The sequence below is a fragment of the Ictidomys tridecemlineatus genome, chromosome 15 (assembly GCF_052094955.1).
Source record: "Ictidomys tridecemlineatus isolate mIctTri1 chromosome 15, mIctTri1.hap1, whole genome shotgun sequence".
Lineage (NCBI taxonomy): Eukaryota > Metazoa > Chordata > Mammalia > Rodentia > Sciuridae > Ictidomys > Ictidomys tridecemlineatus.
Window position 1 is genome coordinate 6636170 of NC_135491.1, and position 273955 is coordinate 6910124.

Consider the following 273955-nt stretch of genomic DNA (forward strand, 5'->3'; position numbering starts at 1 on the left):
CCTTGGGTCCTTTGTCAATACACCACCCCTGTCCCAGCTTCTGACAGGTTTAAAGCACATGCGATGTGCAGGAAGAGCCTTCCTGAGTGAAGTGTGTTGACGTTCAAAGGAGCCAAGGCCCTGTAAGAGGGCCCACGTCCTTCAGTCTAGAAAATGTGGCCTGACCACACCCTCCCTCACACTTGACTGCTGAAGGATTGGAAGGAAGAGGAAACCGCAAGTGCAAAGGCCCAGAGGCAGTGAAGAACTGTGCAGGTTGAAGCCGGGGGAGGAAAAGGGAGAGGGTGGAGGTGAGCAGAGTCATGGACCTGGCCTGGTGGAGTTCAGGTTGGCCCAGGAGGGCTGTGACCCTTAACGCTTTGTTTTTGGGAACATTAACAAAAGTGATCCCTGGGTAGTATGGAAAACTGGATCATGCAGTCAAGTGAAATTTTTATAAAGTTAAAGAACATTCCTGCCTCAGAGCAGTACCTGGGTCTTGTGCTTCCAGTCTCCCAGGTTGTCAACCAGGCAAGAGGGCAAAGCACAGTCTGTTTGGTGAACAGCCTACTTTCCACTTCAGCAAATGGTCTTTATCACTCCAGTGTCCTTACATGATTCACAGGACCAGGATGCCATCTGAAACCAAGGGAGTGTCCTTGACTGCTGTTTGGTCAAGGCTTGGCCCATGAAGGACAGGGGCAGTGCATCTGCAGGAAAAGGTTTTAGCAGGAGGGCAGTGGTGTTATCCTTGCACCCTGGGCCGCTACCCAGGCCTGCTGTTTGCACCCATCGACACTTCAGAACCTCTAGGTCCCTGAGGGCCCTCACTCCCGACTCCTGGGGCCCCTGCCCCTGGAAACTGGCTCAGTTCCTGCCATGGAACTGGGCCTCTCAGTCGAGTCCCATTGAAACCCTGATTTACGTAGTCCAGGGAGAGGAGTGCATCTGCTCATCTCAGAACAGGCCACAGAAGCTGAGAAGGCATGTGCCCAGAGGCACACTGCTCAAGGGAATGACAAGCCAAGTGCCCCAGAGCCCGGCTGCTTCCAGAGACCACCCCAGACCTAGCTCAATTTGCAACTTTCCCCCATCCTTTGTGCCCCCAGCCCCTCAGAAATCCCCCTCAGTTCCTGCTCCAGGACCCCAGCAAGCTCCAGCCCCATCCCTTTAAACCCAGAGTGTGTCCCATCATCCCCTTTCCCTGATCATCACCAACCCTTGTCTGCCCCTCAACTACCCGAGCCCTGTCAGTTTTCTCAGAGCCCCTCCAGAACCCCAATGCTAGCCAGGCCCAGCCGTGCGCACTGTGATCCCAGCAGCTCCGGAGGGTGAGGCAGGAGGATCCTGAGTTCAAAGCCAGCCTCAGCAACGTAGCAAGGCCCTGAGCAACTCAGCCAGACCCTGTGTCTAAATAAAATATAAAAAGGGCTGGGGAATATGGCTCAGTGGTTAAGCTCCCCAGGGTTTAATTCCCTGTTAAAAATAAAGGATCCCGATCCTGTTAAAGTGTGGTGCAGGCAAGCACTACCACCCTGCCCTACAGAAGGACTTCCAGTTTTCATCAAGTGTCCTTTTACCCCACAGCCTCTGACCTTAGGGAAGGTCGGGTGGGTCAAGGTCCTTGCTTCAAAAAAGGGGCTTCTAATCTCCGGTGCATTGTTTCAAAGGTAACCAGGAAAGGAAGCAGGAGTAGGACCACAGATTCAGCAGGCTCAGAGGATTTGAAATGAGACAAATCCTTTTCTGGGCAGATTTCGGTCTCAAGTTCAGAGCAAGAACCAAACGCACTGGTGGTGTGCAGGGTGCCACTGATGGCTCCTGCTGCATCAAGACACTTAGAATTACTTGTAAAGAGATTTTGGTTTTATTTCATTTTTAGTTGTAGATGGACACAATACCTTTATTTTACTTTTTTAGTTTTATGTGGTGCTGAGGATGGAACCCAGTGCCTCATATGTGCTAGGCGAGCGCTTCACCACTGAGCCACAATCACAGTTCTGGAAAGATTTTAAATGAGCGTGGTGCAGCAGCACACAGCTGAAATCCCAGCAACACCCTGTCTCAAGAAATCTGAGGGCTGGGGATGTGGCTCAAGCTGGCATGCGTGCAGCCCGGGTTCGATTCTCAGCACCACATACAAACAAAGATGTTGTGTCCGCCAATAACTAAAAAATAAATATTAAAATTCTCTCTCTTTCTCTCTCTCTCATTCTCTTTAAAAAAAAAAAAGAAATTTGAAAAGAAAAGGGCTGGGGTGTAGCTTGGTGGTAAGGCATCTCTGGGTTCTGGGTTCAATCCCCAGTACCAAAAAAAAAAAAAAAAAAAAGATTTTAAAAAATGGGAGAAATTATTCTGAAAATTGTCCTGAGTTAGTGATGATGGCCACACAACCTTGTCAACTTAATAAAAACAACTGAATTACACACTTCAAATAGTTTGTTTTACAGTGTGTGAATATTATCTCATCTTTAAAAACTAAATCAGATCTCCAGTTGGCTCCTCCCCTCCCAGCATCACTGCACTGGCTGGGGACTGGAGACTGGAGCTGCTGATCTGGAGATATAGAGGTCACCAACAGTAGAACTAAAAGCAAAAGAGACTGTTCAAACTTTCCTCCCGATAAGTGTTGGTGAGAATGTGGAGGAACTGGAAGCTTCTACCACGCTGGTGGGTGTGCAAACCAGGGAAACAATTGGCAATATCTATTGAAGCTAAAGATACGCCCACTCTCTGGTCCAGCAACCTGCCTCCTACACACATACCTAAAATCTACACAGACAGGAACCTGAATGTTCATAGCAGCTTCATTTGTAATATCCCCAAGTTAGAAATAACCCCAAGGTTTATCAATAGTAGAATGGGTTTCACAGCTGTATATAACAATGAAAAGAAGAAACCACAGGCAAAATTATGTTGTAAAAAAAAAAAATTAGGATAAGCCAGGCACTGTGGTGCACACCTGTAATCCCAGCAACTCAGGAGGCTGAGATAGGAGGATCAAAAATTTGAGGCTAGTCTCTACACCTTTGGGAGACCCTGTCTCAAAATTAAAAAGGCTGGGGATATATTATCTCCATATTACAGCACTTGCCTGGCATGCTCCAGTCCCTAGATTCAATCCTCAGAACTGCAAAACCATTGTCTGCCTGTAAGGAGCACTACTAAATAAATAAACATGCAAAAGTTTTTTGTTTGTTTGGGTTTTTGTACTGAGAACCCAGGGGCCCTCTACCACAAAGCTACATCCCCAATCTTCTTTAGTTTTTATTTTTAGACAGGGTCTTGGTAAATTGCTGAGGCTGGCCTTGAATTTACCATCCTCCTGCCTCATCCTCCCAAATCTCAACGGTTTTTACCATGACACCCAGCAAGTTTTTTTTTTTTTTTTAAGCAAAAGCACTTCTACAGGGAGACATTAAGGCGACAAGATACTGAGCAGAATTCCATCACAAGTGGTTCTGTACGAGTAATATTGTTGTTGTGTGAAAGTATTACTGTGATTTAAAAAAAAAAAAAAAGTTTTCAAACTTGTAGTGCCATGTCCCTGAAGCCCCAGAGATCTACAAATATACCCTTAATGCACATAAACCAGTTCTCTACCTCCAGCCACTAGGGGGCAGAATGTCATCGTAATTAAAAGCCAGGAGTCAGACAATATTTGGATTCAAATTCCAAAACTCGCCCAAATCACTATGAAAAACTGGATAAAACATAAAACATTTCCTAAAAGTAATAGAAAATGCATAAAAGCAGTCAGGAGCTTAAGGGGACTTGACACTCGGGAAAAGGAAAGGCTCAGAGGGAGTTTCTCATTTGTACAGCCGTTAATTCATTTATTTTTAGTACTGACTGGGGATTGACCTCTGGGCACTTAGCACTGAGCCACATCCCCAGCCCTTTTTATTTTTTATTTAGAGACAGGGCTTTGCTAAGCTGCTGAGGGCCTCTCTAAATTGCTGAGGCTGGCCTTGAACTTGCGCTCTTTCTGCCTCAGCCTCCTGAGTCAATGGTATTACAGGCTGCAGCCACTGCGCCCCACTTTGTGCAGTGTATATTTATCCTGGGGCGGGTTCTAGCCTGTGTCTTGAGTGGTGGCTGAAACTCCAGGGGGAAATCCACAGTCCTAGTTGGAAGAAGTAAGCGACAAGAAGGTAAGCATGTAAATCTGGAAGGGTACTAGAAAGGGGGGTACCTCGAATATTCTGTTTTCTTCAGTGTCTGCCTTTCACATACTAGGCCAGCCTCTACTACTGAGTTTCATTCCTGGGCCCTTTTTTACTTCCATTTATTTTTTGGTTTGTTTTTGTTTTGGGGATTGAGGATTGAACCCAGGGGTGCTTTAACCAGAGCCACATCCTCAGACATTTTTATTTTTTATTTTGAGACAGGGTCTTCCTGAGTTGCTAAAGCTGGCCTCATACTTGGCATCCTCCTGCCTCAGCCTTCTGAGTCGCTGGGATTACAAGCATTCACCCCGGCAACCGGCTTCATGTTCCTAAGATGTCAGTTTTCTCTGTTTTGGTCTGTATTATTGTATAACTCTGGTTATTTCCATCTTTTTCCCAAGGGACAAATTTAGGGGATAGGTCTAGGGGTCTTGAATCCCTTAAAAGGGATGTTTTCTTAATTCTTTAGCATTTTTTTTTAAATTAATAAGCCAACATTTTTAGACCTGTTTCAGGTTAATAAAAAACAAATCAGTGGTGGGACTCGGGTGTAGCTCAGTGGTGGAGCCCTTGCCTGATATGCATGAGACCCTGGGTTTGGTTCCCAGCACTGGGAAAAAAAATAAATACTGGAAAGTCCAGAGTTCACATTTATCCCTTCACCCTACCATGTTTCCATCACCACCATCATCATTTATTATTATTATTTTTTGTAGTGCTGGGGATCAAATTGAGGGTGTCATGCATGGTAAGGCAAGCGCTCTACACTGAGCTTCATTCCAGGCTCTGTAGTGTTGCGTCTTGCATTACTGTGATACATTGTTAAAATTGATAAGCTAATATTATTTATTATTTTAAAAACCCATTTAGAGGCTGGGGATGTGGCTCAAGCGGTAGCGTGCTCGCCTGGCATGCGTGCGGCCGAGGTTCGATCCTCAGCACCACATACCAACAAAGATGTTGTGTCCGCCAAAGACTAAAAAATAAATATTAAAAAAATCTCTCTCTCTCTCTCTCTCTTAAAAAAAAATCCATTTAGGCTTAACAACACTGGGAAGCAGCACATGCATTAAGGATTGGCTACTTCCCAGCCCTCCAGAAATAACCTTCAGGCTCATTTTGACCCCTCCACACCCAGGGGGGGCCCCAACCTGACCTCTAACCCCTAAACTCTTTTTTTCCTGTTCTCAAATGTCCTAAAATTGGAACCCCACAGCACGTTCTCTTCGGCATCCTGCTTCTACATCCCAGTGATAGGGCAGGGCCCATGTCCAGCAGAAGTTCCTGTTTTAACCCATGTCAGTTTATTACCCTCCTCAGTCCAGGTCCCTCCAGTGGCTCTCATGTCAGAGTAAATTCTGACCCTGCCCCCTCTGGGTCTCTCTTTCACATTCTACCAAGTAGCCAGCCCCTTTCTGCCAGGGCCTCCTGCCCTTCCCCTCCTGCCCTTTCATTTCCAGCTGCGCCTCCCCCCACTTGCTGATGCTCAGACACACCGGGCCCACTCCTGCCTCAGGGCCTTGGGACTTGTCTTTCCCTGTGCCCTCACCCTGCTCACCACTGAGGCTTTTCCCAGTCACAGTAGCTCGCTGCTTACCCTGCTTTATAGCGTCTCTCACTCTGTACAATACTTGATGCTGGTGTATCTCCTTCCTCCTCCAGGACAGGGCTTCCTGGCTGGCTTGTGCGAGGCTGCAGGGTCCAGGCTGCTTGTTTCATTATTCATCTCGCAAACACCCTCAAGCCCCACCAACACCAGCACCCTTCCTTCAAGTGTTTGTCCCCTCCTGCCTGAACCCCCAGATCCGGCATGCTCCCCTACCAATCACAGCTGCTCAGAGAGACGGACACACAGACAAGGTCCCAGGGCTGGATTTTATTGCCTCCCTGCAGAGGGGAGGCGTCCTCCGGGCAGTGCGGGGCCCAGGGAGGCCCTGGTGAGTCTCTGTATTGTGGTCGAGGCTCAGATTTGGGGCTGGGGCAGTTAGAGGAGGTTCTTGGAAACCAAACCGGAGGGGAGGGCCCCTGGATCTGGGCTGGAAGATTCTGCCGGTGAGAAATAGAGAGCCCCTGGGTGGGGCGGGCGGGCCCCAGGTATCTTGGGGAGAGGAGCTGACACAGGTGGATCCCTGAGAGCCCAGGGGCCAGGGGCCATGGGGATAAGTCCGCATCCTGCAGGGCTGCATCGGGAGGGGGCCGGCCGCTGCACCCCTCCTCAGGTCACCCGGTGGGACCATGGGCTGGAGTGGGCATGCTGGGCCTCAGAGCTCATCGTGATGCCGGGTCAGGTCCTCCCCGTAGTTGGTGGCCTGGCTGCCCACGAACATGTTCCAGTTGCCCAGGATCTCGGCTTTGCTCAGACGCCCGTCCTGGAAGGAGGGTCAGAGGTCAGCAGGGACAACTGCTCTGCTTGTGGGACCCCTGCCTGCGTCTAAGTGTGTCCCTCAGGTCTGTGTCCCTTCCCCCATCTCTATCCCCTCTCCCGCTGGGTCTCCATCCGTCTTTTTTTTTTTTTTTTTTCTGGAACTGGGATTGCGCCCAGGGCGCTCTCACTGAGTGACATCCCCGCCGCTTTTCCTTCCTTTCCTCCTTTCTTTTTCCCCTTCTTTTCCTACTTTCCTTTTGACTTTTGCAGCGCTGAGGACTGGACCCGGCTGCTCTGTCGCTGACTCCTATCACCAGGTTTTTTTTTTTTTTTTTTTGAGACAGGGTCTCACTAAATTGCCAAGGCTGGCCGGCCTTGAACCTGCAGTCCTCCTGCCTCAGCCTCCTGAGAGGCTGCGATCACAGGCGTGGGCCACTGCACCCAGCTTCTGTCCCTCTGTCTTTATCCCTCCACTGCCCAGGTCGGGCCCATGGCTACACAGCAGCCCAGCATCCTCCCGAGCGCCTGCCTTGCCCCACGGCACACCTTGTCTGTATCGCTCTCGTGCAGCAGGTGGTTGGCCTCCACCAGTGGCTGGTCCTGGGAGGGTGGCAGCACCCAGTGACCGACCTCGTTGCCATCCAGCCGCCCGTCCTTGTTGAGATCCCGGAAGTCCCGGAACTGCTGCCGCTCTGTCTGCACCCAGGCCGGCTCCTCCTCGCCAGGCTCCTCCGAGTACAGATCGGCTGGGACCAGGACAGAGAGAACGGGTGAGGTCAGGGGCAGCTCTGGGGCCCAGCAGGCCTGGGATCCCGCCATGGCTCTGACACTTCCCGGCCCACGACCTGGGGCAACTCACGTCACTCTTAGTTTTCCTTCTGCTCAACTGGAATTAGTAACAAACCCGACTTCCAGGCCATCACTATGTAGCATATGAAATTGATTTGCTTAATTGACTGAATGACAGATCTGGTTAATGCACACATGATACTGTGAGTTGGGTGGCCCAGAGCCTGGCACAGAGCAGACCTTTGAGGAGGGAGAAAGAAGGCCAGAAAAGAGGAAATACTAGAACCTTCCCTCAGAACAGTCTGGCTGCCTCTAATTTGTCCTCGTAGGAGTCTCTCATTGGCTTCAATTCTTTCTTCTTCTTCTTCTTCTTCTTCTTTTTTTTTTTTTTTGCACTTATTGGGGCTGGAACCCAGAGGCATTCAACTACTGAGCTACACCCCAAGCCCTTTTCATTTGTTGTTTTGAGACAGAGTCTTGCTACATTGCTGAGGCTGGCCTCAAGCTTGCAATACTCCTGCCTCAGCCTCCCAAACTGCTGGATTATAAGTGTGTGCCACCGTGCTCAACTTTGATTCTTTTATTTTTTTTGGGGGGGTACAGGGATTGAACTCAGGGGCACTCAACCACTGAGCCACATCCTCAGACCTATTTTATATTTTATTTAGAGACAGGGTCTCACTGAGTTGCTTAGTGCCTTGTTATTACTGAGACTGGCTTTGAACTTGCAATGCTCCTGCTTCAGCCTCCCAAGTCGCTGGGATTATATGCCTGCACCACTGCTCCAGGCCAGCTTTGATTCTTCCCTATAGGAAATGATCACAGTGGTGGGAGTTGTGTGCAGCTCTTAATTGTGGTTAAAAAAAATAGGGGCTGGGGCTGTAGCTCAGTTGGTAGAGTACTCGCCTTGCATGTACAAGGCCTTGGGTTCAATCCCCAGCACCAAAAAAAGAAAAAAGAAAACATATAACAAAATTTCCCATTACTGACATTTAGTACATTCACAATGCCGTGAAACCAGACTTCTATCTAATGCTTTTGTCACCCCAAGAGGAAACCCAGGCTGACCACCCTGACAGAAGCCAGCGTTTCCCATCCCATGTGTCCATGGCCAAGACCTGCTCATGAGTTAACTCACATGTGTGGGTACTCATGGCGGGGGCTGCATCACCCCTGTTTATAGATGAGGAGACCAAGGCACAGAGCCATTATGGGGCTCAGTGACAGTCGCGGGGCTGGAAGGTGGCAGGTGGGGAACGGCAGGAGGCTCACAGCTGACACCCCGCTACCCCCATCTTCCCTGACTCCATCCCCAGGGGGTCAGGGGTGAGCTCAGTCCTCTTCCCTCATTCGCTTCCTTGCACCTTTGAGCAGTTACATTTCTTTGGGGGATCTTGGGGTCCTGCCCACCCATGGGTCCCTGGAGCCCCCAGGGAAGGGAAGCGGCCCAGCCTGGGCGTCAGGATGGGAACTTGGGGCCGCCTGCCCCCACTCAAGTCCTGCCCACCTCTGATAAGGAGGTGATCTCGGTCAGGGGAGATGGCTCTACTTTACAATGGAGCCAAAGCAATACACCAGCCAGAGACTCAGGAGGCTGAGGCAGGAGGATTGACCCTGTCTCAAAACATAAAAGAGCTGGGGATGTGGCTAAATGATAGAGCACCCCGAATTTAATCCCCAGTACCAGGATTAAATAAATAATTGAACAGAAGGTGCGGGGTAAACGCCAGGTGAAGCAGGGACTGAAGCAATGTCCTTGTCTCCACTTCAGAGGGTGGCTGCTCTCCTACAGACAGTATGTACCTGGTGCTGCCACGCACAGGAAGGACAGGCGCACCACAGAAATGGGTTCCACTCACCAATGTACTCCTCCACTTGCACATAGCCATCTTTGTTCTTGTCCAGGTCTTCCAAGGTTTCCTAGAAAGAAAGAGGAATCGGGCGGGAGCTCAGTGCACCCGTCTCCCAAGGGTGGCTGGAACCTGGGGTCCGGATGTGAAGTTCTCTTGGGGAAATTGGCTCTGGGATGGCTGTGGGGCAGGCAATGGAGCAGCTGCAATGGGCGGGGGGCATGTAGGAAATTTAGGAACTTTCTGGGGTTCATGATGCTGTAGCCACGACCTGCACTTAGTGGGCAAGAGCCAGGGGACCCCAATGTCCAGCACTACGTAGGTTCCTGTCTGCCTCCCTAACCACTCTCTCACGGCCCACCAACACATGCGTAAGGCAGAGACCCCTTCACCTTTAGCAGAACCCAGACCCTCAGTCTGCTTTATCTACAGGCACAGCGCACTTATGGGCTGTTCTGATGCACCCACAACATCTCTACTCTGCTTTTTCTGGACTTCTTGAACTAAACAGCTTCTGTTCCCCACTTTTACATTCAAATTAGTTTATTATAAGATAGTGCAGGGCTGGGGATGTGGCTCAAGCAGTAGCGCGCTCGCCTGGCATGCATGCGGCTCGGGTTCGATCCTCAGCACCACATACTAACAAAGATGTTGTGTCCGCCGAGAACGAGAAAATAAATAAATAAATATTAAAAAAAAAAAAAAAGATAGTGCAGACATCTGACACCCCATGTCTCTGAGCAGTTAAGTTTCAACTAAAAATTTAGAATGGACAGATAAAATACAGCACACCAATTACAGTTGAATTCCAGAAGAACAACAAATAATTCTTTAGTATAATTTCCACCCAATATTTGGGGTATACTTATATTACAGGATGAGTTCTATCTGTATTTCAAATAAGCAAATTGTTGCTCAGTATAAATATGTCCCAAATGTTGTAGGGGATATATACTTTTACTAAGATAAAATATTGTATGGAAAATACTTTTTTGCTGGGGAGGGTACTGGGGATTGAATTCAGGGGCACTCGACCACTGAGCCACATCCCCAGCCCTATTTTGTGTTTTATTTAGAGACAGGGTCTCACTGAGTTGCTTAGGGCCTTGGTAAATTGCTGAGGCTGGCTTTGAACTTGCTATCCCTCTGCCTGAGCTGCTGGGATTACAATGTGCGCCACCACACCCAGCTGTCCTGTATGGTTTCTAAATCTGATAAATCTACAACACTAACATAGTGAAATCCCTATTATTTATTGTGAATGGTATTCTTTTAGTTTTTATTCTACAGTAAATTTGCAGCTGATATTCATGTTTTGAAATCCAGTGTGTAGTAGGTAACATTGTCCATAAACATAAAAGCAGACAGAAATCAGTTTAGACCACAATTTAGGCACTTTTTATGGAAACGGTCAGACAGCAGTTCTGTTTTTTTCATATTGCACAGTTTCTGTTGTGATGATTCGACTCTGCACTTGCACTCTGAAATCAGTCACACACACTAGGGAAGTAAATGCCTATCGCTGTGTTACAATAAAACCTTATTTGCAAAAACAGGCTATGGGCCAGATTTCAACTGAGAGCTATCGTTTGCTGACCCCTGCTTTAGACAATGGATTCTGCATTTGAATCCAAGTCGTATCATTTCTCATCTGGGTGCTATCAGCCAAGTCACCTTGACCTTTCTGTGCCTCGGCTATCCTTAGCTATAAAACAAAAACGACAGCCCAGCTGCATGGATTGCCATGATGGTTAAATCAAGGTGGCGGGGGTCAGAAGGGTGTCTGCTGTAGGACATGCTCAGGTAGCATTTCTCAAATGATGTAAACTTGGGAGGATAAAGGGACGTTGCAATATTATCTGCTGTAAGAGAAGGAGGTTGGGCTTTATGGGATGGGGAGTCTGTGGATCAGACTAGGCTGGCCAATGTCCCTGGGCAGCAAGATGCCACCTCTCCTCTCTGGGCCTCAGCATATATCTCTGAACCAGAAGCCCCACCTCCAAGGGCTGTTATGAAGCTGAACAAATAACGTTCAATAAATATGGCTACATATTCACATCTTCATTGACCCAGCAGTTTCATGCCAGCAGTACAGGTATTTCTACTGATGTGTGTAACGGTGACCCGTTTGTTCAAGGTTATTCTGCTTTCTGTGTAACAGCAGCAACCAGAACCAAGCCCAGTGGCCTTACAACAGATCCCATTAAGCAAATTACAGCACAGCTGCAGGAATACTATGTAGCTACAAAAAGGATTAGACCAGGAGCTGGGTTGTGGCTCAGTGGTAGAGCACTTGCCTCGCATGCTTGAGGCCTTGGGTTCAATCCTCAACACTACGTTTAAAAAATAAATAAATGAATAAAATGTAAAGATCTTGCGTCCATATACAACTAAAAAAAAAGAGGATTGGACCGTGTCTCATAAGTGTATACAGAACACCCTCTGTCGGGAGCTGCCACATAGGAACCCAGTGCCCCTTGGCCTTGAGTGATGAGAATGTGGAGAAGTGGCAAAAGCCAGCCACCGGCTGTGTGTGCGAGTGATGGGCGCTGAGCGCTCAAAGTGGCCTGGACCCACGTGGCCTCTCTGTTTGGGGGCTTGCTCTGGTCTTTTTGCTTGCTCTGACCGGATCCCCACACAGTCATGAGATGGGCGTGGCCTCCCTAGATGTCAGTCAATCTGCTGACAGCAGACATCACCAAGCTTGACTCAACCCCCTGAAACCTCACCCCTTGCCTCATTGGAATGGCTTCTCCCCAATAAAAGGGGTCAGCGCTCTCTCGCGCTCTCTCTCTCTCTCTCTTTCTTTCCATGGACCCCTAAGGTCGGAGGAGCCGACACAAGACCCAAAGAAAAAGGTATTTCTCTGTCCCTGTGTGATTATTTCATGCAGCCCAGTTTACCTGGAGTGACCCTGAGTGTTTTAGTCATGAGAGGTGACAACACTCAAAGATGTATTTTTGTTTTAAGAAAATACATTGTTAAGTGAAAAAACAGAATATGGGGGAAACATAATAGAGTGTGCTAATGATTATATAAAAAGGGAGATAAAGAAGGGCCAGAGGGTGGAGATATAGCTCAGTAGAGTGCTTGCCTTGCATCGATCCCCAGCATCACCAAAAAAAAAAAAAAAAAAAGAAGAGAAGGGCCGGATGCAGTGGCACAGGCCTGTAATCCCCCCCGGCTAAGATAGGAGGATCACAAGTTCAAAGCCAGCCTCAGCAAAAATGAGGCACTAAGCTATTCAGTGAGACCCTGTCTCTAAATAAAATACAAAATAGGGCTGGGGATGTGGCTCAGTGGTTGAGTGACCCTGAATTCAATCCCTAGTATCATCCCCCCCAAAAAAGGCTGGGGTTGTGGCTCAGTGGCAGAGTGCTTGCCTAGCATGTGTGAAGCACTGGGTTCAATTCTCAGCACCATGTATCAATAAATAAAATAAAGGTCCATTAACACCTAAAAACATATTTTTTAAAAAGAGAAGATATGCATGTTTCTGATATAAAAATAATAATCATATTATTATTGTGGTATAGGTATGGCTCAGTGGTAGAGCACTTACTCTAGTCCTAGCACCACACATACAAAAAGTGATTCTGTTGGTAAAAGTATAAGGTGTATTTACCACAGGCCAATTTTACAGTTTTCCCTCTACTGACTCATCTAGTCCCAATGGCAACCTTTGATTTTGGGTCCATTATTAGCACCACCATTTTACACATGAGGACACTAAGTTCCAGGGAAGTCAAGTAACTTGCCTAAGGTCACACAGTTGTGCAGCTTGCAGGGCCAGGATCTGAACCCAGGCCATCTGGCCCCAGAGTCCCTGTTCTAATCACCTGTCCATAGTTCCTTGCAGAAGCATTGAGAATGGGGACACAAGAAAGGGGTTACTTATGCGGCTGGGACTGGGAGGTCGTGATGGGGAAACAGGCCAGGGGAAGAGATTACTCATCTTTTTTGTATCTTTTGGGCATTTAACCACATACATATGTTACTTAATTGAGAAATATTTGAGAAGATTTTTAAAATACCGGAAAATGGTGAAAAGTATGGTGAACATGAGTAAAAATTTCTTCCACTAAGAGTGAGTCCTAATCAAACTATGGATTCTGGGAGACAGTGATATGTATATATATCGATGTAGTATCCTCAACTGCAAGGCATGTACCATCTGGTAGGGGATGTTGATAGTCAGGGAGGCTCCATGGGGTGGGTCAGGGACACATTAGAAACCCCATAGCACTCTGTTCCACTCAGTTCCACCATGAACCTAAAACTGTTCTGAAATAGGTTATGAAATATTAAGTCTTTTATTTTTTTCCAGTACTGAGATAGAGCCGAGGGATGCCTGCTAGGCAAGCACTCTCCCACTGGCAGGGGGTAATGAGTACCAGAAGTTGAACCTAGTGGTTGTTAACCAGTGAGCCACATCCCCAGCCTTTTTTATTTTCTATTTTGAGACAGGATCTTGCTAAGTTGCTGAGGCTGGTTTTGACCTTGTAGTCCTCCTGCCTTAGCCTCTGGGATTCCCAGCCCTACTTTTTAATAATAATAATAATTTTAAAAAATCTTGCTGGGTACAGGGGTACATTCCTGTAATCCCAGAGACTCGGGAGTCTCAGACAGTAGTAATACAAGTTTGAGGTCAGCCTGGGCAACTTAACAAGACCCTGTCTCTAAATAAGAAATAAAAAGGGCTGGGGATGTAGCTTAGTGTTAATGTGCCCCTGGGTTCGATCCCCAGTAGAAGAGGAGTCCTTTTGCTATACGATAGACCAGGTTTTGGCAAAAACTTGTAAGAAATTGTAAATTACAGAGACTAGCAAGAGTTGTCTCAGAGTCTGAGGGCAGGCTAGGGACCTGGATCCCAAATGTGAGCATACAAAGGTCTGGCAAGGAGAGATTAGACACTGGGCATCGGGAAGTTGAAATGGGAAGTGTTACCTTCCTCTGATATGTTCGTGGCCTGGGTTCCCTGGGGAAGATGCAGGGAACCAAGGTGGCTATCTATCTGCCCCAGGTAAGTCCGGGAGGCGGGACCTGGGATCACACCATGGGTCTGAGGCAGGGAGTGGATCCCTCCCACCCTCACTCACAGCGATCACGATGTCCCGCATGTGAGGAAACTCCTCTGGGTGTAGGAAGGCTGTCAGCTCCTCGCGAGTGGCCATGGAGTCCCCATCCTGGTCAGCCACCCGGAAACGTCGCTCATCCCGAGCCAGCATCTTCTTATAGGTCTCCGCATCCTCTACATCATGAAATTCTTCCCCTGGACAAGGACAGAGCTCTATGAGAGACAGCTTAGGAAGAGACAAAGGAGACCCAACTCAGGGGACGAGAAGACTTCCATGGGAGTCAAAAGAATTAATATATATCAATAATGTATATATATTTACATATATTGTATATAAAATTATTATATACATTTATAATATACTCTATATATTAGCTAAGTGAAAGCTTATTTATTTTATGTTAAACTCTTTACCTACAGTATTACATTTAATCCTCCAAAAAGCAAATAAAGTGGGTTTTTCCATTTATTCTCATTTCCTGAATGAGAAAATTGAGTCCCAAAGAAAGGAATAACTTGCCCCAAAGGCCTGCAAGCAGGAACAGTGGACTTTGAGTTGACACTCAGCCATTTGGCCCCAAAGTCCTGCTCTGATGTGATAAGTTGTACTAACTTAGGTTCCTTGACAGAGGAGGAAAATGGGCATTTCAGAGGGAACGGTATGTGCAGAGTGTAGAGGTCTGAGTGTTGGTGAGGTGGAGGAAACCACACATGATCCATTGGGGCAGAAAAATGCAAAAAAAAAAAATAGGGCTGGGGATATAGCTAACATGCATAATAATCCCCAGCACCACACACACACAAAAAAGTTTTTAAAAATAAAAAACACAGCTGGGGCCAGCGGGGTGGCGCAGGCTTATAACCTCAGCAGCTCAAGAGGCTGAGGCAGAAGGATCCAGAGTTCAAAGCCAGCCTCAGCAAAAGTGAGGCGCTAAGCAACTTCGTGAGACAATAGGGCTGGGGGTGTGGCTCTGTGGTCAGTGCCCCTGAGTTCAATCCCTGGTACCCGCCCCCCAAAAAAAGCTGGGGACTGGGGTTGTGGCTCAGTGGCAGAGTGCTTTTCTAGCATGTGTGAGGCGCTGGGTTTGATTCTCAGCACCACCTATCAATAAATAAAATAAAGGTCCGTTGGTAACTAAAAAATATTTTTTAAAAAAGCTGAAGAGGGGCTGGGGTTGTGGCTCAGCGCTTGCCTCACACAAGCAAGGCGCTGGATTTGAGTCTCAGCGCCATAAAAATAAATAAAACAAAGGTATTGTAACCATCTACAACTAATATATATATATATATATAAAAAGCTGTAGAGTTAGAAAGGCCAGGCAGGACCTGTGACAGTCTCCTGGGGACCCACAGGATCCTTGAGGAGGAAAGGGCCAGAGTCAGCTCTCGGTGTGGAAAGCCCCCCTGGAGCAGCGGGCAGCAGTGAAATGGGTGAGGCCCAGAGGCAGGAGGGAGAAAGTAAGAGCCCTGAGGGGCCTGGGGCTGGGGTGTTGGAACAGAGAGGGTCAGGGCAAATAGCTTTGAGAGTTTTAGGATGAAGTCACAGGTCAGGGATCAGGAAAACCAAGCAGGTGTCCCTGGCCAGAGATGTAAAGTCGCCAGTCACGGGGTCATAGAGGTGTGGAAATCAGAACGAAAAGCAACAGGTCGAAATAGGGAGTTTCAGGAGTGACGGGTCCTAAAAGTGGACGAGGCAAAGGTAGGAATTCTTTGTAATGGGCTAAGGGTCCTCAAGACGAAGGGTCAAGATGGTCAGGGTCACAGTGTGCTGTGGGGAGTCTCGCCGCGTACCGGGCGCGTAGTGGCCATAGGTGGCGTTGCGCAGCTCCTCCCAACCCACACGCCCGTCGCGGTCCGTGTCGTACGTGTCCCAGGCCGCGCTCACCGAGTCGCGTATATGTCGCTGCTGCGTGTGCGCTATCCACGAGCGAAGCTCGGCCAGCGACACCCAGCCGTCCCCGTCCCCAGCGCGGTCCATGCGATCCACGATCCGCCTGCAGGTCAGGGAGGAGCACATGTCAGTCTTGGGCGCGCCCATCTCAGGCCCCGCCCCATGCACAAAGCCACGCCCCCAGCGAGATAGAACCCCGCCCCCATGCAGAGCTGAAAATGCAGCCCACCATCTGCGGGCGAATCCAGGAGGGACACTTGTTACTTGGGACCGCGCTTGCCACAGGTCCCGCCTCTCGGCCAAGATGCCGCCCCCAGAGGCCAGTCTTCCCCTTTCCAATTGGGGTCGCGTAAAAGGACCCAGCACGATTCAGCGCCACGCCCTGCACTGGGGCCTCACCCCACACCCTGCACCAGCTCCAACCTCTAGGAACCGAGGTGGGGCGGGGTGCAGGAGCCTGGATCCCATTCTCCCCTAGCCCCGCGGGGCACCGGTCCCAGGACTGGCTCTGAAGCCCCAGCCCTCGCCGTCTCAGGTCCTGCCCCTTCCCCTTGGCTGCACGGGTCAATTTCAGGTCCCTCTCCCTTCAGCTCCACTCTGAGTCTTTCACAGCAACCCCGCAACTCTTGCTTTTCCATGTTCTGCTGGCCTGCAGTGCGCCTCCCGGTCGCATGTCAGGCCACTTTAGGTGGCATTTTAGGCTTCTTCTGACGACTCTGTAGCCCCTCCCCTCTCTCCTGGCGACCCTGCCGCAGTCCTGGTCAACCACCCAGCCCTCCTGGAGTTGCAGTTCCCCGCAGGCGCCAGGCTGTCTCTGCCAGGGTCCATCAGGGCCGGCCCTGTCCTCGGAACTCACATCCTGCTCTAAGAGTCCAGATGCCTCTGGGTCCACAGTCAGGCATTCTAGGCCCGAATCCTACCTCCTCTTCTTGCCAGCTCGGTGGCCTTGGGCAACTGACTTCCCCTCTGTGCTTCACTTAACCCGCTGTAAAAAGGAGCTAAATAACAATACCAACTCGACAGAGTGACTTAAGGATTAACTAAATTAAACTATGTACAGCACCTTGAAAGTGCTTGGCATTGTAGTTAGTGCTGTGCTAAGTGTGGTGTCCTACCACTGTTGTTGTTGTTATTATTGTTGTTATTATTACTATAATTTGATACTAGGGATTGAACCCAGGGGTGCTTAACCACTGAGCCACATCCTTAGCCCCTTTTTATATTTTATTTAGAAACAGGTTCTCACTGAGTTGCTTAGGGCCTCCCTAAGTGACTGAGGCTGACTTTGCACTTACAGTCCTCCTGCCTCAGCCTCCCCACTCGCTGGGATTACAGGTGTGCACTGCAGTGCCCAGCCTCACTACTCTTCACCCATTCCCATCCACTCACAATTTTCCAGCCTTGCACACCTGCCCGGGTCACTTAGGTCTCCACCCTCATCTAGCCACCATCATCACCTCTCCTGCTTGGACTGTTGCAATTGCTTCCTTGCTGGGCTTCCGGCTTCTTGCTTCCCTAGAGTCTCTTCCCGTTAACAGCTGGAGGAATTCTGTTAAGTCAGCTCACCTCTTCCCTCTGCTCAGAGCCTTCTATGGTTCTCATTTCATTCATAGAACAGCTTAGCTTGTCACTTGATCCAAAAGGCCCAGCAGGATATGACCCCTCTGTTCCCTCTTTGCCCTCTTCCTGTCCCCATTGCTCACTGTTTCCAGCCACATGGGCCTCACTGTTCCTCAAACATACCAGGCCCACTGCAGTCTCAGGGCCCATGCACTTACTATTCCCTCTGTCGAGAATGCTACTCCTCCAGATACTCACATGGGTCAGAGATATTGCTTTCTCATTGAGGCCCCCCTCCCACTCCTCCCACTCCTCCCACTCCCCTGTTTAAAATTGCAACCCTCTCCCTCCACCAACTTTCCCCTCCACACTCCTCCCTCCCTTGCTTTATTTTTCTCTGATGCATTTCTCTCTATTTGATGCATTTTATACTTATTGGATTATTATTGTCTCCCTCACTACAATGTAAACTTCACATGGGCAATGGGTTTTGTCTGATTTGTTCACTGCTGTGACTTTATCATGCAGAACATGATAGGTGCTCAATAAACATCTATGGGCTGAATGAGCATCATCAGAATGCACACTCAGAGTGGGGAATGGTTGCATAGTCTTCGTGTCCCCAGATCCACTCTGACGTTATCTCCCCAACACAAAGATTAGACAAGACCCCATTCAACCTAACTCACCCTGAAACTCAGGGCTCAGCCATCCTCCTCCCCCAGCTGGGCTCCATCTGCACCAAATCTTATTTTCCCTGTGGATCCCTGACACAGTGAACTGGTGACCCATTTACAAAACAGGGAACCGAGGCTCAAGAAAGGGAGGTTATCTGCGACAAAGAGACAGAGTCATGTGGGGGTAGAGTTGGACTCCAGATTTTGCTGCCCTCAAAGGTCATATCTTGAGGCTTCTTATTTTTTATTTTATTTATTTTATTTTTTTGTACTAGGGATTGAACCCAGGGGCACTCAGCCATTGAGCCACATCCCCACCCCTTTTTTATATTTCATTAGCGACAGGGTCTCACTAAGTTAGTTAGGGCCTCGCTTTTGCTAAAGCTGGGTTTGAACCCTTCATCCTCCTGCCTCACCCTGCCGAGTCACTGGGATTACAGGCATGCACCACTGCGCCTGGCTTGAGGCCTCAATATTTACATGTGATTTTCCCCAGGAGGAGAAGTAGAACTTTATTCTTGGATTCTCATAAAGAACCAAAGTCCTAAACAGTCCATGCCATCTCTTTCCCAGTCCCCTGCCTCTATCCCCTCATAAATGATATCATCTCTTCCCCCAAACCCCCACCTCTGAATACTCCCACCCCCAAATCTCTCTCCTACCCCAGACGAGCTTGGCTCTCCTCTGGGCTGAGCTGGTCGAATTCCTTGGCCACTTCCCGTCCGAGGAAAGCCTCATGATCATACTGGAAGTTTCCGTGGGCATCATCATGAGGGGCCTCGCTCAGGGGGGCCGCCTGGTGCACCCTCCCCTGGCCATGAGGGCCAGCGTCAGGGGACGGCTTCCCCAGTGCCCCGCGCCTCAGCAGCAATAGAAGCAGCAGAAATGATAGTTGCCACATCATCTGTCCCTGGGGAGTGACAGAGGCCAGGAGTCAGGGAACATAGGAACAAAAACAGAAAGGGGACAGACTGAGGAGGGAGGGGATTGCTTAGGTCAGGACAGAGAGATGGGAGTTGACTACAAAATGTTTTGGCTCAAGAAGGGCTGGTGATGGGGGAAAGGGCAGGATCCTCAGAGGTAACTCCATCTGTGGAGCCCAGATCTTCTGAAAGAGTCCCAGAAGGACCCCAGAGCCGAGGGGTGGGTTCAGGAGGAGACGTGGCGCACGTCCCACGCAAAGAGCAGGATACAGTGTTGGCCAGGGAGGATCAGGGAGGCTCCCCAAGGGTTCCGACTGGGACCCTTGCGCTTGACCCGAGCCCCCCAAACCCATCCTTTACCCGGTTGCCAGCTTCCCCTCGCTCGCCACACTCCACGGTGCCTTCTTCCAAAGATGCCCAATTTGGCGACTCTCCAGCTAGGCCCCGCCCCGGGAGCGCAGAGGCCCCGCCCTCCACCCAATGAGCGCGCGCGAGGGTCCCGGGGGCGGGGTCAGTGAGCGCGGGGAGCGCCGCCGCAGCCCCTCGCCACGTCCACAAAAGACAACGGGGCGACGGGGGTGGGCCACGCCGGAGCGACGCGGCCGGGGAGAACTACAACTCCCGGCAGGCGTCGGGGCGCCGGGCGACCACCTCGAGCGGGCCTCAAAACAGAGAGGTTTAGGCGGCGCGGTACTCGCAGCAGCCGGGGAGGCTGAGGCAGGGGGATCGCGAGCTCAAAGCCAGCTTCAGCTACGGCGGGGCGCTGAGCAACTCAGCGAGACCCCGTCTCTAAATAAAACTCACAATAGGGCTGGGATGTGGCCCCGTGCCCCTGAGTTCAATCCCCACCAAAAACAAAAGAGATGTGTTTTTCTCCCTTTCCCTTCGTCCAAGTGGTAAGAGAAGAACCGGGGTCTGGAGGAGGCATTCCCTTCTGTGGAACAGGGCGCAATTCTTTTCTGCTCCACCAAGAAAAGTTGAGGTCAGATTCCAGCCAAGGATTTTTAAAATGCCTGGCACGGTGTAGGCGTTCCACTAATATTTGTGAAATTTATTCATGAGAATTACACGATTCCGTAGGTGAAACTGCGAGATTCCACTAAGCAACATGTCAGCCGCAGGAGCAGGAGAGATCCAGCACTGGGCTCACCCCATCCACTCCCCCACCCACTCCTTGACCTCCCCTGCTTGAAACCTGAAAATGATTGAGAGCACGGCTGATTAGGGCTCAAACTCATGTTGTATGTGGAGGTGGAAAAGAGCCATATACATTAGAAGGGGAAACTGAGGCAGACCACAGGAGAAGGGGTCCAGAGGGAGAACAGAGGGCCCAGGACTCCTTCTGGAGGCTCAGAGATGCCAGGATTCCAGGAGGTCTCAGCACAAAAGAGACATGCCAATATTGGCTATCAGCAACCAGAGTTGGGGTGGTCAAGCAGTTGCTGGGAATGAATTTATATCTTGACAGTCCGCATCCTCGGGCAGGCCTGGAGTGGGCAGGAGGGCTCCCACGTCGTCCCCACGGAAAGAGATCCAAGGGGCTAAGCAGAGAGGAAATGGGGAGTTGTCAGAGAATCTCTCAGACCCTGTAGGTCTCTGACCACCCCTCTCTCATGAGCATATCTCTCTGTCTCTGTCTTATCTCTGGGTCACTCTCTCCTCCCTCTCCAGCCCCTTTCCCCCTCCTTGGGCTTCTGTCATCCCCTCCCAGCCATTCTGTGTCCACACCCCTCTCTGGCTTCTGTCCCTCTCTAAGTCTCTGTCCTCCCAGGTCAGTGTCCTCCTCTCTTCTGAGGTCTCTGTCCTCTTTCCGAGGCTCTTCCTCTTTGTGGCCCACACCTGGCAGCCCATTCCTCATCCTCCTCCACAGCAGAGCTCCTCCTGCAGCCACTGCCGTGAGCAGCAAGAAGCCAATGATGATTCCGACCACAGGCACCGAGGACTTGGCTGGCGACTCTGCAGCCAGAGAATGCTGTGAGATGTCGAAAAGACCCTCCAGCCCCTGGTAGTCAGGGCATGGAACTGGGGGGTCCTTGTTCCTCCCAACCCCCGAGATTCCCCCCAGCACCAAGTGTCTGGGGATCAGGGTGGGCTGAGGAAAGATCAGAGAGGTGATGTCCTGGGTTTGAGTAGAATGTCCTCAGGTTGGATTAAGAACATAGCAAGGGGCTGGGGACCTGGCTTAGTTGGTAGAGTGCTTGCCTTGATGGACAAGGCCCTGGGTTCAATCCCCAGCACCAAAAAAAAAAAAAAAACATATTGAGAAAGGGCTGTCACACTGATGAGGGCCCAGCTGCAGCAGGGTGGGCAGCAAGGCAGTACATGATCAGTCTTGGTAAGGATTGGCATAGCTAGAATACAAATGATTAGACTATGAAGACCAGCAGAGCAGGATGGAAGATGGCCAGATTCAGGATGACCGGCTGCAGTGGTTAACAGGTGATCAAAGTCCATAAGGCCAGGGGCAGCAGAATAGAAGGCAGTCAGACTTGGGGACAACAGGCATTAGCAGGCACAATGCAGTCAGACTAAGAAGGAAGGCCAGACTCTGGAAGGTCACAGGGCAACAGAAATAGGGAGGACTGTCACTCAGTGGGACCTCACCCAGTTCCACGGTGAGGGGCTGTGCCAGCCCCGCATGCTGCACAATGCAGCAGTAGTGATGCTCATCGCCACTTTTGACGATGAGTGATGACCAGGCATGGAAGGAGCCATCCCCATTGGGACCAAAGCCGCCCTCTCCAGAGCCAGCTGCCAGCCCATTCCTCAGGAACCTAAGCTGCAGCTCCGGAGGGTAGAAGGAGAAGGCACTGCAGGTGAGCACGGAAAAGCCAGGGCTGCTGGGCCGGGCCTTCAAGCGCATGGATGGTGGCTCTGCAGAAACACAGGGGCATGCCTGAGGCCCAGCCTGGGGCCCCAGGGCCAGGTGCAGTGCAGGGCTGGGCAGAAGGGGAGAGCCCTCCATTCCTTTGCCCTGTACTGTGACCAGCATGGAGAAGAGTGGCCAAAGGGGAGGGCCCTTCCAGGGCTACAGAGACCCACCCCTCCCACCCCAAGAGCTCCAGCCTCAAAACTCCACCTCTCATCCTTTCTTCCCTGCAGTGGAAGTGAATCAGGTGCCCAACACCATTCAAAGCACTGGGGACAAAGCAGTGAACCAGACAAAAGACATCATCCTCATGGAGCTCAATCAAGGCAAACAGACAAAATGTGTGTAAATGGAAGAGAGGGCTGGGAACGTGGCTCAGTGGTACAGCCTTTGCCTGGCATACATGAGGTCCTGGGTTCAACCCCCAGCACCATTAAAAAATCTAGGAAAGGGACATAGGCTATGAAAGTGTCAGATGAAGGAACATGAGACATACTCTTAAGCCACTAAAAAGAAAGTAAGAGGATATTATGAAAAACTTCCCACAAACACATCTGAAAATTCAAATTAACTACACATATTCCTGAAAAACACAACCTTCCAAAACTGACACAAGAAGAAATTAAAAACTTAAGTAGTCCTGTCAAAAAAAGGTTTTAGTCTAGGGCTGGGGTTGTGGCTCAGTGGTACAGTGCTTGACTAGCATGTGTGAGGCCCTGGGTTCGATTCTCAGCACTGCATATGAATTTCAAAAAGTCCATAAACAAATAAAAATATACATTAGATTTTTTTAAGTTTTAGTCTATTTTTTTTAACATTTATTCTTTTAGTTGTAGTTTTGACACCATGTCTTTATTTTATTTATTTATTTTTATGCTAAGGATTGAACCCAGGGCCTCGCACGTGCTAGGCGAGTACTTTACCACTGAGCTACAACCCCAGCCCCCATCTATATTTTTATATTTTTCAGTGAATAAAATTCAAGGTCCAGGGTTGGAGTATAGCTCAGTGGTAGAGCACTAGAGGTGCTCCATCCCCAGCACCATAAAAATTAAAAGTAAAAAAGAAAGAAAAGACAGGCCTAGTGGCAAATGCCTGTAATCCCAGCACCTTGGGAAGCTGAGGAAGGAGGATCAGAAATTCAAAGTTAGCCTAAGCAACTTAGTGAGGACCTCAGCAACTTAGACCCTGTCTCAAAAGAAGAAAAAAAAAAGGGGTGCTAAGGATGTGGCTCAGTGGTTAAATGCATCTGGGTTCAATCCCCGGCACCCCACTCCCCACCAAAAAAAAAAAAAAAAGGAAAGGAAATCTAGGTTAAGATGACACACAAATTAGTGATTTATTCTTCAAAGCAATGAAGGAAGAATTCACAAAACTTCCCCCCATACTGAGATTGAACCCAGAGGAATCCTACCACTGAGAAACATCCCCAGCCCTTTTTATTTTTTGAGACAGGGTCTCACTAAGTTTCCCAAGGCTGGCCACAAATTTGTGTTCCTCCTGCCTCACATCCTGGGTCACTGCAATTACAGGTGTGTGCCACCAACACCCAGCTCAAACACTGCTACTCTTGCACAAACTCTTCCAGAGAATAGCAAAAGAAGAAACATTTTCGAGTAGATCTTATGAAGCCAGAGCACAGTCTTTAATCTTTTTTTTGTTGTTGTTGTTTTAAGTACTGGGGAATCTCCCTCCAGGCTCAGTGGTAGAGCATTAGAGGTCAAACATGTTAGACATCCCCAGCCCAAGGCCAGCACAGTCTTGGTAACACCTTCACAAGGACACTGTAAGAAAGGGAATTTATGGCTAGTGTCTAAAAATCCTTAAATATAATATTAGCAGATATAATCCAGTGATTTATTAAGGAACAATACATCATGATTAAGTGAAATTTATTCCAGGAACATAAGGTCCATTTGACATTGAAAAACATCAGTCAATATGATTGACAGCCTTAACAAAATAAAGGGGAAAAAAAGTAAATGGTTATTTGATAAAATTTAATACCATTAACACCTTTCAGGGTGCTGGAGGCTCAATGGTTAAATGCTTGCCTAGCATATGCAGGCCCTGGACTCCATCTACAGCATTGAAAAAAAAAAAAAATCTTCTAGAAGAAAACGTAGGAGAAAGCCTTCGTAACACAGACAATGAGTTCCTAGATATGCTGGCTATGACCCTGAAAACCCGAGCAGCAAGGCAAAACTAGACAAGGGGACTACCAAACTGAAAAGGGAACCATCCAGTGAAAAGGTCATCTATGGGACAGCAGAAAATATTTGTGAACCATCTATTTGATAAGAGGTTAATTTCCAAAATATACAAGGAATTCCTACAATAGCAACAACAACAAATCCAGTTAAAAATGGGCAAAATGGGACTGGAGGTGTAGCCTGGAAGTAGAGCATGCCTGAGGCCCTGTGTTCCATCTTCAGTAATACCCGCCCCCCCCCCCAAAAAAAAAAAAACGTTAAAAATTGAAAAATGGGTAAAAGGGATTTGAGCCGCCTGCCAGGGCTGGGTGTTGCTTTGGGGGTTCCCTCCAGCAAGGGTGGATCTCAGCAGTCTCAGATCTTGGTTGGGATCTTGGTTATAGGTGCTCAGCAGAAAACAAACTCAGCACTCTTGCAAAGTGGGAAGCCACTCAGTGTTTCTCTCCCAGACTTGCTTTTCCAGCGAGTTGGCAGAATTTGCTGCCCAGTAAGGTCAGCTGGAAGGGACCAGTCTGTGGTCATCAGCAGTTCTGTGTCCGATCTTGTGTTTACCGTTGTTTTCCAGCAAATATGTATTGTCCTGGGTGTTATACCCCCTGCCACACCCCTTTTGCCTCTAAGGTAACATATTTACAACTTGGGCTAAGTTCAAGCACGGAAAATATGTCTGGCCTTTGGTTTTGCTTAGCAAAAACAAAACAAAGCAAACAAACAAAAACCCTGAGTAGTGGTTTCAGTGAACAGTTTTGTGGGTGATATAATTTCTATAACCTGCCCCTTACCTTTCATCATATTCTAATTTAGATTAAGATTTAAGATTGCTGGGCATGAGACAGGAAGATCCCAAGTTCAAAGCCAACCTCAGCAAAAGCGGGTACTAAGCAACTCAGTGAGACCCTGTCTCTAAATAAAATACAAAACAGGGCTGGGGATGTGGCTCAGTAGCAGAGTGCTTGCCTAGCACAAGTGAAGTACTGGGTTCAATCTTCAACACCACATTAAAAAAATAAATAAATAAGGGCATTGTGTCCATCTACAACTATATATATATATATATATATATATATATATATGGTATTGTGCCAACTACAACCAAAAAATAAATAAATATTTAAATAAAGATTTAAGGGCTGGGGCTATGGCTCAGCAGTAGCGCACTTGCCTGGCAAGTGTGAGACACTAGGTTTGTTTTTCAGCGCCGCATATAAATAAATTTATAGGGCTGGGGATGTGGCTCAAGCGCTAGCGCGCTCGTCTGGCATGCCTGCAGCCAGGGTTCGATCCTCAGCACCACATAAAAATAAAGACATTGTGTTGTGTCCATCTACACCTAATAAAATAAATATTTAAAAAAAATTCTCTCTCTCTTTAAAAAATAAATAAATAAAAATAAAATAAAGGTCCATGCACATCTAAAAAAATATTTTTAAAAAAGCAACAACAGCCAGGTGTGGTGGTACATGCCTGTAATCCCAGTGGCTCAGGAGGCTGAGGCAGGAGGATCTCAAGTTCAAAACCAGCCTCAGCAACTTATCGAGGTCCTAAGCAACTCCACAAGACCCTGTCTCTAAACAAAATATTTAAAAGGGACTGGGGATGTGGCTCAGTGGTTAAGCACTCCTGGGTTCAATCTGCAGTACCCACCCTCCTCGCCCCCCCAAAAAACCGGCAACAACAAAAAAATAAAATAAAACTAGGCAAAGGACTTGAACAGACATTTCCCCCAAAGATGAAATACAAATAGCCAACAGGTATATAAAAAAAAATCCAACAGAATAGAAATGAAAATCACAGTGACATTTTACCTCACACTTAATAATGGATGGCCATCAATCAAAAACAAATAAATAAATGAACAAATAAACAAACAAAATAATAATAACAAATGTTGGCAGGGATGTGGGGAAATTGGAACCTTTGGGTTAGTGGGAATGTAAAGTGGTGCAGACACCATGGAGTTTCCTAAAATTGTTGAAAGCAGCCTAGCCCATGATCCAGCATTCCCACTTCTGGTGTTTGTCCAGCAGAGTTGAAAGCAGGATCCCTAAGAGGTATCTGAACTCCTATGTTCACTGCAGAATTATTTACAACCACCAAGAGGTGGAAACAACCTAAATATCCAATAATAGATGAATGGGTAAAGTGTGGCCAGTACATTCTGTGCATACAATGAATTCATATTTGACCTGAAAAAAGAAGGAATTCCTAGTTGGGTGCAGTGGTGCACACCTGTAATCCCAGGAACTCAGGAGGCTGAGGCAGGAGGATCCTAAGTTCAAGGTCAGCCTGGGCAATTTAGTGAGACCCTGTATCAAAATAAAAAACAAAAAGAGCTAGGGCTAGGGATATAGCTCCTCAGTGGTGGAGCACCCTTAGGTTCAATCCCCAGTCCTGCCACATCCCCAGTCTTTTTCATTTTTTGTTTAGAGACAGGGTCTCCCTAAGTTGATTAGGGCCTTGCTAAATTGCTGAGGATGGCTTTAAACTTGTGATCCTCCTGCCTCAGCCTGCGGAGCCACTGGGATTACAGGTATGCACCACTGTGCCTGGCTGAACTTTGGAGTTTTTTCTTTTCTTCTTCTTCTTCTTCTTTTTAAGTTGCCAATTGACCTTTATTTTACTTATTTATATGTGGTGCTGAGAATCTAATCCAGCGCCTCACACATGCCAGGTCAGTGCTCTATCACTGAGCTACCATCCCAGCCCCTGACTGAAGTTTTATTTATTTTAACTGTTCATGGTGTACGTACCAATAATCCAAGTGGCTCAGGAGGCTGAGGCAGGAGGATTGAAAGTTCAAAGCCAGCCTCAGCAACTTAGCAAGGCCCTAGCAACTTAGTGAAACCCTGTCTCTAAATAAAAATTTTAAAAAATACAAAATAGGGGTAGAGCTGGGGATGTGGCTCAGTGTGTTCAATCCCTGGTACAAAAAGAAAAAAAGAGATTAGGGGCTGGGGATACAGCTCAGTTGGTAGAGTGCTTGCCTTGCATGCACAAGGCCCTGAGTTCAATCCCCAGCACCACACACACAAAAAAAAAAAAAAAATAGGAGATTAGGGATTAGGACATAAACATATAGAGGCAAAATCATAATGTGAGGACACAGGGAGGAAATGGACATTTGAAAGCTATGGAAGAAACCTTCATCTTTTTTCTAGACTCTAGAACTTGAGAAAATGAATTTCTGTTATTTCAGCAATCCTGTCTCTGGTATTTCTCAAGTTATCCATATCAAAAATACACTACCCCTTTGTACCGCCTTATGAAATAAGGGATCAGCATCACGGTCAGCCATGATGGCTGCTGAAATCACTGGGAGAAAACCAACAGAGAACTTCACAACAGCACCTGAGCCAACGGTCTGCAGAATCAAACCAGAACCTGACGGAGCCTGCACATGGGCTACCACTTCACAGAACAGAAGGAGAACCATGCTCAGCAACATCACAGAGATGCAAACAGCAAAATCCAGCCTGGGTGGAACCAACAGGACAAATAACTGACTTCCTTTAAAGCAATATTGCTAGGAAAGAAAAAAAGAGAGATAGGGAAACCAGCAAATTCAAAGACACCCAGGATCACAAAATTAACTGAAGTTGGACCATAAAGTATGTCCCAAATATAAACCGTAAATGTTAAATGCAAAACTATAAAAGTCCCAGGGGTAATATAGAAGATCTAGGTGATCTTGGGCTTGGCAATGACTTCCAAGGTACATCACAAAAAATACAATCCATGAAAGGAAAAGCTCATAAGCTGGACTTCATTAAGATGAAGATCTTCTGGGCTGGGGATATAGCTCAGTTGGTAGAGTGCTCACCTCTCATGCACAGACCCGGGGTTCAATCCCCAGCACCACAAAAAAATAAAAAATAAAAATAAGATCTTCTGCTGAGCATGGTGGAGAACATCTGTAATCACAGTGACTCCAGAAGCTGAGGAAGGAGGATTGCAAGTTTGAGGCCAGCCTCAGTAATTTAGCAAGGCCCTAAGCAACTTAGCAAGACCCTGCCTCAAAATATAATAATAATAATCATAATAATAATCATAATCATAATAATAGGCTATGGATGTGGCCCAGTGATAGAATGCCCTGGGTTCAATTCCCAGTATAAAAAAAAAAAAAAAAGGAAAAGGAGAAGTAAAATATATCATTACAAGAAAGAAAAAAGAGGGCTGTGGCCCTCATTACCTAGAATGCCAGAGGCATTGGGTTCAATCCCAGGCACCACATAAAAATAAATGAATAAAATAAAGGCATTGTTTCCATTTACAACTAAGAATATATTTTAAGCCAGGCCACAGTGGCACACGCCTGTAATCCCAGCAGCTTGGGAGGCTGAGGCAGGAGGATCTCAAGTTCAAAGCCAGCCTGGCTAAGCAACTCAGTGTTTACAAAATAGGGCTGAGTGCCCCTGAGTTCAATCCTCAATACCGGCCCCCAAAAAAGAAGAATATATTTTTAAAAAATGAAAAAAAGACAAGCCACAAACTGAAGGAAATACTTACAATCTATCAGATAAGGAATTGTATCCAAAATATACAAAGAATTCTCAAAACTCAGCAGTAAGAAAAAGACACTGAAAAGCCATGTGGTGGCACAGGCCAGTAATCCCAGAAGCTCGGGAGGCTGAGGCAGAAGGATCACATCAGCCACAGGGAGGCACTAAGCAACTCAGTGAGACCCTGTCTCTAAATAAAATACAAGAGAGGGCTGGGAAGGTGGCTCAGTGGTCGAATGCCACTGAATTTAATCCCTGGTACAAAAAAAAAAAAAAAAAAAAAAAGGAGATGAAGCAACTCAATACAATGCACGGACCTCTGGTGGTTCCTGATTCAAATTTTAAAAAGCATTTACAGCCAGGCACAGTGGCACACACCTGTGATCCCATCTACTAGAGAGGCTTAGGCAGCAGGATGACAAGTTCAAGGCCAGCCTATGCAATTTGGCAAAACCCTGTCTCAAAATAAGAAATAAAAAAAGGGCCAGTGCAAGGCCTGGTGGTGTATGCCTGTGATCTCAGTGACTTGGAGGCTGAGGCAGGAGGTCTACAAGTTCAAGGCCAGCCTCAGAAATTTAGCAAGGCCCTAAGCAACTTAGTGAGACCCCATTTTAAAACAAAAAGGGTTGGGGGGCTGGGGCTGGAGTTCAGTGATAGGGCACTTGCCTGGCATGTGTGAGGCACTGGGTTTGATTCTCAGCACCACATATAAATAAATAAAGGTCTATCAACAACTAAAAAAAATCTTTAAAAAAATGTATATATGAAAATGTATATAAAAATGTGTGTGTGTATATATATATATATATTATATTTAAAAAAGGGTTGGGGATGTGGCTCAGTGGTAAATGGTAAAGTTCTAAGCTCCTGGGTTCAATCCTCAGTACCAAAAAAAAAAAAAAATTCAAAGACAAACTACTTATCGGTCCTTACTTTCTTACTTTTCCTTTCTGGCACCTAGAATGAACTTTCTACAACTTTCTACCAGACACGGGTCTGGTTCAGCAGCCCAGGGCCTCGGAAGCAAACACATGACCCCACTTTTCTCTTTGCCCCGAACAGCGCTCCGCTCCGAAAACGCATTTAGCCAACATTTTTTGAACAGATGGGGGTCTGGGGGTCTGGGTCCCTTTGGAGAGGAAACAGAGTTGAGGGAGGACTTTTCAGAGGAGGCGGCATCCTGTGGGAGCCTCGAAGAACCCGGAGGGCGGGAAATGTGGACCCGGGCGGGAAGGGGCTCGGGGCCAGGTGCTGCTTGACCACTGGAGCGCAGCAGCGCAGGGGCGTGGCCAGGTGCTGTGAGGGGCGTGGCCTGGCGCGCAGGTAGGAACCGGCGGCGGGAGCGATCTGCTGAGGACAAGAAGGCAAAGCAACTGGGACTTTGTCCTGGGCTGCTGGGGAGACACGGGAGGGCCATAAAGAGACAGGCAGGGCAGCTCTAGATGGAGAGAGACCCTCCGGGCCTGTGTGGGGACACCGTAGGGAGAAGGTCCAGGGACACGTACTGGGAGGCGGCTCACCCTTCCACTCGAGGTTTACACGGCCCCTCTCTAGGTGTCCCAGCAGCCGCTGGGGGCAGGAGTTGAGCAGGAACGTCCTCTCCTTCCCGACCGCCTCAGCTTGCTGCATCCACTTCTCACTGATGGTCTGGGCCTCTGGCCAGTCCCCAGTCCAGTTCCCGTTCTTGGGGTCGAACCTCATGAATTCCTCACCATTCAGGGCAAACGTGGCGGTAGGCACCGAAACGTTGTCAGGGCCTAGTTCACAACCCAACAGGCCCTGCAGGGTGTAGGATCCTGGGGTGTCCACCCAGAGGTAAGCAGGACTCAGAAGCAAGGGGCAGCCCTCCTCCCTCAGACCCAGGAGTCCAGACCCCAGCCCTGCTCCCTCAGATCCGGGGGCCAGACCCCACCTTTTCTCCCCAGGGCTGTGAGAGCGTCCAGAAAGAGCTTCTCCTTGTTCCTCAGGTCTGTGGTCTCCTTCTCCCAATACCAGGACACCTGGTTTTCCCAGACCCAAGCCCCACAGGGCTCAGCCTCAGCCCTCAGGCTGCTGTAGCTCAGGTACTGCTGGGGGCCCAGCCAACCTGACACCCAGAAGGCAGGAGTCCCCGGGGCCGGGGAGGACACAGCCGTGAGGTGGTACAGCAGGGACAGATGATTCTCTGTGGAGAGAGGCAAAGGTGAAGAGAATCCATGGGACAAAGGACTAAACTGGAGCCTGGAGAGCGGGGACAGAGAGACCAGAGACAGAGGCCCAGGGAGAGTGGCAGAGACCCCAAGGTGGGAGGAGGCAGAGACCCAGAGACGCAGAAAGAAACAGAGTCAGGGGAGGGGGCAGAGACCCAGGGAGAGGGGGACCGGTGGCTTCCAGGCACCGAGCACCAGGAAGGGGAAAGTGGTAAACAACGTGGAATACGGAGGGCGGCCCAGGGAGAACTCGGATTTCCCTGCCTTGGCCTCTCCTCCCGCCAGGGACCTCCTTCCTCCCTGCCTCCCCCAGTGCGGCCCAGCCCCAGCGGCCCCTCACCTGCACCCCGGGTCTGAGGAAGGAGGAAGAGCAGGAGACCGAGTGCCCAGGGCTGAGGCCAGGGCACCCCCATGCTGAGAGGGCGACCTGGGGCGGGAGGGGGCGTGTGACTCCTTGGGCCCCCCACCCCGCCCCTTCCTCCCCGGGTACCCGCGGGCAAGGCCGAGACCCGGAGCCCTGGAGGGTTTGGGGGCCTGTCCAGGATAACAACAATGCCCTCCTCCTCAATGAACTTTCACCCCCTAATTTGATCTGGTTTGGTTAATTAATTACAGAACCGGATAGCCTGAGATTCATTTTTTTGGAGATCTGCCGGTCCCCTGTTCCCTCAGACCCGGGAGCCCAGCCCTCCTCCCTCAGACCCGGGAGCCCAGGCCCCAGCCCTCCTGGGCCCTCCTCGGCCCTCCTGCTGGGCCCCATTTGCTCACTGCCGCCTGGTTCTCTTCCTGCCTGCAGTTCTGGCTGCCTCCCGTGACTGGAGACCCCAGTTCCTCTCTCACATCCTGTCCGGAGCTGGCTCCCTGACTCCCAGAAGATCCAACCCCACCCCCCAGCTGCAAGACACACCCCAGGCCCTAGGCCCAGCCTCTCTGGAAACTTTTTTTTTTTTTTCCCTCTTTCTCCGTTGCTGCCTGTGCTTGATTTTGAGGGTGTCAGCCACTTAGCAAGCTCAGACAGCTGGGAATGAAACCCAACACTTGTAGCCTGGGCATTTACGTCCAGGGTCTTGCCAAGACTCCTGGAAAGTTCTCAGAGCCATCCATGGCACTCAGAGGGCCTTGCTTGCATGGCCAGTTGCCCCACTTACATATTCTGAGGTCCTGCAACAAGCTCCTAGTGTGACAGACACTCCATAGACCACTTTTTTTTTTTTAAGTGACTTTTTAAAAAGACATTTATTCTTAAGTTTTAGGCAGACACTATATCCTACATTTATGTGGTGCTGAGGATTGAACCTGGTGCCTCCTGCATGCTAGGTGAGCACTCTACCACTGAGCCACAGCCCCAGCCCACCACTTTTTGTTTTGTTTTTGCTACTAGGGAATGAACCCAGAGGCACCTTACCACTAAGCCACATCCCTAGCCCTTTTTATTTTTTATTTTGAGACAGGGTCTTGCTAAGCTGCTTAGGGCCTCACTAAGTTGCTGAGGCTGCCCTCAAACTTTTGATCTTCCTGCCTCATCCTCCCTAGTTGCTGGGATTACAGGTATGGCCGTTGTGCCCAGCTTTGTATCCCACTTTAGCACACCCCAGAACTCATCTAGATGTTTCATGAGCCCTAAGAGAACATTCCTGTGGCCCCCTAAGATGCTTCATGGCCCATGAGATGGTTTCAGGATAGGCCATCATGGCCAGTACCCTGCTGTGCTGACCACTTATAACTCCATGGGTCTGGTCTTCTAATAATCTCATTCCTCTGCTTTATTTAGCACAATGAGACCTGGAGTAAGGGCCTTTAGGAGCCTTCTACCAATGTCCTGTGGAGTGGACACATCACCACCGGTTTTTTTTTTTGTTGTTTTGGTACTGGGGATTAAACTCAGGGGTACTTAACCACTGAGCCACATCCCCAGCCCTCTTTATTTTTTATTTAGAGATGGGGTCTCCCTAAATTGCTTAGGACCTCATTAAGTTGCTGAGGCTGGTTTCAAACTTGAGATCCTCCTGCTTCAGCCTCCTGAGTTGCTGGGATTACAGACGTGCACCACCATGCCCGGCTCACCCCAGATGTTGGTAAATTATTTCTGGGCCCCAGTAAAATTGCAGCTGCTCTTTGCTCTAGGACCACTCTGGGTACCGTCTTCTTGCTATAGAGTTTATTCTCATCCCTTTCATGTCTGCCGAAAAGTGAGTGGGGCTCCCCAAATTCACTCTTTACTCGTCGATTTGCTCTAATACCAGATTTTTCCAGAACTTCCCAAGAAAAGACAGTTAGAAATAGAGACAAAGCCAGGTACAGTGTTACATACCCATAATCCCAGCAACTTGGGAGGCTGAGGCAGGAGGATCGTGAGTTTGAGGCCAACCTCAGCAACTTAGACCCTAAACAACTTAGCAAGACAGTCTCAAAATTAAAAGTGGGGGCAGGAGATATAACTCAGTGTTAAAGAACCCCTAGGTTCAATTCCCAATACCAGAAAATAAACAGAGAGACAGGCCATAGGTAGGTGGATGTGTATATAGATAGAAAAATAGGTAGGTAGATGGATGTGCAGGTGGATAGACAGATGGATGATTGATTGGTAGGAAGGTAGGTAGATAGAACAGACAGACAAATAGACACAGTTGAAACCACTGTACCATGACCTACCCAGCAAGCGGCCTCTTAAAAATTCCTGGCCATCCGCTCTCCTGCCTCTCCATCTAGCTACATTGCTATTCCCTCAGTCCCTATAAGGGATGTGAGATCCTGCTAAAAAGGGCCTGGTGTCCTACCGTATGCCTCTGGTGTCCCTTTAGGTAACTGAATCTTCCTTTTATACTTCCAGAGCCCTGTCAGAACACCCGAAGCAGCTTGGCAAAATGGTGCACACCAATAATCCCAGCCACTCTGCAGGCAGAGGCAGGAAGATTCCAAATTCAAGGCCAGCCTGAGCAATTAGTGGGATCCTGTCTCAAAAAATAAAATAAAATGAAATAAAATATCAAAAGGGCTGGGGATATAGCCCAATGGTAGAGCGCCACTGGGTTCAATCCCCCTCCCCCGCCATGACAACCAGCCCTGGGCTCCCCCCAGGTTCCTCCTGTGATCCGGAGACACTGTCCGGGGCTTCCCAGTGGTTGCAGATCATCTTACTCCTCTGTCCTTGACGTCCTGGTTTACCCATGTTTGTATACAGCTCCAGGTGTTCTGGGTCCTGATAATGTCCCATCAGCTGTCTCTTCAATACCCCTGGGAATCTACTCTAATGGCCATTGTGTCCTGTCAGTGCTCTGGAGCTGGGTGTGAGGGGACACCTGTATTCTCACTAGTTGGAAGACTGACGCAGGAGGATCACTTGAGGCCAGTGATATCTAGGCAACATAGTGAGACCCCATCTCAGAGAGAGGGAGAGAGGGAGAGGGAGAGGGAGGGAGGACCTTAGCATGGCCACACATGCAAAGTCCCTTTCACCATGTACAATCATGTAACCATGGGTTTTGGGGGATTAGGGCAGGGATGACTTTGGAGCCATTATCCAGCCCACCCCAGTCATCTAGGATGCCCTCCTTGCCCCTGCTGTAATGTCCCCATTCTGATCTGCTGTCCTTTCTGCTGGCCTGCTGGCAAAACCGGATGTTCTTCTGCTCCTTATAATGGCCTGTAGCTAAACTCTCCCAGGGTCTCCCCTAATATTCCACGTAAGGTCCTTCCCTCCTGCCTGCCACAACAGAGAAAGGCCTGCAACCTCCTTGATGCACACTGGGTCCCCTTCCTAGGGGCATGTCCCGGGCTGTAGTAGAACACCCTTAGACAGTCACAGGGACTCTCCAGGATCCTGCTGGGATCCTGTCCCCAGGGACCCACTCTAATATAGTGGAAAGTCCTTATGGTAGCATCATCTACACAATTTGCAGAGCATAGAGCAAAATGAAAATGTGGGGCCCTTCGTTTTGAATTCAAGGAGGTTCTACCTGGGCATTGCACCAAGCATGGATCTCTTTGGGTGGACCCCAGCAACTGCGTGGTGAGCCGTCCCTGGAGCCAGCCCACCCACAGGGTGTATGTTCTATGAACAGTTCCAGGCAGCTCTGAGCTGTTACCAAGAGCCATGGGAACATCTCTCTTCCTCTGCACCTGCACAGTAGTGCCCCCCACTGGCCCCACGAGGCCATTACACCGGAGCTCTAAACCAAATCTGACCCTTCCGGGTTTCCTCTCTGAGCCTTGTTTTTTCCTCTGAAAAATGGGGAAAATAATTATGCCTGTCTTATTTGAGAGGCTTTAGGGAGTCAAAGTCTGAACCTGGGGAACATAGTAGGGCATCAGTGGTAACTGATGGCCAGGCTGCTATCAAGATCCCCAGGGGTACTGCTAGATTGGGGACCAAGCCCTGGATTCGTCTTGCTCCCTCTTGAATCCATCCCTTGGAGCCTGAATAATAAATATTCGTAGAATGAATCAAGGCAGTAATGAATGATTCTGGCTTGGTTTGATATGCCCCTAAAATTTCTCTAGAATGCCTTTGCTTTCCTGCTAGATCGTGATAGCAGAATCTATATAACCCACAAATGATCTGTGGATCTCATTTATGTCATAGAGCCAGGACCTACTCCAGGACTTTGCCGCACGTGGCTCAGAGCAAGGCCAAAACAGTCACAAGGCTGCTCAAACACACACGGACGCACCTGTGATCCCAGGGGCTGGGGAGGCTGAGGCAGGAGGATCACAAGTTCAAGACCAGCATTAGTAACTCAGTGAAGGCTGGGAATGTAGCTCACACTCACAGAACCCACCCTAGTTTGATCTCCCTGTCCTCTACTCAGAGATCTCAGTAAAATGATCTCAGGTCCCGACTACACAAATTATTTACTACTTTTACCTGTAGATTCAACTATCCTTGAATCAAAAGTATATTTTTTTTGGGGAAAAAAAAAACTACATCTGTATTGAACCTGTACAGATTCTAACAGATTCTTTTCTTCCCTCCTTCCCACCCTCTCCTCCTTCCTTCCTCCCTCTCTTCCTTCCTCCTCAGTCCCCTGCACATGCTGGACAAGCACTCTACCTCTGAGCTACATCCTCAGCCATATAGACTTTCTTCTCATTATTCTCTAAATGACACAGTGTAACAACTGCTTGTATAACATTTGCATTGTATTGGGTATTATAAGACATCTAGAGATGGTTTCAAGTACATAGGAGAATGTGCAAAAAGTTCTATGTAAAGAATATGCCCTTTTCTTTATTTATTTTATTTTGAGACAGTCTTGTTAAGTTACCCAGGCTGGCCTTGAACTTACCATCCTCCTGCCACAGCCTCCAGAATAGCTGGGATGACAGGCATGTGCCACTGTACCTGTCTATGCTGTTTCATATAAGGGACTTGATGGGCCAATTATAACATAACCTGGGTATTGCCACCATGTAATATCCACAGGGCCTGCTGTAAGCTTCTGAGGTCCTGCTGTAGTAACATACTATCCCAGTGGCCTCTGGGCTGAATCCAGAGCTTCACACAGTATGAAACAGCAAGAACTGCCCTGTTTCCAGTAGTGCTCCTGAAGCCTGCTGCCATTGCAAACCCAGGACCCTGCTTCAAAACCCTGCCTGGAATCTGGGCATGATGGCAAAAGTCTGGAATTCCAGCGACTTGGGAGGTTAAAGTAGGAAGATCATAAATTCAAGGCCAGCATTGGCAATTTAGCTAGACCCTGTCTCAAAATAAAAAAGGGCTGGGACCTAGCTCAGTGGTAAAGTGCACCTGGGTTCAATCCCCAATATAAACCAAAACCTGTCTGGAGGTAATCTCTCTGCAAAATGGCAGTGCAACTGGGATCTCCTGTAACCAGCGTATGAGAGAATATTGCATCATCCTGTGACATACCACCAGGTCTTGCTCTAATAGTCCCAGGATTCTACAACTAGGGCTACCTGCCAGACTCTTGTCATTCTGCTTGCTCAAAAGGACCTGGTCTTTCTGGGTGCAGTGGTGCACACCCGTAATCCCAGCGGCTTGGGAGGCTGAGGCAGAAAGATCTCAAGTTCAAAGACAGCCTCAGCAACTTAGCGAGGCCCTAAGCAACTTATGGAGACCCTGTCTCAAAAATAAAACAAAAAGAATTGGGGTTGTGGCTTAGTGGTTAAATACCCCTGGGTTCAATCCCTGGTACCAAAAAAAGGACATGGGTTTGCTGTTGCATGGAGCCTTTCTCTGACAATAGGCTCAGGACTCTGGCATAATTATTGCCCTGAGTGTCACTAGAACTGGTTCTAGTCTGTGATCACATGAAAGCATGTAGCATCTCTCCATGGGGTGGGGAGGCAAGAACCCACTTTACAGATTGGGAAACTAAGGCTCCATGACTGGGGCAGGTCACTTGTTCAAGGTCACACCACTAGTGAGCTCAAGACCCAGCAGGCCTGAATTTTGGGGGCTCCTTCTCATGTTCAGCACTTTTGGTTTCCATCATCCTGAAGCCTAGGGGTCAAGTGCACCCAGTGAGCATGAGAACTGGACTGAACTCCATCCATCCATTCTGTGACAACACTTTTGGAGCACCTCTGATGGGGATGCAGACTCCTGCCCACCTGGAGCTCACATCCAGCAGGCAACAAGACAGCTCACTACAGGGAAATATGCAATATCAGGATTTGTATGATAAAATTAGTGAGAATGAGGCTTCACTTGTCTACACAGGACAATAAGGCAGGGCAGGGTGACCCCAGGGCTAGAGGTTCGTCCAAATAGAATTCGATTGGTGGAAATTAAAGTTGAAGCCAGAGGCAGAGAGGGAGCCTCTGCGAAGGTGGCTGGGAACAGCAGAGGAAGGGTTGATGCAGGGGCTCAGGTCACAGTGGGAGAGCAGAGGGAGGGGATGTGCTCAGGCTGTGACAAGGACCTGGGCCTGTGTCACATGATTCTGAGTAAGGCCAGTCCTTGGGTGAAAGAACTGTGGAGGGGTCCCCAGGGTCTTTATCCTTGATCTTCGCAACCCACCAGTCCCAGCAGACACAGCAGGTCTGGCTCCAGCCTGCAGTCCAGGTAACCTGATGTGATGGGGTGCCAAGGAGACGCCCCAACGACTGCTGGGAGGAAACAGAGGAGCAGGCTGTTGTTGTAAACACAGCCGCCCCACCCGGAACGGAAGCACCTGTGGCCGGAGGGGGCCGCACCTCTGAGAGGCCTCAGATTCCTCTGGGTCTCTGTCCCCACCCCTGCCCCCCTCTGGCTGCCTCGGGCCAGGCCGTCTTCTCCTTCTGGGTCTGAGGACCCCTGTGTAGGTCTGTGCCCCTGTCTCTCCTGCTGGGTCTCTCCCCACCTAGCACAGCAGGGCAGGCTCTGCAGCTCGGGCGGTGCCCCCCTGACCTGTCCCTACCCCTTCCTGCCCTCTGATGGGAGCCCACTTCCTCTGGCAGGAACCCCCGCCCTCCCCGGCTTGGGTAAAAGGCAGAAGCTGGGCCCATTGGGTGCGGCGTCCTTGGAGGCAGCAGCAACTCCTTTCCTCAAGGCCCTGTCTCCCAACCCTTGTACCAGTGCTGTGCCTTAGACCCTGGTACAGGTCTGGGGGTCAGGGACCTGTGGACCCCGGCACCAGCAGGCACAGTGGATGAAGGCAGGGGGCAACTCAACATCTCCCTCCGGCTGTGGCAGGTCTCTTCCTGGCCCCATCTTTGCTTTCTGCGCTGTCCTTTAGTATTTCTAAGCAGCTTTTACAGACCTGCTGCCTGTGCACCTGTGGGATGCTCAAAGTCCGTCTCTCCAGCTGCTTCTGTAGTCCCCTTCTGCCCTTGCAGCCTGTCCCACTGAGCCTCTGCAGCAGAGATCAAGGACGCCCTTCTCAAAGGTGGCTGTGTGGCCTTGTCTTTCCCCATTACCATTCTCCGCAATCTCTACGCCTCTCCTGACTCTGAAGCTCTTCCCAGTTGGTCTCTTTACTAGGCTTCCAGAGCCCCATTCCTGCACCTGAACCCTAGCATTGTAAAGCTGGGCTCCAGGTCAGCCCTACTTGGCCACCATCAGACCATGTAACCTGAAGCCTACTCACTGGGACTCCAAGCACAGGACTCACCCTCTCCCAGGTTTGTTTCCTCATCTCTAAGTGGGCCTGGTGTTCACCTGGGCTTGTGTGGTTGGGGGGAGGGCTCACAGGGCCCCTTGTTGGCTGTCAGGAAGACTGGAGGCCCAAGTGGAAGGCCAGACCCTCACAGTTCAGTGGGCCCACTAAGCCTCCACAACAGAGGGCGGCTGCTTCCCCTTTGCCTCCTCACCAAGGCCAATGAGTCCAGGCCAGATTCCCCACCCTCCCTTACTTCCTCTCCAGAGACTGGGGGATGGGAAATCGGGTACCTAACACCAAGAGGTGACAGGGACCCAAACAGGAAGGGCAGCATCTCAATTTAGGTGGCACTGTCCACATCCAGAGATAAGGGCAGCAGACAAGAGGTGTGCCCATCCTCAGCCCCAAAGGCAATCCTTCCCTCTGCTGAGGGCACAGAAATCCCAAGCCTGGACTGTGAATTACAAAATAAGTTTATTTTGCTTTGGAGGGTGGGCAGGCATCCAGTCTTAGAACTTCTGGAACTGCTTCTTGGTGCCAGCTGCCTTGGTGACCTTGAGTACATTGAAGCGCACCGTCTTGCTCAGAGGCCTGCACTCGCCAACTGTGACAATGTCACCAATCTGGACGTCCCTGTGGGAACAGGCAGGAGCATGTCCTCAGAAGAGATTACCTCAGCAGACCTCTAAAAGCAACCCTCTGTCCCCATCACCAGGTTGAAGGTGTTCCATGCTGGTTAATGTAACCCCATTCCAGCTCCGGCTGCCATTCACCCCCCCCCACACCCAGGACAGCCTGGCCTCGCTTGGTCTTGTGGGGCAGCATGCCTGTGGTCTCCATCAACTGAAATCTCCACTTCACAAAGAACAAAGGGAGGCTCCCAGGATCGGCCAGTGGCATCCCCCAGTGAATGGAGGATCCTATGGGCACCTGAGCCAAGTCCAACACTGTCAGAATCAGTGGCGACCAGCCCTCCTGCCGAGTAACCCCTGCTTTGTTTCCAAGTCATTCTTCCAGAAGACCCTCCCTTATGAGCTACTATCCCACTGCCCATCATCTCTCTCTCCACTGGTCTGGTGTCCTTCCTGCTCTAAGGTGCTCTCTGGGGGAGGACCTTACCCTTGTTGATCTCTGAACACTAAGTCTCTAACACGGGTAACACATATATAAAATATGTTCTGTGAAAAAGTACTTCAAGCCAGGTAAGGTGGCGTACACCTGTAATCCCAGGGGCTCTGGAGGCTGAGGCAGAAGAATTTTGAATTCAAAGGCAGCCTTGGCAAAAGCGAGGCGCTAAGCAACTCAGTGAGACCCTGTCTCTAAATAAAATACAAAATAGGGCTGGGGATATGCTCAGTGGTGAGATGCCCCTGAGTTCAATCCCTGGTACCAACCCACGAAAAAAGGAAAGAAAAAGCACTTCATTCTAACATAACTGTAACCCTGGCTAGCTGCTCCCTAAGGGACCACCATGCTCACCTGAAGCAGGGGGACAGGTGCACAGACATATTCTTGTGGCGCTTCTCAAAGCGATTGTATTTGCGAATGTAGTGGAGATAGTCCCGGCGGATCACAATGGTCCTTTGCATCTTCATCTTGGTCACCACACCTGGGCAGAGGAAACAGATAAATCATAGATCAGTCAGGCCTCATAGGAAAGGGAATCAAGGGTTGCCCAGGGCATGCTGGGAATCAGAAATTGCTGAATAGGGTGGGTCCCCGCTTCTGGCATCAGCTTTGCCAAGTGGCTTTTCAGCAGTACCCGTGGTGGGTATCTGAAGACCATCGTGAAAACAGACATCATCTGCCAGTGCCCTGAAACCAGGAATCTAGGCCCCAAGCCCCTTCATTCCAATAGTTCAGACCCCCAGAATTCTCCACTCACCAGACAGGATCCGCCCTCGGATGGAAACGTTACCAGTGAAAGGGCACTTCTTGTCAATGTAGGTGCCCTCAATGGCCTGAAGAGATAAGGAAAAGAAAGGAGTGAGCTTTGGACAAAAGAGGACTGAGCATGTGACCTCAGGGACCCAAACTACAATTCCCAGCAGCCCAGAGGATAGCCACTGAGATGTAGGCAGGAACGTGGGCAGGGGCAAGGGAGTCTCTTTTTCTTCTGGGAGTTCCCCCCACCTCTTTTGGTGTCTTGAAGCCCAGACCAATATTTTTGTAGTATCGAGGGAGTTTCTCCTTCCCCGTTTCTCCCAGCAGGACCCTCTTCTTGTTTTGAAAGATGGTCGGCTGCTTTTGGTAGGCACGCTCTGTCTACAGGGATAAAAAGGAAGCTGGTGACTTTGCAAGCTTGGAGCAGATGGATTTCTGGCCTGAAGACCTTCCCCCAAACATCCAGATCCATCCTCTACAGTATTTACTCCCCACAGGCCAGCCCCAGAGGACCAGTGTCCCTGAGATATCCTCTAGAACACAGCCAACCACCATGTACCTACAATTCAAAGACGTCTCGAAGCCCAAGGTAAGTTCAGCTTGCCTGCTCTAGAACACCTCCCACTGCTAGCTGAATTTAATCTCCAGGAACATACCTCTAACACCCTGGGCACCTTTCAGCAATAATTATTTTTAAAGACACAAATCCATTCACGCTGCATTCACTCCTTATTTAATCGAAGAGGGTTCAAATTTAGCTACCAAACGACGGCTCCCCGAACTCGCCCTTAGGACTCAGGCCGCAAACATCATTTCTTAACCCTTGGGCTTTTGGATAATGGCTCCTAAAACGCTTGAATCTGTATTAATGTCAAGAGCCAGCAAGATTTAGGAAGCTGATATCTAAGCTTAAAGCAAACGTATATGGCCCACCTTAATTCATCCCTAGGAAATCGGGGACGCCCTGAATAACCCCAAACGGGGGCGCAAGGTCCTGGCCTCCCAGACCCGCCCCTTTGGCTGAGAGCGAGCCCCGCAGACTCGGCGCCAGCACAGAGAACACACCTGAATGTCCGCCATCTTCCCGGCTGCCTGAAAAAAAAGAGAGCGACGGAAGCGTCCGGGTTTCCTTATTGATTGCGCAGGGGCTGTAGAGGAAGTGACGAAAGGGGCAGGGTCACATGGCTTTGGGCGGTGCCTCGAGAGCGACTCTGATTGACAGGCGGTTTTAACCAAGCATGTGCATCGGAAACTGCAAGTGCGCGGCCATGATGGTGAAAGACTCAGGGGCGGGAAGTGTGCATACTATCTCGCGAGAGTTTCAGGCTCTCATTGCTCCGGGAGCGTTAGTTCAGATTGGCTTGTTTGTGTTATCGCGAGAGTCGTGGGGAAGCCGTCATTTCCCTGAGGTGTAGGTTCACGTGGGATTTGGGGACCGCGTGGCTGGGTTCGGTTAGGCTTCAAACCAGAGTTGATGTGACCATCTTTATGGGACAGGCGCCCTGCCGTTCCTAGAAGCATTGCGGCGGTACCATCTTTGCGAGGGGCGGAAGCTGCCGGATCTTTTAGAAGTTGAATGAAAAAGTTACCCGGCAGTGGCGGGTTTCACTTCCAGATGGTGATTTGGAGCCATTCTTTTGCTTTTTCCGTGTAAGATGGCGCTAATAGAACTTACCGCGATTGTGGAACTATTGCATACCTGCGCTTCTAACTCGGTGGGCACTAGCATTTGAAATGTGACTTTTGCGACCGAGAACCCGAATATTTGAGTTGTATTTCATTAGGCTGTCCGGTGGCAAAGCGCTCACCCGGCATGGTAGGGTCCTGGGTTCAATTCCCCACATCACACACAGTTGTGGGTGCTGGTGACTGTTGAGATGGGTAAAGGGCTACCCAGGCAGGCCCTTTGCCCTCAGGGGTTCACACTGGCAGAGCCAGCACATGTATTTTAGGTGAGGCCTAACGTACTTATTTAATAACCAATTCACTTGCTGTGGTGCTTTGACCCCTGGAGTCAGGCAGTAGGGGGCATTGTGGCAATCACATACTTTGCAGTTGAACTGGAAAGGGACAGCTTCAGGTTATTAGGACACTGCAGGCTGTCCCAGGAGGAAACTTGGTCTTTGTGTAAAGTGTGGCCTGCGTGAAGCCTGTTTTTGCTGAGGGCCCACCTCCATAGTGGACATATGCAAAGACGCCATGTTTCTTCAAAAATAATTTATTTGCTTTCGATCACAAAACAGAGTTAAGGAAAGGGGTAGTGCATTTTCCAGTCTTTGCACCTCTAAAACTTGGCCCACTTCAGCAGGTACTCTCCCATTCTGTCAGCTACAGAGTATAGGATGGCCACATGGTTAAGACAGATGGGTGCCCCTATAGCCAAGGAGACCCCCGCTTAGTGTTCCAGCTCATTTTTTTTAAAATACTGCAAGTAACTGGTAGTTCTATCATTTTTTAAAAATTCATGAATTAGCAGGTCATAAATTCTGACCATACAACTCTTAAGAAACCTTCTGAAACAGAAGCAGAGACCAAGGCTAAGGCCCTTCTCTGTGTCAGCTTTCCAGGTCCCAAGCTGCCTGTGAACCCAGAGAGCTGTACTGGGTCCCCCATATCCCAGGGTGGCGATGGAGGAAGGGCAGGCCAGGCCACACATGAGGCATAAACAGTCTTTATTGGGCTCAGACTAGGAGTCCATTGATCCTGAGGACCTCTGTGAACTTGTTAATTTTCTTCTCCACATTCTTTTCTGCCTGTTTTCGTAGCCTCTGTGGGGTTAAAAACACACAATGGCTTTAGGAGCTGGTTCTCCACCTCAGGCTGGGATGAAGGCAGATCTTCTAGGGTAAGACTTTGCCAGCCTGGCCCACCCACAAGCACAGTCCCCTCCAGGGTAACTCCCTGCCCTCACCATAAGCTGTTTTTTCTTCCGGTAATGGATCTTGGCTTTCTCCTTTCTCTTCTCCTCCAAGGTGGCTGTCACTGCCTGGTACTTCCAGCCGACCTCATGAGCCAGGCGCCCCAGGTAGGCAAACTAGAGGGGCAGAGAAAGTTTTTAAGGACATGGAGACATGGGAGTCCTCTTAACCTAAAGAGCCTGGACTGAGGCCATGGTGGTCACAAGGGGAGTAACTGTCCTAGAGGATCATGGGAAGGGAATAATAATTCAGTCCCCAGCAAGCCCACATGTGAAGGCGACACACACATCCTGTGTAAAGGCTCCCTGCTCCTGGCATCAGCTAAGCCTTTAGCGTTCTCGGCACTGCACACACACACAGTGGCATCCGCAGACCATCGTGAGAAAAAACATCATTTGCCAGTCTTGAACCTCAGGTTCACCCCAGCAGACCATAAAACCAAGTTAGAGCTGTTCAACCTGGAACTCACCTTTCTTGTTGGCTTCAGTCGCACAACCTTCAGGGCAGCAGGAACCACCATCCGCTTTTTCTGTTGGAGGAGAGGGGCTTAAAGACCTAGTGCAGAGACACTAGGCAAAGGAGGCTGGCTGCATTAGGCGTCTCAGCCAGTTATGTTTTCATGAGGCTCAAACAATGTAGGTAATTGCGTAACATCATGGACGCTGGATGCACGACACTGTGCTGGGGGCTTGGTGTGGCTCACCTTGTCGTAGGGTGGTGGAATCCCATCAAACACCTTGAGGCGGTCCAGGGCAGCCTGGCCTCGTTTGGTCTTGTGGGGCAGCATGCCTATGGCAGAAGGATGCCAGACCTCAGTGGAGCTTAGAGGATGTTCACCCTTCCCCACCAGGGCAGGCATGGGGCGGCCTCAGATGGTAGTGCATGTGGAGTCATCTCATGGTTGGGGAACTCGAACACGAGTGGGAGACGTCCTCATCACTGGCTGCCTGCTGTCACCACCCACAGCCCCGCGCCCAGCTCACCTCGTACAGTCCTCCAGAAGATGCGACTGGGGGCCCGGAAGTGGTACGGGCCTCGGGATGGGTTGGTATTCATCCTCTTGCGGAGGAAGGCCAGGTACTTCACTGAGGGAAGGGGAGAATATGAGGCTTGCCTTGTCTATGACAAGACCTAACAGTTCCCAACCAAACCCTAATGTTCTAGCAAAAAACCTTAACCCCTCTATGATCACAGGTTTAACTTACACTTGTTTCTGTAGAAATTTCCAGAAATGTTGATGCCCTCACAGCGCACAACCACCACCTTGCGGCCTAAAGAGAAGGTGAGGCATTCAAGAAAGGGAAGGATTATGAAGGGCAGAATACAGGGAGAGGGATCCTCCCTTGCACACAATTGGCAGAGCTGGGTTCATACTAAAATCTGAGCCGGGGAGGGAAGAGTTTGGCTGGCAAGTCTCAGAGCGGTGCATGGGGTTGATCTCACAGTCGTGAGACTCAAACGAAAGATGGTGATTGTTGCTCATCACTGACCTGCAAGTGGAACTAAAGGCAGGGAGGACTCTGAGCAGACTTACCCAGCAGTACCTGTTTGGCCACAATGGCCGCCAGGCGGCCCAGGAGATGGCCTCGACCATCCAGCACTAGGACCTGTGGAGACAAGGAAGGGATGAGGAAACTGACAGCTTTACTCTCCCACCTCAAGAAACCACTCTTTTTCAGTTCACCTTGCCCCAGGGGGCCTCTTCCAGCTCAGACCCAAGACTTGGGTTAATAGACCAAAGGGAAGCAAAATGTTGATCCAGCATCACCAGGCAGGACAAGACACCAAGGAACTCCCAACTCCCTTCTCCCTTCCTAAGACTGCATTTTGGATTGACCCAAACCTGGCAACTCCTGTCCTTGGCTCATACAGATACAAAATTTGTTGTCACCTTTGTCAAACTGCAGGCTTCTAATAACCCTACTCTCCTTAAGATGTAAAATGCAATTTTTACCATGGACTTTTTTTAAGTCTGAGACAATTTCTCATTATGTTGCCCAGGCTGACTTCAAAACCCTGGGTTCAAGCAGTCCTCCTGAGTAGCTGGGTACTACAGGCACGCTACCCTTGATCTTAGCAAGTATTGTCAAAAGCCCTTGCTGGATCTGCATCCCTGGGTCCTCAGCTTCCTCATCCAGAATAGAAGCCATCAACATTAATAAAGCACACCATAATGCACTAATGTGACAGTATAAAATAATGGTTGTTATACATACTTGTGTAGTTATTGGAAAGCAGTGCAGGTGGCATCAAATCTAAACCTAAGCTAGACTTCCCTACAATGTGATCTTGGCCCAAAATCTACAACTCACCTGAAAAATGAGGATAGCATCTGCCTCAAGACTATTGCCAATAAACGGGAAAAACCAGTGCACACTGCTCTTCACAGATACACATAGGCTTGATGACTCTTACCACTTGCCTAGTTCTACCTACCTGGGAATGAGCCCAAACACCACAGACTTCCAGGGCCATCCTCTTGGCCCTGCACATGCCAGGCTAGTGCTCCACCGCTGAGCCACAACCTCAGCGCCCCCATCCTCTAATTATGCCTCACACATGCTAGGCAAGCGCTCTGCCATTAGACTACAGCCTCAGCCCCAAGGACCACCCTCTTGGGTACACGTTCAACACAAGACACAGAGCTAAGTTTCTACGGTGTTCCCTGAGGGCCTGGGGGTGATTTGGGGGACGATAGTTTGTCCTATAGCTGTGGAACTGTTAACAGCCCTCTACTTCCAGCAACCCCAAAACAAGGGGGAAAATAAAGCAATTCCTGAACACTGGGAAGGCGAGTTTTCTTAACCTACTGCATAAGGGAATTTCGCATTGAAATGCCACAAGCTGTAGGAAACCTTGATCCCGAATCAGGCTGAAGCAGTTAGGCCTTGGGCACAACGGCAGTGGCCTCCATTTTGGCCCAGCCTCAGGTTCCCATCGCCCGACATCAGTCAGACCGCCGCGTGTTCCCCATGGCCGGGGTCTGAACAAAGACCTGACGCCAAGGGCTCCCACCCGCTACCCAAGATTAAGACAAGGAAGGCGTAACCGTAAAACAAACTCTCACCATCACCCTTCGCCTTGAGAAGGAATAAACTGCCGCCTTTTAGCCACTCCTCGACCTTAAAACAGCCGCGGTTTCTCCTACATCCCTACGGATTACCCACTAAAACCAGCTCCTTTTTGTTAACTGCTGATCTGAAGCTTCACAACGTATGTAGAAGGCAATACTGGACCCAACTCTGTTCCCGACTGGATCCCACGCGACCCCACACCACCCCAGCCGCGCAGACACCGAACCTGCCCCTCCGCCATCTTCGGCAGCCGCCTGGGAAAGAAGGAAGTGTTGGCGCAGGGTTTCTTATCCCTTGCCGCAAGGGCGGAGGCAGCAACGCTACACTGGCGGAGCGGAGAAGTTTCTGTCTTCTCATTGGCTAAAGTGCTGTACGCGTGCGCAAAGATGCACTAGGGGGAAGGCGGGCGGTCTTCTGACTGACCAATCCGGTCGGACCTCGGGCGGCCATGCCTGTGAGGGGCTAGAGATCACGTGGGTCGTGAGGCGGTTCTGTCGGGTGGGGCTGTCGAGGCTCGGCAGCCATCTTTTTGAGGGGCTGCTGATCTACTCCAGTCGACTTGTCGCCGTTACTCCATCAGGCGACTGAGGGTTGCAGGGTACGTGATGGCCTGCAGGGGGCAAGCAGATCCGCCTGGGCAGCCCTTAGGCGCTCAGTCTAGGTTAGGGGATGTGGATTTGATGCCTGGTAGGCCTCGTGGTGAGCAGGACGAACTGCTGCACTTATCTGGCCCGGCATCCGCCTTGGTGAAACAGGTGGAGGTGGATGATGAAGAAATGACTTCCAGATGCCGGGGCTGCACCAATCTGCTGCGGATCCCAAAGCAGCTTTCCAGACTCTTGGCCTTTGCTTCTGCCATCTCTCTTGCTTGGGATGCCCTCCCTGCTCTTCCGCCCACGCTCACTGCAGAATCTGTCTTGTCATGATCCTAGTGCCTTTGGGCTCATGAGTCCTTTCCTCCAGAGAGCCTCCCCATCTATCCCAGCCTGGGCCAGATGCCTCCTGGGGGATCCCACACTGTCTGTGCTCCCTTTATTCAAGTGTGTGTCATCTTGCCCCGGCTCTGGGGTGCCCTGGGACTCCTCCAAAGACCCGGCGCGCCAGAGCCCTGGGCTGGTTTTGCCTCACATCTGGGTCTTAGAATTGCCTAGCACAGGCTCTGGGCCCCAAGAGGCTTGAACAGAAACATTGCATTAACTAAACAAGACTCAAGCCCTATGCCGTCCCATTCATAACCCGTCCCAACCACAGACAAGTCCAACCAGAACTGGTAGAAAATAATGATTTATATACAAGTTCATGGGGACAAGGGCTTTATACAGAGGGCTGAGTTCTGGCGTACCCTCCATCCTGAGGGGCAATGGTGCCTAGGAAGGGACCAGTCTGTAGCCGCCTTCCTCTGTGTACTGGGCGTGTGTCCTCTGATAGGTGACTCCTCTTGCTGGGCCTCAGTGTCCTGTGTAAAATGGGATGATAAATATGTCGTCGTCTTGGGTTATTTGAGGATCCATTGACAGAGGAGAGGGAAAGAAAATACTTAGCTCCAGGCAGCACACAGACTGCCCCAAACAACTCTGTTCCCAGTGAGCAGCAGGCATCTGTCTAAGGACATCACTGTCAAAGAAAAACTCTTGTGCAATGGTGGAAATGGTCTCCATCCCTGCTCTCCAGCTGGTTAGCCACCAGCCACGTGTGACTACTGAGCACTTCAAATGTGACTATGGGGCAACTCAGGCATTTTTTTTTTAAATTTCATCCAATTTTTATTAAATTTAAGAAATTAATAATAGTTATTGAGAGAGTAAGAAAACAAGTGCAAAGTGCAAAGCTCTGCAAGTGCAAAGCTCCTGAATGTTAAATGCAGATCAAGCGGTTCTGATAAAAATGTGTCACTTTGTAGCTCAGTGGTGGACCCTTGACTTGGGTGTGCAGGCCCTGGGTTCCAGCCCTGCATACATTCTTTTGTGCATACATAAAAGAAAAATGTCATCTGACTTTAGACATGATATATACACACTGATTCTGAAATATGCAAAAAGAGAGTAAAGTATTTAATTGACTATAGTTTGGATACAACAGGTAAAGTAAAACATAGGGGCTGGGGATGTGGCTCAAGCGATAGTGCACTCGCCTGGCATGCGGGCGGCCTGGGTTCGATCCTCAGCACCACATACAAAACAAAGATATTGTGTCCGCTGATAACTAAAAAATAAATATTAAAAAAAATTCTCTCTCCCCCTCTCTCACTCTCTCTTTAAAAAAAAGAAAGTAAAACATAATATTTAAAGTATTTCAAGGGCTGGGGTTGTGGCTTAGTGGTAGAGTGCTCACCTAGTGCAGGTGAGGCACTGGGTTCGAGCCTCAGCACCACAAAAATAAGTAAAAATAAAAGCATTGTGTCCACCTACAACTAAAAAAATATATTTAAAAAAAAGTATTTCAAGTTACCTTTTTTTTTTTTGTATGTGTGTGTGTGTTTGTGATACTGAGGATTCAACCCAGGGGTGTGCTACCTCTGAGTTAGATCCCCAGCCCTTTTATTTTATTTTAAAAATATTTTTAGTTGTAGATGGATATAATACCTTTATTTTATTTATTTTTTTATGCAGTGCTGATGATCAAACCCAGTGCCTCATACATGCTAGGCAAGTGCTGTATCACTGAGCCACAACCCCATCCCCTTTTATTTTATTTTTGAGACAGGATCTTGCTAATTGGTTGAGGTTGGTCTCAAATGTTCAATCCTCCTTCAGCCTCCTGAATTGTTGGGATTACAGGTGTGTGCCTCTGTGCTGTCTAAAGTTACCTGCTGCTTTTCCCTTTTTCCCTTTTATTTATTTTTTTTTGACGTGAGGACTAGGGAATTGAAAATCACATGTGGCTTCATTGTATTTCCACTTGGCAGTGTTTCTCTGAGGGCCTTTCCTTGTGTCACTTCACTTAGCCTTGTGACAGTCCTATGATGGAAAGCACTATTTTTAGAGACTCTTGTAAGGAAAGGGAACCTAGGTAGACAAGTGAAGGGTTTGTGTTAGGTTAGGGCAGGCTGAGGGCTGGGGTGAAGCTCCAAGGTGCAGTATTTGTCCAGCATGCTCAAGGTGCTGGGGGTGGGGGGTGGGGGCAGGCAGCCTGGGATCAAATCCTGGTTGTCACTCACAAGCTGTGTGACTTCTGGAAAATTAACTTGCCTTTCTATGCCTTGGTTTCAGCCTGTATGAAGTGGGGCTCATAATAGCACTTCTCAATGAAGTGAGTTCATCTGTAGAGAGGTCCAGCCCCAGGCCTGTGCCTGAGTGATTACTGAGTACTATTTCCCCTAGGTCCCTCTAGGCCTCCCTCCTGCTACCCCTGCCTCCTCTCCCCACACCTGTTTCCAGATTCCCTCCTCCCTCCTGGGTTTCCCTTGGTTCCCTGCTGCCCTGGGGCTAGTTGAACTTCCTGAAACACCTGAAGGACTGAGCAAAGGCAGTCCCCCGACCTACAGGGCCACGCCATTCCTGCCCCAGAAGGACACTCGGTCCTGGCATGCGAACTCCAGCACCCAGTATCTCCCAGGGTCCTCATTCCCTCAGGTCCCCCCTGAATCACTGTCTCCTCCTGATCTTGCTTCCCCCTCGGTTCCCCACTGGCTACCCTGTCACTGGGCCAGACCTGAGGGCATCTGTGTCAGCTCCTCCGCCAAGCTGCTCAGTCCAGTCTTGTGCTTCTCGACCCCCTCCCCTGATTCTCTGCCCCCCACTCTCCCTCCATCGTTCTGCCCTGAACCCAGGCCTTGGCCTCTCTCTGTGGACCCTTGCTGGCCTCCTCCTTGGCCTCCTGTCTCTTCTTCTACAGGTCCTCCTGGGCCCCTAGGAGTCTTTCAGCACCTAGCACCGGCCCTGCCACTCTTCCGCCCACAACCCTCCTGTGGCTCCCAGGACACCCCCACCCCTTCAGCCTAAGTCCAGAGTCCCTGGCCTGGCCTCCCGGCCCCACAGCATGAAGAAGAACTCACCAAGACGAGGCCCCAGCCGGGTCAGCACTCCACAAGCAGCACACCCTGGGGACTGGAGGCAGGGGGCACCTGTGGGCCCCACAGGGTCAGCCTCGGGTGGGCAGGCAGAGCCTCCAGCCCCCCTTCCCTTCCCATCTCTCTGCGCCCCCCTCATCTGTTCCTCACCTGAGGGGCAGGGCGGCCATTCACCCTTCTCCAGCGTAGGCACAGGAGAGCGGCCAGTGGTGGGAGGGCCGCGGGCAGCAGCAGCAGCAGGAACAGCAGGTGGGACTGAGGGGCTGGCAGTGCTGTTGCCCCCAGGGCCCGGGGACTCCTTGGGGGCGGCAGGGTGGAGGAGTCTGAGGAGAGGGGGGACCCGTTGAAGGAGGAGAAGGGTTGTCAGGGAAAGCAGGAGTCCTGCTGGGGCCAGCTGTGGGACCTCAGTGGGCCCCAGCCTCATCCCCAGAGAAATGAGGATGGATAATCCTTGCACTTACCTCACAAGGCCGACACAAAGTCATGAGGGTGTATACACAGCGTGCTTAGGTGAGAACCTGGCTCTTAGGTTATATTTTATTTCATACTTAAACTCAGTTTCCAGTGGTTATGTGCCTGTCATGTCCCAGTCCTGAGACCCCACCCCCATCCCCTGCCCCCAGGGAGCAGGACCCTTATTTGGGTGATTTACCACCGGAACCTATGATTTAAGTATGTGAATGAATGGACATTTAGAGAATAAAACAGTAACAGAGCTGGGCACAGTGGCATAGGCCTGTAATCCTAGAGATTTAGGAGGCTGGGGCATGAGGACACAAGTTGGAGGCCAGCTTCAGCAACTCAGGGGGACCTTGTCTCAAAAAATAAAAAGGCTGGAGTGTAACTCAGTGGTAGAGCGCTTGCCCAGTATGCACAAAGTGCTGGGTTCAACCCCCCATACTGCAGGTAAATAAATAAAGACACCCAGTGACATACAATATATGAACCTATGGTGTCCCTGGGGCTCTGCAAATCTGGCCCTTTTTTCCTCTCTGTACCTTCAGCTTCCCTCCTACCCACTCAGCTTCAGTCTCACAGGCCTCCCTGATGTCCCCTAAACACAGGCACATTTCTGCCCCAGGGTCTTTGGCACTGGCTATTCCTTTGTTCCCAACTTCCAGTAATTTCCAACCACCACCCAGCTCAGGATTCTATCATCTTGTTTTAATTTGATGACAGTGAGCTACTTTCTTGTTTATTTGTGTGTTGGGTGTTTATCAACTGTTTCCCGGATTAGTGTGTCAACCCTGAGCTGCAGTTACTTGAGTTACTTGGGTTGTTTTTGGCAATAGTGTAGATGAAGCCCAGGGCCATGCACATGCCAGCAAGCGCTGTGCCACCGCCCTACAGCCTGGCCTGATTTATTTATTTATTTATGTATTCAGATAGAGTTGTACTGATTTACCCAGGCTGGCCTTGACCTGCGATCCTCCTGCCTTAGCTTCTGGAGAAGCTGGGATTGCAGCACCTGAATCACTAAATAATTTTTTTTAAACACTGAATAGAGTTTGGGGGGATATTGCATTAAATAAAAATATTAAATTATTGATATCTTAATAGAATCCTACATTGGGGATGTGGCTCAGTGGTAGAGCACTTCCCTAGCATGTGTGAGGCACTGGGTTTGCTCCTCAGCACCATATAAAAATAAATAAGTAAAATTAAGGTATGTGTCCATCTACAATGAAAAATATTTAAAATATATATACATGTATATGTGTCAGAGAGCATAACGACCATGAAGAAGCCAGCCATCTACCAGCCAAAAGAGTCCTGGAGCAGATTGACTCTCACAGGCCCTGGTGACAGCGGATCTTGGACTTTGGCTTCCAGCACTGGGACATCTGTGGTTTAAGTCACTCTGTGGGGCTTTGTCACGGCAGCGCTCACAAACTCATATACACACTCAAGTGTGTATAAATAAGTGGTAAAATCCGAATAAACTCTGTGGATTGGACCAATGTCAATTTCCTGGTTTTAATTTTGTTCTATTAGTTAATTAACAAGCAAATGTAAACTGGAGAGGCTGGGCATGGAGGGCAGGGGATCGCCTTAATGTCTTTGCAGTTTTTCTATGATTATTCCCAAAGGCAAAAAAGCTTAAAAATAAAACAACTCGGGGGCTGTGTTTGTAGCTCAGCGGTAGAGCGCTTGCCTAGCATATGTGAGGCGCTGGGTTCCATCCTCAGCACTACATAAAAATAATAAATACATAAATAAAATAAATAAAGATTTTTAAAAATAAATAAAACAACTATTAACTTGCTAAGAAATAAGAAACATTGAGTTGGACATGATGGTGCGTGCCTGTAATCCTAGCAGTTTGGGAGGTTGTGGCAGGAGGATCACGAGTTCCAAGCCAGCCTCAGCAATGTTGAGGCACTAAGCAACTCAGTGAGACCCTGTCTCTAAATAAAACACAAAATAGGGCTGGGGGTGTGGCTCAGTGGTCGAGTGCCCCTGAGTTCAATCCCCAGTACCAAAAAAAAAAAAAAAAAAATTAAAATCCTGAGGAAAAAATGAATCCATCTTTTTTTCCCCCCACATGGCAGCCAGGAATTTAAAACTTAAATAAGTGACTGCCTGTGTCTGTGGTCAGGGTTTCTTAGACACACAGGCAGGGACTACAGCTTCCTTCTCAAAGATGGGTCAACTGAAGCAGAAAGGGGAATGAACTTGCTCCAGGTCATAGCAGTGGGGAGCAAGGGCCCTCTGGGACACCCTGAGCAGGAGGGACAGGAGGGTACCAGTGGGCTTCAGGGACTGGGAGCCGTTACCGGGCTGGCACTGCAGCTCCAGGCACCGAGAGAAATTCCGGCGGGTGATCCAGGGCTTCAGAGCCACCAGCTGCTCGAGGGTGTCCTGCAGGAGGTGGGAGATGTTGGTCTGGACGAAGCGAAGGCAGCTGGGGAGGGGCTGGGAGCAGGGGAGGGAGATGTCACGGCCACATGGCCCCAGCATCTCCAGCCAGCCAGCCCAGGGCTTTCCCTGCCGGCAACATCCAGCCATGAACCCAACGAGGCCTGAATCTCAGAGTTGAGACCCCCAGACTCCCTGGTGGCAAGGGGACATGACCCCTTAGCTGCCCCTCTCATCGGGGCCTAAGAAACCTGGGCCCAATTGTGGAGCCCTTCACCATCTTCTGGTACCCAGCAGCAGTGTCCCTGGGGACCTCAGGGACATTCTCCCTTGGGGCTCTGCTGCCAAAAGAACTCCCACTGAGGCTCCGGAGCTTCACTTGCCGTGCCTGGGAGGCACCCTCCCCTCATTCATCCCCGAGCTCAGGGCTGACCTGGAAGGCACATAAGGTGACAAAATGTATTTCAGTGTTGACGTCCTCCAGGAGGATTTTCATCTGAGACCCGGCCACAGTTTTGAGTTGCTCCATCCAGCGCTGAGCCAGTACCAACTGCCACAGCGCCTTGCAGAGTTCTTCCTGGGGAGGGACAGGCCATACCCTCAATCTGAGGGAGGAGGCTGGGCCTGGACCACTGGGTCTGAAGGAGGAGGGTTGGTCCTGGTTCCCTGGGTCTGAGGGGGGAGGCTGGGGCTGGACCCCTGAGTCTGAGGGAGGGGGCTGGGCCTGGACCACTGGGTCTGAAGGAGGAGGGTTGGTCCTGGTTCCCTGGGTCTGAGGTAGGAGGCTGGGGCTGGACCCCTGAGTCTGAGGGAGGAGGCTGGGCCTGGACCTCTGGGTCTGAAGGAGGAGGCTAGGCCTGGACCCCTGAGTCTGAGGGAGGAGGCTGGGCCTGGACCCCTGGGTCTGAGGGAGGAGGCTGGGCCTGGACCCCTGAGTCTGAGGGAGGAGGCTGGGCCTGGACCCCTGAGACTGAGGGAGGAGGCTGGGCCTGGACTCCTGAGTCTGAGGGAGGAGGCTGGAACTAGACCCTGGGTCTGAGGGAGGAGGCTGGGCCTGGACCCCTGGGTCTGAGGGAGAGGGAGGCTCTTGGCTCACTAGTCTGGCCCCTGAAGGGTGGAGAATCTTGCATCTGGTCCCCACCTCTGTCCCAGGCCCATCCCACCTATGACTCACGTCCTGCAGGTTGGAGGCCACAGTGACTGGGTAATCGTGAAGCAGGTAGTCAGACTGCAGGAGAAAAGAGGGTTAGGCCTGGCTGAGAGCCGGAGAAACAGAACTATGGAGACTCAGAGATGGAAGGCAGAGACCTGGGGCAAGGGGCAGAGACCAAGGGAGAGAGATGACAGATACCCAGTCTCAGAACTTTGAGCTCAAGCAGGGACCCAGGGGAGGGGACCAGCCAGGAAGGCTCACCAGCTTGCGGATGGTGGCTGCAAAAGTGGATGTGATGGGGCTGTGCTTGAAGGAGCAGTCGGGGGTCCCCCGGAGGCCAGGGCTCAGCAGCAGCAGCAGCAGCAGTGAGGACTATGGGGGGCCAAGGGCCAGTCAGCGCCGCTCCACCTCCCCCACCCTCTCTTGTCTGTCCCCTTCTCAGGTCTCATCCAGATCTTCCCGTCCCCTCTCTCCCCTGCATCTTGTCTGAAGTGTCCCCATCTCTCCCCAACATGGCCTACTCCTGTCTCTTGTCCAAAACCGAAACCGGCCACTTTCATCCATCCTGTCTCATCTCTCTCCATCTCCACCTCCCTCCACATCTCTCCCCTCCCTACCTCTTTCCCCGCCTCTGTCCATCTCCCCACCTCTGCCCATGGCCTCACACCTCTGCCCATCTCCCCACCTCTGCCACCTACTACACCTGTCCACCTCCCCCAACTCCTCCCCACCTCCCCTTCAGCTCGCCCATCTTGACCTGGTGCCCCCTCCTCCCAGGTATACGCACAATTGGGCTCCAGGCTGGCGCCAGCACTATCATCTCTGCCGAGAGCCCCTCATGCCTGTGGCCGGGTCTTGGAAGGGACAGAAGAGCTGGTCTCGGACACGCACCCCGCAGCCCCTTTCTCGCCCGCCCCTTCGCCTCCCCGCCCCTCCCTCCTGTCCTTGATGTGGCTAAGTTTCCGCCTCCTACTCCCCCAGGCTTCCTGCGTGAGCCCCAGTTACACTGAAAACTCATCTCCCCTTCCAAGAACCCCGACGTCCGGTCCCCGAAACCCTCCTCAGGTCAGGGACCCGGGAACGGGGTTCCCCATGCCATGCTCCCTCAGCCGCAGGAACGGGGACCCCAGCCCCGCCCCTCGGGGACCTGGAGTCCCATTCTCCTCACGCACTAGGCTTGCCCCAGCTGGGTGTGGAAGGGCTAAGCTGGTTGACAGCCAGAGACCGAAAGTGAAAGGAAATTTTGGGGGGAGACCGCGAGCAGGGGTGGAATCGGGTCGAGGCAGATGGCGCCCCCTGGTGGTGACAGGTGGCGCCTTCGCCTAGACGGCGTGCACAGCGCCGAGCCCAAGGCACACCAAGCCAGGCGCAGGCCACCCTGAAACCTCCTTCCTCACCCAAAAATCTTCTTCAACGCCCCAAGGTAGACGGCAGTTCCATCCCTCCAGGTTCTCAGGCCCAAAGCCTTGGAGTCCACTTTTTTGGACGCCTCTGCGCCTTTCACTGCATAATGGCAGGCCCATCAACAAATGGATTGGCTACACCTTCAAAATGTCGCCGGAATTCTACCAATTCTCACCACTGCGACTGCCATTATCTGGGTCCTGCTACCACCTCCGGCCTGGGACACCACTCACTAGGCTCCCTGTTTCCGCCCCAGAGACTCTAGTGGCTCTCCAAGCAGTCAAAAGAAGTCCATGCAGACCTGTCAGCTCCCTGTAGCTCCCCTCATTCAGAACAATGGTCCACCTGGAACCGCAGGATCTGGTCCCCTCTCCCCTCTGACCTCACCTCCTGTCCCTCTCCGACACCAGCCCTCCTTGCTGTGTGCCAGGTGGGCAGACTCCTGCCTTAGGCCTTTGCACTGGCTGTTTTGGCCTCGCCCCAGACACCTATGTGGCGCACCCCCATCTCAGTCAGGTGTTTGCTTAACTCACAGGCAGGGGCTTGCCGACACCCTTTAAACATCGCACTTCTCCACACACCCCTTTTTTAAACCGCCCCGCCCCCCAGCATTCCTACTCACCCCTACTTCATACTTGTCACCTTCTACCGCACCATGTGGCTTTCTGATCTTCATGGTTGCTTTTTTTCCAGGGGACATGGGCTCCAGGAGGTCCTCAGTAGGATATCTGTTTTACCCCTTCTGAGTTTCTAGAACTGTTTGGCCCTAGCAGCTGCTCCACAGATATTGGCTGAATGATGGCACCAACGGATCCTGACCTCTTCCCTTCTTCACCATTGCTGAATTATAGAGACTGTGTCTGGCTCTTGCGCCTGGTTCCTGGGAGATAAAACCTTGGAATTTCCCAGGTATTAGGAGTGTCATTGTTACTCATGGTTGCCACCTTGACTCGCCTGAGTTTATACTGAGGGAGCCTGGTCATACTAGAAAGACCAATTATGTGATTAGAGAGCTGAGGATTTGAGCTAGACTTGCGAAACTCTGGGAAGTGTTGGGGACCTGTCTACCAGAGGAAGCCTGGGTAACAATTTTGGATTTTGGGGGGCTGGGGTTGTGGCTCAGTGGTAGAGTGCTTGCCCACCATGCATGAGGCACTAGGTTCGATCCCCAGCACCACATAAATGTAAAATAAAGATATTGTGCCCATCTAAAACTAAAAAATAAATATTAAAAAAAAATTTTGAGGCTCTTGTTATTGGTGAGCACAGTACACCAGGAAGGTGATTGATATTTGCTCTGATTCCCTGGGGGATGAGGGTTTGGTACAGCCAGCCCTCAGCACTCATGATTTTTTTTTTTTTTGGTACTCAGAGGCATTCAACCACTGAGCCACATCCCCAGCCCTATTTTGTATTTCATTTAAAGACAGGGTCTCATTGAGTTGCTTAGCGCCTCACTGTTGCTGAGGCTGGCTTTGAACTCTTGATCCTCCTGCCCCAGCCTCCAAGCCTCTGGGATTACAGGGGTGCACCACTGCGCCCAGTCTGGTCTGTATTCTTTCTAATGACACTGTGATTGTGAGTATAGCACTTTCCAGAGTTCTCGAACCTGAAGAGGTCATGAGAGCCCTGGATTTGTAGTCAGTGGGTCAGAAGTACAGGTGGCTGGTGGATGTCTGGGGGAGAGGCTTGTTTAGGACTGAGCCTTACCCTGTGGAGCGGGGCCCACTCTGAGGACGGAGCACACACCTGGTGCTGTGGTACTACAATGCTGAGTACCCACAGTGCTGCCAGCTCAGTGCTGGGGATGTGGCTCTGCATGAGAGGTACATTTCTTGCCCTGATGAAGTTGGCAGACTCTGAGTAAGCTGACCCGGAAATGATGATTTCATTGCAGATATATTATGTGCCTTTAAAACGAAGGCACTAGCTGGATGTGGTGGCAAACATTTATAATCCCAGTGAGGAGGCTGAGGCAGGAGGATGGCAAGTTTGAGGCCAGCCTCAGCAACTTAGCAAGACACTGTCTCAAAATACAAAGGGCTGGGGACGTAGCTCAGTGGTAGAGCAACCCTGGGTCCAATCCCTAGAATGAATGAATCAGAAGGCCCTGATATGAGCAGCCTTCCCCCATTTCTTCTCTCCAAGGTGCTCAGCTCCTCCCTGGGTGCTCTGGTACTGATGGCCTACCCGCCCCGTGGAACTCAGGCTGGGTCCTGTGGCTTGCTTGGCTGACTACTGAGAGTGAGAGTGCCAGGCCCCTCTGGGTGGACGCTGCCCAGGCTGGGAGTGGACAGTGATGGTGACAGGTGCACTGTAGGGGCCTCTGCGAAAGACTTGATTGCGTTCCCCAAATTTCAGATTGGAAATTTAATCCCCAAACTCATGTTAATGGCATTTAGAGGCGTGACCTTTGCGGGGGATGACTGGTTTATGAGGACATTAATCCATTCATTAATTAATGCAGGACAGGTGACGGAGGAAGTGGCTTTGCTCTGAAAGCCAGCTCTCTAGCAGGCCAGCACCGCCTCGCCACGCCATGTCCCCTGCCTCCTGCTGATGCGGCAAAGATGTCCTCCACAGGTGCAGTTCCTCTCGGCCTCCAGAACCATGAGCCTTTATTCTTTGCAAACTACCAGTCTGGCACATGCCTGTAATCCCAGTGACTCTGGAGGCTGAGGCAGGAGGATCACAAGTTGAAAGCCAGCTTCAGCAACTTAGGCCCTAAGTAGCTTAGCCAGATCCTGTCTCAAAATAAAAAAATAAAAAGGGCTGGGGATGTGGCTTGGTGGTTAAGTACCCCTGGGTTCATTCAGGGATAGCAACAGAGTGGAGTAAACCAGCCTCTCTCAGCCAAGTTCCCTGGCTGACTCCCAGGGCAGAGGGACCCTGCCAATCCTCTTTTTTTTTTTTTTTTAAATATTTTTTTTAGTTGTAGTTGGACACAAAATCTTTATTTATTTATTTATTCATATGTGGTGCTGAGGATCGAACCCAGGGTCTGGCACGTGCTAGGCGAACGCTCTACCGCTGAGCCCCAGCCACCCCCCCAATCCTTGATGGACAGGCAACGTGAGCAAAAGGAGCTCTGGCCCTAGAACACACAGTGACCCACCGCAGCAAAGCCTGGCCCACGCTGCCCAGCAACATCTCTCATCCCTCTTCTCTTCCTCTCCCTTCTCACGGAGCCCAGGAGCCACCTTTTCATGATAATTGACCTCTTCCGTCTTGTCCTGTGGCAGGCAGAGCCACGGCCCCCAAGGATGTCCACGTCCTAATCTGTACTGCCTCTGGCTCCCATGTGGCAAAAGGGACTCGGCAGAGGTGATTAAGGATCCTGAGATGGGGAGATGACCTGGACAATCCAGGTGGACCCAATGTCATTACAAGAGTCGTTAGAAACGACAGAGGAAGAACCACTCAGAAGCGTGTCAAAAGAAAAGGTGTCAGTGTGAACCGGGAGCCATGTCAGCCACTGCCGGCTCTGCAGGCAGAGGAAGGGGGCATGGGCCAAGGGCTGTTGGTGGCCTGGACAAGCTGGAAAGCTACAAGACATGTCCCCCAGAGCCTGCAGAAAGCACCGCCGCAGCCTGGGGCTTGATTTGAGCTCACCAAAGCTCATTCTACTCTAAACTCCAGAACTGTGAGGCGACTTTTTTTTTTTTTTTTTGTATCCAGGGATTGAACTCAGGGGCACTCGACCACTGAGCCCCAGCCCTATTTTGTATTTAGAGACAGGGTCTCACTGAGTTGCTTAGCGCCTCGATTTTGCTGAGGCTGGCTTTACACTTGCGATCCTCCTGCCTCAGCCTCCAGAGCCACTGGGATTACAGGTGTGCACCACCACGTGCTGCCTGTGAGATAACGTTTTGTCATTCTTTTTAAACCCCAAAGTTTGTGGGAATTTGTGGTAGCAGTGATAGGAAGCTCACACACCTCTGTCACCAGCACATGGGCTCTGGGCGGCTGGTGCTGCCTCGTTGTTGGCACTTGCCTCCCCCGGTGCCCTGAACATGCCTGACCTGAGGTGGCAACCGGCACGTTGATCTGCTGTCTGGAGAGCCTGGACGGAGGCAGACCCCTGGCTCAGGCTGGCCAATTAGATTTCCCTGTCGTGAGACGCTGTGGCTCAGACCTGCCTGCACACTTGGCTCTGGCCAGGGTAAGCAATGGGAGACCTAACGGGAAGGACCCTGACACCACCCATGGGAACAGAGTCTTCCAGGGACTTCCCTCTGACTCCTCCTTTTGCCCCCTCAGACTGCCCTGTCTCACAAGTGCTGTGTTGTCCTGGAGCCACCCACTGTGATGCTCAACTGGAGGGGTTCATACAAATCAGAGTTGCTGTCCCCTCCTCCCTCAGAAACACAGCAGGTCAGGTCAGACAGTTTATTGAGGGACCCAGGAACCACGAGAGGACCGTTCCAGGCATCTGGCCTCTGCTGGAATCCATCTCTTCTGCATTTGAGGTGGGGTGCATGGCACTCACACATCAGTCCCCCATGGGCAGCCACAGGGCCTTCGTCCGTGCTGCCCGCAGCGCCAGCTCTGGGCCTGCCCCCTCGGCCTCCTGATCCCAGGCCCGCGGGCAGCCTCTGTTCACCCACACAGGCTTGAGGTTTCCTGCTGAGGCCCACTCCACAAACTGGGAGCCCTGGGATGGGGACAGGACAGGATTAGCACAGCCAGAGGCTTGGTTGCTAAGCAGCTGCTTCCTTAGCAATGAGGATTCTTTGGAGAGACCTCAAGGTTTGACCTAGCTGGATGCTCGGCTCCTAGCAAACAAGCCCTCCAGATGCAGAGGGAAAGAGGCTGACCCTGTGGCTAGGGAATTTCCTCTTCAACGCCCACGCTCAAAGGAATGAGCTCCAGGCCCCGTGGACTGGGAGTTCCCACTGGTTGCCAAAGGGATGTTTAAGAGGGTAGACTTTGGACCTGACTCGATTGCCAGGGTGTGATCCTTAGCAACAGGTCAACCGATGTCTTCGTTGCTAAGGAGATCCTCTTTCTTACCAACCAGGGTTCTAAAGGGACAAACCACTGACCCTGGTTGCCTTTAACAACAGGAGTGCTCAGGGCGTGGGGCGGTGCTTCCAGAAGGGTACCTGAGCAGATCCGAAGTACCACAGGGCCTGAATGTCCTGGTGCAAGGCCAGGCAGCGGGTCAGGTGGTCCCGATTTCCTGTCACCACGTTCACGAGGCCAGCAGGGAACAGGGTGGCCATATCCTAGGGGGTGAGAAAGTGGGCCACCCAGGGCTGGGGGGAGTGGGGTCGGGTCAGGAGTGTGCACGGGGAGTGGCTGCTGGGCTCGGGGAGGATTGCACCGGCTGAGGCTGGGATGCTGGGACTGGGGTTACTATGGTTACCAAAGAGGGTGGGAAGACAGCAGAGCTCCTGCAGACCTGGGGGGAGCATCAGGAAAATGCATAGGCAGGTGAGACTGTACCTGGCAGACCTCCAGGGCAAGCAGGGGACAGGTCCCACTAGGCACCAAGACTACAGTGTTGCCATGGGCCAGGGCAGGGGCCAGCAGCGACACAAAGGCAAGCAGGGGCAGCTCGTCAGGGCACACGATGGCCAGCACACCTAGTGGCTCGCGAAGCCGGAGCACAGGGCCTCTCAGCCCTGCTACCTGAGGGACAGGGGTCAGGTCAAGGGTGTGGCAGGGGAGCCCGACTGACCTCCCACAGGCTTCTCTGTCACCTGCCCCTTTCTTCTTCACATCCCCATCTTTGCTTTTCCATAAAAACCCCAATATTATATGGCCAGGTGATGGTGTAGGGTACAGAACTCCAGAGCCAGACAGCCACTCACCAGCTATGCAACCTTGGACAAGTCACTTAACCTCTCTGAGCCTGTGGCCTACCTTCAAAATCATCACGGTGCCAACCTTACAGATTTGTTATTAGGATAAAATGAGTTAATGTGTGCAGAGAGCTGAGAACCCAGCCTGTGGGCTGATTTGTGTTTGTGTGTGTGTTTTGCAAAAGCTTTACTGAATATAATTGACATTTGCCAAACTACACACTGTAAAGGGTACAATTTGACAAGTTTTGGCAGTATGCATATGAACTCTTCCATGAACTCTCCCCGATTCCTGTGCCTCTTAATCCCCACCTGCCACCTGCTACCCTATATGAGCCCTCCATGTCCCCAGCCAATCACTGATCTGCCTTCTACCCTTAGAGATTAGTTTTTATTTCCTAGACTAGTATAGCCATGGAGTCCTACAGTTTGCACTGTAGTATTATTTGCTTTTTTTAAATTGTTTTTTCTGTGTGGGCAATGGAACTCAGGGCCTGCAGCATGCTAGGCCAGGGCTCTGCCACCGAGCCACCCTCCAGGCTTCAGTGTCTACCCTAACCTGGCCTCCCTGGCTCAGAGTAATCACTCTAAGTTTGTTCTTGTGGCTTCTTTTTGGGGTGTGGGGGGTGGGTAATGGAGCACTTGACCACTGAGCCACATCCCCAGCCCTATTTTGTATTTTATTTAGAGACAGGGTCTTATTGAGTTGCTCAGCGCCTTGCCTTTGCTGAGGCTGGCTTTGAACTTGAGATCCTCCTGCCTCAGTCTCCCAAGGGGCTGGGATTACAGGCATGTGTCCAGCCATGTTGTGGCACATTTGTGGTCTCCAGAGATGGATTCCAATGCCAGGGTGTATCACATTTGTTTATCTATCAACCCAATGAGGGATGTTTTGGTTGCTTCATTTCTAGGTTTTTATAGATAGTGGAGAACATTATGATGATGAATATCTGTGCATAAATCTTTGTATGGCCATATGCTCTCATTTCCTGGGTTAAAACCCAGGAATTACTTTTTCTTTGTTTTAAGGTGGGGGTCTTACTGTGTAGCCCAGGCTGGCCTTGAACTCCGGGGCTGAAGCAATCCTTCTGCCTTAGTTTCCCAAGCAGTTGGGATCACAGACAAGTGCCACCATACCTGACTTCCCCCCCCCCCTTCCAGTGCGGAGCTGGAACCCAGGTGCCATCAGTGCTGGGCAGGGCTCCACCTCAGGGTCTTTTCCCGTGCTCACTGGCCGGCCGTGAGGAGACATCTTTGGAGTCCTTGGATGTCTGTCAGGCACTGATCGCTTAACTCAGTTAGTTTTCACAAATGCATGAGACTGATCACAACTGTAAAACTGTCCAACTGCATGCTACTTACGGAGGAGGACATGGGGACAGGTCAAGGGGCTCGGCATCCTTCTATCAGCCTTATTCCTGAGCACTCCAGTGGTGCCCCGGGACACTGGTCCATGATTCATTCACATCAAACCTGTGTATGAGTGTAAGTGTGTGAGTGTAACTGTGTGTGTGTAACTGTGTGTGTGTGTGTGTGTGTGTGTCCAGGATTGAATCTAGGGGCACTTTAACACTAAGCTACATCCCCACTGCTCTTTATTTTTATTTTGAGGTAGGATCTTGTTAAATTGCTGAGGCTGACCTTGAACTTGTATCCTCCTGCCCTGGTCTCCAGAGTCACTGGGATTATAAGTGCATGCCACCATGCCTGCCTAAGCCCGTACATATATTTAACCAAATAATATGTATATAAATAAAACAAAAATCCCAGGAGACAATATTCTGTGCAGTGCATTATGTCCTATCTTCTATTCTCTTTTGTCAAAAAAAAAAAAAAAAGTCATTATAGACTGGGGATGTGGCTCAGCGGTAGAGCCGCTTGCCTAGCAGGCATGAGCCCGGGTTTGATCCCGAGTGCCACTAATTAAAAAAGAAAGGAAAAATAGAAAAGCCATCATGGTTACATCTGCTAAATGGAGATTTTGGTCAGTAATGCATCAATGACCATAATCTGGACAACTACTCTGGGAGGTGGGCCGGATGCCCATTACACAGATGAGGAAACAGGTGCAGAGACATGACGCCACTTGTTGATGACCACACAGCTGGGAGGGGGTGGAGTTTGGCCTGAACCCAAACCCGGCTCATTCCAGAGCCTTTGCCCTGACCCTCCGCCTGGCTGCCAGCTCTGTCCACAGACCCCTCTCACCTGCAGGGTGTGGCCCTGGGCCTGGGCCTGGGCTCCCCATGTCCGAAGTCGCTGAATGCTCAGCTCCACCTCCGCCTTGGCTGCCTTGAGCTCCACTCCCTGCCTCTCCAGCCTCGACGCCAGGGTGGGGACCCGGCGCTCCAGTGCAGCTGCCAGAGCCCACAGTAGGGCCGCCCGGGCTGCTGGCGACTGGCCTGCCCAGCTGTGGGCGGACAATGCACACTGGGAGTAGTGTCCTGGTCCGAGTGCTTTCCAGACACCCACCTCTGTCTGCAGCCCCCACCCTGGGGATCCAGGCCCCAGGGTCCACCACCTATTGGGGGTCCCACATGACCACCTCCGCCACCCCATGGCCCAAAGCTTCTCATGTGAGTCCTCTTACCCAGGAGCAGCATGGTGAGCGGCCTCCACAGCATCCCGGACATCCTTGGCCCCACCCTCAGCCACATAGCCATGGAGGTTGCCAGAAGAATCCTGGATAGGCCTGGAGCTCCGGGACCCAGGGGCTTGGAAACGGCCTCCCACGAAGAGTCCATAGGGAGGTGCTGGGCTGTGTGCCAGTGAAGTGTGAGGGGGTCCTGGGTCTGCTCAGACCCCAGGCTCTACCCCGCTGCACAGACCACCCCAGCTCCCATGAGCCTCTGGGGGACTTTCAACTTCTGCTCTTATGAACCAGCACAGACCGTTGTCAGGCAGGACGGAGACTCACCAGGCCCAGGGTGTGAGGCACTAAGACCCAGAAGGCAGCTCAGGACCTGGGGACCCAGGAGTGCCACGAACAGGCCTCCTTCCAGTCCTCCCACCCTTGGCTGGCGGAGTCTGATGGAACTTTCCCCTCCTTCCCCACACCACTGAGCCCTGGAATGGCTCACCTGGGCCCCATTTCTGGACCAGCTGGCAGGGCTGGGGGCACAGCAAGGCCAAAGGTGTCATAGTTCAGATTCTCACAAAGGAAGGGCACGCGGGCAGGGGTCCCTGAGGGCCGCAGATACTCATACAGACCCTAGGAGAGGGGTGGTATCAGCAGGTCCAAGATGGACACAGGCGAGAGTAGGCATTAAAGTGACGTAGGGGTGGTGACCAGAGGACAGACACTCACATCCAGGCCCCCGTGCCAGGAAGACCCACTCTCCTTGCAGCCGCCTGTGGGCACTGCAGGGTCTCGAAGGCCATGGGCATTGATCCACACTGTGCCCATCTGGAGCCTGCAGTGGAGATGGAGATATCAAAAAACAGGGGGGAGGAAGAGGCCCAGAGGGAAGGGAGACAGCAGATGGAAGAGAAGAGGTGCTCGGACCATGCTCACAGGCTGCCCTTTGCGCCCCGGTGGACAGTGTCAGTACTGACCCATAGCCCAGCTCCAGCGCCAGCCCTAGCCTCTCACTCCACACACTGGCACTGCCTCCGCGGGGCGTCCCATTGACTATGGCCAAGGCCTCCTTGGCTGTGCGGAAAGCGGAGGCCATGACCAGAGGCCATGGCACCTGAAAGGGGTGTCAGGAAGCTCAGTGGCTGGGCAAATGCCCCCTTTGATCACCCCACCCATTAGGGGACAAGCCTACAGCAGGCAGCAGCCCCCAGACCCAGGTCCCAGGTCCCCCCAGGGTTGTGCAGGTGGAGTGCTGCTGTCCAGGACTGACTGAGGACAGGGGATGGAACAGGACTCCAGGCACCCTAGGGACTCACCTCTGCTTGGGCACATGGGGAGGCAGGGGGCAGACCAGTGATCAAGGTTGGGGGACAGAATGGGCTAACTGAGGGCATCTCACTAGCCTGGAACACCTGAGAAGGAGAGACATAGACCTGAAGTCACCACAGGCCCTCCTCCCTCAGACCCAGGGGTCCAGTCTCCAGGCTCCTCCACCTCAGTGCCACAACGGATGTCCCAGAGCTAACCTGTGCGCCCTGCTTCCGGGCCTCCTCCACATAGTTCCGGGCCAGGATATAGGCAGTAGGCTCCTTGACGCCCATGTCCACGGCCCCATCCACCTCTTGGCCACCTCGAAGCCGGCCCATGCGTACCTGGAGCCTCTTCATGGTTTCATCCCACACAGACTCCTGCACAAGGAGCCTGAGGCCCCCCTGACAGGAGATGGGCGTGGTCAGGGCCCACATAGGGAAGGCGGAGGGCACAGGGGGCTGGGCCTGAGGGAGGAGGAGGGTCATGGAGAAGTGGGGAGGACCGAACCCAGGGCAAGAGTACAGAAAAGTGATGATCTTAAGAGTGAAGTCAGAGGATGGAAAAGTAGGAACATGGACACTCAGAAAAATGAAGAGAGTTCTTAAAAAAAAAAAAACAGCATTTTTAGACCCAAGGAACCAACAAAGGGAACAGAGACTTAAACCCCCAGGTCTGCAGAGACACAGCGGTCCCCCAGGATGTTGGAGACACGAGTGCACAGATCTCACCGGGCTGCGGTCAGACCAGGCTGCATCCACCACACCCTCCACAGCAGAGTCCACGTCCGCCGAGTCTGTCAGCAGCAGCAGTGACTCTGTGCCCAGCGCCAGGCCCAGCTCAGCCCCCTCACCTGCCAGCGTCCGTCGCAGGGCACGTCCTTCCTGAGGGACCCCTGCAGGCTTCAGCTGGGGCAGGACACTCCAGGCCCCAGCCTGTCCCACCCCACTTCCAGCCCTGAAGATACCTCAATGGCTCCACAGAAGGCCACCTTCTGGACTCCAGGCCAGGAGGCCAGAGCAGGCCCCAGGGAGGCAGGGCCACTGATCACGTTGATTATCCCCGGGAAGGATCCTAGCTCACCTGCCAGCTGGGCCAGGAGGAGGGGTGTCGGAGAAGCCAGGGGCACAAGGGCCACCACAGTGCAGCCTGAGGAAGGGGGACAACTCAAGGACACTGAAATCTAGCCCTCAGTCCTCCTCCCTCAAACCCAGGAGTCCAGGCCCCAGCCCGCCTTCCTCAGACCCAGGAGTCCAGACCCCCAATCTCCTCGCTCTCAGATCTAAGAGCTGGGACCCCAGCTCATCATTTACCCATGGCCAGGGCAGGGCAAATCCTCCACATCATCTCAAGGAAGGAGAACTTGGGTGGCAAGATGAGGCCAACAACGCCTGCAAGGAAAAGAGAATTCATGAGAGGACTGATCCAGCACACTGTGTCACGCAGGAGGCGGGGACTGGTGCAGGGATCCGGGTTCTCACCCACAGGCTCCCAGCCTGCCAGCGCCTCCTCCTGGGTGTACGCCTGGACTGCGTGGAACTGCAGCAGCTGCTGGGCCAGTGGGACATCCCCATCCCGAACCTCGCGAATGGCCCGCCCAGTCGCCAGGGACTCCAGGGTCCACAGCAGCCGCTGGTGCTTCTGAATCATCTTGGCCAGCCTAGGGAGGAAGTATGGGGAAGGTCCAACCCCGGACAACATCGATGCCCATGAGCCTCTGGGGAACCCTCACAATTTACCAGAGGCAGAGGGCACCCAAGATTTATGGGAAATGCAGTTGGGGAAATTCTCAAACCCTGAGAGTGCTGTGGAAGGGTCTTGGTCACCAGTGACCCCCCAAAAATATATTGGGAACTTAATTCTTGTTCTCTAATCTCAACTGTATTTTAGGAAATGGCATCTTTGTTCCTAACTGCCCCCAATGCGTGCTGGAGAGCAACCCCCATGAACTGCTGAGAAATGGGGGCATGATGAACCCCAAGTACATTCTGTGAAACAGAGGCTTTGTGCCTACCAGTGAATGGTGGGAAATGGATGTTGTGCCCACTAAAGACCCAAATGCACGCTGGGAATATGAGACTCAGCTGCCAATCAATTCAGTGGGAGACTGGGAAATGGAGTAGCCATTTCCAGTCTCCAGTGGATGCCGGGGGATGCAGTTCCTCCCCACCTCCGGGGCCACACCTCAACTACATCACCTGGTCAGGTGCTGGGCACGCGCAGCTCCAGGGAGCTTGCTCCAGCTCAGGAAGGAGTTCCTAGCTGCTTCCACTGCTGCAGCCACATCCTCCTTCTGTGCCTGGAGGCAAGTGGCCAACTTCTCTCCTGGGGAGAAAAGTTGGGGTACAGAGATGGGAGCAGAGATGTGGGGCGTTTGTGTGAGAACTGACAGAAGTTAAGATGCCTGGAGCCTGAAAAGGTCTCAGGCAGTGAAGCTGGTCCCCAGCTTCCCTTTGGGCTTGTTTTGTCACTGGTCTTTGCTCTGATCACCTCCCACAGGCAAGGAAGGGACTTTAGTAGAAAGCAACTTCAAAGAGCCTTTGTAGGGACTTGGAACCACAGTTAGCAGGATTACCACCAGGAGGAACCAGACAGCAGCCCCTCCCGGATTACTCCCTGCCCTCTGGCCTAAGCAAAGAGCTGGGAAGGCACAAAGGTCTCTCCTTCCCCTAATGACCAGAGGACATCTCCTACCTGAGATGGGGTCCCACCATGGCACTATGTCCCCGTGCACAGGTTTTAACCACTTCCCATTGACATAGTGGCCCAAGCACCGATCCTGAGTATCCAGCCAGGCCTAGGGGTAGAGAGTTTGGAAAAGGGACTGTGACCATGCTGGAGCAGCTCAGTCTCTACCCTGAGTCCTCTGGAAGAGACACTTGTATCCTCAGTCTATCAGTTTCTTTTCTTTTTTTTTTTTTTTTTTTTATTTTTTTATTTTTTTTTTATTTTTTATTTTTTTTATTGATTGTTCAAAACATTACAGAGCTCAAGACATATCATCTTTCATACATTCGACTCAATTGAGATTTGAACTCCCCAAATACATAATACTGACTCACTTCTGTTACATACTCACGTTTTTACATAATGGCATATTAGTGACTGTTGTATTCTGCTACCTTTCCTAACCCCTACTATCCCCCCTCCCCTCCCCTCCCCTCCCATCTTCCCTCTCTACCTCCTCTGCTGTTGTTCAGTTCTCTCCCCTTTTTTATCAGTTTCTTCTTGTTTCTTTTTTTGGCACTGGGGACCAAACCCAGGGCCCATGATCTTCTATTGAGCTACGCTACCAGCCCCACCCCACCCCTGTTATCTTTTTTTTTTTTTTTTGGTGTGTGTGTGTGTGTGTGTGTGTGGTAAAATATACATAAAATTTACTATTTTAGTAATTTTAAAAAGTAGCCTGTGCAATCATCACCTCTCTCTAGTTGTAAAACATTTTCTTCCTTTTTTGTGGTACTAGAGATGGAACTCAGGGCCTTGCACATGTTAGACAAGCTCTTTACCGCTGAGTTACATTCCCAGCCCCAGCCCCTCCTAAGTTGCCAAGGCTGGCCTCCAACTTGTGACCTTAGGCCTCCTGAGTAGCTGGGATTACATGTGTGTGCCACTGTGTCTAGCTTCTAGAACACTCTCATCACCCAAAAGGAAACCTATCCTCAGAACACGCACTTTCCATTTCCCCTTTCCGCTTACAACAACTAATCTTCCTTTTGTCTCTGTGGATTTGCCTATTCTGAGCACTTCCTATAAATACGATCATATGATGTGATCCTTTTGCATCTGGTTTCTTTCACTTAGCGTGTTTTCAGTTTATCCACATTGCAGAACGCATCAGGACTTCATTTCTTCTTAAGGTGAAATACTAGTCCACTGTATGGACAAACAGTTGTTTTTTTTTTTTTTAATCCATTCTTCAGCAGATGGGCATTCACAGTGCTTTAGTCTTTTGGTTCATGAGTAATGCTGCTGTGAGCACGCATGTGCCAAACTGTTTGAATATATGTCTTTGATCTTCTGGGGTACACGTAGCTATAGAGGGGAATTGCTGGGTCACATGGCAATTCCATGCTTAACAGTGCTGTTTTCTACAGCATCTGTGCCATTTTACATTCCCAGTGACACAGGGAGGATGTCCTTTGGACTTTTAATGACATGAAGACTTTGAACAAAAAATTAATAAAAATCTTTTCTCATCCATGAAGAAATGACCTCAGGTTAATTTTGTTTCCCTGGAAACCTGACAAAATTCATCTGTCACTAGGAGATAGTGACCCCAGACTGGCCCACTGCATCTGGTCTAGGAAGACTGGAAATGTACCATATAAATATCCAGCAGGAAACCAGAGCTCTGGTGCTTCCTGGAGTGATCTTGCAAGTGGGTATGTTCCTGACTAGCATTCTAGCAATGCTCACGAGACGATATCAATATCTGTTTCTTTTTGGGATGTGGGGCTCCTGCACGTTTTCATGTGATCTTATTCCTTCCCATCTCAGCTGTTATCACCTGGAGGAGCAGTGAGGACCCCTAGTGAAGACAAGCCTGATGTTGATCTGCCTTGTGCAGCCTATTTGGCTGTGAAGTGTCCACCTGAGCACTCGGTGTGACACACACAGGTTGCCCAGGGGAATTTGGATGTCAGCATGAGTTTCAGTGCTGGCTCTGATACTTCCTGATGTGCAACCTTAACCAGGGGGTTATATACTACTCTTTGCCTCTGTTAAGGCCCTGGAACAGGGGCAGATCGAAGTGCCTTTCTCACAAGGGTGTGGTGAAGAACAAAGGAACTACACACAATTCATGCCCAGCAATGCTACTCTAACCCTGGCCTTCACTGGATCTCACCCTTCATGTGTTCTGGGTCGCTAAATCCAATGCATACTTTCCTACAAACTCTTAGCACCCTCTTAACACATTACCCTGCACCCAAGGTTACGAACACAAATGCCCACAGGGAAAGAGGCATTTTTGAAAGTCAGGGATATGTGAGCATGAACTAGGCATTAGATATTAAAGAATGTTAATGCTGTGAAATGTGATAATGGCATGATTATATAACAAAATAAGTCCTTATCTGTTAGAAATAGATTTAAAAAAATGTATGGTAGCCATGCACAATTGCACATGCCTGTAATCCCAGCAGCTGGGGAGGCTGAGGCAGGAGGATTGTGAGTTCAAAGCCAACCTCAGCAACTTAGTGTGGTCATAAACAACTCAGAGACACTGTCTCTAAATAAAATACAAAAAGGGACTTGGGATGTGCTCAATGTTTAAGTGCCCTGGTTTCAATCAATCTCTGGTACCAAAAAAGAAAGAAAGAAAATAAAAAAGTACAGGAAACATGACATAACATGACATCTGGGATTTGTTTACTCTAAAAAGAAAAAAATGAATAAAGAGATAAAAGGAATCAACATCGGATGAAGTGTTGATCACTGCTCAAGTGGAGAGATGGGTCAGTGGAGTTCATGAGTGCCTATTACTCTATGGAAAATTTCTCCCCAAAAGAAAAAACCCAGAAGAATGTCCATAATGTCTGGCAGATCAAGTACATAGAAGAGGGCCTGCTGGAGACTAAGAGCTTACAACCTATTTAATTTATGACAGTGGCAATTGGTCCCAGATGATTTCTGTCAGGGTACTGGAGCCAAAGGTTGCCGAATTTTGGAATTTTTTTTCAAGCCAAGCTGGAATACCAGATGTTTACATGGAAATAATTGGCCAGTAATGGACACTTTCAAAAAAGGAAGCTCAGGCCAAAGAGAAAACATTTGTTGAGCCTGGCCCACAGCAAAGGTTGGAAACTTTGCTGGTGGGGGAAGAAACCATGGGTTCAGAACGCATGGGTTCAAGTTCAGATCTTCACTTCTTTTAAGCGGGTGGACTATGGGCAAGATTAGTTCTCTCTTCAACTCTGGGCTCTGTTACTAAAAATATGACAATAATCTCGCAATTGTTCTAGGGGTTAAATGAGATCACGTTTTGCATAGAGGCTGGCACTTCAGAAAGTACCCAATAAACATCAGCTATTATACCATTATTGCTGTTTCAGGACATCCTATTTCTAACCAGCCTCCAAGTGTGGGGGTTCTCTGTACTTTGTCCCAGATCCTCTTATCTGAATCTATACAGTGACACTTCCAGTGGCTCCTACAGTTCAATTATCTCTTTCTGTCCTGAAGTACAGGCCCAAGTAGCACTGGACTCTGGCACACCGCTTTGGCGGACTCCAGGGCTCTCACATGGCACAATCAACTCATAGTCTTTCCTCCAGTTTTGCTCCTCCTGGATTCGCCATGCAGGGACAGTCAGTCAGTCACCAAGCCATTTGGCCAGATGCCAGGACAAGTCCTTGCCCTCTCAATCTTCCAAACCTGTACCCACAGCAGGAAGCCAGAGCTCTGGGGCTTCCTGGAATGATCTTGAAAGTGGGCATGCTCCTGCCCAGCACTCTGGAAGCAATGCTCACGAGACGATATCAATATGTTTCTTTTTGGGATGTGTGGGGCTCCTGCACGTTTTCATGTGATCTTATTCCTTCCCATCTCAGCTGTTATCACCCGGAGGAGCAGTGAGGACCCCTCCTCTCCAGACCCCCCAGACTCCTGGTCTCCTCCTTAAAGTCTGGGCTCCTCAAACCTTGGAGGACTCTGCAAGATCAAGGGAGCCCCATGAGGGAATTCTGCGTGACTTTTGGGATTACAGAAAATTCCGGGCGCTCTAATTATCCACGGGAAGTCCAGGAGGATCCCTGAGGGATCACGAGAGTCCTAGGAAGTTCTGAGGAAACCCGGGGGTACAGGGGCCTCAAGAGGAACTTAAGGGGCCCTGAGGCATCACGGGACCTCCTGGAGTATTTTGAGAGCCAGAGAGATCACGGGAGCCCTCGGAGGAAGTCTGGGGCTGCAGTCAATTACGGGAAGTTCTGAAGTATCTAAAGAGCCGAGCTTCCTCGAGCCCCACAAACATTAAGGAGCCTCTAAGGAGGCACGGAGACGCCGCGCAGGTCCTGCAGGTCTCCAGGTGATCAAGCGAGCTACACAGGGATGCTAAGGAGGGGACCTGAGGATTCACCACGGGGCGTTAAGGACGGTGGCGCACAAGAACCACTAGGGATCCGCAGCAGCAGCCGGGTCCTAGGCAGTGGCGGGAATCCCGGGAGCCGAAAGGGGCGGAGCTGCGTTGCGGCCGCGGTGGATCACGGGAGTTTGCGCGGAAGACGCGGCCGCGAGGTCAGGGGAAGGCAGTGGGCAGTGCCGGCCATAAGTCCTCACCGTTGCGCATGCGTAGCTCTCGGGCACCGGTCCGTATTCCAGCGTAGTGAAGATCTCGTGCGCGCGGAGCTCTGCGCGCGTCTCAGCCATCGCCTACCCGCACCGTCTTCCGCGAAGAACTGCTGGCCGCTCTGGCCAAAAGAAGGAACCTGAAGGTCCGAAGGGCGGCACCGCCCCCTCCGATAGGGCGGGACCAACGAGAAGGGGCGGGGCGACGGGATGGGGCGTGTCCCGTCCATTACCTCCCGCCTTGGGGGCAGGTGACCCCGCCTACAGGCTGGCGCTGGGAAATGTAGTTTGGAACATGTGAGCGCAAGCCCGGAGGCCGTGGAGACCGGAAATGAGGGTGTCCTGCCTACACTCGGGCTCCGGGTTTAGAAGGGTGGCCCGTAGTGATGTGTCTTCCCGCCCCTCTTTTGCATTGGAGATAAGAAGTGCAGCTTTTCGTTCCAAATACATGTGCTAGAGATTCGGATCTAGTGTGTGGCTAAGCCTGAAGGCGCTGTCATCTGGTCAACAGTGGTTGTTAGGCAAAGGTGGGAGGGTGGCATTTGGACATCGTGCTGAGGACATATTTTTGATTGGTTGTGGGGAGAGGCGTGGCTGCAGACTTGGCCCGTGATTTAAAGGTTGCCTGCTTGGTGAATGAGCATTGGGGTAGTCGGAAGTGTGGCTAACTCTGGTTGCTCAGCTACAAAGGATGGGAAGTATGGCTTCTGTTCACACTCTTGGCAAGTAGGATCCAGAGTGCGTCCTGGAATACTGGTTCCCAAAGGATTTCAGGACCGTGTCTGATTTAGAATGAAATTGTTGCCTCAGGCCAGTTTCTTAGGTTTTCGAATAGAAAAGTAGGTAGAATAGTGAGTAGGTAGTCGACTGAGGGGCAGGAAGCAGGCTCCAGAGTTCGGATCCCAGGAAAAGCTCGCCACGTCGAAGGTACTGAGGATACCTAGGTTTCCTTCCTAGGGCCATGGCGGACTCGAAGCTGCTGGTGCCAGAGCTAAGCGAGACAGAGACGATGGATGATGAGACGGCGCGGTTCCAGGAGCTGCTGCTGCAGGTGCGGACTGACTGGACTTCTGGGTCCCTGTGAACTGGGACATGTTTTGGTGCTCAGAGATGGGAGTACAGCTCCCGGGATGCACTACGGAGCTAACAGGCTTATGGGAATTGTAGTTGCTTGGCTTAAAGTTTGCTAGGTTCCAAGAAATGATAGGAATGGGTTTGGGGTTGTTCTTTGTATACTCGAAGGAAGAGGAGGAGGAGGAGGACGTAGAATGTCTAATTTGGGTGCGGGGGGTGCCGGGATTGAACTCAGGGCACAGGACACTGAGCCACATCCCCAGCCCTATTGTGTACTTATTTAGGGACAGTGTCTCATTAAGTTGTTTAGCACTTCTCTTTTGCTGAGGCTGGCTTTGAATTCGTGATCCTCCTGCTTTTCTCTCCCCAGCTACTGGGATCACAGGTGTCTACCATCAGGCCCGGCTTTTGTGCCAACTATAACTCTCATATATAAGAATTGCTATAGGGCTGGGAATGTAAGCTCAGTGATAAAGTTCTTGCCTAGCTTGCGAAAGGCCTGAGTTCCATCCCCAGCACTAAAAAAATAAAATTAAAAAAAAACCTCTATAAATATTTAAGGAATAAATGAGGGATCTGATTATACAGACTCCAAGCCTGAAGACTGTTTTCTCCACAGGCTTCCAAAGAACTCCATCAAGCCCAGACAACCAGATCAGAATCTACACAGATCCAACCTCAGGCTGGTGAGAAAAACAGAAACCCAGAGAGGAAGAGTCTCAGAGAGAAACTGAGACCCAGAGAGAACAAGTATAGATTCTGAGGCCAGGGGACAGAAGAAGGAGGAAAGAAGGGGTGGGGATGTAGCTGAGTGGTAGAGAGCTTGGCTAGCATCCCCATCTGAACCACAGGGAGCTGGGTAAAGAACAAAAAGAAGCAAAGCACTAGAGTATAAAGGCTTGGTGTTTGTGTCTGATGCCCAGGGAAGTCAGTAGGGCTGGTGACCCAGAGAGAGCTGATGGAGGATGGAGAGCACAGTGGAAGGAGGACAGAGACTCAGCAAGAGGGTCAGGGGTCTTAGGAAGGAGAAGGGGAACAGATCCAGAAAAAGAATAAAGAGCCCCCGCAGAAGGGGAAACAGACCCAGCAAAAGGGTGGATGGAGACTGAGGCTGTGCAGAGACAGATGGTCAGGACAAACCCACTCCCACAGGTTTCTGCATAAAGACCAACTCTTCAGAAGGGAAGGTTTTCATCAACATCTGTCACTCTCCCTCCATCCCACCTCCGGCTGACGTGACCGAGGACGAGCTGCTTCAAATGCTGGAGGAGGACCAGGCTGGGTTTCGCATCCCCATGAGTCTGGGAGAGCCACATGCTGAACTAGATGCAAGTCAGTGCCCTCAGAGGACCCAGGAGTCTGTCCTCTTAAGTCCCTTCTTCCCTAAAACCCAAGATCCAGGACCCAGGATCCTTTTCCCTAGAAATCTGCTCCCCAGTCCTTTTGTGGGTGGCACATCCCTAGTCTCCTGAGGAGATCTGGTTCTGCCCACCTGGTCAGGCTGGTGCTCCTGCCCCGCCCAGAGAGGGGAGGGGTGGGCAGAGGGCTCTACACTCATCAGCTCATTCTCTGGCCTTAGTCCCAGGCCAGCTTTCACTCTTTTGTCTGTGGTTTTTCCTCTGCCCTTCTCCCTTATCTCCACCTCTGTCTTGTCTCTGTTTCTGCCTCTGTATCTTTTTCTGCAATTCACATGTGTCTCCAGAAGCCCGGGACTAAGCTTTGGGCAGTGCCAGAGGAATGGGATTATCACACCCAGATCTCACCCTTGAGAAACTCCCAGTCATGGCTACAGGCAGAGGGCATGGGTGTCATTTATTTATTTATTTGGGTACCTGGAATTGAACTCAGGAGCACTCGACCACTGAGCCATATCCCCGGCCCTATTTTGTATTTTTTATTTAAAGACAGGGTCTCACTGAGTTGCTCAGCACCTCCCTATTACTGAGGCTGGCTTTGAACTCGAGATCTCCTGTCTCAGCCTCCCAAACCTCTGGGATTACAGGCAGGCGCCACTGTGCCCAGGGATGGATGTTATTTCAATGTGGCGTGATTTGGGCTGCTTTGGAGGAGATGCAGCCCTAAGGGACTCTTCAGTGGCCTGGAGGGAGGCTTCTTGATATAAGATTTGAAGGGACAGGATTTTAGAGGTGCTGGAGATGGAATGATTAAATTGCACTGGCTAGTAATCAAGAATGAAAGAAGTTGAAAAGGCTGAGGTTACTGAGGAGGAATAAGCTTCTCCCTAGAGGTTGGAGGGATACATGGCACAGGGCCTGCCACGCAAAACCAGGCAGGAGGCCTCAGACCTTGACTTGAGGGCTGTAAGCTGGGGAAGGGCAGGGTCTGCCCTGGGGACATGATCTTTGGAACCAGTGGTGAGAGGCTAGAAGACTGGACGCCAGTTTGAGAGTCCACTGGACTGTGTGTTGAACTGTCACTCCCTGATGTGTCTGTCTTTGGTCCCTGTGGCTGCTATCCCTGGTTGGTGTTTCTTTGCCTGTGCCTGGGCTGTGGGGTTACTCTGGGGGGCTGGAGGAATCTCATCCACTTTCTCTCCCCGCAGAAGGCCAGGGCTGTACCGCTTACGATGTGGCTGTCAACAGTGACTTCTACCGGAGGATGCAGGTTGGTGGAATTGTGGGTAAGGCCTGGGTAGGGGCCTCTCCCTCCAGCCCTCAGCCCTACTGCAACTCTTCTCTTTCTCAATGTAGAACAGCGATTTCTTGCGGGAGCTCGTGGTTACCATCGCCAGGGAGGGCCTGGAGGACAAATATGGCTTGCAGCTGAATCCAGGTGAGGGTCGAGGCCCGGGCCTTGGGAAAGGAATGGAGCCCAGAGTGCCACCCTTGGGAGAGATTAGCTTGCTTCTGGAGGCCAGGAGGGGGTGGAGCTAACCCAGGCATTCAGATGGGTGCAGGGCCTGGAACATCTGGGGTGGGCTTTATTGGTGCATGCTGGGAAGGGTGGGTCTTTCTGGAGCAAAGTTTCAGGTGTGGGCTGAACCCAGGCCTCCAGGGAGGGTGCGGAGCTTCTCTGGCCCTGCGGTCAGCTGGGCTGGACCTCCTGAGAGAGCAAAGGGACCCAGTGATTTTTCACTCTACAATCCACCCTCAGAATGGCGCATGTTGAAGAATCGGACTTTCATGGGCTCCATCTCGCAGCAGAACATCCGCTCCCAGCAGCGTCCTCGGATCCAGGAGCTGGGGAACCTATATACACCCAGCTCCCGGCCAGCTGAGGAAGGGTGGGCCTTCGCAGATCCCCTCAAGACTCCCCTCCACCACCGAACCCCTCTTTTGGTCCTCCTTCCCCACACTGGGCTCTGCCTTGGTGCTCTTGCCTGGGGATCCTGTGGCAGCAGGGCCTGGTGGAGGCAGACGGGGAACAGCAGCCAGGCCAGGCACCTGTGCTGACAGAGGCCTGGCAGCTGTCCTCAGTTCTGGACCTGGCTCTTCCACAGCCCTCAGAAACCTCACCTGAACCTTTGGCTGGAAGCGCCTGACCTCCTCTTGGCTGAAATTGACCTCCCCAAACTGGTGAGTGCAGAGCTGCTCTGGAATGGTGGGGTGATGCGCACTGCCAGCCCTGTGTAAGCTGTGCCAGGAGGCCAATAGGCCTGCCTTCTGCTGCTCCCTTGAGGATGCCTGAGGGAATTCCTTAATTACTGTCTTTTGCCTTTTTTCTGGGAGATAGGTGTGTGTGTGTGTGTGTGTGTGTGTGTGTGAGAGAGAGAGAGAGAGAGAGAGACAGAGTTGTGTGTACTCAGAATTAAAACCAGGGCCTCAGACATGCTATGGCCCCTTAAATGTAGTTTCCCAATATGTGAGGCTGCTGTTTTGGGGCCATGTTATTATGGTCCCATTGCTGGAGAGGGTGAGCTGATTACACACATCTGCAGGATGGAGCCCTGGGGCTGTCGTTGGAGATCGGGGAGAACCGCCTGGTGATGGGGGGCCCCCAGCAGCTGTATCACCTGGATGCTTATATCCCCTTGCGGATCAACTCTGAGGAGAGCAAGGCAGCCTTTCACAGGAAGAGAAAGGTACCTGGGGGAGGGGATTGAGGAAGCTGGGACACGGGGTGCCTGGACCCTTGGGTCTGAGGGAGAAGGGGCTAGGGCTGACTTCCAGGTCCTGAGTCCTCATTCTTTTTACTCTCTCAGCAACTTATGGTGGCCATGCCCCTTCTGTCGGTGCCTTCCTGACCAGAATTTCTCCCCGTGCATCCAAATGTAGAGAAAAGGCTGGTGGCTTCTCTAGCTTGAAATAAAAGGTATTTGCCTTTGTTCTGTCTCTGGCTAGGTATATGTGGGGTGAAGAATGGGAGGGCCGCTCGGGAGGCTGAGGCAGGAGGATCTTGAGGCAGTCTCAGCAACTTATCAAGGCACTTAGCAACTCAGCAAGACCCTGTCTTTAATAAAATATGAAAAAAAAAGGGCTGGGGATGTGGCTCAGTGGTTAAGCACCCCTGGGTTCAATCCCTAGTACCAAAAAAGAAAAAAAGGGGGCTGGCTCATAGCTCAGTTGGTAGAGTGCTTGCCTCGAATGTACAAGGCCCTGGAGTCAATCCCAGCACCACACACACACAAAAAAAGCCGGGAGAGAAGAGGGACGTTGGATTGTAGTCCCAGAGTCCCCACCCCAGCTCAGGCCTCATCCTCTTCCCATGGACCCCTTCCCAGCCTCCTGTTCTCTCTTTCTCTTCATTCATCTTGAGCTGACCCTGTTCTTTTCTGGTTCACAGCCCTCTGGCTCCCCAGAGCCCCCAGGAGAAGGTCAAGGCTCTGTGTGGCCTGGCCCGCTTCCTGCCTCCATATGATCTCTTCTTGTTGGGACCTGGGCACACTGATAATGGCCACACCCTTTATGCCCACCTTCTCTTGGCGTCTGTGTTACTTCCACTTAGCATCCTCCAGTTCGTCTGCCAGTTTTCAGTTCTCTTCAGCTCCCATGCAGTGGTTATGCATTCAAGGGGGCACTTCCTGACCAGAATTTCTCCCCGTGCACCCAAATGTAAAGAAAAGGCTGTTGGCTGTTGGCAATCTCACTGTCTCTAGTGCCTCCTGCCCCTCACCTGAGGGCTTCCCATTCCTGGAACCCTGCTCCATATCACAATTACACCAAACTCTGAGACTTCAAGCCATCAGGTTGTCCTCTGCCTCCTGACTTTGCAAGTGCTGTTTCCTGTGTTGGAGATGTGCTCTCCACTCCACCCTCCCACACATGCATTGTCCCAGAGGCCCTTTTTTGGTGCTGGGGATTGAACCCAGGGCCACTGGAATGCTAAGCTCATCCAGCACCACTGAGCTACATCCTAGCCACCCACATCCTTCTGGAACATTGCCTGAAATTTTTTTTCAGATTTTATACTTTGATCTTCCCTGGCTGAGTTGAATTCTCAGTGCGACAATGCCTGATTCTTAGTAGGAACTCAGTGTTTGTTAATGAATTACTACCAACACTCTGCTTCCATAGTAAACACTAGGAGGATAAATAAGAGGAGGAACCTCATTGGTAAATTTTGGAAGAATAGGGAGGAGGCCAGTGTGGCGGGAACCAAGTGAGCTGGGGCTGGAGGGAGTAGCCCTCAGATAGGTCTGTGGCCCCAGAGTGAATAAGCGAATGTGGCTGCTGTGTCCACCAGAGGGCGCAACGCACCCTCATCAGTTTGGCTCCAAGGACTACATCTCCCAACTGCCCTTCCCCAGCAGAAATGGGGTCAGATGGAACTCTCCTGAGGTCCAGCGGCCTCTGGGACTTGTAGTTCGGATGGGGACCCTCCCTCAGCAGCCGAGGAACTCATTCCTACGTCTGGAAAAAGTGTGGAGCTGCGTCCTTTCCTCTTTCCTTGGTCTCCATGGTGATGGTTCCGGCGAGGGCCAGGATTTGGCAGCGACGGGGCCCCCTTCCCACTCCCTCCCCTGCACCATCTGCTCCTCCCTCACACCTGGCCGCGAGCCCCGGCCGCCGCCTCCGCTCCCAGCCCCGGACTCGCTACCACAGGGTGGCGCGTCTGAATGGCTTCGCCGCTTCTCCCCGGACCCAGGAGTTCCGACTCAGTCTTCTCCCGGGGATCCGGGGGTTTGTCAAGCACAGACAAAACTGTGAGAACCAGAGGCCCAGCCAGTCCCTCCTGGAGGCCAGAGGACACGGTGGTCGGTGGTTTCCCGGCTTGTCGGCGCCCGCCCGCCGCGCCGTCTGCTCCTCTCACCTCTTCGCTGGCCGCATCATGAAAATTTAATCTCAAATGCATTTGCGACCCGATGCGGGGAGGCGGTGGGGAAAGGAGCACCCAGCTGGAGCCTGGATCCGGACGAACACTCAGCCCAGAGGGGCTGGCTGGAGAACTGTCAGGGGCGGGGCTGGAATCCAGGGTGGAGGCTGAACTCGGAGGGCGGGGACAGTCCCGGGCCAAGGCAGAACTCCGGGCGAGACAGACCCCAGGGAGGACAGGCTCCGGGGAAGGGCACCGATCCCCGAAGGCAGCGAGAGAACTCTGAGGGCGGGGGTACCTAGGGGGCGGGGACGCAGGCGGAGCCCGAGTTCAACCCGTGAAGACACCACCTAAAGAGCCGAGTAGATCCCGGGGAGCTAGGACCGAGCCCAAAGCGCAGCCATTCCAGGGGCGTGGGGAGAGAACACCGAGGAGGGAGAGAACCTCGGAGGTCTCTACGGGCGATGGGGGCGGACATAACAGTAAGGAATGAAATTCAGAGGGTGGAATGAAACTCGGGGAGAGAAGGAACTGGGAGAGGGTCGAGGCGGGCGGAGAAGTAGAACTGAGAGGCTGCGGGATTCGGGGGGCGGGGGGAAGGAATGGAACCCAAGGATGAAGAAATTGGGTGGAGTGAAACTGGAGGGGACAATGTGTGGATAGATGAAGGGGCGGGAACCGAGAGAAAGAATTCCCTAAAGGAGAGGAAAACGACGTCTGTGTGAGAACGCTGGACCCGGAGATGGGGCGGGATGGGAGTGAATGGAGTGGGGGCCCGAATTCGGGGCGAGGTGGAAGTGGGCTACAGAAGCAGTGAGGGACGGGAGTGGAAGGATGGAATCCAGGGGATGAAAGTGCAGGAGGGAACTCGGGGGGCGCTGGAGTGGGGAGCCAAATCTAGGATGAGGAAGAGAATTCAGAAGCGGAGAGAAAATCTGGGTGGAAGGACCCAGGGAGGGTGAAACGCGGGAGGCGTCTTGGGGCGCGATGTAATTCCGAGTGAGTTCAGAAATGAGAGGAGTCGTCTTGGCATGCACCGGCGGAGAGCGAGGGTGGGAGGGCTGGGAAAGGGGCGTGCCTGAAATATAAGGGGCGGGATCTAGCGTGTGCCGAGGCGGGGCCTCTCTGCGCCCCTGCCCCGCCCCGCCCCCGGTGCTGAGTCCTGTGACAGCCCCCAGGCAGCCGGCACTCGCAGCCTCCTTCCCCCCGAGCGGAGCTGCGGGGCCGGCCGGGCCGGGGCGGACCCCGGGAGCCCGGACGCGGCCGCCCGGGCCCGCGGGCGGGGGGATCGGTGGGGGCACCGGCGTCAGGGGCAGTCACCATGGAGTTCCGCCAGGAAGAGTTTCGGAAGCTAGCGGGTCGCGCCCTCGGGAAGCTGCACCGGTGAGCCTGGAGGAGGTCTTGGGAGGGGAAGAGTGTGAGGGTCCCAGGAGAATGCTCATTCCCACCTGGTAGCAGGACAGACAGACAAGGCAATACCCTAGGGTGGTGTGTCGGGGGTCCTCCCATCTGTCCAGTTTTCTCGCTTAGTTTCCAAAAGCTCCGTCCTCCCCGTCCAGTCTGTCCATTACCTCATTCATTTCTTTCTACACCTCACGGCACCCTGGGCGCTGCTCTTTCTCGGGGACTGTACATCTCCCTTGCTCAGGGTCACTGTTCTGTTTCTGAGGGTCTCCGTACCACTCTCTCTGGGTCTCTTCACATTTATCTCTGGGTTCCTGTCCCCTCTTTTTTTTGGATCTCCATCCCAGTCCCAGGGCTTGCTCCCCGGGCTCTTCTCTGACCATTGCTGTCAGTAGGTCTCTATTATAAACTCCTGACTCTGGACCTGACTCTGGGTCTTTCTCTTCACTGAATCTATGGTACCACCTTCTTTGGGATTCTGTCCCCTCTTTATCTGGATCTCTGCTTCCTGCCTCTCTGAGTTGTATTTCCCCACCCTGGGTATCTCCATCTTTCTGTGTCTTTCTCACTTTCTGTCTCTCGGGGAGTTTAATCTGAAGCTAAAGCGGATTGGGGCCCACAGGTCCTTGTCCTTGAGGGGGGTTAAGCTGGGGGTGGCAGAGGCCAGGGTATCCTGGGTCCCTGGGGGAGAAGGCAGTTGCAGTCCAAAAAATTAGGCTTCTGGGGTAGGACAGACTTCCCAAAGGATACAGGCTAGAGCTGAGAGACTTCCTCCTATCCAGGGTGGTGACTCCAGTGACCTGGGTGTCCCTCAGGGTAGTATGGACACATCCCCTGCAGTCTCTCACCCAACCCCAGCTCTGGCTCCAAGTCAGAGAAATTACTCAGCTGCGGAGAAGCCTAAAAATACCTGGCCACAGTGCAGGGAGGAGACAGCCTCCTCAACACTGTGCCTCTGCCCCCATGCCCTCAGACCCTGTGCCCTTGACCCACAGCCCCAATGCCACCTTTGGTTGATCCTCAGTTCATCTCACTGCGCCATTCAAGTCCTTTCTAAGTCTGACATTAGTCCTGCTTGCTGCAGATCACCTCCTAGCTCCAAAGTTACCCCACCCTTTAGTAACATGAGAGACAGGAATAAGGCTGGACAGAGGGAGGAGGCAGGGGGATGGCGCAGTGTGGGGGGGTGTAGAGGGGGAGCTGAGAGCACTTCACTCCTTCTTTTTCCCAGTTTTCCATCCCCTCCCCACCCTTTTTCTCGCCTCCTTTCACGAGTTTCTCAAAATACATCAGTGCGAAGTCAGGAGAGCGAGAGAGATGTGCTGGTGGAGGGGGCTGGGGGGGCGGCAGCAGGAGGGATGTGCTCCTTAGGCCCCCTCCCTCAGTCTGTGCTTCTCAGTTCCTCATCTGTGTCTGGGTTTCTCTCAGTCGATCTCTGCCTTACCCTCACCTCTCTGAACTGCTTCCTCGGTCCCCAGAGACCCCAGGGTTCAGAGCTCAGGCCAGGACACTGAGCAGGGAGTTAGTTGGTGCAGAGAAGAGCATTTGCATCCAAAGCCTAGGGTTCCCTTTGAAGGCTGGAGAAGAGAGGAGAATGCCTCTTCCAACCCAACATCCCATGTCATCCTCTAGGTTCATTTGGGAGTCGGGGTGTCAATGGCTGAGTACAAGACCTGTCATTTGAACCCAGATCAGTCTAGTCTCCCTCCTCAGCCTGGTACAGAAGCTGCAGATTTTCCTCGAGATGAGTGATGCTAGAGTGGGTGGAGGACACTTGGGCCAGGAAACAGACAGTACCCAGAGAGACTTGGGACAAGGACATGGGAGGAAGGAGAATGCAGGGAGAGAGGAGCCAGAATACCTCCTTTCTGAGAGTCAGACACTGGCTGGAGCAAAGCTAAGGAGATGCGGGCCAAGAAGGACCAGGCCCCACTGCTATTCTTTTTTTTTTGGGGGGGGGGGATTGAACCCAGGGATGCTTAACCACTGAGCCACATCTCCAGCCCCCGTTGCTATTGCTATTCTTGTGATGACCTTGATTCTGCTTTCTGGACCTCACTTTCCTTGTTGTACAATGGGAAGAGAAAAGCAAAAGGACGTAAGGAGACAGAGAGTGTGCATTCCTGAGAAAGGGCAATTGAGACCTCCTCTTCATTCTGGTCAACTACCTCTTAAATGTTGCTTCTCCTCATTGCTGATCCCCATGCCTGAGGTCGAGGCATCTCTCCAAAGAGGGGAATGTGTGGAGGACAGACACCCAGAGAGACAGGAGGGGGATCTCCACCCAGACTCTTTCCTCTCTGTTCTATTGTCTGCGTTGCTGGTCTTCTAAACAGTTACCATCACCTTGTTAGTTCCTCTTTAGTAACTTGCTAATCTTGCCCCCATTTTATAGATGTGGAATACTGAGACCCCCAATTATAAAATCTTGGTTTGAGATCTGACATCTCACAATATACACCATGAATATCACATTTCAGGGGCTGCAATCACATCTTGGATTTCAGGGTCAAATATCTGATATCCAGATGGGTCAAGACCTAGTCTCATTGGGTGACATGTTCTGACAGGGGGTACCTGAGGGGAGTCCCTGCATATTATTCATTCTAGGGGTTCCAGTTCCACCTGTCTCAGATCTTTGTCTCCTCTCTCTGGGTCTCAGTCCTCTTCCCCCCAGGTCTGTCCACTCTTCCCTGTTTCTAACCTCTCCTGTTCTTACCCGCCCCTCCCCACCTCCTTAAGTTCCAGGATGGGAGCATGGCTGTGTTTTCTCATCTCTTCCACTTCCCTCCCCCCAGACCGTCTGGCTGTTCTTTCCTCCCCCGTCCCAGTCTCCCTCGCCTCCATCTGTTCTAGCCCCTTCCTGGGATCCAGCCCGATACCCTGGCTGCTTACCCGCCTCAGAGAGGGGCCACACCTCACACATCAGTCCCCAGCCTGCCTCCCTGTGTCTCCTAGCTTCTCCATCTTTCAACATTTGGAGTGTCTGTCCCCTCCCTCGGCATCCATGTCCTCTGTCCTGAGTTCGGTTCTTATCTCTCTGGGTCTCTGCCTCCCTCTCTGGGTGTCTGTCCTGCTCCCTCCCTGTTTATCTGTCCTCCTCTCTGGCTCTCTGCCTCCTCTCTCTGGGCCTCTGTCCCACTCTCTCTGGGTTTCTGTGCCCCTCTCTCGGGGTGTGTGTCCTCCACACTCTCCCTCTCTCTCCCTCCTCCTGTGTTTCTGACCTGGCTCTCTCTATTCCGCTCCTTTTGGGTCTTCCCCACCTGTCTCAAGGCATCTCTTTTTTCCCTGCAGCCTCTCTCTGGGTTTGAGGCGGCCCTCCAAGTGCCCTATCCATCATCACAGACTCAATCCTGGATCCAGAATGGGCGGGGGCGAGAATCACGCTGGGGAATGAGCCAATCTCCCTACCAGGGCCATCTGTCCCCTGCCAGGACACCACCCGCCATTCCCCCTCCCTATGCCCTAGGCTGACAGTCTGAACTCCAGGTCCCCCAGGGCTGCCTGATTCCTGGGCCCGCTGGCCTTCTCCCTACCCCCTTGTTCGGGGCAGTGGGATTCTGGTGGCAGTGGTGGAGTCAGCTGGGTGTCAGCCCCACACCTGGGGCCTGGAAGCAGGGAAGGGCACGCCACGGGGGAGGGCAGGGGTAGCTGGGAAGCATCTGTTCTTTTGACACCTTTGCTGAGGTTTCTCCTTGGCACCTCTGCTTCCTTAAAAAGACTGAGGTCTGGAAGAGGGGGCTGGGAGAGTATTTGGGCCCTGGAGTGGGTGTTGGGGACATAGTCTCTTGGATCTCAAAGAGATCTTTGGTCTAGAAGTCCTGAGTTGAGAGAGATGTCAGCGTTGGAGGTTAACAGGGCAAGAATCTTCATGCCTGAGCCTGAGAGGGGAGAGGGTTGGGGATCCCATTTCCTGGTTAAAGGGAGATGGATGGGGACCAGATTCCTGGATCACGGGGAGATAAGAGATCCAGGGACTTGGACTCCTAGCAAAGAAGGAGGTGAGGGCTTAGAATTCTGGTTCTCAAAAGCAGGAGCCTTTGCACTGGACTCCTATGTCACAGGGAGTTGGGGGCTGGGGGTGAGGACTTCTGAGTCTTTGACTCTTGTTGCCCTAAAGCCTTCTGGAGAAGCGACAGGAAGGTGCCGAGACACTGGAGCTGAGTGCTGATGGGCGCCCGGTGACAACGCAGACCCGGGACCCTCCGGTTGTGGACTGCACCTGTTTTGGCCTCCCTCGCCGCTACATTATCGCCATCATGAGCGGTCTGGGTTTTTGCATCAGCTTTGGCATCCGCTGCAACCTGGGCGTGGCCATCGTCTCCATGGTCAACAACAGCACGACCCACCGCGGGGGTCACGTGGTGGTGCAGGTAGCTCAGGACCGAGCCCGGGTGTTAACCTTGCCCACACCCCGATGACGTCACATTCGCTTACACTGGGTCCAGGCCACGCCCCTCCCAACCACAGCCTCAGTGCCTTGGACTGTTTCACTCCTTAGCTCTAATCTGGCTTCTGGTCTCTCCACTTCCTAAGCTCCGCCCAGATCTAAATGAAGCTCTACCCCCTTTTGGGTCCCTGATTGCAAAAAAATAGACTCTGTCCCACCATTAGGTCCCCTATGTGTTATCTCTTTTCCATTTCGTACCTACCAGTAATTTTGTTCACGCCTGTGCCCCACGCTCATGTTCCTGGCTCACATCTACTTAATTCCAGGCCTATCTCAAATTCCTCCCTAAACTTGATCCTGTATTTTCTGAAGTCCCGCTGCCCCCTAAGTTCTGTCCCATCTGCTCTGGCTGTCCTAAAACCTCGCCCCGACTCAGACTTTCCACTATTTTAAGTTCATTATAGTAGAGGCCATGCCCCTGCCTCAGCAGGGAAAAATCCTGGTTTGGACTGTAGACTACCTACCAGAGGTCCTCCTTTTGTTTCCTTCCAATCAGGACCACGCCTAATTTAGCAGCTCCTTGTCCCTGCCCAAACCATAACCAGGTCATCCCACAAACAGGTTATAAGATGAATAGACGTAGAGAGACACACGCATGCTATGGAACATTCAGGGAAGGGTACTGAGGTAGGAAAGCAGGCGGAAGGAACATTCTAGGCAGCAATGGGCCCGTTATTAAGGTGGTAGTACTTGTCCTTGCAACGTGAATAGCGATTAGTCGACTGACAGAAGATGGTCTGATATTTGATTGGCATGTGTTTGGGGGTGGGAGGGTATCCTTGCGGCTGATTGGCCAAGGGGCTAATTCTGTAGACGGTGATTGGTGGAGGGCAGGGCCTGGGGCAGGGCGGCTGGTTTGATGTGCCTTTTGGCCCGCAGAAAGCCCAGTTCAGCTGGGATCCAGAGACTGTCGGCCTCATACACGGCTCCTTTTTCTGGGGCTACATTGTCACTCAGATTCCTGGAGGATTTATCTGCCAAAAATTCGCAGCCAACAGGTATGGTGGTGGGGACTCAAGGTGGCTGGAAACTACAGTTGAGAGGAGTTAGTGTGTCTTGAACTTGGGGATCTGCCTCCAGGGAAATGGGAGGAGCCTGAGTTTGGGGCAGGGCTTGTCATCGTGGAAGGTGGGAATCACGGAATAGGTGGGACCAGGGATTCTAGTGAACATAGGGCCTAGCCTGGTGTGGGCAGGGAGGGCATCCTAGAAATCTTTCTCTCCCACCCTTCCCATCAGGGTTTTCGGTTTTGCCATTGTGGCTACCTCCACTCTAAACATGCTGATCCCTTCAGCTGCCCGCGTCCACTATGGCTGTGTCATCTTCGTGAGGATCCTGCAGGGGTTGGTAGAGGTAAAGCCCAGCCTCATACGACCCCGCCCCCTCTCCGACCCTGCCTCTTCTCATTGACCTTGTTGTTGTTTTTTTTTTTTTCCTACCTAGGGGGTCACCTACCCTGCCTGCCACGGGATCTGGAGCAAATGGGCCCCTCCTTTAGAACGGAGTCGCCTGGCGACGACAGCCTTTTGCGGTGAGAGAAAGGAGCTGAGGACCCAATTCCTGCATCCGAGGGAGAAGGGGTGTGGTCTTTCCTTCAGACTTTCCGCTATTTTAAGTTGTGCTATTTAAGGGTTGAAATCCCTTGGGGTCCCAGAAAGGCGAGGTCCGAGGGTCCACATTGTGAGCCCAGGGAAGATGAGCCAGTTTTCTAGCCAGCGTCCTCTTCCTAGGTTCCTATGCTGGGGCGGTGGTCGCGATGCCCCTCGCCGGGGTCTTGGTGCAGTATTCGGGATGGAGCTCTGTTTTCTACGTCTACGGTGAGGGCCCCCGACGCCTGGTTCCAGGTGGCTCTGGGGCGGAGCGGGGCCCGTCGTCACCCCGTTCCCATGCCCTCCTGACCCCCTTCAGGCAGCTTCGGGATCTTCTGGTATCTGTTCTGGTTACTTGTCTCCTATGAGTCCCCTGCACTGCACCCCAGCATCTCCGAGGAGGAGCGCAAGTACATCGAGGACGCCATCGGCGAGAGCGCCAAACTCATGAACCCTGTTACGGTCCGGGGCCAAGCTGGGCGGGCGGGAGGGATGTCTGGGCTCGAACGTGCGGCAGGTCCCTGTAGACTTGAGGAGACAGGACTGGAACACAAAAACTAGAATCTAGGAGCCCATTACGCTCCCTGGAGGACGGGATTAGCAGGTGTTGGGGGCGGGGTTAGGTCGGGGTTAGGTGGGTGGATTGGAACTGCTAGTGAGGTGCGGTTCAAAGCAGCAGGAGGATCCGAAGGTGGGGGTTTGCTAGTCCTTGGGGTGGATGAATTTAGAGTTAGGGGGTGTGGCGAATAGAGAAACTCCTGGGCTCAATGTACATGGGTCCCTGAGGGTCTCATAGGGCTGCACCTGAGAACCTGAGAGGCCACAGGAGAGCCAGGATCCACCCCTTCATCCCTGAAATATTGTGGTGAGGTTGAAATCCCTTGGGGTCCCCGTGGGGAAATAGGATGGCCAGTGCCTTTAGATCCCTAGAAGCTTCAGTGAGTTCAGGATCCACGGATCTCTACGGGACTCTAGTGGGGTCACTGGAGGGACCCGGAGAAGCACCTAGCTCTGTCTCCATCTTAGCGGCCTCTCCCATTCCCCAACCCCCAGAAATTTAACACACCCTGGAGGCGCTTCTTCACGTCTATGCCAGTCTATGCCATCATCGTGGCTAACTTCTGCCGCAGTTGGACATTCTACCTGCTCCTCATCTCCCAGCCCGCGTACTTTGAAGAAGTGTTTGGCTTTGAGATCAGCAAGGTAGGCCCAGGAGGAGGGCGAGCGGCGGGGGTGGGGTGGGGGGTGTGTGAGAGAGGGATTCCCAGGCAGGGAGAAGCCAGTGGAGCATCTGCAGGCAGAGACAGCGAATCAGCAATCTCTGATGGCACCCCAACACCTGCTCCTGCAGGTGGGCCTGGTGTCAGCGCTGCCCCATCTGGTCATGACTATCATCGTGCCCATCGGGGGTCAGATTGCGGACTTCCTGCGGAGCCGCCGCATCATGTCCACCACCAACGTGCGCAAGTTGATGAACTGCGGGGGTGAGTGGTCTGGGACCTCCCCCTCGGAGCAGAGAGGTGTTTGGCAAAAGCAAAGAGTGGGTGTCCTGTGATGGGCGTGGCCTAAAGGCATAGTCAAAGGAGCGGTTAATGCCACAGCGCGGGGTTGGCCTAGCGGGGTTGGAGGGATGAAGGCAGGCCTGCGAGGAACAGATTCTCATGCACCAGTCTCAGAGGCCAAGCGTGTAAGGGCAAGGCGGGTGTTGGAGACCAAGATGGGTATGAAAGGGTGGGCCTTCAAGTGACTGGGCAGAGCAGGACATTTGGGGCTATGAGTGGCAGGGATCTGCAGGGGTCATGCTGTCTACTGAGTGTGTGTGTGTGTGGGGGCGGTGACAGAGGGAGGGCATGAAGGTGCACAAATGTGGTTCAGATCTTGCAGCTTCTGGGTGTGGCTTACTTAGGGGACTGTGGCAAAGGCTGGTCTTGGGAAACCAGGGGCCTGCTCCTGGGTCTGGAGGAATGAGAGAAAAATCCTGGGCCCAGTACAGAGGTCACCCATCTGGGATGAACAGAGAAAGATTGGGATGGGAACCAGTCTGGGCAGGGGGTCTGGGGCAGCTTGCACCCCACCTTGGCGGGCACTCAGGAGACACGGCCCTCCTTAGGCTTTGGCATGGAAGCCACGCTGCTGTTGGTGGTCGGCTACTCGCACTCCAAAGGCGTGGCCATCTCCTTCCTGGTCCTTGCGGTGGGCTTCAGTGGCTTCGCCATTTCTGGTGAGAACCGCAGATCTACAGCTTGTGGGGTGTTGGTCAGACATATAGGGAGCTTCCTGGCTCAGAAATGGACCTTCCTGCCTTACAAAAGGTGGACTAAAAAGTGTGTGTGTGTGGGGGGGGTGTCAGATGTCACTCACCCACCTGCGGGGGACGGGAAGAAGCCTTCGATTGCCGCAGTCGTGGGCAGCATGGATGCGCACCCCAACCGCTACTGCGCCAGAGGCTGAGGCAGGAGGATAAAGTTCAAAGCCAGCCTCAGCAACTAATGAGGCCCTAAGCAATTTATGGAGACCCTGTCTCAAAATGAAAATGAAATGGGCTGGGGATGTAGCTCAGTGATTAAGTGATTCCTGGGATCAATTCCCCGGTATCCTCCCCCCCATAAAAAAGAGGAAGTTGCCCTGGGGGTCAGGGACATCCCGTGGGAGTCCCTGGTGTGAAGCCTCCTGGCTTGCCTCCATGCCAGGGTTCAACGTAAACCACCTGGACATCGCTCCGCGCTATGCCAGCATCCTCATGGGCATTTCCAATGGCGTGGGCACGTTGTCAGGCATGGTGTGCCCCATCATTGTGGGTGCCATGACTAAGCACAAGGTCAGTGTGCAGACCGGGCTCCCTTGCCCTCCAGATGTATGCCTGGCTGTTTCTTGACCACGTGTGTCACCTGGGCTCCACTGCTTGCCCTTTCTGCTCTCAGAACCTCAGCCTCCCTTTCTTTGCTTATCCCCCCAAAGCCCCCACCTTGTCCATGCTCTACCCCTGTCTGTCTGTCTTCTTACTTGACCTGATCCTCTGTTGTCCCACATACAGACTCGGGAGGAGTGGCAGTACGTGTTCCTCATTGCCTCCCTGGTGCACTATGGGGGTGTCATCTTCTATGGGGTCTTTGCCTCTGGAGAGAAGCAGCCATGGGCAGAGCCCGAAGAGATGAGTGAAGAGAAGTGTGGGTTCGTTGGCCATGACCAGCTGGCTGGCAGTGATGAAAGTGAAATGGAGGATGAAGCGGAGCCCCCTGGAGCACCCCCTGCTCCCCCTCCTTCCTATGGGGCAACCCACAGCACGGTTCAGCCTCCCAGGCCCCCACCCCCTGTCCGGGACTACTGACCATGTGCCTCCCACTGAATGGCAGTTTCCAGGACCTCCACTTCATACATCTCTGGCCTGAGTGGCAGTGTCAAGGAGCCCCACTCCTCTCTGTCCTGCCAGGCCTAAGAAGCACTTTCCCTTATCCCCAGTGCTGTCAAAACCTCTTCCCTTCCCAACTGCCTCTCAGGGGGAGTGAAGCTGCAGACTGGCAGTTTCAAGAATACCCAATTCCCCTTGAAGTTTCCCTTCTCTACTTGTTCTGCCTCAGTGGTTTCGAATCTCTCCTTTCAGGGCTTTATTTGAACCGACAGTTCAATCTCTTACTCTTGTGGTTTTGAGGCACCCCCTCCTTTCCTTTAACCCCAGAGACTCTCAGGTTAATCCCTGAGATTCCTCAGTCCCCCTCCCCAGAAAAGTTCAAGGTCCTCCTCTAGAATTTCCAAATCTCTCCTTACTCTTCTGCATTTCCTAGGCTGGTTTACCAATTCCCCATCCCCACCATTCCAGGGATTCATTCTCACCAGCGTTTCTGAGGGAAAAAACGGCGGTTTCAACCCCTCCCCCCTCCCCCTACCACCAGCAGATTCTGCTGATGCACCAAATTCACCAACCTTCTCCCTAGCTTTGCACAACGTCCAGGGAAACAACCAAAATGGCAGTTTTAACAACCTGCCTTCCTCCCCTCCCCCGTGCACTTTTTCTGATACAGTTTTCAGGTCTAAATAGTGGCTGCTCTAGTCTATTAATTCAATGGTTTGAAGCCACCACCATTGAACTTCCCCATGGTGGTTTCAAGATGCCCCCACTTCCCCCAATTCCTTGCACTTTATTCTCCTGGGTGGTATCAGACTACCCGAAGTTTCTCAGTGGCCATTTGTTGTGTCCCTCAGGGGCTAAATGACTTAAAGTCTGGGATCCTTCCCCTCTCAGATACCCCTCTTTCAGTTTAGAATTTGGGGGACATATGTAGGAGAAGTCACAGAATCCCAGGAAAGGGAGTGGGACTGGGGAAAGGAGTGTTTTTCCTGGGGCAGGGTCCTGTCTTGGTGTCTGTCTCTGTGATTGTAAATCCTGCCCTGCCCCACTCCAATAAAATGCTTTGGTGTACAGACTCAGTGGTCCTGGGTTGTAAGGTCACAGGAATTCTGACCCTCAGCCTCCTCCCTCAGACCCAGGGGTCCAGGCCCCAGCCCTCCACCCTCAGATCCAGGTACCCCCTTCTCAGATCCCAAAGTACCAGCCACTCACCTGCTCCCTTCTTCCTCAGTCACCGCCAACTCTGACCCCTGCCCCTGGCGCCCAGAACGCAGGTTGGAGGTCTCAAGCTGTGGGAACACCTGGTTTATTCGGCCTCAGCTCAATTCTCAGATCAGCGAAAGCGGTTTCTGTTTCTCGGATCCTCTATGGGGAGTCCACTAAGCAGCCAAGCCTTCCAGGAGGACAGGACCTCTGGGTTCTCCCTCCCCTTAGCAACGCACGGGTCCCAGAGGGCCCGGAAGGGGTTCACACGAAGTTGTTGGGGAGCGTGGCCGGGGACAGCGACTCCAGGCGCTGGGGCCGGCCCCCGCGTGGTGGCGGGGGCAGCTTGGGTGGTAGTGGGGGTGTGGGAGGGGGCTGCTTGGTGGCGATGTGTGAAGGGACCCAGGCATCCGGCGCATAAAAGTAGAGGTCGTAGGGGTCCTTTGGGGTGTCCAAATGCAAAACTGTGAAAGCAAAGGGGAGGGGTCATCCCCAGGAGGACGGGGTCTGGCGACCGGGGCCTGTCGGTCTCCTGGGAGAGGTTCCGACCATCCATTTGAACTGGGTTTTAAAGAAAAGGTTGGGGGCACCTGGAGGGGGTGTGGTTCCGCGGGAAGGGGCGGGGCCTTGAGGGGGGCCGGGAATCAAGGCCGCTGCAGAGCCCGGGAGGGGCGGTGCCAACTGCCTCGGGGAGGGCCCGGGGTGTGTTTGTGAAACTTCCGATAACTAGAGGGCAGCACGTGGCCTGGGGGGGGGGGCTTTTATTGGTCTTGAATGGGGTTCTGCATTTTTTGGCAGGGCGCCCTAAAGCGCCCAGAAGGTTAAGGAAACGTGCAGACCTTCCAGCGAAAGCAGGACTCACCTGGCTCATCCCCGCCGTCGGGGAGCCGGTGGTGTGCGAAGGGCCGCTGTTGGGCCGCCCGGCGGTAGAGACACCACAGCAGCAGGAAGATGCCGATCAGCAGCCCCGTTCCCGCAAAGAACAGGCACAGGGCCCCTCCTGTCGCGCCACGTGGGCGTCCCACCAGAGTCACGCCTGAAGCAGGAGAGGGGCAGTCCAATCTAGTTTCTTCCTCCCAGACCCAGGGTCCAGCCCCAGCCTCCTCCCTCAGACCCAGGGTCCAGCCCCAGCCTCCTCCCTCAGACCCAGGGTCCAGGCCCCGCCTCCTCCCTCAGACCCAGGGTCCAGGCCCAGCCTCCTCCCTCAGACCCAGGGGTCCAGGCCCCGCCTCCTCCCTCAGACCCAGGGTCCAGGCCCCGCCTCCTCCCTCAGACCCAGGGTCCAGGCCCCGCCTCCTCCCTCAGACCCAGGGTCCAGGCCCCGCCTCCTCCTTCAGACCTAGGGTCCAGCCCCAGCCTCCTCCCTCAGACCCAGGGTCCAGGCCCCGCCTCCTCCCTCAGACCCAGGGTCCAGGCCCCGCCTCCTCCCTCAGACCCAGGGTCCAGGCCCCGCCTCCTCCTTCAGACCTAGGGTCCAGCCCCAGCCTCCTCCCTCAGACCCAGGGTCCAGGCCCCGCCTCCTCCCTCAGACCCAGGGTCCAGGCCCAGCCTCCTCCCTCAGACCCAGGGGTCCAGGCCCCGCCTCCTCCCTCAGACCCAGGGTCCAGGCCCCGCCTCCTCCCTCAGACCCAGGGGTCCAGGCCCCGCCTCCTCCCTCAGACCCAGGGGTCCAGGCCCCGCCTCCTCCCTCAGACCCAGGGTCCAGGCCCCGCCTCCTCCCTCAGACCCAGGGTCCAGGCCCAGCCTCCTCCCTCAGACCCAGGGTTCCAGGCCCCGCCTCCTCCCTCAGACCCAGGGTCCAGGCCCCGCCTCCTCCCTCAGACCCAGGGTCCAGGCCCCGCCTCCTCCCTCAGACCCAGGGGTCCAGGCCCCGCCTCCTCCCTCAGACCCAGGGGTCCAGGCCCCGCCTCCTCCCTCAGACCCAGGGTCCAGGCCCAGCCTCCTCCCTCAGACCCAGGGGTCCAGGCCCCGCCTCCTCCCTCAGACCCAGGGTCCAGGCCCCGCCTCCTCCCTCAGACCCAGGGTCCAGGCCCAGCCTCCTCCCTCAGACCCAGGGTCCAGGCCCAGCCCCTCACCGGTCTCTTTCACGCGCTCCACCACAATGATAGTGTTGACTCTGTCACCTCGGCTGCGTCTCTGAGGTCGGGGTGTTGCAGGGGCCTGCTGATTGGGGAGCTCTTGAGAAACTGGGGGACCTGCGATCCGGGCTGAGGGAGGAGGAGTGTCCGGCCCTTTAGGGCCAGAGTCCTGAGGGGCCTTCAGCTCACTGGTCCCTGGAGAGTCTGAGGTGGGCAGTTTAGAGAGGTCGGGCTGTGGGGCTGTATGGGTCTCTGCTGGGGGGTTCAGGTGCAGTCCATTTAAGGCAGTGACTTCATCCTCGAGGGCCATAAGCGTTTCTGGGTGAAGACTAGTGGGGGTTTCAGGCTCAGAGGTCACGGGGATCTCCGTCGCCTCTTGGTAGTGGGTGGGGGGGGACTGTGTTCGAGGAATGTCAGTAGGGCTGGCGTAGATCACAAGGGACTGTGGATGGGGGCTTTCAGTAGGGTCAGGATGGCTTGTTTCAGGGAATTCAGACTTTGGGATCTCAGTGGTATCCGTGTCCTGGGTTTCTAGAGATTTGGGATCAAGGGCCTTGGTGGCGTCAGGATTTGGGGCCTCAGGGGTTTTCGCATGTGAGACTTCAGTGGTGTTGAGTTGAGGATCCTCTGGGAATTCTTGGTGTGTAGTCTGTATAGGGTCAGTGTTTGCGATCTCAGGAAATCCTGGGTGTGAAGTTTCTGAGAAATTAGGTTTGGGGGTCTCAGGGGATCCTGGGTGTGGATTTCCAGTCGGGTCAGGTTTGGGAGTCTCAGAAGTTTCTGTCACTTTGAAGGGGTTAGTTTTGGGGGTATCCAGGGGAGCTGACACTGAGGTTGTGTGTAATTCAGGCTTAGAGGTCTCAGGGGACTTGGGGTATGAAGTTTCTTGGAGGTGAAGATTGAGAGTCTCAGGGACGTGGAAGGGGGAGGTCTCAGGAGAAAGCGTATTAGGGGTCTCAGAGGGCTCCGGATAAACAGTCCCAGGGAATTCTGGGTGAGGCCCATCTTTAGTGGAGTTTTCAGAAGCACCAGGGGAGGTCTCAGAGGGATGGTCCATCCCCTTAAAGTCAGAGTCAAGAGGTGGAGAGGCTGAGGGGGCGGCCTTGGAACCCAGCTGGGCCAGGAGGAAGACGAGGAGGAAGAGGATCGGGTTGAAAGATTTCATAGCTCTGGGAGATGCCTGTAGCTGTTGGAGGAGCAGGAAGGAAGGGGTTAAGGTCGAAGCCTCCTAAGCCCCACCCACTCCCAGAGGCCACTTCTACTGGCTCCCAAGTGGACCAGGTCCCTCTAGGGCCCTGTTTGGTGCCAGGGAAAGGGGCAGAACCCCATTGCAGCTCCCCAAAGGCTGTAGGGCTGTCAGCGCCGTCGCTAAGGAAGACAGAGGCGCTGGGCTTCTTGGGGGGGGGGTAATTTCCTTACCTGTTCCTCTAAGAGGTCCCAGAAAATTGGAAAAACCTGACACCTCTCTCAGCCCCCTTACATCCTGCACTTTAACTATGGTGGGTGTGAGATCTCCCAGGGGACAAACCCTCCAGAGCTCCTTGACTCAACAATTGTTTACATGGAGCCCAAGGAACCGCTTTTGGGTTGGAATCTGGGATCTGAGAGAAGGGGTTTCAGGATCCTGGATACTGCACGGTGAGGGCGCTAACGTTTAAATCCCTGGTTCTTTCCAGAGATTAGAAGACTGGAAGTTCAAGCCGGGAATGGTGGCACACACCTGTAAACCCAGAGATTTGGGAGCCTGAGGCAGGAGGATTGCAGGTTCAAAGCCAGTCTCAGTAATTTAGGGAGGCCCTAAGCAACCTAGTGAGACTGTCTCAAAATAAAAAAATAAAAATGGGCTGAGGATGTGGCTCAGTGGTTAAGCATCCTTGGGTTCAATCCCTGGTATCAAAATAAATGAAGAAATAAAAGATTGAGTGCTGCGGATGTGGCTCAAGCGGTAGCGCGCTCGCCTGGCCTGCGTGCGGCCTGGGTTCGATCCTCAGGCCCGGGTTTGATTGAGGTTCGATCCTCAGTGCCACATACAAACAAAGATGTTGTGTCTGCCGAGAAACTAAAAAATAAATGTTAAAAAATTTCTCTTTCTTTTTAAAAAATAAATTATTATTTTAAGTCAAAAAAAAAATAAAAGATTGAATGTTTAAATGTTAGACATTTGAGGGAGTAAGACTTGCAGGGCTAGAGAATAGTGGGAGAAAGGACATAGGGGTCTGGAACTCTTGGGCCCAGTTAGAAGGAGTTTGGGAGCCCTGAGTCCTGGGCCCTCCAGAAATAGGCTCTGGAGGACTGGACTCCTCAGCTGGGTCAGGGGGAGCTTTGGGGCAGGAGCTTTGGGTCTCCCTGTTTATCAAGGATGGAGCTAGGATCTCCACACTTCAGGGGCTGGTCTGAGCAGAGATGCATTGGTCTGTGGTCAGGTGCAGGTGGAGGCAGCAGATGCCTGGATGGGACAGGGTCACTTGGGGTCTCTTACCTGCTCAACGGTGTCCAAGATAACAGCAGGTGAGCAGAGCTAGATGCAAAGACCTGTCAGTGCTGCAGAGTGACTCTGGGTGGGGCAGCAGGAGCTAGGGTCCCAGAGGTGCACAGTGACGCACCTGACCCCCTCCCCGGGGATCCTGGGAACCTAGCAACAGCACTTAGGTTCTTAAAGGGACAGAGTGGAGAAGGGAGTTAGTGACCGAGTGATGTGGAGAGGATGTGACCCAAACTACCTTCCCTTTGAAACCAAGGGTCTGGCCCTCTGCCTCGCCCACCCCACAAAAGCCAAGGATTTAGGTCCTGGTACTTTCCTACCTGAACCCGCTGAGACAGGGCCCCCATCTCCTTCCTATCAGACCCAGGAATGCAGACCTCCAGCTCCTTCCTTCCCCAGATTCAGGAATCCAGGTCCCCAGCAATTCCTTCTCAAAGTCAGGAAATAGGGTCCCTGTCCCATCCAATCGTAGACCTTAGAATCCAAGCTCTGTATATGTCCTCTCTGGGGAACTGGGATTCAGATGCTCATGTCCCACGTGAAGCCCTTTGGTACTTCCAGCCTCAGCCCTCCCCGCTACTGTGGGGCCTGCTCCCTGTCTGCTCTCTCCCTTGGGGGGTCTCTGAACTTGTGCCCCTCTACTGCTATCTTTCCTTCCCTTCTCTCTGGGAGCATTTTCCCTCCACCTTCCACAGGGGCCTGGCTCTGTCTCTCTGGTTTCCTGCCTGTGCCTCTCTTCCTCTGCTGCTTCCTTTCTTCCTCTCCTTCCCTTGCTTGGTCACCCTCTTTGTCCTTCCTTCCTGTGACAGTTTCTCCCATTTGTCTGTTTCTCCTCCTCTCTCTTGTTTTCCCTGGCTCTTTCTGTGTCTCTGATTTCTGCTCCTATGGTCCCTCTGCAGTCTCTATTTTTATCCCTCTGACACACCCACCCTGTGCCCACCTCTGTGTCTCTGTCTCTCCCCCTTCCTCTTCTCAGGTCTCAGCTCCTGGTCCCAATTAGTTGGTGGCCGCCAAGGAAGCGGCCAGGCCCCCACCCCGGGCTCCTCATTATCGCAGGCGGCTCCTAATGAGCCTGTGGGGGGAATTGACCGAGCGCCCCCAGCCCGGCCTGCGTCACTCCCGCCGCGGGCCGTGGAAAAGATATAAGGGGGCTACGGCGTCGTTGCCCAAGCCCACTGAGCGGTAGGGGACCTGCAGGAGGTTGTTGGGGTGGAGGGAGGATGGGGTCCAGGGTTCTGGTCCGGGTTAGACCGTAGGAGCTCTTCCTTCTCTCTCCTCCACAGGTGATGGAGACCCGCCAGGTGACCAGGAGCCCCCGGGTGCGGCTGCTGCTGCTGCTGTTCCTGCTTGTGCCCTGGGGCACCCGCACTGCCTCAGGTGTGGCCCTGCCTCCTGCCCGGATCTTCAGGTAGGTGCGAGGTCCTGCGAGGCGTGCGGAGAGACCCCAGGAGCGGGCGGAGAAACCCAGAGAGAGGACAGAGACCAGCCTGAAGGGGCGGAGGGGATGTTAGGGGAGGGCGGACGAGAATCAGCAAGAGAAAGAGATTCCAAAGGCCGATTCCCAGAAAGGTGTGGGGAGACTCGGTGCGGAAGCGGATTCCTTCTTGGAGCAACGCTTTTGGGTTCTATTTTGCCAGGTAGAGCGCTGAGCCCTGGGGCCTGACAAGTGCGACAAGTGCGTGGGACTCGGTCTGGATTCTAAGAGTGCTTCCGACCTGGGGAGGGGTGGTGGGGGACAGATACACAGAAACAGAGACACCGACTGAGAGGAGAGGGGACGGGGCGGGCAGGGAGACCACGGCGCAGTATTGGAGCTTCGAGTTAGACCGCAGGAAGGACCCCCTGCAATGGGCGGGGGCCTGGCCTCAGGTAATGGGTCCTCCCGTCTCCCTACAGTCTCGGCACCCCCGGCCGGGCCTCGTGGGGTCCAGTCACCCCACTGTTGCGGCGGAGTCTGGCGCTGGCGGACGACGCGGCCTTCCGAGAGCGCGCGAGGCTGCTGGCCGCCCTCGAGCGCCGCCACTGGCTGAACTCGTACCTGCACAAGCTGCTGCTGCTGGACGCGCCCTGAGCGCCCCGCCCACCCCACATTAATAAAGACTCTGCGGCGAGCTCGCGCCTGTGCCTCCTTCCAGCGCCACCCGAGTGTGTGTGTGTGTGCGCGTGCCTGTGAGAGCGCGCGGGCAGCACTGAGTCGGCCACTTGGGTGTCTAGCTCAGTCCCCTCTGCCTCCTTCTCTGGGTCTCTCTCCTCTCTGGGTGTCTGTCCCCGCCCGTTCACCCTCCTGCTTTCCCACCCTTGTGCAGACCTCCTCCTCTTCTCTCTTCTTTCTGCCTCTCAAACTCATCTTCCTAATTAATCTCCCTCCCCGCGTTGTCTCTGCTCTACTTTTCAGGACTTCCTTTTCCTTCGGGTCCCCATTTCTCTCCTTCAGCTCTTATTTTCTCTCAATTTCGCACTTTCCCTCTCTGGTCACCTCTAGGCTTCTCCCTGGGCGCGGAGGAAAGAACGCGGACTCTGGCATCTGAGCCCAGGCTCCCCTGAAACTAGCTTTGAGTCATTGGGAAGGGTTTAAGCTCTGTGCACCTCCTTCTCCTCATCTGTCATTGGGATCAAATGAACCACCCAAAAAAACCTTCAACACAGCCTGACACGCAGAAAAACGCTTTTTAAAAATTGTCTATAGAGTTTTATTGATTGTTCAAAACATTACAGAGCTCATGATAGATCATCTTTCATACATTTGACTCAATTGGGTTTTGAACCAGAAAAACGCTTTTATTAGAAAAGTGTCATTAATTAGCTGCCTCTCGCAGCAGCTCCCAGTAGTTTCTGGATTTCTGAATTGCGACCTTCTTGGGAAACTATCTGGGACAGTCTCGGGTGGGTTGGATAGGGGATGGGGAAGACCCCCTGGGTCACAGGTGAAGGAGAAACAACCAAAATCCACCTCTCCCCCGGAGGCCTGACGGTCCTCCAGCTCCGCCCCTCGATCGAGACCGACAACTCACTCCTGGCTGCTAGCGGCCAGGTGCGGGGAGGGGCCGAGACAGCTCGTGCGGACCGGGCTCTGGTTGGCCTGAAGAAGAGGGTGGAGCCGAGAGTTGGCGTGCAGGAAGAGGGGCGGGGCTGTCAGATTTGTGGAAACTTGCATTTCCGGGAGGCGGTCGGAGTCCCAATTGGCCCTTACTCAGGCTGTGGGGGCGGGACTATGCTTATCTGAGTCAACCGAAAAACCAAGGGTAATCTTAATCCTACAACGGTCCGTGTTGACACCCCAACCCCCCTGGCTTCGTGCATTCTAGACAAGCGCTATACCACTGAGCTACACCCCCCAGCCTAAGTTGGCCTAATTTTACAAATAAAGAAACAAGACTGAAAGAAGCAATTTCCCCAAGTTGTCAGAGCTAGTAAGAGACAGAAGGTTAACTGGAATCTAAACTGCACAGTTTCTAAAGTCTAGACTCCCTCCTACTCTCAGGAGGAAATGGGTTAAAATGTTAAACTGCAGTTGCTGCATGCCAGCAACTCCCCACTTACTGATAATCCAACCCAGGACCTCCAGTGCTCTACCACTGAGCTACACTCCAGTCCTTTTAAAATATTGAAGCTAAATTGCCAGAGCTGACCTTGAATTTGGGATTCTGCCTTAGCCGCCCCTCCCTGGGGTTACAGGTGTACCCCACAGGGCCAGAATACCAGGCACTCATTCTAAGTGCTGCACATGTATTTACTCTTTTAATCTTATGACCTGGCAAGAAAACTCCTATTTGCTGGAAAGCCTGGCAGTTGGGTACCTGTGTGGGCTCTTCCCATGCTCTAATTTCTCCTGGATCCCTTGCCTAGCAATAAAGGCCTTTTCACAAAATAGTACCTGGAACTCTTTCCCGCTCCACTCCATTCCCAGGAAAACTCAGCCATCCCCAGATTTGATTACTATCACATTTGGACTCCTCCTCCAGACCAGGAGCTCAGGACTGAGGGCACAAGGGTCCAGGCACCAAATGAGCTCTTTCCCCAAACCCACTACTCCCTGTCTTAGGAATGACCCAACTGTCCACCAGGCCTGGACCAGACCCTGGGTGCTGTCCTTGGTCCTTCTCTCTTCACCCTCCTTCACAGCCTGTCAGTTTCCAGACCCATGCCTCCTGCCCTGCCTCTCTCTGCTCTTCCCTGCCTCTTCATCCACCTGCCCAGCCCAGGTCAGGCCTCATTCTCTCCTAGGTGGACCACAGCTCAACTCCTCCCACCTCCCTGCCTGCAGCCATAACCCTTCATTCATCCCCTCTCCAGACCCTGGCAGGTAGTTCTCCCGAGTGGGCTCTGCCTTCCCTTGCTCATGCCCTTTCACAGGCACTTGGAAATGAAGTTCAGGTTGGGTTCAAAGCCCTTTGTGGGTTCTTGCCCACTTCTTTATTTTCCACTATACTGCAGCAGCTTCAAATCCTTCCCTTGCTGTAATTCTTTTTTTTTTTTTAATCCCCAGTACCAAAAATAATAAATAAATAAATCCCAGCAAACGGATGCTGCCTGCCTCTTTCCACACACACTGGTCTCTCTTCTACCACCTATTCTTTACACAGACCATTTCCTCTACCAGTGACACCCTCCCCTGATCACTGTAACCAGTCAGAACCTATCTTTCAAGACTAAAGAATGTCATTATCTGGGAAGATTCCCTGCATAACTTCAGTACCAAGACTGTGTGCCCGACACAGAGTAGATGTCCTGTGATATATTTTGGGGGGAGGAGGTTATTCCCCTGTTCCTCCCAAAATATGTTACTGGCACCTACTGTGTGTCCAGTACTCAGTCCCTGTACTAAAGTTGTTAGGGTGGGAAGGGGCTTGTAGCATTATAATGTATCAAAGCAATGAAGATGGTAAATATCAACAAGGTGAGAGGTTTTATAGGAGACAGAAGATTGCCCATTACTGACCTAGGATGCAATTAGGACTTGGCCAACCCAGGCTCCTACCCATGGGGTGGTGACAGGACAGAGTTAAGACTCTGATGTTAGGACAATGCAAGAAGGAAAGAGGGATTAGGGAAGTGTCCAGGAGCCCCTTCAAGGCTGCCTGGCAATGCTTGGGGCTGTAACCTCAGAGGTTACAAACTAGAGGTCTATAGGTGACCACTAATCCTGTTTTATGGTCCATGCCATGCAGTGTTTTTCAATAACTTGAATGAGTTGCTGTGGCAGGTATTTAACTGCTTTCCCCATATGTACCCTTGCTAAAAGATTGAGTTTGGGCAGCAACATGTCCAGTCCCAGGAAAGGTGCTCAGAGCCCCAGGTCTCCCAGCCTGCCTTGCAGAGAGGGATGGTCCTGACAAACGGCTGGCTAATGAGACTTCAACACAAGACTGTGGGTGACTCTAGAGAGGCGGCAGCTCTCTGTTATGAAAAGCAAGGACACTTCTCCTTCGCTCTGCAGATGTGATGTAGGAAGCTACAACAACTGCCATCTTCTGAGCATGAGGGAAGGGCCAAGAGAATACCGGAGACCCTGGTCTGGGGCTGCTGTGACTCAGCTGTGAGCCCGTGGCTGCTTGCCTTCCTCCAGACTTGTTTGGTGAGGAAATAATTTTTAGTACTGAAGCCATTGCTGGGTGTATTTTGCTATATTAAGAAACAGAGTCACCAACAGTAGAAAACCAGGAGACTTCACATAAAAACTCAAGATGGGATGTGGATCCCTATGTACTAGCTCTGGGTGATCCCAAATAACAGTGGCATAACAATGAAGATAACAGGAGAAATTCCCTGAGGGAGCAGTGGAACTAGACATTGCTCCCTGGGGAAGGAAAGCAGGATCAGCCCTGCCTCACACTGGTGGGGGCTGGAGGTAGCAGAGCTGCAGGTGGGGCCAGGTGGGGGGCTGGGACTGGCCCAGCAATAGGACTGAGAGCAGCAGCAGCAGTAGCAGCAGGCCCAGGATCGGGGCTGGGACCAGCAGGTGCTGAGTGACCCTGGTGGGGAAGAAGAAAGGGCTTAGAGTGGGTCCCAGAGGAGCCATGGTCTCTTCAATGTCTGACCATCTCCCCGCTTCTGCAAATGCTTCGAGGGCACACCTGAGTCGCTGGGGGTGCAGGCAGCATTGGCCCCAGGGCCTCCTGACTGGGACCAGCTCTTTCACCACAGGCACCAGGGCTTGCTGGAACTCTGACTCAACAGAGCTGCTGGGAAAACAAAAGGGAAGGGAATCACTGCTGAGCTTTTTGTTTGTCCCCCAAGTTCCTTTCCTGTCACCAAGGGTCCCATTACCTTTCAGGAGGGCTTCCTGGGATGTTTTCAGAGTGAGGGTCTCCCAGAAGGATCGGGGTATCAGTCTGGGAGGATAATGGAGACAAGGCTGAGGCACTGGGTCCTTGAGTGGGAGAGGCCCCGGGTCAGCCCACTGGTGGAGCACACGAGCTGGTGCAGCTGCTTCTCTGGGACACCCTGCCAGGGTGGGTTCCCAGTTGCACCAGCTCTGGTTGTGTGTTCCTTGGCAAGTACCATGCCTCTCCATGCTTTGCTTTCCCCTCCTGCTGGTCAGGGACGATGACAGCCCCCACATCACAGGCTTACCATGGAGACTAAATGCATGAACGCAAGTAAAAAAGGGGGCGGGGCTCAGAACAGAGACTGGTCCAGAGAGCGCTCAATCCATAACTGTGGGAGCAGTTCAATATTATCTTCTCAATCTCCCCATCTGATTTTGGAAATTTCTAAGGTCCCCGAGGACAGAAGGCCTCCACAGGTGTCCCTGCCTCTGTTGGGCCAATAACAGCATGGACACTCCTTGATTGGGACAGTCTTCTTGCTGATGCCAAATCAGCAGGTGCTTTAGGAGTAAAGCCCCAAAAGACTCCTCCAAGGGCCAGGTCCAGCCTACTTTGCTACCTTATCCCCCTCGTCTCCCTGGAAGGAACTCCTCTCTATAGGTCTGGCCTTCCCACCCCCAACCCTTTTGCTCCATAGATGATGACAATGACAGAAATAAACCAATAAAAACAGAATACCAATTCCAATTGCTATCCTCACTACTACTGGCTACTGGGCCAGGCATGGAGTGGGGTCTTTTACCATGTGGTCCTTAACCCTGAGAGCTGGGTGAGGTCATTGCTGTGTTAGCTGTGGGGATGCTGGGGTGGGGCCTGCCTCTGGGGAGGCATGGAGAAGGTGGATTTTGGGACAGGGCTGCTCAGAGCTAAGCTTCCTCAAGGGCAACCATTGTGGCCAGTTTGGACCCTGGAGTCCCAAGTATCCGGACGCGGCCAGACATTTGACCAAGCAAACTCCAGTCCAGCTCTGGATTCCTCGGTCTGGACTGTGACTGCCTTCTCTCTTCTCACCATTTCTTTCCCTTCCTTTGCCTGAGTCAGGCTTGTGCCTCCACCTTGCCCTACACTGTGAGGAGCGAAGGAGCCAGAGTGTGGGGCTCCTTCACTACAGGGTGCTGCACCCTGGAGGGAGTTCTGAGGCTGGCTGGGGAGGGGGGCACTCAGTATGTGGGTGCATGTACGTATGCATTTATGTAATATGGGGGTGTAGCCACGTCTGTGAGGCCATGGTGTGGTGGCTACAGCCCTGTGCGTGTGGTTGGGGGATCTCCTGGGAACATTGTGGCCGCCCACTGGGCTCCTGGTCTCCCTGCTACCTCACCATCTGCTCTCATTAGCTACAGTGAGGACCTTGTTATCTCTTGACCAAATGATTTTTCTCTGTGCTCCTGAGGAATGGGGGTGTGGCTGGGACTGCCTACCGTGACCAAGCTCTCCACTTCTTCCTCTTCCTCTCTTCTGGACAACCTGAGTTGACAACAAAGTCACTGTAAACACCCTCCCCATGTGCCTGTGGTGGGGCTGGAAGGTAGCTTTCAAAGCAGGGTCTTCACACAGAGTGCCCATGGATGGCCCTGGGGGTGCCCTGCAGGGGAATTTTCATCAAATCTTTTGTGTCCCCCCCAAGGGTAAGGGGACCTCTTTGCTCAATTCACTTTCTCAGCTGCTACTTTCCCTTTATCTCCCAGCCAGGAACTAAAGCTTGGCTCTCTCAGACCCAGGGCACATGCAGATGCCCTCTTGATTCTCAGTGGCTTGTGCCATTTCCAAAGGAGGCCTCAGAATTCCTGGGTCTCTGAGGACTGGGACTCCAGCTTAGATCCCCCTGTCCCTAGAATCCAACTATTTGAACTCTGCCCCACTCCAGGTCATTTCCCTTAGGTTGTATAAACTCCCTGCCTCTGCTCCTTCTTGGGTCACAGGTACCTGAGTCCCTGCAATGCTTCTTTGGGGACTCAAGCTACCCACGCTGATTGCTCCAGAGACCTTGCTCCACAGATGTCCACACCTTCACTGAGGACTGGGATCCAGCCCTGCAGCACCATTACCACCAGCATTCTCAGGGTTGTAGCTGTTTCCTCAACTCCCACCCAATACAGGACCTAAGCTTGTAGGCCCAGCCCTGCTCCATCAGACGGAGCTCTGATCTACTGAGACCCAGGCAGTTTCATCTCTATCCCCTCTTGGAGTCAAGCCCTCAACCTCGGCTACCTTTGAGGCCACAGTATTTACTACCCCCTCACTCCCAGCTTCCCAATCTGTGGTCACACAGCTCCCCGACTCCGGAAATGCAGATGGCATCAGCACCCCCGCCCCCGCCCCACTGCTCAGCCCCTTCTTCTCTCTATTCCTGATGACGCAGGTGGAGGTCACAGCTCCAGAGCCCCTAGCCCGCCCCATCTCAGCTCTTCCCAGACAAGTCCAATTAGAGGCCATGGCAGGCAGCCTCATTAGTCGCTGCAGTGGGAGCCTGAAAGAGGGGAGGGGCAAGAGGAGACACCACAAGAAACCAGGGGCTCCAGGGTAGGTTCAGACATCTAGTGCTTTCTTCATGCTCAGAGGCCTGGACTCGCAGGGCTGGAATTCAGGAATACAGCCAGAAACTCACCAGAACCCCACATGATCTCACAATTCACTGGGAACTCTCCAAGGGCCTGCTCTGGGTTCCCTGGAGGCCTCATGAAAGGTGTGTTCAGGGAGAGAATGACTGAGACACCGAGCTGTCCTATCTGTCTGACAATTGTGTCTTCCTGTCTAAATGTCTCCAGGACTGACTGATCCAGTCCTCCAGGGCCCACTCAAGCATCACATCCTCAAGAAGCCTCCCTGCTGGCAGAGTCAGGTGCGAATCTTCTGGAACTGTCTGGGTCAGGGTCTGTCTTCCCAAGACCCAGAGGCACGGAGGACTGACTCATCTTCTAGTCCACAGGCCTCAGGGTCCCCTTAGCAAAGACATGACTGAGTGAGCAGAGGGGCATGTCCCCACTGTGAACATCCATGGATGGGACATCGCCCAGAGGCAGAGGGAAGGCTCAATGGGGAACAAGCTTCTTACCGCTGCAATGGCGCCTTTGTTCCTTCTTTAAGATGTGCTGTCTCTCCCTCGGGGTTGCTCTGTGCAAACAAAAAACTCAGCTCTAGGGCTGGGGACATAGCTCAGTTGGTAGAGTGCTTACCTTGCATGCCCAAGGCCCTGGGTTCAATCCCCAGCACCACAAACAACAAAAAAGGCAAGCTCTCCCCTGACTCTTCTCACTCAGATGCTCATCCCTGAGGGTCAGTCACACCCATCCCACGCCATGCCCACTCTCCCCATGACCCAGACCCCATATCCAATGGCTCTCCTGGCTGCAACCTGACCATGAACTGACCACTGTCTTCTAAGCTCTCCTCTTCTTCCCCACTACTTAGAGATGACCCTGTTATCTCTCCAGGGGCAGAAGCCAAAAATGCCATTGTTACGGATTCTGCTAAGGCTCCTTTTGCTGTAGGACCCAGTAAACCAGGTCCTCTAAATCCCTGGGACACCTCCAAAATCTCTCACTCTCACCTGGGTCCACAAGGAGGTCAGAGTTCCCAACTCCCTTCTCCTCCCTGGTTCCCAGTCTTGGGTGGCCCCATCCGCTCTCCCTTAGGACCCATGGACCTCCCTTTTCTCCACAGACATCTCATTGTTGCCTATGACCTCAACTGCCAACTTGACACTGTTTTCTAAATACACTGCCTCTGGCCTTGTGTACTCAACTGCCTCTGATAGCCCTGTTGTCCTCAGGATGTCACTTCCCTGTCACAAGATAAGCTCAGTGTCTTTCCTTCTCTTTTCTCATCATCACCCTCTCTCTGCAGCCCATCTGTCCCCAGCCCTGTCCCTTTACCCTAACTCTCTGTGCCTTTTTCTCCATCTCTAGGATCCTGCCCTGACACAGGCTCCATCCGCCTTGCCCCAGCCTCCTCCCTGGCCTTACTGCCTCTGGTTGGTCCCAGACAGTTCTTTCTATGCTCAGAGCTGATCCAGTTCCTCCTTGCTCACAGCTATTTTGTGATTTTATGGAAAAAAGTCCAATCTTGTAGCTTGGTCAGGTTCCTTTCATTAACTTCCCAGCCTCATCCCTTGAACTCCCCGCCAGCTATCCTGTACTCCCCCCCAGCTGCCCTGTGCTCCCAAGTTAGTACTGGTCTTACGCCCCAAGGCCTTGCACCGGCTGTTCCCAGGAAGGCCTCATTCCTTGAACAATTTAGCATCTTTTCTCAAAATAAGTTCTCACGTCATTTTCCCTTTGACCCCCATCCCCATCTCCCAGACACTCCTTCTCTGAGCGCCACTGTCCTGTACTGGAGTGGCCCATCTGCATGCTCTATCAGGCCTTCAGCATAGAAGGGCCTGGACCTGAGTGACCCAGCTATGTGTCCTGGCCCAGCCCAGTGGCACCCTGAGGCCTGGATCAGCCTTCCCCCTCTCAGGCCTCTCACTCAGGAGCACCTGAGAGCTCAGACCAGAAGCCCAATCTAACCTTCATTTCCTTTGAGGGCTATGGCTCTGCCCCAAGAGGCTGAGCCTGGACCTGTGATCTTTCTCTGAGCCTCATTTTCTCATGAATTCTAGGATGAGGTCTGAGAATGCCCACCTCACAGAGGTGCAAGAGAGCTAAGTGAAAAGCAATGGTGTAAAGAGAGATGACAGGCCTCTCAACCCGTGAAAAAGTGACCAGAGGAACAAATTTCTCCTTAAGGATAGTGAGAAGGTTTGAAGTGGTATAGTTTTTAAGAAAATACATTTTTTTTATGGGGGGGATTTAACTCAGGGCACTGGACCACTGAGCCACATCCCCAGCCTTATTTTGTATTTCATTTAGGGACAGGGTCTCACTGAGTTGCTCAGCGCCTTGCTGTTGCTGAGGCTGGCTTTGAACTCACAATTTTCCTGCCTCAGCCTCCTGAGCTGCTGGAATTACAGGTGTGTGCCACTGTGCCCAGCAAGAAAATTCAGTATTTTTTATAGAGCTGGGAATATTTTTTTTTTCATCTGCAATGCTGGATGAGGATCAAACCCAGGGTCTCATGTGTGTTAGGTAAGTGCTTCATCACTGAGCTATACTCAAGTTCACTGAATATTTTAATAAAAAATTATTTTGTCATGAATTGATTAACACCTCCTTTTTAGGTTGTAGACACTGAGGAAAACTTAACTCAGTTCTTTCAAATGATATTGAAATATTGTTCAGATAATTATGGGGGTTAGAAGACAACGATTATTTCTGAGGTCAAGATCTAATAGTGAGCTTGCTAAGCTTTTCTTAAAAATGCCTCCTGGCTGGGCATGGTGGCTCACACCTGTAATCCCAGCAGCTCAGGAGGCTGAGGCAGGAGGATCAGAAGTCCAAAGCCAGCCTCAGCAATTTATTGAGTCCCTAAGCAAATTAGCCAGATTCTGAGTCAAAATTTTTTTTAAAAAGTGTCTCCTCTTCAAAACATAAATGCTTGCTGGGCATGATGGATACATCTGTAATTCCAGCTACTCTGGAAGCTGAGGCAGAAGAATCTCAAGTTCAAGGTCAGCGTAAGCAACTGAGTGAGACCCCCTCCTGCTGCCCCCCCCCCCCCCCCCGCTGCCCCCACCCCTCTCAAAACAAAGAAAAAGGGCTGGGGTGGTAGATCCATGGTAGCACTTGCCCACATGTGCAAAACCCTGGTTTTGGTCCCCAGTACTGGGAAAAAAACAACAACAACAAAAAAAACACAAATGCTTAATGTATCCTTATGGTCACAGGATATACAACTTACTTATCTTCCTACAGAATTAAGTAAGGTGATTCCTGACAGTGTTTTCTGAAAAAAGAAAACACCAAAAGCCACAGCCCAGTCACACATTCACTTTGTTCACTGGTGTCTCCCATGACAGCAGGCAATCCCTGGAGGGCAGGGATGGGGTCATGTTTGGCTTGTGGCTGGATACCCAGCATACAGCAGATCCTCAATAAGCATTTGTTCATTGAATGGGAAACAAGTAAAAGGAGGAGCCAAAGTGAGTGGCCCATGGAGTTGTTCTCCCCTTTTCCAGTTCCTAGACTCTTGTGGTCTCAGATACCCTTCCCTGCTCACCTGTGCCCCAGCTAGGATTTCAGATGAAAATTCAGTTTCCTCCTGGGGCTCATTGATGACCTCCTCCCACTGCCATACTCCACACAGAGGACTGGAGAGATCAGAACCTGCCATTCCCTGTTTCAGTGAGGAAGTTGTTTCAGAGTCAGAGAGGGTCACACTAAGGCACAAGATAAGGTTAGAGACTGAGCTGCAGATGGGCTTAGTGTGGGGCTGGGAATAGGATGGGAGGCGGAAAAGGCCTGGTATGGAGCTGAGGTTGGGAGGGCATGGAAGGAAGAATAGGAAAGGGTTTGGTGCTGGGGACTGGGTTAGAGATAGATAAGGAATAGATGGCCATGGGGCAGACAGGATAGAGATGGCCAGTGCTGGGTCAGGCTGGGCCTGGCACTGGCAATGGCTCTGGGGCTGGGATCTGAGACACAGAGAGAGTTAGAGAGGATTGGGAGTGTCTTTGGCAGCCAATTGCCCGGGGTTCTGAAGCCCTGGGCTGGGCCAGGTGTGAGAGTCAAGTGGGGAGACATTTGGAGTTGCTGTCTTTGTGGCCCTCAGGATATTTCTTTTTTCTTTTCTTTTCTTTTTTTTTTTTTTTTAAAGAGAGAGTGAGAGAGAGAGAGAGAGAAAAGGAGAGAGAGAGAATTTTAATATTTATTTTTTAGTTTTTTTTTTTTTGGTGGACACAACTTTGAATGTGGTGCTAAAGATCGAACCCGGGCCGCATGCATGCCAGGCGATCAACACACGCTACTGCTTGAGCCACATCCCCAGCCCCCCTCAGGATATTTCAAGGGTACTAGGCTCACCTGACAAATGGCCTCAATCTCCAAGCCCAGTGATGTGGGCACCAGCGTCGTCCAGCCTGCTCTTCTTGCCTGGGCCTCTTCCAGTAACCTGGCCACACAGACAGGCACAGGAAGGCTATCTCCTGGCCTGTCTGCAACTGTCAGTAAGCCTGCCTGGGGTCCTTGCCCTGTCCACCTTCAGCTGGAGGCCAGGGTGTCCCTGACTTTGGGTTCCTTCCTGCCTCCTCCCACTTCCAACATGCCACTCACTCTTCTGGTTCCTCACTGGTCTGATTCAGCTGTTCCTCCAGGTGTGAGATTTCCAGTCTCAGTTCCTGTGAGGGAGGTGGAACATGGTGATACCTATCTCGCCACTTTGATCCACCCGCCCCAACATACACTGGGCTCCTCTTCTGTGTCCCCTTCACTTCCCCAGACAAATACCACCAAAGGACCAGGGAAAAGAAAGCAGAGAGAAACAAGAATTAGAGAAGGGCTGGGGATGTAGCTCAGTTGGTACAGTGCTTGCCTTGCATGCACAAGGCCCTGGGTCTAATACCCAGCACCGCTAAAAGAAAAAAAAAATCAGAGAGAGGCAGAAAGCAAGAGGAACCAAGAACGTAAAACAGCCAGGAAATTTAAGAGAAGGAAAGCAGAAGCAGAGACATGGAAAAGTGGGAGACACAGATGGTGAAAGACTCAGAGAGAAACACAGGGTGTGAGACCAGAGACCAGAGTTGCCCAGAGAGACTGGTAGCCTTGACCCAGCCTCAGAGACAAGAACTCCAGCAAGCCCAAGCAGAGACACAGAAATGGGGGAGATGCTGGGGAAGACACCACAGAGGATGAAACCGAGAGATACATAGTGAGGGAGGAAGGAAAAGAGAAAAGTGCAAAGAAAAAGAGATGGAAAGAGAAGAGAGCCACAGTCATGCAGCATGGATGAAAGAAACCAGATGTGCAGACTTGAAAAAAGATCCATGAAGACAGAAAGAAGCACGGGAAAGAGAGGCAGCAAAATTTCAGAAATGATAGAGGTGAAGAGAGCCAAGGTTGACAGAAGGCAGTGGCTACCTGCGTGGTCATTCTGTACTCCTCCAAAGTCTTGGCCAAGCTCTCCGTGTGGCGAGTACGCTGGGAAAGCCCAAAGCTGACTGAGACTGGGCGCTCCCCAGACCAGGGCTGCTAGCATTGGGGTCCAGCTGGGGTTCAGGGGGTAGAGCTAGGGCCCAAGTAGAACACTGGGGAAAAGAGCTTCTAGATCCTGTGGAGTCACACTTATGACCTGGGGAAACCCTCCGACCCCTCTGGTTTGTGTATCCAGGAATGAGATCCAGGTGGACTTTTCTTGCCAGACTAGGGGCAGAGAACAGCAGCTGTACGTGGAAGGCAAGTCCATTTCCCTCCCCAGCCCCCTCACCTCAGACAGGATGGCGTCTCGTTGGCAAATGAGGCGTTCATACTCATAGAGCTGCCGCTGCCAAGGAAGGAGCCTGTCCATCTCTCTGGCCTCCCTGGTTCCCCTTGGCCTTCCCTCCTCTGGCCTGCCCCACTCTCCCAGGGCTCTTTCCTCAAATGCCCAATTCCTGAGCATCAGCTGCACTGCAGGGAATTTCAGCCCAGCTGTCTGGGTGGCCCTGGGAGCCTGAGAGCTTGATTGTGATGGAAGACCCCTGCTCTGAGCAGGTGTCAGTGGCTCTAACTGATGATGGTGAAAATGGCCCCAGGGAGGGTGGGAAGTTCCCGGGCACCAGGGAGGGGCTGCACCTTCAAAGCATCCTTCTCTGTGGCCAGCTCCTCACTCCTCCTCCTCACTCCATCCCGCTCAGCCAGTAGCTTCCCATTCTGGAGGAAGGAAGAGCCCACCAGTCACTTTCATGACACTAACAGCTGACATCTGATGAATACTCGATGTGCATCCTAAGCACTTTATATAAGTTTAGTCCCTTTAATTCCTTCAGCCATCCTAGTGAGACCTCAGCTATATCTTCTCTGTGTGTGGCTTCCCGTCAATAAAAAGAGAGATAAACAGGACTTACTTCATGGGATTGCTGTGAGGGTTAAATGGGTTAATAAAACTTTCTAACACTTAGCACTCTGCATATGTAAATGTACTAATTATCCTCTGTTTTAAAGACAAAGGCAACTTGGGCACAGAGGGATTGAGCAACTTGTCCCAGGTAGTAATTCACACCAACACATGTTGATGAACATTAGTGGGAACAAATCATTTAGAACAGTGTTATCTGCACCTGGCATGTGCCACATGTTGGATAAATGTTAACATTTACGTATCTATTTATTAAATAATATTTACCAGGTTTTTATATATTATATGATATATAAACTTTTACCTTTGTACTATATATATATTTTTTTTGGTTGGGGGCTGAATCTAGGGCCCTGCACTTACTTGCTACACAAGTGCTCTATCACTGAATTATATCTCCAGACCTTTTACAATTTTTTAAAAAATTCTGAGACAGTTGCCCAGGCTTGTCTTGAACTTGAGTGAGATCCTACTGCTTCAGCCTCCCGAGTATGTAGGGTTACAGGTATGTGCTACTGTGCCTGGCACAATTTTTTTTTTGGGGGGTACCGGGGATTGAACTCAGGGGCACTGGACCATATCCCCAGCCCTATTTTGTATTTTATTTAGAGACAGGGTCTCACTGAGTTGCTTAGTGCCTCACCATTGCAGAGTCTGGCTTTGAACTCAGGCATCCTCCTGTCTCAGCCTCCCAAAACACTGGGATTACGAGCATGTGCCACTGCACTCAGCCTGGCACAATTTTTTAAATACACACAAGAATTGTGTAACAAAGCACCATTATCCATATTATCTATCATCCAGTTCCAATTATTATATTCATTTCCCAGTTTTATTCCTTTTCTTTAGAGTTTAAACTAGATGTAAAGCAAACCCCAGGCATCATATTATTTTACCATAGCCATTCCGGCATTTATCTCCTACTTGAGGACTTATTTCCTTTAGTAAAATCACAATGCCATTATTACCCTCTCCCAAATTAGCAGTAATTTATAGTATCATCTCATACTCAGTGTTCGCTGTTTTCATTTTGGTTGTCTCCCAAATGTCTTTAATGGTTGGTTTGAATGAGGATCCAAACAAGGCCTACCATCAACTGAAACATTTCATTTCTTTTAATATAACAATAATCTCTTCCTGGTACTTTATAGGTCCTTCATCTGTGGAAGAAACCAGGTCATCTGCCCTGTAGAGTCGGTATATTTGCATTTGGCCAATATCATTCTTGCTCTCTATGGTGATACTCACCAAATACCCCTGTCATTATTTTCTTTAAGCAGGTCGGTGTACTCAGGACTCTGTCCAGACTTTTTTTGGTACCAGGGATTGAACTCAGGGGCACTTAACCACTGAGCCACATCGCAGCCCTTTTTATTTTTTATTTAGAGACAGGGTCTCACTAAGTTGCTGAGGCTGGCTTTGAATTTGATATCCTCTTGCCTCACTCTCCTGAGCCTCTGGGGTTATAGGTGTGCAACACCGTGTTGGGGTTTTTCAAACTCTTGTTCTGTGCTTTCATAAGAAGACGTCACAGGTGGTGCTGTACACCCCACACTATACCCTTCAGGAGAAATGCCATGTCTGACTGTCCTAACTATTCCTTCTTTTATGGAAGACATGGGAGGTAGAGTCACTGAAACTTGGCCAAGGTTATGTGGAGGAAAAATGGACTCAAACCTCAGTCTGTGTGATTCTAAATCCTCTGAGTCAGATGCATCTCTGAGGGAGAACAGGGCACAGGGAGAATCAGTTTCATCTTGGCCATAAGGAGCTCAGAGTAGATGATGCTAATGCACCAGGGGTTCTGAAGAGGCCCAGGGCCTGAAAGTGGGAACACAGCCAGAGGCCTCCTGAGGCAGCAGTGCTTGGATTGTCCTCAGGGGCAAAGGGAGTTATCTGGGAAGAAACCAAGGCCAGGAGAGGGCAGCCCACGCCAGACTTAAGTTCCAGTCTTAAGTCTTTAGGAACCAACAGCCTCCCAAGTTCCCCTGAGATGACGTGGTCACCAGGAGATGCATATCAGGCGGCACAGAGGCATTCCAGAACTCCCTTTCACCCAAAGCACTCCTGGTGCCCCAGGGGACACAGGCAAGTTCCTCTCTCTCCAGCCAGCCAGGCTCCAAGTCCTCCATCAGCTGCCCTCGCTGTCTCAGCAGGCCTGGGCTGCCAGGTGAAGGACTGAGGAAGGACAGGCCAGGAGTGCTGTGTCAACATCTGTCCACCTGGTTGGGGATTTGCAGGCCAGATCCTGAGCCACTCTGCAGGGAGCCTGGTTACTCATCTGCTCCTGCCTCCTTCTGCAGTAAACTAAGCTGGCTCTGTGGCTCCTCCAAAGGAGGGCTGCCCAGAGCTTCAGAGCTCTGAGTGTCTTGTTACTCCAGCATTATCCTCTGTAACTTGAGAACTCAATCTATAGATGCTCGCTAGGCAGCTGTGGGCGAGGGGAAGGAACCAAGAATAGCTCAAGTTTATCGAGCGAGCGCCTAGGATGTCCCCAGCACTGCTCAAGGCATTTGATCTGGCAGTGGGCCTTAAGGTGGGGGTGGGAGATGTGGGGGTGGGGCGTTAGAGACCACTGGCTGCCATTCACCATTCTTGTTCCTTTTACTTTTATCAAGGATTCACTCTGTCAAGAAGAGTGCCAGCCTCAGACTTGAGGATGAAGAGAAGGAAATCTTGGCAGATCTGGGGGATATGGCTGGTTATCACACGTAGCAGTCATTCTTATCCTTTCTTGTTTGCCTCCAGCCTAGCGAGAGGCTGAGGATTTTCTGACCCTCCCTGTGATCCAGTTCTAGCTGGTAGATAGGAGAAGTGTGCTGGGGGTGAGGAGTGAGGCATGGGGCAAGGGGCTTCTGGAAAAGCTTTTTCTTCTGATGAAGGGAAAAGCCATCAGAGGGGTATTTTTTTGCACCTCCTGGTCCTGCTTTGAATGAGAACAAGAGGCTGGGAGATCCTGTAGTCATTTGTGTTAATGAAACCATAAGCAGACAAAAAAGCCCAGTGACTCGCCAAACCAACCTAGAGACCACCTCCTTAAGAGCCATCCCCACCCCAGCCCCGTACAGGGGACTGAACCCAGGGCATCACACACACTAAGCAAATACTCCACCACTGAGCTGCATTCCAGCCCCTTTATTTTATTTTGAGATAGGATCTCACTAAATTGTCCAAGCTGGCCTCAAACTTGTGATCCTCATGCCTCAGCCCCCCAAGTACCTGGGACTACAGGTGTGTGCCACCATGCCCAGCCATGGGTTTGGTGAAGGAAATGCATGTCCTTCAAATTGAAGTTGCAATTTCCTTGATATTCTCTTCCTTGGAATATCATGAACCCATCGGTGGCCATATTATATCAGGGAGCTGTTGGCTATAATTGTTGGATGCCAATGAGCTGTGAGGAAGGAGGTTCTTCCAGGGAAAACTTTCTCCTCATTCTTAAAAAAATGTTCTGCAAGAACTCGTCATATCCTGTCTACACTCGTGCCTCACACTGCAGCAGCTATCCTGCTGTGAGATCTCACTGCTCCATCGGGGAGATTTTTCAAGGAAAAGCCACAGAAGAGTAGAAAAATTTTGGATTTCAGTGTGAAAGTCATAAAGCAGATGTTGGACAAAGAGATTTGGGAGAAATACGTGATGTGCTCAGACTAGGCAGAGATCCTTAGAGCTGCAACAGGGTGCAGGAGAGTGAGAACACATAGCAGTAGACTGAAAGTGGGTCAGAACCATTCCTAAGCCCTGAGCCATCATCCCTAAGCCCTGAGCTACCTGTGAGGAGCAAACAGGACGTATGCAGTAGACCACAGAACCGTTGGAGAGCCTGGAGATCTGAGAGGCCCTGTGTCCCCTTCTCAGCTCAGTCTTAGAATCATGAAAGGGTAGGAATGATAGAGTAGAGATGGCTGTGTCGGGAATGGAGGGAGAGGCCCCAATGAAATCCCTGTGGGCTTTCACAGAGAAGTGGCCAAACTTTCTCTGTGGCCCTGAAAGAGTTCAGAAATGGCCAAGTGAGAGACCCAGCCCTGATAAGGATCCTGCCAGGAGTTGCAGCTAGGACCGTTAAGTCCAGAGATCTGAAGGCCATGCAGGCCTCCCCGTGGATGTAGTGGTGACAAAGGCTGAGAAACAGATGGAATGAAGATCACCGATCTTGTGAACAGCAGAGGGGACAGACATTGAGGACCTTCTGCTTCCTGGAGACCCTGTGTGGATCGCCTGCAACTTAGATGCTACCTTGGTCAGGGGAGTGGAGGCAGTAGTGATGAGTTTCATCAACTGATGCATGCATTTCTTCCTAAGAGAACTAGATAGACCCACAATGAACTAAGATGATGTTTCCTGTTTCAGATGAAATGGAGCTAGAATTAGACTGAACTTCATATGATATGGTAGGCAACGGGCAAAATTTAAATCTTTTCAACCACCCTACTGAACAGGTAATCCTCCTCCTTGGTCTTGGAGAATAAAACTAAGGCTTGGGGGCTGGGGTGTAGCTCAATGGTAAAGAGTTTGCCTAGCTTGCATAAGGCCCTGGGTTCCATTCCTAGTACAGCAAAAACAAAAAACTAAAGCTTGGAAAGGAAAAGCCACACACTGAAAGTCTGCCTCTTGTATCATTGGTAGAGATGGGGTCTACATTCAAGACTCACTTCAAAACCTTTCAAAGTCTGTTCTTTTTTCTCTCATATCACTGGGGATGGAACCCAGGACTCAGTGCTCTACCACTGAGCTAAATCCCCAGCCTTTTACATTTTGAGACAGGATCTTGCTAAGTTGCCCTGGCTGGCCTTGAACTTGTGAACCTCTTGCATTAGCTTTCTGAGTAGCTGGGATTACAGGTATGCACACCACCATACCTGGCAAAATCTGTTCTTTTTACCATAAAAAATGCTAATACATACTAACTCTTAGGGAGCATTTCCTGTGTGTCCTACTTGTGTCTGAAACTTTCCAAGTTATGTTCTGGTTTAAATCTCACACAACCCAAGGGAGATGCCACTATTTTGCTCATTGTACAGACGAAGACAGTGAGATGACAAGAAGGGAGGGAATGGCACATGCTTATTATGTATGTGGCTTTACTGTGAACACAGGCACTGGCCCTGTGCTTCAAGCTCTTGTCATCAATGATCTCAGGGATATTCACAAATCATTGGGATGCTGAGGTCTCCCTCTGTAGGCTTTAGTTTGAACTTAGGCTGCTAGGGTGTTAGAGGAGGCAGGGTTAGAGCTAGGAAGCCCTTGAGGACTGGGGAAGAAGGGGCGATACGGGCTTCAGCTTACCTCCTCCTGCAGAGTCTCCACCTCCGCCACCAGGTACTGCTGCTCTTTTTCCTGATCAACCCCAGAGAGAGAAGGAAGGCTTCAGTTCCAGTCTCCTTGCTCTCATAGTACCCTTTTCCCACCCAGGGAACACATCAGGGCCTGGGGTCATTGAGACACAGGGCTGGGAGAATGGCTCCAAATGTTGACATTATCAAGAGAATGGTGGCAGGCAGGCCTGAGAAAGTCTGGGAACTGTAAGACCTGGAGTGAAAGAGGAAACCAGGTGACCTCGCCCCTTCCCACTTCACTGCTAGGCTCTGTTGCTCTCACTCCAGGAAGGAGAGAAGAGGCAGGGCATCTTTTGTCTGCAGGGCCAGCACCCACCGTCTGCCGGGCCTGGGCCAGAAGGCCGCGATTCTTCTCTTCCAGGCTTTTGGCCAGAGACTTCAGGTCTTCCAGCTCCTCATCCACTGCCTTGGCAAACTGCAGAGCCTGCTGGGTACTGAGCAGTGCAGGGGCAGAGGAGCCACAAGAAGAGAGGAAGGCAGAAATTCAGAGATAGATCCACTCAGACAGCAGCCACAGAGAAATCTCAGGCTGGAGTGGAGAGTACAGAGACCTAGAGGTGGGGAGGCAGAGATAGAAGGGGCAGGACAAAGACCCAGAAAGAAGGACAGAGACCAAGAGATAAGGGTGGGACAGAGATCCAGTTTCAACTTGAAAGACTGAGGAGGTGGGACAGAGACCTACAGAGAGTAGGAGACTAAAACACCGGGACTGTGACAGACAAGAGGCACGAGGAACACAGAGAAAGGAAAAAACCAAAGATATGGAGAGTCAGAGAGAGCTGGAGAGGAATAAAGAGAGAAGTCTGAACCCAGAGGGAAAGACAGGCAGACTAGAACAGACAGGTCGGGAGACATGACTCAGGGAGAAACAAGGGAGAAAGATACAGACAGAGGGGGAAGAAGAAATGGACAGGTGCAGAGTCAAAGTCACTAAGCAGGACAGCAGAGAGAGAGGCTGGGGTTGCGAGAAGACGGAGGCAGAGTAGGGTCACAGCCACCTGCGAAGCTGCCTGCGCAGAGCCAAGATCTCCTCCGTGAGGCGCGCCGACCCCTCCTCGGCTGTCTCCACGCTGCGCTGTAGTTTGGCATTCTCCCCAGCCAGACGCCGGTTACTGAGTTCCAGGTCCTCCAGGCTGCTCAGAAGGTCAGCTGTGGCAGGCCTGGCGGTAGCAAAGGGGCTGTGGTCACTGCCAGAATCCCTGCCTCCTTTCCCAGGTCAGTAGAGGTTCTGGTGGTGGGGAGACAGGGCTCTTCTGTTGAAACAAACAGGAGTGAGACTCCTCTGCTCTTTCTAAACTATCAACAGGCCTGTGTGCCTCGCCCATGACCCAGAGGACCCCAATCCCTACCCCGACCTGGGCAGGCAGGAGAAAACAGGGCTGGGGTGGGAGAAGCAGGGAGGGATCTGAGAATAGGTACATCTCGGGTCTGGTGTCTTCGCCTCCAAAGCTCTCCAGGTTTGCTGGCTCCTCAGCTTCTGGGAATCCTGGAGGGAGACAAGAGGGTACTGGACTCCATCTTAAATGTCAGTGTGCCCCAGGGCTCCGGGCTCGCCCTTTCTCTGACTGCTCCTCTGCTGCTCCCTTCACTCTGGGTGATCTCTTGAGCTCCCAGGGCTTTAGTTACCCCTATCATGAAGAACTTCTGCTCTTCATCTACTCTGAGCTCAGACTAGATCTTCTGAATAGCCCCACTTTCCTATTCCTTATGCCCAACACTGGGCAGTACATCAACTTCCCCAAACCTGTACCTCTTACCAGTTCCCATGCCATCCAAGAGCCCCTGAGCTTACCTGGCTCCCCCCTCCTCCTCAACCTGAACCCAGGTCCATCCCTGTACCCTGATTCTCTGCTCCACTCCTACTCTCTGTCCCCTGCTGCCCCCTGCCCCGTGTCCTCCCTAACCTCCTGGCCTCTGGTCTCCTCCTCCTGTCCTTCCCCTACTGGCCCAGAGTTCACCTGTCTCTCCTCAGCTCATAGTCTTTCCATGGCTCCAAGGCTGAAGAAGGAGGTCTGAGATAATATCAAGAAAACTGCATTTTTTTTTGTGTGTGTGTGTGTGTGTGTGTGTGAGAGAGAGAGAGAAATATCACATGGCCACTTTTTAGCAGACAGCCACCTAGCTGTGAGATCCTGGGCACAGGATGGTGAGCAAACCAACCAACCAACAACAAGGAAGGGGCCTCACCAGGTGAGCAGGACTGGCTAGGAGGGAAAGGCCTGCAGGCTGGTGAGCTGGTGGGGAGCTGGGAGGTGGGCCTGGGGCATTCCTTGGCTTCTCAAGGCAAGAGGGCCTTTGGCCACAAGAGTGTGAAGAGGAAGAAGGCCCTTGTAGGCCTCTGTAATAGGGCTAGTTTGGGGAGAGGGGTTAGAAATAATCCCCAAGGGGGAGGGAAAAAACCCAAAAGTTAAAGTGAGGATGGTGGGCAGGGGGCAGTACAGAGACACCTAGAAAGCCAAACTCACAGCTCCAGGCTGGAACAAAGGTCCTTGCTTGGTTGTACCTTATCTTTTGCTCTGCCCCATGGGAAGTCCCCCCACTGGCTGACCCTGGACCTGCCTGCTTCATTCTATATATAGCAATCTCACCAGATGGCAGTTGCTGGGAGGTCAGGGCTCCCTCCAAGGCGGTCTCCTCTCCAAGCTCTAATCCCCTGTATCAAAGGGATGAGGCTTAGGGCCCCCCTGCAGCCAACCCACAATCCTGACCTGTCACTGCAGGGGGATTGTGGGTGGGAGGAGGGGACAGGTCAGGTGAGAGAGGCACTGTGGGAAGGAAGGTGAGGCCAGATGGTGACTACCCAGGGCCAGATGGAAGAGCAGGAGGGGCAGGGACTGGGTTTGGTGAAGGGATGGGGGACCTCTGTCAGCCCCCCAAAGCACTCCCCATATCTTCAGCCCCCTTTTATTTCTGTCCCCCCCCCCCGTGCCTCTTTATCCCAGGCGTTTTGTCCTCAGGCCCCCCACCCCATCTCTTCGCTTTTTCTCTTCCTCAGTCTTATTCCAACCACAGTAGGTTCCCAGGGTCTGCAGATGCGAGCTGCAAAACCAAGTATGAGGTTGGCTTTTAGGACTTCTCAGAGGAGGGGGTTGGCCATGCAGGGACTCACCCACGCAGCTGACAGGCAGCAATCCAGTTCCGCATGACAACCAGGAAGGTGTCCAAGTCCACAGTGGCCCCAGGGCCCTCCCCTTTGGGGTCCAGGCTTCGGGCCAATGTTTGGAGGCGAGAATCCTGGGGGCCCTGGCCTGTCACAGCCTCCAGGTACGCCAGCACGTGGGTCACAGCCACGGTGCCTGGGACAGAGCATACCATGACAGAGATTGGGTGGGTGAGGCCAGGCAGTGGCTTGGGAACAGGATGTCACTGGCTAGGTTTGTGGCATTCCTGTCCCATAGCTTGGTGGAGATACCTTGGGCAAGTCCCTTCCTCTCTGTCAAATTTTCCACCTGGAAATGAAACCCAGTCACCCCACCTCACAGAGTGGGCCAAAGAGGATCGAGTCAAGGGCAGTACTGTGTACCTCTCCAGGCATTGTGGCTGCCTCCTTCCCCACTAGACACCAGAAGTCCCACCCCTCTTCTGTCAAGGGCCCCAGTTCTCATTCTGAAAGGCCGCCATTCCTTTATTCACGGAGTCACCCATTTGCTCCAAGAAGCTGTAGCCCAGTCCTCTCTCTATGGCTCCAGTTCCCAGACCCCCATCCTCTCCCTCTGCTCCCCAAACCCCCAACCTGCCCCTCCCACCTGTCCTCTGAGGGTCACAAGCTTCAAATGTGGAGTTGAGTATCTGCTCCTCTAAGCTGAGCAATGGTCCTGGGCTCACCTCCTCAGGCTGCTCCCAGAGGTACACTGAGGAGACAAGAGGGACCAACCCACCAGTCAGAGGACCAAAGGAAAGAGGGTGACACTAGGTCCTAGGTCCCTGGGCTCCACAGAGGGGAGGGAGTTCACTGGGAGCTGCCTGGGGCTGGGGCTGGTAGCTTTGGGTGGGGAGGCAACATGAGGGTCTTTGAATAACTCTCCCCATCCCTGCCATGTGTGTCTTCTCTTTCAGGCCAGAAACTCTGTGTATCCCATGTGTCAGGAGCCCAGATAACAAGCTCTGAGATCACCCTGGCCTCCTCTCTTCTCCACCCTCCCAAGCTGAGCTCAGAGGAAGAGGCGGGAGGACAAAGAGAGGAGTCTGGGAGGAGCAGAGTGTGAAGGGGACCCAGGAGCCAGGAACAATCCAATAAAGCGCGGGCAGCCTGCATCGATCCTGCCTGCTGTATCTCCGGTCTCCCAGTCTGCCCCAGGGACCAAGTCTCTCTCCACCTGGCATCCCCAGGCAAGGGTGGCAATAACACAGTTCTGAGATGTGGAGGGGTGGGACAATTCCAGCAAGGTGGGCAGTGACAGAACGGTTAGGACCTGCATCAGGTGTCAGACCAACCTGGGGTCAGAGCCTGGCTGCGTGTCTCTGGACAAGAGGCTTCTCCTTTTGCAGCCTCAGTCTCCACAATGGTAAAGTGGGGGATGGGTAGAGCAACCCCCTTTCCCAGGGCTAGGAGGGCTAGATCTGTGTATGTGAAGAGCATGTGGATGTCTGTTTCCCAGGGTCTGTTTGCCTACTACTGTATTCACCATGAGTTCACACAGCAGGAACTCAAAATATGCTCCGCAACATGAGGAGATTCTCTTCTCCAGGCACCACTGGACTGGCTCAACCTCTCTCTCAGGGCTGGAAGTAACTTTTCAGGTCCCTGCCTTGGCCTCGGACACCTGGAGTCAGCAGCTCACTGAGCACGGGTTGCAGGGTTGGGTAACCTGGGCTCAGGTTTGAATGGGGCAAGGGTACCTCTAAGCCTCAGTTGCTTCTTCTGGAAAAAGGGGGGGGGGTGATATTACCTCCCTCCAAGAGAAAAAGTGAAGCAAAATCTTGAAAGGCCCTGCCTGGCAGAGGTCCTGGCATGTGATAGAGACTCAAAAATAGAATCGAACATCTATTGAGTATTTTGTGGGTGCCAGGCCTCTTCTGAGGGCTTCACATGAACCAGGGGAGGCTGCTATGTTAGCCCTGCTTTACAGATGAGGGATTGAGGCACCGAGTACTTAGAAATTTGCCCAAGGTCACCTGTCCAAAACAGGAGTCATCTTTCTCATCCCTCTTAACTTTTCTTTGTTGTGGGAAAAATTTGATGCCCTCTGGTTGAACCTATTCTTCTGGGTTCAGCCCTTGGAAAGGAAAACAGGGGACCCAAGGATAGAGAAGGTAAGGTTTTAACTACAGTCTGATTTCTTCCTTAGTGTCCACCCCATGTGATAGAAAAGGACTCTGTGGCCCAGTGAGTTCGCCTGTCCAAATCTGCTGCCCAAGAAAAGCCAAGCTGGGTAGATCATACTGTCTCTGAGGATCAGCACATCTGCAGGGCATTGAAGGAATATGTCACTATTTCTGTTCTATTCTCTCTCCTTTATTTCCGTCCTCAGTGTCTCTCTGTCCTTGCCTCTTCTCTAGTTTTCTCCCCAATCTCTACTACCAGTGTTCCCCCTCTTTGTCTCCATGTCCCTTGCCCCTACTTTCTTTTCTGTCTCTCCATCTCTGTACTTCTCTTCCCATGTCTTGGTGACTCTGTTCCCTGAGTCTTCTCTTTACTTCTTCTGTTGTATCTCCGTTTCCTCCCGGACCTGCTTTCTCCATCTCCATCTCTGGGTGTGTCCCTCATTTTCCTTCCAGAGCCTCCCAGAGGCTCAGCCCTTGCTCATGGTTCCTGGTGGCCGCACGCCCTCTGCTGGCGTGGGCGAAGTTTAGCTTGTGGTCACTGGGCCATCAGCCTGTGCTGGGGTTCCTCCATCCTAGTGTCTGCCTCTGATTCTCTGATTGGGGCCAGAGTCCAGTTCTGGGGCCTTGAAAAAAAGCTGAAGGTTGTGCTCTGTGATGCCTGAGAGCCTCCAAGAAGGCTGCTGTTTCTCCTGTCAGACTGAGCTCTCCTGGTTAGCGGAGAGCGTGACCCAGAAGCTTCCTTCCAAGCAGCCTATCACACCCAGACATCTGCATCCATCCATTCGCTTGGCAACAGTAACTGAGTTCCTACTATGCTTCAGGCATTACTCTAGGGCAATGCCATTGATAGGGCAGCCACTTGTGGCTCTTCAGCACTTGAACTGGGTGGAGTGTGAATTGAGAAGTTTTGTTAGTATAAAGTATACATTAGATCTGAAGACTTAATACCTCAGTACATATTAATACTGGTTACAAGCAGAAAAGATACTAGTTTGAATATATAAGGTTAAATAATATCTATTATTACCATTCATTTCCCTTGTTTCCTTTCCTTTTAATATAACTGAAAATTACATATTACTGGCATGATACTTCTGTGAATAGCACTCTCTAGGGACTGGGAATACTAAAATGAATAAAACAGACGCTGCCTTGTAGAGATCATGCTTTAGGGAAGAAACAGAGACTAAACAGGTGACAAACAGATGCCAGTGCTCTGAAGATAAGGAAAGCAGGGAAGGGAAAAGAGTGACAGAGTAGCTGCTTTACCTAGAGTAAGAGGTGCCATCCCCGCATCAACCTGAGTTGGAGGAGGGGTGAGTATGTGGGCAACTGGGGAAGGGTGCTCCTGGTGAGTGGCACAGCATGTGCAAAGATCTCTTCTCTTGCACAGCTCAGCCTTCCCAGAGCAGGTGAGATAGGAGAGCGTGTACAAAGTAGGCATTTAATTCACCACCGCTTCTTCCTGCCCAGCCTGCTCAGCGACCCAAGCCATGTCTCCCAAGAGTCCAAGTCACAGCCTGATGCCCATTCACCCTCAGCTCTCTCTCCCTCCTCCAAGACAAACAAAGGCCCAAACACCTACTTTCTGCAGCGGGGCCACCAGCCCGGCCCTCTGGCAGGTCCATCGGCCACTCCTGACGCTCCACAGCTGCTATTGAAGCTACCAGCCTCCCTCCATCACTGTAAGGGATGGGAAAGGGACCAGCTGCCCAGAGAGCTCCTGGAAGGACAAGCAGGGGAATGGTTTTCTCAGATTATCACCCTTAGGTGGGGATCTACCCGCCCACTTGTGCCCCAGGCCTCTGGGCTCTCAGAACCTGTTTCCACCCCCGCCTCAACCTGACAGCTCCCGCTCCGACCTGTTTTATGGATTGGAAGTGTGGGCTGGCAAAGGGGGCCTGAGGAGTGGGTAAGCAGAGATCAAAGTGGGGGCGCTAGTGGGTGGCAGCCACTACCCCCCCTAGGAAGATAATGTGGCCTCCCCTCTTCCCCCAGCTTGTCAAGTCCCTAGCCCCATCCTTTTTTTCCAATGACTCTTCTTTCCCACACCCCTGCCTCGGGCCTGCAATGTCCTCTCCCTGGGCTTGTCCATAGGGCCGAGTCTAGCTCCATAGGGTCCCAGAAGAGACCTGCCCCCTTCCCTGTTCAGTGTCCTTCCATAGCGTCCCCGCGCTCTGGGGATATTGCCTGGTTGGATGTGGCAACAAAGGCCCTGCATGGCCTGGGCAGCTGTTTCAACTTCTCAAATCACTTGATTTTCTAGCAACTCTGAACCATATACTACTCCTCAAACTGGACTGGCTGTTCCCATCTCTGGTCTTTGCCTGGGACACCCTTCTTGCCTTCCTGTCTCTGCTCCTCTGGCTGAATGAGGTGCTGCGTCTGGTTCCCAGATGGCCCCAGCAGCTGACATTCTTGCAATTTTATCCTGTAGTTGGACCACTGTCCTTTCAAAACAGTTTGACCCTGTCTCTCTCCTGCTCCTAGCCTTTGATGGATCCCTAGTGCCTCCAGATTAAGCCCCAGCCTTTCAGGCTGGAAAAACACACAGAGGTGTCTGAAGCTCCTTGCCTCTTTTTTGTCACTATTTCTTTCACTAGCCCACCTCATGTCCCTTGCCCTCCATGGGCCATGGGAACTCAGCATTGTCCTCTGAACCTGCTGCTCTCCAGGTTCCAGCTCAGTATGACCCCTGGTCCCCTGAGGCCCAGACCCACCCCACCCTTCTCCTTGTTCAGGTCCAACTGTGCCTCACAGGCCCCTGAGGAGCTTTTAGAGGTCCCTGAGAGCTAGGGACTCTTTCCCCTGTGCCTGAAAGTTCGGACTCCTCTATTATAACCAGTTGACCTACCCATTAGTCTGAACTCCAGGACACTTTCAGGAGAAAAAGGGACATCATTAGCAGTTAAACCACACCACGAGCCCCTGGGGCTGAAGGGGACACCCTGGGCCAAGGCCAAAGATGGGAGGAGGGTGCTGTGTCCGCCCCTGAGCTGCTTGGCTCTTCTCTCCTCACCAAGTGCTCCCAAGACCCTGCTCTCCCTGCTCCAGACACGATCCGGCACTGCACACTTCTCCGAAGCTTTTAGAAGGTTCTAGAAAATGAGGGGTCTTTACAGAGAGACCTCTCCAGGAATCCTGGAGGGGGCAGAAGGGGCCAGGGCCATGTCCCTGCAAGTGTACCAACAGGCCCTGGAGCTCCACAGGGCCCGGGGACAAGCTCCCGAGGGAGCAGGGAGGCCATGTCCTCGATACACTGGAAGCCTGGGACCTGGGTGGAGGGCAGCAGGAGGTCCGGGAGGCATTCTGGAGAGGAAAGTCTGGGCTGGAATTCATGGGGTCTCTGATTGGATGTTTTTTTTTTTCTTTTTTTTGGGGGGGGCTCTGGATTTCTGGGAAGTCCCTGCATTTCTGACTGGATTTCCGGGTCTTGGGAGGGAATTTGCAGGATTTCACAAGTCTGCTAGAATTTCTAGAAGATTCTGACAGGATTTCAGGGGTCACCAGCAATATTTCCTAGGGGGTTCCTTTTAGCACTTGAGGAGGTTTGGACAGGCTTTCAAGAGGTCTTTTAACAGAATTCGGAAGGTGCTGGTATTGGGGAACCTGTCCTATGTATTGGGGAGCCTGGCCAGGATTTCAGGCGGACTATGAAAGGGTTACTCTGGATAACCTTGCTGCACGCAGGGCGTACCTGGAGTCGTGTCCCAGTCTCGGGACACGGCTGGAGGCCACGAACGACGAACGGCAGTTGCTCGTGGTGGGGGAAAAGTGCGCGTGCAGCTTTCCCGCCAGAAACTCAAAGGGGCGGGGCGGTTCCGAGAAGGGCGGCGTCTAAGCCCCGCCCCGTCCGGACTCCTCCCGACGCAGGCGCACACCGCGGGCCGGCGCCGGCTCGCTCTAGTCAGTTACCTGTAAAGCTGTGGGCGCGCATGCGTAAGGGTGTCCAGGGCCTGTGGTACTTGCGCGGCGCGCGACTTCTGCGGGGTCTGTGGCGGGTGGGGCGAAGGGTAGGTGGCTCTGTGGCCTGCTCTGCTGTGTCCCTTTCTGCCTTGAGCATTGGTGAAATAGGGCCGAGTAGCGGAGAGTTGGACTGAGGGATTCTGTGTCCATCCCCCATTTCTTATCAGCCACCAAGCCGGGCTCTTTTTGCCCTGTATTCCGTGCCTGGTCGCCCTGCACCGTCACAATGATGTCTAGCCTCACCTTAACCCAGTCCATTCCTGGGCCCTTTTATGACTCCAGTCACGCTGTATTAATAGGTCCCCGTAGGCTTCTTTCTTAAACCATTTATCCCTTTTTTTTTTTGGGGGGGGGGAACCAAAAAAAAAAAAACCCTTAGATTTTATGGGTAGATGTCCCATCGAAGGACTGGGTACGTGGTTCAGTGGTGGACTGCATGAAGCCCTGGGTTCTATCTCCACCACTGCGCGTGCACAAACACACAAACACACACACACACACAGTCCCATCCACTCTGCCCCCTTGCTAGGTTAGACTCCGAGAAAGAATCCTCTTGTTAATCCAACCATCGGACCAGCTGTCACTTCTTCAGAAAGCCCTTTTCCTGCTGCACTGTCCACTTACTCTGTGGTAGCGGTCCTCCTGACATGTTTCATCTATTTGGGTATCTACCATCCCAGATCCTACTCCCCTAGTTCTGTTCTGTGCATGAGGAGACTGGGAACTATAACAGGCCTGGCCTATTGTAGGCGCTTAAAAAGTTTTGTTGGAATGAATGAGTGAAATTCAGGCCTCTTAACTACTGGGCAGTGAAAGTGATGGTAAGGCAGTGGGCCTGAAGTCAGATATTCTTGGGTTTGAATTTTGGCTCCATCTCTTACTAGCTGTGACCTTGACACAATGGTTTACCCTTTCTGAGTTTTCTTACCAGAAATGGAAATCATGATGACTAGTTAAGGTGCTAATCAAAGGCTTATAGAACTTCTTGTTAATTTGTAGTTATTATTTTGAATATCAGATGGTGCTTTGTTATAAGGCCTGGAAAAGGAACCTGTTTGGGCAGGTGGTGTGTCCACTGGTTAAAAAGGTGAGATGATGAATCAGGCAAACCTAGTGCCATTGCTGTGTGACCTTGATGGGTGACATTACCTTTCTGAACCCCAGTTTCTCTAAACTGGGACAAATATCCACCTCATGAGGTCTTGCATGAGTTCAATAAGAATACATGTCATGTGATTTCTCAATATATACTGCAAGTATATGGAACCCCTTAGCTTTCTCTTCTTCTTCTTTTTTTAGTTATTGATGGACCTTTATTTTATTCACTTATTTATATGCAGTGCTGAGAATTGAACCCAGTGCCTCACACATGCAATGCAAGCATTCTAGCACTGAGCCACAACCCCAGCCCTTTATTATTATTCTATAATTCATTCTGTTTATTCCTTCAGTTTTTCTTCTCCTTTTCTTTCTCTTTTGAGATCAGGCTTATTTTGTAAAATCTGGAAAAAAATGTTTTTAGAATAGTTGTAACATACATAAAGTGATAAATCTTAAGTTATGGCTCAATGGGACTTTTATAGAATAGTGTATTAATGAAATACTACCTGTGCATGTAAACACACACATGTGCATACACACACAAACACAGTATTGTCCATAGCCCAGAAACTTTCCTCACACCTTCTTTTAATTAATCATTACTCTCCAAAGGTAACCACTTTTTTTTTCTTTTTTTGTGTTGGGGATCAACCCAGGGACTTGTGCATGAAGACAAGCACTCTACCAACTGAGCTATCCCCAGGCCCAAAGGTAACCACTTTTTATTATGGCTTCTTTTGCTCAACATTGTGAATTCATTATGTAGCATGGTAGATCAATCTTTCCATTGTTGTATAATATTCCAAGGTATGACTATGCCACTACTTAACCATTTTACTCATGATGGATGTTAGGTTATTTTGATTTTTTGGCCATTATAATACTGTTGCTATGAATTATTTATTTAGATCTTTAAAATTTATCTCGGGAATGTCTCATAGTTTTCTGTTTAGACTAAGCAAATTTTTTGTTAATTTAATCCTAGGTATTTTATCTTGTATGCTATTGTTCCTTTTAAAATTTTTTGATAAATTATTTTTGTTCCTGAAGTTTAGGGATATAATTGATTTTTTGGTGTGTTGAGACCATATACAACAATCTTGATAAATTTACTAATTCTAATAATTTATTTGTAAATTATTTTGGATTTTCCATATATATATGTAATCATGTCTCCCATGAAAATGGCTATTTTCTCTTTTCTTTCTTTTTTCTTCTTTCTATTTCTTTTTCGGTATTGGGTATTATACCCAGAAACATTTCATCACTAAGCTACCTCTTCAACCCTTTATAAATACACACACACACACACACACACACACACACACACATATATATATATATATATATTTTTTTAAATTTCCATATAGGATATCTCTAAGTTGCCCAGGTTGATGTTGAACTAGCAAACTTCCTGCCTTGGTCTCCTGAGTAGTTGGGATATGGGCATGTGTCATGTACCTGACTTGGATAATATTTTTGTTTATGGTTTATACTTAATAATTGGGTGATACTTTTTTAGTTGTAGATGGACACAATATCTTTATTTATTTATTTTTATCTGGTGCTGAGGACTGAACTCAGTGCCTCACATGTGTAAGGCAGGCACTCTACCACTGAGCTACAGCCCCATCCCTGGATGATATTTTTGATGAATAAATAAGTTCGTATTACTTCCTTAATTATTACACTTAGATTATTTGCCCCTGCAAGTAGAACAACATAAACACTCAATATCATCCAAAGCTCCACATGATTTTTTTATGATCTTTTTTCCACCGATAACTGTGCTCTGTCGGCCCTGGCCTCCTTACTTTTGCTCAAGCCAAATCATTTCTGACCTCAGGGCCTTTGTGTTTACTGTTTCTTTTCTTTTTTTTTTTTTTTAAGTGAATTAACTTTATTTTTTTTTAAAGAGAGAGGGAGGGAGGGAGGGAGAGAGAGAGAATTTTAATATTTATTTTTTAGTTTTCAGCAGACAACAACATCTTTGTTCGTATGTGGTGCTGAGGATTGAACCCGGGCCGCACGCATGCCAGGCGAGCGCGCTACCACTTGAGCCACATCCCCAGCCCGTGTTTACTGTTTCTTCAGCCTGAAAATCTTTTCCTCCAGAATTTCCCGAGATAGAATTCATCTCATTCCTTCGTTTCAGTCTCTGCTCATATGTCAGAGTGTCCTTCTTTGACCATTCTTTCTGTAAAGACCTTGCCCTTGAATTTCCTTTTTGCCTCACATTGTTATCATGTACAGCATTCATCCTCACTCAGTATGTATTATGGTCTATCTCCTCTACTGAATCCACTGAAGCTGGATGTTGCTGTGCTCACAGCTTAATCTTCAGTGCCTGAAACAGTGTTGGGAGTTCAATAAATATTTGTTGAGTAAATGAATGTTGGCTAGGGTTGTGGCTCAGTGGTAGAGCACTTGCCTGGCATGTGTGAAGCACTGGGTTTGATCCTTAACACCACATAAAAATGAAACAAATAAAATAAAGATATGCTGTTCATCTACAACTACAAAAAATAATTAAAAAGGGCTGGGGATGTAGCTTAGTGGTAAAGCACCCCTGGATTCAATCCCCAATACTAAAATAATAATAAAAATAATAAAAGTCAGGGTTGGGGTGGTGGCTCAGTGGTAGAGGTTTGCCTAGCACGTGTGAGGCCCTGGGTTCAATCCACAGCACCACATATAAATAAATAAAATAAAGGTATTGTGTCCAACTACAACTAAAAAATAAAAATAAAAAATAATAAAAGTTTAAAAAATTCTGTTATGAACATCTTCTTTAAAAAACAACAACAACAACACGCCCCACCCCACCCCCCAAAAAAAATAGGATGACACGAGGAAACACCAGCCCTGGATAACCAAGTAGATGTTGGGGCTCTCACTTGAAGCCACTGGGAGGAAGATGCTGAGATCAGTCTGTGATGTGACTGGGCCATCCTGTGGGGTTTTCTTGGAGGATTTAAAGTCCAAGAGAGATGAGTATTCTATTCTTTATCCTTTATTGCTTTCTTCCTCTAGTTGGTCTAAGTTAGGCCTTTAAGGATCCTGAGCACTAAAAGGACTGAGGTTGCCCTATTCCTGTACCCCTGCCACAAGAGAACATAATAATGTAAGGTGGATACTAGTTGCTAATGAAGTCCTAAATGCAAAGGGTAAAACCCTAAAGTTAATAAAAGAAAATGTAGGGCAGTTGCTATCATGTGCTGGAAGCTTAATCCCCAATGAACAGTGTTGAGTGGAAACTTTAGGAGGTCATTAGGTCGTGCCTGCCCCCACCATGCAATAAGGCTTCTTTCAGGAGTGGGTTTCTTACAAAAGGGATAGGGAGTTGGGCGTCCTCTTCTCCCAGTCTCACACGCACCCACTTTGGCTTCTTCTTCTTTGGCATATCCTATAACCCAATAAAGCGTTGAGAGGGTGGAGAAGTCAAATGTGGCAAAGATTAGCCCCAGAGTCTCATGCAGCCATGGATTGGATGGATGTCATGTCAGTGCTCCATAAATAATTTTTTAAAATAATGCTAGAAAATTAAAAAAAATAATGCTAGAGATCAAATCCAGAGTCTCATACTTGGTAGGCAAACTCTTTGCCACTGAGCCACATCCCCAGCCCTGAGGATGAATCTTGAAGATGGTGCTGAGAAAAAAAAAAGCCCCATCAAATGAGATATGTAATACCACGGATGTAGATTAAATATACACACATAATAAGGCATAAACACAATATGCAAGAGTATTTATTGTTACAAATTTTATAGTGCCCACCCCCTAAAATTCATATGTTTAAAGCCCTAGCCTCAGCATGTAACTGTATTTAGAAATAAGGTTTTTAAAGAAATAATTAAAATAAAATGAGTTTCCTAGGGTAGACCCTAATACAATCTAACTGGTGTCCCTCTAAGAGGAAAAAATTCAGCACAGGCATGTATATACACATAAAAGAGACCACAAGAAGAGAGAGTGAGAATACAGCCAAGTAGAGATACCTCAGAAGCAACCAAATGTCCTTGATCTTGGTCTTCTAGGTCCACAACAGAATATAATTTTTTAGGACACCTAGTCCATGGGTTTGCTCTGGCAGCCCTAGCAAAGAAATACACTTATCAAAGACACACATCAACAGAATATATATTTGTTAACGGCACAGAGGTGAATGGGGAAAGTGAACGTTTCATCAAGTTCTGATGTCCCCCATGAGGACCATATTGATATGTTTTTTGGAATTACCAAATATATAATTTTAAAAAAGGGTCACTTTTATTTATACATGTGCATTCCTGGGTTCCTGAGTATGCCCATCTGTCTGTGGGGTGATCCAACCCTGAAACTGGATTTCAATAGAGAAAGCTGTGTCTGGGTCCTCTGTGGGACTCGGTACTGGGAGACCCAGAGCTGCCTTCTGGATGATAGGCCATGGTGGGGGAGTCTCACAGGGTAGAGCAGATGTTCTGGGGAAGGACAAAGTGGGCAGGCCTCCAGAGATAGGGTCCCATGACTTTCAGGTTTGACTGAGGCATCAGGCATAGCAGAGATGGGGTCTGAGTTAGGTATTATTTTCCATGGCTCCAACAAAATACCCATGGGTATTTAATAAAGATATACCCAAGTATGGATATTTAATAAAGAAAATTTTGTTTAACTCATAGTTTTGGAGGCTAAAAGTCCAAATTGCATGGCTATGGTTCTGGTAAGGGCCCCTTTCACTGCAGCACATCGTGGTCAGAATGTGTTTAAAGAGGGCAACATCACATGGTGAGACAGGAAGCCAGGGAGTAGAGAGAGGCCAGCCTCACTCTTTCAACAACAGCCCAGTCTTGCAGAACTAAGAGGGTCCATGTGAACTACTAAATCTCTTTCAAGGGCAGTGGCCCAAACGACCTGATCATCTTCCATTAGGTCCCATCTCTCAAAGGCCCTCCACCTCTTTATTGTCTCGAGCCATCCGTGGGCTGTGTGTGTGAGCTATGCACATTTGAGCGTATGAGTGGACTGGCCTGACATTACTGCCTGATTGGGCTGTGTGACATATGTGTGCTTTTTCTCTTGCTCTGCCTGTGATCCCACACAGCACTTGAGATGGGTGTGGCTTTCTAAGATGTCAATCAATCTGCTGACCACAAGACATCACCCAGCAAGACTTCACCTGTCAAAACCCAATCCCTCGCCTTATTAGGAAGGAACTTTCTACCAAATGGCTTTTTCCCATAAAGAAGGGAGTTTCAGTTTGTGCTTGCTCTCTTGCCTCTTGCCTCCCTAGCTCCCCTTGCCCTCCAGCGTGGGAGCAGAGGTCTCATGGCCATCCTGACCCTAAAAAAAGGTATTTCTGTGTTTGTGTGGTTTTTTTACTTGCCAGCCCAGCCAGCTGGTGACACTTTATGCAGCCGCAATGGGAACCAGTGTGAACTCTTGGGGGACAAATCATATCCAAACAGACAGGGATATAGAGAGAAATAAGAAGCCACAGATGGAATTGGTATGTAAAATGAAAGTCAGGGAATGAGAGGAAAGAGATGAACAATAACACAGTCAGTACCTGAGGTAGGCAGAATAATGGTGACTGTCCTCTAAGTCCTGAAAGCCTGGGAATATGCTGTCCAGGTCCAATTCCAAGAGCCCTGAAAACATAGAACTGTCTCTTGCTGGAAGAGGAAGAGAAGGCATACTAGAGACAGGGTAGGAGGGGAAGGGAGAGGGATTCCAAGTATGAGAGTGGATTGCCGGGTCTGAGATGTTGGTAAGCCTGACAGAACTGGAGAAAGGCTTCTTCTCAGTTAGGTGACACCCAGCTACCAGTGAAGACACACGCAGGTCTCAGTCCCAGAAGCCCAAGTGTGGAGAGTTATTCCATGGTCTATCAAACAGTAGTTTTCAGGCTGAGCTTGGTGGCACACAGCTGTAATCCCAGCAGTGCAGGAGGATCAGGAGTTCAAGACCAGCCTCAACAATTTAGCAAAGCCCTAAGCAACTCAGTGAGATCCTGCCTCTAAATAAAAATATAAAAAAGGGCTGAGGATGTGGCTGAGTGGTTAAGCAGTCTTGGGTTTAATCCTCGGAACAAACAATAACAACAACAAAGAAAAAAACAACCGTTTTCAGACTGTGCTTAACACAGAGTTACTCCATTTTATAAAGCAGTAATGTGCCATGAGTTACTCCACTTTGAGTAACTCCACAGGTGCCAAGGTAGCATGACTCTACATCTTATTTATGCAAGTAAACAAACAATACTTGATAACTCGTGTCAACTTACCAAATTAAATCATGAGCACATGTAAAAAAAAAAAAACAGACAATAGCTTGTCAACCTAATCAAACATAACCATCTCATTTAAGATCCATAAAATTAAGTGTATCCCAAGATACAATGTCAGCCTGAAGTGTTAGCTTGAAGTGAGGAGTCATGCATTACTGTCACCAGTAGCATAAACCTCTCTTGAGCTGAAACCCAGGGTCGGAGAGCTAGAGGTTCATCCATGATGCAATTTTCTTGTACAAGATTCAAGACAAGTAAACAGGTGACAGGGTCAGGGTGCCACTGTGTCTATTCTTGGGATTGGTGCTGCCAATCTTAGAAAACTTGGAATGGAATCACCATTTGACCCAGCTATCCCAGTCTTTGGTCTATACCCAAAGGACTTAAAAACAGCATACTAGGGGCTGGGGATGTGGCTCAAGCGGTAGCGCGCTCGCCTTGCATGCATGCGGCCCGGGTTCGATCCTCAGCAGCACCACATACCAACAAAGATGTTGTGTCCGCCGAGAACTAAGAAAAAATAAATAAATGTTAAAATTCTCTCTCTCTGTCCCCCCCTCTCTCTCACTCTCTCTTTAAAAAAAAAAAAACAGCATACTACAGTGATGAAGCCACATCAATGTTCATAACAGCACAATTCACAATAGCTAAACTGTGGAACCAACCTAGATGCCCTTCAATAGATGAAGGATAAAGAAACTGTGGGGCTGGGATTGTGGCTCAATGGTATAGTGCTCGCCTAGCATGCTTGAGGTACTGGGTTCTATCCTCAGCACCACATAAAATCAAAATAAAGATATTGTGTCCACCTAGAACTAAAAAATAAATATTAAAAAAATATAGTGTCCACCTAAAACTAAAAAATATTTAAAAAAGAAACTGTGGTATATATACACAATGGAGTATCATCCAGCAATAAAAGAGAATAAAATTATGGTATTTGCAGGTAAATGGATGGAGTTAGAGAATATCATGCTCAGTGACGTAAGCCAATCTCAAAAAAAAAAAAAGGCTGAATGTTTTCTCTGATAAGTGGATGCTAATCCATAATGGGGGTGGCATGGGATGAATGGAGGAACTTTGTTTGGGTCAAAGGGAAGTGGGGGGTGGGGGCATGGGATAGGAAAGATGGTGGAATGAGACAGTCATCATTAACCTAGGTACATGTATGATTGCACGAATGGTGTGACCCTACTTTGGGACAACCAGAGAAGTGAAAAATTCTGCTCTATTTATGTACAATGAATCGAAGAGCATTCTGCTATCATGTATAACTGATAATAAATTTTAAAAAAATTGTCTGACCACCTAAGATGACTCTTTCCATTCATATCTAGGGACAGTCTCTGTTCTGGGCACAGCATCCTGAAACCCTATGGTTGCCTTAATCCTTCCTTAGTCTTTCTGTAACCCACACCATTGTGTGAAGTATGATGTGTGACCTGAGTGTTACAGATATTAGAAATTAAGCTTGGAATTGAATAAAAGAATGCATAATTGCCTTGACCATGACACCAAGGGAACCATGAGTATTTTTTGTGAATTAAAGTTGATGTAGCCAGTTACTCTTTTTTTTTTTTTGAGAGAGACAATTTTTTTAATATTTACTTTTTAGTTTTTAGCGGACACAACATCTTTGTATGTGGTGCTGGGGATCGAACCCGGGCCGCACGCATGCCAGGCGAGCGCGCTACCGCTTGAGCCACATCCCCAGCCCCAAGTTACTCTTTTTTTAAAAAAAAATTTTTAGTTTAGATGGATATAGTACCTTTATTTTTTGTGTGTACTGAAGATGGAACCCAGTGCTCCACCATGTGAGGCAAGAGCTCTATCACTGAGCTACAACCCCAGCCCCTGTTAACTTATTATTTCATAAATTCTGACGTTGTGGAAAGACAATATATGTTTGGTCTATATTAATGGCATAGCTCACTCACGACTTGAACTAAATTCTGCCAAAAACCTGAGTGGCAAGCAACTTCTTCTCGGAGCCCCATTACAAGGGCCCAGCCAGCTGATGCCTTGATTTTGAAACTCAAGACTGAGGGCTAGCTGAGCCATCCTGGATTTCCTACCTATTGATCTATGAATAGAACATTTGTGTGGCTTTAGGTCATTGAGTTGGTTGTCATTTGTTAGGGCATCCAGAGGAAACAAATTCAGGGACTAAATGGACAGAGAGAACTGGAGTGAGTTAGGGGCTGGGAGGACAGAGCAGGCTGGAGGTAACAGGCCAGGGGACTGAGTGGATAAATGGGGCCACAGGGGATGGAGTTGCTCAACCAGGAGACAGAATATGAATGAGAAAACCAAGACTGGAGACTTAGGTGAGAGCTAGAATAGCTGGACATGGTGCTCAGGCTCAGACTGGGGGCAACTATTGTGGTCTGGTTGGCCAGGGCTTGGGGACAGATCCCCAAAGGAAATAGTGCTGCTTGATGTAAGAAGAATTTTATTTCCATTTGGTGTGGGTTTCCGGTCCCCACTCTTATAGTTGCTGGGGGGGCCTGAGGATGTACAGGAAGTGGGTTTTGCGGGCAGGCAGCTTAGAGTGGGAGGAGCCTTGGGTCCCATCTTCCAGGACTTCCTCATGGCTTCCTTCTCGGAGGCCGTCCCGGATGGCCTGCAGGCGATGCCGCTTCTCACTGAGCCAGTGACCCTCCTGGGCATCCTGGTGGGACCTCCTCCGTGGCAGCTTCATGATCCAGAAGGATACTCGGGGATGCGGTTCTGGGTGAAAGCTGTCCATGAATTTCTGGAGGGGAACCAGGGCTTCCTTCTCTTCCATCTTGGGTACCTGGGGAGGAAGAACAAGGAAACCAAATAGCACACCCAGGGCAATCAATCCCCATGGGACTGTCCACCCCCTATGCAGCTGGTAGGGTGCTTTGGACTTTGAAAAGCTTCTTTGAGGTTTTACTGCGCACTTGGGCTTGCAAACACTTGAGGATTAAAAATACTCAGGTTTATAGAACATTTTGGGACTGAAAATATATTTTTGAGGGGTTTCAAAAGGGATGTATAACAGAGTGCTTTGGAGTTTATAATGCCTTTTGGGATTACAAAGCACTTTCAGAGGTTTTGAAGGCAGTTTGAAATGGACAAAGCACTTTGGGATTAAAAGCTTTTGGGCTTACTAAACAAGCATGGCCATCAATGCAACGTGTCATCCTTGATTGAATCCTGGATCAAAAATGAAACCAGATTTCAAGGGCAGCTTTAAGTCAAGTGGCAAATGGGAATATGGGCTGATTTGTTTATTGGTCTTTGCTACTCAGTGTGTGGGCTGCTGTTGTGAGGCATGTAAACTAGTGAGTTCCACCCCATCTGGACCTGCCCAAGCAGTGCAGCGTCTGCATCTGTAACAAACGGAGGTCTGAGCAGCCCTGTAGGAGGTGTCTATTCTCACCAAATTCACACACATATACATATGTATATATCTTTTTATCTATCTAAACATTTTTTTGGCAGGGGATGGGGGGAGATACTGGGCATTTAACCCAGAGGCAATTTGCTACTGAGCTACCTCCCCAATCCTTTTTTAAACTTTTATTTTGAGACAGGGTCTCACTAAGTAGCTTGGGAGCCTCTTTAAGTTGCTTAGGCTGACCTTGAACTTATAAACCTCCTGTCTCAGTCTCCCCAGCTGCTGGGATGATAGGCGCACACCACTGTGCCCAGCTTCCCAAATCATATTTTGAAATCCTACCATTCAATACCTCAGAATGTGACCTTATTTGTGAAAAGGGTCATTGCGGATTTAATTAGGATGAGGTCTTAGGATGATGACTCCTTGAAAAGAGGAAATCTGGTCATAGAAAGACACAATGGGAGGATGCCAGGCAAAGAGAAGACAGAGATTGGGGGGCAAGGCATATATAAGCCAAGGAACACCAAAGACTTCTAGTGAAACACCGAAGCCATGTTGAAGCATGGAACAGATTTCTTCACTCAGCCCTCAGGAGGAGCCATCTCTGTTGACACCTTGATCTTGAATACCCAACCTCCAGAACTTTGAGACAAGAAATTTCTGCGGTTTAAGCTACCTAGTTTGTAGTACACTTTGCTATGGCAGTCCTAGCAAAGAGATAGCAGTTTGGGAGTTGGGCACAGTGGTACATGCCTGTAATCCCAGTGGCTCAGGGGGCTGAGGCAGGAGGATTGGGAGTTCAAAGCCAGCCTCAGCAATGGCGGGGTACTAAGCAACTCAGTGAGACCCTGTCTCTAAAAAAAAAATACAAAATAGGGCTATGTGGCTCAGTGGTCGAGTTCAATCCCTAGCACCACAAAAAAAAAAAAAAAAAAAAGAGAGAGAGAGAGAGTGATAACAACATTAAATTTGAGGTGTGTACTTAGGTCTTGAGGGAGAATATATTCTTCTTAGTAGATTCTGTTGATGTATTTAGAGGTGAAGTATCCAGATGTCAACAAAATGTTAACAAGTTATGAATCTACTCCAGGTATTCTCAATCCAAATCAGGAAACATTTGTTGTCACAATTGGAGGGGTTGGGAGTGCTACTTTCTTCCAATGGGAGGCCAGGATGCTGTCAAACATCCTATAGTGCCAGGCTGGGGATATAGCTCAGTTGGTAGTGCGCTTGCCTTGCAAGCACAAGGTTCTGGGTTCAATTCCCAGCAAAACACACACACACACACACACACACACACACACACAAAATCCTACAGTGTCCAGGTCAGCACCCGCCCCCAGTAAAGAACTGTCCTGCCCCAAATGCTAATGGCTCTGAGGTTGAGAAACTTTGGCCTATGGAAAAGGGAATACAATGACTATACTATTTAAAAAACAACAAGAACAAAATTTTTTTTGTAGGTTTGTACTTTTTTCTTGTTATTGGTATATCTATCACCTCAAAACATTGATCATTTCTTTGTGTTTGGGGACATTTAAAAATCCCAGAACTGGGGTTGTGGCTCAGTGGTAGAGTACTTGCCTAGCAAGTGTGAGGCACTGGGTTCAATCCTCAGCCCCACATAAAAATCAATAAATAAAATAAAGATATTGAGTCCATCTACAACTAAAAAAATATATTTAAAAAAATCCCTCTACTGGCTCTTTTGCAGAATATAATTGTTATAGTTTGAAAAATTTAAAACAACTATATAAGAATGTGGGAACCCCATGGATACACCAAGCACTTTGAGATTCTTAAAACTTTTAGGTAAATATACTCTGATGACTGCAAAGCACTTTGGGATTAGAATAATACATAGAGGTTTATAAAGGTGAAGTACAACAAGTATTTGGAGTTCATAAAGCAACTGGATTAAAAAACACATCTTACAGTTTATAAGGTAGAGGTTGACAAAGAACTTTGAGATTTAAAAAAATATTCTGAGGATTTTAGAACACTTACACATTTTGAAGTTTACAAGGGTGAGCTTACCAAGCTCTTGCAATCAAAAGCACTTCTTGATTTACTTTTTTTTTTTTTTCAGTGCTAGGAATTGAACTATTGAACTCAGGGTCTTATGCATGGTAGGTAAGCACTCTACCACTGAACTACAACAGCAGTCTTCCTCCTTCCTTTTTTTCAGTACTGGGGATTAAAGCCAGGGCCCTTAACTATGGAGCTACACCCTCAGCCCTTTTGAATTTTTTTTGTTTTGAGACAGGGTCTTACTAAGTTGCCTAGAGTGATCTTGAACTTGCTGTCATCCTGCCTTAGTCTGGAGTGTGCCACAATATCCTATTTGGCTCACTTTCAAAACACTTGGAGCTCACAAAACCCTCTGGAGTTTAGTAAATAGTTGGGGGTGTATTCTGAGGTAGTAAATCTCATTTTGTGAGTTGGCAGTTTACAAAGCTAAGGCCTAGAAAGAAGTAGTTCCACAAAGAGAGAGGAGTTGGATCAACTCCTCCTCCCTCCTCCTAAACTATAGAAAATGTTGGGGACTTGACACTTTAGGGACAGGGCATGTACTAACCTTCCAGTCACCTTCCAGGCTCCCCTCGGGTTCAATGGATGCCACTACCTTCTCGGAGATGAGCACCTCTCCTGTCTTATTGTCAGTTACCTGTGAGAGGATGAGTTAAAGAGAGTGAAAGCAAACCCACTTTCCTCCTCTGCCCTCCCTGCCCAACAGGTACTACAGAGGGAGGGATGATGGGGAGATGCCAGGGACTTTCCTGCTTACTCACCTTATCGATCTGGAGGTGACTAGAGAGGGTGTTATTCCCTAGGTGACGTTCCTGGTTCTCTTCTTGGTGGAAGTTCCTGGGAAGGACCCGGAAGTCCATGGGTGCAGAGAAGAAGCTGTCCAGACCCCGTAGCAGGTCATCCTAATGCCAGAGGGGTAACCAGTAAGCTGTTGGACCTCACGTCTCTCCAGTGCATTTGCCAGCCCTGCCAGGATGCCCTAGAGGTCTTTCCCAGTCCCTCCCAATACCTTTCCTCTAGGTGCTTTGATCCTTAGAATCTAATCTTTCATTTACCAGCTTCATTTGTCTGGTCTGTACTCTGTTCAATTGCTTTACCATTCCTGATCCTCACCTGTCAATTTGTCTCTCTGTCCCTGTCCCCTCTCCTCCTCTTCCTCTTCCTTTTTCTCCTTTCCTTTTTCTCTTTCCAGTCTCATCTTCCATTCTCCTTGACTGTTACTTTTCCTCTCGTTCTATTTTTTTGTTGCCCTGTCTCTTTGTCTTTTCCCCGTCTGATCCCATGCCCGGCCCTGACCTGTCTCTCACTGTCTTCCTGAAACCTTTCACTACTTCTTCCAAGCAACCCTTGCCATCACTTGCTTTCTGGAAAAGTCGACTGAAGCCTTGGAGTAGGCTCTGGAGGCCTAGAAAACCCGAGGATATCTCCTGGGAGTCAGTTTCGCGGATTGGGGCCGCAGAGGAGAGGGGCGCCAGGGCGGACCGGAGCAGCAGCAGAATCAGCGGATGCCACATTGCGGGATGGGAGAGGAGGCTACGGCAAGGGAAGGAGTTAGAACCCTCATCCCAGCAGTGGCTACTCATCACCCGCCCAAGACACCTCTTTCCTGCCTCTTGCCCGGTCCCTGTCTAGGCAACTCCCCACACCATGCCGATTAGCCCCTACTCCCCTTTTCTTCTACCCCCATCCCTTCCATCCAGCCTAGCCACCCCGCCTTCCAGACCCAGCTCTTTTGGGTTCTGCTTCATACACGGTTCTCATTCCTCACCTTTGCCCACGCCCCGCCCCTTCTTCTGGGCCCCGCCCTTATGCTAGACCACAACCCGGCCGGCCACCGGACTCCAGGACCACTCCGGTCACCGGACCACTCCGGGCCACGGACTGTTAAAATCCAAACAGTTCTGGTCTCGAGCCAACGCTCGAGCCGTAGCCACCCTCTATTGTCTGACCACGCCCCCACCTGCTGACGTCACCCAAGAGCTCAGGTCTTTACTTCAGGGACACGCCCCTGAGGGCAGAGCCACGCCCACATTCTTTGTTAACCACACCCCTTAGCCTGGAGCCGCGCGCTCATTCCCGGGCCTCGCCTCTTACATCGGACCACGCCCCTATCGGTCCACCTCGGCCCTGCCTGTGTTCTCTGATTCCGGCCCGCCCATCCGAGACCTCCACCAATCGCAGATAGCCACGCCCCGTAACGTCAAGCCACGCCCCCGCACCTGGGCCCCGCCTCAGCGCCTCAGATCTGGCTCCCGCGCTGTTTCATTCTCAAGTTCCTTGTGCTCTGGAAACTCCAGAGTCCGAGTGGTTCTTCTAGTTCCCTCACTCTTCAGTTCGATATCTACTTCTGAGCCTTTCTACGTGTCCCTTCTCTTTTTCCCTCTCCGGTTCCACTTAAAAAGCCCCGTTTTCTTCAGAAACACAGTCCTATACTCCATCTTCCAAGGAACCCTAAACCCGAACTCCCTTCTCCTTCAGGACCCAAAGGTCTGGAGCCATCCTCCTCTAGTCTTGTGAGTTAGAACACTGAGCCCTTCATCTTTAAGGAGTCAGGGACCTTACCTCTCTTCCCTTAGCCTCCGAGGCTCTCTCGGGGTCCTGGGTCAGCTGCCATCGTCCACTAGTGCATGGGGATGGGGAGTGTGTGCCTCTGTGGACCTCCAATAAATTCCGAGGGTCTTGCTCAAGACTCTTAATTCTGTAAGGTCACAAGGATGCTGTGTTGTCATAAGAAATCAATTAAAATCCATCCTAGGACACTAGTCTTCAAAAATAAAGTTGGGGATAACAATACGACTCTTTTGTGTTCACATCACTTATCTCCGACACAAACCGGGGAGCCCGGGACTCGACCTCTCCACGATCGCACCCACAAGTCCAGATCCCGGTGCCTGCGCCCTCAGACCCAGGAGTCTCGGCCCCAGCCCCCTTCTTCAGACACAGGTTTCTCGGCTCCCAACCAATCGCCTCCCTCACACCCAGGAGCACAAATTCCCAATCCCCCTCCTCTCCTAGGGCCCAATCATCCGAATCCCGAGTTCCTCCCAGCTTCCAGAAAGACTCTGTCTCTCCCGGAGCAAAATCCTTCCCCAAACTGTCACCGACAGTTCCCCTTCCCGCAGTCGGCCTCCCGGGCCCGCCCCCCCTCCGGTCCCTCCCACTTTTCCCAAACAAAGCTCCCGGCAACTTTCTCCCTTGCAGCGCCCCGCCCGCCCGCGGCTCCCCAGCCCCAGGCCGGGAGGTAGGAAGGCGCCGGCGGGAGTCGGGATCCTGCTTTGGGGTGTGTGAGTTGGGGTGGGAAGTTATGCGTGATGAGGTGAGGCGTGTGTTTGTGGGACCGTCTCGCAACTGCTCGCCGCCCTCTTTTTGCTTGGGGGCCCGATTTTGCGTTCGTGACCGAGCCCAAGTGTGGAGCTGGAACTTTCGAGGGAGTTAGGGTGTTGATGACGGGTCTGGTCTGGGAGTGTGCGCGCGGGAGTGGCTGAGAGCTGCGGACCCAGGCACGGGCGTGCGGTGCGTGAGTGTGAGCGGTGTCCCTTTGCAGCGAGAAAGACCCCTTGCGTATTTCTGACCGAACTGGTGAGCTCGTGTGATTTATGGGCGTCTGATCTTCCTTACCAAAGAGGAAGGGTCCTGGGTGGTAGAGGAAAAAACTATCTCGAGTCCTGGATGCTCTTTCTTGTCTTTTCGGAGATTTGTGGACTGGAGCGGTAAATTAGGGGGTATCTTTCTTACCCTGCTCCTCCGTCCCTTTGTCTGGCCACATGGGGGAGGGTTGGGCTGGGATTTTGGCCTACAGGGGTCCTGAATGCTGCAGCGCCACTGGACTCGGCTTGGGGTCTTTGTCTGCCTCCGCCCCGGGTCCAGGGTCCAAGAAGGAGGGGGATGGGAACCTGGGACTCTGGGGTCCTGGGAAAGTCGTGAAAGACGTGGAGCCTCCAAGGAGGCGGGATCGGGCTGTATTGGAAAAAGTTTTCCCTGTTCCCGGCCTCCGGAAAGTCACTGGGAACTTGGATTGGATCTGAGCCCATGGCGCGGGGGGAGGGGAGGAGGCGGGGCCGAGGGCCGGAGGGGAGGCGCCCTCACTGGCCAGCCCCTCCCCGACGGGGGTTGTGGGAAGCTGGGGGAGGGGACGCCTGGGCCCTTTGTTCTGGCACTCCAGATGGCCAGGCGGCCTGTCCCCCAGGCTGTGGTTCTGTGGGTGCCCTTGGCTCCCAGCCTGTGGTTCTGTGGGCTTCCCCGTCCCCCAGCCTGTGGTTCTGTGGCTCTTTCCTGGCCTCCGTATCAGTTTCGGCCTAGTCTCTGTTCCTATCTCATTTGATCTCTCTGCCTCTCTCTCTATCTCCTCCTCCTCTTCCTCTCTCTGGATGTCAGTCCGCTTCTCTCTGGATCTCATGTCTCATTCACTCTGGTCTCTGCCCCCTCTCTCTGGGTCTATGCACAGCCTGCCTTGGCCGATGCCCCTCCTCCTTCTCTTCTAGCAGCTGCCGCTGGCATCCTAACACCTGTTCTTGGATGGGACTAGAAGGTTTCACCACTCTCCATTTCGACAATAACTCGGCTCCTCTCTTTAAAACCAGTAATCTGCACCCAGAGTTTCAACCTTCATGGCCCTTGGCATTACTCTGGGGTATTCCGAACTTCATTTAATCTAAGTTCCTCTGGAAACTCAGGGGAGAACAGCTCTCCTAAGCTACCCCAGAAATCTATCCCCTTTCTCCTCTAGGATCCAGGAGTCCTGGCCTCAGCCCTCCTCCCTCAGACCCAGGGGTCCAGGCCCAGTCCCGGTCCCTCAGACCTAGGAGTCCCACCCCCAGCCCTTCTCCCTCAGACCCAGGGAGGGGTTCAGGACCCAGCTGTCCTCCCTCAGGCTCGGGGGTCTGAATCCTAGCCCTCACAGCTGCAAGCCTCTTTGGGTGGGAGGAAGGCTGCTGAGCTCTGTGTTCCTCCAGGCCCAAATGGGGGAACCCCGGGCTGGGGCCCCCCTGGACGATGGCAGCGGCTGGACAGGCAGTGAGGAAGGCAGTGAAGAGGGCACCGGCGGCAGCGAGGGGGCTGGGGGAGACGGGGGCCCAGATGCAGAGGGTGTCTGGAGCCCAGACATTGAGCAGAGCTTCCAGGAAGCCCTGGCCATCTACCCGCCATGTGGCCGTCGGAAAATCATTCTGTCTGATGAAGGCAAGATGTATGGTGAGTTCACAGTGTCTTTTGACCTGACCCCCACAGAGTAATAACAGTAGCCAACACTTATGGAGCTCTGAGCATTGTCCCTGTAAACATGCATTGTGCCCTCCCAGTGACTCTCAGTTAGAAACCAGCATCACCATTTGCACAGGTGAAGAAGCGGGCCTGGGAAGGTCAAGATGTTTGCCTAAGGTCAGAGCTAGTATGTGGCAGGGATGGGATGTGCTCCCAGGCAGTCTGGCCCCATAGAAGTGAGGAGACCAGCCCCCCAGCTTGCTATAACCCTTTGGGGACTGTTGCTACTCTCTTCTTTCCTGGTGTTCACTCTGTCAGGAAGTTCTCCTAATGGCCTAACTCTGTTTTAATTTGACTCTTCAGGTCGTAATGAACTGATTGCCCGCTACATCAAGCTGAGAACAGGGAAGACCCGGACTCGCAAACAGGTCTCAGAACCCATTTCTGGGCTTCTGTCTGGGGCCAGCTTGTCCCTTTAGGGCCATCTTTGTATGGGCTAATTCAGGCTCAAAAGGAGGCTCTGGTTCATGTGTTTTTGCTTGTGTCCTTGGCATGTCTGGAGGCCTGGTCTGTCTGCTTGGCAGCAGTTTCCTAGCAGACAGAGAGACCAGGAAAAAGTCAAAGAGGGAAGGATGAAGACAGGACAGGAGCCTGGATTTGCTGGGTCAGGAAAGATGAGTGGTGTTAGTGAGTTCCTGGGAAAAACAGCTTGTGGGCACCACGTGTTTGAACACTGCAGAAATGACCTGTCTGCCTGTCGCCCTTCAAGTGCTGGCAGCTCTGTGGGGCACCTGAGGGAGGGAAGGGGGAATGGACAGAGATGGGTGGTTGTGAGCTCAGTCTGCTTCTTCGTCGATACCTGCAGGTCTCTAGTCATATCCAGGTTTTGGCTCGAAGGAAATCCAGGGAAATCCAGTCCAAACTGAAGGTAAATGCCCAGGCAGACACCCTGAGGGGCAGATGGAGACCTGGGGGAAGGGCCGAGACCCAGAGGGATGGGGAGGGAGACCCTGGGAAGACTGGGGGTACTGAGACCCTGGGTAGGGAGAGACCTGAGAAAGGGAGGAGCTGAGCTTGGGATAGGGAAGAAGGCAGGGCTGTGGGGACTCCCCAGAGGCTAGTGCTGTTGTCCCTCTTCCCTGTGCTCTTGGCCCTTCCTGATGAGCTCATTGCTTTTCCCCTCTTGTGCTCTGAGGGCCTCCTCTTTGACTCCCTGGTTCATCCCCCCATCTCCAGCCCCCATGGGGCCTGCTGTTCTTTCTGTGCTCAGAAAGCTTCATTTCCTGTTGGAGATTTTCATATCCATTTTCTTTTTCTTTTCTTCTGTCTTCTGGATTTCCTATTTCTTCTTAGTCTGAGACCCTCATTTTCTGTCCCTCTGGGTATGAGGTCTTCTCTGCCTCTTCGTATAGACTTGGAGATAATCACTTCCTGTTCGTTTTTTCTTTTTTGTACCAGGAAGCTTTCCCTTCCTTTCTCTCTGTGTCGAAAACCTTTGCTTCCGGCCTTTTCTATACCGTGTCTGTTCTCTCTCTGTTCTGCTTGGGATTAGGAAACACTTACCTTCTATTCCCTGGGGCTCTGTAATTCTCATTTCCTGTTGCCTGGGCTTCTGGAAACCTCTATTTCCGGCTTTTTCTTGACTTAGAAACTCTCATTAGGGTCTTTTATTCTGGTCGCAGAAAGTCCTTTTCCTCTCAAGGGCTGGCCACCTCTGCTTGCTGATCCGTACCCATCCATCACTCCCCCCTTGCTCAGCTCAGGGTGCCAGGGCTGGGCAGGCTGGAAGGGTAGGGAGGTAGGGGAGTCCAGGCTTCCTTCCTAAGTGGTGTTTTCTTCCCTCCTGTGGAACCTTCCCTCACTTCTTTGCAGGCCTTGAATGTGGTAAGTGCCCCTGCCCATTTCCCACGTACACTTACCCCAGACAACTGCCCCATCCCTAAGGAGACCAGGAGGGGTAGAGGGCGCTGGGGAAAGGGCTTAACCCTCCTTTGACCCTTTGCCTTGACTCCCTGGGTCTGTATCTCCCATCCTTGCCCCGCCTCATTATTGTCCCCCCTGGCAGTGTTGACTGGTGTCCCCCATTAATATGGACCTTCAACTTCCCCCCAGGACCAGGTTTCTAAGGACAAGGCTTTCCAGACGATGGCTACCATGTCCTCTGCCCAGCTCATCTCAGCACCTTCCCTACAGGCCAAACTGGGCCCTGCCGGTCCTCAGGTGGCCTAGGCTGGGAATTGTGGGGGTTGGGCTGGAGGGGTGGGCCTGCAGTTGCCAACAGAGGACCACCTGACCCCTCCCCCCCACCTTCTTTGTCTTCTCTCTAGGCCACTGAACTTTTCCAGTTTTGGTCAGGGGGCTCTGGCCCACCCTGGAATGTTCCAGAGTGAGTACTTTGTGTTCTGGCTTGGCACCTGACCCCCACCCTCCACATTTATGACCCCACCTTACACCTCCCAACTCTCTTTTGAACACAAATTCTGGAGCCAAGCTATTTGGATGTGAATCCTCGTCCTGCTCCTTGTTGTTCATGGGCCCCTGGGTAGGTGATTTCAATGCTCAGAACCTCAGTTTCTTCATCTCTAAAATGGGGGGCAATAACAATACCTGTCTCACACCCTTGTTGGGATTTAACTCTGTTGGGATAAATGAGTTTAACCTGTGTATAATGTTTAGCGTAGAACCTGCATATAGGAAGTGCTCAGGACCCGGTCTGAGCTGGGCTAGTGGGAAGGGGATGGGGCAGCAGGAGCCCAGAGGAGAAGGGATGCCATAGGCCCTGTCGGGCTGGGACAGAGGGAGGAGGCTGATGACTTGAGTTGGAGGGGCTGTCTGGAGGTGTGCAGCCTGCGAGAGGAGTGGGTTTTGGCCTGGAGGATATTATGAGTAAACAGCTTCCCAGAGGGATCGTCTGGGCCCCAGGGGCTCATGGGAAGGCCTTGTAAGTCCAGAGTGTTAGGAGCCTCTGTATGTCCAGAGGCTGCTGGGTCTGGTGAGGGGAGTTCCAGAGACTCATGGGAAGGGCATTTTCCATCCCAGAGAGGAGCCAGTGGACCCAGCCTGGGTATTGGAAGGGTAGTGTGGTCGCAGGGAAGTGTTGAGGGTATTGGCAGAGAAAGGGTTAGGTGACAGACTGGGGTATCCAGTTTGGGAGTGGAGACATTAAACTGTGGACAGAGGAGAATGTCAGAACAAGTTCCTGGGGCTGAAGGAATCACAGGTTTGCGGGGAAGCCATTACAGGAGGGGCCGTTCACCAGCACCATACTGAGTGCTGGGCTCCCCGCTTTCATGGAGCCGATATTCAAGTGTGTGTTGGGGTGCTGAATGTTAATTAAATCATCACCCTCATAAAAACACGAAATGAGATGTGTGAAGTGCTATGAAGAACCACGGGAGCTTCTAGGTTGGAGGAGAAAGTTCTGGGGATTTCTTTGAGGAGATAACATTGAAGACTGAGGAAGGCTTAACCAGGTAAAGAAAGGGGGTGGAATATTTCAGGCAGAGAAAAGAGCATGTGACAAGGCCCTGAAGTAGGACAGTGGTGAGATCCAGAATGTGAGAGATGCCAGTGTTTAGCAAATGGCCAGTCAGGTATTTACTGAGCACCTATAAAGTGCTGTGTTCAGTTTTGAGACCCCACAGTGAACAAGGGAGACCGAATCCTCATCTTCATGGAGCTTATATAGTTGGGGAGGGGAGGGAGGAGATAGACAGTAAACATGTAAAAATCAAGAATTAATAAGAAAAGGAATAATTCTGAGAAATAAAGCAGGGTACACATGCTGTGTTTTATTTGTTTATTTTTTGGGGGGCCTCCCACTTGCTGGGCAAGAGCTCCAGCACTGAGCCACCCACCAGCCCCAAGAGCTCTGTTTTAGACAGGGGTCAGGAAAGCCCCGTCTGAGAAGGTAGCATTAGAGTAATGACCCTGATGACAAAAAAATCATGTCAACAAGCAGAGTTTAGCGTTCAGAATTGAAACGACAAGGACTGGGGCAGAGGGCCCGGGAGGTGGGGTCCGAAGGTCCCTGGAGCTCCTTTCTGATCCTGGTCTTTTGACCCTTGACTTCTCTCCTGACCTTTGACTCCCAAATTCCCTCACCACTCTCTCTCCTGGGCTACCTCTGGGCTTCTGGGGCTGTGTCTGAACCTATGGTCATTAGCCGTAGGTGGCTATTTACATTAAAATTAAATGATGTGGAAATTCAGATCTTGAGGTGCGCTGGCCACGTTGCTTCTCAGTCACATGTGGCCAGTGGCTACTGCACTGCGTGGAACGTTTCCATCAAACAGAAAGTTCCACTGGACGGCTCTGCCTTCCCACTCTGGCCTTTGGCTGGATGTCTAGTCATTTCTTCCAACACTCCTCACCCTTCAGTCTCTCTTTCTCCAAACTCTCCATCTTCTGTGTCTTCTCCCATCTCTTAAGACCCGCTTTCTCTTCTCTTTCTGGCATTTTGTGAAAGGCACTGGATTTGAGTCCAGGCTCCACTGCACCCTAGCTGTGTGGCTTTGAGCAGATTGATTGATCTCCCTGTGCCTCAGTTTCCTCATTTGCAAAATGAGAAGAGCAGTCATTGCACCTACCTCATTGGGTGTGAGTGTTCAATGAGACCATGCATGTAATGTGTTAGCGCAGGGTCTGCAGTCCCCGCCTCCCCGTACCTCTCCACTCTGCTGACCCTGGCTTCCTTTGTCCCTTAGCGTGAAGCCATTCTCACAGACACCGTTCTCCTTGTCACTGACTCCCCCATCTACTGACCTCCCAGGTAAGAGTCTGTTATCTTCCTCTCCTTGTGTGCCCTCTCTACCTTTGACCCCAGGTCTCTCCTTCAACCTTCCATTAGTCAGGGGACACATTCTTACTGAGGCAGGGTGTCTGGCCAGGGGCAGGGTGTTTGTTTGGAAAGGTAAGTGGCAGAATTTGCAATGGTTAGGAGCACAGCTTCTGTATCGAAACATCCTGGGTTCGTGTTCTGCCACGTGCTAGTTTATAAGACATTGGGAAGTGTATTAGTCAAAATTCTTTCAGTTGCAAGAGAAAGAAACCCAAATAAAACTGAATAGAGTGGAGAAAAAGAATTTACTGGTTTCAATTAACATATAGTCCAGAATTGTGGCTTCAGGCATGGCTGGATCCAAGGGTTCTTAGGGTAGCACCAGGACCTACTTCCATCTGCTTTCTTCAATGGCACTTCCATTTCCCACCTGGCAGCCAAGATGGTTTTCAGAAGTCCATGTTGATGTGACCCTCAACATCAACATTAACTGATGAAAGAGCAAGTCCAATACCTATGGCTGCAAGTAATATAATATCCAAACGACTAGTGCCTTACATGGTAAAGGCTTTAATGATTCCACATAACAACTCTGAAGGTGGGCTGCCTTTGTGTTCAGCAGCTCAACAATATCAGGATTGGCATCTCTGTAGTTCCCTTGGCCTCTGTCTTACTGTGGCTAGATGGCTTCTCTAACCCTAGACATCACATTCTCAAGCAGGACTTGGCCAGGGCCAAAAACTTTCTCCTCCCAAAGTTCTGTCTTTTTTATTCAGGAAGAAACTCCTTCCCAGAAGCCCCCCAGCAGATTTCCCCTAACGTCTCATTGGCCAGGACTGTGTCACATGGCCACCTCTAGCTGCATGGGAGGCTGGGAAAGTGAGTATTTAGCTTTTTCAGCTTCTAAGTGGAGGCAGGCAAGAGAGCACAGTGCCTGAGACAGTCAGTAAATGTTAGCCATTTTTATTGTTTCTTCTTCTCTTTCTCTAGGGTACGAGCCTCCCCAAGCCCTCTCACCCCTGCCTCCACCTGCCCCATCACCCCCAGCCTGGCAGGCTCGGGCTCTGGGCACTGCCCGGTTGCAGCTGGTGGAGTTCTCAGCCTTTGTGGAACCACCCGATGCAGTTGACTCTGTGAGTGAGGTTTTGGGATTGTCACTGGAGGATTTGGGAACTTGAGGGTGACGGGGAGGGAATGCATAGAGCGGTGCTTCCCTGAATGGAGGGTGTGTGAAACTGGCTGCTGGGCCCCTCCCCCAGAATTTCTGATCTAGATGAGAAGCTTGAGAATTTGCATCGCCAACCACCTCCCAGATGATATTGAGGCAGCTGGTCCCAGAGACCACGTTTTGAGAAGCACTAGCATAAAGGAACTGGAAGGTCATGGGGTCTCAGGTTGTGAAGATCAGAGAAACTCCCCAGGACATCATCCATCTATCCATTCATTCATTCACCAAACACATTTGAATTCCTGCTGTTCGATAGGTTTTGAGATACACATTAGGAACCTGGAGAAACAGATCTTATTGCTGGGGGCTCAGATTTCTCCTTGGATAGGATGAAGATGGATGCTGTGCTAGTCAGGATGGGCTGGCTGTTAGAAGAAACAACTCTCAGCTTTCAGGCATTGAACACTATAGACATTTTTTACTCATATTTCAATGTAGGTGTTCAGCAGGAATCTTCCACATGGTGATTTGGGGATCCAGGCTCCTTCCATTTTATGGTTCTGCCATTTTCTAGGACTTCAAAATCGTTTGCTGGATTCTCTGCATCTGGCCAGCAGATGGAGGAAGGGAGAGAGGCAAGATTATTCTGGTATTTTTTTTTTTGCCTCTGGCTTGGATGTGGCATTGATCAAGTCTGCTTACATCCCATTGGCTAATACTTTATCATGCGGTCCCAGCTAACTGCAAAGGGACCTGGGAAATGTAGTTTAGTGCAGTGAAAAGGAGTTTGAACCCATAGCCACACAAGCACCAATGGAATCACCAATCACAGTAAATGGTGATGCTGCTAAAACTTGAGTTGGATTAGGTTAAAATCTTTCCATGCCACTTGAGGGAAAAATTAAAGTCCGTTCAGTTGCCCACAAAGATCTGCACCTGCTTAGTGCGGTGTCATGCACCTGTAATCCCAGCGGCACGGGAGACAGACAGGAGGATCGTGAGTTCAAAAGCCAGCCTCAGCAACAGGGCGGGGTGGTAAGCAACTCAGTGAGACCCTGTCTCTAAATAAAATACAAAAAAGGAAAAAAAAAAAAAAGGGCTGGGGATGTGGCTCAGTGGTCAAGTACCCCTAAGTTCAATCCCTGGTACCAAAAAAAAAAAAAAAAAGACATCTGTACCTTTCCATTCCCTCTCTGCTTGGACCTCCTGTCCTCTCTTACTGGTTTAGTCTGCTCCAGCTATATCAACCTGCTTGCTCTTTCTTGAACACATCTGGCCCACCCCTGCTTTAAGGGTTTTGCACCTGCTGTTCCTGTTGTCTGGAATTTGCAAACCTCAGACCACGTCGTGACTCATAATCACATATCTTCAGGACAGTTTATTTTCTCATAGGCTTTCCCAAACCACTTGATGGAAATTTCAGGTGCCATCACTTTCAGCTTCTTTATTATGATTTCTTTTCATAGCATATATTGCTCCTTGAAATTTACATTAATTGTAGGCTGATTTTTAAGTTTTTTTTCTCTGCCAGTAAACTGTGAAATCCATGAGGTCATAGACTTTGTCTTGTAGTGCCAGGACAGAATAATGTCTGCATACAGCAGGTTTCTCAATGCATGTCTGTTGAATAATGAGTATGTGCTGGCATTGAGGAAACTGAGTTTTTGTGGAAATACAGAGGAATAATTCTCCCCAGGGAGTCAGCAAAGGCTTCCTGAGATGACAGTAATTGAATTGGGCTTTGAGGGTTGCATAGGGGTTTGCCATGTGCATGCAGCATTAGATGCTCCAAGCGTAGAGATGGGCAGAACATGGAATTTCCAGGGAAACAAATAATAGAGTAGTGGGGAGGGGGTGAGGCTGGGGATGGGTGGGTGCTGCTGGTTTTCAGCTTGCTTCCTCTTAAGGGCAGTTGGGGAACCATGGAAAGGATGGGAGTAGAGAGATCCTGTCTGACTGTGATCAAACGAAGCTTCCAGAGTTAGGCAGATTTGATTAACTTGGGTCTGGAAAGATGGACAGAAGATTTATACTGGAGGAGAAGATGGGAGAAATTAAGAAATCATGAGAATGGGGACAGATAGAGAGTCTTGGATATGGGCTATGTGGATTCCCATCCATACATCCATCCAACCACCTATCCATCCATTGAATGTTCATGAGCACTTGTTGTATACAGGGCTGGGTTGTGGGTTTTTCCTGGAGGCACTAGAAAGCCATGGAAGGACTATGGAGAGGGCCAGGGTATGCTCTCTGGAGAGCCCTGTGAGGAATGAGATGGAGGGGAGACGGTGGAGGCTGGGGTTGTGCTGGGGGCCCAGGAACTGGGAGTGCTTTTGGGGTAGATGGGTGTGAACAGTGTACCAGTGAACAGTGTGGAGCACCAGGTAGGGGCTGTGGGGATGGTGACAGTGTGGGATGGCCTGGTGCAGAGAGGTCAGGAGTCTAGCCCACTCCCCACCCCCCCACTCACGGTTGGCCCTCCTCAGTACCAGAGGCACCTGTTTGTGCACATCAGTCAGCATTGTCCCAGTCCTGGAGCACCGCCATTGGAGAGTGTGGACGTCCGGCAGATCTACGACAAATTTCCTGAGAAAAAGGGTGGTCTGCGGGAGCTGTATGATCGAGGCCCTCCCCATGCCTTTTTCTTGGTCAAGTTCTGGGTGAGTTCTGGAAGCAAAACCAAAAGTGCTTAAAGACCACGTGACATCCCAGCTAAGGCCACTGGCTAGATGGAAGAGTCTCAGGACTTCTCAGGACAGCCTGGGCCTTACGGGTCAGTCCTCAGGGCTTGAGTGTCAGTCTCTGTTGCAAGAAGGAATGCTGAGGAGTCCAGCCCCTGGAGCGGGATGGAGGCACTTGAGACTCCCCAGAACCCACTAGGCTGCCACCCCAAGTCATGGGACTAATGTGTCTTAGGATTGGCTTTCCACGTTCAGGTCACTCCAGGCCCCACCTGACCACACCAACCTTGTTGCTAAGGAACAGCCACCTCCCTTAGCCCATGGACTTGTGGAGGATTCTGGTCTCTATAGGTGGGACTGAGACTTTGCTAGTTTCCACCAGATTGCTAGAGAATGTCTTGCCCTGGGGACAATCATTTATTGAATGTTTATTATACCTGATACCAGGTGCTATGCATACTCAGCCCTTGGTGTATCTGGATTTCACATCAAGCTGCAGGTAGAAAATGTAGTTAGGCCTACGAAGGTTGTGTTTGTGCTAACATGTACAGGTTTTTTATTTTTTTGTCATTATTCCCTAAACAATACAGTATAACAACTATTTACATAGCATTTACATTGTATGAGGTGTTATAAGTCACCTAGAAGTGATTTAAAGTATACAGGAGCATGTGTGTAGGTTATATGAGGAACTTCAGGGTCTACAGACCTTGGAATCTATGGGGAATCCTGGAACCAGTACCCATGGAAACCAAGGGATGACTGTATATAATCGTGACTAAGGATCCATCTTGGGTGTTTTTTAGGCCTATTTGGTTTGGTGTCCAGTACAATAACTGACACTACAGGGGCTCAACAAATGTTTTCTGAATTTCAAGGGGATGTTAACTCCTGAGGTAACCAGGGTGGTGGAGGGATCTAGTCTCTCAGGAGAAAGTCTGCTGGGTCCTTGAGCTGTCCTGGTCTTGCTGGGTATGACTGACTATGGTTTTAAAGCTTTCTGGCTTGTGGTGTGAAGGCCCAAGATGACTCTAGGTATGTGCTGCAGAGATCTTGGGCAGTGCTAGGGCTTAAGACAGGCCCCACCAACTCCCAGATCTGGAGAGACACCTACTTAGGAAGCCTGCTGATAAGGGCTTGGGTGTTGCCTGGCTTCACAGGGTCCTGTTGCCAGGATGGAGGATGGAGTCAGGCTTTTGAGGAGACTGACCTGGCAAGGTGTTAACAACTTAAAGTTAGGAAGAGGAGAGGTATCCTCTACCTCCCAAGGAGGTGGCTCAGACTCAGGCTTCATTAGGCCCCTCCTGGTCTAATGACACTTGACCACCTGTCTGCACACTTGGCATCTGGGATGACGCAGGGGGCCTTACCTGGGAGCACCAGCTGAAAGTGCTGGAGAGTGTTCTGGAGAGGAGTCCAGCCCTGTTGCTAGGGAGTAGTATTTACCTTAGCAACCAAGGTAGTGAAGGGCTCTGAGGGAGGCCATTGGGTCTCAACCTGTTGCTAGGGGTAACTGCCTCCTTAGTAACTGGGCCCTTGGAAGGGGCTGAACTCTTATGTTAGGGCTTCAAGAGGAAAAATATGAATTCCAGAATTCCTTGGCTACTGGGGAGAGAGTGTCAGGACCATTTTGAGGACCCAGACTTTTCCAACACTGATGGGATGGGTGGGTCTTCTCCAGAAACCAGCTCATGGAGATACGGGAACTTTGAAAGCTGAGGAAGATGGTGGACAACTACAGGGGCAACAGGAAACCAGGCTCTGGGGCAGGGTTTATAAAGATGTCCCCTCCTACTCACCCTGTGCTTCCCCATCTCCCAGGCGGACCTGAACTGGGGCCCAAGTGGTGAGGAGGCAGGGGCTGGCAGCAGTGGCGGCAGCAGCGGTGGCTTCTATGGAGTGAGCAGCCAGTACGAGAGCCTGGAGCACATGACCCTCACCTGCTCCTCCAAGGTCTGCTCCTTTGGCAAGCAGGTGGTGGAGAAGGTGGAGGTGAGGCTGGAGGTGTGGGCGCCATCTCCCCTCTGGGGGTGCCACACAGACCATGAGCCATGATGGCACAGGCATTTGTGGGGTGTGCGGTGTGGGGAGCAGTCGCAGCCTCTGGGGGTTTTAGTGTGTGAGCTTGGAGCTAACACAGGCTTCGGAAGCCACAGATAGGGGGCATTTTGAGAGTGGAAAGGTGTGAAGATTGTCAGCAAGAATCAAAAGACTCTATGGATATGAAGAATTTGCAGGGCAGAGAGGTTCAGAAGTCAGATTTAGGGCTTTCTGGGACCTTGGGGATTTCAAGTAGTTTGTAGATATCATGGGGCAAGGGTCTTGGAGGGTTTGGAGGTCCAATAAGGTTGTTGAGAGTTCAGAGGACGTGGAGGGGTTTCTGGTTTGCTTGCTCAGATCCTGTATCAGAAGACACTGAGTGTTCAGTGCTTGGTCTCTGGGCACTGAGGGTGGGTTGCTGGAGGGGAGACGGCGGTGGGAGTGAGTGTGGCATCTGAGGGGCATGCTGGGCTCCATTCCTAGGTGCCCTGTGTGTGTCTTAGCCACTGTCTTCCCCACTCCCTGCCCCCATTCAGACAGAGCGGGCCCAGCTGGAGGACGGGCGCTTCGTGTACCGCCTGCTGCGCTCACCTATGTGCGAGTACCTGGTGAATTTCTTGCACAAGCTGCGGCAGTTGCCCGAGCGATACATGATGAACAGCGTCCTTGAGAACTTCACCATCCTCCAGGTGACGTGGGGGTGGGGTCTGGCTGGAACAGGGGCCCTGACGTAGAGAAGAGTGCTCTCCACAGATCCTTAGCTTAGGGGATCCCTTTACCCAGGGGACTGATGCAGAGGGAGCTCCAGAGGAAACCCTCATCCTGGAAATTGAGGCAATAGGGACCCTTAGCTCATAGGCTCTGTTCCCCTAGGGAGCTGATGTGATGGGGGACTTTACAGCACTCTCACATAGAAGGATCCCTCTCATTGGGGAAATTGACATGGGGGACACCTCAAGGTGATTTTCAGTTTCCCAGGGAATCTATCCTGGCTCAGGGATCATGAGCTAAAGGGAGTCCATTTAATTTGGGGGGATGTGCTGAGGTAGAGACCTGTTGACTGGGGCATCTGGTGACTCTCTTTACCTATGACATGGTGGAGATCTCTGAAACCTGGGGAATATGACGTGGTAGGATTCGAGGCCTCTCCACTGCTGATCCTCAGCTTAGGGACAATCCCTATTGTCCAGGGAACCTGACCCATTGGGCACCTTTTTACTTGGGGAAACATAATGTGGTTTACTGGCAGGTGGTAAAGAGGCCTGCTGGGGGTCCCCTGGTAGCCTGGCAAGGCCCCAGGAATCCTTCTAAGCATAAGCCCATTCTCCTGGCCTCCCTGGCAGGTGGTGACCAACAGAGATACCCAGGAACTGCTGCTCTGCACCGCCTATGTCTTCGAGGTCTCCACCAGTGAGCGTGGGGCCCAGCACCACATTTACCGCCTGGTCAGGGACTGAAGAAGGAGCCCACAGTTGGCTCAGCCCCAGAACACCTTCCTCCTAGGAAGGACCCTCCAGCTCTCTTCATGATTCTTATTTGGGAATGGGGCTGTGATGGAAAGGGGCTGACCACAGAGGCCTGAACAACGAGGATTGTCTCCTATTAGAAAGGACCCCCAAACCTGCTTGGTGAGCTGAACAAACCAGGACTGAAGATAGACCCCAGTACTGGGACCTCATAGGGGGTGTTTGAAACTCCTGAGCATCAGGGATTGGGGACAGGAATAAGACAACCCCCAGGTACACCACTGGTTTCCTGGCCTCTAACTCTCTTCTGGATGTTTTGGCAGGCCCTGGTTCCACATTGGCTTGTCTTCCTTCCTTTTTTCCAGCTGCCTCCTCCCCTAAATATCTGCCCCCCCCTTCTGATCTGTGATGTCACAAATTGAGGATTAACCTTTTTGTGCAGAGCCAGGTGGGCCCTGCAAATATTTTGTTTTTTAAAAAATATAACGAAGTATTTATACGTGGGTGTTGGGTTGTGACTTTTTCGCAGCTGGGTAAGGAGAGGGGTGCGTCTTTCTAATCTCATCTCCCTTCTTCTATGTGAGCCTCGGGTTAGATTGCTGCTTTCCCCATTCAAAGCGTTTTGGTTTGTGTTCTGACAAAGAATAAGGCTAATTTACCAAAATGCAGGGGATTTATTTGAGGTTTGAGTGAAAAATAATCTTGTGGGAGGTGGTAGGCCAACAGATGAGTCAAGGAAAGGAAGCATGTGTGGGGCAGGAAGCCCCAGGTCCCCTGGGGGAGGTGGTGGCAGTGGCCAGGCAGACATCTGGGTCCCCAAGGGAATGAGGAGGTGGAGGGCTCAAGGGAAACAAATATTTACAAGTCCAGGGCACTTGAAGGGGTCGGGGAGGGGTCTAGCGGTATCGAGCCAGCCGGTTGTAGTAGACGTGGTCCAGGTTTCTGCACAGGAATATCGAGAGCGTCATGAAGCCGAGCTATGGAGAAAGGAGACGCGATCAGAGATGACAAAGGGCTTCCAGTGAAGGGGGTGAGGGGTGACTTTGGCCCTGGAAGCAGAAAAGTCAGAAGGTGGGGTTAGGGTAAGAAAATAAGGCTCCTGTGTTGTGTGTGTGTGGGGGGGGGTAGGTAGAAAATGGGTGGGGCTAGAGGAAGAAGTGGGTAAGTTGAGAGCTAGAGAATGATAAGCTGAGCTACAGCAGTGATGAGTCCAGGAACCTCGAGTAGGGGAAGCCCTGTGTCAACAGGTGGGGAGGCGGCGGGGTTGAGCCCGAGAAGGAGTCAGGTCGGAAGCAAGCCTAGGGTCCTTTATTCTGGAGGTTCATCTGTTTCCCCCTCCACTTCAGCTTCTACGTCCACCTCTGCGCTAGAACTCCCAGTATCAGGTTGCTCTTCCTCTTGATCCGAAAGCCGCCAGGGCCCCAGGGCCATGGGAAGCTTGCCCTGCGGGACTTTTCCCCCCCAGTTGGGGCAAGCACCGGCCATGCCCCATCCACCCCACGAAGCACTGGTACGTCCGCTGCTGGTGAGGACGCCACAGCGACCGCCACCGCTGTCGGCACTAAGGCAGGGCGGAGGGCTTGAAGTACCCGGACCCATATGCGGCTCGGGTTCCCGGCGGGGTGCTTTGCGCCGCAGCTGTAAGCTCAGCACCATCACACTCACCTGCGAGGAAAGGGGAGCGATAGTGTGGCCAATAACAGGAGGCTTTCCTGCTACGGCCAATCAGGGCTCACTGAAGCTAGGTCTCCGCCCCTCCCATCCGGAGGCGGCAGCGCGAGAGCCAGGAGGGGCGGGACTCCGTGACGCATGCGTCCTTCCCAGGTTACCCGAGGATTTGGGGTTAAAGGTAGGTCTGTCTATAGACTAGGGCCAATCGCGAGTGTGAGCGGAGCCAAATCACCTCGAGTAGACCGACGGCCAGACAGATGCCCACTATGGAGATGAGGTTGTTGTGCAGCCACTTCTGGAGGCTCTGTGCGCAGCCCTGGACGTATAGGGGAAGGTTAAAGGCAGCTTTCTAGGATTCGCCCTCAGGCCCAACCCTAATATTCTGCACAGTTTGGCCTTCTCCTTTCAGACACCGGCCCATTTTTTCCCCCTGTTGCTCGGATTCTCTAGTCAGCTCCTGTACAGCAGCCTCACCTCTCCCAAATGTCTCCTCGCCCTTGACCTCAGTGTTAAAGCCCCGCCCTTTCATCAGACTCCGCCCCCTTTGGAGGTTCCCGCCCCTCCGTTGTACCCTTCGTTAAAGCCCCACCCTTCCCTCACCCCCCCACCTCAGGCGACACCCCATACCACACCCCACCTGTTCAATCTGGTCGAGTTAGTTCTGCTCCAGGCCCTTTCTTTTATATATATTATATATATTTTGGTTGTCGTTGGACACAGTACCTTTATTTATTTTTATGTGGTGCTGAGGATCGAACCCAGCTCCTCGAACGTGCCAGGCAAGCACTCTACTGCTGAGCCACAGCCACAGCTCCTCCAACCCTTTCTTACCTCGTGGTAGATGTGGCCATTTGCAGGGACCACGCAGATGTCTGTACTGTGCCTGGGTCGTGCCCGCGGTCCGAACCGGCCGAGCTGGGGGAAGATAATCTTATCGAAGACTGCGGAGTCGTTGGTCGCCGCCGAGGAGTTGTAGCAGGAGCAGGGCACGTGGTGCGCCTCCGACCCGTTGCCTCTCAGGACGCGGACCGGGAACCAGTCCTGGGGAGAATGCCAGCCGCAGCAGCGCAGCTGAGAGAGGGATACCAGTCAGGAATATTAGGTCATGGCGGGGAGCAGGGAGCTGAGTGGTTCGTGAAGGGCAGGGAAAGGTGAGCTGGGCTGGGACTGCGATGGAGCCAGGGCTAGGGCCAGGAGAGACACTTAAGAACTAGGAGAGATGTGAGTCACGGGGTGACCTGGGGCTAGAAGAAAGCATCACGTTGTGAACGGGAGATTGGGTCGGAGGTGCAAGACTGCCTCCCACAGGGTTAGGTGGATGGGTGCAGAGCTACATATCTAGGAAGTGGAGTCTCTCCAAGGGTTGGGATCTGTCAGAGTCAGAGGTTCCAGCTCGGGGTCATGCAGAGCTGTTGGGACTCCTGCCGCCTCTTGAGGGCAGGGGCGGGGTCTTGAGGTAGAGGGCGGAGTCGGGGTACCGGGCTACGTTGGAGCCAGTTATATTATTATCTGGGGGTGGGGCCATGTCGGGGGTGGGGTTAGAATGAGCGAGCCCTGGAGCTGGAGGCTGGGCCCAGTAGGGCGGAGTCTCCTTGATGGATCGAGCTGAACTGAGCCTTGTTAGAACACTGGAGCTAGAGAAGGGGTACACCTCGGGGTTGGGCTCATGTACCTGGAACTGCACATAGTCCCAACTCTCCTCGGCCGCTGTCTCCTCCGGATCAGCACGGTAGTTTTGGATGGCCTCTAGCACGATGTCCTGCACTCTTCGCTCCACCTGAGAGTTTGTGGGTGAGGCTGGGCCTCATCAGCCCCATCCCACTCCAGCCCCTCCCAGGCTGTTCAGTGCCAACGGGTTCCTGGGCATATCTTTGCACTGACTTGGTTCCTCCCTGAATGGTTAGCTGTTTCTCTGTTGCTCAGAATCTCTTTCTACGCATTTCTGTCATCCTCTATTTCTAGGGGTCATTAGGTATCAATAACATTTCTGGGACTTCTATTTCTCCGTCTCTCTCCCTCCCCACCCTCCTCCATCAGCAGGGGCTCATTATGTCGCCCAGGCTGGCCTCCAACTCCTAGACTCTAGCAATCCTCCCACCTCAGCCTCCGGAGTGACTGAATATCTGAGACTGCTGGCTGACCACCATGCTGGACTTTCCCTTTGGATCTCTGCGTTTCCCTCCCTCTGTCTTATGTCCTTGTGTCTTTCTCTGTCTCCTTCTCTGTGTCTGTCAGCCTCTGTATCTGCATCTCTGTCCTTCGGTATCCTTGTTTCTTTCCATCTTCTTTGCCGATTATTTCTTTGTCAGTGCCTATCTGCTTCCCCCCCTCCCCCTCCATCTCTCCACCACTCCTGCAAACCCCACACTACCTACTCAGCTGCCAGGGATGGGGTGCTATTGACAGGCGCTCACCCGGACCCGCTGAGTGGAGATGAGGATCCCCAGGGTGATCTGCGTGGCAAACAGGAGCAGCAGCATCCCAAAATACTAGTGAGTAGAGGGGAGAGGTCAGGCTGACCTTTTCCCCTGGCCTTTTTCGATGGGGAAGTGTTCTTGAGGATGGCCAATGGGCAGGGCACTCACCAGACCCAAAAGGCAGCGGAGCTCCTTGAGGGCCCCCACACAACCCAGGAGGGCGAGGCCCATGGTGAGGATTCCTGAGATGGCCAGGACCTTGGACCAGATCTGCAGGGCCACGAAGGTCAAACCTGGAAGAAGTGAGAGGCAGTGATGGTGGACCCAAGTACACAGCTCCAGGCAACTCCATGCCCCACCCAGGCAGCCACCCAAGTGCGGTGCAGTGTCCTAGGGGCCTCTCCCTGTGCCCTGGACCTCCCTTTCTCTGAATGTTTGCTTTTCTCTGGGACCATCTTTGCCCCATCCTGAGTCTCTGTTTCTCTTCTAAGACTTTCTCCTACTGTCTCCCCCACTGTGTTTTCCCCCATCAGCATCTGTGTCCCTCTATTTGGCTCTCATTTTCTCTTTTCCTCCTTTAACTCCTCCTCACACTGATAGTGTCAGCCCCATCACTTGTTCTGTGACTTTGCCTCTGTCACTTAAAACCCCTGGAAGCCAAGAGAATGATATTTATTTCCTAGAGTTTTTTTTTTTTTTTTTTTTAGATCTAGTTTTGCTCTGTTGCCTGTCTGGCCTCAAATCCCTGAGTTCAAACGATCCTCCTCCTTCAGCCTCCTGAATAACTGTCATTGCACCTGGATACATGGAGTATAAGTTGAACCCAACGCTAATGCAAGGCAAACACTTAGTAAATATGAGCTTACTTTCATTATGTCTATTATAACAATTTTGCCCTTTGCTTCCTGCTGTGTGACACCAACAAGGGACTTCCCCTCTATGAATCTCAAGAGATGGGAAGGTTTATGGGAGGACCTGATGAATATCAGTTCAAGATCTGACACAGGAAGAGCTTGAGAAATGAATATTGTTGTCACTGTTATTATTATTGGTACGCACAACCCCATTTTCCAGAGGAAGACAGGCTTTGAGAAGTGAGTGACAGTGGTAAGGCTGGCATCTGCCTGGGGAATTGGGCATTCTTGGCCTCGTTAGGATAAGGGAGACCGCGGGAGGCTGCTTGGTGGCAGGCTGGGTCCAGGTCTGCTACAGGAAGGCCCTCCCTGACTGCCCCAGCCCCCTCACCCACAAACGACACGAAGCTGGCCTTGTCAATGAGTATCCAGATGCCGAAGCAGAAAATCAGGCTTCCCAGGACCTGGGGAAGGAAGATGAGAGTGTGACAGTGGACAGGGGATATGAGGTCCACGAATGGGGCTGGGCTGGGGCTGGGGCTGGGGCTGGGTAGCCACGCGAGGCAACTCACAAAGAAGAAGAGGTTGAAAACGAAGAGGAAGTACTTGATGAGGCTGAGACAGCTCTCCTGCGCCGACATCTTCACCTAGAGTGGAGAGTGACTGGCTGGATGGACCAGACAGAGGTGTTGGCAGCGGGGAGACAGGCAGAGCGACAGAGGCCGAGAGGAGACACAAAGAAAGGCCAAGAGGAGGAAGAACACAGAAAGAGGAAGTTCTAGCGGTGGAGGGGTGGGGCCCCTCCCAGTCGCTTCACTGGAGATGACTCTGTCTCTCTAACCCGTCCCACCCGTCCCACTCTTGTACCTGAGGGGCCTTGGAATTGGTGGTCACCAAGGACACTGTGGGTGGTCCCTCCCAGGTCTCCATGGCTCCTGCTGGGGGATCCACAGGGACTCCTAATCTACTGACATCTGTCTGGGCACCAGTACCCCAGGGCTGTCTCTGGACAGCAACCGACCTCACAGACACTCTGACCTCATGGCCTGCTAAGCTTTCCCATCTCTGCATCTGCTCTGTCCCCCTTTCCCTGCTCTGGGTCTCTTTTCCCCACCTCTCTAGGTCTCTAACCGTCTCTCCCTGGGTCTCAGTCCTTCTCTGGCTGGCTGGCTTCTTCTCACAGAGCCTCTGTTCTCTTAAGAGTCTGCTCCCACACCTGTGTCTCAATTCTCCCTCTCTGGGTTTCTGGTCCCTTCTCTCTGGGATCCTCTCCTCCTTCCTCTGTCTCCCACTTGTCTTTGCCCCCCTCTCTCAGAGGAATCTGTGCTGTTCTAGACCAGAGTGCTACCACATGCCAGGGGGGCAGGGGCTGGGCACCTGGGAGAAGTGAAAGTGCTATGGGCCAGAGGTGGGAAGGCCCCTGAGGGTGCTGAGGGGGCCAGGTGGTGCCAGCACACTCAGCGAAGCCGGAAGTGAGCCTCAGGCAGTACTTCCTGCCTTTGCCCCTGGAGCCTGAAGGGAGGAGGTCACAGAGGAGCCAGGGTGCTGGAAGGCACCTAGCAGCCTCTGCAGTTGCCCCTAATGTCCCCAGAGGCCCCCTGCCCTTATCAAGTCCCAGATCCTTCACAGATGTCCAACTTTGGAAGTTTCCCCACTATCCAGTCATCCACTGGCCCCTGGGAAACAGGCCTGTGAGGACCCAGCTCCATGTATTCTGAGATTCTTCTTTTGGTGCCACTGGGCATTAAGCCTAGGATCTCATACACACTGGGCAGGCACTCTACCCTGATCTACATCCCCAGTCCTCATCTTCTAATTTCTAAATCATTCTGCTGAGCTCTACCCAATTTACTCCTGGATGTCCTTGGGACTGTCACCACATTCCATACAAAGCTTTAGAGTTCCCCCCAATTCTCTCCACCTGGTTTCTCCATCTGAGGCAGCCCCACCATCTACCCAGTCACTATGCCAATTCCCCAATGCTGTCTTCTCCTCCTCCTCCATACTGCCAGACCCAAAGCCAGATCTTGCTGCTTAAGCACATCTCTCCTGTGTCTTATCTCCACTTTTCTCTGAGTCATCAAATTCTCCCTATTACCCATCCAACCAGCATACAAACATGCCGTTATTTCTTCTATTTTTAACGTTTTCCCCTGGAGCCAGGCATGGTGGGAGCCTTCGACTTGGGAGGCTGAGGCAGGAGGATCCCAAGTTCAAGGCCAATCTCATCAATTTAGCAAAGCCCTGACTCTAAATAAAACACAAAAAGGGGTGGGGATTGGCCCAGTGGTCAAGCACCCCTGGGTTCAATCCCTGGCGCGCGCGCGGGCACACACACACACACACACACACACACACACACACACACAAATTTCCCTTTGAACTCACATCCCTGTACAGCTTTTTATCATTTCTTCCTCTTGTTGATAACAAAACATGTGAAATTGTCCATGCCTGCTGCCTCTACTTCTCTTCAGGTCTTTGAGTCAAGCTTTCATTTTCACTCATTCACAAAAACTGCTTTTGTCAAAGTTACCAGTGATATCCACATGGTCAGTTCTTGGTCCCCATCTGGCTCGACTTCTCTGTCTCAGTGGTTGTGGTTCCACAGGGATAGTATCTACATCTCCTGGGAACCTACTAGAAATGCAATTCTCAGTCTCCAGGCCAGACTTATAGTGGTGGTTTTGAGTGGTGGCCTTCAACAAAACAAAACAAAAATAAAACAAACAACCCCCAAATCTCTTCCTAACCCCTGGAATCCATGAATATGACCTTATTTGGAAAAAAAAATTCTTTGCAGATGCAATTTTGAGTTAAGGAGTTCAAGGTGAAATTAACTTGGATTATTTGAGTTGGCACTAAATCCAATGACAAGTGAGTGTCCTTATAAGAGACACAAGAGAGACACCCAGAGGAGTGAAACTCTTAGAGGAAAAGGTTACATGAAGATGTAGGCAGAGACTGAGGTGTGCAGAAGAAACCCCTGAAATCACCAGAAGCTGGAATAGGCAAAGAAGATTGTCCCCAAGACCCTTTCAAAGAAGTGGTCATGCTGACACCTTGATTTTGGACTTCTGGCCTCCAGAACTCTGAGAGAATAAATTTGTGTTGTCTTAAGATGCAAAGTTTGTGGTAATTTTTTATAAGAGATAAATATACCAACTGAATCAGAAATTCCAGATGTGGGCCCGGCTATCTGTGTTTTAACAAGATTTCCAGGTGGCTGATGTGCACTAAAATTTGAGAATAGTGAATTCACATTATCCTTCCTTCCTTTACTGGCCTTCAGGACACTAAACTCTCTTTGATCATCCTTTCTTCCTCATTGGCTGCTGCTTCTCAGTCTCCACTGAAACCTCTTTTTAACTTCTAAAATTTGGAAAGCCCCAGCCTTTTCTATCTACACCCACTCCCTACGTGATAGGCAGTGCCATGATGCTTACCACAACCCATGTGGTATCAGTTTATCTATTTCTATCCCTAGCCCCACGCTGTTCCCGGAACTTCAGGCCAGCGGTCCATTATCTTACTTTTATTCATCCACTTTCCATTTCTATTACAAGATACAGAGGTTGAGAACTTTATAAAGAAAGAGGTTTATTGAGCTCACAGTTTAGGAGGCTGAAAGTCCAGGATTGGGTGACCCCACTGATCTAGCCTCTGTCGAGGAGACTCCTGTGGCTGCATCGCATCATGGCGAGCAGCATCATAATGGCAGGAGCTCATTTGAGAAGGAGAATTCATGTAGTGAAATAAGAAGCCAGAAGAGAGGGAGTGGCCAACCTTGGTTTTTATAACAACCCATTCTTACAAGAGCTAACTCACTGCACAAGACTGCATGAACTCCGTCTAAAGGCAGGACAGTGCGCCCAGTAACCTAACCACAGTGTAATAAGTCTCAAGTCTGAACGATTCCATACTACACACGCCAACAGCGCCATGGTGGGGAATCAAGCTTTTAACACCCAAATCTTTGGGGGATGAACGACATTCAAGCCATAGTACTCCCCAGGGTCTCCCTTGGCTGTGTAATTGGCATATCAAATTGAACCGTTGATCCCTTCCTACTCCCTGTCCCAGCATTCTCCAACTCAGTAAATTGCCACTGCATCTTCTAAGTGTTCAGATTCAAAGTCTTGGAGTCATTTCTTTATTTTATTTTATTTTTTGTAGTTGTAGGTGGACAGTATGCATTTATTTGTTTGTTTTTATGTGGTGCTAAGGATTGAACCCAGTGCCTCACACACACTAGGCAGGTGCTCCACCACGGAGCCCCAGCCCCAGTCTCTTGCTTCCTCTCTTTCTCTCATCTCTCAATCATTGTTAGTTATCTAATGCTCTAAAATAGATCACCCCAAGCTTAGCAGCTTAAGACAGTAAACAATTATCTCATACAGTTTCTGTGGGTCAGGGATCCAGGAGGAGCTTAGCTGAGTAGTTCCTGCTCAGTGTTTTATGAGGGTACATTCAAGATGTTGGCTGGGACTGCAGCCCTCTGAAGATTAACTGGGCTGGAGGATCCACTTCCCCATGATTCACTTACATGGTGCTGGCTGTTGGCAGGAGCCCTTAGTTCTTCCCCACATGGATCTTTCCATGACCTGCTTGAGTGGATTTACAGGATGGTGGCCAACTTCCTTTAGAGAATGTGCAAGGAAGAAGCAGCAGTGACTTTTATGGTCTAGTCTTGGAGGTTCTTACCTTACTTCTGTTCATTGGAGGTCAATCAGTATGTGCAACCTACACTGAAAGGTTGATGAATTAGGCTCTGTTTCTGAATGGCAGAGAATTTTGCAGGCATATTTTTAAAGCTCCATGCAATCTATCAACAAATTGTATCAGCTTGGTTTTTGCAATAGATTCAGAATTCAACTACTTCTCACTGTATCCACTGCTTATCCCCCAGATGTAGGCCACCACTCACCTCTTGCCTGGACTGCTGAGATGGCCTCACTGGCTCCATTTCTATCAGTAGCTCATCCATACTGTTCTCTGCCCAGAAGCCAGAGGGATCCTTCTGTTAAATGTGAGTCATTTCTTGACTCAGAACCCTCTAATAGCTTTTCACTTCACTAAAAAAAAAAAAAAAAAAAAAAAAATCCCCACCTTTCACTCTTTGAAATTCTTATTTGTTTATGTGTTTACTACTTTATTTTTCGTGATACTGAGGATTGAATCCCGGGGTGCTTCACCACTGAAATACAACACCCACTCACATCGGACCATGACCTACCTACAGGGCCTCCATATAATACTGTCGTCCTGCTACTTCTCTAACCCCACCTGTTACCACTCTCTGAAGGAGATATAGTCACTGGGATATAGTCACTTCAGACTCCTTCTGTTTCCAGGTTTTGCTGTTGCTGTTTCCTTAGCCTGGAATGTTCTTCCCCAGGCAATTTACATGGTTCCCTTCCTCAGTGCCTTCAGGTCTCTGTGCAAACATCATATCCTCCAAGAGGCACATTTTGACTACTCTGTCTAAAGTAGATTACTGACTTACTCTTTTTTACAAAAAATTTTTCTTGTAGTTGTAGATGTGGTGCTGAGGATTGAACCCAGTGCCTCACATGTACCAGGCAAGCACTCTGCCCCAGCCCCCCTGACTTACTCTTCATATCACAATATTTTGCTTTCTTTAGCTTTTTTCTTAAAAATTTTAACAGCACTCTTGCTCTTTCAAATTCTTATTTGTTTATGTGTTCTCCACTTTTTTTTTTTTTTTTGGTGGTGGTACTAGGGATTGGATCTAAGGGTACTTTACTACTGAGTTACAACACCAGCCTTTTTGATTTTTTATTTTGATGCAGGGTCTCACTAAGTTGCTGAGGCTGACCTTCATTTTGTGATCCTCCTGCCTCAGCCTCCTGGCATTACAGGCACGTGCCACCATGCCCAACTTTTTATCCAGAATTTAAAATCATTTTTATAATTGTATCCTAGGGGTCTAGGACAGTGTGGGGGCACATCACTCAATAAGTATTGACTGACAGGTGCTTTGAACTCACAGCTTTTCTTGCCTCAGGGCCTTTGCCTAATTTTTCACCTAGTAAATCATCCTCCAAGCTTTACTTGAATGTTACTTTCTCAGAGAACTCCTCCCTCTAAATTAGGTGTATAGTCTGTTTTTTATGTCACAGAACTTAACAATTTGTAATCATGCAGTTATTTGTGATTAGTCAAATATCTGTTTCCCTATTGTGTGAAGCAAAAAATGAAGGCAGCAATGGAGTCTGTCTGTATTTCCACAGTATTCCCAGTGCCTGGTATTTATTACCTCCTTAGTAAATATGTGCTGAAGGATGGAATGTGTCATATAGACTGATCAATTCTTAAAGAACCCCAAAATTTCCTTTATATCTCTTTGTCAATAATAATATTTAAGCCTGTGATTCTCAAAGTGTGCCCCACAGACTCCTGAGACATTTTCTGGGATCCATAAGATGAAATGATTTTTGTACTCCTACTATATGTTATTTGCCTTCTCACTCTCATTTTTTTTTTCCCAGTGGGTGGATCAAACCTGGGGACTCACGCATGCCAGGCATTCTTTCTACCATTGAGTTACATTCTTAGCCCCTTCACTCTAATTTTTCTCTTGAATGGATAGTGATACTTTCTAGAAGCTATGGAACATGAATGACTTCTTTTGACAGACTCAGTGCAGAAGCAGATATGAGAATTCAACTGTCTCTAATAAGCCAGCCCTCAAATAGATTTACAGAAATTTAAAACAATGCTACTTGTCTCACTAAATTTACTTTTGGTGTAGCAATTATAATTATTTTTCATATAAGTGTTATTTATACTGACACATAATAATGTTTTATCCCCCTCATATTGGGGATTGAAACCACTGAGCTACATTCCCAACCTGTTTTTTAATTTTTTTTTTTTTAGTTGTAGATGGACACAATACCTTTATTTTTTTAATGTGGTGCTGAGGATCTATCCCAGTGCCCCATACGTGTAAGGCATTCACTCCACTGCTGAGCCACAATCCCAGCCCCCCCAGTCTGTTTTTTATGTTTTATTTTGAGACAGGGTTTCACTAACTTTATGAGGCTGGCCTTGAACTTGAGAACTTCCTGCCTCGGCCTCCTGAGTGGCTGGGATCATCGGCAAGGGCCATTATGCCCGGCCCATAATATAAATTTTAATAACAACAATAAACTCATTTTGATAGATACAACTCACATCAACTCACAACCCACATACATAACCCATGTTAATTATTTGGGTTCTTAAATTTTGGGAAATGCAAGAGTCCTGAGATCAAAGAATCTGAGAATAGCCGACCTAAGTCAATCTTTTTTTTTTTTTTTTAATTTTTGTCTGCCACACCAGTAGATTTCTGAGTTTTTTTTTTGTTGTTGTTGTTGTTTGTTTTGTTTTTAAGCAAAGTGCGTCTCTGCCTCGTTGGGTGTGTATCTAATGTTTGGCACTGGTAGGGGATCTCGGAGTGTCAAAGATTTACAGGCTAGGAAGAACGGGGACATCCAGCATGCCCCATCACTTGGGAGCGTGGAAGCAGAGAACTCGCAATAGACGCGTCTTCCCGGCCAGTGGTGGAGGAAAGGTATTGGTACCGGGGGGCGCAGAGGACGTCAAGGGAGCAGCGGCGCTTGCGCGTTCTGAAGGGGAGAAAGCAACGCTGTGGAGAGCGTCAGTGGGGCGCACGCAAGGGAATCAGCAGCGCATGCGCAAGGAAACGGCGGGAAAGGCTTCTCGTGGTCTTGGTGAGCGTGAGGAGCGTGCGCATCCGACGAGGCCCGAAGAGGCCAGAGGAGGTTGCTGGGCTCTGCGGTCGATACTTCTTCACTGTCATTTTCGTCACTCTGATCAGACTCAAGAGCCCGGTAGGGATCTCGAGGCCTCGGGGAGAATGACTTAGCCTGGGAGCCCTGGAACGTTCCCGGCGGTGGGGTGTGTGGGGCTGGGCTCGCTGCCTTCCCCGAGGGGAACCAAGGAGTCCAAGGGGTCCTGCTTCCCCGTCGGACCCAGGAAACTGCCTGCGGCCGCTTTGGCCCTCCCGATGCGACTTTGAGCCTGGGCCTGGCCCTGACCTCGCAGTTCGGGCCAACAGCCCTTGCCCTTGGGTGACAGGCGATTGCTATCCAGATGGTGACAACCCCAGACCAGCCGCACCACCAGCCTGTTGGGGACCACGACTTGTTTCCTGCTCTTGGAGGAACTCCAGGCCCCTCTTCGCCCTTTCGGAGGCCCTAGTTCTGAGGAAGGAGGTAAACGAGGGAATGGGCGACCGTGAGGGAAGAGGAGAGGAGCTGCCGGGGGCGGGCAGGGCGGCCCGCGAGGGAGCAGCGGGGCCAGCGCTGCGAGTATCCCCAGCGGACGGTTGGCCGGACGCGGCTCTCTCACTCAAGGGTTAGACTGGCCAGTTTGCCAGAAGACACTTTGGAAGGGCTGCTCTTCTTGAATGTGGTGAAGGATGGAGACTCTGGTTGGCAGAGGGCTGCCTCACATGCGCCAGGCCCGGGCTCAGTCCCCAGCACCACGAGGGAATGACGACCCCACGGCGAGTCTGTCTCCCACGTGTGCACCTGGCCTTGAGGGGCGGAGTCAGGGGTCGGTTAACCACGCGGTGCACTCTGAGAAGCAGAAGTGTGGCTTCTCACTTTGAGGTATGTTCCGTTTCAGCTGCTGGCAAAATATCCAGGAGCAGTGAAGATTTATGCCTCTAGGTAAGCTGACAACTATCAGAGATGTCTCCAGCTTCCCCAGCTTCATTAACTTTTATATAAACCGATTGGAGTTTTCTGTTCACTTTTTTCTTTTTCAATATTTTTTAGTTGTTGATGGATCTCTATTTATTTATTAATTTATAGGTGGTGCTAAGAATCGAACCCAGTGCCTTATACATGCTAGGCAAGCACTCTACCACTGAACCACAACCTCAGCCCCCCCTTTTTTTTTTGTAAAATATTTATTTTTTAGTTTTAAGTGGACACAACATCCTTATTTTACATTTATGTGGTGCTGAGGATTGAAATCGGTGCCTCAAGCATTCTAGGTGAGCACTCTACCACTGAGCCACAACCCCTCAGCTCTCCTTTTTCAAAAGAAAAAGAAAAGCCAAACCCAAATGAAAGAAGTAATGGTAGATAATTTTCAGAGTTTATCTTGCTTGATTTTATGTTGAAAATATGAGACTTAATTAGATCTGTTTTCTACTTTTAGTTTTTGTGACACCATTCTGAAATTTCTACTAATTATTTGGCTATTTTTTGTACTTTTATTTTATTTTTATTTTTTAAAAAATATTTATCTATTTATGTATCTTTAGTTTTAGGTGTTTTTATGTGGTGCCAAGGATGGAACCCAGTGCCTCATGCATGCCAGTCAAGCACTCTACCACTGAGCCACCACCCCAGCCCCTGTACTTTTATTTTTAAAATTTAAAATTGTGGGGCTGGGATGTAGCTCAGTAGTAGAGCCCGCACCTCACATGCACAAAACCCTGGGTTTAATCCTCAGCTTCAAAAGGATTATGGGCTAAAACAAAGTGATCTAGTTTCCAAGTCTCAAATATCCAAGAGTCCCTGGAAAAATTCATGTTGTAAGAGACAAATATATGTAAAGCACTCAGTACTGTGCCTACCACACAGTATATGGTGAATGAAGGCTGACCATAATTTTCATTACTTTTATCAAAGTACCTTATAAAACAAAAAACAAAAGTGAAATACAATACGTATTCAGAAAAGTGTATTGAACAGAGTTTCTAATGAATAATTACAAATTTTGTATCTACATATTAGCCTATTTTCTGTTACTATAACAAAATATCTGAAGCCTGGTGTTTACAAACAAAAGAGGTTTATTTCTGTTGATAGTACTGGAGGTTCAACATGTCAATGCATCTGCTCAGCTTTAATGAAGTTGCCTTTGCTGTGTCACAACATGTTGATTAGCGCATGATAGGAGTATGTATGAGAGGGGAGACATCATCTGGCAAGACAAGAAACCAGAGATTCAGGGGTCAAGCTTGCTTCTTCATAACAACTTACTTTTCAGAAAACTCACTCATTCTAGGAGAATAAATACTTTCTGAGGTTGCTGGCCCTAGAGATCTAATTACTTTTTATTTAGTACTGGAGATTGAACTCAGGGGCACTCAACCACTGAGCCACATCTGCAGCCCTATTTCGTATTTTATTTAGAGACAGGGTCTCACGGAGTTCCTTAGAGCCTCGTTTTTTGCTGAGGCTGGTTCTGAACTCTTGATCCTCCTGCCTCAGCCTCTGGAGCTGCTGGGATTACAGGAGTGCATCACTACCCTGGCTCATTGTGATTCTAATTGCTTTTCACAGATTAATGAGTTTGAGCACTTGTTAAAATATTCATTGGCGGGCTGGGGATGTGGCTCAAGCGGTAGCACGCTCGCCTGGCATGCGTGCGGCCCGGGTTGTGTCTGCCGAAAACTAAAAAATAAATATTAAAAATTCTCTCTCTCTCTCTCTCTCTCTCTCTCTCTCTCTCTCTCTCTTCTTTAAAAAAAAAATCTGCCCATCAAAGTTTAAAAAAAAAAATATTCATTGGCTTTTTGTGAAGTCCTTTCAAGTCTCTTGTCTATTGTATTGAGATGTTTTTACTTACTGATTTGGAGGTATTCTTTACATATTTTATTATTTTTTTTTAAAGAGAGAGGGAGAGAGAGAGAGAGAATTTTTTTTATTATTTATTTTTTAGTTATTGGCAGGCACAACATCTTTGTTTGTATGTGGTGCTGAGGATCGAACCCAGGCCGCACGCATGCCAGGCAAGCGCACTACCGCTTGAGCCACATCCCCAGCCCCTCTTTATGTTTTTGAATTCTGATAAAAATACACACCACAAGAGGGCTAGGGTTGTGGCTCAGTGGCAGAGTGCTGGCCTAGGATACATGAGGCACTGGATTTGATCCTCAGCACCACGTAAAAATAAAATAAAGATACTGTGTCAAAAAAATACATACCACATGAAATTTACTGTCTTAGCCATTTTTAACTGTGCAGTTCAGTGGTATTAAATATATTGATAATGTTATTCAACAATCATCACAATGTATTTTCATAACTCTTTTCATATTGTAAGACTGAAAGTCTAAACTTATTGAACAATAACTCCTTATTCCCCTTTCCTTTCAGCTACCATCATCATTTATTTTCTGCCTGTATGATTTTGACTATTGTAACTCATGTAACTATAATCATATAGTATTTGTCTGATTTATTTCACTTAACATAATTTCCTCAAGGTTCATCCCTGTTATAGCATAGGTCACAATTTCCTTCCTTTTAAGGCTGAATAATATTCCATTGTATACATATGTATATCAAAGTTTGCTTATCCATTTATCCATCCATGGACACATAGGTTGCTTCCACGTTTTAGCTGTTGTGAATGATAGCTGTTATGTAACTGGATGTATAAGCACCTCATGAAATCCTGCTTTCACTTATCTTGTGTTTATACTCAGTTGCTGGGTGATATGGTGATTCTATTTTTAATATTTGAGGACCAACCATATTGTTTTTCTTAGCAGTTGCACAATTTTACATTTCTACCAACAGTGTACAAGGCTTCCAATTTCTCTACTTTCTTGCTCCACTTCTTATTTTCTAATTTTTTTTACATTAGTCATCCTAGTGGGTATGGGTTTGAGGTGATATCTCACTGTAGTTTGCTTTTTTTAATATTTATTTTTTAGATGGACACAATATCTTTATTTATTAATTTTTATGTGGTATTGAGGATTGAACCCAGGGCCTTGCATGTGCTAGGCAAGCGCTTAACTGCAGAGCCACAACCCCAGTCCCTGTAGTTTGCTTTTTTATTTTTATTTTTTTGCAGTGCTAGGGTTTTAACCCAGGGCAAGCACTCTACCTAATTATTTGGCTATTTTGGCCAAATACAGTAAGCCACATCCTTCACTGTAGTTTTGATTTCTATTTCCTTAATGGTTAGTGATTCTGAGCATCTTTTCATATGTTTCTTGACCATTTGTGTATCTTCTTTGGAGAAATGTCTATATAAGTCCTTTGTCCATTTTTGCATTGTTTGATTTTTTTGTTGTTGTTGTATTTCAGGAGTTCTCTATATGTGATTTGCCAATATTTTCTCTCCTTCTTGGGTTTGCCTTTTAACTGTTTTTTTTTTTGGGGGGGGGGTGGTTGCTAGGGTTTGAACCCAGAGCCTAGTGCATTCTAAGCACACACTCTACCACTGAGCTTTACTTCCAGTCACTTTACTCTGTATCTTTTAACATACCTTAAATTTTTCTTTAGCTGAATTCTGTGGCACACACCTATAATCCCTGCTACTTGGGAGGCTGGCCTGCATTTAAATATGTCAAAGTTATAACGACAAGGAAAGATGAAAGTGTTGTAAGTCTGAAATTACAATTTTAAGACTGAAATCATGTCAAGGTTAATTTTTTTTTTTTAAGTTGCAAACTCTGGATACTCCTACCATTCATCACTAAAACGAAAGAAAGCATCTTTTAGGACAAACAGCCACATGAACACCGAAGTACAAACTTACCCATAATCTTCCCACCCAAGGGAAAAACAATTTTAAAGTTGAGTGCCTGTTATCCTGTTTACTTGGGAAGTTGATGCAGGAGGATCATAAGTTCAAGGCCAGCCTCTGCAGTTCAGAGAAATACTGCCTCAAAATAAAAATAAAAAATGTTGGGACCACAAATGAATTATGGTCCTAGAATTGTCCAGGGACAGAGGTGATAGCTCTCTTGGGGATTTCTTGGTGCAAAGGCACCAGTCGAAGATTGCCCAGTTGCTAAGATGATGTCCTGTTCAAATGCAGGCCAGTTGTTTTATAGAGTGTTCCTTAGTTGAGTTTGCACTGTAATGTAAGGAAAAGGCTTTTTTCTCCTTACTTATGTCACTATAAATATATGCATTTTTTAAATTAATTTTTAAAATTTATATATGACAGTGGAATACGTTACAATTCTTTTTTTTTTTTAAAGATAGAGTGAGAGAGGAGAGAGAGAGAATTTTTAATATTTATTTTTTAGTTCTCGGCAGACACAACATCTTTGTTGGTATGTGGTGCTGAGGATCGAACCCGGGCCGCACGCATGCCAGGCGAGCGCGCTACCGCTTGAGCCACATCCCCAGCCCCGTTACAATTCTTATTACACAAATAGAACATGATTTTTCAAATCTCTGGTTGTATAAATTTATACATTCTTATTTGGCTGATAAGAGCTACTTCAACCTGATTCCTGTGTCCAGTATTAATTTTTAATTTTTATTTCTTGATATATATTTTTCTTTTTTAAAAAATCAACTTTATTTTATTTAGTATAACTGATAAAGTTAACAAATATATTTTAAGGTAACAAAATGTTATAATTGATGTTTACCATCTACATTTTTTTTTCAGTTGTAAGATGGACAAAATACCTTTATCTTATTTGTTTTTATTTTTATGTGATGCCAGGGATCAAACCTAGTGCTTCACACATGCTAGGCAAGCTCATCCACTGAGCCACAACCCTGGCCACTTACTGTCTATATTTTAAAGGTTATTTTACTGTAGTCAAAGACTTCACAATTGGATTTTACCCATTTTTGAAATGTAAAATGCACAATTATAATATTCATAGTACATATTTTACAATTTTAAAGTTTTAGCAAAAACATTTGAGTTTCTGCACGTAAAAGCAAGAGTTCTTCTATACTTAAGACAAATAAAATGCATTACTGATAAAGTGCCAGTGGATTAGATAATGCAGTTTCAACTATTTCATTTTTGGGGAGGAGGACGAAAGTACATAAATCAATTATAGAACTAGTCATTTTCATTATGTTAGTTTAGAGCTAGCAATTTTCATTATGCTTTGTAATACGTGAAAGAGTGCTTGTAGTAGATATTAACCACAATAAAGAATTTTTCTCAAGAAAGATCACAATTAACATGACAAGCTGCTAAGACGTTGCTGAATGGAATTTAGTGTCCAGAGTTTTTAAAAAGTGCATTCTTGAACTAAGAAAACTAATTCTACCAATAACAAGAAATGTATGAACTGCAGATAAATCAGAGAATCTCTCTCTCTTTTTAAATGATAAACTAGGTTTCTATCTGTTGTAAAGAGTTTTTTACAACAATGCATGAGGCTCTGGGTTAAAACCCTAGAGAAGGAACTAGTGGTGAATGACAAAGTTTGGCAAAAGTATTTTTCTAGCAGGTGAAAGCTTTGTGTGCATTGCTATACGATGCATCTTTCACATAAAGAAAAAATGTGATATATACAGTACTTTTCAGGCACTTGGCCTTACTTGGTAGTTAAATTGGTGTTCAGATGTTTATTTAATGGAAAAAAATTAAATTACAAAGTGACTTTAAGCCATGTTCCCACAGAACATCTGTGTTCTGTAAACTAAATCCATATGCTCCCTGCTAAAATCAAATAACAATGCCCTATACCCAATTCAGCAGAAAAAATGTAAGAGATCAAAGTTAATAGATTGAATTTTCTCAATTTTAGGATTTTTCACTGTAAGTTTTTCTTAAATCTATGTTGCCTATTACTAGCAGGGGGGAAAAAGCTTGAAACTTATGAAATATGCCTAGGTACTATTGGAAAACTTGAAACTATCAGAACTAGCAGTATAACATAATTGTTTATGGAAATATGCTTTTTTTTTGCTTTTATACTGCCTAAGAGACACATTTTCTCATAGGAAATGTGTTCCTAGTTAATATTAGAGAATTCAGAATGTAAGGGGCTGGGGTTGTGGCTCAGTGGTAGAGTGCTCGCCTTGCATGTGCGAGACCCTGGGTTTGATCCTCAGCACCACATTAAAAAAAAAAATAAGTGAAATAAAGGTATTGTGTCAAACCACAACTAAAAAATAAATATTAAAAAAGAATTCAGTATGTAAACATTTTAAGGTACCCAAAAGAACATTATGAATTTTCAATCTGTTATCCCTAAATATGTTTGAGAACCATTACATGAGTGTTTGGCTCTAAAACCATCTTTGGGGTCCATGCCAAAGGAATGCTATCAAATATATCAGTCAGAATAGGGCTCCAAGATAAAGACAACTCAATTCTGTTCTAAAATGGAAAATATGGCAATATTTCAGTATAACTGCTACTAATATTTCCATTTTTTCTGAAATACCTAGCAAATAGTTTAAATACGTTGATATTAAGCATTTTTTATATGTATGTAGTACAGTGTTACAATTTGGGAATAGTTTGCAATATACTTTCAGGCAGTAAGCTTTAAAATAATGAAACTTCAGCTCTTAGCACAAGCAGCCCTGAGAATAATGTGTTCAAATTATAGTGCAACTAGAAACAATCTAATTGAGAAACCTTAAAGTACAAAAACAAATTCTGGAAAAGTGTAAATTAAAATTTAAAAGTTATCAACATTTGAGGCACTACCAGCCTATAGTACTTTTAATTGGGAAGGACTTTGGAAAAAGAACAAACATACAAAGCTATATGTGCACATGTACACACTCATATTGTGCTGTAATGAAAAATTGTGTCCATAAGTTTTATAGCCTAAATATTTTATTGCAACATTTCCTGTTTAAGATATTATTGTTAGGCTGCAGGAATTTTGGTAATTAATATAAAGCATGGTATAGAAATCTATACCATGCTTTATATTAAGCACCATTAAGAGAAACTGAGGCCAGAGCTTGGTTAGCAACAATTTCTTCAAGTGACTGACAGCCCTTGGAGGAGAGCATAAAAGAACATCACAATTATGTTATGATGCAAATGTGTCATCAGAACAGCAATGATTTGAATCTGTCAGAGAGTATACAACTTTGTAGCAAATAAGGTGTAACGAAGTCTTTACAATAGAAATAAAATGTTTTCTTAGAAAGAAACAAATTTCAACTTGTTAATATTGTTTATAAACTGGTGAAATGTGTACAGACAAAAATGGTGTATCATTGTATAATCTATTAACATGACAATCTAAATTCTACACATAATAACTTGTAATATTTAACATTTGCTACAAAAAAGTACAACAAATAGTAGGAATCAACTTTTAACTTTTCTCTGATGCCAAAAAAGAATGTACACCTGTAATCCAGTGGCTCAGGAGGCTCAGACAGGAGGATTGTGAGTTCAAAGTCAGCCTCAACAATTTAGTGAGGTGCTAAGCAACTCTGTGAGACCCTGTCTATAAATAAAGTACAAAATAGGGTTAGGGATGTGGCTCAGTGGTTGAGTGCTCCTGAGCTCAATTCCCAGTACCAAAAAAAAAAAAAGAATTCACTTCTGTTCTGTTAAAAAATATATGTTCCCTGCTTCCTTTTAATACAATTTATAAAGCTTTACTAAATGAAATATTTAGTTATAGAGAAATGACTTATGTGAAAATAAAGTCCCATATCTTCAAAATCTATAATTATGTTAGAGTATTTACACTTCATATAGTATTTAAAATGCAATATTTATGCATAAATAGCTTTTGTCATACAAGGTATGGAGATAGAGATGCATTATTATCATTTATACATCCTTATATCACAATTGAAAACATATTTATGTAAAGTTTGACAAATTAGGAAGAACAAGGGCATGCTAATCTAGAACTAATACTAGGTCAGAAGTCTAGTATGGTTAACTGGGGCCAGAAGAATGACCAGCCAGCAACACAGATTAATAACTTTCTGGAATTCCTATGGGTAATGTCAACCAGAAGTGAGAGATTAGAGTACTACAAAAACTAAAGCAGTGTGTAGTAAATACTTAAATAGAATGAATACTGGAGGGATATATTTGTTAGCTTATTCCTTTCTGCCTGTGGACACCTCAGATGAAGTATCCTTAAAGTCTCTTCCTGTTGCCTTTCATGTCTAAATCAGACTTCCCTAAAGAGCCGGAACAGCTGTTGAAGCTGTTCATCGAAGGGCTGAGCTTTGAAGCCATTTTTGAGCAATGGGGAAGATTCATGGACTGTATGGTAATGAGAGACCCAAATACCAAGTGCTCCAGGGGCTTTGGGTTTTCACTTACACCACTGTGGAGGAAGTGGATGCAGCCATGCATGCAAGACCATACAAGGTGGAACCAGAGAGCTGTCTCAATAGAAGATTCTCAAAGACCAGGGGCCCACTTAACTGGAAAAGATCTTTGTTGGTACCATTAAAGACCCTGAATCCACATTACCTACAATATTATTTTGAACAGTACAGAAAAATTGAAGTTATTTGCCAAAGCCAATGTCTCAGCTTGGCACCAGAATCACGAGCCACCACACACCTTTGTAGGTTCAAACAGCAATTCTTTATTCCTGCTCTCACACCGCCTCCACACAGGTCCAGGGGCAATCGCGTTCTGCCGTCTCCCGCACAATCCACCTACTCCACGAGGCTATCTCTCAATCCCCTTTTAATCTCACGAGAACTCAACGGGAAAAAGCAGCAGGAACACCCTAATCCCAGCAATAATCTTCAACTTCCAACTTCCCTAAAACCCATTATCTTAAACTGGCAACGCCTTAAACTCAAGGAGCCGGTTACTTCCTCAAACCTGATCAGCTCTAAACCTGGATCTGTCTTGGTCCTTGAGCAAGATCATCTTATTAAAGCATGCATGTAATGTCCCATCGAATGTTCTCTAAGCAGCATGGGGTACGTTTGGCAAGGAAATTTCGATGCGTCATTCCTACTTGGTAATGGCCCTCAGCAGTTATTGAAATCATGACTGACCAAGGCAGTGGAAAGAAAGGAGCCACAAAGAATGACCGTACCCTTCTAGTCTTGATGCCTCAGATTCTGACCAACCATTGCATTCGCTCTGGTTAGGGCAGAGTCTAGCTTGGATAGTAAGGGATCTTCTTTGTGGGATGTGCCCACAGAGTTGAGTTACACTCACCTGTTCCCTTGTATCCCTGCCCCTTCTGGCCTTTTTTTGGATAGAACTTTCTGAAGAACAAGAGTTCCCTCAGTAAAAGCTCACTTACATGCTCACTCTCTCTTGTCTGCCTCTCGTGACTTTCTCTTGCTCTCTCTCTTGGGATGCCTGAGTCCGAAAGTGGAGAAGCTGTCCTGAAGCTTGTGCAAAGGTAAATTGTGTCTGTGTTTTGTTTGGTGTCCCTGCAGATTCACACCAGCCATCTTAAGTTCAACTGCCGCATAGGTCGGGGTGGCAGCTTAGCTTTGTAATTTTTGACAAACAAGACTCTGTGTGTCATTCAGAAATGTCATACTGTGGGAGTGGCTATAGCTCAGTGGCAGAGCACTTGCCTAGTGTAGGTGAGGCACTGGGTTCAATCCTCAGCACCACATTAAAATAAATGAAGACATGCTTTCCATCTATAAGTACAAAAAATAAATAAATGATAAAGAAATACCATACTGTGAATGGCCACAACTGTGAAGTAACAAGAGCCCCATCAAAGCAAGAGATGGCTAATGCTTCATTAAGCCAAAGAGGTCGAAGCAGTTCTGGAAACTTTGGAGGTGGTTTTGGTGGAAATGACAATTTTGGTTATGGAGGGAACTTCAGTGGCCATGGTGGGTGTGGGAACTTTGGAGGCAGAAGCTCTGGACCTTATGGTGGTGGAGAGCCAATACTTTGCTAAACCATGAAACTAAGGTGGCTCTGATGGTTGCAGCAGCAGCAGGAGCTATGGCAGTGACAGAAGGTTTTAATACTGCCTGAAAACAAAGCTTAGCAGGAGAGGAGAGCCAGAGAAGTGAGGGAAGCTATAGGTTACAACAGATTTGTAAACTCAGCCAAGCATAGTGATGGCAGGACCTAGCTGCTACAAAGAAGAATAGATTTAGACAATATTCATGTGTATGGGCAAAAAAACCTTGAGGACTATATTGGTGACTAATTGTATAACAGGTTATTTTAGTTTCTTTTCTGAGAAAAGTGTAAAGCTCTCAAAGGTTTAATGTAGACTTTTTTTTTTTTTTTGCATTCATGCTTGTTGATTGCTAAATGTAATGGTCTAATCATGATGTGGAATAAGTGCCTCTTAAAAAAAAAGAGGGGCTGGGACTGTAGCTCAGAACACTTGCCTAGCATGTATGAGGCACTGGGTTCAATCCTTAGCACCGCATAAAATAATAAATAAAGGCATGCTGTTCACCTACAACTATTTAAAAAAATTTAAAAAAAAACAATACTGGAAAGAATTCAGCCTAATTACTAATTGTGCTTTATTTAGATGGGCAAAAGCTAATGTCATACTAAAAGAATTATTGTGACTTCAGTATTTCTTGTGCTTTAGAATCCTCTTCCTGTACTTCTCTTAAAGTATCTTGCTTCTTGTCCAAATGGGTTTGCTGAGGCCAAGACAAAATTTTAAAGTGTGTACAAATTAAGCAACTGAATTTTGGAGATCTTATGTTCCTACCACTCTTTCTAGTCACTTATTAGATGAGTTATATCTCATGTTTTTCTCTAGATGATAGGAACAAAAACCTTTGAGGTCAAGCCATGATGGGAAAGATCTGAGAACTTGTCTTAGAGAACTAAGGCATTACTGAGATAAGTGATTTTGTTCTAAGTTTCACTCCAATATAATCATTGCTACTGAGCTAAACTCTATAATGATGTCTAAAATTTTGGAATGACTATATATATGGATATATATTGGATATATACATATACATGTGCACACACACACAAACATATATATGAATGATCTAAAAGACAAAATGGGAGTGCAGTGATGTCACCTGAAACACTTTAAAGAATGATTTGGCTTATAGACTTCTTTCCTAGTTACATTTCACATTTCACATTGGTACTGAATTAAGACAGAAAACAGAAAAAATACATAACACTTAAAATAAGTTAAATAGAGCTAGGGTTGTGGCTCTGCGGTAGAGTGCTTGCCTAGCACGTGCGAGGTCCTGGGTTTGATCCTCAGCACCACAGGAAATAAATAAATAAAATAAAAGGTATTGTGTCTAGCTACAACAAAAAAATAAGTTAAATAATAATTTTAAATAAAGTAACATTTATTCCATGATTGACTTTCATTTTACTTTAGAAAAAAATACATAAATTTAACAAATCAATTTAAAGAATTCCAAATCAACTTAAGAATTCCCAGTTTTAGTCTAATATTTTTTTTCTTAAATATTTATTTTTTAGTTGTAGTTGAACACAATATCTTTATTTCATTTATTTATGTGGTGCTGAGGATCAAACCCAGGGCCTCGCTTGTGCAAGGTGAGCACTCTACTGCTGAGCCACAACCCCAGTCCAAGTCTAATATTTTAAGGTAAAAAAATACTTTAAAATGGTTGAAAAGGAATAATTACTGATAAATACCAACACTTAATTCAACATGGTTGCAAAAAAAGCACTGCACAGTGTCCTGTAAAGCAGGTCAGTCCTTTCAATGCCAGGGAGTTATGGGGGACAAAAGCTAAAAGCAAAAATACAACTAAAAAACTGCTTCCTGGGCTGGGGCTGTAGCTCAGTGGTAGAGCACTTGCCTCGCAGGTGTGAGGTACTGGGTTCCATCCTCAGCACCATATAAAAATAAATAAAGACATTGTGTCCATCTATAACTAAAAAATTTCTTTAAAAAAGTTGCTTCCTAATTTTTATGCTGATTACAAAGGTCTCAAGTCAAAACCTAGAGTTTACCAACCTCCTTTGCCATTGTTCTTTTTGTCATCTTTACAGTGTGACTTGTTTATTTTCACCCAACAGCTCAGTGTCCCTCTGTCAATGACAAGCAAGTACTAAAACCACCATCTAAGGCTTAAGTCTGCCAACAGTGTGGCAAAGAATGGTATGACCAAAGTAATGTATATAATTTCACACAACTACCAAGATAACTGATACTCTTTGATAACATGATTTTTGTTTAAAGATTTGTTTGCCACACACAGACTGAAACTAACAATTTGAATCCATAATCTACGTATTCTATGACATTAAGTCTGAAATTAATGCAGATTACAATTTAAGTTAAATGTGGTACTTCAGTACTACCAAATGCTATATTATCTTTTTTAAAACCCTAGTTCAATAATCATTTTATTAAAATTAAGTAATGATTTGCTCAGACAAATCACATTTGCTGAAGCTTCATGTTTCTTGGACCCACATAATAAAACTGTAGGAATGTTATAGGAAAGACCCAAAATATTTAAAAATTATATATATTGATTTTTTTGAGTTGCTGACTACCTGCAAAATGAACCAGCACAACTTCAAAACACTTAAAAAAAAATGAGGTTGCTTATGAATGTCATACCTTTGGCGACAACCTAGAACCAAACTTTAGATCTGCAATTGATCCAGATCCAAACTGTTGGCTTGTGCCTGATGTCCCCATTTATTTGCAGTGCTTTATAGCTTCAGCATATTCTTCACTCCTTGCACACATAACAGACACCAGTACATCTTCACCTGCATTATACTTTCTATTTCTTTGCCTACTTTATTTTCTGGCAGTTTAAGATCCTCACGAACTTAACCAGTTTCTGTTGTTAGGAAAAGGTAACCATCTTGAATGCACATCAGTTGATAATCATTTCTCTTAATACTTGGAACATCCATCTTATGAGTAGAAAGGCACATATCTTCATATTTTTTGCCTATGAAAATATCAGTTCCAACAAGGTATACCTTGGCATGACCATGCTTTCCAGTTTTAGAAGTTGACATCTCTACTATTTTCGCTTAATTGTCCTTTGAGTACCACAAAACTGTTTTTGAGCAGTGCTGAGCACTGCATAGGATAAGTGCTGGAAGCCCCAGCATCTCCGGTAGTGAAATCAGTTTCGTCTGCTATTGTGGGCTGGGGAATGCTAGTTTTTCTGAGAAAACTTTCAGCAGGTATAGAGAACCTATCATTTGTGTATCCTCGCCAGTTCCCTGCAGCTGCTATATATATATAATATATATATATATATAATATATATATATATATATAATATATATATATATATTGAGTATTAAAGTAATATGCTTTTTTTGTAGACAGGTTACAACTATCTAAAAGAGAAAAGGATATAAACTTTCCAACAGTCCTTTCCCTTCTATATGTTCATGCATTTTTCTGTCAGTCTTTTCTTTTATTGCATGCTTTCATATAGTAGAGATAAATTAAAGACATATCATTGAATTGTAAACATTTCCTGAGCTACCAAGAACTCTTTGGAAATAGTGTGTCTTACAGTTCATTATCCATGTGACCCAGATGTGCCAGTGCTGATTTGAGGCCTACCTGCAACCTCTGATTTTGTATAGTATGCTCATTCCCTTTAAAATAAAGCTCCACTTCCTCCCTCTCTGTCTCTCTTTTACAGCCATTTTTTTTCTTTTCTTTTCCAGCTCAGTTCTTACTCATTGTCTTGTAGACTTTTGAAGCCAGCCAAAGGTCAGAGTGGCGACAGCACAGCAAGCAGAGATGAGAGTGGCCCCAGTTTTGAGGTAAGTACCATCTTCTGTCTGGGTGTAGAGCAGGAGGCAGAGATGGACACTGGATACATTCAGTAGATAATAACATCAAAAATCAGGAGCTAAAGAAAGGCTAGGAAGAAAAATGAACAGAGGTAAGATGGAAAGAAGTGGTGAGTAGAGTAGGTAGCTGCTATTTGAAATAGACAGGGAAGGCATCTCTGGTGAGGTAATATTTGAGCAGAGACCTGAGTACTTTACAGATGAGAAAGTTCATAGAGGTAAAACAACTTTCCTAAAGAATAAAGAAGATTAGGATTAAATTAGATTCTTTGATTCAAAAGTCTAACTTAAATGGTACCTCCTTCTGTAGGGAATGTATCTCAGTCTCAGAAATCCTTTGAGAGTGATTCCTACCCTTGTTTCTTTTTCTTTTTCTTTTCTTTTTTTTTAGAGAGAGAGAGAGAGACAGAGAGATCAGTTTCAGTGGACACATCATCTTTATTTTATTTCTATGTGATGCTGAGGATCGAACCCCAGCGCCCTGCGTATGCCAGGCGAGCACGTTACTGCTTGAGCCACATCCCCAGCCCCTCTACCCCTGTTTCTTGCATTAAGACATTTCTAAGAAGTAAAACTTGCTGGGTGCGGTGGGGCATGCCTGTAATCCCATTGGCTTGGGAGGCTGAGGCAGGATTGTGAGTTCAAAGCCGGCCTCAGCAATTTAGTGAGGCCCTAAGCAATTCTGTAGACCCTATCTCTAAATAAAATATTTTAAAAGGGCTGGGGATGTGGCTCAGTGGCTAAGCGTCCCTGGATTCAGTCTCTTGTACTTAAAAAAAAAATAGAACTTATGAGTTTGTGTGCATACATATGCACTTTGAATGTCAGTGGTAGTAGGGATAGAAATGAGGTTTGGTTTAAGGAAGTACTAAGAATTGTCTTGGAACTCAATAAATTCCTAACTATAAAATCTGAAATCTATAGTTTTTGATGGTCTTAAGGTCTACTCAGAAAGGTGAACGTTCTGTTGAAGAAGCTAGAGATGCTCGTGAGACTCTTCCTGGGATGGAGATAGAGGCCCACACTTCAGTATCCTTGCTGGAAACAACCTCATCTACTTTGACAAAGCTTACTGATGGTGTCCCAGAAATCAATATTTTGGAAAGCAAGGACCCAGTCACCTGGTCTTCTGCAGCCTCTGTTTCAGAGTTTCAGGATTTGGCAACCCGGACTGCAAAGGCTGAGGCCTGGGAGATCCATGCTTTTGAGGCTCAGACCAGGGCCAGCAGCCAACCCAAGCAAAATATTATATCAGATGTGACAGCTACCTCAATCATGAAGCAGAAACACTTGAAGGAAAAGGTGGAAGTGACAGAGAAGGAAGGTACCTTCCTTGTGCGTCCACTCTGGCCCCAAAAATTTCATTATATTCTGACCTTGGTGGGCTACTCTTTGAGACCAACCCAGCTCTGGAACTTTGTCTACCTCTGGATTCACAAAGGAGGCTGTAAGTATTTATTCATAAGGGGCTAGCAGGACAGAAGACTGTCCAGGCTTCAATTTATAACATCTCTGAGATATGTAGATGTTGGAGACTTGGTACTTTGAGCAGGATAGGTATGAAGTGCCTGAATACCTGGGGGAATGAAAAAGGGTAGAGGTACAGGAGGATGATAGGGCTGGAGACCTGGTCATGGGTGGGGTAGAAATTAGGTATTTAGGTCTTCCAGAAATTAGGAACTAGGGGACCAGATGTGGGACAGTGAAGGATGTAGAAACAGATGAACGCTGGTGGTGAGCATGTCTTCCTGGGCCTATGAATAAATCTGGGTACTGAAAGCCCAGAAGTTTTTCAGAACCCCTCCTAAATCCTTTTCACAGGTAGCTTCTTCATGATCTATATCATCATTCTGGTCTTTGTTGGGATTCCTCTCCTTTTCCTGGAGATGGCAGTTGGCCAGATGCTGCAGCAGGGTAGCCTGGATTTGTGGAAGATCATTGGCCCCTGGGCTGGTGGAGTGGGGTACATCAGCTTCATGGTGAGGAGCACTGGAATGCTGAGGCCTACCTTAATACCCACCCACATCCCAACGTCCATGGGTCAAGTCCCTTCTGTCCCTCAGTGTTCTGTCAGATCCCCTCCTTTTTCCTGTCCCTAGTCTTCCTCCCCAGCCACTTCCTCCCTGGTCTCCAGGTGTGCCTCATCACCAGTACGTACACGAATGTGTTCAATTCTTGGATTCTCTTCTACTTGAGCCACTTCTTCCAGTTCCCTGTTCCATGGGAGAAATGTCCCTTATTGAAGAATGCCAGTGACTTTGGTGAGGAGGAAATGAGAGAGGAAGAGAAGGGGAAAATAGCTGGAAGGAAATTTGGAAGAGGAGAAAGGAGCAAGGAAGGAGGGACAAGGAAAAGGAAGAGAGAATGAAAAATAATTGGGAGGGGAAGGTATAGGGAAGTGAGTGGGAATAAAGAAGAGGGGAGGGGTTACCCTGTCTAGCAGGCATATCCAAAGCCAGGTCCCTCCAGATCCAGCCTGTGCACGGACGACACCCTCCATCTACTTCTGGTACCAGCAGACCTTGAAGGCTTCAGACAGAATTGAGGATGGTGGGCCACCGGTCTTAAATCTGAGCCTTCCCTTATTTGTGTCCTGGTGTCTCATTGGTGTTTTTATCATCAATGGACTCCAGTCCATTGGGAAGGTGAGCCACCATTTTTGTATTCCTTGATATTCTCAGAAGCTCTAACCCATTCCTCACTTTGTTACATGTGGATCTAATTTTTCACTCCTTCTAGCCTTTTACTCCCACTAGCCCCTGACTCCTGCTGAAAGCTTTTTTTTTTTAAAACTCCTACTAATTCCTGACTCAGAATTTTTGATCCCTGCTGACTGTTGTTTGGCTCCTACTGGTTCATGATTGCTGATATGTCCTACTCTCAATTCAGGTAATGTATGTCTTGGTACTACTTCCCTATTTCATCCTCTTCTGTTTCCTTATCCGGAGTCTACTGCTGGAAGGGGCAATATATGGCCTTCAACATTTGCTGGTTGCCAAGGTGAGGTATCTCTTCCTCAAAAGTTATCATGGCTGCCTGTTTTTAAGGCCTTCTTTCTGTGTCATCTCATTCTGTGCTTCCCCCAACTCCCCCCAGCATTTCTGCTATAGTTGTCCTCTTGTTCTTTAAATCTCTCTTACACTTGACTTTTCCCTTTTAGGTGTCAGCTTTGTACAACGTAAATGTGTGGTCAAGAGCAGGGAGCCAAGTTGTGTTTCAGCTGGGCCTAGGCTTTGGCCCCATTGTCTCCTTAGCCTCGCACATGCCCCAGTCCAACAACTGTGTCATGGATACCTTCATCATGGCTGTGGTCATCGTGGTCACCTTATTGCTTTTTACAACTTTCATCCTCTCAGTGCTGGGCTTCTGGGCTACGGTCCTCACATACCGCTGCAATGAGAAGTAAGACCAGCTCCTTAATTGAGGGTCCAAGTCCCAGGGAATTTCAGAACTCAGAGACCTTAATCCTAAAGATGCTACAAAGAACCAGACTCTCACATCTCCAACTCAGATATAATTGCAAATTGCTACTTTCCCCTATAGCTAAAAACACAGGATAGAATCCTCAGTCATGTTTTATCTTTCTCAGAACCCTTTTCTAGCTCTAGAAATGTTGAGACTTAGAGTCTGCCAGCTATCTACCTTAGAGTGGATATACTAACAGAGATATGATAAAAATGATAAACATTCAAATTACTCTATTTCTAGATACACAAAATTGTGTTTAAGGCCACACCCATATAGAGAACTGTCCAGAGCCCTCCATTTCCTGAATTCTTAACTGTGGACTCCCAAATTTAACAATTTTTGTTCATCTAGCATATTAAATTCAAAAGGATTCTCAGTAGTAAAGCCGTTTTTGTCTGATAACTTATTTATCTTTGGCTTTAATTCCAAAAACATCCACTAGGGATTTATGTATTCTATTTTATTTTATTCACTTATTTTCATAGTACTCAGGATTGAAGCTAGGGCCTCATACATGCTGGGCAAGTGCCCTATCACTGAGATACATTCCTAGCCCTTGTTTTTCATTGACATATTACTCATTGTACATATTTATGGAATGTAGTGATGTTTATACACACACACATATATATAACGTATAATGATAAAATCAGGGTATTTACCATATTTATCTCAAATATTTATCATTTCTTATAGTGAGATTGTTTAAAATTCTTTCTTCTAGTTACTTTGAACTAATACAACATTGTTAATTGTAATCACCTTACTGTGCAATAGAATATCAGAACTTATTCTTCTTATATCCACTGACTGTTTTCCCTACTATGAAAATACTCTTTGTATACCATGGAGATTTGGACAGGTGAATCAGAAAAACATTTCTTGTTTTCCTTTGGGTTTCAGTTTTGGAGGGAGAAGGAGAAAGGAATTAGATACTAAGACAGTCATACCTTGTGATAACTGGAAGGAATGGTGGTGGGAAATCACTGCAGAGGACAGAGCCATTAATTTCTGTCTCAGCAAGCCAGATAAGGCCTTCCAGAGGAGTTGGGATTATAGGTGTGTGCCACTGTGCCTGGCTTTAGTAGCATGTTTTTAAAACAGTTGCCAAATCCATGGTAATGAAGATTTGCCCCTATGTTCCCTTCTAAGAATTGAAAAACAGTTTCAACTCTTAAATTTAGTCTTTTGATCAGTTTTGAGTTCCTTTTTTGCATAGGAATGTAATTTAAGGGTTAAACTTCATTCTTTTGTGTGTAGAAGTCTAATTAGCACCTTTTCATGTTGAAACTTCTTTCCCAATTCAGTGGTCTTGGCACCCTTGTTGAAAATTAACTGGCCACAGACATGAGGGTCCATTTCTGGCTCTTAATTCTGTTTCATTGGTTTATGTGACATTCTCATACCAGTATCTCATTGTATTCATTACTGTTATTTTGTAATACATTTTGAAATTAACATGTGTGAGCCTTCAAGCTTCCTTTTTTTTTTTTTTTTTAAGATGGGTAGACTACAAGGGGTCAGTCTGGGCAACTTAGCAAAATCCTGTCCCAAAATAAAACTTTAAAAAGTCAGGGAGATGTAGCTCTATGATAGAGGGCTTGCCTAGAATGTGCATGGCCCTGGGTTCAGTCTCCAGCACTGCAAGAGCAAACAAACACTAAAATCAAAGGCAACAAAAGAAAAAATAGATAAATTGGACTTCATCAAAGAACATTATGAAGAGAGTGAAAAAACACCTAAAGTATGGGAGAAAATATTTGCAAATTATACATTTGACAAGATCTGGGATATATAAAGGACTTCTGCAACTTAACAAAAAGACAATCCAATATTTAAAATGGACAAAGTATTCAAATAGACTTTTCTTCAGATATACACAAATGAACAGTAAACACATGAAAAGATGCTCAGCAGCATTAGTTATTAGAGAAATGCAAATCAAAGCCACAGTGAGATACTATTTCACATCTACTGTTAGCTATAATTTTTTTAAAAAAATAAGTTTTGGTGAAAATGGAGAAATTGGAATCCTTGTACATTGCTGGTTGGAGTTTAAAATGGTGAAACTACTGTGCAGTTTAGCAGTTCTTCAAAAAGTTAAACAATTTGTTGACCCAACAATTCCATTTCTAGGTATATGTCTAAAAGAATTAAAAAGGAACTTGAACAGATACTTGTTGAAAGAGATACTTGATCACATATCAGAGAGAGATGTGAATGTTTATAGCAGCATCATTTATAATAGCCAAAGTTGAAAACAACCCACATTTCCATCAACAAATAAATAGATAAATGTGGTACATATACACAATGGGTTGTTCATCCATAAAAAGGAATTACATTCTGATATATGCTGTAACTTTTTAAAAATAACTTTATTTATTCACTCATTTTTTTATGTGATGCTTAGGATTGAATCCAGTGCCTCATACATGTTAGGCAATTGCTCCAGCACTGAGCCACACCCCAGCCCCATGTGCTGTAGCTTTAATGAATCTTGAACGCATGCTAAGTGAAATAAGCTAGATACAAAAAGATAAATATTGTATGTCCACTTACTTGAAATATTTAGAATAGATAAATACAGTATACAGATAAATACAGAGACAGAAAGTAGATTAGAAGTTGCCAGAAGTTGGGGGAAGGGAAAGCTGAATTACTGCTTAATGGATAGAGTTTATGTTTAGAATAATAACATGGAATTGGAAATAGTGGTGATGGATGAATGTAATTCTTGCCAGTAAATTGTATACCAACTTTACAATGATTAAAACAAAATTCCATATTATAACTACAATAAAAGAGGACCTCAACCTTGGAAAAAAAATTCAAATTCACTCAAAACTTAAAGTACTGTATTCTATTTATTAAAGCACAAAACTTTAAAAAGCTTGACAACCCATTCTGCTGATGAGAATACTTGATCAAATAGAATTAGATAAATAAAATAGCTAAATAGAATTTTAGCTATTTTATTTTGTATTATTTAAGTGCTGAGTATTGAGCCTAAGGCCTCAGTGGACTTTTTTTCTGTTCTCTTAGCAATTAAATGATGACCCTAGAATTTACAGTATGCATTCTTGATTTCAGTGTCTATAAAGGAAATCAGTACTGTATCCTCTTCTAAAACAAGGGACATAAAACTCTATATGCATTTACATGTGAACGTTACATCATGTATTTTGATTTTAATTTTTTTTTCTAAAATTTACATTTATTATGCAAAATGTGATTAGATATACTACCTCCTATTTTACCATTTTCTTTTTATTGTTTCTTGTTACCCAGGCCTTCCATTTATGATTTCCATCTACTTGAAGAATATCCTTTCAGATTTTTCAGTGAGGGTCTGCTAATGAGAATTCCATGTTTTTCTTCTTTTAAAATATCTTTATTTCACTGTGTTTTGAAATCTCTTGTATCTACCTATAGATTGCTAGCGTGGCAGGACCTTTCTACCCCAGCACATTGAAGATAGACCACTCTCTGCCAGCTTTAATTGTGATTGTTGAGAATTTAGCTGTCAGAAGGTAACCTCTCTTTTTACCTTTTAAGATTGTTTCTTTATTTGGTTTTCTGTAATTTCATTATAATGTATCCAAGGGAGAATTCGTTTTATTTTCTTGAGTTATTTTGGCTTCTTTTGTCTGTAGATTGCTGTTTTTTATTTGCTTCAGAAATTCTCAGCCATTATTTCTTTACATATTGCCTCTGCCTCATTAGCACTCTCATCTTATTTGTTAGACCTATTTACTATATATTCCAGGTCTCGTAAAAAACTGTCAGTATTTTCTGTTTCCCTTACCTAGTCAATCACTAATGTTTTCTATCACTATAGATTTGTCTTTAATACAGTAAATGGAATCATATTCTATGCATTCTTATATCTGACCAGCTAGCATAATGTTTTGTTTTTAATTTATATTACTGAATGTTGGGAAGTTTGTTCCTTTTGGGGAGAGAGTTCTGGGGATTTGAACCCAGGGGCACTTTACCACCAACCCACATCCCCAACCCTTTTTATTTTGAGACAGGCCTTGTTAAGTTGCTGAGGCTGGCCTCAAACTTAGAGCCCTCCTGCCTCAACTACCCCATTTGCTGGGATTTCAGGCATGTGCACCATGCCTGGCTTAAGTTTCAGTTTCTTTTTAAAAATATTTATTTCTTAGTTGTAGTTAGACACAATGCCTTTATTTTATTTATTCTTATGTGGTGCTGAGGATCAAACCCAGGGCCTCACACATGCTAGGCGAGTGCTCTACTACTGAGCCACAATCCCAGCCCTTAAATTTCGGTTTCTTATTGCTAATTTTAGTATATTGAAATGCAGCAGAGTTGTGTGTATGGATCTTGCTGGACTCATGTATTGGTTCTTGTAGCTTTAGGTTTTTGTAATACACAATCATGGTTGGCAAATAAAGATTTGACTTTTTCTTTCTGATCTTTTAAAAATCATTTAAATTAAATTCTGCTTTATTGGACTGGCTATAATCTCCAGTTCTCAGATAGGAGTAGGATAGGATATCTTTGCATTTTGCTATTCTCAGGGGGAAGCAGTGTTTCACTTGTGCATTATTTGTTGGGATTTCCCCCTAGGTATCTTTTATCAAGTTGAAGGAACTTTGATTCTGTTCCTAGTTTTCTGTGAGTTTTTACAAATGTGTGCTGAGATTTTGTTAAGCTTTTATTACATAATTATTGAAATGATTGCATATCCAACCATGGTTTTCCTGCTTAGGTATCTATTTCTCCTATATTTTGTTAATGTGGTAAATTGTAACACTTTAACTACATCTCACAAATTTTGATACATTGTTTTGTTTTCACTCAAAATAATAAATAATTTTTTCCTTCTAATTTCTTCTTTGACCCTTGGCTGTTTAGAAGTATTTTTAAAATTTTCCAAGTATTTGGGTTTTAAATCTTTAGTTGTTATTAATGATTTAATATTCAGTGTCATTGTTGCTGGGCGTGGTGGTGCACACCTGTAATCCCAGCCACTCAGGGGCTAAGACAGGATCACAAATTTAAGACCAGCCGCAGCAACTTAGTGAGGCCCTAAGCAACTTTGAGTCCTTGTCTCTAAATAAATAAATAGAAAAGGCTATGGGATGCTGCTAAATGGTAAAGCACCCCTGGGTCCAACCCTAGTACATAGTAATAGTAACAAAAACAATAGTAGGAGTAATAATAGTAATAATCAATGCCATTGCAGAAAATAGTTGCAATTCCTTTATTTTACTTTATGGCTCAGTGTATGGTCTATCTTGGGAAATATTCCATGTGCACTTTAGAAGAACATACATTCTGCTATTGTTGGATGGAGTGGCCTATAAATGCCAATTAGATCAATTTGTTTGATATTTGTTCAAGTATATGTATGGGAATTTTTTATCTATTTATCCTGTTAATTGCTGAAAGAGAGTGGTGACACCAACTATGAATGTGGGTTTCTCTTTTTTATTTTCTCTAAGGCTGAGTGATCTTCCATTGTGTAGATGTACCACATGTGAATTGAGCTACTGTAAACATTGATGTGGCTGTGTCACTGTAGTAAACTGATTTTTAAGTCCTTTGGGTATAAACCCAGAAGTAGGATAGCTGGGTCAAATGTAGTTCCATTCCAAGTTTTCTTAGGAATCTCCATACTGCTTTCCAAAGTGGTTGCACTGATTTGCAGTCCCACCAGCAATGTATGAGTGTAACTTTTATCCCACATCCTCGTCAGTGCTTTTATTGCTTGTATTCTTGATAATTGCCATTCTGACTGGGGTGAGATGAAATCTTAGTTTTGATTTGCATTTCTCTAATAGCTACAGATGATGATCATTTTTCCATGTTTGTTGATCGATTGTATTTCTTCTTCTGTGAAGTGTCTGTTCAGTTCCTTAGCCCATTTATTGAATGAATTATTTGGGGGGGGGTTTGGTAGTAAGTTTTTTGAGTTCTTTATATATCCTGGAGATTAGTGCTCTATGTGAGGTGTATGAGCCCCATTCTGTAGGCTCTCTTTTCACATTATTGATTGTTTCCTTTGCTGAGAAGAAACTTTTTAGTTTGAATCCATCCATTTATTGATTCTTATTTTACTTCTTGTGCTTTAGAAGTCTTGTTAAGGAAGTCAGGTCTTAAGCCAACATGATGAAGATTTAGGCCCACTTTTTCTTCTATTAGGCATAAGGTCTCTATTCTAGTGCCTAAGTTTTTGGGTTTTTTTTTAATATTTACTTTTTAGTTTTCGACGGACACAACATCTTTGTTTGTATGTGGTGCTGAGGATCGAACCCGGGCTGCACGCATGCCAGGCGAGCGCACTATCGCTTGAGCCACATCCCCAGCCCGTGCCTAAGTTTTTGATCCACTTTGAGTTGATTTTTTGTGCAGTGTGAGAAATAGAAGTTTAATTTCATTTTGCTATATAAAGATTTATTTATCCGTCTGGTCCTGGGCTTTTCTTGTTTGGTAGACTTTTTTTTCCTTAAATATTTTTTTTTAATTGTTTTCCCAGCACCATTTGTTAAAGAGGCTATCTTTTTTCCAGTGTATATTTTTGGCATCTTTGTCTAATATAATTGTATTTATGTGGATTTTTATCTGTGTCTTCTATTTTTTACCATTGGTCTACATATCTGTTGTGGTGAAAACACCATGCCTTTTTTGTTACTATTGCTCTGTAGTATAGTTTGAGGTCTGGTATTGTGATACCTCCTATTTTACTCTTACTAAGGATTGCTTTGGCTATTCTGAGTCTTTTATTTTTCCAAACGAATATCATGATTGCTGTTTCTAGCTTCTATGAAGAATGTCATTGGGATTTTAATAGGAATTGCATTAAATATGTATAACAGTTTTGTAGTGTGGCCATTTTGACAATATTAATTTTGCCTGTCTAAGACTATGGGAGATCTTTCACTCTTCTAAGATCGTCTTCAATTCCTTTCTTTAGTGTTCTGTAGTTTTCATTGTAGAGGTCTTTTACCTCCCTTGTTAGATGGATTCCCAAATATTTTATTTTTTTTCTTTTGAGGCTATTGTGAATGGGGTAGTTTTCCTAATTTCTCTTGTAGTAGATTCATTGCTTATGTATAGAAATGTATTTGATTTATGGGTATTGATTTTTTTATCCTGCTACTTTGCTGAATTCATTTATTAGTTCTTGAAGTTTTCTTGTGGAATTTTTGCATTTTCTATATAAATATAAAATCATGTCATCAGCAAATAGTGATAGTTTGGGTTCTTCTTTTCCTATTTATAACCCTTTAATTTCTTTCGTCAGTCTGATTGCTTTAGCTAGAGTTTCAAGGACTATGTTGAATAGAAGTGTTGAAAGAGGGCATCCATGTGTTGCTCCAGTTTTTAGAGGAAATGTTTTCAATTTTTCTCCATTTAGAATGTTGGCATTGGGCTTAGCTTAGATAGCTTTATACACTGTTGAGGTGTGTTCCTACTATCCCTAGTTTTTCCCATGTTTTGAACATGAAGAGGTGCTGCATTTTTTCAAATGCTTTTTCTGTATCTATTGAGATAATCATATGATTCTTGTCTTTAAGTCTATTGATATGATGTATTACGTTTATTGATTTACATATGTTGAACCAACCTTGCATCCCTTGGATGAAACCCACTTGATCATAGTGTACTATATTTTTAATATGTTTTTGTATGTGATTTGCCAGGATTTTATTGGCAATTTTTATGTCTATGTATCTAGGGATATTAGTCTGAAGTTTTCTTTCCTTGATACGTCTTTGTCTGATTTTTGGCATCAGGGTGATACTAGCCTCATAGAATGAGTTTGGAAGGGTTTGCTCCTTTCCTATTTCATGGCATAATTTGTAGAGTATTGGTATTAGTTCTTCTTTGAATGTCTTGTAGAACTTCGCTGAGAATCTGTCTGGTCCTGGGCTTTTCTTGGTTGGTAGACTTTTTTTTCCTTAAATATATATATATATATTTTTTAGTTGTAGTTTTAGTTTAGTTGTAGAGAGATCATGAACATGCTGAACTCTTTTATTGGGGAAAACCATTTAAATGAGGCAAGGGGTAGGATTATAAGGGAACAGGTAAGTGTAGCTCAACCCCTCTGGGTGTTGCCTACTCCTAGGGCTACTCCCAGGGCCACACCTTATTATCTGAGTGAGGGAAAAGACTTGAGTCACAAGTCATGGCACTAGGCGCCAGACTAAGTGATCTTTCAGATCCCCGTGGTGCATCAGGACTTAAAGGTGCGTGCAGTGGCTCCTCACACACAATACTTTAATTTAATTAATTTATTTTTATGTGGTGCTGAAGGTGGAACCCAGTGCCTCACACGTGGTGGGCGAGTGCTTTACCTCTGAGCCACAACCCTATACCAAACTGGCTTTTGATGGTGTCTTCTATTTCATTGCTTGAGATTGATCTGTTTAAATTATGTATGTCCTCCTGGTTCAGTTTGGGTAGGTCATATGTCTCTAGAAATTTGTTTATGTGTTTGAGATTTTATTGGAGTATGCATTTTCAAAATAGTTTCTAATTATCTTCTGTATTTCAGTAGTGCCCATCGTAATTTCCTTTTTCAACACAAATTTTAGTAATTTGAGTTTTCTCTCCTCTTGTTAGCATAGCGAAGGTTTATCAATTTTGTTTATTTTTTCAAATAACTAACTTTTTGTTTCTATTTCATTGATTTCAGCTCTGATTTTAATTATTACCTGTCTTCTACTTTTGGTGTTGATTTGTTCTTCTTTTTCAAGGGCTTTGAGATGTAATGTTAGGTCATCTATTTGTTGTATTTGTGTTCTTTTAATGAATAAGCTCAATGCAATGAACTTTCCTCTTAGCACTGCCTTCATAGATTAGGGCTACCCAGAGATTTTGTTATATGTATTGGTGTTCTCATTTACCTCTAAGAATTTTTTTAATCTCCTCCCTGATATCTTCAGCTATCCATTGTTCATTCAGTAGCATATTATTTAGTCTCTAGGTGTTGGAGTAGCTTGTATTTTTTATTTTACCATTGATTTATAATTTCATTCAATTTTGATCTGATTGAATTCAGGGTAGTATCTCTGAATTCAATTTATCTGAGTGAGGGAAAAGACTAAGTATTTGGTATTTGCTGAGAGATGCTTTGTGGCATAACATACGGTCTATTTTAGAGAAGGATTTATGTGCTGCTGAGAAGAAAGTGTATTCACTTAATGTTGGATGAAATACTCTCTATATATCCATTAAATCTAAATCATTGATTGTATTATTTAGTTCTATGGTTTCTTTGTTTAGTTTTTGTTTAGAAGATCTATCCAGTGGTGAGAGAGGTGTGTTAAAGTCACCCAGTATTATTGTGTTGTGGTCCATTTGATTCTTGAAATTGAGAAGGGTTTGTTTGATATATGTAGATGTTCCATTGTTTGGGGGACAAAAATTTACAACTGTTATATCTTGTTGATGTATGATTATTATGTATAAAATGTCCCTCTTTATCCCTTCTGACTAACTTTGATTTGAAGTTTAAAGTTTACTTTTTCTGATATGAGGATGGAAACCCCTTCTTGTTTACACACTCCATATGAGTGATATGTTTTTTCCTCAACCTTTCACCTTCAGTCTGTGGATGTCTTTTTCTAGGAGTTTAGTCTCTTGAAGATAGCATAATGTTGGGTATTTTTAAAAAATCCAATCCGCCAGTCTATGTCTTTTGACTGATGAGTTTAGGACATTAACATTCAGGGTTATTATGGAGATATGATTTGTATTCCAGGTCATTTTGATTTATTTTTTGTTTTTTAACTTGATATCTATTCTGCTGTTAATTTCATCTGGGGAATTTTTCATTTTAGGTATTGTATTTTAATTTCTAGAACTTGTATTTGTTCTTATATCTTTAGTTTCTCTAATTATTAGTTTGATGTTTTTCTTTAAATGACTTAACATAGTTTTAATATCCTTGATTGCTGATGCTGTCATTTAGTAGTCTGTGAAATTTGCTGATTTTTCTCTTGATTCTGAATCACATTTTCCTCCTTCTTAATTTGTTCATTAGTTTTTTCCTGAAGAATGAATTTATGAGTTTTACATGTTTGAGTATTTGATTTTTGTTACCTTCCTTTAATGAGTATTGAACCTTGTTCTAGCAGGTACTTTAATTATTATCCATTTTGATTTTTTTTTTTTTGGTGATGGGATTTCCCTGTGTTGCCCAGGTTGACCTCAAACTTCTGGGCTCAAGCTGTCCTCCCACCTCAGTTTCTACAGTAGCTGGAACTATGGGTGCACATCACCACACCTGGCTGACCCTTTTGAGGCTGTTTTTTAAGTCTCATTAAAGTGGATCTAGAGATGCCTTTTTCCCCAGTGTAGCTCAGTCCCACTTCTAAGACTTGGCCTTTCTGGGATTTCTACAGAATAACTCACCTAGAACTTGGATGTTCTGCAGTTATTCTTTACGTGCCCTGTGGATTTTCACCTTATATATATCTTAATATTCAGCAAAGACTCAAGGAGACCTCTTTGGAAATTTCTGGAATATTTTCTCATAGCTATATCTCCTCCAGAATTCTTCTCTGCTTTGGCCTCCCTGAACTCCCATCATTATTGCCTCATTGAGACCATCATGTTTTTCTTACAATCTTGCTCCCTGTTCTGCAGACTAGAATGTATCTTCAGGCAGAAAACTGGGGTGATTGTATGACACGCGTCAGTCAGTTGCTTTCTTATCTCAGGAAGTCCTGTGCTGTTATCTAATATCTATAGATAATTACTTTGTTTAACTGTTTAGCTGTATACAGTGGTAGGGTAAATCAGGTCTCTGTTACTCCATTGTGACTGAATGTCGAAATACCCACTGAATTTTACATTACAGTTATTTTATTTCAAGAGGTTCTTTTGAGTTTTCTTTTTAATTTTTTTAGTTGTAGATGGACACAGTACCTTTATTTGTTTGTTTGTTTATTTTTATGTCGTGCTGAGACTTGAATCACAGCCTCACATATGCTAGGGAAGCACTCTACTACTGAGCCACAGCCCCAGCCCCTCTGTTTACTTTTTTAAAATCTTCATATTTGGGCTGGCACATGTGAAGCACAGAGTTCAATCCTCAGCACCACACAAAATAAATAAATAAATAAAAATAAAACAAAGGTATGTGTACATCTACAACTAAAATTTTTTTAAATCTTCATGATTAATGTATAATTTCTCACTCCCTAAAAATGTTTTCAAATTTGTCTTCTATTGGTTAATATAGTTTTACTGTAATCCTTGATAATTCTAACATGTGGAAGTCACCATAAGTATTATTTTTACTGCCATGTTCCTGGTGGTTATTGCTCAAAGTGTTTTGTTTTTGTGTATCTGGTTGTCTTGGACTGTGTTCTACTTATTTGTTCATCTTGGAGGACCACTATAGAAATTCTTAAAGGCCTAGGATCAAGTCATAGTCTTTCAGAAATAATAAGATTTTTGATGTATAGGGGCATTAGAAACTGCTTGAAACTCAGTTGTTGGCCTAAGTTTTGGTGATACGAAACATTGGGCTTTAAATTCAACAAGTTAGAAACTTTAAAAATCTCACCTTGTTTTGCTTTTCTAAAATAACTTTCCTTGCATTCCCTATTGTGTGGAAGGATTGGATGCAAGCTCCTACGTCATTTTTATACTAAAGGTGTAACCCTTTGGATTTAAGAGGGATCTTCTGGTTTGGGCAGGCTCTAGCATTTGATATCTGGCTTGTATGCCCCCCTTTTATATCTAAAAGGTCATGAAAGTGGAAACTGTATGTACAGTTTTTTTGTGTGTGTTCAGCATATGCCTTCATGATAAAATGTCTTCGGAAATCCCTCTGTTCTTATCTGTACTTCAGATTTTGTCTGATAATATTCTTATTATCCTGTCAACAGGTACCAGGGTTTGCCCAGGCTGAGCCACATCTTTAGCTTTTTTTAATTATTATTTTGATACTAGGTCTCATTAAGTTTCTTAGGGCCTTGATAAGTTGTTGAAGCTTACTTTGAAATTGAGATCCTCATGTCTAGCTTCTGAGCTGCTGGGAACACAGTGTGTGCCACCACACCTGGCTGCCAACATTTTTATTATTTTAAGATTAAAAATATTTTGCAGCCTCCTTTCTGAGGGATACTGAAGGTTCAACCCAGGGGCACTTTTACCACTGAGCCATATTCCCAGCCCTTTATTTTTTAATTTTGAGACAGGGTCTCACTAAGTCACTAAGGTTAGATTTGAACTTGAGATCTTACTACCTCACAACCTAGGATTATAGGTCTGGGCCATCACACCTAGTTCTTCCAGTCAAGATTTCCAATAACAAGATTAGTACAAATATCTAACAGGACTATTATCAGAACAGCATATAGTATTCCATTTTCTAAAATGTGATCAAACTGTATTTATTTTCCTGAAACTTACACTTTGCTTTTATCAGTCAATATTGGAAAACCCTCCATTGCAGTTCTCAGAGAGCAATGTACTAAAGTTTTAAAGATTTATACAAGTTAGCCAAGTGAAGAATGAGGATGGCCTGGGATATCATAACATGACAGGGCATGGTTAAATCTGACCAGAATATGGAATATTAAATGAGTCATGGTGGAAGATGAGGCTGGAATAGTCAGCAGGGGTGAGATCAAAAAGTCCCCAAAACAGTTTCTCTCATGTAGCACAACTCCTTGGGAGCATTGCACCCATCATAGTCCAGGCAAACTACTCCCTGATATTCCATAATATGTCACTTACAAGGCTGGTTTTTACCCCCAGGAGTCTGAGAAAGGAAGGAGGAAATGTGATAAGTAATAATAGTCCCCATCACTAGAGTAGAGACCACAGAGTTCCCAAGAAGATCCCTTTTTCTGCAGTCTACTCTGATTGAAATTCTTCAGACTCACAAAAACGAATTCATGTCTGAAGATGGGTGCCTTTTGGTTTCACTCCAGACTCAACCTTGCCTAGATCAGTAATGCTAGGCTAGTGAATACCTTTCTGACCTGGAGGACAAGGGAAAAGGGGAGGCCACTTCCTAAGGTGCCAAAGGATTCTCTTTGATCTAATCCCCTATCCTTAGGAATGTGGAAACACTCATAAAGCTGATAAACCTTGGGAAACTGCCTCCTGATGCTTATCCCCCTGCTGATCTGCGGGAAAACCCAACCTCCATCTATAACACCTGGCTCAACAGCCTTCCCCAGGATATCAAGAACATGGTCCTCAGCTACATACCTGAATGCAACATACAGGATCAGTTTTTGCAGGTCAGTAGAGATATCTGAAGACATGCCATGTGTTCTTCAAAGCCTCTGCACAGCAGAAATTTCAGCTTTTAATAGTACCAGAAAAAAAAATCCCAGAAGCTCCCTATAATCTGAAGCCCTGTTAATGCAAAGAACTATGGCTCACAAATGCCCTTCATGGGTAATGCTAGGTGGATTGGTTTTCCATGTCAGAGGGTTAGCTTGGAGATCTGATTTTCTCAGTGATTCAGAGATTTCAGGGAGTTTTCCAGAAAAGGCAGAACATGTCTTTGTCTTTTTTAATTGTTATTGTTAAGTTCAAGGACACTAACTCCTGCCCTTTCTCTCCTTGCAGATTAAGGATAGCCAAAGCTTTTCATTCCTGATCTTTGCTGAATACACCTCATTTCTTCCCTTGTCTTCCCTCTGGTCTCTCCTCTTCTTTCTGTTGTTGCTGTTCAGAGAGCTGGGCATCATGGTAGGATTCATGCATGGCATCATTCTCCCACTCCAGGACACCTTCTCTTCCCTCAGAAAACATACAGCACTGCTCACAGGTACTCTGACCTCTGTTCCTATTCCCACCCATGGCCCTGACTCCACTGAGACTCTTACCCTGACCTCCATTTAGCCCTTGTCATCTAGCTAGACATTTGATCTTGATGCAGACTCAATGTTTTCTCCAGTGGGTATCATTATGCTCCTGTACCTGTGTGGCCTCTTCTTCACTCGACCTTCAGGCATCTACTTCATGAGACTGCTGAATGAATACTGGATAGTCCTCCCCATCTTCTTCATCATCTTATGTGAAAACATTACTGTAGCCTGGGCTTATGGGGCCAAGAGGTGATGTCCTAGGCCCAGGCTCCCATACAGCATGGGTTTGTAGGGAAGGTGGACCCTTCCTGGTTGCCTCAGCTCTCACCCAACTAGAGTGACATAGGGATCCTTAATTTCAAGGTCTTCTGAGAAATCTTCTGTTTTTTTTTATTTAATATACCTTTTGCATGCTTCATATGCACCAGACACTGTTTTAGTTACCAGGGATATGCATTGAATTCCTATCCTCACAAAACTTAACATTCTAGTGGTGTAGATAGGTGATAAACAAATTAGTTACAAATAAGATAGTAAAAATAAGTGACAGGAGAAAATTAAAGGGTAAGGTAAGATTATCAAAAGTAGGAGTACATGTGAGCATGATTCAGATAGGATTACCAGGAAGGCCTTTCTCTTCCCTGGAATGTAAGATGACATGCAAGCAGACTACTAAGTGAAATGAGGAAGGGAACCATGACAAGGTTTTGAGAAAGAATATTCTAGGCAGGGAAACATTAAATACCAATGCCTGAATATGCATCATGCTTGGAGTTTTTGAAGAACAAGGAAGTCAAGAGAGGCTAGAATAGAATGTTAAGAGATGAGGGGAGGTAACAGGAGCCAGATTATGAGGACCTTATAAGCCATGACAGGACCTAACATTTTATGCAGAATAAAATATGAAGCTTTGAAAGGTTTTGAATAAGACAGTTTCATCATATTTATTTTTTAACAAGATATCTATGGCTGGTATGGTGGCACATACCTGTAATTCCAGCAACTTGGGAGACTGAGGCAGGAGGATTGCAAGTTCAAGAACAACTTCAGCAACTTAGTGAGATCCTAAACAACTTATCAAGATCCTGTCTCAAAATAAAAAGCCAAAAAGACTGGGGATGTGACTTCGTGGTTAATTGCCCCTGGGTTCAATCCCTGATACAAAAAAAAATAAATAAATAAAAGGATAAAAAACAAATAAAAAGATATATGTAATTATATAAGAGGATAGACTGAATAGTCAAGTATAAAACTAGAACTGGGAGCTATATAATATTCCAAGTAAGAGCTAATAATGGCTTGGGTTAGGGTGGTAAAGCTGTAGTTTGAGAGAAGTGGTCTGATTTTGGAAGCCTCACTGGGCCACCACACTTTTTTTTGTCCTTTCACAGGTTCCTTGCAGACATGGCTGTCCTGTTGGACCGCCCCATCTCCTCCATCTGCAGTAGGCTGTGGTGCTATGTGTCTCCAGTTGTGCTGCTATTCTTGTTGGTGACCATCCTGGTTGACCTTAGTATGAAGCCCATGACCTACATCGCCTGGGACTCAGTTGGTGTGAGCCTCCCTCCCCAGACCCAGGAGCCCCAGGGAGTGGGGTCAGATTTTTTAGTCACCTCCTGGCTGAAGAATCTGGTCATCACATTCCACACCCTGTGTTCTCATTAGTCTTCTGCCTTGGTTCCCTTTCCACATTTCCCCTCCACATGTCTTCTTCTTCTTCTGGGAACTTTGATATTCTAAACCCCTTTCCCATTTCTCCACAGTCAAAAGAGGTGCTTCGACTATACCCGTCATGGGGACTATTCTTGGTCATCATCCTTTTTCTCATTGTCATCCTCCCAGTCCCTGTGTACTTAGTATACTGTCTCTGCAATGGGATGCCCTTCAAATCCAAGAGTAAGAACAGGCTTATGATATTCTCCAAATCTCCACCCCCGAGTGACCAACCAGTGCTCCGTGAAAAGGTCCAAAAGGAGGAAATTCCACAAGGTGATAAAACAAAGTAGTGATCAACTCGTCATTTCATTTCCTGTATTCATTTAGCCAGGCATCACACATTTCTCAAAACAGATCTTACAGGCAACTCTTAGTGACATCTTGCTACTGTCCATGTCCCTGGGGGAGGGCATTATTTGAGAGGCAAATGGGGCTCCCCTCTTGGGCCCCATCTTCTCTGGTTACCACTGTTATTGTATTTTTCCCATCCCCTTCCTATACACACATGCACACACACACACACACATGTAATTCATATACACTGTTGGCTTTGCCCGCTAAACCTGCTGCTTCTGGTTTGCTGGACTCAGAATGGAGATGGAAGAATAGTACTATTGGTCAATAAATAAGTTCATTGGAACTCCCAAGTTCTGAGTGTGAGATTTTTTTTTCTGTAAATATCTCAGGTGTTTAGTCTTCCTTACATAAGGCTTCCATTCTTTCTAGAGCTAAATGTTTAGCCCCACATTCTTACCCTGGCAAATCCAGCTGCTAGATTACCAAACTTGCCTTATCCAGGGTCTGGACTTTGGCCAAGGAAAACTTGGGAAGTAATGGCTTCAGCAATTATGGGAAATATATATTAATGTACTTGATGAGAATGGCAATCCTATCATAGGTCTAAAACTAATTTATTTATTGGTACCAGGGATTGAACCCAGGGGTTGCTTAATCCTTATCAGGGTCTCACTAAGTTGCTTAGGGCCTTGCTAAGTTGCTGAGGCTGATCTTGAACTTGTGATCCTCCTGCCTCAGCCTCCTGAGCTGCTGGGTTTTCAGGCATGCCCCACTGTGCTCAGCCTAAAACTTAGTTTTAAAGTTTGTAACAGTGGTTCCAACACTGTGTTGTGGATAAGTGCATCTGTAAATCAGTGCACACTTTGAGGAATGATCAAGTTGTATTGCTGAACCCTTTAATGGGTTGCTTAAGAGACATCACTGGTTTTTATCATGGGGATAAATCAGAAGAATTTGCCCAGCAGATAACTGTGTGGGTCTACTAGAATTTGTGGGAGGTATTCTGTAGCTGAACTGAAGTACTTCCCAAAAGGAGACTGGACCAGAGACGGAGGGAGCTGTGTGTAGAGGTAGCTGGGATTCTCGGAAATCCAAGAAATAGATTTTGTGGATTGCTCAGGATCCACAGGTAAGTTTCTGAAGGAAAAGAAGATATCCTCAACCATTGTTTGGTGGGACTCCAGTGTGGGTTGAGAGCCTGGAAGGACGAGAGGGTATTAGAAGTCTCTGGACCTCTGAAGTTTCAGTCTCCTCAAGCTGAAGATGGGAAGGCTGAAGGGTATGTGAACTTCCTGTCCCCTTCTATTGTTTCCTATAGCTTGTAGCCCCGCCCCCAACTCATCCCCTCCCCCTCGAATCCAAACGACCTGTGCTATTGAGTCGGGTAAGGTGGGATAGGACTGTGGAAGGCTGTGACCTTCTCCTGGTCACATAGTCTGGGCCTTCAGTGTCCTACCTTTTAGGAAACTAGGCACTCATCCTCCCATCTGCCCCACCCCTACTCCCTACCCAGTTCCATCACTGAGGATGGAACCTCTGGGAGCCGTCTTGAAAAGTAGGGGTTTACCAGATAAAACAATCAGTATAGAATGAAGACCTTGATGTAAGTGTCTCTTCCACTGAATTTTTCTTTCCTCAAACCACGTGTTCATTGTCTTTTGGCATCTAACCACAGGCTGTGTGTGGGGGAATATCCCACATTGCTGTAGGGCATACTGATTGAGTGATAGGAAGGCAGATTTCCATCGCAGATACCACTGTATAGCTCTGGGGATCCATTCACATTATCTGAAGTTGTTTTCCTTGCCCCCTGGGTTGATTAGAGGATTTTCTTTGGGTCTTCTACATGGAATCTCTAGGCTTGTTAAGCAAGATGGATCAAATTCTTTGGTAAGGTATCGTTACACGTCTTCGCTTTTATTCATTACAATGATGTGAATATAGATATTATCATTCTGAGTTTTCATGAAGGGCCCTAGCAGAAAGAGGGGGTCACACAGTGAATCAGGGATAGAGTCTGACTGGAAATGGTATCTTCGATCTTCACTTTTTATTTTTAAAATTTCAAATACATACAAAAAATAACAAATTGCTATGTGTTCATCACGCAACTTCAATAATAAACAACTCATAGCCAATTTGTTTTCATCTTTCCTCTATCCACTGTATGTCTCCCCATTATTTTGAAGCAAATTCCAAATTTATCATTTTATCCATAGATATTTCAGTATGTATCTCTAAAAATTATGGAATCTTTTTAAAAACCCACAAAACTATTTTCACACCCAAAATAACAGCAATTATTTAATGTTGTCAAATATTCTCTCAGTAGTACCTCAGATTTTCCTGTCTCATAATTTTCTTCTGGTTAAACTTTTTTTAAATGGCCTTATTGAGATAGGTATTCATTCTCTCTCTCTCTCTCTCTCTCTCTCTCTCTCTCTCTCTGGTATCAGGGATTGAACTCAGGGCGTACTTAATCACTGAGCCACAGCCCTATTTTGTATATTTTCTTTAGAGACAGAGTCTCACTGAGTTGCTTAGCATTTCACTTTTGCTGAGACTGGCTTTGAACTCAAGACCCTCCTGCCTCAGCCTCCTGAGCTGCTGGGATTACAGGCATGTGCCACCGAACCTGACCATTGTGGCTTTTCTGGTTTCAAGTTCTGAACCATGGCTTAGAAGTTTTATTTAGTCTCTTGGATCTCAAATACATACATACACATATATATATATATTTTTTTTTCCTCTCATGTCATTTGGACTTATCATGTTTCTCAGCTAGAAGCTAGTGCCCATAGGCCTCACTTTCATCATTCCCAAACTGAACTTATTATTGTCTCTATCTTTTCATCTCCAAACCTGCATGTCCATCTATGTTTCCATCTAAAGTTAGGGTAGAGTTTTAATGAGGTGGACCTAGAGCCTAGGCAGGAAAATTGAGGCAAAAATTTTAGTTTTAGAACTCTTTGTGGTTGGATTTGTGGAGATCTAAAGGGGGAAGTACCCAAATGTTCTCTCTCTGATTCAGGGGTCCATGGGCCAGTATGATTAATTTCAGATCTACCCACTTATGGAATTGTTGTAATCTCCATCTTGAGGGGCTTTTGTGGCCTAGTGGGAACAACAAAACACTTAGAGACAGACTAATCTGTGTTTGAATAATGTATCAACTCCTTATCTTAGGTCATCCTGTGATACTGTCTCTTCTTAGCCTTAGTTTCTGTCTATCACATAAACATGGGGAAACAATTCCACAGATAATCGTAAGGGAATCATCCCAAGATAAAAGAACCAAAATAGTGATAGTGTGCTGAGATTATATAATTTTTCTCTAAATCTCCACATTTATTTAGATTTTAAAAACAAAAATTAAAACCCAACTATTACCCACTATGTGTTTTAAGTTACTAGGGTTTAACCCATTTAGGATTATTATTTCTTCTTGGTAAATTAATCAATTTTATACCCCTCTTTATCCCTTGGGATTTTTCTTATTTGGAAATCTGCCTTGTATGATGAAATTAACCTTCTAGATTTCTTGTAACATTTGCATGGGATATATTTTTCTATACTCTAGCCTTGGTGTGGGCTGGGGGGTACTGGGGGTTGAACCTAGGTTTGCTTTATAACTGAGCTACATCCTCTGCCCTTTTTACTTATCTATTTATTTATTGAGACAGAGTCTCTCAAAGTTGCAGAGGCTGGCCTTGAACTTGTGATCATAATGTCTCAGACTTCCAAGTTGCTGGGATTGCAAGGGTACACCACCATACCCAGCAATACTTTAGTCATTTGAACAGCTTTGAGAGATATAATTTATACGCCACAAAATTCACTCATTTAAAGTGTACAGTTCAACATGCACTAGTTACTTAAGCTACTTTTCTTCTGCTATTCAGCAGTATGAATGTCTAGCATGGTTTTCTTTGAAGTTATCCTGATTAGCATTTGATGAGTTTCTTAAATCTGTAAATTTTTATCTTTTACCAAATTTGTGGAGTTTAGGGACATTATTTAGTTATCTTTTTCATCAGTCTCTTCCTTATTGATTCATGGGCTTTTGATACCATCTCATAGGTCCCTTTTAGTTGTTGATGGACCTTTAATTCATTTACTTCTTTATATGTGGCACTAAGAATTGAACCCAGTGCCTCACACATGCTAGGCAAGTGCTCTACCACTGAGCCACAACCACAGCCCTCATCTAATGCATTTTTAATTTGCAATATTGTATTTATTAACTTTAAAATGTCCATTTGTTTATTTTTTAATAGCTCTTCCTTCTCTGCAGAAAACTTCCATTATTCCAATAAGTTAAATAATTTTCACTTTTGTTTCTTGGAAGATGGTTGTGATAGTTACTTTAAAGGCTTTGTCTAATGATTTCACCATCTGAATTATCTTAGGGTTGACATCTATTGATTATCTTGCTTTGGGAATTGCTTATATTTGTGTGTGTTTATTTAAAGTGAGGTATAACTTTAGATTGTAGCCTGAGAGTTTTGAATATTATATTGTGAGATTCAGGAATCTGTTAATATCCTCTGGAAAATGTTGACTTTTTGTTTATTTGGTTTTTGTTTTTTGGTACCACAGATTGAACCCAAGGGCACTTAACCGCTTAACCACTGAGCCACGTCCCCAGCATGTATGTGTGTGTGTGTGTGTGTGTGTGTGTGTGTGTGTGTTTTAGAGACAGGGTATTGCTAAGTTGCTTAGGGTCTTGCTAAGTTGCTGAGGCTGGTTTTGAACTTGAGATCCTCCTGCCTTAGCCTCCCAAGCTGCTGGGATTATAGATGGGCATCACTGTACCTAGCTTTTATTTTAACAGTCAGTCAAGCTGATCAGATGGCAAATTCTGTTGTTTTCCATGGATGTTGGTTATAATATCAGTAAAGTTTTCAAAGTTTATGCTACACTGTTTGGGTTAGCATATGCTGTCTATATCGTGGGCCATTTTATATCATACTTCAGTTTTTCAAATCTTTGATGTGTTCCTTTGCACTTGTTCCAAAAGAATCAGGATTCCCTGCATATTCTTGGTGCAGAGAAGCTCATTCTCCTGCTTTTCTGGCTCTAAATGGGGTTTCTCCTGGAGATTCTGCTCTTTGTGCACAGTCCCATGGGTTGGCTCATTCTTGGATTGGTAGACAAAAGAGGAAAAAGGTATGTGAGACTCATCCCATTATAAGTCATGAGTCATTCTGACTGCCATTGTTTACTTTTCAGAGACCTCAGATCATTGATTTGGTCTTCTAGTCAGAAATGAGCTGTATTCAGTGGGAGAACTACTCTACATGTATTTGACTTATCTCATTTTGCCCAGCAACAGAAGTCTAGTGCATTATTTTTGGCAGTTTATTCATTTATGTAAATTATAAAATTCTGTTAACTTTCATTGAAAAGTTAAATCCTGTTAAGATTTTAAGTGAGGGGCTGGGATTGTGGCTCAGTGGTAGAGTGCTTGCCTAGCATGCATGAGGCACTGGGTTCAATCCTCAGCACCACATAAATGTAAAATAAAGATACTGTGTCCACCTAAAACTAAAATAAATAAATAAATAAAAGATTTTAAGTGAAATTATATTGACCATATAAATCAACCTGGGAGAAAAAATCCATCTTTTTGTATCCTATTTAAGAAGTCTTTGCTGACCCCAAGGCATGCAGATATTTTCTTTTTTTTTTTTTAAAGAGAGAGTGAGAGAGGAGAGAGAGAGAGAGAGAGAATTTTTAAATATTTATTTTTCAGTTCTCGGCAGACACAACATCTTTGTTGGTATGTGGTGCTGAGGATCGAACCCGGGTCGCACGCATACCAGGCGAGCACGCTACCGCTTGAGCCACATCCCCAGCCCGCAGATATTTTCTTAGGGTTTTCAAATAAAATTTTTATTGTGGGGGAAGGGTGGGAAAAGGGTAGTTGGGTGTGATAAGTGCACACCTCATGCGTGTATGGAAATATAACACTGAACCCTATTGATATGTATTAAAAATAAATTTAAAAAAACTTTTTGTACCAGAGATTGAATCCAGGGGTGCTTAACCACTGAGCCACATCCCCATCCCTACTTTATTTAGAGACAGGGTCTCATGGAGTTGCTTAGTGCCTTGCTGTTACAGAGGCTAGCATTGAACTTGTGATCTTCCTGCCTCAGCCTTCTGAGCCATTGGGATTTTAGGCATGTACGACTGAACCTGGCTTAAGAATAATTTTTTAAAATTTGTATTGCTTTGTTTTTCACCTTTAGGATATAGTCTACTCTGAGTAGCTTTTAATATGTGAATTTGGGGAGGCCAAGTTGTTTCATTTTTACATAGATATCTAATTACCCTGGCAAATAGTCAGTTATTGAAAAGAATGTCCTTTCTCCATAGCTCTGCAGTGCCATATTTGTTGTAAATCAGGTATCCATATATATATATATATATTTGTGAGTATGTTTCTGAACTCCCCTGAGGGGATTCAATAAAACTCTCTGTGATGATGGAAATGTTCTATAGCTGCCCTTCCAAAATGGTAGCTTGTAACTACTGAGTACTTGGTATGTGGATAATGTGACTAAGGAATTTAGTTTTTGATGTCATTTAATTTTAATTAATTTAGATTTACAGTCACATATGGCTAGTAGCTACTATACTGGACAGTACAGCATATTGCCCCACTGATCTACATGTGCCACAGAGCCTTGTGCCAATACAGTGCTCTCTTCATTTTTATAACTCTATAATTAGTCCTTATGTCTTGTTCTTCTCCATGAAGTCTGTGTTAACCATTCTAGGCCTTTTGCTTTCCACATAAATTTTGCTTATGAATTTACACAAAAATCCTGCTATTCAGTAGCACACTTGCCTGGCATGCGCAGGGCGCTGGGTTCAATCTTCAGCACCACATAAAAATAAAATAAAGATGTTGTGTCCACCAAAAACTAAAAAATAAATATTAAAAAATTCTCTCTCTCTCTCTCAAAAAAAATCCTGCTGGGCTGGGGATGTGGCTCAAGCGGTAGCGCGGTCGTCTGGCATGTATGCGGCCCAGGTTCGATCCTTAGCACCACATACCAACAAAGATGTTGTGTCTGCCAATAACTAACTAAAAAATAAATATTAAAAAAAAATCCTGCTATGATTTCAGTAGGAATTACATTGAATCTGTAGATCAATTTGTGTTGAACTGATTATTGAAGCTTCTAAATCACGAACATTTTTATCCTTTCACTTGTCTAGAACTTCTTTAATACCTCTTAATATATTTTTATAGTTTAATTTGGTTTATAGTTCTCAAATTTTTAAGTTCTAATTTTTTAAAGTTTATATATAAAAATCTTAAGTCATTTTTGTTAAGAATGATTCCTAGGCATTTTATATTGTTTGGTGTAATCTTAGATGGTCTTGTCTTTAAATTCTTATTTTCCAGAGGGCTGGAGCTGTGGTTCAGTAATAGAGCACTTACCTGGCCTGTGTGAGTCCTGGGGTTCTGTCTCCAGCACCGAAAAACAAAAATTAAAATTCTTTTTTTTTTTTTGCTTAAAGGCAAATGTATTCAGTTCCTTCCCATGCAGCACATAAGTTAACTATCTGCTTCTTTTCCAAATCAAGTGTGGGACAACCTTTGAAGACCCATTCATGGCAAATGATCTTGCAATGTATTCTGGTAAGTATTTCATAAGGGAAAGGACATTTTTGCTGACCTACAGATTGACCAAGTGGGGAGTATACTGGGAGGAGAGCTAATGTCTAATGTCTCTTCCATCACCATCAAGCTCACAGCAGGCAGGGCCTGTATTAACTTGTACCAACAGATGCCTATAGAAGCCAATTCAGGTTTGACACAACAGGGAGGAAGGCATGGGAGAACAGGAGAGACTTGATGTCCTATGATGGAGTGTAGAGGCTGCTGATTAGAAAAAAATCAGAACAATGGAAGTGAAGTTGTCCTCCTTAGGATGCCATGCCAAGCAAAAAGCCTCCAAAAAATCCTCCAGTCACTAGAACATTCTTCTTCACAAATGACACAACCTCTTCAGCTTTACTCTTGACCTCAGTTGGTATTTGGTTGCTCTTACGAATCTTCAGCTGTTCTTTGGCTTTTTTCATGTCCTTTTCTACTCGCTGCCAATCAACTTTAATATACCCAGTATGGTTTGCAAGCTGAAGGAGAAAAAATCCGCCTCCCACAGCTGTTGCAGCCAGTTTTCCAACCTTCTGGAAGATGAAACCAGTGCACCATCCAGTGACACCTCCAATTAACAGCTGGGTTGCCACGCTATACTTTTCAGCTGAAGGCCCAGATTCCTGCCCAAACAGTTTGCGCCACCATGGTTGCTTTTTAGCAAATTCTGCAAGGTCCAGCGACTCAAAATTTCCCTCAAAGCTACCTTGACTGGACGCAGCCATTTCGGCGAGCACTTCTCGCGAGGCCACTCGCAGAGGATCGGCGCGGCAGGACGCGGAGTACCGCGCTGGTGTGGTTAGCAAGCTTCCGGCACGTGGGGCAGATGTTTCCATTTCCTTAAAATTCTTGTTTTCTAGAAGTAGGCATACTCTTGGTACTTTTTTTCCAAGGTGGAGATTCCATCTTCTTATTCATACATGCTTGGGTTGGGAAGGTCTCAGGGGTTCTTATATGATCAGCCTTGTCTTTTCCAGCTCATGCATTTAAAGCCTGCAGTCAATACCACTCACAGCTTTAGGCTGCAGTCAATATCACTGATCCCTGCAGAATTACAAATTGGAATCTACTCTGGATGATGGTATGAATGGTGAAATTATGGAGGACCAGGATATGAAACCCCAGCTGCCTGAATCTTCATATTCCAAACCCTTGCCAGAGGACACCTGGAATTCCTTCTCCTTGCAGACTGAGATTCTGCCTTTTGATGAGCCTAGTGGCAGGATAAAAAAGTTTGATACTTTATCCTCAGACATTTGGTCTAATGAAGACAATGAAAAGATTCCAGAGTCCACAATCATTAATCCGACCATGGCTGAAGTCCCCAGTGACCGACCATCCTGGGCCAATAAAATTGAGTACCTCCTGGCCCAGGTGGGCTTCTGTTTGGGGCTGAGTTCCATCTGATGTTTTCCTTATATATGTTTTTGCAATGGAGGTGGTAAGCCTGGGTACCAGGACACGTGGACCCATGAGGGGATATGAAGCCAGAGGCCTATCCTGACTCCTCTAGAATCTTAAGATGTGCAGGGATAGAGGATTTGGGGTCCTGTCTGGGGCAGGAATAAGGTACCTGAACTCAGGACCTTGGGAGGTTGGAGGAGGGTAACTGAATACTTATGTTTATGAGGATGGTGAGACTAAGAGGCCTGGGTCAGGGGTGGGGGTAGAAACTAAATATCTGGGTCTTCCAGAAACTGGGGGACAAGGGACTAGATACCTAGGACTGAAAGAAATATGGGAACAAACGGGTGCCGATACCTGTAGGCCCTGAGAGAAGTTGATGGTGATGAGCATATCTTCCTGGACCCCTGAAGAAGGCCAAGTATTGAAAGGTCAAATGGGTCTCAGAGCCCCTTCTGAATCCTTCTTGCAGGCAGTTTCATCATTATCTACATCCTCATGCTGTTCCTAGTAGGGATTCGTATCCTCTTTTTGGAAATGGCAGTTGGCCAGAGGATGCATCAGGACAGCATTGGTGTATGGAAGGCCATCAGCCCATGGATTGGTGGTGTGGGGTATTCCAACTTCATGGTGAGGACCCCTGGCTGCCCAGGCCAATTTTTAGACTCTACTTCCATATTAACCTTCATCCTGGAATGGGTCCCATGACATGTTTTCATTTCCATGGGTCAAGTTCCTTCTGATTCCCAACCATCAAGTCAAATTCTGTCTCTTCTGCTGGCCTGCCTTTCTTCCTCTGTCAAATCTTCATGGTCTCTAGGTATGCATCATCGTGGGATTGTACTTCAGCATTGTCATTAGCTGGAATCTCTTCTATTTGGTTCAGTCTTTCCAGTCCCCATTACCTTGGACATCACTAAGGAACTCCAGTGATCTTGGTGAGAAGACAGGGAAAAAAAGGGCAAGGGGGAGGGCTGAGCAAAAGACTGGGGAAGGATGAAGGAAGAAGGATCACTGAGAGAAGAGGGGTGAGCAGGAAGATGATGAAATGGGATTGGAGGAAGGGGGTGATGTGAAGAAGGGGGAGGTACCCTGCTCTTGCAGTTTCTCCATGGCCAGTTCACCTCAGATCCTGAATGCAAAAGGACAAGATCTACAACATACTTCTGGTACCGGAAAATATTGAATACTGCAGATGAAATGGAGATTGGTGGGATACCAACCAATCTTGCATCTTTGTATGTCTCTTTTTGTGACATGGTCAATTATTTGCATCTCGAATGATCAAAGGGCTCAAGTCAACTGGGAAGGTGAGCCACCCTACCCTCTAAGTTACTTCTTTTCCATCTGAGAGTTCCTAATATTCTCCTAACTTTGATACCTGTAGTCTAGATCTCCAAATTCTCATTCCTTTTAATAGGACTTCTGATTCTGATTAGCCTTTGATTCTACTGTCCCCAACTTCTGCCTTTGCTGGACTCAATTTCTGAATCATAACTTTCTACTCAGATGCTGTGTGCCTCAGTAGTTCTTCCCTACATCATCCTTTTCTGTCTTCTTATTTGGAGTCTACTGCTAGGCGGTGCATTTTTTGGTCTCAAGAATTTGTTGGCTGTCAAGGTAAGGTGTCTTCCATCCTTAAATTTTCTAATCCACATGGGTGGTGTCAGAGAAGGTGTGGTTATCAGTCTGATAGAGGCCCTTCTAGCTCCCTCTTTCATCCCCTTTATCTTGTCTTCCATCTCCATCATGGTTTACCTCTCCTCCTTTTACATCCCTGTTCGCATGGTACTTCTCCCCTTCAGGTAACAACCTTGTTCTCTGTGGAAGCTTGGCATCAGACAGGTAACCAGCTATTTTTGTCCATTGGCCTTGGCTTTGGCAGCTTTACCGCAATCAGCTCATACATCCCTCGGTCCAATGATTGTGTCAGTGATGCCTTTGCTGTGGCTCTTCTCAACTTGGCTGCCTCAGTGATTTCTGCGTTGGTTGTATTTTCCATGATGGGCCACTTGGCTATGATGAACACTGAAAACTGTTACCAGAAGTGAGCTCAATTTTCATATGGAGATCATTACAAAGAAATCTTAGAAAGATTATCATGAAGAAAATCTTGGAAAAAACTCACAGAACTCCAGTCTAGACCCTCCATCCCTTAGGATGTTGACTCAGTCAATATAGGCTCTCACGTTGGAGCATCCTAAACCTTAGAAACACCTTTTAGAGCTTCTTTTTGAAACTAGGAGAGCCCAGATTCAGAGGTTTTCAAAGATAGTTCATCCCATTCTTAGCAGGACTGCCATAGAAAAATTAGGGGATATCTTCAGCTCAACCATTAAACTGATGACCATGCTATCTCTGACACAACATCAGAGTCTCCATAGCCTAGTCAGTTCCCATTTTCTTCTCCTGTGACATTTTTTCCAAAACATCTCCTATTTAAGAACCCCTGGGCTGGGGATGTGGCTCAAGCGGTAGCGCGCTCGCCTGGCATGCGTGCGGCCCGGGTTCAATCCTCAGCACCACATACAAACAAAGATGCTGTGTCTGCCGAAAAACTAAAAAATAAATATTAAAAAAAAAAGAACCCCTGTATTGAGTTCTAGAAACAGCCAGTGGTGAGCCAGACTACCACCCCTGCCCTCAGGAAAATTACAGTGCTGAGGAATCCAATACCAAACAGATTATCACAAACCAGATGGGATCCAGTAGTAGTAGGCCAGTGATGGAGAGACAGAAGAAAGAGGCAGTAACTGCCGGGAGCATTCTCAGACTTCCTCATGAGACACTCAAACTGAGCTGAGTTTGTCTTCTGACGAAAACTGCTGCTAGTATTCTTTCAGGTATTTCCCATTCATGGGCCTATATACAAATATAAATACCACTTAAAATCAGGTAATACCATGCTACTTTTCATCAGCTTGTTTAGTTACCCTTATGAAAATAGATCTTGAACAATTTTCCATGGCAGTAAGTTGAGTTCATTGAGCTAAGTGAATTAATCATGTGGAGAATGAGTATGGGGATTCAGGTAGAAAATTCTAAGCAGAAAGAACATCATGTACCAAAGATGCTAAGATAAGAGATAGTATTGCAAGTTAAGGAAGGTGTAACAGTTGGTATAGCTGAAGAATAGGAGATAAAGAGAATTGTGAAGAAAGACAGTGTTTGGAGAGGCCTGAAGATCAAGAAGCAGAGATATGTTAGTGTTACCTACCAGGAGGTAAGAGTCCTAAAGCTTTAGTCAATAATACTGTAGGAAAGATCCCAGGGGACAATTTAGGTCAGAAATTCTCCAGTTTCACACCTTTACTATCATGAAAGTAAGCAGCAGGCAGTGTACGCTTGGATCCTGAAAACTCAGTGTCAGTGCAGGCTCCACCTTAACAAGATAAAACTCTAGAGACTGCCCTTCTCATCTATAGGATAAGGGAGAGAAAGTTATTTCAAAGGGTCAAATAATTTTATACAATTGTACTCTGTCTCCAGGAATGCTGACATTGTGATCCATCTGGTAACTACTGGAGTGCTTCCTGCCCTGGTCTTGCCCCCAGATAGTCTATATCATAATCCAAGCTCTACCTACACAAAGTGGATCAGTGGCTTACCTACACAAGTAAAAGGAGAAATCATACAATATTTGTCTACCTGCAACAAAACTGAACAATTGAGAGAGGTAGGTAAGGATTGAAGGTGGGGCTCTCAAATTCCCCAAAGGTCCCAGTGTATCAGAAACTTCATCTCCCCTTAGTGTGTCTGTAGAATCCAGAAAGACAATTCTCAGCAGCATCCTGGACAATTAAAACAATGTTTTTTGCCTTTTGTGATAAGGCAATGGTAGCCTCTTTAGCACCGAGCACTACAGTTAACATAAACCTACTTACTCTAGTCCAAGAGATACCCAGCTCAGCTCTTGTTGGAGGAATTCACCATGCCTCAAGGCCAGAGAGTGGTAATGTCTGTTAACAGTACTATATACTATTTTCTAGCTCTGAGTCTTCACCATTTCTCCCTTCATTCATAGATTATGGAGGGTCCAGGTGTGGCCTTTGTGGTATTTACCGACATCATCTCCTTGTTTTCTGGACCCAACTTCTGGGCCATCATCATTTTCTTGTTGCTGGTGACACAGGGGATGAGCTCCTTGATAGGGATCTTGCAGGGCATCATTACCCCTCTCCAGGATGTTTTCTCTTCCTTCAGGAGACATACAAACCTGTTCACAGATACTCTGACTTATGACCTCAATACCCACTATGGCCATTATCTAGCTTAACCCAACTGGTATTCTTACGTAGCATCCCAGCTTAAATTTGACCTTGATCCAAACCTGATGTTTTCCTCCAGTGGGTGTCTATGTGCCTATGTTCCTGGGCAGCCTCATTTTTGCAAGGCCTTCAGGCAGCTACTTTGTGAATCTGCTGGATGATTACTGGATTTCTCTGCCCATCTTCTGCATTATCATCTTGGAGAACATGGCCATGGCCTGGATCTATGGGACCAGGAGGTGATGTCCCAAGCCCAGGAGTCTCCTGCAGTCACACAGCAAGGGTCCTAGGGAACCTTGGTTCTTTTCTCCATCCCTCCACTCTTACCACCAGATCTCTGATTTCAGGGCTTAGGGAAAGCCCCAGGAGGGTGGAAAGAGGAACAGCATGGGCTGGTTCCTGGAGAAAAGAGTTTTGAAATGAAAAGTGGTGAGCAGCCCATATCAAGTCCAGTGGGCTGCTGATCTTACTTTTAACCAAGTTAATGTGGATATCTGAAACAGGTAATCCCTTGCTTCTCAAAATGTGATCTGAGGCGTAGCAGCATTGGCATCATTTGGAAGCTTATTAGAAATACAGATTCTAGGGCTCCACCTCAAGCCTTCAAATCTGTATCTGCATTTTAACCAGATCCCCAGGTGATCTGTATGCACTATCATGAGAAATACCATGTAACCAAGGGCAGCAGCATTTCCAGGAGGTAGTGGTTCTTGGCATCAGTTTGGTCTTTCACACATTCACTCATTCTCACGTATCTCTCAGGGTCTCCTGTATGCCGGCAAGTCTTATAGTTAATACTAGGAATTTCTAGGATGAATTATATTTAGCTTTTGCTCTCAGCCCATAGTGCAGAGTCCAAAGACAAAGACATACGTAAGCAGATCCCTGTGCAGTGTGATTAGTCTATGAGAGATGTAACAGAGAACATTCTGGAATACACATGATTAACTAAAGAAGGATGAAGAGTTGGGTGATGCATCTTAGAGGAGGGGATACTTGAGCAGTATCTGGACGGGGAGAGAATGAGAATGAACCCAATTTGCATTTGTGTTGACATTAAAAAGGTATACCAAAGAAAGCTGGATGTATGAGCTGGAAGAAACTTCATTTAGGAACTTAGCCTTTATCCTGAAGTTGATGGGGGAAAGGAATTTTTTAAATGCTTGGGCAAGGAGTGACGAGCTAGTTCGCCAGTAGAACATCAGATGCTTAAAAATCCTGGGGCAGTTGCAGACTGAAAGAGGATGAATTTGAGGTGAGAGGATTAGTCATAGAAGGGTTGTGGAGGTGAACAGAAAGGTTTAAAAATGTCAAAGGCTGTTTCCTAGGCTAGATTTGAGTTGATCTCTCCCCTGAAGACCAGGTAGCCCAAAAATGGGCCTCCTAAAATTCTTGCCCTTCCTCTAGATTCCTTGCAGACGTGATGATCATGTTGGGCCACCCCATCTCCCCTATGTATCGTTGGCTGTGGTGCATTGTGTCTCCAGTTGTGCTGCTAATCCTGTTTTTGTCCACTGTGATTAATCTTTGTATGAGGACCACGACATACCTGGCTTGGGACTCTACTGTGAGCCTTCCCCCCCACCAGAACTTCTGAAGAAATGGGGACTAGACCTCTCAGTACACTATTGCCTGTAGGACCAAGTCATATCATTCCCTGATTCCCTGGGGATTCAGTTATCTAGTCTTGACCTGGCTCATCTCCTACCCTATCTCTACAGTCTTCCATTTCAGAGAATCTGGGCATTCTAAACTTTCCTCCCCTTTCTCCACAGTCAAAAGAAGTGATCCGATCCTACCCAACATGGGCTAATGTTCTGCTCATAATTTTCTTCTTCGTAACCATCTTGCCCATCCCTGCCTACAGCGTGCACACCTTTATGCAGGTGGCTGTTACAGTCACCAAGATTCACAATAGGGATGAAACTATATTCAAGCCTCAATCTTCAGAGGTCTCACAGGAGCCCCTTTCACTGCTTCAGGAGAAGAAAAACCCAAAGAAAATGAAGAATATATAATGGGGGGCGGGAATCTTTCTACCATGTGAGTAATTCCTTTTGGAAATCAAGAGTTGGCTCATCTGGCATAACATCACTTCTTTTTCAAAGTGGAACTCCCAGTGCACAACTTGACACTAGAAGAGGTAAAACTGGCAACTGTTAACAACTGGATCTACAACCTTTTGTTTTCTTAGACTGGGAACTTTTTTAATTGGCTGAAGGAGACTAACATAACATTCCCTCCACCTCCCATACTTGTCCTTACCTGAACCATAATAATTACATACTTTGGCTTTCCATATTTGGTTGACAGTAACCTATTTCTCCTAGGCTACATTTCTCTGTGAATTGGCGTGAGCTACAACTGGCCCATGTGAAACTAGGGAAAAAATAATGCTGGTAATTAGCCAATCTAGTGCAACCTTACTTTTGTTATTAAAACGTACCCAATTTTCAGTTGTGTTTGCTACTAGCTCTGTTGAATTTAAATGCTAGAATCCTAGTCCTTGCTGCCTGGTGCTTCCTGTCAATGGGCTAAACCAGGTAGAGAGAATTTTCTCAGAAAACAGCAGATTGATTATAGCAGAGTGATTAATGACCTGCTAATTGGTGACCTCCTCATATATCTCTTAAATACTTGAAATAGTTTGTTACTTTACCAAGTGAATTAAAGTCTTTTTTTTAGAGAGAGAGAGAGAGAATTTTTTAATATTTATTTTTTAGTTTTCGGTGGGCACAACATCTATATTTTATTTTTATGTGGTGCTAAGGATCGAACCCAGTGCCCGGCGCATGCCAGGTGAGTGCGCTACCGCTTGAGTCACATTCCCAGTTCCGAATTAAAGTCTAATATTATCTATTTTTACTAAGATGGTATTAAGAGCCTGGAGGAAGGGTCTTTGGTAGAGAATGAGGGGGAAAATAGATGTTAACTGGATAGAACTGAAGAAGACCCAGAGAGGACAAGATAGAACAAATAAGGGGTCTTCTTATTAAGGGTCTTCTTAATATAATGTGAAATATATTTCAATAATACTCTTAGATGCATAGATGAGCTAAGAAGAAATAAAAGGAAATCTTCAAGACCCAAGCTTGAATTCAGATAGATAAGCAAGAGCTTTGGGGCAATTGCCACTGTCTTGTAACAGATACTTGGTTTTAAAAGTGAGGCAAAGACAAAGCTTTGGGGCCTTGCAACACACACACACACACACACACACACACACACACACACACACACGACACACACACACACACACCAGAAAGAGGAAGAACCATCCTTTGTAGAAGCATGAAATAGCAATAAAATATATATGTTTTGATTCTGTCTCTGAGAGGAAGGAAGTATTCTTCCTTTGGTAACCCAAACCTTCTCTCATATGGGATTTGTATTCAAATAACACAACTTGCATAATCTGAAAAACTCAACCTTGAGAGTTATATAAAACATGCCTGGTGGATGATACCCTTCCCCTGACCCCTGTCATAAATAATCTTTGGGGAAAATATAACCTTTATCATGCCTCATCTAATTCCCACAGATAATAAGCTTTCAGTGAACATGAGTTCACAGAAAGATATTACAAAGCACAGGAAACAAGGCACCCTCTGGGAGGATTAGTAGAACTAACAAGTAGCAAAAACAGACCCTTTAAGGTACAGTGGTGCAGGCGTGTAATCCCAGCGACTCTGGTGGCTGAGGCAAGAGGCTCAGTGACTTAATGAGACTCTGTCTCAAAATTTAAAAATGAAAATGTATGGGGATATAGCCAAGTGTAAGAGAACCCCTACATTTCAAGCCCTAGTACAATATAAAAAAATATATAATAATAATGAGAACAAAATAGGTTATAGGGGAATCTCAGAGATAGAGATCGTGTTTAGCATGATCCAATCTCTGGGTTCAATGCCCAGGACCAGAAAAAAAAAAAACAAAACAAAACATACACATATCAGTCCCTTCAATATCTAACATACCAAGATTACTAAATAGCATAAAATAAGTATGCTTGATATATTTAAAGACAAAAAGAGAGTTGAAATTAAGAGTGAGAAGCAATAGATTCTCAAAAATGATTAGGGTATTTGATAACTACATCTTAACCAAAAGGGTGAGAAATAATTAATCAAGTTATCTGAAGAAACAAAGAACTTTTGGAAATGAAAAATTATAATCATTAAGATTAAAGATCTCAATGATACATTAAGCAACTGATTAGAAAACTATGTAGAGGGGAAGGGAGGGAAGGGGGGATAGTAGAGGATAGGAAGGGCAGCAGAATACAACATACACTAGTATGGCAGTATGTAAAAAAGTGGATGTGTAACCGATGTGATTCTGCAATCTATACAGGGTAAAAATGGGAGTTCATAATCCGCTTGAATCAAATGTATGAAATATAATATGTCAAGAGCTTTATAATGTTTTGAACAACTAATAATAAAAAAAGAATAAGAAAACTATGTAGAGAAAATTAGTGAATTAAAAGATAAATCTAAAAATGTAGCACAGAGAAAGTACAGGATTAAAAATATGAAAGAGGTTAATAAGAGACATGAAGGATAGAGAAAGTCTAACATACTTTGGATAGTTCAATGGTTTTAGTATATTTATAAAGCTCTAAATTTTGTCTTTTTGATGCTCAGTATACTTGTTGATACATGTTTCAATATTGAACCATCCTTGTAGAATCAATGCTAGTTAGTTGTACTATATTATCTTTTTGATATATTGAATTCTATTTGCTAATATTTATTTAGTTGTACATCCAATCATTGTAGGTGAATTTTTCTTACTACCTTTTAACAGATGGTAGCATTAAAGTCATGTTAGCTTTATAAATTGAAGAGCACTCCTTTTTTTTTTTTTTTTTTTGGGTTAAGCAGTACATCTGAAACTACAGTATGCTAACAATCATATCATAGAAAGCTTGTTAAAAAGTGGATTCTTGGGCTAGGGATGTAGGGCACTTGGCCAGCATGCATGAGGTTCTGGGTCCAATCCCCAGTGCTGCAAAAAAAAATATTTCTTAATAATTATGGATTAAAATATAAAGAAGAATCTTAGACCTTCCCTATACCCTCATAATTCTGGTTCAGTGGATCTGGATTAGGGGCCATTAGTTTACATGTGTATCACACTCCCAGTGGTGCTGATAATTCATGGACTACACTTTGAGTAGCATGGTTTGACTGACATTAAAACCATCTGCTTTTTTAAAGGTTAAACAGAATTTGTCTCTAAACTTATCTGGTTCCAGGTGCCCCTTTCAATGATAGATTTTTTTAAAAAAAAATATTTGTTCAATTGTAGATGGACACACAATATCTTTGTTTATTTTTTCAACTTTTTTTTAGGTATAGGTGGACACAATGCCTTTATTTTTATTTATTTATTTTTATGTGGTGCTGAGGATTAAACCCAGTGCCTCACCTGTGCTAGGTGAGCACTCTACCACTGAGCCCCAACCTCAGCCCTATTTTTTTTTTAGAGAAAGAAAGAGAGAGAGAGAATTTTTTAATGTTTATTTTTTAGTTTTCTTTGTATGTGGTGCTGAGGATCGAACCTGGGCTGCACACATGCCAGGCGAGCGCTACCGCTTGAGCCACATCCCCAGCCCGCCTATTTTTTTAAAAAAATATTTTTTAGTTATACATGGACACAATATCTTTATTTGGTTTATTCATTTTTATGTGGTACTGAGGATCGAACTCACATGTGGGAAGGAAGTGCTCTGCCACTGAGCCACAATCCCAGCCCTCTTTTTTTATTTTATGTGGTACTGAGGATTGAACCCAGTGCCTCACACATGTGAGGCAAACGCTTGACCACTGAGCTACAGCCCAAGCCCCTCAATGATAGATTTTTATTCATCTTTTTAATATTTTCCATTAATTTTCCCCAAAATTCTTTTTAAAAAAAAACATTTATTCTTTTTTAGAAGTAGTTGGACATAATACTGTTAAGGTCTGTAAACAAGTCAAGATGGCTCCTGGCATTTTGCCAGAGGGAGTGGTTTGTGAAGTAACGCCAGCGAGCCATTAAGTGTGGAGATTCCTTATTGGTTGACTGCTGTATCTAGTTTATGTTAATTAAGATAAGCTGTGTGAAATGTATATACTACCCCTCCTGTCCTACAGTAAACGCTCCCACTCCTGCTGTATCAATGTACACAAGTTGCCCCCAAAAATCCTTGGCTCACTTTTACTGATCTACATTTGCTGTATACCTGATTTTCAGGTTTGTTGACTTAAAGTTTCACATAGGCTTTCCTTAAAATTCTCTCTAAATTTGATGACTATACCAGGAGCGGTGGTGCACACTTTTAATCTCAGTGGCTAGGGAGGCTGAGGCAGGAGGATAGCAGATTCAAAGCCAGCCTTAGCAACTTAGGGAGGCTATAAGCAACTTAGTGAGAGCCTGACTTAAAATTAAAAAATACAAAGGGCTGGGGATGTGGCTCAGTGATTCAATCCTTTGGTTCAATTCCTGATACCAAAAAATAAAAATAAAAAATAAATTTTGAGGACTATATCTCTTTTTTTCCTCCTTAATGTTTTATTCCTTTTATTTATCTCATGTTTCTTTAGTCAAACTCTTAAGCAACATTTGAATTTATTTACCTTTTTGTTTTTTTGTTTCCTATCTCATTTTGATGTCATCTTTTATTTTATTATAATTTCTATCTAGTTTGTCATTCTGATTTCTTAAGGGAAGTATCAGGTTCTTTTATTTATTCATCTTTAAACTACATTTTCTTAAGTATGATCCTATAGTTTGGATCTGTAATGTTCCCAAGAGGTCCAGGTGTTAAAAACTTGGTCCTCAACTTGCACTGTTGGAAGGTGGTGGAAACCTTTAAGAGGTGGAGCCTAGTGACATGTTAGGTCACAGGGCAAGTGCCCTTGAAAAAAAATTGTGAGACTCTGGTGTCTTGCTCTTTGTCTCTTTGCTTTCCCACCATGAGGTGATCTGGCCTCCTCCATCAAGTGTTCCCACCATGATACACTATGCTATCATAGACCCAAAGCAACAGGCCAAGGGACCATGGACTGAAACCTTGAAATCATGAGCAAAAATAGACCTATCCTCCTTTTAAGTTCATTATTTTTTTTTTAAGAGAGAGAATTTTTTAATATTTATTTTTTAGTTCTCGGCGGACACAACATCTTTGTTGGTATGTGGTGCTGAGGATCGAACCCGGGCCGCACGCATGCCAGGCGAGCGCGCTACCACTTGAGCCACATCCCCAGCCCTAAGTTCATTATCTTGGGTATATTGTTACAGTTATGGAAAACTAACATGAAAATTTTTTTGTTTCAAAGGTTTTGATATGATATATTCTTCCTTTTATGTTACCAGGAAACTTCCAATTTCCTACTCAGTGTTTTCTTTTTAATATTTATTTTTTAGTTTTAGGTGGACTCAATATCTTTATTTTCTTTTATGTGGTGCTGAGGATCGAACCCAGTGCCTCACACATGCCAGGTGAGCACTCTACCACTTGAGCCACATCCCGAGCCCTTCCCATTCAGTGTTTATCTGAGATTATCCACAAATATATTTCTTAATTTCCAAGTAAATAAGATACTTTCTCCCTGTTAAAATTATTTATCTCTAACATTATTATTTGTCTATTAAACTGTCCTTGTTGCTTGCCTTACAGTTTCTCCATGTCCTTACTATTTTTACCCTATTAGATCTGCCAATTCTGAAAGAAATGCATGATTTCTAGATTTTTCCTGAGATAAGAGCTAGAAGTTTGAAACTTTTATTAAAGTTCTCTGAGAGTTTATCCCTATTAAGTACCAAAATAATTCTCCTGTTTGGAATATTTTATACATTTGTGTTAGTCAACTTTCTGTTACTTTAACAAAATACTGAAAGAAACAACTTAAAGATGGAAAGATTTACATTGGCCCATGGTTTCAGTCCATGGTTGGCCAGCTCCATTGCAGTGGCCCTTAGATGAGGCAGAGCATCATGGTGGGCAGGGTATGGTAGAGCAGAATCATTTACCTCCTGGTAGCCAATAGCAGAGAAAAAAAGAGAGAAAGCAACCAGGAACAAAATATACCCTTCAAAGTCATGCACCCAGTGACCCACTGCCTTCAACTAGGTCCCATCTCTCTCCATCCTGCTCTGAATCCATCAATGGATTAATCATTAGAGCACTCATGATCCAATCACTTTCAGGAAGTCCCACCTCTGAACATTGCTTCACCAGGGACCCAACGCATTAGTCTTTAGGGGACAATGCAAATCCAGGTTATAACAACATTCCTGGACAGTTTATCATTATCTAATACATCAACACACACACAATTATATACCTTTTCACTTGTATACATGTACATATATATGTACACAACAGAAGACAGGGACCATCATTTACCACATTTCTTCTCATTGTCCTTGTCTTTTGAGTCCTTTGTCTTACTCATTAATCTTTTGGCTAAAGTCCTTTCTCAAGGATTTTCCTCAAAGGGGTTAGCTGGGTGATATTTTCTATAAATCTTTGCATATCATCAAATTCCTTTTGTTTTGCCCTGGCAATTAGTGATAACTAGAATAATGATAACTAACCGGGTGAAGGTTTCTGGTCTCAGTTCCTTTCTTTTATTTTTTTTCTGCCTTCCATTGCTGGAGATGAAAAATCCGATGCCAGCCAGATCCTTTTTCCCTTTTATGTTATTTGTATTTTTTAAAAAATATTTTTTAGTTGTAGATGGACACAATATATTTATTTATTTATTTATTTTTGTTATGGGGGATGTGGGGATTAAACTCAGGAGCACTCAACCATTGAGCCACATCCCCAGCCCTACTTTGTATTTTATTTATACTTTGTATTTTATTTAGAGACAAGGTCTCGCTGAGTTGCTTAGCGCCTCATTGTTGCTGAGGCTGGCTTTGAACTCCTGATCCTCCTGCCTCAGCCTCCCAAGTGGCTGGGATTACAGGTGGGCGCCCCCATGCCTGGCACCTTTATTTATTTATTTTTATGTGGTGCTGAGGAATGGACGGAGTGCCTCAGTGCCTCACAAGTGCTAGGCAAGTGCTAGTGCTCTACCCCTAAGCTACAATTCCAGCCCCTGTTATTTGTATTTTTGTCTAGATATCTCTAAAGTGTTCTCTAAATCCTTGTGTAGGGCATGATGTAACGTGGGCCATGTTGCATCAGAAAAGAGGAAACCTAATTTACTGGCTGCTACCCGCTTCCCAGTCCTGGGGCCACATGTGGCTAAGAGAACACCTAGTGATTAGCCAGAAGGCATTGCCGTGGGTTGTGATGAAGAATCGGACCACCTCTAGGATAGGCTCAGAACCCTTCTGCCCTCAAGGACAGCTCTTGTCTTCCATTACTGCCTGTAGGATGGGTGTAGATGTAAATTCTCCCAACCCTGCTGATCTTTACCCTGATCGGTTCCTGTGCATTATATTAGCTGTGTGTGTTTTCTCTATAAGATCCTGCTTTGACTGTTCTCCCTGGCGCTTCTGATTGTCCTCCTGGCAAGGGAGGGCTGGGTGTGGGCGGCCAGTCAACCTTTACCTTTCTTGGTTCATCCTGGTTGGGGCGTGCTCCTCAAATCTCTCCCACAGGTCAGGATGGAACAGGGGGCTAAAAACCCCGACACCTTGGAGTTCACAGATTTCAGAACTGTGTTGAATTCAATAAAGCCTTTCAATTAAAAGTTTTTCTTTTATCCGGGGGCATCATCCTCTACTTCGAGTTTACTTATTGTCTCCTCTCCATCCATTCTTTTATTCCTTTAGGACCCCTGTTATACATGCTTCTCAATGTGGCTTTCAAGTATTTTTACTCTTGTGTTTTTTCACAACTTTATATCTCTGATTTAGTACATTTTCCCACTCATTCTTCCAGACAACTAGTATATATCTCAAAAGTAATTATTTCTCTTTTGATTTCTCTGCTGACTTATAAAGCTTAAATATCATGTTTTCTATTTTTATTTTAAAATTTGTGTTATTTATTTATTGGTTTGTATTTTTGGTACTGGGGATTGATCCCAGGGGCACCTAACCACTGAGCCACATCCCCAGTCCTTTTTTATTTTATTTTGAGACAGGGTCTTGCCAAGTTGCTGAGGCTGTCTTTCAACTTGCAGTCCTCTGAACTAAATGTTTTCTAATTTAAAAAGGTCTTTTGAGCTCCTTGAGTGCCTTTGGTCTTCTTCGGTGTCATTTTTATTGTTATCTGTCTCCTCAGCAGTACTGCTTTCCAGCCCTCCCCCAGGGACTTCTTACACATGTTTTTATTTTTCTTTGGCACCTCCATAATGCTCAGATCTGGCTGTGGAGGAGCCCTGAGTGGTGGAGTGTTCTGAAGCCTCCATTCCCCTTTCCTCCTAACCTGAGGCCTCGTACTGCTGTAAAGAACAGGCTTCCCTAGAACTTCTGCAGAGACTTCCTGAAGGCCCGAGACCTCACTCTCACTCAGCTGCCCACCGCCCCAACAGCTGCGAAGCTGGGCCTAATCTACCTAGGAACTGGTGACCTCAAAGAGCCTTCTCAAATGATAAGCTTGGAAAGCCGGTGCTCCAAGGAGTCGGGGAGGATGGAGTGGAAAGGAAAGGGAAGAACTGAACTGTGCTTCTCACGGAAGCTCGCGGCTCCCCAGGTTTCAGAGATGGGGGAACCGTGGGGAAGGCCAAGGCCTGCCGTGGGCTACGAATTGCTGGTCTGGAGCCAGGAGAGTGATAGGGGGCACCACAGACCGGAGCATCTCAAGGTGGACTGCCTTCCGGCTGCAGCAAATATCAACATCGCCAGTAGTTGGATGGCGGTGGGTGGCTCTGGCGACTGCGACCGTCGGATTCTCATCGCGCGCCCAGGTGGTCCCCGCTTTCACCAAGCGCTTGGGAGGCGACGGGTCTTCTCAAGACTCGCGTGACAGTGGCGGGTAAAGGGGGGTGCTGGAGTGTTGGCCCCCGGCTCCTGACCTCGAGAAGCTAGGTCTGTTCCTCCAGCCGCCATTCCCGCTCTGAACCCAGGCAAAGTCTTGCTTTCTTTCCAGGGTAATTTAGGGATCCCGTGTGTCGTGAGTCTTTGAGGGGCGGGTAGTAAACGCCCCCTGGAGGAGCAGAAAGCCTCGCGTTACAACTTGTCCTCGCCCCCCAGCCCGCCTCCCGGATTTCCCGCTTTCTTCCTCTCCACGGTTCTCTCCTCCCACTCAGGTCACGGATGGGCGGGCCCTGGAGCAGCCAATTTACTAGCAGGTGACCAGGGCTCAGGCTAGTGTGATTGGGATGCTGTAAGCGAGTCGGGGACTCACTCCCAGGCCGACTCTTGGGACTGTCCCATCTATTACCAGTTTCTTAGCTGGCCTTCAAACAGGTGGTGGCTCCTTGATTCTTCTGAGAGCCTGGAGGAGAGTAGGGGACCCCGAGACCCAGAGCGCAGATGGAGTCATCATCCGGATTGGCGACCAGATACGATTGACGTCTCGCTCCGCAGGCAGAGGGAGCTTCTGCAGCAGTGTGAATTGCGGATGACAAGTCCTGAGAGGGTGAGGAGTGGGTGGCTGTGCAGGAGAATGGGGCCCCGCTCCAAGGGCGTGGTACCCAACAGAACAGGGCGGGGAGGTTCTTGGGAAGATTTAAGCAAACGGTAGACTTGGTCAAGTTTATATAATGACTGGAATATTAATTAAGCAGCTGTTAAAAATCATGTTTTTAAAGAATATGACATAAAAAATACTCAGGATATAATGGAAGAAAAAAAAATATTCACTATTGATCCAATTTATAAGTAACATATTCATAGGCATATATTATAGATTTTTGTCCTGTATGTAAAATTTAATATCCAGTCTATAATATATAGGCACACATATTCCATGTTAATATATTGTTACACAGAATATATAGAATATATATTCATGGAATATATACATATGTATTACATATATTATATATGATAATGTGTGCTGTATGTAATGTTTAATAATATTATCCAGTCTACAATATATATGTAATATATTCTATAATTGTATCTAATTTTTAAGAAAAATATATATATATATGTATTTATCCATAGAATATGTGTGGAATATATGTGGAATATACACAGAATATATAGAATATATATTCATGGAATATATACAATATATACAATATATGTGTATTTTTTAAAAATTAGAGAAAATTAATGCATTTATATTCTGTATATGATCTATAACAACATCCAATACCTAAATGTTACTAATATCCAATTTGTAAGAAATATACACATAAAATCTGCAAATAATATATAATTTGTAAGATTGACTTACAAAGGAGCAAAAAGGACCTAAAAGGAGACAACTTAAAATCATGGTAACTTTTAAAACTGTACACGCTTTTCACCTAGTTAGACTAAAACCTCAGACAAACTAGAAGGAAGCAAAATGGCCCTTCCTCTCAAGTCACCATTTTAAACTGAGATGAACTGTGTGCTACTTTGCTACAGAAGCAGATGTTGGCAACAGCATTGCCAACAAGAAGACTGATAGGCAGCCCCCTGCAGTGAAAACCTATCTGGTTGTCTGCAGTTGCTTTTGAGTGGTTGGGGCCAGGGAAGGGCCACACATTTCTCAAACTGGAATTGGAAACTCAGTGCCTGGCAAGTCCTGTCCTCGTGAGAGAAAAAGTCTGGGAGCTACAATCTGAATACCAGCATAATGACATTTCCAGGAGATGTCAACAGATTGTGGAACACGTTAATCAGGACTGCCCAGGAAGGGGCTGTTGAGGCCATCACACTGGGCATGTAAAAGGATGCTATTGTGCAAGGTGCTGTATTAAAACCTCAGCTTGGGCTGGGGTTGTGGCTCAGCCGTAGAGCGCTTGCCTAGCACGTGTGAGGCCCTGGGTTCAATCCTCACACATAAAAATAAATAAATAAAATAAAGGTATTGTGTCCAACTACAACTAAAAAATAAATATTTTTTTAAAATCAGCTCATCTTTGAAGAGTTCCAAATATATGCCAGGTGCTGCAGGAGGAGCAGGTTAAGGGTGGGAAGTGACTAAGGTGATCAAGGTCAGCTCTTGGAGGAAGTTAAGATTTGAGATGAGATGTATAGAATTAGAGTTGGAGTTCTCTGGATTAGAGAGAATGGAAAAGAATAGAAGGCAGGGCGGTAATGTAAGAAAGGGCAACTAGCAATGTCTTTTCTGTGCATTTAAATGCATGTATGTGAGTACTTACAAATGTATTGTTTTCTTTATGTGGATTTTTTTAAAATATTTTTTTAGTTGTCAATGGATCTTTATTTTATTTATTTTTATGTGATGCTGAGAATCAAACCCAGTGCCTCACACATGCTAGGCAAGTGCTCTACCACTGAGCCTCAACCCCAGCCCCTATGTGGATTTTTTGTTACATAAATAATATCAGGCATTTGGTAGTGCATGAGTTTGCATCTAGTGGTGTATTTTGGAAATTTGTTAAGTTCTTGAATATGGATCTACTCTTTTTTATTATAAAATATAATACAAATCCAAAATTGTATAATACTAAAATATTCAGTTCAATGATTTTTTATAAATCAAATAACCCTGCCATCCTAGCAAAAAAGGAGAACATTGCCTGTACTCTAGAAACCTCCCTGAGCCTCTCCCTAATACCAATCCTCCCTGCCTCCAGGATGGTATTACTCTCTTTACACTTAAGATCATCACCTCTTTACTTTTATTTCTAATTTTCCTACCTTAATATGGAGACTTGAACACTTCAGTTCAGCTTTGCCTGGATTATTTTTAACTTGGATATAAACAAAGTCACATGGTGTGTATGTAGCTTCTTTTTCAGTCAGTGTTAAAATTTTGAGATTCTTTCATGCCCTTAAATGTAGCTGTAGTTCATTTCTTTCTTTCTTTCTTTCTTTCTTTTTTTCTGTGTAGTGTTCTTTTATACTGACCACATCACTATTTATATATGTGACTATAGTGAACTTCTGGGTTGTTTCCTGTTTGGGAGTGTTGCAAACAATGCTGTTAAGAAAATTACTGTATGTGTGTACTGGTTAAACAAGTACATTTGTTTTTGTTACAGTTAAACCTAGGAGTGGAATTGCAGATCATGGAACATATTCATCCTTAACAAATAATACTGACCCATCTCCCAAAATAATTTTTATTAGTTTTCATTCTGGCCATCGACTTATGAGATTTCCCATAGCCCTTCTTTCTTGCCAATATTTGATGTTCTTATTTTTTCATTCTAGCTAGTCTGGCAGGCACGTGGTTTTAATTGCCATTTTCCTGCTGATTGGAGAGTTTGATCACCTTTCATATGCTCACTACCATTTGGAGACCTACTTTGATGAAAGAATGCTCAAATTTCTTGAGCATTTTTCTACTTGATTATTTATATTTTTCTTATTGATTCATAGGAGTTCTTTTTTAGGGGCTGGGGTGGTGGCTCAGTGGTAGAGTGCTTGCCTAGTGTGTGTGAGGCACTGGATTGGATTCTCAGCCCGCATATAAATTAATTAATTAAAGGTCCATTGGCAACTAAAAAAATATTTTTTTTAAAAAAGAGTTCTGTTTCAGATTCTGGATAAGAGCTCTCTTGTGTGTGTTAACTTTTTTCCTACTCTGTGGCTTGCTTTTGATTCTTTTAATGGTGTCTTTTGATGAACAGGTGTTCTGAATTATAATGGATTCAGATTGATTGTTGTTTTCCGTATGGTTAGTGCTTTCTAACTGTCTAATAACTCTTAACCTAAAGATCATGGAAATTTTCTCCCAGATTAACTTTAAAAGACTTTCATGTTTAAATCTGTGGTGCTTACAAATAAGATGTGGATCAAATAAAAATCAAATTTCAGTTTTTTCATATGAAGATATAGTTTCCCATCACTATTTAATACTGTCATTTCTATACTACTATGGGTTGACATGGTCCGTCTCTCCATTTACTTAAAACCTTTATTTCTCTTAATAGCTACAGGTTTTGGTAGAGCAGTCTTGTAATTCTTTAGTTCGATTTATTTGTAAGCTCTTAAAATATCTTCCTGTTATTCTAATTGTTAACTTTTTTCATTACCTGTTTATTCCTTGCTAGTGTGTAGAAATGCTACTCAATGAATATTCTATGAATCCTGTATCCAGAAGCTGGATAAACCCACTTATTAATCCCAATAGTTTATTTATAGATTCTTTCATACACGTGCGCACAGGCGCGCACACACACACACACACTCTCACACACACACACACACACACACAATCATATCAGTAAATAATGACAAATTTACTTCCTTTCCAAATTTTTTTTGTACCAGGTATTGAACCCAGGAGTGCTTAGAAACTGAGCCACATCTCCAGCCTTTTTAATTTTTTTGAGACAGGGTCTCTCTAAGTGGCCTAGAGTCTTGCTAAGTTGCTGAGGCTGACTTTGAACTTGCAATCCTCCTGAGCCAGGGGCTACAGACGGGCACCACCATGCCTGGCTTAAAACTAATTTAAGAGCTTTTGGAGTCTGTAGTTTGTGCCCTTTATTTATCTAAGAAAGTTCTCGGGCATTTTCCTTTCTTCATATTGTTTTTGTCCCATTCTCCCTCCTTTGGTACCACAGGTGTTCATGTTTATATCTTCTTGTTCTTTCTACTTACATTCTTTTCTCCAGTTTTCATTATTTTGTCTCTCCATCTTTTATTCTGGAAATTTTCTTCTGATATGATTTCCAGGTTACTAATTATCTCTTTAGCTGTATAAAGCCTACTTTTTTAATCCACAAATTTAGTCTTCATATTTGTTTTGCTTTTGGTCTTGGTAATTTATACTTTTTTTGCCAAATTCTTAACATAATATTTTATTTACTTGATCATGAGAAGTATATTTACTATGAATCTGAGACAAATAATCCAAATACTGATCAATTTCAATTATATGTTGCTTTTTAGACAACAGAAACAATATTGTTTACACTGTGTTATCTGGTCTCCTCATATACTTTTAAAACTTACTATACTTTTTAAACTTCTTTTTCTTCCTGAGGTAAAGATTAAATATGGTGAAGTGCACAAATCTTAAGGACATGGTCAATGAATTTTTATGTATATGCACATTCATGTAACTAAAATAGAATCCCTCTGAAATATGAGCAACTTCCTCAGACTGAGAATAAAAACTTCCTTTGCTGAGGATAGAAGCAAAAGAAACTGAGGTTCTCTGGCTAAACTAACCTACATATGTATGTCCCTGCCTTTTGTCCCATTTGGCCTCCTTTTCTCTTACAAAAGCTTTCCTTGTCCTGGAGTTCTCTGATGATGGTGAATAAGTCTGTTCTGTGTTCCTTCAAAGCTGGCTTTGAATAAACTTGGTTTTCCTACCAACTTGATTCCTGAGTATCTGTGGGGCACTATGAGTGGTAAAGCCTAACCTCTTGTCCCGCATGGTAACAAAACCACCACTGAGACCAAAACGTAAGACATATATCACCCAGAAAGTTCTACTGTGCCTGTCCCAGAATATTACTCTTCCAGAAGAAATCACTACTTTGACTTCTACCATCATGAATTAGATTCATCTGTTCTTGAACTTCATACGCAACCATGAATTGCTTAAGGATGAGGATATGTTCTAAGAAACTTTGCCATTGTGTGAACGTCATAGAATATACTTACACAAAGCTAAATGATATGGCCTATAGCACACCTAGGCTATATGGTGTAGCCTATTTGCAAATTTATCTATTTGCTTTTTAAACTTTTTGTTAAAAACTAAAACACAAACACATTAGCCTAGACCTATAAGAGATCCCCATTGAACAATCTTGCCATCTTTGTTGAAAATCAATTGAATATATGTATATATATGAAAGTTTATTTCTGGGTTCTCTGTTGATCTATATGCATGACATTATGCCAGTATCATGCTGTTTTGATTACTATAACATTGTACTAAGATTTGAAGTAAGAAAGTGTGAATCCTCCAACAATGTTGTTTCTTGAGTTCATTTTGGCTTTTTTGACCCCTTACATTTTCATATGTATTTTATCATCAGTTGTCATTTTCTGCAAAGAGGCCAGCTGTGATTTTGATACAGATTACCTTGACCCTGTAAATCAATTTAAAAAGTACTGCTGTTAACAATATTAAGCTTTCTGATCCATAGAGATGAGATTTCTTTCCATTTATTAGATTTTCTTTAATTTCTTTAACACATTTTGTAGTTTTCAGAATGTTTTATTCTCTTTTGATAAATTATTAGTAAATTATTTATTCTTTTTGATCTCTTGTCCGTAGAATTGTTTTCTTAATTTAATTTTGGATTACCTTTTGCAAGTATATAGAAATGCCATTGATTTGTGTATATTGATTTTGTATTGTGCAACATTACTGAACTTATTTATGAGTTCTAGTAATTTTTGTGGATTCCTTATGATATTCTATATACAAGATCATTTCATATGGGAGTACTTCCTTTCCAATCTTGATGTCTTTTTTTTTTCCATTTCATTTTATTGCCTAATTTCTCTGGCTAGAACCTCCAGTAAAATTCTAAATAGAAGTGGTAAGAAAGGACACTAAAGTCTTATTCCTGATATCAGAAAAGAATTCAGTCTTTCATCATTAAGTACGTTAGCTGTGAATTTTAAGAAAATTTCCTCAGCTTCTAGTTTGTTGGGAGTTTTTGTCATGGAGAGATACTGAGATTTTAACATGATTTTTCTACATAGATGGAGATGATCATATGGTTCTGTCCTTTAGTCTGTAGTAGATAGGTTGTACTGCATTAATTAATTTTCATACATTAAGCCAATCTGACATTCCTGGGAGAGATCTCATCTTGGTCCTAGTGTATAAATCTCCCAGCGCACAGCCCTATGCACCCTCTGGCACCTGGGATGAGAGTGTTTTAGGAGGGCTGTCTTTCCCTGATCACACACAATTTTTAGGGCTCATTAGTTGCCAGCTGATTACTGTTTTTAATAAAAGTAAGGCATAAATGGTTCCACACTTGATCTAAAATTCCACACTTGATTAAAATTTGGGTCCTTTAAAGGTTTTTATTGTTGTTATTTTAGGTCAGTGTTTATTGTTCTAACCCCAGGACAGATCTTCTCAGCCATCTCTTTACTTGATTCTCTCTGGTGTATTTGCTGGAAGCTACCAGCATCCCCCAACTGCTTACCACTAAAAATTCCAGTTTTTGAGTATGCCCTTAGGCTTGAACTCCTTCACACTTTATTTCAAATAAAGTTAGTTATTTTGGAGAGAACTTCAGACTCTTTGTTATTAAGGATCTCTGGGTAAAATCTCCAGAGATGGATGAGGACAACGGCCTGCTCCTCGCTGACAGACATGCCCTGCTTTAGGAGCAAGTTGTTGATGGGGTATTAACTTCTTCTCTTCTCACCAACTTTCCTCTTCTGTCAGGTAAACTTACCTCAGAAATGAACTAGATCCAGGGAAGACAGAGTCCTGGGATATACCAGGCCTGAGGCGGAGCCTCTGCCTTACAGCTAGAGGCTGGTGGCAAAGGAAGCTCCTGGCCTTTTTACCATACTTGCCTACAATTTAGCCTTTCAACCCATATCTGGAAGGAGTGAGGAATGTTGAAGGCCTGACTCTCCTGGGAAGTAGGCTTTGAGGAGCAGCTAAGGAGAAAGACCCTCTATCCTGGGTGGAGTTGCCATGATGGGCGAGGTGTGGAGGGGAGGGAGCAGCTATAGTTAGATACCACAGACTTTCAATATTCTGACTTTTTATAGGTTTTCATGAATAAATGTCATCATTTGCTGTATGTACTTAGGACAAGTTCCAGAGATGTTGATTTTTTTTTCACTGTCGTTCTTGTAAGTTGTACTTGTTTCTTTAGGGAGGAGGTCCACAGAAGCTCCTTTGCACTACCTTTCCAGAAGTGGAACACCCCCCACCCGCCCACCCCCCCACGAAACCTCTGTTGTTCTACCAATCCCTGCACCTACCTTAGATTTACTGAATCGGAATCTAGAAGAGTGAGACTAGGAGAAAGAAAGGTAGAAATCTTTATGTTTTTAGAGCTCCTCAAGTGACTGTGGTGGACATCCAGGTTTAGGAGGCACTGGCCCAGAAGTCGATGTGCACTGGTTGGGCCTAAAAGTTTTCAAGTAGACCAGAAGGAGAAAGGAAGGAAACCTGAGTATCTCCAGTATTTGCTGTGTCCTTGTCACTCTGTATCCATTATGTCATCTTGAAGCTTTTCAGAGAGGACTAATGTTAAGCTAATATTCCAGTGTGTATGGCTGGCATCCATTCTGACTGGTCAGGGTTCACATCAAAGCAGTTATTAAGTATTTTGAAATTAATTTCTGCTTGTAAGATGAGAAAAACTTGAGCCTCAGAGGGTGGAATATTTGTCCCAAGTCAATAATTCATGGAGAGAAGGGCCAATGGGGGCTGGGGATGTGGCTCAAGCGGTAGCGCGCTCGCCTAGCATGCATGCGGCCCGGGTTCGATCCTCAGCAGCACCACATACCAACAAAGATGTTGTGTCCGCCGAGAACTAAGAAAAAATAAATAAATGTTAAAAAAAAAAAAAAAAAAAAAGAGAAGGGCCAAGATTTAAATTCTGGCCCTCATTTCTCAAAAACTCTTATAATAAAGCTTATGGTCTGGTGTCTGAGACATGTCCCTTGAAGTCTGCTGTTCTTGGTGACCTTAAGTTTACCTTAGGAGTTAGTGTTTCTGTAAGAAGAACACCATGGAGTCCTTTGAAGAACTAACTGACACAACAGATGAAGAGTCCACCAACAAACCCTACAGTGAAAATTACCAGCTCTGGAACCTCAAGGCCAAGGAAATTTTTACTACCAGGACCCAAAGTTACTTCATGAAGACTAAAAGAACTAAGAACATTTTGACACACTTGGCTTTCTCTCTTGGGCTAGGCAGCATGTGGCGTTTCCCTTACCTGTGTCAACAGAATGGAGGAGGTAAGGCCCAGGGGCTTGGGGTCCCTTAGGTTAAGAAAAAAGTTTTAAGGCTGGGAGCCTAGATTCCTGGGTCATGGAGGAGAAGAGACCTGGGGACGGGCACCTACCCTCCTAGAAGAGAGAATGGGGCACAACTCCTGGCTGCCTGGGCATGGATCCTGGTTCCCTTCCTCAGGTAGCTTCATCCTGATGTACTTACTCATGCTCCTCTTCTTCGGGATTCCCCTGTTGTACATGGAGATGATCATAGGGCGGTGGCTGCGTGTAGACATCATCCAGGTCTGGAAGCAGCTCGTTCCCTGGCTAGGTGGCATGGGCTACACTAGTATACTGGTAAGTGAGGAGCCCAGCTGAGAGGCAATCCAGATTGCCTCTTGTGGTCTTCAGGTTCTCTGTCTCTACCTGCTCCATTCCGCAGTCCACCATGTCCACCCACAGGTCTGCATTTTGATGAGCTTGTATAACAGTGCCGTCCTCTCCTGGAGCCTCTACTACCTGGCCAATTCCTTTGACCATCCCCTGCCTTGGGACTATTGCCCGCTGGTGAAGAACATCAGTGTCACTGGTGAGCAGAGGGAAAGAGGGGCCCTCAGTGCAAGGGAGTAGGGGCACTAAGGAGCAAGTGAGCCCAAGGGAAGGAAGTGAAGAACAGGGGCAGGAGCCAAGTAAGGTGGTGCTTAAGCACCTGGGTCCCCCCAGACTTCTCTTGCCTTCAGACTGTGCCCCACCAATACTTCTGGTACCACACCACCCTGGAAGCCTCAGGCCACATTGAGGAAGGGATCCAGAACCTCGTCCTGAAGCTCAGCCTGGGTGTCTTAACAACTTGGATCTTCCTTTTCATCATTATCATCATGGGGCTCGATTTGTCAGTGTTGGTAAGCCACCCTGACTGTGGCCCTGCGTCCTCTTTGTCTTTCTGTTGACTGCTCTTCAGTCCCCATGACTCCTCCACCCACCCAGGGGAGAAGCTCAGATATAGCCACCAGAATTTCCAGGCGGGGTCCTACGGAAGAGGCCCTACTGTCCTCACGGCAGCTGTACCTACCACTCCCCTAAAAAACTGCTACCCCCATCAAGAAGTGCTTCGTATTGACCAAGCTCCCTCTTTACCATCTTCGTGCCCACTGCTCCTGGAGACCTTTAGGAAGCTTTCAGATCAGAACCCAGGCTCCCAGTGAGCAGGGCAACCTCTGCCTTCCTACATTTTGACAGTTCATGTTAACTCTTTTTTTAAAAAATTTTTTTAAATATTTATTTTTTTAGGTATAGATGGACACAACACAATGCCTTTTTTATTTTATTTTTTATGTGGTGGTTAGAACCCGGGACCTGCCCATGCTAAGCGAGTGCTCTACCACTGAGCCACAATCCCAGCCCCAGTTCATGTTAACTCTTAAAGGAGCTGATTGCCACCAATTGCTTTCCAGTTTCCCGTTTAGAGTATTTTATGTCAATCCATATTTCTACTCCATTCTCACCTGAGTCATACTCCCCTTGCGTGGAAAATTTATTCCACTGTGTTTACGAGATCATTTTAGTTAACTGCCTTCATCCTCGGTCCCAGCATCAGGGCAAGCAGTCAGCTTACATCACACACCCCTGAAGGCTCAATGTACCCTCTCTTTACAGCCTCCAATAGAAACCAGTCTTACAAAAGTGGACTTTACTAGAGGTTTGGTGGAGCACACTGAAGGAGGGAGCCCTTATCACCCCACCCCAGAATGAAGAACTTAGAAATTTGTATTAATCATGTTACAAAGTCCCTTTCATAGTTGTCTTTCCCTCTCCCTTCGCCTTTCAAATTCTTCCCACGTAGACTTCAGCTCCGCTGGCTCCCTCGCCTTTGTGGTTCCTATCTCTAAGCTCACACGTGGGCCATTATCCAAAGCCTGTGAGTTGACAGTGTCCTTGCCTTGCCATTTAAAAACCTTCTCTAGTTGGAGTTTCCCCCGTCACGACCAGTCAGCTTATTGATAGATTTGTCTTTCCAGAGAACAGTGTTGTCTCCCTAGACTGACGTCCAATATGCTGACTTGTTCCCTGTGGGCCACCTTACCAGTACCCGCCTCCCTCTCTCTAGCCCGCAGTCCTGCAATCCCTTTTTAACATTTGTCTCTGTGTTCTTTCCTCCCCACCTCTCTGGAATCCTGGTTTCCATCCTGATCTACCTGGTCAGTTGCTGTTTTTCTCGATAATCCTCCCCTACATCTTCCTCCTCTGCATCTTCATCAAATGTCTCTTTCTGGAAGGTGCAGTTGCCAGCCTGGAACGTATGATAACCACAGAGGTGAGGCCAGAGACTCCACATCTTTTTCCTCCCTCAACCTCCCAAGAATTTTCTGATTCTCCTTGCTCCACACCTCCCTTCCGTCTGACCCTAGTCTTCATCCCTTTGCTCTCCTCCCAGCCTGCCCCTCTGCCAACTCACTGGTGGTTCTGCCCTGCAAGCCAGCTCCCCAACTCCTCTTACCCCATTCCACAGCTCTCTGCCTTGTCCTCGATGGAACTGTGGCGTCAGGCAGGAGGCCATGTGCTCTATTCCCTGGGCCTCGGCATGGGCACCATCATCACCTCCTCCTACGAGGCTGGAAGGGACAACTTTGTCAAGACAACCTTCCTCGTAGTCCTGGGAAACCTGATGACCTCGATGCTGACCACGTCCATCATCTTTCTAGTGCTGGGGTTCTGGGCTACCACCAGTGGCCATGCCTGTGTTCAGAAGTGAGTAATTGCAGCCATGCAGGTAGAAGAAGGGCCACCTCCCCTACTTTAGCAATCTGCCAGCCCCATGAACCTACAAACTCAGAACCTCTCCATTAATGATCACTTCACATTTAGTCTCAGAGAAAACCACAAATAGGGAACATTCTAATTCTCCTGCTTTAGAGAGAAGAAAACAGTCTCAGAGATGTGGCTGTCCCAAGGTTTTCCATTATTGTAAATGGAATAAAGAAGATCTCAAAATCAATTAATTAACTCACAAAGAAGACTGCCACAGCTTTCAGACCACAGTCAGTGATTATTGGCATCAGCTGCATATTTGAATCATAGGGAGCCTTAGAAACACTGTGTCTGCTCTACCCAAGATCCTGATTTACTTGGTCATGGGTACATCCAGACATTGGATTTTCAACCTCCACAGTGGAATTTTTCTTCCCTTTAGGATGTTGAAAGGTGCAAAAGTCCATGGTAGCAGCAAAATTTTAACAGAGAAAATTTAAAACCATACTTTCCTATGAAGCTATTGAAGAATAGTGGATATAAATAAACTTTAAGTAACCAAACCCTAGAGAGTAATCAGAAATCATAGTGAACAAAGAGCCTTTATACCTGGGAGTAAGTACCTAATGTAGGTGATGGGGGTGGAGGACAGGCCTTTGTAGATGGAAAGACTTTCTACAAATAAGAAGAAACCATCTGAAGTATTTAATAACTTTATGAATAGCTATTAGGTACTGAGATCTTAAGGAACCTCCCCAATACCCAAGTAGTTTGCTTTATCCAACAATTATCCTCACATCCTCCCTAGAAATTATGCTAAGGAAGTGGCAAAAGCTTCCATGGAGACAGGGCTGGCAGGCAGAGACCTATGGTGCTTAGATTCATAGGTTCCACTTAATTACAAAAAGAAATCAAAAACATCTAAAGCTACCATCTAACCCACTCCAACTCAAAAAGTTGCCAGCATCCAAGAAATTAGTGACTGATGGGAGGTATATAAAGTTGAGGTTAGCTGGGCACAGTGGCACATGCCTGTAATCCTAGCGGCTTGGGAAGCTGAGGCAGGAGGATCATGAGTTCAAAGCCAGCCTCTGCAAAAGCAATTCAGTGAGACCCTGTCTCTAAATAAAATACAAAATAGGGCTGGGGATGTGGCTCAGGGGTTGATTGCCTAGAATTCAATCCCTGGGACCAAAAAATTTTTAATAGTTTTTTAAAAAGTTGGAGATTAGCTCAATGGTGAAGTAAACTCCCCTTAATCCCATTTGAAGACAGAGGAAAAACTCAGTTAAAATCATTACCAGCCCCAGCCCAACTCAGAAAAATCGAAATAATTAACCCTCATTCTAAACATAAACACACTAGCTTTTGGAGAGAAAAGGTTTGAATTCATTAATACTAAATAAAAGGGGCTGCACTTATGGCTGAGTGGTGGAGTGCTCACTTGGCATGTGTGAGGCACTGAGTTTGATCCTTAGCACCAAATAAAAATAAATAAAATAAAAGTATTGTGTCCATCTACAACAAAAATTTTTTTAAAAAAGACTAAACAAAATATACAAATATCATACTTTATCATTTGCCTTTTGACACACAATGTTCATCATAAAATTAAAAATCACAAGACATTCTGAAATATCAGGAAAATGTAACCCATATCCAAGAGGATAAAGAAGACCCAAAGACCATCTAATACTAGAAATAGCAGAGAAGAACTTTAAAACAACTGTTGTAAGTATGGTAAGAAATTTAATAGAATTAATAAAATGTGTGAAGATAACAAAGGTATCTTTTTTTTTTTAGTTGTTGATGGACCTTTATTTATTTGTATGTGGTGCTGAGAATTGAACCCAGTGCCTCACGCATGCTAGGTAAGCGCACTACCACTGAGTCACAACACCAGCCCAACAAGGTTATCTTAAGAAAGATATGAACTTGTAAAAAAAGCCCTCTAGAAATTCTAGAACTGAAAATACAGATTAAGTAAGAGTTTCACTGAATGGATTTAGTATAGATTGGAACCAGCAGAAGGAAAGATCAGTTAACTTGAAGACAACTAAACAGAAGTTATACAACATGAAGCACAGAGAGGAAAAACTGAACACAGCCTCAATGGCCCATGCAGACAATATAGATATAATTGGAGTTTCGGAAGCAGAGGAGAGGAAAAACATGTAAATAGTGGCAAAAGTTTTTCCAAGTTTAGTGAAAAATATCAGTTCACAGATTCCCAAAACTCTGTATTTCAACCAGGATAAATACAAAGAATAGCACACTTTGGTATGTCCGGGTCAAATTTCTGAAAGCCAAATATAAACAGACGATATTTGGACTAATAAAAAATTAAAGATTACCTTGTATACAATGATGAAAATTATGGCTGATTTCTCATCAGAAAACACGTAAGCCAGAAAAAAATGAATTGAAATATTATATAATGCTGAAAAAGAGGCTCTGTCAGCCTGCATTCCATTTTCAGCAAAAATATCATCAAAGGAAGAAAGTGAAATGAAGCCATTCAGATAAAGATGAGAGAATTCACCACCAGCTATTTAGAACCAAGAGAAATACTAAATAGTCTTGAGACTGGAGGAAAATAACTTGATTTATGTTTTGATCCCATTAGTTGCCCAAGCTGCTCTGAACATACTTAAAATTTCTTGATAACTGAGGCCTATCTTCTTTAAAATTTTAATTAATTAAAACTAAACTAAAAATTCAATGCCTCAGTCCTGTTCACCACATTCTAGGCACATCTTGTTAGTGGCCACTGAATTGAATAGCATAGCTCTAAAGTAACCATGAAAGAACAAAGAGGGAGCTGGGGGTAGGGCCCCTGGGTTTGATAAATAAATAAAATAAAGGTGTCCATCCACAACTACAAAAAAAAAGTTTGTTTTAAGCAGAGAAAGGAGGGAAATGGAATAGATGAGACATTTACTTTTATAAATGGCACCAGGGTAGACAACCGGCTGGGTGTGGTGGCACAGGCCTGTGATCCCAGCGACTCAGGAGGCTGAGGCAGAAGGATTACAAGTACAAGGCCAGCAACTTAAAAGGGACCCTGTCTTAAAATTTAAAAAAAAAAAAAAAAAGAATTTTTTTTTTTTTTAATTTTTAAAAAGGACTGGGATGTAGCTCAGTGGTAGAGCATCCCTGGATTCACTCAGTAACCTCCCCCTAAATAGACCATATCAATAATTACATTAAATAAATACCCCACTTAAAAGGCAGCAATTGTCAGACTAGATAATTCAAGACCCAGTCATATCCTGTTTTAAAAAAAAATGTCCTTTTTAAAGATATAAATATGCTTAAAGTAAGAGAATGGAAAAAAAATACCGTGTCAAGAAATAATTATAAGAAAGCTATTGTGCCTCTATTAATGTCAAACAAAGTCAAAACAAATAATACCAGAGATTTTCCATATTGAGGAACGGACAAATTCATCAGGGTATCTGCATTATTTAAATGTTTTTACACCTTATAACAGAGCTAAAAGACAGAAACGTGAAAAAAAGATAGGGGCTGAGGGTGCGGCTCACTATGGAGCATGCGTTTAACGTGCTTAGGCCCTGATTCAAACTCTCTCACACACACACAGGAGAAAAAAATTCAGCACTAAAGAAACAGATAAATGTGTAACTGTAATTGGAGATTTCAACACTTCCCTCTCAATACAAAATAAAGAAAATACAAATTTAAAATATCAGGAATAACAAAGAGATGACAAAGAGATGCTTAAAGTCTCAGCAGAAGGATCATAAAGTTGAGGCCAGCCTCAGTAACTTAGCAAGACCTTGCGTCAAAATAAAAAATAAAAGGCCTGGGATATAATTCAGTGGTAGAGACACACCTGGGTTCAATCCCAGTACGAAAAAAGAGGGGACAGGTGGGATTAACCACGATAGATCCTGCCAACATTAAAAGAGTACTGGGGAGCGGGGGCAGCTGGGGTTGGGGCTCAGCTTGCCTAGCACATGTGAGGCATTGGGTTCCATCCTCAGCACCACATATGAATAAAATAAAGGTATTGTGTGGAACTACAACATATATATATAAAGAATATTGTGAAAAATTTATACAAATAAATTTGACAATGTAAAGGAAATAGACAAACTCCTTGAAAGGTACAAATTATCAAGTCTGGCCACAAGAAGAAATGGAAAATCTAAATAGCACCATTTCTGAGTTTAAAATTAAATTTATGATTTAAAACTTTCCCGTAAAGAAAATTCTAGGCCCATATTGCTTCCCTAGTGAATTCCATCTAATAATCAAGGAAGATGTAAAACTAATCCAACACAAGTTCTTGTTTTTGTTTTTTTTTTTTTTTAGTTGTAGATGGATATAATGCCTTTATTTTATTTATTTTTATGTGGTGCTGAAGATCAATCCCAGTGCCTCACACATGCTAGGCAAGCGTCTACCACTGAGCTACAGCTCCAGCCCCCAACACAAACCCTTTACAGTAATAAAGGAAGGAGAAATACTTCTCAAGTGTCTTTTTGAAAATATTCTTAAAGTATTAGCAATTTACATTACGAGCAAGTGGATTTATTCCAGAAATCAATCAATTCATGCAATTCATTGCATTAACAGATTAAGGAAAAAAACCAATGACAAAAAGAAAATGAAAATTCTCAACAAATTAGAAACAAAACAGCACTTCCTCCAACGGTTAAGGCAGAGTTTCTCTACCTGGACCCTTGGAATTTTGCCCAGATCACTCATTAGGATGGCATCAGAGGCTGCAATGTAGAATGTTTAGCAGCTTCCACCCCCACCCACCCTCCATTGTGCCAAAAAGTCTCCAGACCTTGTCAAAGGCTCCTGGGGGGGAGGGGAGAAGTCATCCTCAGTCGGGAACCTTTTCTAGTGTAGTCAGGACAAGTTACGGGGACATCCTCCCCAGTGGTGAGAGTTTGAACACTTCCCCCCTAGTGCTGAAAACAAGGAAATGAAACCCTCTTTTTTCTTTTTTAAACCACTTCAATATTCCAGTGAAGTTCTTTCCCACTGAAAATAGTAAAGAACTGTTAGGAAAAAGGAAAACTGTCTTTATTCACAGATGTACAAGTGCATATTTGGAAAACTCTAAAGAATCTACAAAAATTACTAAAATAAATAAGGGCACTTAAGAAAGTCACAAAAATATAAGCCTTTAAACAAAGATAACCATATGTCTACGTACTAGTAATCACGGCTAATGAAATTTCTAAACTAAAACCATTTACAATGGCATCAAAAAATCATCAAATGCCAGGTGTGATGGCACACAACTGCAATCCCAGCAATTCAGGAGGCTGAAGCAGAAGGATCCCACATTTGAGGCCAGCCTCAGCAACTTAGTAAGGCCCTAGGCAAATTAGCAAGACCCTGTCTCAAAAATAACAAGGGCTTGGAGTGTGGCTCAGTGCTTAAATGTCCCCGCCCCAGTAAAAAAAAAAAAAAGAGAGAGAGACCTGACCTAACAAGCTTGCTCTGTCTTGTCATGTGATTGATGCCCTGAGCTACCTCAAGACTCTCTGGAGTCCCCACGGGCAAAATGGCTCTCACCAGATGAGTCCCCTTGACCTTAGTTCTCCTGAACCATGAATAAACCTTTATAAATAAACCTTTATTCTTTATAAAATTACCAAGTCTGCAGTATTTAGTTATAGCAACAGAAAACAGACTAAGACAACTATTGATATATGCAACAATATGGATGAATCAGCTGTTATATTGACTGTAGCAAGCAGGTATAAAATGAATATGTACTGCTGCAAATTAGTACTGCCTCTGGGATGGAAGGAAAATAACTAGAAAGGAGCTCTAAGTAACCAGTGCGGTGGAAATTGGGGTGTTGGCTATATGCAGTCATCCAGACTCACTGAGGTATATACTTGGTACCTGTACCTTCTATTGTTTGTATATTATAGCTCAGTAAAAACTGAGTTTTGTGCTTTAAAAAACTCCCTGGTCATTCCAATGAACAGGTTAGATTGAGAACCAACATCTCCAAGGGAAGCACCGAGCAGTAGATCTCTATGATGTGGAAAATGTTCTATGTCTGCATTGTCCAACACCATAGCCACAAGCCACATGTGGCCATTGAGAATATGAAGGTGGTAAATGTGATGAAATGTACCTGATGAGACTGAGGCACTAAATTTTTAATTTTATTAAACCTAATTTAAATAGCATGTGTCTAATGGGTATGGTGTTGAACACTGTGATGCCGGGCTGGTTTCTTTCTGAGTGTCATGAGTCCGCCTAGGTCTCTTTCCTGGCTCCTGGTGTTTCCTCGCAGTCTGACATTCCTTATCTTGTAGATGCATCACCCTATTTTCTGCCTTCATCTTCACATGGCATTTTCCCTTGTAAGGGTACCTGTGTCCAAATGTCCCCTTTATATGAAGCACACCAGCCAGATGAGGTTAAGACCCACCTACTCCAGCATGACCTCATCTTAACAGTGATCCTTTTTCCAAATAAGGTTACATTCTGAAGTACTGATGAGGGTTAGGACTTGAACGCAGGAAATGTAAGTGGGACAAAATGTAACTCATAATAATGAGGAGCACTAGCTACAGAAAATATAAAATCTTCTGTCCCTTAGGCGGGCTCCCAATGACTCACCCCAAGGCCACTGGATTAGCTTTCTGTCCCTGTCCGGGTACCCTTATTCCTCAGTAACAGGCATCTTGGACAACTCCCTTTCCTCCGGGTCCTCAATTTTCCTAGTTTGCAGATGGCAGAAGGGCCGCATGTTCTCTACCACTCTTCTTTTCCTCTACCTCCCCTTTAGGAGTGTCTCAAGGCTGATAGAGCTGATATCCGTTGGGGTGCTACCCAAGGAGGCCAAGCCCCCAGATAACATCCTGCTCATGCTCCCCCAGGACTACCTGAACTGGATCATCCACCTCCCCAGATACCTCCAGTACCAGGTCATCCACCGCTCCCTGTCCTGCAGTGTCAGAGAGCAGAAGGAAAAGGTGCGTTTGTGGGGACAGGCAGGTGCTTCCCAAAGACCCCAGAGGACACTGGGAAATGTGTTTCCCAGGAGCCTCGTGGACCAACTAAATCTCTGGGGCAGGTAATAGTCCTGATCTTGGTTCTACCACCATTTCCATGTGCTGGGGCCTTTGCTAAGTTGTTAAATACACCAGCCCTGGGATCCCTATTTGTTGGAGAAAACTGAGGCTCCAGGAGGTGGAGTTCACCTAGCTAACAAAACCCAGAAGGGCACTTTACCCTCCATCTGCCGTGTCCATGCTCACTGCCTAGACATTGCTAATCAATTACTGCACCATCCCTGCATCCAGATGCACCACTGCCTCAGAGCCCTTCTCCCCCACAGCTCATGGAGGGCCCTGGCCTCACATTTGCAGCCTTCTCCCAGGCCGTCTCATTGCTCCCTCATGCCTCTCTCTGGGCCATCCTCTTCTTCCTGGCTCTGTTCATCACAGGCCTGGGCACCTTGATAAAAACCTCGGAGAACATTGTCCTTTCTCTCCAGAACTCCACAGTCTTCGTGAAGTGTCCCGGCCTGGCCCCAGGTATGTGGATTCTCACCCGGCAAAAACTTTGCCCTGTTGTCCTTTGCCCCAAGTTTAGCCCAGATTTTCAGGATTCACTTTGACACCAACCGAGCCCTACATACAGGCCTCCATAGAACCAAACCCACCTCTGTCTTAGTTGTCGTCTGCCTGGGAGGGCTTCTGGGCAGCCTCGTCTTCAGCAGTCACGCCGGCAGCTACATAATGTCTTTGTTTGATGACCACCTGGTCCCTCTCACCCTTGTCGCCATTGTGACATTCCAGAATATGGCTCTGTCCTGGATCTATGGAGCCCACAGGTGATCTGCCCAGCTGTGTGTGGACCCCTCCCATTCCTATGGGGATGTTGGAGCCTGATCAGTCCCCATGGCGGGGAGGAGGGTTTGTGAGAGAGCTTCAGGGTTGCAACAGGGAGTGACCCCAGGGCAGTGGTGGGTCTTGTGAAAACAGGGAGTCCTGGGTTGGCCTGAAGATGGAGGCTGGGCAAGGCAGATCCACGGACTGAGGGAATCCCATGGGGTGGCCCGAGAGATCCAGCCCCAGGAGAGAGCTGGGTAGCCCCCAAGAGTTGGGAGCTATGAAAAAGCCAAAGGGCCACAGGCCCACCCTTGCCAGGCCCTCAAGCCCCAGCTATCCCTGACCATTGCCCACCCCAGGTTTAGGGAGGAGATGATCCGTGACTTAGGGCGCCTTCTGAGACCCTCCTTCACTTTCCTGTGGTGCTACGTGACACTGCCAGGGCTGCTGGCCCTCCTCACCATCTGCATCCTGCCCCTCCATCACAAGGAAACCTCCTATATTGCCTGGAACAGAAGTATGGTGAGATGATCCCCAAGCCTGGCCACCCATCCCACTGAGGGGGGGTCGCTTATCAAGTCCACCACCCACAGGACTCCAGGTCTGGACTCCCACTGGCGCAGCATCCTTTTAACCAGCTTCCCAGCCCCTGGGAAATCCCAGGCCCAGGAACACACGGACCGAAACCCCCTCAGTCGTCACTGTTTCCTCTCCTGCATTTTCCCTTTCTCCCCCAGAGCCAGGAAGTAAAGCAGCTCTACCCGAACAGCGCCCTGGGCTGGGTCACCTTCCTCAGCATCTTCGCCTTTCTGCCGATACCGGCCTACCTGCTTTGCCACTGGTGGTTCCTCCAGGACCCCATGACCTCTGGGACAGCGTCCTTCCAAACGATGACCATGGACTCCTCCAAACCCGGGAGGTGGCTCAAGCACCCTGTGAGGAAATCCACCTCCAGTTCCCAGAACAAAGTCCAGGAGACTTCGAGGTTCTCCCAGTCCCCAGGGAGGAACCCCGAGAGACCCTCCTTCAGCATGACTCCCATCGCCTCCGTGTTCTCCTTGTGGAGCAGCAGCCTCATCACTTCCAAGCAGGTAAGCCCGATGTTCGTAGCTGTGGACAACAATGTCAAGCTTGGGGAGACCACGGAAGAAAAGATGCCCAACAACTCTACAGATTAACTGGCGACATTGCCCGTCTTCCGAGGCAGCAAATCCGTCTGCTAACTGGCAGCCCACATGGCCGTTTTGCTACAAGAATCATCGGTTCTGCCAGAAAAGAGCAGGGGTGCGTGCAGAAAATCTGCCTACCAACAGGGGACGTCACTCATTTAGATTTGGACGGAAATGCACAAACGCTCTTTCTTCTCCTGGAAGAGGAGTGATCCTGCTACTGGAGAGCTTGGAAGAAGAATCTTTGATTCTAGATGTTTCTGATGCCAGACCTAGAACTCCCTTTTCCTCTGTGAAGTTGGGGCACCCCGCTTTGGGCACAAGGGCATAAAATCCCAGGACTCTGAAGGACCTGAGCTCCTCAGTTATCATGGAGAGAGAAGGTGTTCCCTCCCGCCTCCCAGCCTCACCACCAACTAGTCAGTGGTGTGGCCACCTCACCAGGGGGACCTCAGATTGGGGCAGAGACAGCAATGTGTGTGTCAATAAATGGGTCCTCTTGGACTCCAAGCACAGGCTGTAGACAGAGTTCTTTCTGTGAGGGGCCCAGAAGTCACACCACACACACACACACACACACACACACACACACACACACACACCTAATCGACAACCTGTGCTGAACCAAGAATACCAACCTGATCTTCTGCTTTAGAAACACAAAGTGACTTTCCAGACACCTCATTGTCCTGGAGTTAGCACAACTGGAGAAACTCTGTAGTAATCAATACCACCCATCCTAGGATGTGTGTGGTCCCCCAAACCTAACTTGGTAATTGATGACCACACTAAATCCCCATAAGACTAAGGGTTATCATCTCACCATTCTTACCAACAAGGTCGTGTCTAGAACAGCAGCTGGCATGCCAGGGACCCTTCTCCCACTTGGGCCCTGTGATGTGGTCACCTGGTTTCCATGGGCTAGAGACCAAGGATCCTCAGAATTTATTAAGATTGTCTGTTGAAATAGGCAACGTCACCCTGCCTCTTTGAATCAGTGGGGTTGGAGAAAAACCTCTAGAAATCACACTTCTCAGTGACATCCATGGCAAAGAAACTTCCCCCACCACCAAAAGTCATGGTCTTGAAAATCAAGGCCCACGACTCAGGAGGCTGAGGTCAGCCAGTTGGAGGCCAGCCTCAGCAACTTAGCAAGACCCTGTCTCAAAAGTTTGTAAAAGGACTAGGGGTGCAGTTCAGTGGTAGAGTGCCCCTCGGTTCAATCCCTAGTGCAAAAAAAAAAAAAAATGAGGAGGAGGGGAGGAGGAGAAAAAGAAGAGGAAAGAAAATCAATGCCCACTCACATCTCCATCCACCAGTTATCAATTGATTCCCACATCATTATCTGCCCTTTGTACCTTCACATCTTCTATTTACCTCAGAGACCTCCAAACATTCTTTTTCACGCTCCTGTCAGTGATGATTTTCTGAGAAAACACATTTCAACATGTGTAGAAATTTTACACCTGAACTATTCTCGTTCTACATACTTGATACCAGTGACACTTAATTTGCTTTACTTATTAGAGTTAAAATAACTGCAAGCAGAAATTCTAAATTATTGTTCTTATGTTCCAAGAGTAAAATGTCTTCTACAGCCCAATTTCAAGAGCTCTGAAAAAAGTCTGGTGGTGAGGCACACGCCTGGAGTCCCAACAATTCGGGAGGCCGAGGCGCGATGAACCCAAGTTCCAGACCAACCTCAGCAATTTAGTGAGGCCCTAAGCAACTTAGCAAGTCCCTGTATCAAAAAAATAAAAAGGGGCTGCGGATATGGCCCAGTGATTAAGCACCCAGGGTTCAATCCCCAGGACCAGGGGTGAGAAGGAGTATTAAAGTGTTTACAGGCAGAGAACCCCAGCCCCTTCCTGCCCCAAATTCAGCCTTCCTGGTCTCCTGTCTCTTCCCATGCTCTGCTGGGCCTCCAGGTCTGGAGGGACCCAGCTTGGGACACCAGGACTGGGTAGATCTAGGATGAGTCCAAACTCCAGCAAGAGAGAAGAGGCCTGGGCCCACTTCCCACCATCACCCACACCTCTGTGTCTCTTTTCCTCCCTCAGAGTCAGGGCAGACCACAATCAGCCACCACAACCTGAGTGTCACCACGGGTGACACTCTAGAAGGAGGAAGGTAAAAACCAGCGCAGACAATGCTTCCTAAATGACCTAGAGCTCTAGTTCAGAGGTCTTTTTTGTATGAGCTTAAAGGGAGAGAAATTCAGGCTCTGGGGACATGAGTGGCCCTCATTTGCAGGGGCACCGGTCCCTGAAACCACTTTCCTTTCAAGAAGTAGACATTGTAGGAGACTCAGAAGAACTTCCCTGAGTTCCAGTCCAAGTGACGGAGCTGGAAATAGAATCAAGGTCTAAGATCCTTTCACTGTTCATCTTTGCACCAGGTTATATGCTCCTCAACCCTCGCAGCTTGGGTGCTGGCATGGGGCCCACATTTCTCAACCTGCAGAGCTCTCGTGAGCTCAGAGAGGAAAACAAGGAAGTGCAAGGTATTCTCCATAAGCGTGGAGATTGGTGGTCTCGATGAATGCAGGGTTAGACGCCTCTGCCCCACCTCCCCCCAAATGGCCCAGGTAAACTCAATCATCACAGGCAATGGGCAGCCGTGAGGAGGTTTTCTGCCAGGAGTCTCTGGTCTCTTTGTTTCTGTATGCACCATATACAAACAGGACTCCTTAGCCCGGGCTGGGGATGTGGCTCAAGCGGTAGCACGCTCGCCTGGCATGCGTGCAGCCCGGGTTCAGTCCTCAGCACCACATACGAAAAAAGATGTTGTGTCCGCCGAGAACTAAAAAATTAATATTAAAATTTCTCTCTCTCTTAAAAAAAAAAAAAAGAAGACACCTTAGCCCATCTGTCGGGTCCTCAATATAACAGAATAAATCTGTTTCTCCTCCAACTGGATATCATAGTGGATTCTGTTGTTGGCAACTAAGAGCCTTGACCAATACTGGTTATTTCCAGATAATGACCTACCCTGGAAACATAAAGCCCTAGAGTACATCCGACAGCAGTCTTAGAACCCAGCTCTAAAGGGAGAGTTCCTGTCATATTGATAAGAACATTTTAATGAATAAGGTGCAGGTATGCGAGATGACTCCTTTGAAGGGTGAAGTGCTAGTTAAGACAAGTTACTTGCAGTATGTGTTTTCATTTGAAAAAGAGCAATATTCGAGACGTCCACCTTGAACGGCAAACATTATTTTCAGCTGGCATTGGAATGTATTTTTTCACTCATTAAATGCGGTGTGTCTGTGATTTCCTTCAGTGGACACAATGACGACTCACTCAGATAGTACTGGGAAGCCACCCACAGCCTCCCTCTTGATCCCTGCTCACACATTCTCCAAAACCTACTTGGGATGAGGAGCAGAAGATCAGCTAAGCTGATTCTACTCACGAGAAGCATCAGACAAACTGGAATAGAGGGATTCTATGAAATAAATGGCTTGCACTCTAAAAGGGTCAGTATCATGGAAGAGAAGGGCTGAGGACTGTCCCAGGCACAGTCCCTGATCAGATCCTGGGATGGAAAATGTTTTTTGCTATAAAGGATATTATTGGAGTAGCTGGGGGAATTGAATAAGGCGTGTAGATTGGATCACAGAAGTAGACCAATGTCAGTGTCCTGATTTTGGTCATAGAGGAAAATGTCCTTGTTCTGGGGAGTGTAAAGGGGGAGTGGGTCAGCAACTGCTCTCAAACAGTTCTGAAAGATAATAGTTATTACTGTGGTAGTAAATGTGAGTGACAGTGAAGATGACACCAATGTGATAAAAAGTCACAGTTGGGAGACCTGTAGAGAGGGGTACAAGAGCCTTTCTACTATACTTGCTACTTTCCCATAACTCTGAAATTATTTCAAATAAAGTTACCTCAAGAAACATACACCAACAAACAGAGCATCAGATTTTAGGGTCATACAGAGTACCAAGATAAACAGAACTGTTCTCTGAAAATCCCCTCCCAAATGTCCATCAATAGGGGATGGGCTAGCTATACCATGGAGCAACCATCAGGAAAATGTGTTTCCCTTGAAAGTTTTGATTTAGATCAATTATTATTGACATAGAAACTGTCTTAGATACATTTTTAAATTTCAAAAAGCAGATTACAACTTGTATGTTATACTCCTATTTTTATAAAAATATATGTACTTATAAGAGTCTAGGAGGATACAGAACCAAATCCTCCCAAGTGTTATATGAGAACTGTGGGGGATGGGGATGTTGTTCAGTGGCAGAGCATTTGCCTATCATGCTCAAGACCCTGGGTTCCATCCAAAAAGGAGGAGGAGGAGGAGGAGGAGGAGGAGGAGGAGGAGGAGGAGGAGGAGGAGGATTGATGATTTTTATAAATTTTTTTTAATTCTCAGGGTGGCATGAACTCTTTATAAGGAGCACATAATATCATAATTTTGCCACCAAAACAATGAAATCATTTCCATTTTTAAGAAGCACTAGACATACTCCTAATCGATACCGAAAAATCTAATTAAATATAAATGCAATAATAAATCAAAAATAAGTTGCAGAAGACTCGTTGTGGAAGATAAGTGATGGGTACATGGGTTTGTGAGTGAGTTTCCCTATTTATGTGCACGTTTGAAATTTTTCCATTTCCTCTTAATATTTTCTAATGAAACTGAAGTGCTCTTTGGCACCTGCCTGCCCCCCAGCCTCCCATACTCAGTAACTTTTTCTCGTATCCACACCCAGTTCCCATCCAGCCTCTTCTCCTGCCTGGACCATCGACCCAGCCTCCTCTGGTCTCCAGCCTCCTCTGGTCTCTAGCTTCCACTCTGTCCCCTTTCTGTGGGTCTGTGACGTCTGACCTTAGGGGTCTACGGAAAAGAGAGAGAGGGGAGCACGTGTGGAGCCCTTTTATTGGGAAGAAGCCATTCAAATGAGGCAAGGGGTCTGGTTTCAGGGGACTGAATCCAGCTTCCTGATGTCTGCTGTCAGCAGGTTGACTGTCCTCTAAGGAGTGGTGCTCAAAAGCAGAACAAGAGAAGGGGACACACAAAGGGAGTTTCCACGGAACATTCTATCCCAAACAGAACAGAGGGGTAGGATTACAAAGGAATAGGTGAGTGTAGCTCAACCCCAGGGGTGTGCCTACTCAGGAGACTGGCCTTGCTATCCAAGCGGGTCACTGCCCACGCCACAATGAATGCACTGGTTGGTCAGAGCCTGGTGCATCAGGACTGGAAGGCGTGGTCATTCAGAGCGGCTCCCTACAGCATAGGAAAGTTATGTCTAGTTTATTCTACTGTCTTTCCCATTCCCATCCCCCTCCCCCCTCCCCTATCCCAGTCTGGTGAACCTCCACTCCAAAGCCCTTCAGTGAGTCAACATCTGCATATCAGAGAGAACATTAGGTCTTTGGTTTTGGGGGATTGGCTTATTTCACTTAGCATGATAAGTTCCATTCATTTACCAGCCAAATGCCATGATTTCATTCTTCTTTATGGCTGAGTAACATTCCTTTGTGTCTATATGCCATATTTTCTTTATCCACTCATCTGTTGAAGGGCATCTAGGTTAGCTCCATAGCCTAGCTATTGTGATTCCAGCTGCTATGAACATTGATGTGGCTATATCACTGTAGGATGCTGATTTGAAGTCCTTTGGGTACATGCTGAGGAGCGTGATAACTGGGTCAAATGTGGTTCCATTCCAAGTTTTCTGAGGAATCTCCATGCTGCTTTCCAGATTGGTTGCACCAATTTGCAGCCCCACCAGCAAAGTATGAGTGTACTTTTCCCCCACGTCGAGTCTGTTTCTTAGATTCCAGATCCCTGCCCTTCTCTCCTTTGTCAATATCTTTGTCCTTATAACCCAGGTTCCTCCTGCTCCTGGAAAAGCCTTCAGCAGCACAGCCTCAGAGGGGGGTTCAGCAAACTCTACTGAAGACATCCCAAGGGCACCCCCCATCTCCATGGAGGCCCAGGATGTGCCAACTCTGCCTCCAGCCGCTCGTCTTTCCAGCAATGGAAGCCATCCAAGTTCAGGTACATTGATGAGAGCAAAAAGAAGAGGGAGGCAAGACAAGAGGAGGGAGATACAGTAATAAGAGGTTTTAAATATCCAAATACAGTTCTTGAGCAAAGGAAGAACTACTTGGTGGGCTGGGGCTGTAGCCAGTGGCAGAGCGCTTGCCTGGCATGCGTGAGGCACTAGGTTTGAACCTCAGCACCATGAAAATAAATAAAATAAAGGTATGTGTCCATCTACATCTAAAAGTGTTTTTTTTTTTTTTAAGGACGATTTTGCTGCTATTCAGGCTTTTTGTTTTGTTTTGTTTTGGGTTTTTTTTTTTAAATATTTATTTTTTAGTTATCGGCAGTGGACACAACATCTTTGTCTGTATGTGGTGCTGAGGATCGAACCCGGGCCGCACGCATGCCAGGTGAGCGCGCTACCGCTTGAGCCACATCCTCAGCCCCTGCTATTCAGTTTTGAAACAAACACTGAATCTCTTAAAATTATTTCAAAATTTTCCCTAAGACTCCACAAACAAAATAATGATCGTATTTACAATTTTAATGAGGGTTCTGCTAATGCTCAGAGCGGGGGAATTTCGCCTTCATTTCCTCTCTGGGCTCTCCTGTCCCAGGCCATTCCACAGGGGCTTAGAACTCTGAGTGGGGACATTTCCTCCCCAGTCAAGACTGAGGTAGCAAGAGGGGGGTGCAAGTCTTGGTTGCTTTCTCCCCCTCTGTGCCTTCCTGTGCTTGGCCCTGGGTGCAGGCGTGGACACAAAAAGTGTGCACACCATGGTGACCAGCCAGAGGACCAGAAGGGGAGGGAGGAGACCAGGAAAGGGGCCCAGGGAGGTGTTTTGAAATGAATTCCTGGGCTTGTCTCTGAGAGGCATCCATGTGGTCTGAACCCTGAACAGCATTCCAAAGACTCCGAGGAGAACAAAATTCAGGGATGTATCAGGTTCCAAACTGACCAGTGGGTAGTCCATATGAAAGACACAGCAAAAGAGCACGGATCTGAGAAGCACAGTTTGAAATAAGAACTCCCTTTGAAACTACAACCCATAGAAGTCTGCTCAGGACCCAAGGCCTGAAGCAAACCAGGTGAATGACCTGTCTAAACAAAAATGTCAGCACGGTACACAGGACTCAAGCAAGCCCAGAGCTTCAAAACTCAACATTCAAAATGTCCAGGATATAGTCTGAAATCACTCAGCACATAAAGTGTCAAGAACCTCGCAATTCACATGAGAAAATCAACAGGCCCACAGACGACATATTGGAACTGAGAGACACGGAGCAGTGTCTGAAGCAGAGTAAAGCAACATGTCTCACTGACAGGAGTCTGGGAAATACGTGTTGCAGGCTTCTTTAGATAGAAAGGGCAGGATAAAAAGATTAAGGAACTGAGCAGCAACAAACAATACCCAACACGAGCCACCACTGTGGTGTGTCAGCATCCATTCCCACCAACCTACCCTTATTTAAACTCTTGTACATCAACAAAAACAACACCTTGCTCCCATCTGCTAGGATGCACCGTCCCTTCTAAAGAGGAAGTTGTGCCAGAGGCAGGGAGCACACCCATAATCCCAGCAGCTCTGAGCCTAAGGCAGGAGGATCATGAACCCAAAGTCAGCCTCAGCAACTTAGGGAGGCTCTGAGCAACCTAGCAAGTCCCTGTCTCTAAATAAAAAGAAGAAAGGGCTGTGGATGTGGCTCTGTGGTTAAGTGTCCCTGGGTTCAATCTCTTGTACCAAAAAAAAAAAAAAAAACAGTTGTGCTTGACCTTGAAGAATAGCACTTAACAGTGGCTTTGACATGTGTCAGAACTTCTCATGGAGCCTCCTAGTCCTTTACGATGGTTCCAGGCTAGAGCTGGTAGAGATGATGGCTGCACGGGCTTCATGAGATCCCTCCGTTTAGACACTTGAGTTTAGATGGGGTCACTTCAAATGGTTATGGACACAGGAATGTAAAATTGAGTTCATGAGCAAATTCCTGTGCTTACTTCCACAGGGAGGCAACCATGGGACTGTGCTGTCCTTGGAGTCCGGTTCTGAGCATCTAGTCCTGGCCGGTGAGTCTGTTTAAAGGCGTATTTCCATCAGTCCCAAGGAGCACACTCTGGGGACTGAAAAGCAGAGCAATGCCGAGGACCGCCTGCCACATCACAGGGATGGCGTGAGTGTCCCACTGGACCTGCCCCTCTTGGAACCAGACCGCTTCACTCTGCTGATTTTCAAGTATCAAGCCTAGCAGGTCAAGTCCCCACAAGCCACGGGTTTAGGTAATGTAGAAGGCACGGACATCTTTATCTCTAATGCGTGCTCGGCTCCTCTCTAAAGGTTGCTAAGTCCTCAGGGCCCAGGTTTGTTGAGCCCAGGATTTGATTTTACCTTATTTGCAAGTTAATATGTTAGCCTGTTCCTGTTCATAAATCTTAGCAGAAGACACAAGACTCCTGGGTCAGAGACAGAGGACCATAATTATTACTCCCAGCACAGCAAGAACGATGAACATCAGCAGGTTTGCGACGGTTCCCCTTCTCCCCAAACCCCACAAGGGCCTAGATGGCTGCCTGCACACACTGGGTCTGTTCTGTGGGAGAGGAGCTCTGGTCTAGGTGAGTCTGGCAACAAGCAAGCCTCTCTGTGCCGGCAGGAGGTTGGCCTCGTCTCTTAAGCTGCCTAAACAACACCATAGAAGAGTGATGGGGGCCGGGCCGTCATGGTCCACCCAGAAGGACACACAGGATCACAAGACACCAGTGGAGGACAGTCTCCCAGTGGTACCCCCCACACTCCACAGCTACCTCGTTTCCTCTTCTGGCAAATTTTCACATGGTGATGGCCCTCCATCAGCCACTCTGACCCACAGAGTCTGGAATAAAATCTTTATCAAATTTTTTCATTCAACATTTAATTTAATTCCTCTCATAAGGAAGTTTAAACTGATCATGATTTTTGGTGTCATCACCAATAATTACAGGATGACAATGGATGAACCCCAAAGCCTCCCCCATCCCCATGGGACGTGCCATAGCTCACCTTCCTTGTACATAGCATATAACTGGAAAGATACAGTCCCTGCAGTTTTGTCAGACTCTACTGGATCACTGTCACTTTGTCTGTTTAAGCCACCTGTGTAGCATCGGCAAGCAGTTCTGAGCTAAGACAGGAGTCAGCCAACTTTTTCTGTAAAGGACCAGATAATAAATATTTTGGGTTTTGTAGGACAGATGGTCTCTGTTACATATTCACACACACACACATACCCTTAAAAATATAAAATCCTTTCTCGACTTGGGGGCCGTACAAAAATAGGTCATAGGCTAGATTTATCCTAAAGGCCAGTTTGCTGCTACCTGAACTAAGGCCTTGAGAGTCCAAGCAGAAAATTCTGGTAGCTAACAAGAATCAAGCTTGCCACCCCGAGGGTGAACTGCCAGACTGACCCAGGGGAAGGAAGGTGCATTGTGCTCAAGAGTGGCCAGGCAGCAAGGCCCAAACAGGTTTCACTCTGGTCTCTGTCATTATCCAAGAGGCAGCCAAGGAGAGAAGTCCCTCTGGACAGTGTCACATTCAGTGACCAAATGGTCTAAGGTGTGTGGACCAGGAGAGTGAGGGAGGTAGAGTCAGAAATCCTCACTAGGAGCGATGGCACTCTCCTGTAATCCCAGTGACTTGGGAGGCTGAGGCAGGAGGATGGTGAGTTAAAGACAGCCTCAGCAATTTAGTGAGACCCTGTCTCAAATTAAAACAGAAAGGGCTGGGGATGTGGCTCAGTGGTTGAGTGACACAGGGTTCAATACGTTACCAAAAAGAGAAAGAAAGAAACCCTTCCCAGTGGGTATTTTGTTGTCTTTTTGTTCGTTTGTTTTTTGTGGAGCTGGGGACTGAGCCCAGGGCCCCGTGCATGTGAGGGGAGCCCTCTACCACCTGAGCCACACGCCCAGCCCCCCAGTGGGTTTTAAGGAAACTGTCCCAGCCTTCAGGAGGGTCATGCACCTGGGGTAGGAAGGAAAGTGAGAGGCCCTTAAACAGCAGCTGTGATCCGTCTTCTGAGTGGGCGCTGGCCCTGGACGACTGCTGTCCCCTAGTGGACACCACAGCCCTTTACCAGAACCCAACCAGCCAGTAATTCCCGTGTGGGGTGGTGGCGAGGTGAGGCTTTCTACGAAGGGTAGTTTGTACTTTTCCACACAAAAAAACGGAGATGACAGGAGGACCCCACCAGTGCGCTCAGAACGCAGACCTCACGCTTGCCCACTGGACTCGTCGGCACAGTCGGAGCTGAGCCAGCCTCAAATGGGGCTGTGAGCCCCGGAGCCAGAAACCTCCGCAGGCCAGGGGGTGCTGGGTGCTGGGGTGCTGGGAAGGCCTGTCTGCAACCTCCTCCTGGGATCCCAGTTGTTTCTGGAAGACTACATGGAGAGGGCTGCGCATGACAGTCCCTGAAGCCCTCATATTAGGGGGCATAGGTAGGAGGAGCATCTGAGACATCTGTACCATCCACGTCTACCTTCAGCGGTGGAAGCTGTATGCCAGTATGTCAAGTTGCCCGAGGGTCCTGCTCCACAGGGTCCCTTGGGTTCCCTTCCCCACTGTTAGTCTTATCAGTTGAATTCAGGTGTTTTTTCCCCTTGGGGAACTTGGACTGAGAAGTCAACCTGCCTTGAATCTGTAACTACAGTCTCAGCCACCCACCAGGAGCAAGGGTGGGGCTAGCAGAGGCAGGGTTTGACCTTTATCCCTTCAGGGTGGGTTGCCACAGCTGTGCTGCACGGAGCTCCCAGTATCAGCAAGAACTCAGACCAAGTCCCCTCTCTTCCTGCCCCTCCACGAACCACCAGGCTCAGCCCTCCAGGCCTCAACAGCTCAGTCACCCCTGCACCCAGCTGTGGGTCTGGTCCAAGTCTGGCTGAGGCAGGGGCCACGAGCTAGTGGGATGGACTCTACACAGATGTTTCCGGTCCTCGCACACTCCATCAAGTAGCAAGACCCTCACTCCTTTTTATTTTTAAAAAATATCAGTTCACACTTAATATTTAAGCAACATTAATTTCCAATAGATTTACAAGCCATTAAACAGACCACAAAAATGTCACAGGAAAGATGTTAACCAGATGCACATGAGATTTCTTTTTTTAAAAGCAATAGTAAAATATATATATATATATATATATATATATATATATATGTCCACAGGTTCTCATCCATCTTGCACAGCAGGATGCATTTGGGCTATTCTTTCAGACACACCCATCCATTCCCCAGATGTCTTCCTATAAATCCTTTCATTAACCAACAAATATTTATTGAGTGAATATTTTTAACATAACTGTTTTAGGTGCTGCTGTTAGCGGTAAGCAAGATAGATGGGGTTCCTCCTGTCCTGGGGCTTTCAGCTTCATCACGTAAACATGATGAATACAGTAATTCCCTGTCGAGGAAGGCAAACTTTCAGAAGTGGATACTAGATTCAAGATTCGGGTATTTATAAATGTGTCCCAGACACTCACTCCGAATTAGACTGCTATTCATGTCACAGGTTTGCTGTTTTAGGGATCAGCAATCCAGAAGGAGCTACAACTCTGATTTTAAAACAGAATGTTAGGTCAGATACAAAAACTTCAGAAGAGATAACTTTTTGAAAAGCTTGGAGAATGAAAAAAAAATTGGTTTTTACAATACATAATAGCACTGCCAAAGCACCTACCTATACCTTCCGTAAAAATACTGTAGAGCCAGGGGCAGCAGGGCACACAGGAGGCTGAGCCAGGAGGATCAGGGGTTCAAAGCCAATCTCAGCAACTTAGTGAGGCCCTAAGCAACTTACTGAGACCTTGTCTCTAAATAAAAAATAAAAAGGGCTGGAGATGTGGCTTAATGGGTAAGCACCCTTGGGTTCAATTCCTGCTACAAAAAAAAAAAATTATAGAAAATAACTCTGAACACACCACCATGTTCTCTGCTTGCCTGGCTTCTTTTTTGGCCGAGATGAGGCCTGGGGTGGGCATGCACAGGACCAGGGATTGAACTCAGGGGCACTCGGCCACTGAGCCCCAGCCCCAGCCCTGTTTTGTATTTTATTTAGAGACAGGGTCTCCCTGAGCTGCTTAATGACAGTGAGCAGCAGCCCAGGCCCCCTTTGATCAGTTTGTTTCAATCTTACTTCCCCTCCCTCTCTCTCCTCTCTCTCTCTCCCCTCCCTTTCTCTCCTCTCCCTCTTTCTCCTCTCCCTCTCTCTCCTTCCTCACTGCCACGAACTGAACAGCTTTCCCTTGCCACACCCTTCTTCAGCCATGATGATCTCCCTCACCTCAGGCTCAAAGAAATGGAGACGGCCAGCCTTGGACTCAAAACTCTGAAACATTCTTCTGCTTTCAAGGTTGGGAAGCATTGCCAAAGAGCCGTGGAGAGGGCAGCTGTAGAGGGCCTCAAACGTGAGACCTTTCACCATGCCTGGCTGCCCAGACTCAAGATCCTGAACAGCGTTGTGAAAGTATTCGTCACCTTAATTTTAAAAGTGGCATTTGCAAACATCACATCAAAGCTATCTACATGGATTCATTTGACCAATAATCAATGCTCAAACCTTACAGTGAAATTTTTTTATTTGTTCTAATTAGTTACACATGATAGCAGAATGCATTTCGATTCATCGTACACAATCCTTATAATGAAATTTTGCAACTAAAAAAAAAAAAAATCCTGCTTCCGGCCACTAGACCCCATTAGAAGGTAGGACTGTGAAGACCCTCATTACTGGCCACCCCCTCCACTTGGATAACAGAGTCTCTGCTGGATCCTGAGGAGTCTTCTCATGTCCTGGAACCAGGTCCACGGAGTCCTTTTCCTTCCTATTCCAGAAAGTCATGCCTTCATCATAATCACTTCCTCTTTGTCAACACTGCCAGGTCACTCAGCAGTTAGCCCAACACTGCCTCATGAATGTGGCCAGAGGACGCCGGCCTCCCAGTCAGAGACAGCAGATGCAGGCAGCATGAGCATCAGCACATTGGCTTGGCTCCCCTGGACTCCAAAGTCCCCTGGGGGCTGATCTGGACACCTGCGACTCTGTGGGGTCTGGAGAGGATGAGGAGTTCCAGAACAGAGTTTCAGATGCAGGATTTTTGCAAGAAGGACTTCCACTCAAACTTGGCCATGTGTCAGGTCACCTGCTAGAGTGGCTTTAGTGAAATTGCTGCAGGTGGAAGGCGCCATCTCCAAGATCCAAAAAGCCCCCTGGGCTGCTGTGCTGCCTCTGTAGTGGGAGGCCACAGAGCCAGCAGGTTGTCCCGTCTACACAGCAAAATGATTCCCCGAGCCACAGCCCAGGGAGTCCTCAAGATGATGGCGTGGAGGACAGGGCCTTCTGCCCTTAGTCAGCCAAGATTGGGTGGCAGGCAGTGCATATAAGCAGTGGACATCATGACCCAAAAGTCAATAAAAAATGGCTAAAAACATGTGAAATTATGCTCAGCATCACTAGCCATTAGGAAAAGACAAGTTAAGAAGTACACTGACCGGGCTGGGGATGTGGCTCAGTGATGGAGTACTTGCCTTGCATATATGAGGCACTGGGTTCGATTCTCAGTACCATATACAAATAAATAAAATAAAGGTCCATTGGAAACTTAAAAAAAAGGGGGCGGGGATTATTTTTAAAGAAGCACACTGAGGCTGGGCGGGTGGTGCGTGCCTATAATCTCAGTGGCTCAGGAGGCTGAGGCAGGAGGATCACAAGTTCAAAGCCAGTCTCAGGCCCTGAGCAACTTAGAGATCCTATCTCAAAGTAAAAAAAATAAAAATGTCTGGGATGTGGCTCAATAGTTCAGCGCTCCTGGGTTCAATTCCTGGTATCAAAAAAAGTACACTGAGTTACCATTTCACATCTCTGGGAAAGCTCTGATTTTCTTTAAAAATAGCAAGAGATTGACTGGGATGTAAAGAAATGTGAACCCACATACATTGCTGGTGAGAATGTAAATGGTCCAGCCTCTGTGTTAAGACAGGTTAGCAAGTCCTCAAAAAAGTGAAGCCTAGACTAACCACATATCTGACCCAGTAATTCCACTTCCAGGTATCTACCCAACAGAACTAAAATCAGGTGTTCAAACTAAAGCCTGTACATTAATGTTCACAGCAGTATTAATCGCAATAATCAAAAGACAGGAACAACCCAAAAGTCCATCAAAAGGTGAACGGTATATTGTGGTATATTGACACAATGGAACATTATCCAGTCCCCAAAAATGACTAAAGTTTCGATTCATACTGAAATGTATATAAATCTTGAAAACATTATACTAATGAAATATGATGCAAAGGCCATATATTTTTATTGTATTTATATGAAATGTCCAAGTAGGCAAATACATATAGATAGAAAGCTAATTGGTAGTAGCCGGTGGCTGGGGGAGAGAGAGATTGAGGAGTGATGGTTTAATGGGTGCTGTTTGAAGTGATGAAAACTTTTGGAACTGGTGGTTAACAACAATGTGAGTATATCTAATGCCATAAATTTTCCACTTAAAAAGTGTTCAAGGGCTGGGGATATGGCTCAAGCGGTAGCGCGCTCACCTGGCATGCGGGCGGTCCCGGTTCCATCCTCAGCATCACATACAAACGAAGATGTTGTGTCCACCAAGAACTGAAAAATAAATATTAAAAATTCTCTCTCTCTCTCTCTCTTAAAAAAAAAGAAATCATTTTTTTTAAAGTGTTCAAAGCCAAGTGCAGTGGTGCACGCCTGTAATGCCAGTGACTGGAGGCTGAGGCAGGTGGATTACAAGTTTGAGGCCAGCCCCAGCAACTCAGTGAGGCCCTAAGCAACTTAGTGAGACCCTGTCTCTCAATAAAAAATAAAAAGGACTGAGGACGTGGCTCAGTAGCTAATTGTCCCTTCAATCCCCAGTACCACCACACCTCCCCCCAAACAAAAGTGTTCAAACAGTAATGTTACATTTTGTGTATTTTACAAGAATAAAAAATAGAATCTAGAAAGAAAGATTGCCTCTATTTATAGACAGCATGATCATGTACATAGAAAAGCCCAAAGAATATGCAAAAATAATATTAGAACTAACAAAGTGAGTTTAGAAAGATTATAGGACAGAGGGTCAACAGGAAAAAATCAGCAGCATTTTTTATACTAACAGTAAGAAATTAGGAATTAAAAATGTGTAAACAATACCATTGTATGTACCATTTGTAAACAGTACATTGTATGGAGACAAATCTAACAAAATATGCACGAGATTTATATGCTGAAAATCACAGACATTCATCACAGAAGACCTAACTGGCTTGAGATATACAATGTTTATGGATCAGATGATACAGTTCTAGTAAGATCTCAATCTCCCCAAATCGACCGGTGAATTCACCACAATCCCAAGCAAAGTTCCACGAGGTTTTTGAAAAAAAAAAAAAATGACAATAGCATTCCAAAATTTGTTTAAAAAAATCAAAGAAGTGGAACAGACTGAGGATTATAATCCAGCCTTTGGGGAAATTCGACCCTTTGGAGACTCCCACGAAGGCTTCAAAGTCCTAAGACCAGGAGCTGGACCCGGACCAACGGACCAAAGGCAAGCGGAGCCATAGGGGAGGGGGGACGCGCGGAGGGGTGCGTCAAAGACTGTGTCATTCAGGGGACCCTAGAATAGAGACGCAGGGACGAAATACAGATAAATGGGGAACGATTCGTTGGCATCCGAACAGGAGAATCAATAAACTTATTTTAGATTTGATAATCTCAAAAAAATGTTTAAATGTTTAAAGGTCCCAAATTTATTGGAAAAAAATTAAGAAGCAAAGGGGAAAAGGGGGATTTGAAACCTCAGTCCGATGGAGAACGTGCAAGAGATTAGTACAGGAAAAGATGCCCAAACTTCAGAAGGGACTAGAGGCACCGCGCCCCGACCTAGTGGAACCCGCTTTAGCGCCCGCCCGCGGCAAAGAAGGAAACTCCTGCCTCCTGCAAAGTGGAAAAGGCCGCTGACAGGACAGACGGCGGGGAAGCGGCCAGCAGGAGAGGCTACAGCCAGAAACAAATCATCTGTTTCTGCAGGATATTGAAGACGCGACCCGAGAAAGCTTCCCGCGGGGACCCTCCGGACCACGTCACTCCCTCGAGACTCGCCCCGGGAACAGGGTAGACAGCGCGACTGGGGCGCCCCCAACTGCAGAGAGACCCGACCGAATAGGCAAGGTTTTGCCCAGAGACTAAAGATGGAGATTTTTTTAGCGAAATTGTGGACAAGGGAGCCAATTCTAAAAAAATGCCCCTCAGTCCCAGAACTCACTGGGCCTCCTCACAACCCACTCCCCAGTGGAGAAATCAGACACACAGAAACCAGCAGGGAAGGGAGGACCAGACCAGAGGGCAAGCAGTAAGAAACTTCCAAACCCACTCTACAGGAGACAACCCCCAGAGAGGAGAAGATGGCGGCACCAACACAACTAAGTAACCCCAATACATTTCGTTCTGTTGAGAGGCCTTGGGGAAAAGGGTGTAAGATTTTTAATAGACGCAGGGAGCAAAGTGACTATGCTATGGGATGAAGAAGCCTCACCTGTGAACGGTTATGACGCAGTTCAGGTTATGGGAGTCCATGGTAAACATATTAAAGGAGTTGGGGTACCTAGATCTGTGCCACTTGGGAATAGATCCCCAATTCAGGAGCAGGCGCTAAGCATGCCAGCCCCTCAAATATATTTGGCATGAATCTTATTCCACTGATTTTCTGAGACTGGTTACCTTTAAAAAGATTGAAACAGAGTTGTGCATTATCCCAAGTTAGAATCCAACCTGTGGAACTGCCTACCATTCCTCCATCTTTTACTTCACAGTATCCATTAAAGGGAGGTCATAAGGAAATAGACGATACTGTTCTCACACATTTGAAGGATGACATTATAGAATGAACACAATCTTTTCATTATAAGTATGGCCCCTTAAGAAACCAAATAGTTCTTGGAGATTTACAGTAGATTTTCGTAATATTAGCAAGCTCTCTCCACAGATGCCTGGATCATTACTGGAAGTGGAAGGTATCTTCTATGAGACTAAACAATTTCACCCTGTTGGCAGTGATAGATCTTTCTGGTATGTTTTTCACTATTCCCCTGCACGAAGCCTCTAGGGAAATTACTACATTCACCTGGAACACTAAACAGTATAGGCTGAAGAGGATGCCACAGGGTGACATAAACAGCCCTATTATTGTCCGTGCTGTCCTACAATCTACTCTCCCTCATGACAAAATACCCAACACAATCAAAGTGTTGTCACACGTAGATGACATCGTTATAATTGGACATGATGGCAATGAAGTCTCTCAATTTACAAAATTTTTGGTCCAACACTTAACCTCTTGTGGATGGACGATTAACCCTGATAAAGTACAGGGCCTGACAAAGAATATTAAATTCTTGGGAGTACAAGGGACAGCTGTTGGCCCATCCATACCAGAACAGGTTAAGGATAAACCAGCCATGATCATGGAGCCCACAAATAAGACCGAAGCTCAACATTAAGTTGGTCTTTTGGGTACTGGAGACATCATATCCCATTTTTACTATATATTCTATTTCCAGGAAAGCAGCTGATTTCATGTGAGGCCACTCTCAAAAACAAGCATTTCTATGGCGATTGAATACCTTAGGATATATGCCCAGCTATATGCCCCTAAACCAGGGGATGTTATTGTGATTGATATTTTATTTTGCAATGATTATAGGACCATTGGCTTCCACTGCAAACACTTTCCTTAGGCATCCAATTGATACTCATTATTTGAAAAGTCGGCCTGGACGTTTTGCAAGGCTATTCAAGGCCTGGATTTTGCTGTAGAGAATCACTGCCTACATGGCCAGACGCCTATTCCACTGTTACAGTGGATAAGAAACACCTGGAGAACAATCGCAGGGACCACCAATGGAACCCACAGTAGTACAATGGAAATGGTACCTGTAAGCGGCTCTGGAAGGAGCCCTGGTTAAACCTTCTACCTTGGTGGGAAAACTTACAGAACTGGCTGACATGCCTGTGGTGCCAATCCCAGGATCAAATAACCCTCCCTAAAAATCACCAATTGGCAAATGGGGAGCGAATTACAAGGCGAGCAATGCCTGGTTCACTGACGGGTCCTCTGTCACTTGTAATGGGAAACTGCGATGGGAGGCTGCAGCCTACAGACCCTCGGATGGACATGTTCTCACAGACAAAGGCACCGATGCCTCTGCCCAAATTGCAAAATTAACAGCAGTAAAATTGGTAGTGGAATTTTGTATAGAAACTACTAAATACTTTCTGACTCATGGGGTGTTTGCAATGGTGTAGCCATATGGTCAGGTAAACGGAAAGACACTGATTTTTTTTATTAATGGAAAACCTGTATGGGGAAGGCAAACATGGAAATCCCTTAGTGATGCACCAGTTTCTATTTTTGTGACACTAACAGGGATGATGAGGTATTGCAACATAATGCTGCTGTGGATAAGCTTTCTTTCTTTTTTTTAATTAGTTGTTGATAGAATTTTATTTTATTTATTTGTATGTGGTGCTGGGAATCGAACCCAGTGCCTCACGCATGCTAGGCAAGTGCTCTACCACTGAGCCACAAATCCAGCCCCTGTGCATAAGCTTTCTAAGGTTATGGCTCTTAAACTGCACAACCAAGCCCCACGGTCCTCAACTAGAAATGTCAGATACGAAACTTATATTATGTAGACACCCTAATTGGACAATAGGAGACCCTGTTCTTAAGCCCTTGCCTATATCCACACAAGAGCCATGGGCTATTCATAAAATGTTGGGACATACTGGCACACAGGGTTGTTGGGAGCCGCTCTGGAAACATGCCCTTAAGTCCTGAGTAAGAGAAACTGAACAATTATTGCCGCCCACAGTAACTTGGGCTCTGCCTCAGCTCAGGTAACGAGGCTTGGCTCCAGGAGCAGGCGTCACCTGGTGGGGTTGAGCTGCACTCACCTGTTCCTTGTAGTCCTACCCCTTGCCTCATTTGAATGGCCTCCCCAATAAAACCGGGTTCCAGGCTTCTTTCTCCCTTCCTTGCCTGCCTTGCCTCCTTTGTGGGAGCTGGGTAGAGGAGCCATCCCAGAACCAAAGAAAAGGCATTTCTGTCTCTGCGTGATTATTTCATGCCAGCCCCCTCACCTGGGGTGACACTGACCGGTGTAGTCGTCATGACTCATGGTTTATACAGCTGGGTTTCTACTAGAAATATCTGTAGCCTGCAACCAAGGCATTAAGTCATGCACGGATCGCCTCACTGAGCCAACAAGGTTCCAGAGAAATCCACCCTCACACATATCCTCCTCCAGACACTTCAATCACCACGTACAAATTGATTTTATTTGCCCATTAAGTGCCTTTGAAAAATGCTTTCGCTTGCACTATGGTGGTTGTGCATTCAGGGCTAGGCCTGCCCCAGCTTCCTCTAAACCAGGTCAGGCAGCCAGTGTGCTAACTCTGTGGACTTGGTGTTCACACTGTGGACCACCTAAGCTCATTTCCTCCATCAAGGCTCCCATTCCACCGGACAAATGTGCAGAAACCAGCAGATGCCTTGGACATATCATGGGACTTCCATCTCCCGACAGCCTCAGGTTACATGGAACGCTTCAGTGGACTTTCAAAAATGAAATTGCCCTCTGACACTGATTTGCCATTACATCGTGCCCTACTAATAGCAACTTATGAACCTAATTCTCAATAGAGGTTATGTAGACCATCTCCTTTTGATACCATAGTTTTTCCCCCTGACGTTATACCACTACCACCACCACCCAAAGATTGTACAGAACTTCCTTTAATGACTGATAAATGTCAGGTTTGTTCCAGGACAGACAGCACCATTGTCAAACATGGAGAGAGGCTTACTCAGGAGGCAACTGGTCACGGAAACCCACCTGGCTCCACCTCTCCCCCTCCAATCCACTTGCAAGGCTGGCTGGGAACTCAGAAGGGTGGAGCAGGAGATTGTTTGGAGACTGAACCTGAGACCAGAAAACATGGGGTCTGCAGGTGACACAAGGAACTAAGAATTGGCCCCCCACCACACAAGTGGAACCCAGGGGAGATCCTCAGGGTAAAGTCTTCTGGCATGGACAAGCAAGTATTGGGCGCTGGAGGTGCGCTGATTTAAAATCTCCAGACCAAATGGCATTTAGCAAAGAGCCTGGAGCCCAACTAAGCCTAAACCCTGCCTCCAGGAATCCCACCTAGGAGAGTACCTCTCTCACTCCAGCAACCCAGAGGGTAGAGCATCACACCCCAGAGGACCTCACCTAAAACTGCTGAGAAGAAAATTTTTTGATCTCCATCAGAAAGAATTCTCTTTTTTTTCGGTGGGGGGAATACCAGGGATTGAACTCAGGGGCACCCAACCACTGAGCCATATCCCCAGCCCTATTTTATTTAGAGACAGGGTCTCACTGGGTGCTTAGCATCTTGCCATTGCTGGGGCTGGCTTTAAGTTCTTGATCCTCCTGCCTCAGTCTCCCCAGCCACTGGGTGCAGGGGAGTCATTCATGAAAAATGTGTGAGGATCTTCTCTCAGCTTGAAGACGGGAAGATTTGAGGTTTAACCTTGGTTAAACTTAAAATGACGCAATAGATTGTCCAAGGAACATGACCTTTATCTCAGCTCTGCTAGGAAGATCTCTCATGGTTGCTCATTGGGAACTGGACAGCCCACCTTTAACCCTTTTTAGAGAAGGACATTCTATGGAAGGCCTTTGATGTCCCCCAATGTAAATAAAGCAGGTGCAGGCTCCATTTTGCCATAGTATAGAAGCTTGATCCGTATGATTGGCCCGCCCCGCCCCCGCTTTTTGAAATTATTTTCTGTGTCCTGGGTTTTTCCTATCATTCTATTTTTTTCTGGATTTTATTTCTCAGCCAGCCCATTCCACCAAGGGGAACTCCGTTTCCATCGCCTGTGTGAGAGCGGCACCATCGTGGCAGCAAGAATTCTTTAAACTTTCATTAAGATTGTTTTTCTTCTTTTTTTTCTTTTGTTTAATTATTTTTCTGTTTAATTGCAACCTCAATGATACATGGACATTTACACATTTGTATATTTTTTCCTCAATTCTAACATATTTGAAGCCAGTTATTTTTCATGGATTATTTTTTTGTGAACTATTTTTAAATTTTTACTTTATGTGTACGTATTTTCTCCTGTTTCCCTTAATTTTCTCTTTTCTTCTGCTAACAGCCGATCTCTATTGTTCTCTCTCATTCTTCCTTTAATCTTTTACTTCTGTTGGTCTTTTCTCCTCCTTATAATCATCCCATCCTTATCCATCCTGTTCTTTCCCTGTCTACCAATTGAAATTGTAAACCCTTTTGCAAACTTGCTGTTCTTATTGTAGGCAATAGCCGATAATATCATTTCTGTTTCTTGTAGATGTCATAGTAGGAACGATTTGGTTGAATGCTGTATATTGTTTGTATTGGTCGTTATTGTTTCTCTTCCCCTAAGCAGTAAGGAACTGGAAACCTTCAAGGACAACTGTAAACGCACAGGGTAGAAACTTTACTGCCTCAGATCTATACTGTTAGATGGGTAGACACACAAACAACATGAAAAAGCAAGAGAACAAATTGCCCCAAGCAAACCAAGACACTCCAATAACAGAATCCATTAACACCACTGTGGAGAACCGTCTGAGGAGTTCAGGACGCACATAGCTGAAGTGATCTGCAGAGTAAGGGATGATGTCAGAGAGCACATACAGGTAGCCAAAGATCACTTCAATAAAGAAGAGATTCTGAAAAAACAATAACAACAACAGAACAAAACAAAAATCCTTGAAATGAAGGAAACAATAAACCAAATTAAAATTTCAATAGAAAGCATCACCAATAGACTAGACCCCTTGGAGGATGGACCCTCAGGCAATAAAGAAAAAATATATAATCTTGAAAGCAGAGTTGATTATAGAGAGAAGATGTTAAGAAACCATGAACAGAATTTCCAAAAAATATGGGATAACATGAAAAGACCAAATTTAAGATTTATCCCGGTAATTGAAGGCACAGAGACACAAATAAAAGGAATGCACAATCTTTTCAATGAAATAATATCAGAAAATTTCCCAAAGATAAAGAATTAAATGGAAAATCAAATACATGAGGCTTACAGGACCCCAAATGTGCAAAATTACAACAGACCCACATCAAGGCACATTATAATGAAAATGCCTAGCACACAGAATAAGGATGAAATTTTAAAGGCTGAGAGAGAAAAAAAATATCAGGTTACATATAGGGGTAACCAATAAGGATCTCAGCTGACTTCTCAACCCTGACCCTCAAAGCTAGGAGGTCCTGGGATAACATAGACCAAGCTCTGAAAGAAAATAGAAGCAAACAAAGAATCCTATATCCAGCAAAATTAAGCTTCAGATTTGAAGGTGAAATAAAAACCTTCCATGAGGCTGTAATCCCAGCAGGAGGATCACGAGTACAAAGCCAGCACCAGCAATTTAGCAAGGCCCTAAGCACCCAGCAAGACCTGGTCTCTAAATAAAATACAAAAAAGGGCTGGGGATGTGACTCAGTTGGTGAGTGCCCCAGGGTTCCTTCCTGGGTACCAAAAATAAAAAACAAACAAAACTTCCATGATAAACAAGTTAAGTTAAAAGAATTCACAACTAGAAAGCCTACACTACAGAATATTTTCAACAAAATATTCCTTGAAGGGCTGGGATTGTAGCTCAGTGGTAAAGCGCCTGCCTCTCACATGTGAGGCCCTGGGTTCGGTCCTCAGCATCACATAAAAATAAATGAGTAAATAAAATAAAGATATGTATACCTCTACAACTAAAAAAATATCTATTCCATGAAGATGAAATGAAAAAAAAAAGTGAAAATCAGCAAAGGGAGGAATTACACTAAAGGAACAGTCATCAAAGGAGAAACTAATTCAAATTAAAAACTAGACATAAACCAAAATGACCAGGAATACAAATAATATATCAATAATAACCTTGAACAGTAATGGCCTAAACTCATCAATCAAAAGACACAGACTAGCAGATTGGATTAAAAAAACAAGATCCAAAAATAAGCAGATCTCCAAGAGACTCACCTCACAGGGAAAGACATCAACAGACTGAAGGTGAAATCCACGTCACTCATATGGACCGGGTAAACAAGCACGGGTTTTCTATCCTCGTGTCAAATAAAGTGGACCTCAAGTCAAGTTAATCAGAAGGGACAAAGAAGGACATTTCATACTACTTGAGGGAATTGTACATCAACAAGACATAACAATCATAAATATTTATGACCCAAATAATGGAGCATCTACATACATCAAACAAACCCTTCTCAGTTTCAAGAATCAAAAAGACCACAACACAATAATACTGGGTAACTTTAACATGCCTCTGTCACCACTAGATAGAGCCTCTAAGCACAAACTAAATAAAAAAATTAAGAGCTAAAAAATACAATGGATGGGCTGGGGTTGTGACTCAGAGGTAGAGCGCTCACCTACCATGCATGAGGCACTGGGTTCAATCCTCAGCACCACATAAAAATAAAATAAAGATAAATATTTTAAAAAATCTTAAGAATACAATTGATAATTTAGACTTTATAGGCATATGTAGAATATTTCATCCATCAAAGACTAAAAACATTTTCTTCTCAGCAGCACACGGATCCTTCTCTAATGTGCACCATGTTATGTAAGCTATCACATAGGTTGGCATGCATTTCTAATATTACTGCAATATATTTTTAGCACCTATAGGGTTATTCTGATAGCTCCCTTTCCATTGATATTAATTTTTGTGTTCTTACTTTTCTCTTCATTAGACTTGTTTGATTTTTATCAACTTTTAGCTGTATAATTTCCTCTCTATTGCATATTTCTGCTCCTACTCTGATTTTTTTCTTCCTACTAATTTGAAAATAATTTGATTATTAATCTTCTATTACAAGTACTTTAAGTTACAAATGTTCATCTGAGTACTATTTCGTCCCAGAGATTGTGATATTTTAGGCTTTTATTACCACCTGGTTCAAGCCCTTCTTATTTACTTTTCTTGTGCTTTCTTCCTTGACCTCTGAGATATTTTTCAGTGTGTCATTTAATTTCAAAGAAGTTGACATTTGGGATTGGGGTTCTATATAAGTTAAGATGATTGATTTCTAATGTAATAAACCATGCAGGAAACACGGTCTGCATGATTTCAATTTTTTAAAAAAAGTAATGGTAATGCTTTTTATATTGATTGTATTTTATATTTTATATTGTATGTGTCAAAATATGTGAAAATTGATCAAATTGCATATTTCAAATATGTGCATTTTATTGTAATTCAATTTTACCTCAATAAAGCTATGAAGAAAGAAAAAAAGAAAAGCATCTACAGCCAAGGACTAGTGGCACTTGCCTGTAATCCAGCAAGTAGGGAAGCTGATGCAGGAGGGTGGCAAGTTCAAAGTCAGCCTCAGCAATTTGGCAAGACCCTGTCTCAAATAAAAATCAAAAAGGGCTGGGGATGTGGCACCTATGAGTTCAATCCCCAGTACCCACCCCCAGCCAAAAAAAAAGACGACGACAATCACGAAGAAAGGAAAGCAACTACAAATGGAGTCACCACCTGATTGAGTTTCTGATACTCTCCGTCCTTCTCCCAGTCCTACACACTTTTGGCACAGGACACATGGGTGGACTGAACTAAGATGTGATACCTACCATTACTACCACAGCTTTCCTGGGTATTTCTTGCTGGCAGAGAAGGAAAATTCCAGGGACTTTCCCTTGGTCCTTACTATCATAATACCCCTCACTCCACAGGCAAAGAGAAAAACTGGGGCCAAGAATACCTCATACAATTAACTGCAAACCCACAAAATAAATTATGGGGTGGGTTTTGGATCTGCGGAACTCACTAAGACCAAATACTAGAGCCCAAATTTTACTTATCACTTGATCATCCACCATAAGATCTCATTTTATAAGTTACAGTGGCATTTGGGCCTCATGAAATTGTCAATTCAAAGCAAATTCAGTCCAAGATCATTGTAATGTCATGTG

At 47.2% G+C, this 273955-nt stretch overlaps 17 protein-coding genes, 1 long non-coding RNA gene, 5 other non-coding genes and 1 pseudogene across 69 annotated transcripts; 7 read left to right on the forward strand and 17 right to left on the reverse strand.

Annotated features, from left to right (window-relative positions):
- Window positions 1–6004: 6004 nt before the first annotated feature.
- Rcn3 (reticulocalbin 3) lies at window positions 6005–19794 on the reverse strand. The gene is made up of 7 exons (XM_078031643.1): window positions 19641–19794; window positions 19020–19267; window positions 16021–16223; window positions 14252–14424; window positions 9162–9222; window positions 7060–7259; window positions 6005–6517 (listed from the first exon to the last, which is right to left on the reverse strand). Exons 2-7 carry the CDS (start codon window positions 19259–19261, stop codon window positions 6410–6412), a joined length of 987 nt encoding a protein of 328 aa, XP_077887769.1. The 5' UTR covers window positions 19262–19267; window positions 19641–19794; the 3' UTR covers window positions 6005–6409.
- A 707-nt stretch (window positions 19795–20501) lies between these two features.
- Fcgrt (Fc gamma receptor and transporter) lies at window positions 20502–31978 on the reverse strand. 10 transcript variants are annotated; one of them, XM_078031637.1, is made up of 7 exons: window positions 31822–31978; window positions 31394–31480; window positions 30777–31028; window positions 30385–30660; window positions 21885–22154; window positions 21009–21236; window positions 20502–20821 (listed from the first exon to the last, which is right to left on the reverse strand). In XM_078031637.1, the coding sequence occupies exons 2-7, from the start codon at window positions 31464–31466 to the stop codon at window positions 20712–20714; spliced, it is 1209 nt and encodes a 402-aa protein (XP_077887763.1). In that variant the 5' UTR covers window positions 31467–31480; window positions 31822–31978; the 3' UTR covers window positions 20502–20711. The 10 variants fall into 10 exon arrangements, with proteins under 10 accessions (XP_077887763.1, XP_077887760.1, XP_005336736.2 ...); XM_078031634.1 differs by having other exon boundaries at window positions 30370–30660; XM_005336679.5 differs by having other exon boundaries at window positions 21120–21236; window positions 31822–31977.
- Window positions 31979–39550: 7572 nt separating this feature from the next.
- Window positions 39551–42202, reverse strand: Rps11 (ribosomal protein S11). The gene is made up of 5 exons (XM_005336675.4): window positions 42045–42202; window positions 41229–41360; window positions 40981–41056; window positions 40575–40704; window positions 39551–39728 (listed from the first exon to the last, which is right to left on the reverse strand). Exons 1-5 carry the CDS (start codon window positions 42057–42059, stop codon window positions 39605–39607), a joined length of 477 nt encoding a protein of 158 aa, XP_005336732.1. The 5' UTR covers window positions 42060–42202; the 3' UTR covers window positions 39551–39604.
- On the reverse strand, window positions 40818–40904 carry LOC120888190 (small nucleolar RNA SNORD35). The gene has a single exon (XR_005731691.1). It is a non-coding gene; the product is annotated as a small nucleolar RNA SNORD35 (small nucleolar RNA).
- Window positions 42203–43181: 979 nt separating the features above from the next.
- On the reverse strand, window positions 43182–47322 carry Rpl13a (ribosomal protein L13a). Of its 2 annotated transcripts, none has more exons than XM_078031651.1 (8): window positions 47198–47322; window positions 45432–45504; window positions 45103–45168; window positions 44881–44982; window positions 44601–44686; window positions 44367–44426; window positions 43891–44013; window positions 43182–43747 (listed from the first exon to the last, which is right to left on the reverse strand). In XM_078031651.1, exons 1-8 carry the CDS (start codon window positions 47210–47212, stop codon window positions 43661–43663), a joined length of 612 nt encoding a protein of 203 aa, XP_077887777.1. In that variant the 5' UTR covers window positions 47213–47322; the 3' UTR covers window positions 43182–43660. The 2 variants fall into 2 exon arrangements, with proteins under 2 accessions (XP_077887777.1, XP_005336734.1); XM_005336677.5 differs by lacking the exon at window positions 47198–47322 and adding an exon at window positions 46965–47148.
- LOC120888191 (small nucleolar RNA SNORD35) lies at window positions 44206–44297 on the reverse strand. The gene has a single exon (XR_005731692.1). It is a non-coding gene; the product is annotated as a small nucleolar RNA SNORD35 (small nucleolar RNA).
- On the reverse strand, window positions 44492–44561 carry LOC120888189 (small nucleolar RNA SNORD34). Its single transcript, XR_005731690.1, has one exon. It is a non-coding gene; the product is annotated as a small nucleolar RNA SNORD34 (small nucleolar RNA).
- Window positions 44760–44844, reverse strand: LOC120888186 (small nucleolar RNA Z195/SNORD33/SNORD32 family). Its single transcript, XR_005731687.1, has one exon. It is a non-coding gene; the product is annotated as a small nucleolar RNA Z195/SNORD33/SNORD32 family (small nucleolar RNA).
- LOC120888188 (small nucleolar RNA Z195/SNORD33/SNORD32 family) lies at window positions 45307–45390 on the reverse strand. The gene has a single exon (XR_005731689.1). It is a non-coding gene; the product is annotated as a small nucleolar RNA Z195/SNORD33/SNORD32 family (small nucleolar RNA).
- Window positions 47323–48239: 917 nt separating the features above from the next.
- Flt3lg (fms related receptor tyrosine kinase 3 ligand) lies at window positions 48240–56298 on the reverse strand. Of its 7 annotated transcripts, none has more exons than XM_005336678.5 (9): window positions 56165–56297; window positions 55780–55846; window positions 55254–55364; window positions 55014–55067; window positions 54273–54416; window positions 53758–53896; window positions 51131–51303; window positions 50966–51034; window positions 48240–48427 (listed from the first exon to the last, which is right to left on the reverse strand). In XM_005336678.5, the coding sequence occupies exons 2-8, from the start codon at window positions 55810–55812 to the stop codon at window positions 50987–50989; spliced, it is 702 nt and encodes a 233-aa protein (XP_005336735.1). In that variant the 5' UTR covers window positions 55813–55846; window positions 56165–56297; the 3' UTR covers window positions 48240–48427; window positions 50966–50986. The 7 variants fall into 7 exon arrangements, with proteins under 7 accessions (XP_005336735.1, XP_040135165.2, XP_040135162.2 ...); XM_078031648.1 differs by lacking the exon at window positions 48240–48427 and adding an exon at window positions 49002–49173; XM_078031649.1 differs by lacking the exon at window positions 48240–48427 and adding an exon at window positions 49686–49928.
- Window positions 56299–60771: 4473 nt separating this feature from the next.
- Aldh16a1 (aldehyde dehydrogenase 16 family member A1) lies at window positions 60772–73508 on the reverse strand. Of its 4 annotated transcripts, XM_005336672.5 has the most exons (17): window positions 73368–73508; window positions 68784–68886; window positions 68288–68414; window positions 67571–67749; window positions 67403–67480; window positions 67057–67238; window positions 66821–66973; window positions 66308–66493; window positions 66098–66193; window positions 65759–65895; window positions 65511–65616; window positions 65284–65414; window positions 64794–64961; window positions 64412–64613; window positions 61845–62030; window positions 61502–61624; window positions 60772–61050 (listed from the first exon to the last, which is right to left on the reverse strand). In XM_005336672.5, the coding sequence occupies exons 1-17, from the start codon at window positions 73455–73457 to the stop codon at window positions 60889–60891; spliced, it is 2409 nt and encodes an 802-aa protein (XP_005336729.2). In that variant the 5' UTR covers window positions 73458–73508; the 3' UTR covers window positions 60772–60888. The 4 variants fall into 4 exon arrangements, with proteins under 4 accessions (XP_005336729.2, XP_077887770.1, XP_077887771.1 ...); XM_078031644.1 differs by lacking the exon at window positions 61845–62030; XM_078031645.1 differs by lacking the exon at window positions 60772–61050 and having other exon boundaries at window positions 61521–61654.
- Window positions 73382–78734, forward strand: Pih1d1 (PIH1 domain containing 1). Of its 3 annotated transcripts, none has more exons than XM_005336674.5 (10): window positions 73382–73522; window positions 74334–74427; window positions 75070–75136; window positions 75603–75782; window positions 77014–77075; window positions 77162–77243; window positions 77565–77694; window positions 77911–77986; window positions 78349–78492; window positions 78613–78734. In XM_005336674.5, exons 2-10 carry the CDS (start codon window positions 74338–74340, stop codon window positions 78652–78654), a joined length of 873 nt encoding a protein of 290 aa, XP_005336731.2. In that variant the 5' UTR covers window positions 73382–73522; window positions 74334–74337; the 3' UTR covers window positions 78655–78734. The 3 variants fall into 3 exon arrangements, with proteins under 3 accessions (XP_005336731.2, XP_040135271.2, XP_040135270.2); XM_040279337.2 differs by having other exon boundaries at window positions 73392–73522; window positions 74321–74427; XM_040279336.2 differs by lacking the exon at window positions 73382–73522 and adding an exon at window positions 73726–73903.
- Window positions 78735–81009: 2275 nt separating this feature from the next.
- Slc17a7 (solute carrier family 17 member 7) lies at window positions 81010–92527 on the forward strand. Of its 3 annotated transcripts, none has more exons than XM_040279327.2 (12): window positions 81010–81145; window positions 86188–86440; window positions 87397–87515; window positions 87756–87870; window positions 87961–88048; window positions 88248–88334; window positions 88426–88568; window positions 89160–89309; window positions 89458–89590; window positions 90217–90327; window positions 90797–90924; window positions 91141–92527. In XM_040279327.2, the coding sequence occupies exons 2-12, from the start codon at window positions 86327–86329 to the stop codon at window positions 91432–91434; spliced, it is 1482 nt and encodes a 493-aa protein (XP_040135261.1). In that variant the 5' UTR covers window positions 81010–81145; window positions 86188–86326; the 3' UTR covers window positions 91435–92527. The 3 variants fall into 3 exon arrangements, with proteins under 3 accessions (XP_040135261.1, XP_005336728.1, XP_077887773.1); XM_005336671.5 differs by lacking the exon at window positions 81010–81145 and adding an exon at window positions 81853–82046; XM_078031647.1 differs by lacking the exons at window positions 81010–81145; window positions 88248–88334 and adding an exon at window positions 81853–82046.
- Window positions 92528–92742: 215 nt separating this feature from the next.
- On the reverse strand, window positions 92743–99279 carry Gfy (golgi associated olfactory signaling regulator). The gene is made up of 4 exons (XM_005336670.4): window positions 97213–99279; window positions 94731–95919; window positions 93518–93691; window positions 92743–93119 (listed from the first exon to the last, which is right to left on the reverse strand). The coding sequence occupies exons 2-4, from the start codon at window positions 95896–95898 to the stop codon at window positions 92920–92922; spliced, it is 1542 nt and encodes a 513-aa protein (XP_005336727.2). The 5' UTR covers window positions 95899–95919; window positions 97213–99279; the 3' UTR covers window positions 92743–92919.
- Pth2 (parathyroid hormone 2) lies at window positions 93944–99318 on the forward strand. Its single transcript, XM_005336669.4, has 2 exons — window positions 93944–98623; window positions 99112–99318. Exons 1-2 carry the CDS (start codon window positions 98502–98504, stop codon window positions 99284–99286), a joined length of 297 nt encoding a protein of 98 aa, XP_005336726.2. The 5' UTR covers window positions 93944–98501; the 3' UTR covers window positions 99287–99318.
- A 3506-nt stretch (window positions 99319–102824) lies between these two features.
- Window positions 102825–126877, reverse strand: Kash5 (KASH domain containing 5). Of its 9 annotated transcripts, none has more exons than XM_040279573.2 (20): window positions 126774–126877; window positions 124662–124799; window positions 121558–121662; window positions 120921–121107; window positions 120400–120464; window positions 119231–119297; window positions 118810–118971; window positions 118128–118245; window positions 117762–117812; window positions 112193–112270; window positions 111846–111902; window positions 111500–111559; window positions 110696–110760; window positions 110447–110534; window positions 109644–109760; window positions 106600–106658; window positions 104966–105011; window positions 103483–103547; window positions 103290–103397; window positions 102825–103187 (listed from the first exon to the last, which is right to left on the reverse strand). In XM_040279573.2, exons 2-20 carry the CDS (start codon window positions 124702–124704, stop codon window positions 103043–103045), a joined length of 1686 nt encoding a protein of 561 aa, XP_040135507.2. In that variant the 5' UTR covers window positions 124705–124799; window positions 126774–126877; the 3' UTR covers window positions 102825–103042. The 9 variants fall into 9 exon arrangements, 7 of the variants coding, with proteins under 7 accessions (XP_040135507.2, XP_077887778.1, XP_077887783.1 ...); XM_078031652.1 differs by having other exon boundaries at window positions 103290–103394; window positions 126774–126872; XR_013430633.1 differs by having other exon boundaries at window positions 103058–103187; window positions 103290–103394; window positions 103483–103585.
- LOC120887969 (uncharacterized) lies at window positions 118242–130536 on the forward strand. 4 transcript variants are annotated; one of them, XR_005731393.2, is made up of 4 exons: window positions 118242–120001; window positions 121868–122140; window positions 123100–128854; window positions 130112–130536. It is a non-coding gene; the product is annotated as an uncharacterized LOC120887969 (long non-coding RNA). The 4 variants fall into 4 exon arrangements; XR_013430635.1 differs by having other exon boundaries at window positions 118242–119026; window positions 119919–120001; window positions 121868–128854; XR_005731394.2 differs by having other exon boundaries at window positions 118242–119026; window positions 119922–120001; window positions 121868–128854.
- Window positions 130537–136845: 6309 nt separating this feature from the next.
- Window positions 136846–143782, reverse strand: Dkkl1 (dickkopf like acrosomal protein 1). Of its 3 annotated transcripts, none has more exons than XM_040279299.2 (6): window positions 143430–143782; window positions 142374–142509; window positions 141173–141344; window positions 140573–140713; window positions 140359–140448; window positions 136846–137207 (listed from the first exon to the last, which is right to left on the reverse strand). In XM_040279299.2, exons 3-6 carry the CDS (start codon window positions 141323–141325, stop codon window positions 136899–136901), a joined length of 693 nt encoding a protein of 230 aa, XP_040135233.2. In that variant the 5' UTR covers window positions 141326–141344; window positions 142374–142509; window positions 143430–143782; the 3' UTR covers window positions 136846–136898. The 3 variants fall into 3 exon arrangements, with proteins under 3 accessions (XP_040135233.2, XP_077887788.1, XP_005336721.2); XM_078031662.1 differs by lacking the exon at window positions 143430–143782 and adding an exon at window positions 142645–142938; XM_005336664.4 differs by lacking the exons at window positions 142374–142509; window positions 143430–143782 and adding an exon at window positions 141580–141755.
- Tead2 (TEA domain transcription factor 2) lies at window positions 142961–157647 on the forward strand. 6 transcript variants are annotated; one of them, XM_021734179.3, is made up of 13 exons: window positions 142961–143052; window positions 144764–145001; window positions 145374–145438; window positions 145876–145938; window positions 146883–146894; window positions 147123–147230; window positions 147338–147396; window positions 149717–149781; window positions 150781–150923; window positions 153448–153621; window positions 155464–155634; window positions 156219–156371; window positions 157026–157647. In XM_021734179.3, the coding sequence occupies exons 2-13, from the start codon at window positions 144770–144772 to the stop codon at window positions 157137–157139; spliced, it is 1359 nt and encodes a 452-aa protein (XP_021589854.1). In that variant the 5' UTR covers window positions 142961–143052; window positions 144764–144769; the 3' UTR covers window positions 157140–157647. The 6 variants fall into 6 exon arrangements, with proteins under 6 accessions (XP_021589854.1, XP_040135232.1, XP_040135231.1 ...); XM_040279298.2 differs by having other exon boundaries at window positions 155464–155595; XM_013363516.4 differs by having other exon boundaries at window positions 142971–143091.
- Window positions 157648–157802: 155 nt separating this feature from the next.
- Cd37 (CD37 molecule) lies at window positions 157803–163035 on the reverse strand. Of its 3 annotated transcripts, none has more exons than XM_078031661.1 (8): window positions 162958–163035; window positions 162482–162554; window positions 161405–161529; window positions 161234–161308; window positions 160492–160596; window positions 159651–159890; window positions 159052–159135; window positions 157803–158125 (listed from the first exon to the last, which is right to left on the reverse strand). In XM_078031661.1, exons 1-8 carry the CDS (start codon window positions 163018–163020, stop codon window positions 158045–158047), a joined length of 846 nt encoding a protein of 281 aa, XP_077887787.1. In that variant the 5' UTR covers window positions 163021–163035; the 3' UTR covers window positions 157803–158044. The 3 variants fall into 3 exon arrangements, with proteins under 3 accessions (XP_077887787.1, XP_077887786.1, XP_077887785.1); XM_078031660.1 differs by lacking the exon at window positions 162958–163035 and adding an exon at window positions 162663–162861 and having other exon boundaries at window positions 157803–158197; XM_078031659.1 differs by lacking the exon at window positions 162958–163035 and adding an exon at window positions 162663–162853.
- A 6684-nt stretch (window positions 163036–169719) lies between these two features.
- On the forward strand, window positions 169720–204199 carry Slc6a16 (solute carrier family 6 member 16). The gene is made up of 15 exons (XM_078031663.1): window positions 169720–169952; window positions 170200–170336; window positions 170752–170795; window positions 184417–184515; window positions 185487–185992; window positions 186367–186524; window positions 186680–186806; window positions 187015–187190; window positions 187435–187545; window positions 187706–187947; window positions 201074–201260; window positions 201595–201796; window positions 201926–202085; window positions 203228–203390; window positions 203600–204199. The coding sequence occupies exons 4-15, from the start codon at window positions 184493–184495 to the stop codon at window positions 203840–203842; spliced, it is 2298 nt and encodes a 765-aa protein (XP_077887789.1). The 5' UTR covers window positions 169720–169952; window positions 170200–170336; window positions 170752–170795; window positions 184417–184492; the 3' UTR covers window positions 203843–204199.
- LOC101956794 (eukaryotic translation initiation factor 5A-2 pseudogene) lies at window positions 183416–184273 on the reverse strand (annotated as a pseudogene).
- Window positions 204200–211361: 7162 nt separating the features above from the next.
- Window positions 211362–212380, reverse strand: LOC101955911 (FUN14 domain-containing protein 2). The gene has a single exon (XM_040279686.2). The coding sequence runs from the start codon at window positions 212358–212360 to the stop codon at window positions 211794–211796; it is 567 nt and encodes a 188-aa protein (XP_040135620.2). The 5' UTR covers window positions 212361–212380; the 3' UTR covers window positions 211362–211793.
- A 14958-nt stretch (window positions 212381–227338) lies between these two features.
- Window positions 227339–249374, forward strand: LOC101955913 (orphan sodium- and chloride-dependent neurotransmitter transporter NTT5). 4 transcript variants are annotated; one of them, XM_078031666.1, is made up of 12 exons: window positions 227341–228726; window positions 236866–237125; window positions 237301–237458; window positions 237564–237690; window positions 237825–238003; window positions 239305–239415; window positions 239611–239849; window positions 246643–246829; window positions 247195–247393; window positions 247533–247692; window positions 248050–248212; window positions 248428–249374. In XM_078031666.1, the coding sequence occupies exons 2-12, from the start codon at window positions 236894–236896 to the stop codon at window positions 248866–248868; spliced, it is 2196 nt and encodes a 731-aa protein (XP_077887792.1). In that variant the 5' UTR covers window positions 227341–228726; window positions 236866–236893; the 3' UTR covers window positions 248869–249374. The 4 variants fall into 4 exon arrangements, with proteins under 4 accessions (XP_077887790.1, XP_077887791.1, XP_077887792.1 ...); XM_078031664.1 differs by having other exon boundaries at window positions 227339–228726; window positions 239305–239849; XM_078031665.1 differs by having other exon boundaries at window positions 227340–228726; window positions 239305–239849; window positions 247354–247393.
- Window positions 249375–273955: the final 24581 nt, after the last annotated feature.

Coding starts and splice junctions, on each gene's coding strand:
- Tead2 (XM_021734179.3), top strand. CDS start 144,770: ATGGGGGAACCCCGGGCTGGGGCCCCCCTGGACGATGGCAGCGGCTGG. Junction 145,002..145,373: donor TGATGAAGGCAAGATGTATG/GTGAGTTCACAG, acceptor TTGACTCTTCAG/GTCGTAATGAACTGATTGCC. Junction 147,231..147,337: donor TGGGCCCTGCCGGTCCTCAG/GTGGCCTAGGCT, acceptor TCTTCTCTCTAG/GCCACTGAACTTTTCCAGTT.
- Pih1d1 (XM_005336674.5), top strand. CDS start 74,338: ATGGCGGACTCGAAGCTGCTGGTGCCAGAGCTAAGCGAGACAGAGACG. Junction 75,783..77,013: donor ACATGCTGAACTAGATGCAA/GTCAGTGCCCTC, acceptor CTCTCCCCGCAG/AAGGCCAGGGCTGTACCGCT. Junction 77,987..78,348: donor AAATTGACCTCCCCAAACTG/GTGAGTGCAGAG, acceptor ACACATCTGCAG/GATGGAGCCCTGGGGCTGTC.
- Pth2 (XM_005336669.4), top strand. CDS start 98,502: ATGGAGACCCGCCAGGTGACCAGGAGCCCCCGGGTGCGGCTGCTGCTG. Junction 98,624..99,111: donor CCTCCTGCCCGGATCTTCAG/GTAGGTGCGAGG, acceptor GTCTCCCTACAG/TCTCGGCACCCCCGGCCGGG.
- Slc6a16 (XM_078031663.1), top strand. CDS start 184,493: ATGAGAGTGGCCCCAGTTTTGAG. Junction 186,807..187,014: donor GAAGAATGCCAGTGACTTTG/GTGAGGAGGAAA, acceptor AGGTCCCTCCAG/ATCCAGCCTGTGCACGGACG. Junction 203,391..203,599: donor TCGCCTGGGACTCAGTTGGT/GTGAGCCTCCCT, acceptor ATTTCTCCACAG/TCAAAAGAGGTGCTTCGACT.
- Aldh16a1 (XM_005336672.5), bottom strand. CDS start 73,457: ATGGCTGAGACGCGCGCAGAGCTCCGCGCGCACGAGATCTTCACTACG. Junction 66,494..66,820: donor CCTGGTCTGACCGCAGCCCG/GTGAGATCTGTG, acceptor ATCTCCTGTCAG/GGGGGCCTCAGGCTCCTTGT. Junction 62,031..64,411: donor CCCAGGGCCACACCCTGCAG/GTGAGAGGGGTC, acceptor CCTGTCCCTCAG/GTAGCAGGGCTGAGAGGCCC.
- Dkkl1 (XM_040279299.2), bottom strand. CDS start 141,325: ATGTGGCATCCGCTGATTCTGCTGCTGCTCCGGTCCGCCCTGGCGCCC. Junction 140,714..141,172: donor TCAGTCGACTTTTCCAGAAA/GCAAGTGATGGC, acceptor CTCTGGCATTAG/GATGACCTGCTACGGGGTCT. Junction 140,449..140,572: donor GTCACCTCCAGATCGATAAG/GTGAGTAAGCAG, acceptor ATCCTCTCACAG/GTAACTGACAATAAGACAGG.
- Cd37 (XM_078031659.1), bottom strand. CDS start 162,731: ATGTCGGCGCAGGAGAGCTGTCTCAGCCTCATCAAGTACTTCCTCTTC. Junction 159,891..160,491: donor GGGACTATGTGCAGTTCCAG/GTACATGAGCCC, acceptor TCCCTCTCTCAG/CTGCGCTGCTGCGGCTGGCA. Junction 159,136..159,650: donor ATGGCCACATCTACCACGAG/GTAAGAAAGGGT, acceptor CTATACGTCCAG/GGCTGCGCACAGAGCCTCCA.
- Rpl13a (XM_078031651.1), bottom strand. Junction 44,687..44,880: donor CTTCTGGAGGACTGTACGAG/GTGAGCTGGGCG, acceptor CTTCTGCCATAG/GCATGCTGCCCCACAAGACC. Junction 44,014..44,366: donor GACTGAAGCCAACAAGAAAG/GTGAGTTCCAGG, acceptor CTGCCCCTCTAG/TTTGCCTACCTGGGGCGCCT.
- Flt3lg (XM_040279228.2), bottom strand. CDS start 55,812: ATGATAGTGCTGGCGCCAGCCTGGAGCCCAATT. Junction 55,365..55,779: donor CGCCAGCCTGGAGCCCAATT/GTGCGTATACCT, acceptor GGCCCCCCATAG/TCCTCACTGCTGCTGCTGCT. Junction 51,304..53,757: donor GGAGCTGCAGTGCCAGCCCG/GTAACGGCTCCC, acceptor CCCTCTCCTCAG/ACTCCTCCACCCTGCCGCCC.
- Slc17a7 (XM_005336671.5), top strand. CDS start 81,985: ATGGAGTTCCGCCAGGAAGAGTTTCGGAAGCTAGCGGGTCGCGCCCTC. Junction 87,516..87,755: donor CAAAAATTCGCAGCCAACAG/GTATGGTGGTGG, acceptor CCTTCCCATCAG/GGTTTTCGGTTTTGCCATTG. Junction 90,328..90,796: donor CAGTGGCTTCGCCATTTCTG/GTGAGAACCGCA, acceptor CCTCCATGCCAG/GGTTCAACGTAAACCACCTG.
- Kash5 (XM_040279573.2), bottom strand. CDS start 124,704: ATGGACCTGCCAGAGGGCCGGGCTGGTGGCCCCGCTGCAGAAA. Junction 111,903..112,192: donor CAGAGAAGGATGCTTTGAAG/GTGCAGCCCCTC, acceptor CTTCCTTGGCAG/CGGCAGCTCTATGAGTATGA. Junction 106,659..109,643: donor AAATCCTAGCTGGGGCACAG/GTGAGCAGGGAA, acceptor TTGTTTGCACAG/AGCAACCCCGAGGGAGAGAC.
- LOC101955911 (XM_040279686.2), bottom strand. CDS start 212,360: ATGGAAACATCTGCCCCACGTGCCGGAAGCTTGCTAACCACACCAGCG.
- Rcn3 (XM_078031643.1), bottom strand. CDS start 19,261: ATGATGTGGCAACTATCATTTCTGCTGCTTCTATTGCTGCTGAGGCGC. Junction 16,224..19,019: donor GAGAGCCAAGCTCGTCTGGG/GTAGGAGAGAGA, acceptor CCTGACCTGCAG/GCGGATCGTGGATCGCATGG. Junction 9,223..14,251: donor TGCGGGACATCGTGATCGCT/GTGAGTGAGGGT, acceptor CTTTCTTTCTAG/GAAACCTTGGAAGACCTGGA.
- LOC101955913 (XM_078031664.1), top strand. CDS start 236,894: ATGGAGTCCTTTGAAGAACTAACTGACACAACAGATGAAGAGTCCACC. Junction 237,126..237,300: donor GTGTCAACAGAATGGAGGAG/GTAAGGCCCAGG, acceptor TCCCTTCCTCAG/GTAGCTTCATCCTGATGTAC. Junction 237,691..237,824: donor GAAGAACATCAGTGTCACTG/GTGAGCAGAGGG, acceptor GGGTCCCCCCAG/ACTTCTCTTGCCTTCAGACT.
- Rps11 (XM_005336675.4), bottom strand. Junction 40,705..40,980: donor CCGAGGGCGGATCCTGTCTG/GTGAGTGGAGAA, acceptor TCCTCTGCCCAG/GTGTGGTGACCAAGATGAAG. Junction 39,729..40,574: donor CACCTGTCCCCCTGCTTCAG/GTGAGCATGGTG, acceptor CTGTTCCCACAG/GGACGTCCAGATTGGTGACA.
- Gfy (XM_005336670.4), bottom strand. CDS start 95,898: ATGAAATCTTTCAACCCGATCCTCTTCCTCCTCGTCTTCCTCCTGGCC. Junction 93,692..94,730: donor GGAGCGCGTGAAAGAGACCG/GTGAGGGGCTGG, acceptor CTCCTGCTTCAG/GCGTGACTCTGGTGGGACGC. Junction 93,120..93,517: donor CGACGGCGGGGATGAGCCAG/GTGAGTCCTGCT, acceptor TTGCTTTCACAG/TTTTGCATTTGGACACCCCA.
- Fcgrt (XM_078031634.1), bottom strand. CDS start 31,466: ATGGGGGTGCCCTGGCCTCAGCCCTGGGCACTCGGTCTCCTGCTCTTC. Junction 22,155..30,369: donor GAAGGGTGAGCCGCCTCCCA/GTACGTGTCCCT, acceptor GTGTTTCTGCAG/AGCCACCATCCATGCGCTTG. Junction 21,237..21,884: donor GCCCCTCACCGTGGAACTGG/GTGAGGTCCCAC, acceptor CTCTGGCTGCAG/AGTCGCCAGCCAAGTCCTCG.